Source organism: Amphiura filiformis, chromosome 1, assembly GCF_039555335.1.
Source record: "Amphiura filiformis chromosome 1, Afil_fr2py, whole genome shotgun sequence".
Lineage (NCBI taxonomy): Eukaryota > Metazoa > Echinodermata > Ophiuroidea > Amphilepidida > Amphiuridae > Amphiura > Amphiura filiformis.
The window spans coordinates 99,553,533-99,841,890 of record NC_092628.1 but is presented as its reverse complement, the minus strand read 5'-3'; the positions used below and the strand labels follow the sequence as shown (position 1 = coordinate 99,841,890).

At 36.0% G+C, this 288,358-nt stretch overlaps 8 protein-coding genes across 11 annotated transcripts; 6 read left to right on the top strand and 2 right to left on the bottom strand.

Annotated features, from left to right (window-relative positions):
* The first annotated feature begins 5,678 nt into the window (after window positions 1-5,678).
* Window positions 5,679-7,575, top strand: LOC140167737 (uncharacterized). The gene is made up of 4 exons (XM_072191032.1): window positions 5,679-5,967; window positions 6,144-6,242; window positions 6,656-6,823; window positions 7,234-7,575. The coding sequence occupies exons 2-4, from the start codon at window positions 6,237-6,239 to the stop codon at window positions 7,546-7,548; spliced, it is 489 nt and encodes a 162-aa protein (XP_072047133.1). The 5' UTR covers window positions 5,679-5,967; window positions 6,144-6,236; the 3' UTR covers window positions 7,549-7,575.
* Window positions 7,576-18,363: 10,788 nt separating this feature from the next.
* On the top strand, window positions 18,364-45,891 carry LOC140164975 (uncharacterized). Its single transcript, XM_072188384.1, has 20 exons — window positions 18,364-18,494; window positions 19,362-19,458; window positions 20,356-20,568; window positions 20,759-20,857; window positions 21,332-21,430; window positions 21,924-22,025; window positions 22,552-22,642; window positions 23,341-23,549; window positions 24,495-24,579; window positions 25,040-25,221; window positions 30,368-30,441; window positions 31,579-31,675; window positions 33,827-34,036; window positions 34,249-34,347; window positions 35,702-35,803; window positions 36,592-36,693; window positions 37,927-38,017; window positions 39,765-39,973; window positions 40,250-40,334; window positions 44,003-45,891. Exons 1-20 carry the CDS (start codon window positions 18,421-18,423, stop codon window positions 44,188-44,190), a joined length of 2,508 nt encoding a protein of 835 aa, XP_072044485.1. The 5' UTR covers window positions 18,364-18,420; the 3' UTR covers window positions 44,191-45,891.
* Window positions 45,892-55,517: 9,626 nt separating this feature from the next.
* On the top strand, window positions 55,518-92,142 carry LOC140160017 (carboxypeptidase B-like). 3 transcript variants are annotated; one of them, XM_072183297.1, is made up of 11 exons: window positions 55,518-55,645; window positions 56,719-56,815; window positions 59,913-60,122; window positions 60,334-60,432; window positions 61,339-61,440; window positions 61,920-62,021; window positions 62,486-62,576; window positions 63,987-64,131; window positions 68,051-68,114; window positions 86,787-86,871; window positions 91,525-92,142. In XM_072183297.1, exons 1-11 carry the CDS (start codon window positions 55,572-55,574, stop codon window positions 91,710-91,712), a joined length of 1,257 nt encoding a protein of 418 aa, XP_072039398.1. In that variant the 5' UTR covers window positions 55,518-55,571; the 3' UTR covers window positions 91,713-92,142. The 3 variants fall into 3 exon arrangements, with proteins under 3 accessions (XP_072039398.1, XP_072039392.1, XP_072039386.1); XM_072183291.1 differs by lacking the exons at window positions 86,787-86,871; window positions 91,525-92,142 and adding exons at window positions 68,965-69,049; window positions 72,086-76,423 and having other exon boundaries at window positions 55,519-55,645; XM_072183285.1 differs by lacking the exons at window positions 55,518-55,645; window positions 56,719-56,815; window positions 59,913-60,122; ... (4 more) ...; window positions 63,987-64,131; window positions 68,051-68,114 and adding exons at window positions 79,054-79,211; window positions 80,706-80,802; window positions 82,193-82,402; ... (3 more) ...; window positions 84,488-84,578; window positions 85,139-85,347.
* Window positions 92,143-100,389: 8,247 nt separating this feature from the next.
* On the top strand, window positions 100,390-115,040 carry LOC140164963 (carboxypeptidase B-like). The gene is made up of 12 exons (XM_072188374.1): window positions 100,390-100,643; window positions 101,790-101,862; window positions 102,462-102,671; window positions 102,805-102,903; window positions 106,725-106,823; window positions 107,641-107,766; window positions 108,581-108,679; window positions 109,481-109,582; window positions 110,624-110,714; window positions 112,360-112,568; window positions 113,704-113,788; window positions 114,443-115,040. The coding sequence occupies exons 1-12, from the start codon at window positions 100,570-100,572 to the stop codon at window positions 114,628-114,630; spliced, it is 1,455 nt and encodes a 484-aa protein (XP_072044475.1). The 5' UTR covers window positions 100,390-100,569; the 3' UTR covers window positions 114,631-115,040.
* Window positions 115,041-117,961: 2,921 nt separating this feature from the next.
* Window positions 117,962-168,891, top strand: LOC140160011 (carboxypeptidase B-like). The gene is made up of 10 exons (XM_072183280.1): window positions 117,962-118,036; window positions 145,439-145,523; window positions 147,200-147,409; window positions 147,559-147,657; window positions 158,238-158,336; window positions 158,696-158,797; window positions 161,555-161,645; window positions 165,520-165,728; window positions 167,601-167,685; window positions 168,017-168,891. Exons 1-10 carry the CDS (start codon window positions 117,963-117,965, stop codon window positions 168,202-168,204), a joined length of 1,242 nt encoding a protein of 413 aa, XP_072039381.1. The 5' UTR covers window position 117,962; the 3' UTR covers window positions 168,205-168,891.
* On the top strand, window positions 120,644-131,623 carry LOC140168723 (carboxypeptidase B-like). The gene is made up of 8 exons (XM_072192136.1): window positions 120,644-120,849; window positions 120,934-121,032; window positions 124,864-124,962; window positions 125,233-125,334; window positions 125,892-125,982; window positions 129,178-129,386; window positions 130,464-130,548; window positions 130,959-131,623. The coding sequence occupies exons 1-8, from the start codon at window positions 120,688-120,690 to the stop codon at window positions 131,138-131,140; spliced, it is 1,029 nt and encodes a 342-aa protein (XP_072048237.1). The 5' UTR covers window positions 120,644-120,687; the 3' UTR covers window positions 131,141-131,623.
* On the bottom strand, window positions 132,788-140,097 carry LOC140160004 (neo-calmodulin). Of its 2 annotated transcripts, XR_011859919.1 has the most exons (7): window positions 139,962-140,097; window positions 139,073-139,103; window positions 138,743-138,886; window positions 136,543-136,669; window positions 135,358-135,473; window positions 134,387-134,691; window positions 132,788-134,353 (listed from the first exon to the last, which is right to left on the bottom strand). XR_011859919.1 is itself a non-coding variant. In XM_072183271.1 (6 exons), exons 1-6 carry the CDS (start codon window positions 139,962-139,964, stop codon window positions 134,663-134,665), a joined length of 450 nt encoding a protein of 149 aa, XP_072039372.1. In that variant the 5' UTR covers window positions 139,965-140,097; the 3' UTR covers window positions 132,788-134,662. The 2 variants fall into 2 exon arrangements, 1 of the variants encoding a protein (XP_072039372.1); XM_072183271.1 differs by having other exon boundaries at window positions 132,788-134,691.
* Window positions 168,892-175,998: 7,107 nt separating the features above from the next.
* Window positions 175,999-220,255, bottom strand: LOC140159990 (uncharacterized). The gene is made up of 3 exons (XM_072183260.1): window positions 219,902-220,255; window positions 214,831-215,205; window positions 175,999-180,132 (listed from the first exon to the last, which is right to left on the bottom strand). Exons 1-3 carry the CDS (start codon window positions 220,004-220,006, stop codon window positions 179,857-179,859), a joined length of 756 nt encoding a protein of 251 aa, XP_072039361.1. The 5' UTR covers window positions 220,007-220,255; the 3' UTR covers window positions 175,999-179,856.
* Window positions 220,256-288,358: the final 68,103 nt, after the last annotated feature.

The following is a 288,358-nucleotide window of genomic DNA, read 5'->3' as shown; positions in this document are numbered from 1 at the left end:
GCGCGATCTTAATTTCAAAATGATTTGGGTTTTGTTTGATGGAAGGAGGCAGCCAAATACAAAAATAAATGTTCGTGAAATTGCTTACTATTTATGAAAATGCCATGAAAAGGGTCATAGACATTAACATGGTTGAATGTTAACAACCAGACCAAGTTTCACTTTAGCCAAATTGAGTTATCATTGGTTTTAAGGTCCTTAAATCCAAAATCGATATATTGATTTATCTCGTAATGCATTGCCGGCATTACACTATTTTTATCCATATTGTTCATAACAAATTTACTGTTAGAGATTGGTTAGTCCACTTTAGTAGCAATTTTAGCCATGAAAACTGTGTATTTCTCCAATTTGAGCAAAAAAGTACTTTCGTATTGAGATGCCAGATTTACAGCACTACCAATCTTTTTGTACTGACAAAATGATTCTATCATGTAATTCAGACCCCACACAAACATATACAATAATATGCCACTGATAACACCTGGGAGGTCGCTGCTGATAACAGGTATAAAGTCCCTTATAGTAACGTAGCATCGTGAAAATGTTTGCGTGACTTATCGTTACAAACAGTTGGCAAGTTCAAATCCCAATTTGGGAATAGCCCTTTAAGGTTATTTTTATCTTGTAAAGTGAAAGGATTATCTCAAATGTATAAATGTGTGAATTTGGGCAATATGTCATTATAAGTCTTGATAGCTCTAAATGAACATCTGTTTAACTGCCATTTCTACATATCATACGAAAGTTGTACATTCAAGCAATAGTACTGAAAAACGATTAATAATGGAATTGGTGAACTTCAAAACACTCTCTTACAGTGAGTATTGCCATCTTATTTTTTTATCAAACAAGACTAAAATTTTATTTTACTATTTTTATTACGCTATTCACTTCACTATATGTCGGGCATTTTTTGTTATTCATCAACCTGAATTTGATAAATTGAATAACTTAATAACTTTCCAATTCTTGTGATTTTAGCAACATAACAAAATTTGTCTAATAAGTGTTGCCTACCTTTTAGCATCACCATTACCGCTATATTCTGATACCCTAGTTTTTCAGGATACTATGCAAAATAATAAGAAATTTCCAAACTTTTGTCCATGACTGTGTATGCATGATAAATAATAATTGAAACGACCTAAACTTAACGGGTTGGCAAATATTTGTGGCAGAACAAACTTCGTAACTGTATTCAGTGGCGGATCCAGGATTTTTGAAAAGGGGGGGCACAAACTTAGAATCATCGGCGCCAGAGCGACGTACGTCGCGCTTGCGCGACGCAGGGGTGTCTGAGGGGAATGTGCCCCCTGAGAAGTGAGAAACTTTTGCAAAATGAAGACCTAATTGAAGCTATTTGGTGGACCATTTTGGCATTATTATTGTGTAAAATTTTTATTTGAACAACCCGAAAATTTGCGAAATGACGGTCCAATTGAAGTCATTTGTCGACAAGCTTTTACTATTATCGTGTACATTATTGCTTTAAACATAAAGGGTCGGGTGTCCAAAACAGAAGCGAAAAGGTTATTTTTCTTATGCAAACGCAGGGGGTGTCTGAGGGGGTGTGCCCCCAGGTGTGCCACCCTCAGAAGTGAGAGACTTTTGCAAAATAAAGACATAATTGAAGCCATTTGGTGGACTATTTTGGCACTATTTTTGTGTAAAATTTTAATTTGAAAAAGCCGAAAATTTGCGAAAATTGAAGTCATTTGCCGAGAAGTTTAAATTATTGCTTTAAACATTGGGTCGGGTGTCCAAAACAAGCTTAAAAGGTTCACTTCTTTATGCATACGCAGGGGTTGTCTGAGCTGAGGGGATGTGCCCTCCTGAGGAGTACTTGGTGGACCATTTTGGCACTGTTATTATTGTGTAAAGTTTTAATTTGTAAAAGCCGAAAATTTGTGAAATGAGAGCCAATTGAAGTTATTCGTCGACAATTGTTCACTATTAATGTGTAAATTATTGCTTTAAACATAAAAGGTCCGGTGTCCAAAGCAGAAGTGAAAATGGCAACTTCTTTATGCACGCAGATGGGGAATGTTCCCTTCTGAGAAGTTGGAAAATTTTGAAAAATGAAGGTCCAATTGAAACTATTTGGTGGAAAATTTTTAATACTACTATTATTTGAAGTCATTCGTCAACAAATTTTCAATATTGTGTCAATTATTGCTTGAAAAATAAAGGGCCTGGTGTCCAAAGCAGAACGGTGAAAATGGCAACTTGAAAATGAAGGCACGATTGAAGCCACTCATAGACCATTATTCACTATTACTGTAGGCCTAATTATTGCTTAAACATGTTAAAACATAAAGTGTACAGATGTCCAAAACAGAAGTGAAAGCGGTCCCCTGTTCATTCAAGTTGGTGCATCATTTTTACACTTTTATCATTGCTTAAAACAAAAAAGGTCCCGAACTCAATTTGCAAACTTTTAAATATTACACTGGATCCGCACCTGGTCTAAAAAAGAAGCCTACTGACTTCTTTATCCATACGCGGAGGGAGGGTGTCTGAGGGAGGATGCGACCCCTCAGTATTTGGAAAAAAATTAACAATAAAGGCCGAATTGAAGCCAATTCATGGACCATGAAAGGGGGCACGGTCCGGGTGTGCCCCTGCATAGACTTCTCCGTAGTCCACTTGCCAATTGTGCACTACTCTGGCTATTACATTTAAGCTTAAAGTTAAAACTCTGATTTAATTAATGAGTGCACAATTGATAGATTTTCACAACTGATCTTTTCAGTCACCGTACGCCCTCTGTTTGTTAGCTTCCCAAGTTTTTCGGATAATAAACTGACAGATTCTAAAATTAGAATTGTTCAGTATTGAAGTGTCATTATAATTATGCCATTATGATATGTTGCATTCAATAATATAAGCCTACGTAGGGCCTATACTTTACTTTTACTGTCACAAATATAATTATATAGCCTAAACTTTTTCATAACCATTTTATACTAGTATTTTGATGTAGGCCTACTAAATATCAGTATAATTTCGAGTTCAACTGAATGCGTTCATCATGATTAATAACATTTTTATTTATCAAAAATCGACTATGGCATAGTCTAGCCCCTGCATGGATCCGTCACTGGCAGGGGAGGCCGTCGATGTAAAAATGAAAAGCAAAACAGGGGTGTTATATTTATTTTTTCATACAAAATTGTAAAAAAAAAAAAAATTAGGACCCTCGAAAAGGGGGGGCACGGGCCCGGTGTGCCCATGCCTGGATCCGCGCCTGACTGTATTACATGTCTTGATTTGAAATTGTTTTGTCTAATAAGAATTGACATCTTTTGCTACTATAGAAAGTGTTTGTAACTTATCTGGTAACAAAAATTAACATGAATAAAGGCAACAGACATGTTTGGGAGTTACGAGTACGATTATAAATGCTTTAGATGAAATAATAGGAAACAATAATATTGTCTGTAAATACACAACATAGGCGATGAAGATGTTGGAAAGTCTGCCTTCTTCACAACAGCATTATTACAACGAAATTAACTTACAAATTTGACAGACACGCGTGTTATATAATTGTTATATTATTACTTATTATTATTATTATTATTATTATTTATATTATTTTTTATTTATTTATTTATTTTATTATCATTTATATTAACGTAATTTTTAACTTAAATATTATAACACAATTAATTACCGTTTACTATTGCCAAAAATGTTTACATTGTGCAAATAATTAAGTACAAACAAATTGTTTGAACACGTGGACTCTAAGTCTAAACAAACAACCTGGAAGTGCGTGATTCCCCACGAATAAGTCACGCAGCAGATGACACGAATGGTATATTTAGTAGCAGCAAGGTTTTTAAAAACTTCTGGTTTATCCATAACCCCAAAATCAGAACCTATTCGGGTATCATCGGGAAAACAATTTCTGACAGTTTTTGCATACATTTTAGAAGCTTTTTACAGTGGAACATTTTATTGCCCACACCGCTCGAACACGAATCTTCAATATGAGTGCTCAAATGTTTAAAATGTTCTGCTTTGCAGGTAAATGTTTAATTCATGTTTTGTGTTGCGTTCATACCATGCTGGTAATTAAAAAAAAATCTCTGTTATGGTATATTGGAAGTTGTTTGGATTATTGTTGATATTTATACTTCTTTTTTGAATTACAGTTTTATTTACCAGTCTGATTGTGTTGAGTTGCAATGCATTTCCAATTCACAAGGGAAAGCTCCTCAGAGTTCGGAATATCAAGAACAGCAAACTCACAACCCCAGAGCTTCAGCTCCACAAATCCAGTAGTTTTTTGGGTGACATCAATGACAGGAAAAGGCATCTGAAAGCTGAGCCGACCAATATCAAAGATTTGTACGAGTTCTTGATTCTTACTTGTCAAACGCTTTCCACGGAACAAAGCAGTCTCTACGAAGATTACGTAAGTACGAACTCTTGGTTAAGTTCAGTTCATTGTCCGTATTCAATTCTAGTACAATTCTAGCATTATTTACGTGATTTGGGGTTCAGCATCAGTTTCATGTATGTATCCGTTCTTGTACTTACGGAGAACATCTAAAAACGTTTTTAGTAACAAGTAGAATTATTTCTGGCAAGCAAAATAACAATAATTTGTCCACATTAAACGATGGATTTTTATTTTTATTTTTTTGCAGCAAGCATTTCAAGTAAAACATATTTTGTACTTACTTTTTTTAGTCATTTTTTGCTTGTGAAGTGATTTTCACAAGTTTATCATTTTGTTTTATTTTCACAGAAAGCAACACGATTTGGAAATTCGGATATTATAATTCCTCCACTGCCAGTGGATGGTCTTCCACATGCATCAGACCTACCTTTGTTGAAGAGACTCAACATGACTGAAGAAGAACTACTCTCGGTGCATCGTCAAAATCTTATTGCATTCAAAGGAGCCGTACAAGAAGTGTATTTGGATGAGAAAAACTCGTCAGATCCGATCAACTTTCTCCCAGCTATGCAAAATATTATGGAATATACTCAGTTTGCTCTTAACAGATTGGACGCGTTGGTAAGTACACAATCAATCAATCAATCAATCAATCAATCAATCAATCAATCAATCAATCAATCAATCAATCAATCAATCGATCGATCAATCAATAAATCGATCGATCAATCAATCAATTAATCAATCGATCGATCAATCAATCAATCAATCAATCAATCAATCAAACAAGAATGGAAGGCCATACTTATATATGGTCAGCATTGTGATCAATTCTCTATTGTATACATCTAACATGTTCTTGATACACAAATTATACTTACATAAACCGCCTATCGTTTCTTGTGCACCGCCATCTATACCAGTCACAAAAAGAATCTCGTCAGTTATGCGCCTCCAAACCCTCAAATCTCAAAATCAAAAGTTGTAATTTTAACTATTCAATTGTGCCTGTTACATTGTGTGCTTTATTGATTGGCCCGTGGTGCTTGTTTGCAATGCAACGATACGTTCCCATTGAAAATCGTTGAAATTGCAGGTTGCTGAACAGCAAGGATAACTATAACTGACAAGTTTCTTTCTGTGCCTGGTGTATTTGTATCTATGTTATAATCTAAATGACGATTATTCCTTGGTGTTTTTGGTAACCACAGTAGTGATCAAATAGGTTAATAATTGCCTTTCACTAATTTGATCCATAGATGTATGAATTGAACTTCACAAGCCTTCCACCACCATCCGAACCAGTGTTGTTTGATCCTGAACCAAATGAAGCTGTACGAAACATCCGCGATTTATACGTACTTCAAGAAATGTACCGGTACCTTCCAATTCCATTGGTAGACTTTCCCAGATTGCAAAAGAGCCACGAAGCTACTCCAACGCCACCTACCACCAATCCTCCACCATCGTCTGATATATATATGGAATATGAACTCCTTATAGAAGAAACGTCAGCTTTGTTTAAATACGCTGGAAAAGTCCTGGAAGAATATGTAAGTGTTATTATCAGAACTTGACATGAACGATTTAAAAAAACATTTCAGTAAAATATTAGGTTGAGAAGATAAAATCGACGGAAAAACAAATGATAAAATTAATGCAAATTGTTTTAGTATCAAGTATTATATATTACACTGTTATTCTTTACTTTGTGGATTTTTCATTACAGCAAATGGATCGTAATGGTGGAGCTATATGTCAGAATGTCGATCTTCCTGGTATACCTGATAGATCTTAACTTTCTCTTGCGCAAAGGATTCACATGACAGTAAGTTACTTTGTATTACTTAACTATAAAAGCTTTCAGTCTTAGCATGAAAGTTCATCTGTATTGGTAATATAGAACGATTTTAACTCTTGATCTCTTGATCTTGAGCTTTCAATCGTTCTTTCATATAACCACACCAATACACATATGCAAGCCCACCCCTACCCACACTCGCACCCAGACCACACAAACAGAAATATGAACAGGACAGAAACAATATACATTTATTGGATTATTAGACCACTAAACAATTCACATATTAACATACTAGTAATACATATGCAAGGAGTATCAGAAATCCGAAAGCTTACATTGATATTTTAAATCATTCCGTCGCACTAACTTGATTCTTTAAAGTGAAATTTACTTTTGTATAAATGCAATTAATCACGGTTATTGTTACCCCATTTCAGGAGGAACAACTACTGAAAATACATCACTCAAACATCCACATTTATAAAGAAGCTATGGGACACGTTATCGTAGATGAACAATTATCTACCAGCCCCAAGGATTTCACCGTTGACTTTGAAACCATACAGTTGATGAAACAGAGAGTCTTAAACCGCGAGGAGAGTGTGGTAAGTATTTATCTTAAGATTGGGAGGTCAATGTCCTTTTAAATATGGTCTATTGTAGTGGCAGATGTTAGTACTGTTTTTCGGTTCAATTAAGCACATTCTTATTACGATAACCAACGGTGTGGATGAAACCTTTTCAGCGTCGAACAGGAGTGTGTGTGATATAACACTGATATTAAAATCCACGCAAATACCTTATTTTAAAACTCAGCTGATAATGATCTGAATGCCAAATGAAGACCGTCATAATATCCCCGTGTACAATCTTCATTATCATGATTATACTTGCTGAAAAAGAATGATATATGAATAATTGATTGATTGACGACGATTGCATCCAAGAATAAAATTCTAAAATATATGACCTGTTATGAAATATCTTACACTATCCTTTCTTTTCTAATTTATAGATGACCTTGCTAGATATTACCCTAGACCTGCTACCAATTCGTCAAGTTGTTCTTCACCCTGAGGAGAACGAGGCCATAAGGAACCAACGAGATTGTTACATTCTTCAAGAGATGACCCTGTACTTACCGATGTGTCTTCAAGATTTCCCTCGCCTGCAGAGCAAACACAGTGAGGCAGAGCCAGTCCGTCGTCACAAACCAAGTAGACATTTAGTGTTCGTACTGATATTGCCATGGATATTTTTTTCTATGAAATCCGTCTATGGCTTTTTTCTTTTACCCAAAAACCAGTATAATGTTTTAACAAAAAAGTAGGCCAATTTTGGGGCCAAATATATAATATTATTTATAAATAAAAATATATTGAAACATTGATTTATTATATCATAGATATATCGTAAATGCAATGTATATCATATTTATTCATTATATCATAATACATTTATGGTTTTCTAAAAATAAACCTTTGAAATGCAATGTGGAATGAGGGTACAATAAATAAATTATATAGCTGCAATAAACCCGTTTTCCAAGTAAGTAAAGTTTTTGCCCTGAAAGTGCAAATGAATGTGTATCAACATAAAACATGCACTATGTAGATAAAGTTATAAAATCTAAGTATATAAACGTTTCCTGCACTAAAAATGAAATTAATAATGTCTTATTTATAAAACAAACAAACAAACAAACAAACAGGGTCTAAACAAAGTATATTCGAAGACAGATTTAGGCTGATGTAAGAGTTATTCAGGGTAAAATGTAAGATAAATTTTAGACTAAAGACAAAATGGCTGACTAATTGTACAAGATGTGTATGTCTAATGTTTACATAATAGGTCTTAAGAGGCGCATGGGGGTAATTCATTGTGTATTAATTTTATATCGAGTTAAACATTTTAGAGAGGTTTCATGATGTTCTAGGTTGACATGGTACAGAAACCAGAGTTCTGAAACGTAACCAGTATTTTAATAATACTTAATTATCTTATTTAATAGAGTTTAACTACATATTGTTTTGTATTAGTCATTTAATGTAGCGCTTTGTACAATGTATGTGCTTTGTATTTTTTATTAATCTAAAATTTTAAAATATTATGTTATGTTATATTAACCTGTTGGAACAAACACAAGGTATTTTATTTAAAAAGCATGTATTCAGTTTGTAACGCATTAAAAGACCCTTAGTAAGTTTAATCTGAAATAATATTTCTGAAGTGTAACCAATATTTTAATCATACTTAATGATTTCTTACTGTTGGCTACTTAGGGACCGTTCACAAACACTTGTAAGGGGGTGGGCCTTTTGAGATCTCAAAAATTTCAGGGCCCCCTTTTTGACATGAAAATTATGGGTCAACCCCATATAAGGCATATAAACTCAATTTTCCCAGGAAAATTTGTGGTCATTTTTTTCAGGACCCCTTTTTGCATCAGGCCCCCTAACAAGTGTTTTTTAATTTGATATTACAATGTTATACAATTGTAATCTACTACGTAACCAGTATGTATTTATGTAATTTATTTATTCTATTTATTTCTATTGATGACCAAGACGCTCAGAAAACGCCTAATATCATGAATATTATAATCATATGCGTGCTTGAGCTTTTGATATCAGTATGACCAAAAGCCTCAAGCGTAAGATTTTGTGATTTCTGACCGTGTGGTTCTTTGATTTAAGTCTACCGCGAAATTCTTGGACGTCCAAGATTTATCTTGAAGGTTCAAGATTGTATCTTGGACGTCCAAGTGTAGACGTATTGTGTTTTGAGCCTCTTGGCCATCCATATATCCTATATTAAACTAGGAAAGTCGTTTACAAATGTGTGTGCTTTGTAATTTTGATACACTCATAGTTATCAATTTGTAAAATATTTTCACTATGATGAATTGTTAAAAGTATTCATTTAAAAACAAGTGTTTTGATGTAATTATACTATTTATTAAGAACTTGTATAATCTTATAACACTTGGAAATGCTGTAAGATAGTAGATTCAGTAACTTTAAGATAAGAGTTCTGAATCATCAGCAGTATGTTATTCATTTATTTAGTTTAATTAAAATGACGTGCTTTGTAAATCTAAACAGTGTGTGTTTTGTATAATTTGGCGATTGAATGAAATATTTTACTTGGACGTATTCATATGTATATATAATCCACCAAAAAAACGTTGACAACGTAAAGAAAGCAGCAAGTTTAAAAAGCCCCCACCTCGGCTCACTTTTTGAAACTTGGTCCAATTTGTAAAAGATACTGATTTAATCTTTGTCATAATTATCAACTTAAAACATTTCCAGAAGTGTTATGTATCTTTAATGTGCCGATGCGATATTAAGTTGTTAGCATTCTGGAACGATCAGAAAGGTTATTATGTTGTTCTTGGCCAATATATATTATATGTTTTGTTTTATAATAATTATTAAGTTCATGACCAATGATTGAATTAAACGAATAACAAGTTGGCATGTTAATGGCAATGATGCTATTGTTTAAACGTTAAAAACACCGATTTGCTGTTGATATTCAAAATGGGACCAAGTTTCAAAAAGTGAGCCGAGGTGGGGCTTTTTAAACTTGCTGCTTTCTTTACGTTGTCAACGTTTTTTGGTGGAGTTTCTTTCTTTTTATGAATGTAGCCAAGCAGCTCTAAGCTTGGAAAGTCATCGGGTTACGAGGTACTCCATAAAACGAATAAAACGAAAAATAGATGTTTGAAATTATGTTATCCTTGATTTATGACAGTAAATAATTTAATAAAACTTTATCAACCGTTTATTTTGAAAACTTACTGGTCGCTGCTACCGCGTGACTGTAATGTTAATAGGGATGCATATACATTTTAATATACTTTAATTATTCAAGGCAACTAAGAAAATGTAAATATGAGCAACACATACCCAATGTTGACGATGCCAGCGAGACACAGAGTCAGTCCTATTTACTTCAAATTGAAACTATGTAGCAAGGCTTATACGGAAGCGTCTAAGTGCCACGACTTAGCAAGATAATTATGTTTTAATGATTGTGTTTTTTGTAGCCCTGCGGGGAATCTAGTTGGATATCCAAATTTCGCGGTTGATAGTTCTTTGTAGCCCTTGGGTTTCCCTATTAAGCGGCGGTTGTTGGCGGTCTTTCGCGGTTTGTAGTTTTAATTTATCCTCATTCTTCATGCCCTACCCTCTATCGGGAGTTAATTTATAGTTTAAGCTCGTTGGATAACTATACTTCGCGGTGTGTGGTTCTTTGTAGCCCTGCGGGGCAATCTAGTTGGCTATCCAAATTTCGCGGTTGATAGTTCTTTGTAGCCCTGCGGGGCAATCTAGTTGGATTTCCCTATTAAGCGGCGGTTGTTGGCGGTCTTTCGCGGTTTGTAGTTTCAATTTCCCTCATTCTTCATGCCCTACCCTCAATCGGGAGTTAATTTATAGTTTAAGCTTGTTGGATAACTATACTTCGCGGTGTGTGGTTCTTTGTAGCCCTCCGGGGCAATCTAGTTGGATATCCAAATGTTGCAGTTGATACCGGTAGTTATTTAGATTTATAGATCTAGATGGATTTCCCTATTAAGCGGCGGTTGTTGGCGGTCTTTCGCGGTTTGTGGTTTTGATTTCCCTCATTCTTTATGCCCTACCCTCTATCGGGGGTTAATTTATAGTTTAAGCTTGTTGGATAACTATACTTCACAGTATGTGGTTTTTGAAGCCCTGCGGGGCAATATAGCTGGATGTCTCTATTGAGCGGCGGTTGTTGGTTGTCTTTCGCAGTTTGTGGTTTTAACTTGTTGGATATCCAAATTTCGCGATTTGTGGTTCTTTGTAGCCCTGCGGGCCAATCTAGTTGGATATCCCTAGTGAGCGGCGGTTTTTGGCGTTCCTTCGCGGTTTGTGGTTTTAATTTCCCTACTTGTTCAGGCCCTGGCCTCTATCGGTGGCTAATTTGTCTTTTAAACTGGTTGGATATCCATATTTCGCTGTTTGCGGTTCTTTGTAGCCCTGCGGGGCAATATAGATTGACATCCCTATTGAGCGGCGGTTGTTGGCGGTCTTTCGCGATTTGTGTTTTTAATTTCCCTCATTCTTCAAGCCCTGCTCTCTATCGAGGGTTAATTAAATAGCTTAAGCTTGTTGGCTATCAACATTTCGCGGCTTGTGGTTCTTCGCAGCCCTGTGGAAAATCTTGTTGCACATTCCTATAAGCTGTGCCAAGTTGTTCTGTGTGTCTGTGGTGGGGACAGTCCCTCCTTTCAATAGGCCTTTGTGTATTTTTGCCGCTTTGCTAATTTGTCTTTACGTATGACTTTAATGGCCTTCCATATTTGGTTGTCTCTTTTTGGATACGTTTTTGTCCCTGCTGGCCTTCCATATTAGTGGAACAATTTTTCACACCTAGAGTGTATGCAACAAACCAACCGGAACGGTATAACAATTGAAATGACAGTCATGTAGGAATTCAGTATCGAAGTTACGTAATGTTACTATGTCAACGGGATCACGCGCTAGAGTAATGAACCACGATCGAAATGATCACCACATAAAGTATATGGCACTCGAAGGCATACCAAAGTAGCGTGATCCGGTAACCAAGAGAATTACGTAACCACTTCGATGCTGAATACAGTTCTACGATAGCTGAAGACAGGTCTCTAGATCGATTCAACCAACGCACTGAATGGTCTATTGTTCTATTGTGTCCGATTTGAGCGCTGACATATTGGAAAATGTTGCCAATCAATATTCATGAGAGTGTACATTCAACGTCCAATTTTCGAAATTGGGTGACTTGTGCTTGGCAGGTGTAAAATACATCTGACTGGGCGTTTTAAATACGTAACGCATAAAGGCATTGGCATCATCGAATGGCTGCCTATAGTGCTGTTAGTGTTAGGCCTATATATGTGGGGGTGTGTGTGTGTGTGTGTGTGTGTGTGTGTGTGTGTGTGGGGGTGTGTGTGTGTGTGTGTGTGTGTGGGCGGGGGGGGGCTGTGTTTAGTTTCTATAATAATTATTATAAGGCCTACATTTATTTGTCATTCATTTATTTTCCTAAAGTATCACTCCCTCTTCTTATCTCCCTTCCCTTCTCCATCCCCTCTTACGTTTTGTCCCCTCCCATTCCTATCATTTTCCTTACCTTTCTATTTATTTACGTCTATTTATTTATTTCTCTTTATTTCTTCCCTGTTCTCTCTTCCTCCAGTCCCCTCTCATTCTTCATATCCCCTCCTTCAACCTCATCCCCTCCCAAGACCTCTCACAGAAGAGCTGCCCCCTTCAGTACGCCACTGATTATGACATTCTCCTTCTTAAAATAATATAAAATAAAATCTCAATTTGTAAAACAACTTTTATATAGGCCTATACCGGTATACTTATTATATGTTACATGTATACGTAGCTCCCGGGACGTAGCTATTTAATACCATTATAGACATGGCAGCCATGATGTGTAATCATTCAGCAGGCGCATTCAATTTATTTAAATGAAGCACCTAATGTCAGTGGGGTGACAACGAACTATGCATTAGCGGCTAATGTGCGCCTTTTGTGCTTACGGTTACTCAATCACACCCTTGGGTTTATGTATAACAATAGGTACTTTTCATTCCATTAAGCGCTTTCACGCGACTTGCATTTGATCACTTATTGACAGTAGCCTCCTAGGTAAAGCGTTAATACACTGTCGGGTCAGCTTACCGATTTAATGGTGGAAGCCCTTTGTCCCAAACAAAAGGTACCTTTCGATGAATAGCTTGTCAGATTTCAAATCGGCACAAGGTTTCAATGCGTTACGTAATCTATTTCCTCTCCATCTTATAATAGCTCCATGGATTCAACAACCATTCATACATATTACATAGTTTATTGTGCTATTATCATGCGAATCGCCCCGTGGTAGGACAGAACTTTATTTAAATGAGAAAATATTGGTAACCTGATCTATTTTCTTGTGTTATTCAGATTGTTGTGTTGTTCAGATTTAAATAAATAAAGAAAGTAATAAAGAGATTTCTTTTATTATTTGTTCTGCGATAGCGGCTGCACTATAGGTTTTTTTTTTAAATAGGCCCTTAATATAATAAATAATAAACCTGAGAATCAAACATCTTGCTTTGATAAAAAAAATAATATCACAATAGCACTGGATGATTAAAATTGTGTTATCCTTGATTAATGACAATAAAATTATTGTTTAATACAATATTGAAAAAAAACAGTTGGTCATCGGGTTTCGAACTCGGATCCCCGGATGCGGAGTCGAACTCCGAAACCATTGAGCTAACGGGACTCTGCTATAAATTGCTATGTCGAAATACATTATTTATTATATGAATGGGTGCATCGTCCGGAAAGAACAAAAGAATTGTGAAAAACTTGATTTTTTGGCGAATGGGGCTCAGAATTTTTATGTAGGGTATCTCAGAAATTGCTAGGGTATAATTGGAAGTATATCTGAAAAAGTAGTGTGTAGGTGATTGCCCGCTAGTGCTGTAGCCTTGTCCAAAAATTCTGGATCAGCATTATTTTCCACTAATTTTCGCTATGAAATACCGGGTGAAATGAAGCAAAAGTGTTTGTTTATTATTAAACAATGGTTGACTGTAGGATTGATGTCCTTTTTAATTAATGAGTTGTCAAGATATTACATTTGGGACTCTAAATAACATTAAACATGGTTTTAGATACACTTTGTACCCAGCGAAAAATATCATAGAACAATAGAAGTCAAGTGTTTTAATGTTAGCTGTAAATATAGTCTCGCGGGAGCATCTTATTAGTCTTCTTTAACAGTCTTTTTTTTTTAAAAACTTGCTGGTCACGGCTACCGCGTGACTCTAATGCTACAGAAATAGCCTTATCCTTGACCATTACAAACATTTGATGTTTTCGACTAAGATTTGGTTCCTGATGGCTCAGTCGGTTTCGAAGTATTACGCATGTGAGGTATGCAAAGAGTCTATAGTTATTGTTAATCCACTATTGCATATTTAGAGAAAATCCGGTGAAATGTGCGTGTTGGGCATGCATGTTGAATTTTTAGCAGAAAAACACTTTTGTACATTTGCGAGAGTACGCTCACATTATGACGTCATAGCGATATTATATGGGTAATGTTTGTACAATAACAGTATATAACATTTATAATAGAAAATTAGGAGGAGTGGTGCAACATCCCCTTTCTTAGTCCTTGTTGCAAAATATGGATCAGTATAATAATGGTTAAAAGTTGCAAATCTTATTAATGAAATAACTAATCGGTAAATAGCATCATAAGAAAATATTAATTTTTATATAGGGTGTTCCAAGATGCCAGAAAAAAAAACATGGTAAATTTGGTAGAGATCATTTGACTCACCCTGTTGTCACTCGTCATATTATACTAGATCTCTTAGTCTCATGTTTAGCAATATATTTCAGCTATTTTTGAATATGGAATAAGCGTAGATTATCATCTGTAATATTTGTTTTTGAAAAATCTGACAAACTTATCCTTTTTTACTAATCTTTTAATCTTGTAATTCTCTCGATGAATTATAACAAAGAATTACGTATCATTTTCAGGTTCATCTATAAATTGATGACATTTCTAAAAAGATGTAATTGTGATTTTAGTTACTAGCATGTTGTACTCGATCACGCCGGTGTCTGTGTACCTCACGAAGTCCTAATAATATGTTTGTTATTCTTCTGGAGATGGAAGTTCGGATCTACTGTTTCACCTCTACTGTAAGCAGTCATTGGTGGTTTTGGGAATGTAATTTTCAGCTTCTGATTGTTTCTGATAATAATCCAATAACTAGCATGACTAGTAGCCTGATTTATGTGATTTCCGGCGAAATGCGGGGCATGTTTGGTCTTGAAAACCAAAGGTTTTATGGAGTTTTATTTTAAAACTCGTAGACCTATACCCAGCAAACACAAAACGTTTTCGACATCATTCGCAAAAGGTTATAAAAGGTTGTCAGAAAACGTTTAAATGTCGGGTTATATAAAGGGTATATTAAGACTATAAAACGTTTTCATAACATTTTTTGATAATCTACTGCTCAGCAAACAAAAATGTTTTACAGAAAACGTTTAAATGTCGGGTTATATAAAGGGTATAAAAACGTTTTAATAACATTCCAAAAACATTCTTGAAAACTTGATACAAAACATTCTAAACAGAATGTTATTTTGGGGTTGAAAAAATATTTTGCGAAAAATGTTTACCCAAAATATTTTCAATAACGTTTTAAAAACGTTTTCATGACCTTTATATAACCCGGGAGGGCGGGTTAGTGCAGTGGTCTTCTCATTCGCTTCTCACCACTGTGGCCCGGGTTCAATTCCCCGCGGTGCCACATATGAGTTTGGTTGCCGATCCATGCTCGTCCTCGCAGGTTTTTCTCCGGGTGCTCCGGTTTTCCTCCTGCTTCTAAAATCGGACCTCTTTCCATATCCCTGTCCCGTCATATCTGGAGGCATCCCTTTAATTTAGTAGCCTCTGAGCACTATTGGGTTTAGCCTGGCTTCGGCCGAATGTTATAAATAAATAAATAAAAAACCCGACATTTAAATGTTATTAAAAGGTAATGAAAAAAACATTTTAAGAACATTTCTGTGTTTGCTGGGTTCAAATATTTTAACATAATGTTATTTAAGTATTGACACAATATTTGGCAAAAATGTTTGCAAAAATAGTTTACAATAACATTTTTTGAAAACATTTAGAAATATTGTTGTAGTGTGTTTTCGTACAAAACGTTTTAAAACGTTATCATGACCTTTATATAACCCGACATTTTAATGTTATTAAAACGTTTTTACCTAAACCAAAAGCCAAAATATAACTTATTTAAAACGTTTTTAAAACGTTTTTGTGTTTGCTAGGTAATTACTTGTGTATATTTGGGCAGTTCCGTGATTATGTCAACTAAATGGTCAAAATTTGAAACTCGTTTTTATATCATATCTCAGTAATTTTATATTGCAGATAGTGCAAACTGTTCTTTTTCTGAATCCCCATGAATAGATGAACAATTTGCTGCTAATTTCAAGAAAATCAGAGCTAATTTATTTTTTATCCTGTACAAATGTGAAAATTGTGACTCTGTTGCGGACGTTCACTCCCAAAACTGCCATCTTTAACCACTTTGTTTAAAGTCTTCTTTGGTTTCAAACAAATAAAGTTATCATGTTTTGAAAGTTGATAACTGACTTTCTCTGCATGAGGTGTCTTGATTTTGCATCTCTGTTCAGTATTAAAAAATGATGTCATTTTATTTTTAAAAATGATGTCATTTCATACAAACTTTTTCATTGTTTTCGTCCGCAACGAAAAAAAATGTACGTCCGCAACGGAGAACATTGAGAAAATTTGACCAAAAGATGCAAACTAAACTGTATTAGTTTCCATCAAAGATCTGAACACTACAGGGAATTTTAACTGAAACACAAGTAACTCAAAAAGTTCACTCTCTGTGAATACGTCCGCAACGGATGTGTTTTTGTGATCTGTCATGCCAAATGAGAAAGGGATTGGAATTAAATTAAATTCTATCAGAGATCCTTCAATAATTTAGAAATGTTGGGTCCTCCAAGTCTTCTGAAATGTGCGTCCGCAACTACATAACTGCAACTACGTAACTGCCCATTTGCTGATAATTTTAAATATCAATTATGTGTTACGTCCGTAGACATTGCTACGAGTCGTAAATGACTTAAAACCAATAACCTTTTACCCAAATTTCCCGCCAAATTCACTTCAGAATGCATAACAAAACACACTGTTTGATTAAGTTAACAATATCTGAATCTTAAATGAAAAGTAAGGTATGACAATGATCTTAACAATGATTTTGTTACTGAACATAAGTACATAAAATCATTTAGAATAAATAACATACAATGTTTAGGACTATAACTTATCCAGCAGCCTTAGTTAGACTTCTTCTTCTTGATTACAAAGTTCTGTTACACTCAATGTTCCGGATAACTGATGTATATCCTTATTCAAACTTGTCCTGCGAAATTCACTGTTCATCAAAGTCCTCTGAAGACTTGACATTATATATCCTTTGGTATAAAATCCTCGCACAGATGACAATTTCCAAAAATGGTGCGTCTTTTAACAATCACCATGATCACTCTCTATCTCTGGGAAACAGGCTTTGTCTGCGCTGATCCACTTTACTGACAGATGTGTCGTTTTGTCAACCAGACTTCAGCAAGTTGACAAATGAAAATATTCCCCTTGAAGCGCACTTTATTGCACTCGAAATCTCCTTCGTTATATTGCTGGAATAGAAGCATTTTATTGGATATGTAAATTGACTTGCTCACATGGGTACCTCTCTTTGTGAAGGCACATAAACTGTACAACACATTAGAAAACCTACACCCTCTCTCTAACTCAGATCTGCTAAGAGACACTGCAACTTCTCTCTTGCATGAGAAATGTCATTACACACCAACTCTTGCAAGAATAAAAATAAAAATAAATAAAAAATAAAATACTGACAAAGAAATTGAAAATGATTGAAAATGTTTTGTTATCTACTGATAATAGCATTTGGAACCTAATAAAATAATACAAAAAAAAAAAAAAAAAAAACCCTCTTTCAAGTGGTTCCTATCTCTCATGGAATGGTTTAAAATTGTAAACAAAGCTAAATATACAAATTAAATTAAACAGGGCACTAGTCCGACGAGTAGAACCTGTTTTTTCTTAGTTACGAACCTATACTCAGACTAAGTGTTGGTTAATGTTATGGCTGAATTATATTTTCTCTTTTTGGCGGCAGCAGCAGTGGAAAGCTGACCATGTTCATAGGTTTTTTTTCTGTTATCATTCTTCTTGTTCACTTCTTCTTTCAAAACTTTTAGAGCCATTACAGTTTTTTTTAAATAATGGGAAAGCCCGTTATTTTATTAGAAATGTTGGTACCAAAATCTAATTTTGCCAAACTTTGATGATGAGCCCTCGATGTCATTAGCCATGTCAAACCAAAGAGAGAGGATACTAAATGAATGTACTTCCTCATCGCAGCAACACAACTTTTCTTGAACATGTTGAAAGCACTGTTTTGATACACACTATATACTTCCTGACCATAGGCACCTGACCTTAGTCACCTGATTTGAGTCACCTGACTTGAATCGCCTGACTGAGTAAGTTACTTCAGCTTCAAGCCTTCATTGCAATCATGTCTACCGGTCGGTGGCTACTACTGCTGTTCTATGCAACCCTGTGTTTGGCAGAGAAAGTGCGATACGATGGGTAAGGAAGTTACACTTTTTCTAATCGGGACAAGACATTTTTAAAGTTATTTTTGTGGGCAAATTTGTCATTTTGTTGATGCTCAATGCAATGCAACAAACAATAATAGTGCTAGTGCTCATAATTCACACTTGATATGTTATTCAATATTAATAGTGAAATAAAAATTCTTACAACTTCCTGGTGCATTGCACTGACCTGTGACTTCATGCATCGCTGCGCGCTGATCAAAATATGTCCCACTTCTCTCAATATAAACGCGTGTTTATGGCTAATCTGATAGAAGAAAGAGATTCAGAGGGTTTGATGCATATGTCAGCTATTGTCATGTTTATCATTATTATCATCCACACATCAGTCAGTCAGTCACTTACTTAACTTGAAGGGACGCAATCATATGTCGCCGGTAAAATGTGATTTCAATTTTTGGCATTCCGTACCTGAGACTGAACCAGGAGAGGAGCTGAGAGGAGAACAGTATAAAGAAGATAAGACAGAATGCGGGCATCAAATGTTACGATGGCCGCAATATACTAAACGGAATAAACGACACATCCAATTATTTGGGCTGATATGTACGTTGAAGAAAACAGTTTGGTTCCAAATCTGTAGCAGGGACCAGTTGGTCACAATCACAACTTATATAGTTTTCTGTTAAAATACTGATGATTTGGTCGTGTGTTTTGGGTGTCGATTTGATATTGATTAATTCAAAATAATGCCGCACACATCAACCACAAGACAATGCTCAAATGAAACTAAAATCCATTTTTTAAAAGTAAATTTCAAGACCTGTTCTTTATCAAATGGTGTTTATAATCCATTTTGCAAGGACTATTTAATATCAATCAATTTGTTATTTCACAGATACCAGGTTTTACGCGTTATCCCCAAAACTCATCATGAGATAAGCATCCTAGGAAATCTAATGAGCAATCTAGAGAGTTCGAAGTTTGATGGACAGGTTGGTACATGTACAAAAGCAATTTTGAATAAATGTTTATATTTCCGATATATGGAAGTCAGTAACTGTACACGTGTAGTCACGGCTATAGGTTAATGAACGCGCAGTACTTCTGAGAGAAATTAGACAAAATAATGCACGCGCGCTGATGTCAGCTGTGATGTTGATTCGTCTAATGCACGAGCCCCGAAATATGATTTACAATGATTTTACACGTACACAAACATGATTGTATACACTTTACTTTGAAAATCACACTAATTTATAACTACTACTTATCCGGCAGTCGTGTACTCAAAATCTCCTTCGTTATTGCTGTATTATGGCTATGCAAAATGACTGGTTCACAGGTACCTTTATTTGAAGGCACATAGACATTCAACACATTAGAGAGCCTACCACCAGTACAGTCCAGAGCTCTGAGTACAGTCTCGTGAAACAATCTGCCACGAGAACATTATTGCTTTAACCGTTTATACCAAAGTAGTAAAACTGGAAAATCCCCAGCAATTTTTTTCTCTCCCACTTTTCCTTTATTACATCCGCCTGGACTTCCCTACATCGGCAATGAAATTGTCACATTGAGCCATATGGGAATTTCCAAGATCCAAATATAGATATGATTGTATTTTCCCCGATGAAAACGAGATTCCTCCATTTATATCTTATTACTTGAAAGGGGGTTCGCATCTCTCATCTCTCTCATGAAATAACTTCAAATTGTAAAAAAATTAAATAATCAAATAAATTAATCAGTGCACATCACAGCTGAAACAGATAAATAGCAAGGATATTATGTTTGTAATAAATATCACTGGCTTAACAGGGATTAAAATAATGGTCTGTTAGATGTTTGTCTACTAGAAGCTACTAGATTTTTGGCGCATTATTTTTCAGTATAGTTTCTGGAGAGAGCCTTCGAACGTGACTAAACCAGTAGACATCATGATATCACCAGGCTACGTGAAGAAGCTCGCAACATATTTAGCTCACGAAGGAATTCATACCAAGGTTATGATAAAGAATGTGCAAGAGTTGATTGATGAAGAACAGAAAGGGTTGAACAGCTCTGCGGCTATTGATTACAACAAATACAATTCTTATGAAACGGTAAGGAGTGTACCTAAGATGTGTTTACGACCCGGCTTATACGATACCTCTTTTAAATTCGTATTTACAACGGAATGGCGAGAAATATAATACACATGTTAATCCGATGTTAATCCGGTTTAAATGAAGTTCATAATATTGAAAATATAACAGTTTGACGTTGTGTTCAATAATTATATACAATTTATAGATCCAACAATGGATAACCGATACTGCAGCATCTTATATCACGGCAACAGAGGGTTCTCTTGGTACTTCATATGAAGGCAGGAATATTGGCTACATTAAGGTATCTATTACAAACTCGAAACTGTAATGGTTAGTAAACACTTTTATGGACCGTTAGATCATTATTTTTTCCTTCAAAAATATTTAATTATGTTATTTGTTCCTGTAATTCGCTAATTACTTGTTTTCTGTGCTTTGAGCACCTCAAACTTAGGTGGATTTTGGCGTATTACAAAATGACATTCACTAACCACATTAGGCATGGCTTGTAATTATTGAGGATCGGCAGTTATAAATCGAATATGATCCAAATGGGGAATCAGTTACATCACGTGACTTGATTCAGTCCAGCTTTCCCGAGAGTGACCTTCACCTGAGGCATTTGGTTGTCAAATATAGCATTGATTTTGTTTGGGTATGGTTTTTCTACACGTGATGCGCAATAAGTTATACTATATGTTTTATTGTATTGTTTTTATGCCGCAATGATCATGCCACTAATTGTCCATTTTATATGTTGTTGTCTCTGTTTTAGATATCCACAGGAGGAAACAAGAAAGCTGTTGTTGTTGAAGCAGCCATCCACGCCCGTGAATGGATTACCCCAGCAACTCTACTTTATCTGGCAAAATATGTGAGAAAAATATTTATAAAAATTAGAATGGAATGAAAAAAAAAAAGTATACAAAAACAATACAAACGTGGCTGTATCGTCCACGAAAATTTGCTAGACATATTGACAATGCCTGACGAAGTGGGTCGAATTTGCATACCGTATGGTGGGTAGTGGTATCGTTACAAATTCAAAGAGCAGAATTTGTTCCATCCAGACCCGATTTACAATTTCGATTCAAATACTTGTGGCGATGGAACATAATTTTACCATGATACACGTTTTTATAATTAAGATAGCTATGTTTTCTTGCAAAGTGCTTTAAAATGGTTTGGTTACAATATTTGACCTACCCTAATCTGAACTCTTACTTTAAATAACTGATAATCCTAAATATGTACCTTATTCTAATTCTAATCTTACCCTTATAACCAACAATTGAAGTCATAAGAAGCAAACTATTATAAATAGTACTGTATTTTTCAAACGATATATGTTGTCTTTTATATGCAAGCTTGTTGAAGGAGGTGCTGATGCGAAGGAGTTGCTGAACAAATTTGATTTTTATGTTATTCCTGTTGTAAATGTCGATGGATACTCCTATTCATGGACCGACGTGAGTAATACATGATTTGTACATCATTATAATCATCATCAGAAGAAGAATCATGTTTCACCGTTGTTCATCCCCGATTAACAACGATGCGTCCGCGTCGTCTGCGTGGTTTACTTCGCGAGGGCAGCCCGAGTGAAGTAAACCACGCAGACGCGCCGGACGCATCTGTTGATATCAGCAATAAAACTGAATAAAACGGCAATCTTTATCCGCTACTTCCAAATACTGAATTCAACTTGTAAGCGTGATACGCACACAGACTCCAGACATGACGAATTTTACGCGCTCACGCGTAACATACGCGAACGCTTACTGTTAAAGTGTGGATTCATCACGGATGTACAAAAGTATAAGAAGAGTTGTTGAAAGGGGAATGAAGAAGAATGCGCGGAAGAAGAAAAAAAAAGAAAAATCACTATACTATAAATAAAATGTAAATATTGTGCTGAAAATGTTGATAGAATATTATCTGCTCAATGTAGACATACTTATATAATAAAATGATTGCCCTGTTGGAACCACACAGGATCGAATGTGGAGGAAGACGCGTAAACCAAACGAAGGATACGCCTGCTATGGAACTGATCCAAACAGAAACTTCGCAACTGGATGGGGTGGTAAGAATATTTTGATGGTGAGGTTGATTGCAGAATTGTGGGGTATTTATATATTTAAATACAAAAGATAGACACTTGTCATGCACAATTTTGGTTTGGTTTGGCCTATTAGCATATATTGTGAAAAATATAGGTAATGCTAATTAAATTGGTTGTATTTATATTGCTAAAAACTGGTGCTGCATCTGGATGGTGGGTGCATGTCTGCCTCATGCCCCAGTTTTTCTAGATTTCTGGGGTGTAACTTGCTTTCTGGAATGTTTTCATTTAATATGTTTTCTGCGTACAAAAGGCAAGCATTCCGTCATTTAAAATAGTGTTTTCTTCCTGTATGAAAATAGTATCACTTTTGCTTGCTTGACCCTTGGCATGCTTGGGCTCCTATGCACAAATTCAATCTCTGTGAATTTAGAGTGTTTGGTAGCAAATTTAGTATCAAGTTGGAGCTAACAAGATTCTGCACACGACCTTATCAATCAAATTGTCATAACAAGATCAGGTTTTGGTGTAGCTTGACGAAACTGTTTGCAATGGGTTTATAAATAATACCCAAGAACTTCTAAACATATCTTTTCATCACAACAATAATTAGAAACAAAGTAAGGAAGCAAATAATATTTGAAAATCTCCAAAAATCGGTGAGGGCAGGGACGATTTATTCTACTTGGCATTAAGTGTTCGTTTGCTTGTGTTACCAGGTGAGGGCTCTAGCGCATACCCATGTTCTGAAGCCTACCGAGGTCTTGCGCCTTTCTCTGAACCTGAGACCGTTGCTATTCGTGATTTCATAGCCAGTTTGGGCGGTGGTAATGGTGTAGCTCTGTTTATTGATTACCATTCATATTCTCAGCTGTGGTTGATGCCATACGGATACACAGATAAAAAGCCTGCTAATTATGACACACAGGTTAGACATTTATTGTAATATATATATTGTATATAATCAACATTTTGTAAATAAATTAATCATCCATGACATATATATGAAAAAAGAAGAAGTTGAATTTAAAAATGTGTAAGGTCAAGACTGCAGCCCCCCGGGGGGGGGGTACTCAACACAAATAACCACACGGGTATGTTCCGTCGGAAAGACCCCCCCCTTTTTGATTTCGCAGCTCCGAAAGAGTCCCTATATTTGACCAAAATAGAGCTCCGAAAGACCCTTGATTTTGAGAATTTCAGCTCTAAAATTGCTTATTCCTCATATTTCTGGGTTTTTTCAGGCGATTTTCAATCAAAAAGCCAAGAAAGGCCATTGATTTTGACTGTTTGCAGCTCCAAAAGTCCCCACTTTACTTGTTCATAGCCCGCTTCGCAGCTCCAAAAGACCCCCTTTTACCGGTATACCATCAGCTCCCAAAGACCCACCACCTCAAAATTCCGGGGGAACATACCCACCAAAATGTTTTATGTGCCCCCCGGGACTGCACAGCATGATACAAAGAAGCAATGGTATGATATAATATTATAGTAACAGCATCGGGTATTTGAATTGTTTTACAATTTAAGTAGGCATCAGAGAAATTAAAGTATTTTTGTTGAAAAAAATCATTACAGACAACAAACATTTTGTCAATCATAGAGGTTACATTTTTGCGAAGAACATTTATTGTTGATTGTAATCACGTTGACCTAGTCTGGTCGTATAACCTTCTCTGAAAGGGAACAGTCCGATTGTGTCTAGCATTATAGGACTCATCGAGCAAATCACAAGATATCAACATTGTCTGTGTGCATGGAACAAAACGTACCTGCGAATGCTAGAATGGCAACAAGGCAGTATAATTCAAACAAGTCATGAAAGTCCGCAAATAAATATTTAAACAAAACGTTATGCCATTTTATGACACAGCTCGCTGGTGGTAAAGCTGCATGTGATGCCCTCAAAAAGGTACATGGAACACAATACGAATATGGTAACATTTACGATACAATATGTAAGTATTAAAATTGTTTTGTATAACTCATACACAGATTCTTGTTATTTAATTTGTTATTTTTTACCATTGTACTCATAAACATTCAATATTTGTTAAAACAGTTCAAGTTTCATGTGCTAACTACCACGGGGCTAGCTGTAGAATTACTAGGTAGTTGGCTGGAAATTTATAATTTAGCATCTTACATGATCCCGTAACACAAAGCATACAATCTAACGTTTTAGCTGCTTTAGATTGTTGCAACTTTGTAAGCATTGGGTTTACTATATGCTCCTTATTGATGGAAATGGAGAAATAAAACACTCAAATCAGGACTGCACCGATAAAATAAAAAGAAATAAACTGATTAAAAAAACCCAATTTACTAATATGACCAGCTGGTAGCTGTTCTATAAGTAATCGTTGATGCGTGTCCTGTGTTCAGCTTTCACAATTCTGTTTTGATTTTATGATACAGATCCTGTGTCTGGTGATATCGGTGACTACATGTACGCAGAACAAGGAGTGCAATTCAGCTATGGTCCCGAGGGCCGAGACAAGGGCCGATATGGTTTCCTTTTACCAGCAGAATACATACAGCCTAGCGGTGAAGAGAATTGGGCTGCTTTGAAAGCTATCTGCGACTTCGTATCCAAATACTGAGAGTCTACTGATGTCGTCCATGTTCTTAGAAATACCAATTACTTTCGTGTTACTGTTGTTTTGGTCTTCATTAAAAATGCAGGTGTTCACTTGACAGTGCAATATTTAAGTTCCTTGGTGGTTCGTTCAAGATTCATTCATACGTGCTGCAGGGTAGAGCCGGGACATTGTTGTTTGGGTACACAGGTCTTTAGTCCAGTATCTACGGGCAGTTAATGATGATCCCCCACTTGACTTTACCAAACCAACCTTTTTAGCTTCCTTTTATGGTCCTATAACACATTCAAGATGTTAACCAAAATTATAGATGATCACACCACAAAGGAATTACAGCCAAATGGTTTGCTGAACTCAGCCAAGTCTTAGATACTTACAAGTGAACAGTATTCCTTTGTGTTCAGTAAGTACATACCGACCCACTCATCAATAAGCATATCTGCGGTTGTCAATTCAAGCATGGTCGTAAAATAGGCTACCGATTTTTGGTCAACGGTGGTACATGTATTGGAGCGATGTGTATAAATTCAGCGAAGTCTGCCAGTTTTCTACAGACTTTTATGGTTTTGGGCTCTACTAAAAGCCGGGTATCCCTTCGCCAGATTGCGTTACCGAAGACAGCGAGGCTTGGCTGAGATATTGGCTGTCCTCCCTAGTACAAAATCCCGGTCCCCGCACTCCGAGCATCCGCAGGGATTCATGCTCGTCGAAAATTTCGCGAAATAAGGGGTGTTTTCAGATGAAGAAACGCGGTTCGCGAAACACACAAAAAGGGTGTTTTTCAAACCACGTGTTCGCGAAATTGAAAAAAAGGGCATTTTCATCGAGCAGCCTACGCGTTTTTGCCAGAAATGGGCATATTAGAAATATCGTTCATGTTTTAGCGAAAATAGGGGTATTTTCGAAGGGCAAATAATTCGCGAAATCGCTAAAAAAAGGGGTGATTTTCCCCTAAAAACTTCGCGAAATGAGATGCAAAAGGGGGTGTTTTTAAAGTTCACCGACAAGCATGAATACCCGCGGATGCACGGAGTGCGGGGACCGGGTACAAAATATGGTTCAAGCATGAATTTAAACATATTTATTCACCAATCTATGCACAAGAACAAATGATAATGATACAAATGAAGGGTAATAATCGGAAATAATTAGGGTGATTACGTAACTGATGCATGCTTGAACCACATTTTGTTCTTTGTTCTCAAAATTAAAAAAACGACTTAACATTAGCGTAACAGGTTGACGTAAACCAGTTATTATATAGATGTTGAACCCAAATGATGTGTTACCATAGTCTTTGCATCGGGGCTTGAGATTGGAATTCCAATTTCCTTTCTCACGAAGTAAGGGCTAAGAGTAAAATTGTATTGTGTTTGGGAGTGGCCGTCTCTCCTTTCTCCTTTTCCTTGCTTTTTCTTCCATTTCTTGCTTTGTTTTTCAAAGCTATCTGGGCCAGCATGCATCTTATTAGCCTACACGGGTTATCCAGGCTTGTGCATTTTTATTGTATGAGCTTGGAACGTCCCATGGATTAGCATGTGTCCCTCACGGACCAACCTGGGTAAACAAACAAACAAACAAACAAACAAACAAACAAAATTCTCTTCATTCTGTGTTAAATTATGTACAAAGTACAGTACAAACACCGCTTGGTTATGCTTTCGTTTGACAGGTGTTGCAAAAATGCCCTGCGCTAAAAGTTGAATTTGAACCTATTAACTTATACTATACAGCCTGAAAAATACGACATGTAAGTAAGATGTTTATTATAGCGTGAAATTTGGAAAAAAATCGTCAAGTCTGCACCATGGCAGAAAGAGGTATTTTTCATGTACATGCAGTTAAGACATTGGTCTTCCTTTTGCATTGAAAGTAATAAATATAATTTACACCTAGCGGTGAACATTAATGTTAGTTGTTTGTAAACTGCGTTGACTCAGTCATATTTATAGGTTAAAGCCATATTATAACATTTGCTGAGGAAGACGCCCTTACTGAATTTATAAAATTCACTTTTTTACACGATTAAATTGTACTTTATTAAACCAATATACCCTGCATAAATCAAGACTCTAGGTGCTGTAGTTTTGTCAAAATCCGAGATTTTGAATAAAACGCCGGAACCGGCGCTTTATTATTACGATGGAATTATTAGTCGAACGCATACACGATGTTCATAACACACTGCGGGACGGTGATATACGCAACAAAGGGTGGTACCACAACATGACCGAAGGAGTGGTACGTATTGGCGACATGTGCGCTGGTAGTAAATTCCAATTTTCTTTGCTTTGCCGTAGTTGTTCGGCTCAAAAATAAAAGGGATATATCTGACAGTAAAATCTAACATTTTATGGCAAAGAAATGCTAATCTATTTTGTTTGAAAATGTTATAATATGGCTTTAATAAATGCGTATTACTCCCCTGGTCATGGGGTTTGTTTTCACCGAGTTTAAGTCCCGTACTCCTAACAGATGTCCAAAACATTCAATTCTAAGATTTGACCCCAGATGACCTTTGACCTGACCTATGCATGATGTTCCATAATGTTCCCCTGGTCTTGAGGTTTATTGTCACCATGTTTGAGCCCCGTACCTCTTACAGATATCCAGAAAATGAAATTCTACGATTTGACCCCAGATGACCTTTGACATGACCCTTGCACAGTGTTCCAAAATGTTCCCCTGTCAGTAAGTTTGTTGTTGTGGAGTTTGAGCCCCGTACCCCTAACAGATGTCCAGAAAATGCATTTAGAAAATTTGACCTCTACATGACCTTTGACCTGACCCCTGCAAAATATTCCCCTGGTCATGAGATTTGTTGTCATGAGTTTGAGCCCCATATATACCCCTTGCAGATATCCAGAAAATGAAGTTATAAAGATTTGACCCCAGATAACCTTTGACCTGACCCCTGCAAAGTGTTCCAACATGTTCCCCTGATCATTAAGTTTGTTGTCACCAAGTTTGAGCCCGTACCCCTTACAGATGTCCAGGAAATGCGTTTCTAAAATTTGACCTCTGCATGACCTTTGACCTGACCCCGCAAAATGTTCCCCTGGTCATGAGATTTATTGTATCGAGTTTGAGCCCCATACTCCTTACAGATGTCCAGATAATGCAATTGTAAGATTTTACCCCCTTAATGACCTTTGACCCCAATTCTGTTTGCAAGGTATGGGCACTGGGTAAAGCCGATGCACATGTGTAAGTGACGTCATTGTGCTATGTAATATGTGGCAGAAGAAGCATTTTGAAGATATTTGGTTATATCTGGACATCTGTAAGGGGTATGGGACTTAAACTCAGTGACAACAAATCTCATGACCAGGGGAACATTTTGCAGGCATCAGGTCAAAGGTCATGCAGAGGTCAAATTTTAGAAATGCATTTTCTGGACATCTGTAAGGGGTACGAGGTTCAAACTCGCCGACAACAAACTTAATGACCAAGGGAACATTTTGGAAAATTTTGCCGGGGTCAGGTCAAAGGTTATCTCGGGTCAAACCTTTAAATTTTATTTTCTGGACATCTGTAAGAAGTGGGGCTCAAACTCAGTGACAACAAATCTCATGACCAGGGAACATTTTGCAGGGTCAGGTCAAAGGTCATGCAGAGGTCAAATTTTAGAAATGCATTTTCTGGACATCTGTAAGGGGTACGGGGCTTAATGCCAAGGGGAACATTTTGGAACACTTTGCAGGGGTCAGGTCAAAGGTCACCTGGGGCCAAATCTTAGAATTTCATTATCTGGACATCTGTAAGGAGTACGGGACTCAAACTCGGTAACAACAAACCTCATAACCAGGGGAACATTTTTGGAACATTTTGCAGGGGTCAGATACCTCCACAACACCAACACGCCCAGCTAGGTTTGTGGTCTATGACCACCATTTGCCACTAGTGATTTTTGTGATATTTACCAAAACATATCAAATTTTAACTAGCTATTTCTTTAAACCTAAATAGAGCAGAAACTTTTAAGTTTCTGCTCTATTTTTGTTTAAATGTGTAGAGCTTTGAACTATACTTTAAATTATTGATATACAGATCTTCTTTAATTTTATACTATTAGGAGAATTCAAAGTCCACTTACACCCATTATATTTTACTGGGAAATTTGCACAATTTATGAACTGAGAAATTTGCTCAATGTTACTGGGGAAATTTGCTTAAAATGAGCATAAATGGGCAATGCCATGGAAACTGCGTTCTAGCTTAAAATTAAAGAAGACCCATGCTTTAAAGGGTAATTCAAACTTCTTCACAAGAAATGGCTAAATATGGTAAAAAATTGTCATTTTTGTGTCAAAATGTCCGCAATCACTAAAAACGTGCATTTTATACCTACTTATGAATTTCAAGAGGTCATAGGTCAAAAACTGAAAAATATTGTGATTGGCGTTTTTGATCCAAACATCGATCTTGATCAATTGATACATTTTTATGATGCATAAGTCATAGATTGAATACAATACCGCTCTTTTCAAAGATACTAATCTTACAGGTGCGCGTGATCAGCATGATATGAATATTCTATAGTACGATCCAGATCTTTATCCCTATCCTTTGACATCTATGGTTCAATGCAGAGGTACCTACAGGCCTGTAACTAGAGGGCTGGGGAAGCCCCCAATCCAAAAATGCCCTGACATTTGCGAGCATAGCGAGTGAAAAAAAATTGGGGATTTTTTATGCCTTTTTAGTTTAAAAAGGTACATATTTTGGAAAAAAAGTCCACTTTTTCAAAATCCGCCCCTGGTCTAAAAAGGTCCAAATTTTGCAAAAAAAGGTCATTTTTTTTCATTTTTCAAAATCAGCCCCCCCCCCCCAACAATGCCCAATAAATCCTGGTTACAGGAGAGGTACCGCGTTAACGTAAAAGCAATCAGTCTGTGTTCCAAACTTTAAACGGGATAATTGATTTTTGATTATATCCAAATTTTCATCGGGGAAATTACTTTCTGGGAAACCTATATATCACAGCAACACATTTTTGGTGAGCTGTGCTGAATATCGAGGGCCTTCCATTGATTCTACCTGAACTTAGTCACATGACTTGAGTCAGCTGACTCGAATCACATCACTGACTTCTTGTTTTTAGTTCCTCTTTCCGCTTCAAGCTTTCATTTCATTGCAATAAATAATGTCTACCGGTCGGTGGCTACAACTGCTGTTCTGTGCAACCCTGTGTTTGGCAGAGAAAGTGCAATACGATGGGTAAGGAAGTTAAAGGAACTTACACTTCAAAATGAATTGAAATAGGCCTACAGTATTGCTGACAGACATATTGCACCATTGTTTTTAGAGCATTCGTTAAGCTTATGGCCGCTTGAATGACGAAGGAAATCGTTTCAACTTGTAGTGAAAACTAAAAGTATATGGCATGTCATATGTATAGCTTGACTGTTTCTAAATTTAGGGTCCTGTTTGTTCATTGTTTTGCAATCAGGACAAGATATTTTCTCGAAGATTTTATTTAGTTACTTTTTGTGGGCATATTGATCATTTTGGGTTTACTTGTGTAGAGATTTCGGACTAATTTCAATCAATAATAACATAAAGTATACCAAGTATGCTGTACATGTAGGGTGTATTGTGTTGAGCTGTGACCTCCATGCAGCACGCCTCGCTGATCAAGTATCAAACATGTATTCAATGCAGGCACTGTTTAACAGTATATTTAAGATCAAAATAAATGAAAACGAATACTTAGTATACACCATTGTGTTATACACCTACCCTCCATCACACGTTTTAATGCGTGTTTAGGCTTATTGGGGGCTTGTTGTATGCTGCAGATGCTGGGTGTAAGCGGTTGTCATAATCATCGCCCCAATCCACACAATCAGTTTTAAAACTTAAAAGTACCAGCTTAGTCTTGGCTTTAAAAATGAAATTGGCAGTTATGTTACGGGTATGCAGTCATTGTATACCAGTATGATTCAATTTTGACATTATTAAACGCTCATAAATAAATGAAAACCGAACCACGGAGCTTTCCACACCTAAAGTTTTACCAATTTAATTTGATTGCCATGCAGTGGACGGGCGTCCACAACTAAACGGCACAGCCATTCATTCGAGGGTGTTGTATTTTACTTTAAGAAAATAATTATGAATTATTTAGCAGGGACCGTTAAAAAAAGCACAGCTTACATATTCTGTCAAAATATCCGATAAGTTGGTTAAGCACAAACCATAGTATACCACTGTGCACCAACTACAGGAAATCGCTCAAATGTAAATAAAAATGCACTTTTTAAATGTAAAAAATCTGCTTTGTGTTCTTTATCTTAAGGTGTTTATATTTATAAGGACAATTTTGATACCAATTTATGTTTTTTCATTCTGCAGATATCAGGTTTTACGCGTTATCCCCAAAATTCATCATGAGATAAGCATCCTAGGAAATCTAATGAGCAATCTGGAGAGTTCGAAATTTGATGGACAGGTTGGTACATGTACAAACGTAACGTTAATAATTTCTGATATGCAAGTCATGCCTCTTGTATAATGATAACATTAAAATATTTTATATGAAGTGGTATTCAACGGCTACTGTTCCCTGTTCCATAACATTGTCAAAAATATGCGTAATTAGTTTATAATAATACATTATACCAACTCATTCATAATTATACATTTAAATATAATTTATGTGTATCATAAGCCCAATTTATCTTGTAACAAGCATCTTTTGTTATTTTCTTATTACATCCTGTCTGCAGCGGCGATTTAAGCTTTCAGCAAGTCAACAATTGCTTGCAGGGCCCTCTTACTATCTTGATGTTGTTTTAGGACAATTTCTCAAAACATTAACAGGTCAATCAACCTCTTTTCGTAAAGTAATATCCCAGCAAACACAAAAACGTTTTAAAAACGTTATAAATAAGTTATATTTTGGCTTTTGGTTTAGGTAAAAACGTTTTAATAACATTAAAATGTCGGGTTATATAAAGGTCATGAAAACATTTTAAAACGTTTTATATGAAAACATACTATATACAACAATATTTTTTTAATGTTTTTAAAAATGTTATTGTAAACTATTTTCACAAATGTTTTTTGCCAAATATTTTGTCAACACTTAAATAACATTGTTAAAATATTTGCACTCAGCAAACACATAAATGTTCTTAAAATGTTTTATTCAAAACGTTTTAATAACATTTAAATGTCGGGTTATATAAAGGTCGTGAAAACGTTTTTAAAACGTTATTTTTTGGGGCAAACATTTTGGGCAAAATATTTTTTCAACCCCAAAATAACATTCTATTTAGAAAAAAATGTCTTTGGAATGTTATTAAAACGTTTTTATACTCTTTATATAACCCTACATTTAAACGTTTTCTGTAAAACATTTTGTGTTTGTTGGGCAGTAGATTATCAAAAAATGTTTTTAAATGTTATGAAAACGTTTTATCCTTAATGTACCATTTATATAACCCGACATTTAAACATTTTCTGACAACCTTTTATAACCTTTTGTGAATGATGAAGTTGAAGATATTGAAATTGTGCTGTTAGTTGTTAAGGTTGTGTGTTCTACATAGTGGACTATTTTCACAAGCCAGTCTAACAGTGTGTGAACTATTCCATTAAACATGCTAAAAATTTATGTAGAATCCACACCCTGTCATATCAAAAGTGTCCTTTTCCGTCACTTGTAAAAATATCCTTTTATGTCTCTCTGCGGTTTCCTAGTTATACTTCCAGGTTATCCCTTTCCATATTATCATTTTGTATCTTTGCATATGCTAATATATTACTATTATCTGTTTCAGCTACTGTGTTATTGTAAATCACTAATTTCATCTTGAATCAACACTATGCCACTGTGCATGCCCCGGCCGCGTTTTTATTTTCTTCTACAACCATAATGGACCACCAAATGCTAAACCTAACCCTAACCATAAACCCTAACCCTAAATATATTACGGCCCGTATGATATTGCGGCCCATTATATGGTTGAAAAAGGAAATCAAGCGCCGAGGCCGTGTATTTATTTTCTGCAACTACGCAATACGCAATACGCCAACCCTAACCCTATCCTTAACTCTAACCCTAAACTCTAACCCTAACCCTAGGGGTATTGCGGCACATTATGGTTGCAGCGGCCCATTGTGGTTGCAGAAGAAATTGAGCGTCCACGCCGACACTCGTTACCCGGGTATTAAATGTGCATAAGGTGTCACTGTAGGTGAAACAGTCTAGATATTGTGTTCAATTCCCCGAAGTGTCGATGTAACAGGATTAATTACCACGGCGATGGGTCTACTGTAATTGATGTATTGCCCTACACTATAATATAAGCAGGTAGTACTCATCACATGTATTATGTGCGTTAACGTAGATTGAATATGACCCTATCCTGTTATTTGATAATGGCCCGGGATAATGGGTACAATGCAGAGGAACAACGTAAACGTCTAATGCAGGACAATACATTCAAAATTAGTGTAGACACATCTCTATGGTAATTAATCCTGTTACATCACTATTTCTACGGCGAATTTTTAATGCTTAACAGGGATTAAAAAAAAAGTGGTATGAAAGTGGTTAATGCTTGTTTATTAGACTTTTGACGAATTATTTTTTCAGTTGAGTTTCTGGAGAGAGCCATCGAACGTGACAAAACCAGTAGACATCATGATATCAGCATCCTACGTGAAAAAAATCACAACATATTTAGCCCATAAAGGAATTCATACCAAGGTTATGATAAAGAATGTGCAAGAGTTGATTGATGAAGAACAGAAAGGGTTGAACAGCTCTACTTTTGATTACAATGCATACAATACTTATGAAACGGTAAGGAGTGTATATAAAATGTTGTGTTTTAAATTTGTAACGAAATTGCGAGAAACATAGGACAATTTTATAACTAATTATCTGACTACTATTGTAAATTAATTTATATTCATTATACATCAGAATACTAGTATTGAAAATGTAACATTTTGAAGGAGTTAATAAATATAGACATGTCAAAGGGTATTTCAACTTCTATGTTCAATTTATAGATTCAAGAATGGATAACAGAAACGGCAGCAGTGTGTGATACGGCAACAGAGGGTTCCATTGGTACTTCATATAAAGGCAGGAATATTGGCTACCTGAAGGTACAATATCTATAAGTAACTTTAAACTTCAATAAAAAAAAACCCAATTGTATTCGATAAAAAGTGCGCAATTTAGTTATTACGCGTATGCAAAATGTATTATAGCGTGCGTTTGTATTTCTCCTGTTTAGTATTATTTCAACTTTGAATGTCAATACCCGGGGGGGGGGGGGCACTCAACACAAATGACCATACGGGTATGCTTCCCCGGAAAGACCCCCCTTTTTGGATTTCGCAGCTCCGAAAGACCCCCTATATTTGACCAAAATAGAGCTCCGAAAGACCCTTGATTTTGATAATTTCAGCTCTGAAAGGGCATTTCAGGCGATTGTCAACCAGAAAGCCAAGAAAGACCCTTCATCTGGACTGTTCGCAGCTCCAAAAGTCCCCATTTTACTTGTTCGCAGCTCCATCAGCTCCCAAGGACCCACCACCTCAAAATTCCGGGGGAGCATACCCACCAACATTTTTCGAAGTGCCCCCCCCCCCGGGGTCAATACACTTGTCAATAATGTGTTTTCTACCAACCCACGATTCAGCGTCACCGGTTATCAAACAATGAGCCATGACCAATTGACTCGCATGTACTTTCCAAGTAGTCGTGAGCAATTGGAAACATTTTGAGTAGAACAACGGGTAAAGCAGTCTCCACATTATAACAGGAGAGCTAGCCAAACAACGGAGATGGATAAGGGAAAAGTAAAAGAATAATACAAAAGCAATACATTTTATATAGAGTAGTTTTACAAAGCTCCGTGCATTGTTTTTACTTGTTATGCATTTTCAATTCCTTCAAATACTTACAGATATAATGTTTGTATAATATTAGGTAATCGGGTGTAGCTGGGTGTGGGACATGATTGAGTCAGTTACGTCAAATGACCTTGTTCAGTTCAGGTGTTCGGAAATTGGTTGTCAAATGCTTCTTACCATGTGTCACAAGCATATACATATGTATTATGATTGAATGGCCCGCTTTTCAGTTAAAACGCTTGTAAAAATGACCGATTTGTTAGCGCAAAGCACGATAAGGCGACGAAAAAAAAGAAAACCTGTTCTACGGGCGGACGGACCTTTCAAGTAGGGTCGGTCGGTCGGGCTTTTTTTTTTTGGAAATGACCCCCAAAAAATCACCAAAATCGGTAAATATTTGCAATTTGGGAAAAAAAAAAAAAAAATAAAAAAATAGTTCCTGAAATTGTCGAAATTTGGGTCGGTATTCATTTGTACAGGAAATTTTTTTCCCAATTTGTACACAATCTGGGTCGGTCGGGCCCGTAGAACAGGGTTTTCCTTTTCGTCGCCTAACAGTAATAAGTATTACTAATCTATTTGTTGTTTCTAACTGCTTTAGATATCCACAGGTGGTACTAACAAGAAGGCTGTTGTTATTCATGGAGGCATCCACGCTCGTGAATGGATCTCCCCAGCAACTGTTCTTTATCTGGCCAAATACGTAAGAAAAATATATTAGTAAATGGAATCGCGAACGATTCAAAGCCATCAGAATGGAATTTATCTGACATTCTTAACATTTTAGGAAAATGATAAAGATAGACAACTATTAACACTGCTTCATCGTGACGTCGCGGGTTACCATATATGGTGGGTGATAGGTATAAATGGTATCGTTATAAATTTAGAGAGCAGACTTTGGAAGGTTCCGAGCCAAATGTAAAATCTTAATTTGAATACATCAGGCATGAGAATTTTCCTGCTTTTGCAGGATTTCCTGCTTTTTAGTGGTCCAAATTTCCGCACTTTCTTTTAATTTCAGCTCGTTTTTGGCTTTTTTAGCCTCATTTCACGCGCTTTTCAGGCTTTTTCAAAATCTTTTTTCATGGATGATCATTCTCATGCCTGATACATGTAACTATCCGGTGGATCGTATTTTTCACGAATTTTAACATGATTTTAAGCTAGCTATGTTTTTTTTGTACCGAAGTAGTACTTAAAAAACGTTTTGGTTACGATTGTTGAAGTTGTCACCAATCCTAATCTGAGCCAGTATTTAACGTTATTAATCGCTAAGCCTAATCTTTACCTTATCCTAATTCTAATCTAATCCTGAGTCACAATCCCTTCACTTTGTGATGGTGTTAGAAATCTTGTGAAGTTTAGCATTAATTTTAATAATTCCCATTTATGATTATGTGTATATTTGTGACACCAGTTTGAAGCAAAATTAAAGCAAACACTAACATAGTATTTTTCGAATAATGTATGTTGTGTTTTATATACAAGCTTGTTGACGGAGGTGCTGAGGCCACGGACCTGCTGAAGAAATTTGACTTTTATGTCATTCCTGTTTTAAATGTTGATGGATATGCCTATACGTGGACACGTGTGAGTAATATATGATTTGTGTATCATTATGATCATCATCAGAAAAAGAAGAATGAAGAAGAATGAGACGGGATGAACGAGAAAGAGAACACGCTTGAATAAAAAAATAAATATAAGGAATAAGTCACCAATAATACTATAATCATTAGCATCATCATAGTGGACATCGTCATATAGCATATATAAAATATGTTTGAAATATATATTCATACACTCTTCGATAGCGAGAACCAATCAGAGCAAGCGTTAGAAAAATCCAAACCATGCATTGATTGTGTCTAATTGCACTCCGCGTACTACGCGCAGTGTTTCGCGCGCGTTCGCGTCGCGTAGGATTGATTCATTTTTCGGGCGGGTTGATGAATTTATATTTGGTTCTGTTTTCCAACATTTTTAGTGATAATTTGTTATATAAAAAAACTAAAAATCACGTGTTTTTTTCTTCTCGTGTATGAAATAGATTAATAAACTTGTATTACTTATTGCTCGAGAAATTAGACAAAATAATGCACTTGCGCTGATGTTGATGCGTCTAATGCACTCCCCCCTTCAGGGGCTCGTGCATTAGACGCATCAACATCAGCGCGTGCATTATTTTGTCTAATTTCTCTCCAATAAGTAATACGCGTTCATTAACCTATAATTCATACACTCTTAGAACCACATAGCCAATCAGAAAGGCCGTTAGAAAAATACGCGGAGTGCATTAATATTGTATAATTGCACGGGCGCGCACTCTGCGTACTACACGCAGTACTTCCGAACTCGTTCGCATCGCGTAGGATTGATTCATTTTCCTTGCGGGTTGATGCATTTACATTTGCTCGTATTTTCCAACATTTTACTGACGATTTTGTTATAAAATTAGCAAAAATCACGGCTTTTTATCTCGTGTATGAAATAGGTAAATAAATGCGTATTACTTGTTGCTCGCGAAATCTCTTCGGGGCTCGTGCATTAGACACAGCAACATCTCAGTATGCGTGCATTATTTTGTGCAATTTCACTCTCAACAAGAAAAACCCATTCATTAACCTATAAATCACATTTATGATGCTCAAAACAAATATTGTCAAAGCGCAACATCAAAATAACAGTACTTGAGATATATACAATTCCAGCAGCAATTGAATTATGTGATATGTAGGTATAAACTATCCTATAGTGCTGAAATGTTTGGTAACATAATAATTGATATGCTTAATGTGGGTCTACTTTATCCTGATTACGCAGAATCGTTTGTGGAGGAAGACGCGTAAACCAAACGAAGGATCTTTCTGCGTGGGAACTGATCCAAATAGAAACTTCGCAACTGGATGGGGTGGTAAGTAAATTTCGACACATGTTGATTTTAGAATTATAAGGAATTTACATAATTATAAGGAATTTACATAAACTGGCAATAAGGAATTTACATAAACTGGCAGGAGTCATCAACAGAATGTATGATGATGGGACATTTCCGGAAGACCTGAGCAAATCAATCTTTATTGCTCTTCCCAAGAAACCTGGCGCTGTGGATTGTGAACAACACCGTACAATTAGCCTTATGAGCCATGTTACAAAGATAATTCTAAGAATCCTGTTACTCCGTGCAAGAAGTAGAATAAAACCTGAGATTGGTAAAGAGCAGTTCGGCTTTGTAGAAGATGCTGGTACCAGGAATGCGATTTATGTCTTGAGAATGATAACAGAGAGAGCGGTAGAGATGCAGAAGGATGTTTTCATGTGTTTCATTGACTACTCAAAAGCCTTTGACAAGGTGAGACATGATCAGCTTTTTGAAGATCTTGGTAAGCTAGATCTGCATGGAAAGGATCTACGACTGTTGCAGAACCTTTATTGGAACCAAACAGCGTGCATAAGGGTGGATGGAGATTGTAGTGAATATACAAGCATTAAGAGAGGAGTCAGACAGGGATGTGTGATGTCACCAGATCTCTTTAATTATTACAGTGAGCTGATTCTAAGGGAGCTAGAAAAGGAAAATGGTCTCGGTATAGGTGGACATAACATCACGAACATAAGATATGCAGATGACACTGCCCTATTAGCTGAGTCTGAGGAGGATCTGCAAAGGCTTCTTGATGTGGTGGTTCAGGAAAGTGAGAGGAAAGGTTTATCGTTAAATTGCAAGAAGACAGAATGTATGGTGGTATCAAAGACTGAAAGCCCAACATGCATATTGAAGGTGAAAGATCAAAGAATTAAGCAAGTTTCCTCATTCAACTACCTTGGCAGTCTAATCACAGAAGATGCCAGATGTATTAAGGAGGTTAAGAGAATGATTGCACTGGCTAAGTCTGCGTTCTCAAAATTAGACAAGATCCTAAAAAACAGTGCCCTCAGTATAGAGACCAGAATTCGGGTACTCAACTGCTATGTCGTCCCTGTATTAATGTATGGAAGTGAAGCATGGTCAATAACAACAGACATTAAAAGAAGATTGGAGAGCTGCGAGATGTGGTTCCTTAGAAGAATGATGAAGATCTCGTGGATTGATAAAGTGTCTAATGACGATGTCCTAAGTAGAGCAAATGTGAACAGGAAGCTGTTACGTGAAATCAGAGTTAAGCAGCTCAAATTCCTTGGTCATATCCTCAGAAAGGATGGTTTCGAGAACCTAGTATTGACAGGAAGAATAGAAGGAACAAGGAGCAGAGGCAGGAAGAGAGTGATGTGGTTATCAAATCTGAAAGACTGGCTTAAAGAAAGGGGAGCTGAACATAAAGCGACAGAGCTTCTGGAGATGGCTTATAACAGAGAATTGTGGCATGACATGATCGCCAACGTCTTAGGATATGGCACCTAGAGAGAGAGAGAGAGAGAGAGAGACATAGTCTGATACGAAAGATAAGCACACAATTCGGTTTGTCCTATGCTCAGGGTTACGGTTCGCTATCTCTAAGGACCGCTATCTCTAAGGTTCGCTATCGGTTAAAAACTTGTCGGAGCCGAGTAACGATGCCACAAAATTGGCGTTATGTATGTCGCAATGGAAACAAACACACGTAAACGCCGAAGTATAAGATTATATTTTAAGATTGTTAGTGTCCGTCTTGTGTTCCTAGGTATCGGCTCCAGCAATTTCACATGTTCTGAAACCTACCACGGCACTGCTCCTTTCTCTGAACCCGAGATCGCTGCTATTCGTGATTTTGTATCCAGTTTGGGCGGTGGTGATGGTGTAGCTCTCTATATTGATTATCATTCATATTCTCAGCTGTGGTTGATGCCATACGGATACACAGATGAAAAGCCTGTTAATTATGACACACAGGTTAGACATTTTATTATAATTTCTTAATACAAATATTATTTGGTAAACAAGTTAGTCATCCATATGAAACGTAACTAACCATGTATTAATTCAAGACTACCGTAACACACAAAGGTGCATTAACGATATACAGGGACACCGTGTATATTGAAACAGGCATTCAAATATGTCATGAAAGTCCCGCATTTTAATTTACGCAATTTAATTTAAATAAAATTGAGTAGGGAAGTTGAAGTCTCATTGATTTGATTGCCCCTTTGTCTCTCTATGACACAGCTCGCTGGTGGTAAAGCTGCGTGTGATGCTCTCAAAAAGGTACATGGAACACAATACGAATATGGTAACATTTACGATACAATATGTAAGTATTGACATTAATCCGTCCATCTAGGTGTATGTGATGCGGTCAAGCAAAATCAGTCGGAACTCGGCAATCCTAGTTTTGAGATATGTGCTAAATAATGTATGTGTAGGGGTGCAAAAATCAAAATTAACTTTTTTTTTGCAAACATGGAAGGGAAAAACATCCATCTTTTACATGAAAATATATCTGATTAAATTCCGAAGCGAAAATGTTAAAACAGTGACTTATTTTACCGCCATCCAACTTCGATAATTGTCAAAAAATCGTAAAATTATTCTAAAAGAAGCACGGATTTACGTTTTGTTATGTATTTACATGTATTTTAGGTGTGCTCAATTAAAGGAAGTGTCCGGGAATCACAACATTATGTCTTATATGTTAGGAAAATAATTATCACCCAGTGGGCACACCTGACGTTGAAATCACGTTGAAATTTCGACGTTGAAATCAGGTTGAAATCACGTTGTATTTGCAAATGGACTTCAACCTGATGGACTTCAACCTGATTTCAATCCGATTTCAACCTAGAGGTTAGTTGAAATCAGGTTGAAATTTCAACGTTGTATCACGTGGTTATTTAAAACAAACTCATATTGACCATAAAAACGAATAAAAACAGCAATCTCTCAACACGCTCTATTTAAAATTCCCGCGCCGAAATTTTCTAGAGCAATGACGTCATGGTTATTTGTGCTAATTTGTCGTCAGGCTTCATTGAATTATTGGGAGGTCATTGCTCTAGACAATTTCGGCGCGGGAATTTTGAATATCGGGTGTTGAGAGATGGCTGTTTTTATTCGTTTTGATGGTTAATATGAGTTTGTTTTAAATAAAACCACGTGATTCGTGCTTGATAATTATTTTTCTAACAAATAAGACATAATGTTGTGATTGCCGGACACTTCCTTAAACGTACTCGAAAAACACAAAAAGTAATAAGCATTAACTTGTCAAAGGATGGTTCACAAAACCCAAAGATATCAATAACTCAATTAAAGTACTCGAACTTTAAACTTGATTTTCTCCGTTTCTTTCTTTTTAATGTACTTGTGTTCAAATAATTGTAACTTTGTAACCAATGGTCGTATTAACATGGGTTTTATTTACTAATGTGGAGCTTTGAATATACTAAAATGAAAATGTTAGAATCCCAAAATTGACCTGGGCCTTTTTCAGACTGATTTTTTTTTGATCGCATCACATATTATGACATGAAATGTATGATTTAGCATCTTATACATACCGATTCAGCGGGAACAGTTAATTAGTCCAAAGGTCCATTAAGGGTTAATGTTAGGGTTTGGGCATTTCATGGTATGATTATGGTAAGGAATAAGGTTAGGGCTAGGGTTATTATTAAGGTTAGTGTTCGGGCTAGGGTTAGACTAGGGTTAGGGTCAGAGTTAGGATCATGTTTGGTTACAGTTAGAACTAGTGACAAATGGGATAGACCACAAACCTAGCTGGGGCATGTTGGTGTTGTGGAGGTATCTGACCCCTGCAAAATGTTTCAAAAATGTTCCCCTGGTCATGAGGTTTGTTGTCACTGAGTTTGAGTCCTGCACCTCTTGCAGATGTCCAGAAAATGCATTTCTAAGATTTAACCTCTGCATGACCTTTGCCCTGACCATGCAAAATGTTCCCCTGGTCATGAGATTTGTTGTCACTGATCACGAAGTTTGTTGTCACCGAGTTTGAACCCCATACCCTTTACAGATGTCCGGATAATGTAATTCTAAGATTTGACCAATGATGATCTTTGATCCGACCCCTGCAAGATGCTCCATAATGTCCCTCTGGTCATGAGGTTTGTTGTCACCAAGTTTGAGCCCCGTACCTCTTACAGATGTCCAGATAACACAATTCTATGATTTGGCCCCAGATGACCTTTGACCTGACCCCTGCTAAATGTTCCAACATGTTCCCCTGGTCATAAGGTTTGTTGTCACCGAGATTGAGCCCAGTACCCCTTACAGATGTCCAGATATTGAAATTCTAAGATTTGACCCCAGCTGACCTTTGACCTGACCCCTGTAAAATGTTCCGAAATGTTACCCTGGTCATCAAGTTTATTGCCACCGAATTTGAGCCCCGTACGCGTACCCCTTACATATGTCCAGAAATGCATTTCTAAGATTTGACCTCTGCATGACCTATGACCTGACCCCTGCAAAATGTTCCCCTGGTCATGAGATTTTGAGCCCATACCCCTTACAGATGTCCAGATAATGCAATTGTAAGATTTTACCACCTTAGTGACATTTGATCCCAAATCTGTGAACAACCTAAAGGGACATGGTAATAACAATGCATGTGTGCAAATGGCGTCACCCTTCTATGCTGTTTGCGGCAGAAGAAGCACTTTAAAGGTATTTCGATTCAGACCGGGCATGCCCCTTTAATGACCTTTGACCTCAAATTTGTGAACACCCTAAACTCACATGGTAATAACAATGCATGTGTGCAAATGACGTCACCTATGTTGCTTGTGGCAGAAGAAGCAATTTGAAAAAATTGCCAGCAAGAAAGAAGAAGCAGAAAGAACGGATAGCATTAGAGTACCTAGCTGGGGGGGGGGTTACTTCGGGTGAAGTTTAGGGTTATGATTAGGGTAAGGATCATATGGTTTATATAAGAGTTGACCCTTCGGACTATGACAGAATGGTGACACTTTGTCACTCCCATTAGGACCGGTGTTGGTCTAGCACTAGTAGGGCATTTCAATAATCTCGGTTTTAATTCGCTGACGTTAGAATGTATTGATAAAATCACCATAGACCATGAGCACCCAGTATATAGCTGCACAGGGTGTATCACCACTGATCAGAATAAAGTATACAGTTGGAAAAAAGTATGAGATAATTGGTCAAAATGCTTTAGTTTATAACTGAATCAACATCTTGCCCCCCTAACTGTACAATCACTGGCGTGTGACCATTAATAAGGACTCCGTAGTTATTGTTGTGAGCCGTGTAAAAATGCAGTTGCCCGGAGTCAATTAAAATAACATGAAAATCGCTGTTTCCCCACTTTCTTCACAGTAATTGACAGAACGCCATGCAGAATTGTTTGACAATCACGTGATTGCTTTAAATCACGAAGTGGAATGGCCCCTAAGATTTCCTGATCTTACACCTCTGGATTTCTTATTGTGGTGCTATCTGAAATCAAAGGTTTTCACAAGTCCTCCTGCAGACCTTAATGAACTCCAGAAACACAAAATTGCACAAGTTGACATCCAGGCAGGACAGACCTCTCATAAGACGTGGTGTGAATACCTTGTTTAGGAGAGCTGATATCTGCATACAGGGGAATGGTGGCCATGCAAGACCTGATGGCCATGTGGAAGACTAAGACTGTAAAATACTGTAAAAAAGTGGTCAAACATGTTGCTTTGATTTTTATTTACACTTCGCGCATTTGCATTTTTACTTGGCTCACAAAAGTAGTAACTGAGGCCTTATAAATGGTTACACCCCAGTGATTTTACAGTTGTGAGAGGACAAGATGTTGATTCAGCTATCGACTATAGCATTTTGACTAAATGCCTCATACTTTTTAATCTAGTGGTATTTTACAAACTGTATACTTTATTTTGATACACACTGTATAGTAAAAACGTTAGTCACATAGTGATTTGTTGTTTTTATATTTTGATACTACAGATCCTGCGTCTGGCGGTAGCTGTGACTATATGTACGCAGAACAAAAAGTGCAATTCAGCTACTCTCCTGAGGGCCGAGACAAAGGCCGATATGGTTTCTTTTTACCAGCGAAATACATACAGCCTAGCGGTGAAGAGAATTGGGCTGCTTTACAAGCCATCTGCGACTTCGTTGATACCAATATTTGAGATGTTTCATTCAGAGAGACCTATCATCACTTTTCACATTAATATTAGTATCAGGTCGATGTTGTTTTTTTTGGGGGGGAGGTTACAACGCCGTCTCTACTTCTCAGCTCCATATATTTAACATGTAAAATACACATTTTACAAAAAGGCTGATTACAACTTGAAAGATGGATACAATTGTGCAATACTATTGCATAAAATGGCCACTGAGCAGGTACATATATTATACTGTGGTTTTTGAGAAGGGTCTATATAATATTATTTTTTATGTATTGTATATTTGGCACTTTCAACAATAAATTTTCCCTCTGACACAAAGGTGCATGTTGGAAAGTAAACACATTTCGTGTTGCTATTACGATCTTCAGTTAATATTGAAGCATGTACTGACCAGAAAGTGCAATATCCCATTTTCCGTTAATACGGGGGGAGGGTTGAGGTGAAAATTTAGAATTATCAGAAGTAGCAATTTGTTTTCATGAAAAACATTATTGAATCGTAATTTATTATTTTACAATACGTGTTTTGCACAATATTGTCAGCGGGGTAGTGCTCTTCAGAAAAAGTTCTTGTTTGCGTGCAATTCAATCAGTGCCGGACTTAACATTGCGCCAAATGGGCCCTGTGCATGTTCCTTTTTAGCCCGAAAACACCATGTTTTGGACCAAAATATGGTAAAATTTCTCGAGATTCGCTCGCACTGGCCCCGTGTGTCTAGCAAAACCCGGCCTTCATTTTGGTTTAAAGAAGTATTTTGTGATCTTAGCATCCTCTTTTTATGATAATTTTCAATAGATATCCACTAAAAAGTTTATTCCCAAAATTTGATTGATTGTTGATTTTGCGTTTGCGAGTTATGCATGATTATGCTCCATAGATCACTGCTCCATATGCCACTGTGTCGAATTACGTTCTGGTACACCAGAATGTAATTCGAATTTGGCGATGTTTTTGCTAAGCGAATTAATCTTAAATTTTTTATACATAAATATTATGTAGCCAGAGGTTTCCAGTAGTATAAAAATCTCAACTTTTTCCAAGAAATGTTGAGGGGGGGGGGGTGAGGCTGTGGATCACGAAATGCCCTTTGAAATAGTCCGAAAATAAAATGTCATAGTAAAATCGGAACAAAATATGCTCGTCTCCCTTTAAATTGAAATCGTTCTGCCGCTACTATCGGTCTTCTAGTAGGCCCCCTATACATAAATCAAAACTCAGCCACCTGAGTGCACATGCCTTTCTTCATGGTGTGTTTGAGGCCGGTAAATTTTGACCTAGCCCAGGCCCCCAAAAGGTAAATCCGGCCCTAATTTCTGAACCCTTATGATCTCTCAGGCAGGCTTGATAATGTTTATTATTCAAAGTGTTTATGTGAATGAAGGGCGTTATGATTTTCGAAAGCGTCATGGAAAGAATGAAAAGTAATGTTAAATCCTGGGTATTAAATATGCAAATTTCTCAAGAAGCATGATAAGTACGCGCTTGATTAGTCGTATGGATTTTGTACCAGGCACCAAATAAAACATGGTATATCGTACGTGTTACTGATGTTCCAGATACTGGATGATTGGCCAATTTTGAAACACACCCCTTCTAATATGAAGAATTGTAGTTAAGATTCCCAGAAGTCGGTATTTTAAAGATATTTACCTATTCAGTTGTTGATGATTATCTTACATTTTTTTTTTTTAAAGTAGCCGAGTAATATACAGTAGTATGAATAAATTTTATTTATAAAATGAATAAAGTGATCACGCTTCTTGAAATCTATTTATACAATAACGTATCGTTCCGATATATATCCGTCATATACAGGGTTATCAAAATAAAGTATACAGTTCGAAAAATGCCATTAGGTTAAAAAAGTATGAAGTATTTGGTCAAAATACTTGCGTTGGTAGCTGAATCAACACCTTGTCCTCCCACAACTGTAAAATTACTGGCGTGTGACCATTAATAAGGAATCAGTGACAATTTTTGTGAGCCAAGTTAAATGCAGTTGCGCGAAATCAATTAAAATCAAAGCAACATGAAAATCACACGTTTAACCACTTTCTTTTCAATAATTAACAGTCTTAGTCGTCCACATGACCACCAGGGCATGGCCACCATTCCTCTGTATGCAGATATCAGCTCTCCTGCCTGGGGATGTCAACTTGTGCAATTATACAACTCTGGAGTTCATCAAAGTCTGAAGGAGAAAAGGTGTTCTGTCAAGGAAAGTGGTGAATCTGTGATTTACATGTTATTCTAATTGACATCGCGCAGCTTTATTTTACACCGTTGACGGCTCACAACAATAGCCACTGATTTCTTATGAAGTTTTTTGACCAAATACCTCATACGTTGTAAGTGGCATTTTATTGGGCTTAAACTTGGTGCGAGTAACTAATGCTCCATATCACAGGCGCATGAATATTCCATTGTAAACGACTGTGGAATCCAAATTTTGACAGTTGACTTTTTCCCCATAACTCAAGAAATGTATATCGAAGTTAGGTCAAACTCCACTTTTTCTGAATCCTTATACATTGGTATGGTTTTTAACAACAATTGACCAAATTTGAAATTTCACCCCTGCATAAGCGGCCATAAGTCACTGACATCTAATGAATATGCCATATGTATATACTAACAGGGAGTCCAGTTGCCTATGGGTGTGGTAGCAGTGCTGAAAGTGTACAGATTTAAAAGTACAATATTTCGGGTAAAGACCCTTCATCAGGTACATGAGGAAGAAACATGCAAAAATACAAATTATGAATGTTTCTTCCTCTGTACCTGAAGAAGTGTCTTTACCCGAATTATTGTACTTTTAAATCAATCTGTACATTTTCAGCACTGCCCTCACCCATAGGTAACTAGACTCTTTATTATGATTCTTCTTCACGGACCAACCTGGGTAAACAAACAAACAAACAAACAAATTCTCTTCATTCTGTGTTAAATTATGTACTAAGTGGAAATACACTACAAACACCGCTTGGTTATGCTTTCGTTTGACAGGTCTTAATGTTGTAAATGCCTTGCGCTAAAAGTTGAATTTGAACCTATTTATTTATTTATTTTATTTATTTAAACTTTCTTTACCCAGGGTAGCTCCTTCAATGTCAAACACTGATTTCCAAGGAGGCCCTGCATTTACATTGTGAACAAGAAGCATAATTTTTATATACAGTAATAAATCAGAAAATACATAAATTATAAATGGCACATGAAATTGAAAACAATTGAGAAAACATGAAAATTCAGATTAAAAGACATATTACACTGGTTTTATCAAAAATAACTGCTTATATTGAGCAATACTCATTGACTTAAAATTACATCTACTATCATTTGGAAGGCTATTCCAGAATTTAGTAGCACGTGAATGAAATGTTCTTTTACCTGCATTAATATTATATGGTGGTTCAAAAAGAGCAAAGTTGGTTTGACTCCTGGTTCCTTTAGAGTGCATATCATGCATAAAAGTGAACTGAGAGGAAAGGTAACCAGGAGCCATTCATTTCAAGCATTTGAAGGTAAGTGTTGCCATATAGTTGAACCACCTATCATTTAATTTATTCCAATGAAGAGTACTCATCATGTCATCAATTGGTGTTCTGATATCAGCGGAAAGAATAATACGAGCAAGCCTATTGTGAAGAATTTGGAGGGAGTTGGAGAGCTCAACAGAACAGTTAGACCAAACAGTATTACAATAATCAAAATTAGGCATAACAATTGCATTGGCAAGCATGATGAGGGTATCTTTTGGAATATAAGGTTTGACACGCTTAATTACACCACATTAGTGTTTTTATATATGCTTATTTTTCAACTTCTCTTTAATTATGTACATAGATTTTTCTTGATTCTGTATTGAATTTAGTGTGCTTTTCTTAATATATTTTTATGTTTTTGCAATTGGACCCCAATGGAAATAAGCCCCCTTTTGGAGGCTTTCTTGGGTAATCCAAGATTTTAATTCAACATTGTTTGATACATTGTATTTGTAATTTAAAGTTATATTGTATATTCTGTTTTTGCTGTAATTTTATGTTGAATTTTAATCGAATAAAATGAATCAATCAATCAATCATCGCTTAGAAATACAGGAAGACATTGCATTAATACGATCAGACCAAGTCATGGTAGGATCAAATGTAACACCAAGGTACTTAAGGTTATTAATTATTTTAAACTGTTGTGATTTGGTAGTTCACAGCATCTTATGAATGTTAGTGAGCTTTGGCAAAAACTGCATTGCTCAATTCATATAGCGATATAGAAGAATTAAAATATCACAGATATACTTTTATAGGTGCTGCGGTTCTTGAGTTACGTTGTAAAGAGGGCTGAAACAACAACACTTTTGTAAAACGTACATAACTCATTAACAACAATAAATTAAGCAAGTTTGCAAAGTATATGATTTGTAGAATGAACTTTTTCAAAACATCAAGGTGTTAATTTTCAATAATATATTGATCTAGATAATGAAAATCGACTTTTAGGTTGTTTCGACCAACAATACCTCGTCTACCCTTAAATACATCAACACGCTCAATAGTATTATTATTGTAATATAAACTAACATCTGTAAAGTTTTTTAACACTCTGCTAGTGCCGAACACCATGAACTTAGTTTTCTGAATGTTTAATGTAAGATTATTATTCTTGAACCAGTCAACAATTTTGGATAAATTACATTGAAGCTTTGATTGAAGAGTAGAAGAGTCATTAGCAGTACATAGTAATGTGGTGTCATCGGCATACATAGTACATTTACAATCAACACTATTAGAAAGACTATTAACAAATATTATAAAAAGAAGCGGGCCTAAAATAGAGCCTTGAGGAATGCCAATATTAATGTTTTTAAAATCAGATAATGTGGCATTAATGTTAACAGCTTGAGATAAGATTCAAACCACTCAAGTGTTGTACCTTTTATACCATAGTTGCTAAGTTTTTCAATTAAAAGAGAATGGTTAACACAATCAAAAGCCTTTTTGAGATCAAGAAATATTGCACCGGTGGCTTGTCCATTATCCATGTTTTTTTAAATGAAATCTTGAACATCATTCAGGGTAGCTGCTGTTGAGTGATTGCTACGGAAACCAGATTGGTTCTCTGACAGAATACCCATAGAAGTTAAATAAGAATATAATTGATTATGAACAGCTCTTTCAATAATTTTGGAAATGAGAGGCAGGACAGAAATAGGCCTGTAATTTCCAACATCCAATTTATCACCTGCCTTAAAAATTGGGGTGACTTTAGCCAACTTCCAGTCTGTTGGATAAACAGATGTATTTAAAGAATGATTACAAATATATGCTATAGAATGACAAATGTATGGTGCAGCTAGCTTCAACAACTTGACACTAAAATCATCCATACCAGGTGACGTATTGTTTGGAATATCGCAAATATGCTTATATACAAACTCTGGGGTAATATAACTAAACTTAAAAGTACTAGTACATGTATTAAAACTGTTGCTATTAATATTTACATCATCAAAATCTTTAGCAAGTGTAGCCCCTATTGAGGTAAAATAATCATTGAATACATTAGCAGTTTCTTTAAGAGAAGATGTCAACCCGCTATCAGTATCACTCTTCACAGTTGTGATTGTTGAAGAAGATTTTGAAGGCAATAATTTCTTAATTGAAGACCAGAGCTTTTTAGAGTTTCCTACATTACTTGTGATAGAATCAGTATAAAATATCTTTTTAAGAGTGTAACGCAAGTTATTTGCTTTATTGCGATACATTTTTGCCATTTGCCAATCATGCAAATCATTTGTCTTATGAGCCTTACCATAGTAGAAATCGCGATCTTTGCAAACAGATAGAAATTCACTGGTGATCCATTCAGGTTGAGAACCTTTTATGCGCTTCTCTCTGATAGGTGCATGGATATTACAGGCATCATTAAACATTGATTTCCACATGTCTAAGGCTATATTTACATCATTAATACTTTGTACACAGTTCCAATTAGTCTTACTGATCGTATTCACAAACTCTTGCTCATTAAAATTCCTATATGATCTGGTTTTAGTAACCTTAGGAGTAGACTTAATTTGTTTCATCTTTCGAACAACATAAATAAGATTGTGGTCACTAAGTCCCAGACTATGAACACCAGATGCAACAATTGTTTCTGGTCTTGTTACAAAAGCAAGATCAATACTAGTAGTTGTTTTACTCTTCTCTGTAATACGAGTGTAATCCTTAATTAGTTGAGTAAATTGGGAGTGATTTGCTAATTTAGTAACTTTCCTAGATTCAGTACCAGGCTTAGATACATCAAGATTAAAATCACCTAAGACAATTACATTATCATACATAGAAACACAATTTTGAAACATAGCATCAATCTTATCAGTGTATTCAGCTTTAGCATCTGGAACACGATAAACAGTACCAACTAAGATGGGTTTGCTGTGAGGAAGACATATTTCAACCCAAAGTGCTTCAACATCATTGATAAGAAGATTGCTTTTTTCAACAAAGGTTAAATTATCCTTAATGTAAATTACATTTTCCCCATGGTTTTCATTTTTCCTGTCTATTCTACACAAATTATAACCATCAATTTCAATTTCAGAATTATCAATACCACTTGTAAGCCAAGTTTCATTTAGTGACAACATATCAATATTGTTATCATGAAGAACAATGTCAATATACTCAACTTTGTTTTTTAAACTCTGAACATTAAGGTGAGCCATTTTTAGCCCTTTGCCAAGAGCACATTTGAGATCAATAAAAGGCTCTTTACTAGAAGGAAGTTCATTCCAACAAGTCCTATAGAAACGTGATTGACACCAATATGGGCCATTGTTATTATAATCAGTGACACAGTTATTATGAAACATCAATGAACATTGAATGCATGAAATGGTTTGATGAGATGGGATTATCTTACAAGTACACTCAGCACAAATTGTATTGTTATCACTTGCGACTTTACAATGAGATGGTTGATGGGATGAAAGGATGGTATTGTTAACAGTGTTAGTTGCGTCACTGTAATTATTTACACTATTATTGCACATATTATTATTTTCACTACATATTGGAGAAACATAATTATTAAACGCATTTGAAAATACAATTACTTGGCATTTGCAAATAAATTGCACAATCAGGATTTGAAGAAGTATCAACGTTGAAAACACTCTTAACATTTAAATTTAAATTAGTTCCTTTGTAATAAAGGTTCATGTCCATAGGTTTGTGAAGATTATCATTCATCCAGGTAGTAAACAGAATTGATATTAAACTATAATCTAGTCAACTGGACTTACTATTTTTGAGTGGGAAATTTTGCCGCCACAACATCAGTAGGGCTTATGATGCGTTCAGGATTGGACGTGAAAATTTCCCACTCAAAAATAGTAAGTCCAGTTGACTAGATTATAGTTTAATATCAATTCATGTCCATAGGTTTTATCACACTGTCATTGATCTTATTTGTAGAAACACAGTTCTTTAACTTGGACTATACAGCCTGAAAAATACGACATGTAAGTAAGACGTTTATTATAGCGTCAAATTTTGAAAAAATCATCAAGTCTGCACCATGACACAAAGAGGTATTTTTTATGTACATGCAGTTAAGACATTGGTCTTCCTTTTGCATTGCTGAGGGACATTACAAGTAATAAAGATAATTTACACCTGGCGGTGAACATTAATGTTAGTTGTTTGTAATTGCGTTGACTCAGTCATATTTATAGGTTAATAAATGTTACTTGTTGGGAGTGAAATTGTACAAAATAATGCACTCGTACTGAGATGTTAATGCACGAGCCCCGCAGGGAGTGATACGCCTTTAATAGTGCTGCATAATGGTGAATCATAGCAAAAAATTATTAAATTTTTGTGAAAAGTGTGAAATTTGGATCAGATGTAGTATTCAGTCTGGAGAACAATTCTAGGGGGAGGGCCAAAATATTTTGTCCAATATGGCCGCCACAGAGGTCATCGAACAGGGAAAAATTCATAATTTGAGAACCATACATCACAGATAGGTCAATCTATACTTTTTCTGAATCCCTGTGACCAGAGGAACACTTTGGCATGGTTTATAACTCAATTTGGACAAAATATTTTTGGCCCTCCCCCTAAAATTGTTAACATCTGAGCCAAATTTCACACTTTTCACAAAACTTTAACAATGGTTTCACCATTCTGCAGCACTATATTAACCTATTTCATGCATAAGAAAAAAATTCCCATGATTTTTGCTATTTTTTATAACAAAATTGTCACTAAAAATGTTGGAAAAACCCACGAGTTTTATTCCGTTTCCCCCAAAATGTATCAAATTTTAACTATAGCTATTTCTTAAAATCTAAGCTTTGAACTACACTTTATATTATTGATATACAGATCTTCTTTAATTTTATGCTATTAGGAGAATTCAAAGTGAAGACAGTTTCCATGGCAACGGCTACTTACACCCATTATGTTTTACTGGGAAATTTGCTAAATTTTACTGGGGAAAGTTGCTTAATTTTGAACATAAATGGCCGATGCCATGGAAACTGCGTTCTAGCTTAAAATTAAAGAAGACATATACTTTACTGTGTAAGCATTTCACAAGAAATGGCTAAATATGGTGAAAATGGTAATGTTTGTGTCAAAATGTCAGAAATCACTAAAAACGTGGATTTATACCTACTTATGAATAACAAGAGGTCATATGTCAAAAACCATCAAGTCACAGAAAAATCTTGTGAATGACGTTTTTGATCCAAACATCTTGATCAATTGATACATTTTTATGATGCATAATGCATAAGTCATTTTGTTTTGTACTAATATCACCTGTGTATGTCTGCAATCATAGATTAAATACAATACCGCTCTTTTCAAAGATACTAATCTTATAGGTGCGCGTGATCAGCATGATATGAATATTCCGTAACCAGGGGGCTGAGGGCGGACGCCCGCAAAGTCCAAAAATGCTCAACAAGTCCCATTTGCGAGCATAACGAGCGAAAAAAAAATTATGCCTTAATTTTTGGTCAAAAAAGGTCAAAATTTAGGAAAAAAAGTCCACTTTTTCAAAATCCGTCCCTAGTTCAAAAATGTTCAAAATTTGAAAAAAAAATCCAAAATCAGCCCCCAATAAATCCTGGTTACGGTAGAGGTACCACGTTAAGGTGGCTGTCTACTCTCAGACATTGTTTCTTTCGCGAAATTGAGATTTTTTGAAATTTATGTACTTTGTTATGTTTTTTATTAATACAAGGAAAGAAAATACAGATTTGTAAACTCCAACTGCTCTATTTAATGGATTTTGTTTCACTATTTCACTCGTTTCCGCAATTCAAAAGGAATGAAAATCTTCGTTGTACAATCGGGGTACACGCGCGCAACAACGCGTCGTGTTTTGAAGTCGCGCAATTTGTTAACGCACAGATACGCTACGCATACGCAACGCTTATCTGCATTCGGATGGAAGCACCACGAAAGCACTGATTTCACACAAACCTAGCGGTCAAATGGCTGTGGATTTACCCGATGTCAACGTAATGGAAGGTGGAAAAACGCAGTCTCTTGTGAGCTTCGATCAAAGTGCAAAATTTGACCACTTTAAACTTCAGCGGCCATAATTTCAATGTTCATTTTCTCGGTAAAATTACGATTTAGGTACACGATAACTTGATAAATACAGCATCTATAGGTAAGCAATTATGCTTATCATAAAAGCAAGATCGACTCAAGAAAAAGTTTTCTCATTTTTTTAAATATTTTTGTCTATTTCCGATTGAAGGCATCATATTGTGCAAATAGGCATTTGTGAATTCTAAAAAGTTGATAGCCAAACAAAAATTTTGGAAAGAGTGTTTTTCTGTTATGATAATGATGTACATTTTCGTCACTAATAATTATTGTTGTTTTTACAGACCTTTTTCTGATGACGTCACCTAATCGATATTGGGGTCTCAGATGTAAACAAACAACACGTGCGTTTCCCACATGCCGACAGTGTGAAAACACCAAATACTGCGTAATTTCTACTCTGTTTTGTCATCTTTCACATTAGCTTCCATAAAATGATTTTTTAAAGGGAACTGTATACTGGTTACATTTGACACCACAAAATACAAAAGATACGGAAAAACCGCCATGCTATTTGAAAATTAATCTTTGTTTTGTTTCACATTTTTGTTTACCTTTTACACCGTGGCGAACTAAACGCGTACTGCGAGCTGGAAATTCCGCGCAGGACGCTTAGAGTGGCGCAAAGTTGATCGCGCGCGCCGGCGCGGTATTTGCGTTTGGGTGCTGATGACTCGAATGCTGGACCCCAATATCGATTGATTGGTGACGTCTGAGAAAAAAGGTCTACACCAAATCTGTATTCATTGATATCTTGCCTTTATAAAAAAAAAAATGTATACTTTTATATGTCTTGCGTGAATAATTACAAAGTTATGGCACTTTTACTACATGCATATCTGAGAGTACACAGCCACCTTAACGTAAAAGCAATAAGTCTGTGTTCCAAACTTTAAAGAGGAGAATTGATTTATGATTACATCCAAACTTTCATCTGGGAAATTACTTCCTGGGAAACCTATATATCACAGCAACACATTTTTGGTGAGCTGTGCTGAATATCGAGGGTCTTTCATTGGTTCTACCTGAACTTAGTCACCTGACTTGAATCACCTGACTTGAATCACATGACAGACTTATTTTTGTCTATTTCCGATTGAAGGCATCATATTGTGCAAATAGGCATTTGTGAATTCTAAAAAGTTCATTTTGATGCCTTATATGGTCAATATCTCAAAAAATAAGGCCAATATCAAAAAACTAAATAAATGTTTTTGGAATGGTGCCTCAAGATTAAGAAAAAAACATAGCCAAACAAAAAAATTTGGAAAGAGTGTTTTTTTGTTATGATAATGATGTACATTACCATAACAAAAATGTTTGTGATTTTCGTCACTAATAATTATTGTTGTTTTTACACCAAATCTGTATTCATTGATGTCTTGCCTTTATAAAAAAATGTATACTTTTATATGTCTTGCGTGAATAATTACAAAGTTATGGCACTTTTACTACATGCATGCCTGAGAGTACACAGCCACCTTAACGTAAAAGCAATAAGTCTGTGTTCCAAACTTTAAACAGGAGAATTGATTTTTGATTATATCCAAACTTCATCGGGGAAATTACTTCCTGGGAAACCTATATATCACAGCAACACATTTTTCGTGAGCTGTGCTGAATATCGAGGGTCTTTCATTGGTTCTACCTGAACTTAGTCACCTGACTTGAATCACCTGACTTGAATCACGTGACTGACTTCTTGTTTCAGTTCCTCTTTCCGCTTCAAGCTTTCATTTCATTGCAATCATGTCTACCGGTCGGTGGCTACTACTGCTGTTCTGTACAACACTGAGTTTGGCAGAGAAAGTGCGATACGATGGGTAAGGAACTTACACTTCAAAGCAAAATTGAAATACAGTATTGCTGCAGTGCCAGACACAATGCACTCGTTAAGCTTTCGTTACCATGCCCGCTTGAATGACGAAGGAAATCATTTCAACTTGTATGAAAACTAAATAGGCCATGTTTATATATGTTTTAAGCTGGACTGTCTCTAACTTTAGTGTCCTGTTTGTTCGTTTGTTTTCCTTGTTTTTCAATCGAGTCAAGATATTTTTTCTGAGACTTTATTAAGTTATTTCTTTGTGGGCAGATTTCTCATTTTGTGTCTATTTGTGAAGAGATTCGTATTTCATTCAATAATAATAAATAGCATAAAGTATACCAAGTATGCTGTACATGTAGGGTGTATTGTGTTGAGCTGTGACCTGCATTACAGCACGCATCGCTGATCAAGTATCAAACATATGTATTTATATTCAATGCAGGCACTGTTAAAGAACTATATTTAACATCAAAATAAATGAAAACGAATCACACGTTTTAATGCAATGTTAGGCTTATTGGAGATCTGGATGTAATCGGTTGTCATTTATCATGTTTATATCATCGTCACCATCCACACAATCAGTTTTAAGTACTCGTTTAGTGTTGGCTTTAAAAATGAAATGTGTTATGCTAAGTCTGAAGGGGTACATGCAGTCATTGCGACAGAAAAGTATCATTCAATTTTGACATCATTGAACGCTCTTAAATGAAAACCGAACCGCGAGCAGCTTTTCACACCTACAGTTTTAAAGTTTAATATAATTGCCACTGGATGGCCGTCCTGTGCTAAACGCTCACTGCCATTCATTCGAGGGTGCTGTGTTTTTACTTTAAGAATAACAATGAAGAACACAGTTTCGAAGCGAATTCTGTAGCAGGGACCGTTTAAAAAATAACAACTTGCATATAGCTACCCATTTAAAGCACAAACCATAGTATACCACTGTGCACCAACTACAGGAAATCGCTCAAATGCAAATAAAATTCACCTTTAAAAAGTAAATATCCTGCTTTGTGTTCTTATTTTGTAGAATATTTTGATACTAATTTATTTTTCATTCTGCAGACACCAGGTTTTACGCGTTATCCCCAAAACTCATCATGAGATAAGCATCCTTGGAAATCTAATGAGCAATCTGGAGAATTCGAAATTTGATGGACAGGTTGGTACATGTACAAACGTAATGTTGAATAACTTCCGATATGGAAGTACATTTAAATGTTATATGAAGTGATATTCAATGTTTCGTTTCTTTCTCCATGTCTACTGAAAAGCACGTGTTTCAAAATAAGGCTACTGTTCCCTGTCTATAACATTGTCACAAATATGCTAATTAGTTTGTAATAATACATTTAATTTACCACCTCATTCATATTATAAATTGTATAAATTAGGCCTATTATAATATTGTTACCTATTAGTGTAATCTACGTATTATTTATCATTAATTTATCTTACAATGGAATCTTTTGTTATCATTTCTTATAATATCCCGTCCATCGACCACTATCATAAAAGTAATATCATATTGCCATCTACAAACAAATCCCAAGTTGAACATTGTGCTGCTACTTGTGATATAGGAGGTGTGATTATTTTCACAAGCCAGTCTACAAGTGTGTGAACTATTCCACTAAACATGCTAAAATATTTATGCCGAGTCCACATCCTGCCATATCGAAAGTGTCCTTTTCCGTCACTTGAAAAAATAGCCTTTTCTCTCCTTTTATACTTCCGGGTTATTCCTTTCCATATGTGACCATCCACCACAACTGAGCCCGGATGTCGCCAGTACCAGTATTGAGATATGCTCCATTGAACTTAACAGTAAACAATAGGAAACAAAGGATTTATTGACTGTTTTATTGATTTTTCACTATTTAAATGTCAAGTACTATAGACATGATATACATGCAAAATATTCAAGCAAAATATTTTGGTTGAATATCTCAAAAATGATGATTGGCGACTTCAGGGCTCAGTTGTGCTGGATGGTCACATATATCATTTTCCATATATCATTTTGTATCCTTGCATATTAGCAAATATAATACTATTATCTGTTTCAGCCACTGTGTTTTTGTAAATCACTAATTTCATCTTGAATCAACACTATACCACTGTGCATGCCCCGGCCGCGTTTTTATTTTCTACAACCATAATGCACCACTCAATGCTAAACCTACCCCTAACCATAAACCCTAACCCTAAGTTTAGGTATATTGCGGCCCATTATGGTATTGCGGCCCATTATGGTTGAAAAAGGAAATCAAGCGCCGAGGCCGTGTATTTACATTCTGCAACCATAATGGGCTGCAATACGCCAACCCTATTGTGGTTGCAGAAGAAATTAAGCGTCCCGGCTGCTTAATTTCTTTCTGCAACCATAATGGGCCGCAATATATCACTAACCGCATAGTCCGAGGCAAGGTTCATTATTGTCAGGGTTAGGGTCTTAGGGTTAGGGTCTTATGGGTAGGGTTAGGGTAAGGGTTAGGGGTTATGGTTATGGTTAGGGGAGAGTGGGGTAAGTTGAGCCACTTTTTACATTTACTTTCACTACGCTAAGCAGGACCCAAATGCAGTGTTACAAATGAAACATATGTATGTTTACTTGGTTATGACACCACAAAATTGTAATCAATATTTTGCACTTTCGCACAGTGAGACGCCAAAAATAATTTGCAAATTGGCTCAACTTACCCCAACGGTGGGGTAGGTTGAGCCAGTCGCGGGGGCAAATTGAGCCACCATAGAAATGCACAGTATATGCCATAGCTGTGAAATTCAATTTTGCCTTTTTTTTAATTGTTGTTTTCAGGTATTTATTTCGAAAAATAGTTTGATATAGAAGTAGTTTGATCTAAATATTGCATACAAGTAATTTCTGAGAAGATTTTACATTGAATAAAACAATTGGGGAAATTTCTGCAGGTTTTTCCTATGCTCAACTTGCCCCATGGCCTGTGGCTCAACTTACCCCATGTGATCCCTTTTTGTCAACAACCAAGCCTCCCACCTGACTAAAACTTGTTACAGTTGTAAATAGTTGTGTAAAATAGTGTTCATATATCGCATCCTCAATACCCAGAATGCTATCATTTTAGCCTTTTTCTTCCTGGGTGAAACATGAAAAAAAATTGTTTTTTGCCAAAAGTTCAACAAAAGTGCGAAAAATGAACTTTCTAATGCAGCTTTCTTACCCTATGTGCAAGTGATTCCATATTACACTTGAGAAGCCTCTGTTATGTCATATACAAATAATTGGAACTGCAAAGTAAGATAAGTTTTTAATTTTCTTTCTAGAGGGGGTGGCTCAACTTACCCCCTGGCTCAACTTACCCCACTCTCCCCTGGTTATGGTTATGGTTATGGTTATGGTTATGGTTAGGGTTATGGTTTAGGGTTTAGGGTTAGGGTTAGGGTTAGTGTTAGGATAAGGGTAAGTGTTAGGGTTAGGGATTAGGGTTAGGGTTAGGGTTAGGATTATATTCGTATTTATTAGTACTAATATACTAGTAATAGTATATTGTGTGTATGCACTTTATTCCGTTATTAATAAGTATCATAAACAAACACCTTTCTGGCACAACGAATCATAGCACAGTCGTATAGGCATTAGACTATGGGTACATAGATTGTGGGTTCGAACCCCAGGTAAACCGTTGTAGAATTTTAATTCTATCGATTTCTTTTTATTTTATTAAGTAAGAGGAAATAATAATGGTAATAAACTCGTGTTATATCTAGCCTCATAGGCCTATAATTACATGTATGTACTATGTGTTATCGCATTGCGGCCCATTATGGTTGCAGAAAGAAATTACGCGTCCCGGCCGGCACTTGTTAATTCACCAAAGTCAGGCCCTGGTATGAGGTGTCACTGTAGGTGAAACAGACTAGATATCGTGTTCAATTCCACGAAGTGTTGATGCAACAGGATTAATTACCATGGCGATGGGTCTACTCTAATTTTAAACATATTGCCCAAGTAGGTAGTACTCATCACCTGTATTATGTGTGCTAATATACATGTAGATTGAATATGATCTTTGCCTGTTATTTAATAATGGTACAATATAGAGAACAAGTAAACGTCTAGTTCAGGACAATGCATTCAAAACTAGTGTAGACCCATCTCTATGGTAATTAATCATATTACATCACTACTTCTACGTACAAAAATCCCATGCTTAACAGGGATTGAAAATGGTGTGAAAGTTGTTTGTTTATTAGACTTTTAACGAATTATTTTTCAGTTGAGTTTCTGGAGAGAGCCATCGAATGTAACAAAACCAGTGGACATCATGATATCACCATCCTACGTGAAAAAAATCACAACATATTTAGCCCACAAAGGAATTCATACCAAGGTTATGATAAAGAATGTGCAAGAGTTGATTAATGAAGAACAGAAAGGGTTGAACAGCTCTACTTTTGCTTACAATGCATACAATACTTATGAAACGGTAAGGAGTGTATATAAAATGTTGTGTTTTAAATTTGTATTTACAACGAAATTGCGAGAAACATAGGACAATTTTATAACCAATTATCTGACTACTATTTTAAATTATAGTCATTATACATTAGAATACTAGTATTGTAAATGTAACATTTTGAAGGAGTTAATAAATATAGACATGTCAAAGGGTATTTCAACTTTTGTTCAATTTATAGATTCAAGAATGGATAACAGAAACGGCAGCAGTGTATGATACGGCAACAGAGGGTTCCATTGGTAAATCATATGAAGAAAGGAATATTGGCTACCTGAAGGTACAATATCTATAAGTAACTTTAAACTTCAATAAAAAAACAATTGTATTCGATAAAAAGTGCGCAATTTAGTTATTACGCGTATGCAAAATGTATTATAGCGTGCGTTTTTTTATTTCTCCTGTTTAGTATTATTTCAACTTTGAATGTCAATACACTTGTCAATAATATGTTTTCTACCAACCCACGATTCAGCGTCACCGGTTATCAAACAATGAGCCATGACCAATTGACTCGCATGTCCTTTACAAGTAGTCGTGAGCAATTGGAAACATTTTGAGTAGAACAACGGGTAAAGCAGTCTCCACATTATAACAGGAGAGCTAGCCAAACAACGGAGATGGATAAGGGAAAAGTAAAAAAAACACCAAAAAAACACCAAAGCAATACATTATTTACTAAAAAAATAGATAGGGAAAAGTTAAAGAATAATACAAAAGCAATACATTTTATATAGAGTAGTTTTACAAAGCTCCGTGCATTGTTTTTACTTGTTATGCATTTCCAATTCCTTCAAATACTTACAGATATATATGTTTGTATAATATTAGGTAATCGGGTGTAGCTGGGTGTGGCCCGTAACTGTCTCGTGCATATGAACGTATTCAACTATTCGGTGTTTTGGGTGCATTCGGTGCATGGGCCAAACAGTCGTAATCGGATATGATCCAGATGGACATGATGGAGTCAGTTACGTCAAATTACCTTGTTCAGTTCAGGTTTTCGGAAATTGGTTGTCAAATGCTTCTTACCATGTGTCACAAGCACATACTTGGATGTATAATGGTCGAATTATCCTCTTTTCTGTTAAAACGTTGGCAAAAATGACTGATTTGTTTAATAACTCTGAAGCGTAATGCGCGATAACAGTAATAACTAATCAATTTGTTGTTTCTAACTTTTTAGATATCAACAGGTGGTACTAACAAGAAGGCTGTTGTTATTCACGGAGGCATCCATGCTGCTGAATGGATCTCCCCAGCAACTGTTCTTTATCTGGCAAAATATGTAAGAAAAATATATTAGTAGATGGGAATCGCAAAAGATTTAAAACCATGAGAATGGACTATATCTGCCATTCTTAACTTTTTAGGAAAATGATAAAGAATATTAACACTGCTTTATCATGACGTTGTGGGTTAACATATGCATATGGTGGGTGGTAGGTCAGGAGCAGACTTTGGAAGTTTCCGAGCCAAATGTAAAATCTTAATTTGAATACATGTAATTACCCGGTGGATCGTACGTCTGACGAATTATAACACGTTTTTATAATAAAGATAGCAATGTTTTTTGTTGTACCGAAGTAGTACTTCGCAATCCCTTTGCTTTGTGATGGTGTTAGAAATATTTAGCATTAATTATTATATTCCGCATTTATGATTATGTGTATACTTGTGACACCAGTTTGAAGCAAAATTAAACAAAATTAAGCAAACACTAACATAGTATTTTTCGAATAATGTATGTTGTCTTTTATATACAAGCTTGTTGAAGGAGGTACTGATGCCAAGGACCTGTTGAACAAATTTGACTTTTATGTAATTCCTGTGTTAAATGGCGATGGATACTCCTTTACATGGACCGATGTGAGTAATACTTGATCTGTGTATGACTATGATCATTTTCAGAAGAAGAAAGGAGAATGAAGAAGAACAAGAAGGAGAACATAATCGAATAAAAGAATATAATTATGGAATAATTCAACAATATACTATAATCATTATTAGCATCGTCACAGTCGACACATACCGTTGAACATCACATTTATGATGCTCAAAATACAAAAAAGGAGAAAAAATGAAACCCCTCCCCCAAAAAAAAAAACGAAAAAAAATCAAAGTGCAACATCTAAATATCAATGCGACGTACTTGAGCAGAGGTACTTGAGATACAGCACATAATATACAATTCAAGTGAAACAGCAGCAATTGAATAGGTGATATGTAGGTATCAACAACTATCATAGTGCTGAAATGTTTGGTAATAAATGATATGCTTAATGTTGGTCTACTTTATGTAATAAACTGATCACTTTGTTTTAACCACGCAGAATCGTTTGTGGAGGAAGACGCGTAAACCAAACGAAGGATCTCCCTGCATGGGAACTGATCCAAATAGAAACTTCGCAACTGGATGGGGTGGTAAGAATATTTCGATGAAAGTTACTTTTAGAATTGTGAGGAATTTACTCTGTTTTCCAGACATTTGTGACATGGTATATCAAAAAAAGACACTTTTGGGTAGGTTATCAATAAAGAGATATTTTGCTCCACAACGCTGTTTGCCCCAATGAAATCGGACATTGCTAAGCGATGATATTGAGTTCGTAAGTTATGGTATTATAAAATTGGAATTGAGATATCGGCCAACAATGTTGAGAGTTGGAATTACCTTGAAATATGTCTCAAAAAATATAAGATGCCAGTTATATTTCGGTCTGAAACTATCAGACAATATTTTAAACATTAATAATAGGGTGGCCACAATGATAGCTATTGTGTGTACCCCTGCCTACATACACAAATGTATGGTGGAAATTGTAACAGATTCTGCAGCAGTTGGAAAACTTTTGGGCATTTTGAATTCCATATAATTTGTCTCCTAGTAACTTCTGTGCAAACCCGACTACCTAATTAGATTTTCTGCTCGTAATGAAGGTGAATATAGCATTTTTTTACGGTCACGCATAAAAAAGGTAGGCACAAAATAAATTTTTGTCATCACATAAAACTATTTTCCCAAAGATGTACAATTATGCTATATTCAGTTTTACAATCCAGACCCTCAGAGCAAAATCCTGTGCAAAAATCAGACAATTTGGTTGTGTAGTTTAAGAAATACAGGCCTTTGAAGGTCATAATTGGCACATAATAGCGCCCTCAATGGTGAAAATCACACATATTACCGTTAAAAGTCCTGGCAAAAGAGTTATTTGTGTGATTTCAGCCATTTTAAAAATGTTGTAAAGAAGCAAATATAGCAATTATGACCCTGGGTTTTTAATTTTTGCATAAATGAACATTAAATAAACAAAAAAAATACATCTCATGCCTTCTTTGGCTTTATTCCCCCAATTATCGCTTCATGAATATGCAAATTTATGACAAAATCAGGATTTTCCTAAAAATGGCCAATTTTGTGAATCTTTAAAAGGCTGTATCTTCGCAACGGATTGTCCGATTGAGTTGATTCAAAAGGTTTTTAAAATCATGTTGCACAAGGAACAATCCTGACAGAAAAAGTAATTCCAGGGGTGGGTTTGAAATTTTCATGTGACCACCCTATCAATAACATCATCACAAATTTGCAACAAACTCAAATTGTGAAAAAATCACCACGGGTATATTTTTTGATATTCCTCCATTTACGATCCTGCCCAAAAGTGTCTCCTTTCGATATACCACGTCACATTAACTGCCGTAAATCTTGGTCGAAGCCGAGTAACGGTACCACCAAATCGCGTTGTATTTGTCTCAACGGAAACAAACGCACGCAAACGCCGAATAAAATAGTAGTATATGTTTATATTAGTGTCGGTCTTGTGTTCCTAGGTATCGGCTCCAGCAATGAACCATGTTCTGATTTCTACCATGGCACTAAGGCGTTCTCTGAACCTGAGGTCGCTGCTATTCGTGATTTTGTATCCAGTTTGGGCGGTGGTGATGGTGTAGCTCTGTATATTGATTATCATTCATACAAAAATCCATACAACACTGAGTGTGAGCGCTGTATGGCTGCTCCACTGGCAGGAGATTTATTACATTTATGAACCACCCTCTACAGCAATATCCACCACAATATGATGTAGATTGCTTGTTTTATAACTTGGTGTTATTTGTGTGATTTTCGTTGGTGTCTCAACTGCATATTTTGTCATCTTTTACAACTCATTTTTCAACAACTATCAAGGTAGGAAATTCTGCAACCTTGCAGGGCTTTACACACAGGAGAGTGTACAACACCCTAGGCCCATGCTCCAGTGAATATTGACTGTCATTGATTTATTCAACTCTTGACTTGCTTGCTACCTTAATCACCTATTATCATCATAGAACTGTATTGCTACTTGAACACTGGCCTCAATATATTATAATGGCCATCAATGGAATTATGCTAGCTATGGCTTACTATGTCATTCTTATAAGTCTACTACCTGTGGAAATCAATGTGCAATATTCTAATGATGAAATACAACTTTGTGGACATCTTGTTGTCCATCATTCTTCAATTTCAAACTTTTCAACATCAAATTCAACTGATTCCTGGTCCAAGTTTCTCCCAGGAAACCATAGAGAAAGAAAACTGTTAATTAAGACACATTTATCTGGTCCTTCACGATTGAACTATGGTTCCTCATTACTGGTACTGTCATTAATGAAGTGTGGTGACGTCCAACCACACCCAGGCCCTCAACGTAGTCAAAAGCCAACCGGTTCTAAGACAGATTACAATAAATTTAACCAGTTTCAACAGAAACAATTTGATCAGTTTCATCGTAAGGGCATTCATATGATCCATCTAAATGTAAGATCTCTGTTTAAAAAGATTCCAGAGATAAATATCATTGCACAAAAAACTAGAGCTGCAGTAATTGGTATCTCCGAGACGTGGCTTGACGATTCCATCACGGATGCAGAAATTGCAATCAGTGGTTATACTGTGCTTCGGCTCGACAGGGATCGTAATGGGGGAGGAGTCTGCGTGTACATAAGGAACGACTTTGCTTTTAACCCCAGACAAGACTTACATGACAATCGTATTGAAACAATATGGTTTGATTTATTGTTACCAAAGTCTAAACCCATTATCATCGGTGTATGTTATAGGCCACCTGATGAGGACATTGAATTCTGGGGTCACTTTGAAAGTAGTATCTCAAATATAAGATCTGATTGTGAAATCATGATCCTAGGTGATATCAATGTCAACTTCTTTGAACAGAACTGTAGCTTATTTAAGAACTATAAAAGCATTCTTGACTTGTTCAACTTCAAACAATTAATCAAGACTTCTACTCGTATAACTGATACCAGCAGTACCCTTATTGATCATGTCATTTGCAATAATGAAAATAAGATTTGTCAGTCAGGAACAGTGTGTGTTGGTTTGAGTGATCACCTTCTAATATTCTGTACACGTAAGGTATTGAAAAGTCAAATTGGTCGTAGTCATAATGTTATCAAAATCAGGTCTCTTAGGAACTACAGTGTTGGGAATCTGCTTGCAGCATTGTCATCTGCTGATTGGTCTAGCGTTTACTGTAGTGATGTTAATCAAGCGTGGAGTAATTTTACAACAATCTTCCTGCAGATTCTTGACACTGTGGCACCTATTAAGGAGATTAGATTAAAAAACAGGACTGAGCCATGGATAAACAATGAAATCCTTGAAAATATCAGGTACAGGGACCACTTATTGTATAAGTTCAGAAAAGATACAACAAAAACTGACCTGTACAAGGAATATTGTCGGATGAGAAATAAGATTCAGAGGGATGTAAGATCTGCAAAAGCAGAGCACTATAGTAGTAAAATTGAAGAACACAAACATGACTCTAAAAACTGTGGCAACAGTTGAAAACACTTGGATACAGTAACAAAACTAAAAGTGAGACCAAAGTGGTTATTGATATTGATGGTGAAACCTGTTTTGATTCAAACAAAGTGGCAAACTATATCAATGAATTTTATATATCTGTAGCTTCAACATTGGTTAACAAATTGCCTCCTGCCAAAAATAAGTTTGGTACTAAATCTGACGTGTTTACAAACTACTACAAAAATAAGAATGTCTCTCCAAATAGTTTTAAGTTATCACCTGTAACTATTGATTTTGTGTACAAAGAGCTACTCAAGCTGAAGCCCAACAAAAGTACTGGTCTTGATGGTATTCCAGCAAAATTCTTAAAAGATGGTGCAGCAGTAATTAAAGATCAAATTGCTTTCATTGTCAATTTATCAATCTCCAGCAACACCGTTCCAACTGATATGAAATTTGCTAGAGTAAGGCCTTTATTCAAGAAGAATAGTAGATCTGATGTAGGCAATTATAGACCGGTGAGCATATTACCCATTGTTTCAAAAATTCTTGAAAAAGCAGTGTACAACCAACTTGAAATGTACTTGTCTGATAACAATTTGATTTATAACCTGCAATCTGGTTTCAGAGGCTCATATTCTACTGATACATGCCTTATTTACCTCACCGATTTTATTAGATCACAGATGGCTGATGGTAAATATACGGGCATGGTGCTGCTAGACCTCCAAAAGGCATTCGATACAGTAGACCATCATATACTTTGTAACAAATTGCAGGCTTTGGGTATTCACATTGACTCTGTTAAATGGTTCCAATCATACTTATCTGATAGACAACAGATTGTTAGTGTAAATCAAGTTGAATCCAAACCCATGAATATATCATGTGGCGTGCCTCAGGGTAGTATATTAGGCCCACTGCTCTTCCTGTGTTATGTTAACGATATGTCATCAAGTGTTAACTGTAATCTTTTGTTATATGCTGACGACAGTGCGCTATTCACATCCCATAAAGACCCTAAAGTAATTTCCGATACCTTAAGTAGAGAACTTGAGTCTTGCAGACAGTGGCTGATTGACAACAAATTGTCACTACACCTTGGCAAAACAGAATCTATTCTTTTGGTTCCAAAATCAGACTGAGCAGGGTGGACAAATTTGAAGTTTCTTGTGATGGTAAAATTATTAATCCCACCAACTCTGTCAAGTACCTTGGGATTACTCTTGATGAAGATCTAAGTGGTGAAAGTATTGCAAAGTCAGTAATCAAAAAAGTATGTAGTAGATTAAGTTTCTTATATAGGCAAGGTCACTTTTTAAATGAACAAACCCGGAAGACCCTTTGCACTGCCCTTATACAATGTCATTTTGATTATTGTTGCTCTTCATGGTTTTCTTCACTTTCTGTAAAGCTAAAAAAGAAGCTGCAAGTAATGCAAAACAAACTGATTCGCTTCATATTGAAGCTAGAGCCCAGGTCCCATATTGGTGTTGAACAATTTAAGAAGTTGGATATGTTGAAAGTTGAAGACAGAGTTAAACAACTCAAACTCAATCATATTTTTAAAATCTACAATGATATTGCACCAGAGTACCTAAATTCTCATTTTGTGAAATTTTCTCAGACTCACAATTACTTTACCAGGGGCAGTGCAACAAATTTTTTGGTACCAAAAGCCAAGGGCCAGAAGTGTAATACCTTCTTTTTTACTGGTGTCCAGGAATGGAATTTGCTTCCAATTGATGTTAAACAATCCACAACTCATTCACAGTTCAAAAAGGCAGTTAAAAGCCACTTTTTATCTTGAATTGAATCTGTTTTTATCATAATTATGCAATTTTGTCATATGCAGTTGTTTCACCAAATGTGCAATCATTTTTATGTATTTAATGTTTTTATTATATAAAGGACCCCAATGGAAATAAGCCCTTTTTAGGGCTTTCTTGGGCTATCCTTGGCATTGTATGTTGTTTTATAAATATGTTGTGTGATGTATTTTAATGCATTTATTATGTTCTGATGTATCGTATAATGTTTTTCGAATTGCCAAATAAAATCTATCTCTATCTATATATTCTCAGCTGTGGTTGATGCCATACGGATACACAAATGAAAAGCCTGCTGATTATGACACACAGGTTAGACATTTTTATAACTTCTTAATAAACAATAAGTGAAATATTATTTGGTAAACAAGTTTAGTCATGCATGTCATTTATATGAAACTTAACCATGTATTAGTCAAGACTAGCGTATCACACAATCCTGGGGGGGGCACTCCAACTTTGGAGGTGACGCGTATGTAGGGCTGTTAAGACCCCTTTTTCAGCATCGCTGTCACCCAAAGACCCCATATTTTTACGAACATATGCTCTGTCACCAGAAGACCCCTTATTTTTCCACTTGATCTGTCACCCAAAGACCCTTACAAGTTTTGAACAGCAACTTTCATTTATCACTGATTTTGTTACTTAGTATTACGATTTTCGAGGTTTTTGCGGCGCTGTTTCGGCTCTCACCCAAAGATTCCATTTTAAAAAAAAGGTCATGTTCTCACCCAATGACCCCATATATTTTTGACATTTTGCTCTCACCGAATGCCAAAAATCATGCTCTCACCCAATGACCCCACATTTTTACATTTTGCTCTCACCGAATGCCCCTTAGTGCGAAAGTGCCAGCCCAACACCTATATCCATTTCATATTGAAGTGCCCCCCGGGCACACAATCTATTAACGATATGCAGGGACAAGTTAGTCATCCATATGAAACTTAACTAACCATGTATTAATTCAAGACTACCGTAACACACAAAGGTGCATTATTGATATACAAGGACACCGTGTATATTGAAACAACCATTCAAACAATGTCATGAAAATCCCGCAAAGTCGCATTTTAATTTACGCAATATAATTAAAAGAAAATTGAGTACGGAAGTTGAAGTCTCATTCATTTGATTGCCCCTTTGTCTCTCTATGACACAGCTCGCTGGTGGTAAGGCTGCGTGTGATGCTCTCAAAAAGGTACATGGAACACAATACAAATATGGTAACATTTACGATACAATACGTAAGTATTAACATTAATCCGTCCATCTAGATCACGGCCCTGCAAAGTGCTAACACGTCAAAGTGTTCATAGTTCTGGTCGCTAGGGTTCAACTCCCCGCACAGGCATGGAATACCACGTAATATGTATCATGTTCGCTTCCATCTAGCGATCAATAACCCGAAAAACCCATATGTAATCCAATTCATTGCACAAGCTCATACACCTGTGGTTCTTTGATGTTACTGCTTACAATAGAAACATTGATCAATAATGAACGTCGGTCAAAAGACGAGCTTACTGAAGTGAAAAATTATGTACATGCAGAATCATCATTTATGCATATTGCCTTGAAAATCATAAAAAGAGTTTACTTGATCAACTCAAATGATTTTATTATCGTTATTTATAAACCAAATTTTAATATTTTTAAATGTTTTATATGTCTTTTGACCCAGAAATGTATGAATTTGATGTGAAATCGTGATGAAAAATAATATTTTACCAGTCAGATTCAGAAAGAGAAAATCTCATTACACTCGTAATTACATCACAATCCAAACATAGATGATCAAGTTCATAGAGAACGTTACAAACTGTTGTATGTTTTGCTATTTTGTTTTCTCTGTAGGGAATGTGTTTAATCGTAAAAATCGGATGTGAAAAACTATCATAAATATAGCACAAACGGGCATCACTATTTGTGTGCATAATACAAATTTACGAATTAGATAGAAGTGACATATGACACTTATAAAAGCTGTATCTTGAAAAGGAGATTACTCTGATGCTAGAATTTCGGCATGGAAACTCATGTGAAGTGAAGAAAAATATTTGTGATTGATTTTATGTGTCTTTTGAGCTTTAAATGTTTCAAAATGCCAAAAACAACACAATTCGAGTAATTATGATGTCCCGGTATGATGTCATCAACATGACATTAATATTCATGAGGAATAATTATTGCTCCCTCAATTAAGAAATGATTAACAAATAGTTGGATTTCATCGCACGACCTTCTAGTAACTGTATCTAGAAATTTATGTTAGTTACTTGTCAATTTTTGCCGGAAACAAGCTTTTTCTATGGTTACTGACCAGCTCATTAGCGCGGTTCATCAGACATTCTTTACCATGGGATTACCGCCCTCTGTTGATGACAGGGCTTCGAACTCTTATCAAGGCGATATAAGAAATGCAGGGCCGTGAGATGTATGTGATGCGATCAAGCAAAATCAGTCGGAACTCGACAATCCTAGTTTTGAGATATGGGCCAAATAATGTATGTGTAGGGGTGGAAAAATCAAAATTAACTTTTTTTGCAAAAATGGAAGGAAAAACATCCTTCTTTTACATGAAAATTTTTCTGATTAAATTCCGAAGCGAAAATGTTACAACAGTGACTTTTTTGACCGCCACCCAACTTCTATAATTGTCATAAATCGTAAAATTATTTCAAAAGAAGCACGGATTTACGTTTTGTTATGTATTTACATGTATTATATGTTAGAAAAATTGCCGGACACTTCCTTTAACGTACTTGAAAAACACAAAAAGTAATAAGCATTAACATGTGAAAAGATGGTTCACAAAACCCATGGTCGTAACCAATGGTCGTATTATTGGGTTTTATTTACCAATGTGGAGATTTGAATATGATAAAAATGAAAATGTTAGAATCCCAAAATTGACCTGGGCCTACTTCAGACTGATTTTGTTTGATCGCATCACATATTATGACATGAAATGTATGATTTAGCATCTTATAAATACCGATTCAGTGGGAACAGTTAATTAGTCCAAAGGTCCATTAAAGGTTAATGTTAGGGTTTGGGCATTTTAGGGTAGGATTATGGTAAGGAATAAGGTTAGGGCTATGGTTATTATTAAGGTTAGTGTTCGGGATAGGGTTAGACTAGGGTTAGGGTTAGAGTTAGGATCATGTTTGGTTAGGGTTACAGTTAGAATTAGGGCTTTGGGTGAAGTTTAGGGTTATGATTAGTGTAAAGATTATATGGTTTATATTAGAGTTGACCCTTCGGACTATGACAGAATGGTGACACTTTGTCACTCCCATTAGGACCGGTGTTGGTCTAGCACTAGTAGGGCATTTCAATAATCTCAGTTTTAATTCGCTGACGTTAGAATGTATTTGATAAAATCACCATCCGAAGGGTAATATAGACCTTGAGCACCCAGTATAGCTGTACAGGGTGTATCACCACTGATCAGAATAAGGTATACAGTTGGAAAAAAGTATGAGATATTTGTTCAAAATGCTTTAGTTTATAACTGAATCACCATCTCCCCCCCCCACTGTAAAATCACTGGCGTGTGACCATTAATAAGGACTCAGTAGCTATTTTTGTGAGCCGTGTAAAAATGCAGTTGCCCGGAATCAATTAAAATAACATGAAAATCGCTTTCTTTATAGTAATTGACAGGACGCCATGCATAATTTTTTGGCAATAACGTTTTTGCTTTAAAGCACCAAGTGGAATGGCCGCTAATATATCCTGATCTCACACCTCTGGATTTCTTGCTTCTTGATTGGGGTACTATCTGAAATCAAAGGTTTTCACAAGTCCTCCTGCAAACCTAATGAACTCCAGAAACACATAATTGCACAAGTTTACATCCAGGCAGGACAGACCTCTCATAAGACGTGATGTAGATGCCATGTTGAGGAGAGCTGATATCTGCATACAGAGGAATGGTGACCATACCTTGTGGCCATGTGGATGACTAAGACTATAAAATACTGCAAAAAAATGGTCAAACATGTTGCTTTTATTTTAATTGACTTCGCGCATTTGCATTTTTACTTGCCTCACAAAAGTAGCCACTGAGGCCTTATAAATGGTCACACCCCAGTGATTTTACCGTTGTGAGAGGACAAGATGTTGATTCCGCTATTGACTATAGCATTTTGACCAAATGCCTCATACTTTTTTAATCTAGTGGTATTTTACAAACTGTATACTTTATTTTTATACACCCTGTATAGTAAAATGTTAGTCACATAGTGATGTGTTGTTTTTATTTTTTGATACTACAGATCCTGCGTCTGGCGGTAGCTGTGACTATATGTACGCAGAACAAAACGTGCAATTCAGCTACTCTCCTGAGGGCCGAGACAAGGGCCGATATGGTTTCTTTTTACCAGCGAAATACATACAGCCTAGCGGTGAAGAGAATTGGGCTGCTTTAAAAGCCATCTGTGACTTCGTTGATACCAATATTTGAGATGTTTCATTCAGAGAAACCTGTCATCACTTTTCACATTAATATTAGTATCAGGTCGATGGTTTTTTTTTTGGGGGGGGATTGAAATGGACAGATTTGCCTAAAATGAGGTTACAACGCCGTCTCTAATTCTCAGCTCCATATATTTAACATGTAAAATACACATTTTACAAAAAGGCCGATTACAATTGAAAGATGGATACAATTGTGCAATACTATTGCATAAAATGGCCACTGAGCAGTATATATATTATGCTGTGGTTTTTGAGAAGGGTCTATATAAATAATTTTTTATGTATTGTATATTTGGCACTTTCAACAATAAATTTTCCCTCGGACACAAAGGTGCATGTTGGAAAGTAAACACATTTCGTGTTGCTATTACGATCTTCAGTTAATATTGAAGCATGTACTGACCAGAAAGGGCAATATCCCATTCTTCGTTAATACGGTGGGGAGGGTTAAGGTGAAAATTTAGAATTATCAGAAGTAGCAATTTGTTTTCATGAAAAACATTATTGAATCGTAATTTATTATTTTACAATACGTGTTTTGCACAATATTGTCAGCGGGGTAGTGCTCTTCAGAAAAGTTCTTGTTTGCGTACATTTCAATCAGTGCCGGACTTAACATTGGGCCAAATGGACCCGGGGTCCAGGGCCCCCAAAATTAGGATGCCCCCAAGATTTTTTGGACCAAAATATGGTAAAATTTCTCGAGATTTGCTCGCACTGGCCCCGTGTGTCTAGCAAAACCCACCTTCATTTTGGTTTAAAGAAGTATTTTGTGATCTTAGCATCCTCTTTTTATGATAATTTTCAATAGATATCCACTAAAAAGTTTATTCCCAAAATTTGATTGATTGTTGATTTTGCGTTTGCGAGTTATGCATAATTATGCTCCATAGATCACTACTCCATGCCACTGTGTCGAATTACGTTCCAGTACACCAGAATGTAATTTGAAAATTTGGCGATGCTTTTGCTAAGCGAATTAATCTTAAATTGTTTGTACATAAATATTATGTAGCCAGAGGTTTCCAGTAGTGTAAAAATCTCAACTTTTTCTAAGAAATGTGGGGGGGGGGGGGGGGTGAGGCTGTGGATCACGAAATGCCCTTTAAAATAGTCCGAAAATAAAATGTCATAGTAAAATCGGAACAAAATATGCTCGTCTCCCTTCTGGTTCTGCCGCTACTATCGGTCTTCTAGTAGGCCCCCTATACATAAATCAAAACTCAGCCACCTGAGTGCACATGCCTTTCTTCATGGTGTGTTTGGGGCCTGTAAATTTTGACCTAGCCCAGGCCCGCCAAAAGGTAAATCCGGCCCTAATTTCTGAACCCTTATGATCTCTCAGGCAGGCTTGATAATGTTTCATGATGCAGTCATGTCTACAGTAGAATTCAATTCGACCTTTGCAGGACTTAAACCCCATTAAAAGCTATTAAACCAAGATAACACTCATTGAAAACAGCTCAACTGATTAAATCATATCTTCTCTGGTTAAATACACACATCATATGTTTCTGCTTTTACACGTACAATGGAGCAATGCGCTGGGATTATAGTTTCAGTTGGGTGAACGATTATAAAGCGAGCGCTAGAGAACAATTGTGTGTGGTCTTTGTTTACGAAATGAGACAATACGTGCTTATTGTTAACCAGCGTTCTTGAAAATGAGAAACAAGGTGGTTTGCAGACTTAACACGGTTTGGAAATAATTTCTTCATATTTTTTTTGTTATCTGTCGTTTACATATCCTTCCTAAAACACCAAAGTACGCATATTTCCAAACATCTAAATTAGTTAAAAATTTAGGACATGTTACAAAACTATATTGTCTAGAATTTTAGAAGAGTACTTTTAATATTGGCCGGTTATTTTTCACACAGCGACATTAACTAGGCATATCCCCATACTTTTAACGTAGGCTATTTGTAGAGGTCACGCGTCAATGGGAAAGAGCACTGTGTATTATGTATAGGAAAACGGACAGTAACTGCAGTATGTATTATTCAAAGTGTTTATGTGAATCAAGGGCGTTATGATTTTCTAAAGCGTCATGGAAAGAATGAAAAGTAATGTTAAATCCTGGGTATTAAATATGCAAATTTCTCAAGAAGCATGATAAGTACGCGCTTGATTAGTCGTATGGATTTTGTACCAGGCACCAAATAAAACATGGTATAGTAGCCGAGTAATAGTATGAATTAATTTTATTTATAAAATGAATAAAGTGATCACGCTTCTTGAAATCTATTTATACAATAACGTATCGTCCCGATATATATCGGTCATATACAGGATTATCAAAATAAAGTATACAGTTCGAAAAATGCCATTAGGTTAAAAAGTATGAAGTATTTGGTCAAAATACTTGCGTTGATAGCTGAATCAACATCTTGTCCTTCTACAACTCTACAAATCAAAGCAACATGAAAATCACACGTTTAACCACTTTCTTTTTAGTAATTGACAGTCTTAGTCATCCACATGGCCACAAGGTATGATCACCATTCCTCTCTGTGCAGATAGTAGCTCTCCTCAACAAGGCATTCACACCACGTCTTATGAGAGGTCTTCCCTGCCTGGGGATGTCAACTTGTGCAATTATACATCTCTGGAGTTCATCAAAGTCTGAAGGAGAAAAGGTGTTCTGTCAAGGAAAGTGGTGAATCTGTGATTTACATGTTATTCTAATTGACATCGCGCAGCTTTATTTTACACCGTTGACGGCTCACAACAATAGCCACTGATTTCTTATTAAGTTTTTTGACCAAATACCTCATACGTTGTAATCTAGTGGCATTTTATTGGGCTTAAACTTGGTGCGAGTAACTAATGCTCCATATCACAGGCGCATGAATATTCAATTGTAAACGACCGTGGAATCCAAATTTGGACATTTGACTTTTTCCCCATAACCCAAAAAAATGTATATCGAAGTTAAGTCAAACTCCACTTTTTCTGAATCCTTATACATTGGTATTGATTTTAACAACAATTGACCAAATGTGAAATTTCACCCCTGCATAAGCGGCCATAAATAATGATATGCTATATGTATCATGCGCGTATTTTCGTTTTTTGGGGGGGGGGGGCTTTGGGGGCGCCAGCCCCCTGGGTAAAAGTAGGGGGCGGCAAAAATGAAGGGACGGCGGAAGAAGAAGGGGCGGCAAAAACAGGGGCGGCAAAAACGAAGGGGCGGCAAAAATAATTAGGAAATAAAAAAGGGCGGAAAAATTTGATAAAGCATAAAATTTTTGAAAAAATGGTACTGTACATCCAAATGTGCTGCTTTTAGGATGCTAACGCCTGAAACCCTTTTCCCTTTTTTTTTTTGCTCTTCACTTTTTAAAACGACCGAGAAAAAAATTGGGTCAACCTTTTCGGGCTGTTGAGGAAGGGGCGGCAAAATTGAATTTTCTTCAGCCCCCCGGAGTTGGGGCGGCCACGGTAGGCCTACGCCACTGTGTATATACTAACAGGGAGTCCAGTTGCCTATGGGTGTGGCAGCAGTGCTGAAAGTGTACAGATTTAAAAGTACAATATTTCGGGTAAAGACCCTTTATCAGGTACAGAGGAAGAAACATACAAAAATACAAATTATGAATGTTTCTTCCTCTGTACCTGAAGAAGTGTCTTTACCCGAATTATTGTACTTTTAAATCAATCTGCACACTTTCAGCACTGCCGTCACCCATAGGTAACTAGACTCTTTATTATGATTCTTCTACAGTGCTATGGAGTTCCCATGGATTAGCACGTGTCCCTCACGGACCAACCTGGGTAAACAAACAAACAAACAAACAAACAAATTCTCTTCATTCTGTGTTAAATTATGTACTAAGTGGAAATACACTCCAAACACCGCTTGGTTATGCTTTCGTTTGACAGGTCTTATGTTGCAAAAATGCCTTGCGCTAAAAGTTGAATTTGAACCTGTTAACTTGGACTACAGCCTAAAAATACGACATGTAAGTAAGACGTTTATTATAGCGTTAAATTTTGAACAATTCGTCAAGTCTGCACCATGGCACAAAGAGGTATTTTTTATGTACATACAGGTAAGACATTGGTCTTCCTTTTGCATTGCTGAAGGACATTAAAAATAATAAAGATAATTTACACCTGGCGGTGAACATTAATGTTAGTTGTTTGTAATTGCATTGACTCAGTCATATTTATAGGTTAATAAATGCTACTTGTTGGGAGTGAAATTGTACAAAATAATGCACTCGTACTGAGATGTTAATACACGAGCCCCGGAGGGAGTGATACACATATGTGAAGCCAACACTTATTATGAATTATTATGACGAGAGGAAGAATTTGAGAACATTTTGACAACAATCGGAGCAAGTTTTCAAATTTGGCCCCTGTAGAGGTCTAACCTTGACATTGGACCTTTTTGCTTATAATTTGAGAACCATACATCACAGATAGGTCAAACTATACTTTTTCTGAATCTCTGTGACCAGAGGAACACTTTGGCAGGGTTTATAACTCAATTTGGACAAAATATTTTTGGCCCTCCCCTAGAATTGTTCACCAGCCTGAATGCTACATCTGAGCCAAATTTCACGCTTTTAACAAAACTTTAACAATGGTGTCACCATTCTGCAGCACTATATTAACCTATTTCATGCACAAGAAAAAAATTCCCATGATTTTTGCTATTTTTTATAACAAAATTGTCACTAAAAATGTTGAAAAAACCCACGAGTTCTATTCCGTTTCCATGGTAACGGTTACGCAATTTAATGATTTTTGTCATTTTTCCCCAAAATGTATCAAATTTTAACTAGCTATTTCTTAAAACCTAAATAGAGCAGAAACTTAATATTTGATATGCAGAGCTTTGAACTACACTTTATATTATTGATATACAGATCTTCTTTAATTTTATGCTATTAGGAGAATTCAAAGTGAAGGCAGTTTCCATGGCAACGGCCACTTACACCCATTATGTTTTACTGGGAAATTTGCTAAATTTCACTGGGGAAAGTTGCTTAATTTTGAACATAAATGGCCGATGCCATGAAAACTGCGTTCTAGCTTAAAATTAAAGAAGACCCATACTTTACAGTATAAGCATTTCACAAGAAATGGCTAAATATGGTGAAAATGGTAATGTTTGTTTCAAAATGTCAGAAATCACTAAAAACGTGGACTTATACCTACTTATGAATAACAAGAGGTCATAGGTCAAAACCATCAAGTCACAGAAAAATCTTGTGAATGACGTTTTTGATCCAAACATCTTGATCAATTGATACATTTTTATGATGCATAATGCATAAGTCATTTTGTTTTGTACTAATATCACCTGTGTATGTCTGCAATCATAGATTAAATACAATGCCGCCCATTTCAAAGATACTAATCTTAGAGGTGCGTGTGATCAGCATGACATGAATATTCCGTAACCAGGGGGCTGAGGGCGGACGCCCGCAAAGTCCCAAAATTCTCAAAAAGTCCCATTTGCGAGCATAACGAGCGAAAAAAAATTATGCCTTTTTGGTCAAAAAAGGTCAAAATTTAGGAAAAAAATCCACTTTTTCAAAATCCGTCCCTAGTCCAAAAAGGTCCAAATTTTGAAAAAAAAGTCCACTTTTTCAAAATCAGCCCCCAATAAATCCTGGTTACGGGAGAGGTACCGCGTTAAGGTGGCTGTGTACTCTCAGACATTGTTTCTTTTGCGAAATTGAGATTTTTTTTTTAATTTATGTACTTTGTTATGTTTTTTTATTAATACAAGGAAAGAAAATCCAGATTTGTAAACTCGTTTCCGCAATTCAAAAGGAAAGAAAATCTTCGTTGTACAATCGGGGTACACGCGCGCAACAACGCATTGTGTTTTGTAGTCGCGCAATTTGTTAACGCACAGATACGCTACGCATAAGCAACGCTTATCTGCATTCGCAGCGCATCTTATGGAAGCACCACGGACGCACTGATTTCACACAAACCTAGCGGTCAAATGGCTGTGGATTTACCCGATGTCAACGTAATGGAAGGTAGAAAAACGAGAACTGCCGCAGTCTCCTGTGAGCTTCGATCGAAGTGCAAAATTTGACCACTTTAAACTTCAGCGGCCATAATTTCAATGTTCATTTTCTCGGTAAAATTACGATTTAGGTACACGATAACTCAATAAACATGATAAATACAGCATCTATAGGTAAGCAATTATGCTTATCATAAAAGCAAGATCGACTCAAGAAACAGTTTTCTCATTTTTTTATATTTTTGTTTATTTCCGATTTAAGGCATCATATTGTGCAAATAGGCATCTGTGAATTCTAAAAAGTTCATTTTGATGCCTTATATGGTCAATATCTCAAAAAATAAGGCCAATATCAAAAAACTAAATAAATGTTTTTGTAATGGTGCCTCAAGATTAAGAAAAAAACATAGCCAAACAAAAAAATTTGGAAAGAGTGTTTTTTTGTTATGATGTACATTACTAAAACAATTGCGAATTCACTTTTTTGTTATTTTCGTCATAATTGTTGTTTTTACACCAAATCTGTATTTATATTACGATTCATTGATGTCTTGCCTTTATAAGAAATGTATACTTTTATATGTCTTGTGTGAATAATTACTAAGTTATGGCACTTTTACTACATGCATGTCTGAGAGTACACAGCCACCTTAACGTAAAAGCAATCAGTCTGTGTTCCAAACTTTAAACATGAGAATTGATTTTTGATTCTACATGAACTTAGTCACCTGACTTGAATCACCTGACTTGAATCACCTGACTTGAATCACCTGACTTGAATCACCTGACTTGAATCACGTGACTGACTTCTTGTTTCAGTTCCTCTTTCCGCGTCAAGCTTTCATTGCAATCATGTCTACCGGTCGGTTGATACTACTGCTGTTCTGTGCAACCCTGTGTTTGGCAGAGAAAGTGCGATACGATGGGTAAGGAACTTACACTTCAAAGCAAAATTGAAAAACAGTATTGCTGCATGCAGTGCCAGACATAATGCACTCGTTAAGCTTTCGTTACCATACCCGCTTGAATGACGAAGGAAATCATTTCAACTTTAATGAAAACTAAATAGGCCATGTTTATATATGTTTTAAGCTGGACTGTCTCTAACTATAGTGTCCTGTTTGTTCGTTTATTTTCCTTGTTTTTCAATCGGGTCAAAATATTTTTTCGGAGACTTTATTAAGTTATTTCTTTGTGGGCAGATTTCTCATTTTGTGTCTATTCGTGAAGAGATTCGAATTTCATTCAATAATAGCATAAAGTATACCAAGTATGCTGTACATGTAGGGTGTATTGTAGCTTATTGTGTTGAGCTGTGACCTCCATTACAGCACGCATCGCTGATCAAGTATCAAACATACGTATTTATATTCAATGCAGGCACTGTTAAAGAACTATATTTAACATCAAAATAAATGAAAACTAATTACATGTAATTTGCACACTTAAGGGTATACGAGGTATTGTTGGTCGAAGCAGCCAAAAAATCGATTTTCATTATCTTAATCAATATATTATTGAAAAATAACACTTTGGTGTTTTGCAAAAGTTCATTCTACAAATTATAAACTTTGAAAACTTGCTTAATTTATTGCCGTTAATGAGTTATGTACGTTTTACAAAAGTGTTGCTGTTTCAGCCCTCTTTACAACATAACTCAAGAACCACAGGACCTACAAAAGTATATCTGTGATATTTGAATTCTTCTACACGCTCGCTATGAATTGAGCAATGCAATTTTTGCTAAAGCTCACTACCATTCGCAAGATGCTGTGAACTACATTTTTTTGCGGCTTCGACCAACAATACATCGTATACCCTTAATACACCATCACACGTTTTAATGCAATGTTAGGCTTATTGGAGATCTGGATGTAATCGGTTGTCATTTATCATGTTTATATCATCGTCACCATCCACATAATCAGTTTTAAGTACTCGTTTAGTGTTGGCTTTAAAAATGAAATGTGTTATGCTAAGTCTGAAGGGGTACATGCAGTCATTGCGACAGAAAAGTATCATTCAATTTTGACATCATTGAACGCTCTTAAATGAAAACCGAACCTCGAGCAGCTTTTCACACCTAAAGTTTTACAAGTTTGATATAATTGCTACTGGATGGTCGTCCTATGCTAAATGCACACTGCCATTCATTCGAGGGTGCTGTGTTTTTACTTTAAGAATAATAATGAAGAACACAGTTTCGAAGCGAATTCTGTAGCAGGGACCGTTTAAAAAATAACAACCTACATATAGCTACCCATTTAAAGCACAAACCATAGTATACCACTGTGCACCAACTACAGGAAATCGCTCAATTTGCTCAAATGCAAATAAAATTCACCTTTTAAAAGTAAAAATCCTGCTTTGTGTTCTTTTTTGTAGAATATTTTGATACAAATTTACTTTTCATTCTGCAGATACCATGTTTTACGCGTTATCCCGAAAACTCATCATGAGATAAGCATCCTAGGAAATCTAATGAGCAATCTAGAGAGTTCGAAATTTGATGGACAGGTTGGTACATGTACAAATGTAATGTTGAATAACTTCCGATATGGAAGTACATTTAAATGTTTTATGAAGTGATATTCAAAGTTTCGTTTCTTTCTGTATGTCTACTGAAAAGCAAGTGTTTCAAAATAAGGCTACTGTTCCCTGTCCATAACATTGTCACAAATATGCTAATTAGTTTGTAATAATACATTTAATTTACCAACTCACGCATATTATTACATTATATTATTAGGCCTATTATAATATTGTTGCCTATTAGTGTAATCTACGTATAATTTATCATTAATGTATCTTGCAATGGCATCTTTTGTTATCATTTCTTCTAATATCCTGTCCATCGATCACTATCATAAAAGTAATATCATATTGCCATCCACAAACAAATCCCAAGTTGAACATTGTGCTGCTACTTGTGATATAGGTGTGAACTATTCCACTAAACATGCTAAAACATGCCGAGTCCACATCCTGCCATATCAAAAGTGTCCATTTCCGTCACTTGTAAAAATATTCTTTTCTCTCCTTTTATACTTCCGGGTTATTCCTTTCCATATATCATTTTCCATCTATCATTTTGTATCCTTGCATATTAGCAAATGTAATACTATTATCTGTTTCAGCCACTGTGTTATTGTAAATCACTAATTTCATCTTGAATCAACAATATGCCACTGTGCATGCCCCGGCCGCGTTTTTATTTTCTACAACCATAATGGACCACTCAATGTTAAAACTAACCCTAACCATAAACCCTAACCCTAAGTTTAGGTATATTGCGGCCCATTATGGTATTGTGGCCCATTATGGTTGAAAAAGAAAATCAAGCGATTTACATGCTGCAACCATAATGGGCTGCAATACGCCAACCCTAACTCTAACCCTAAACTTTAACCCTAACCCTTTAGGGGCACATTATGGTTGCAGCGGCCCTTTATGGTTGTAGAAGAACTTAAGCGTCCCGGCCGGCACTTGTTAATTCACCAAGGTCAGGCCCTGGTATGAGGTGTCACTGTAGGTGAAACAGACTAGATATCGTGTTCAATTCCCCGAAGTGTTGATGCAACAGGATTAATTACCATGGCGATGGGTCTACTCTAATTTTAAATATATTGCCCTACACTATAAGTAGGTAGTACTCATCACCTGTATTATGTGTGCTATTGAATATGATCTTTGCCTGCTATTTAATAATGGTACAATGCAGAGGAACAAGTAAACGTCTAGTTCATGGCAATGCATTCAAAACTAGTGTAGACCCATCTCTATGGTAATTAATCCTATTACATCACTACTTCTACGACGAATTTGTACAAAAATCCCATGCTTAACATGGATTGAAAATGGTGTGAAAGTTGTTTGTTTATTAGACTTTTGACGAATTATTTTTCAGTTGAGTTTCTGGAGAGAGCCATCGAATGTGACCAAACCAGTGGACATCATGATATCACCATCCTACGTGAAAAAAATCACAACATATTTAGCCCACAAAGGAATTCATACCAAGGTTATGATAAAGAATGTGCAAGAGTTGATTGATGAAGAACAGAAAGGGTTGAACAGCTCTACTTTTGATTACAATGCATACAATACTTATGAAACGGTAAGGAGTGTATATAAAATGTTGTGTTTAAATTCGTATTTATAACGAAAATGCGAGAATATAGGACATTTTTGTAATTAATTATTTATCTGACTATTATTTTAAATGATGTTCATTATACATCTAAATACTAGTATTGAAACTATGAAGGAGTTTTAACTATATTAGAATGAATATAGACATGTCAAAGGGTATTTCAACTTTTATGTTCAATTTATAGATTCAACAATGGATAACAGAAACGGCAGAAAAGTATGATACGGCAACAAAGGGTTCCATTGGTACTTCATATGAAGAAAGGAATATTGGCTACCTGAAGGTACAATATCTACAAGTAACTTTAAACTTCAATTAAACAGCAACTGTATTCGATAAAAAGTGCACAATTTAGTTATTACGCGTATGCAAAATGTATTATAGCGTGCATTTTTATTTCTCCTGTTTAGTATTATTTCAACTTTGAATGTCAATACACTTACCTGTCAATAATATGTTTTCTACCAACCCACGATTCAGCGTCACCGGTTATCAAACAATGAGCCATGACCAAGTAGTCGTGAGCAATATTATTGGAAACATTTTGAGTAGAACAACGGGTAAAGCAGTCTCCACATCAGGAGAGCTAGCCAAACAACGGAGACGGATAAGGGAAAAGCCAAAGAAAAATACAAAAGCAATACATTATTTACTAAAATAGATAGGGAAAAGTAAAAGAATAATACAAAAGCAATACATTTTATATAGAGTAGTTTTACAAAGCTCCGTGCATTGTTTTTACTTGTTATGCATTTCCAATTCCTTCAAATACTTACAGATATAATGTTTGTATAATATTAGGTAATCGGGTGTAGCTGGGTGTGGGACATGATGGAGTCAGTTACGTTCAGGTGTTCGGAAATTGGTTGTAAAATGCTTCTTACCATGTGTCACAAGCACATACTTGGATGTATAATGGTCGAATGGTCCGCTTTTCTGTTAAAACGTTGGTAAAAATGATGCACGATAACAGTAATAACTAATCAATTTGTTGTTTCTAACTGTTTTAGATATCCACAGGTGGTACTAACAAGAAGGCTGTTGTTATTCACGGAGGCATCCATGCTCGTGAATGGATCTCCCCAGCAACTGTTCTTTATCTGGCAAAATATGTAAGAAAAATATATTAGTAGATGGGAATCGCAAACGATTTAAAACCATCAGAATGGAATATATCTGCCATTCTTAACTGTTTAGGAAAATGATAAAGAATATTAACACTGCTTTATCATGACGTTGTGGGTTAACATATGCATATGGTGGGTGGTAGGTCAAGAGCAGACTTTGGAAGTTTCCGAGCCAAATGTAAAATCTTAATTTGAATACATGTAATTAATTACCCGGTGGATCGTACGTCTGACGAATTATAACATGTTTTTATAATAAAGATAGCAATGTTTTTGTTGTACCGAAGTAGTACTTAAATATCGCAATCCCTTTAGCATTAATTATTATATTCCGCATTATTATGTGTATACATGTGACACCAGTTTGAAGCAAAATTAAAGCAAACACTAACATAGTATTTTTCGAATAATGTATGTTGTCTTTTATATACAAGCTTGTTGAAGGAGGTGCTGATGCCAAGGACCTGTTGCAAAAATTTGACTTTTATGTAATCCCTGTGTTAAATGTCGACGGATACTCCTTTACATGGACCGATGTGAGTAATACTTGATCTGTGTATGACTATGATCATTATAAGAAGTAGAAAGAGGAATGAAGAACAAGAAGGAGAACATAATCGAATAAAAGAATATAAAGAATAATTCAACAATCGTTGAACATCATAGTTATCATGCTCAAAAAAAGACCCCCCAAAAAGAAAACAACAACAACAACAAAAACAAAACAGTGCAAAATTAAAATAACAATGCGACATACTTGAGCAGAGGTACTTGAGATACAGCACAACAATTCAAGTGAAACAGCAGCAATTGAATAGGTGATATGTAGGTATCAACTATCATAGTGCTGAAATGTTTGGTAATAAATGATATGCTTAATGTTGTTATGTAATAAACTGATCACTTTGTTTTAACCACGCAGAATCGTTTGTGGAGGAAGACGCGTAAACCTAACGAAGGATCTCCCTGCATGGGAACTGATCCAAACAGAAACTTCGCAACTGGATGGGGTGGTAAGAATATTTCGATGAAAGTTAATTTTAGAATTGTGAGGAATTTACTTTGTTTTCCAGACATTTGTGACATGGTATATCAGAAAGAGACACTTTTGGGTAGGTTATCAATAAAGAGATATTTTGCTCCACAACGCTGTTTGCCCCAATGAAATCGGACATTCCTAAGCGAAGATATTGAGTTCGTAAGTTATGGTATTATAAAATTGGAATTGAGATATCGGCCAACAATGTTGAGACTAGGAATTACCTTCAAATATGTCTCAAAAATATAAGATGCCAATTATATTCCGGTCTGAAACTATCAGACAATATTTTAAACATTAATAACATCACAAATTTGCAACAAACTCAAATTGTGAAAAAATCACCAAGGGCATATTTTTTGATATTTCTCAATTTACGATCCTGCCCAAAAGTGTCTCTGCGGTAAATCTTGGTCGAAGCCGAGTAATGGTACCACCAAATCGCGTTGTGTTTGTCTCAACGGAACAAACGCACGCAAACGCCGAATAAAATAGAAGTATAAGTTTATATTAGTGTCCGTCTTGTGTTCCTAGGTATCGGCTCCAGCAATGAACCATGTTCTGATATCTACCATGGCACTAAGGCGTTCTCTGAACCTGAGGTCGCTGCTATTCGTGATTTTGTATCCAGTTTGGACGGTGGTGATGGTGTAGCTCTGTATATTGATTATCATTCATATTCTCAGCTGTGGTTGATGCCATACGGATACACAAATGATAAGCCTGCTGATTATGACACACAGGTTAGACATTTTTATAACTTCTTAACCCTAACCCGCCTGAATACTACAAAATACTACTCGATATATGCGCTGTTCGTGCATGCATCCCACGTGGTGTGATGACGCAATCGCCCTAAGTGATATATAGGCACGGTTTCGCTGGCCAGCGAAGCCCAAGACCCGTGGCAAAGTGTCGCCGACCGAGTGCTTGGCATGCGAGGGGTCTCGGGTTCGAATCCCACCCAGAGCAAACAACTTCTTTCCTTCTTTTCTCTCTTTATTCTTTCCTTCTTTCCCTTCCCGTCGCCAAAAAGCCCTTAGGGGGTTAGGGTTAGGTTACCACTATCGAAACTCAGTATAGGCTTCCTTAACCCTAACCCGCCTGAATACTACAAAATACTACTCGATATATGCGCTGTTCGTGCATGCATCCCACGTGGTGTGATGACGCAATCGCCCTAAGTGATATATAGGCACGGTTTCGCTGGCCAGCGAAGCCCAAGACCCGTGGCAAAGTGTCGCCGACCGAGTGCTTGGCATGCGAGGGGTCTCGGGTTCGAATCCCACCCAGAGCAAACAACTTCTTTCCTTCTTTTCTCTCTTTATTCTTTCCTTCTTTCCCTTCCGTCGCCAAAAAGCCCTTAGGGGTTAGGGTTAATAAACAATAAGTGAAATATTATTTGGTAACAAGTTTAGTCATGCATGTCATTTGTATGAAACTTAACCATGTATTAGTCAAGACTAGCGTATCACACAATCCCGGGGGGGCACTCCAACTTTGGAGGTGACGCGTATGTAGGGCTGTTAAGACCCCTTTTTCAGCATCGCTGTCACCCAAAGACCCCATATTTTTTACGAACATATGCTCTGTCACCCGAAGACCCCTTATTTTTCCACTTGATCTGTCACCCAAAGACCCTTACAAGTTCAATTTGAACAGCAACTTTCATTTACCACTGATTTTGTTACTTATTTTGAAAACACAATGAAATTTGAAGCCATTTAGAACTAGAAATTCGATTTTCGAGGTTTTTGCGGCGCTGTTTCGGCTCTCACCCAAAGATTCCATTTAAAAAAAGGTCATGTTCTCACCCAATGACCCCATATATTTTTACATTTTGCTCTCACCGAATGCCCCTTAGTGCGAAAGTGCCAGCCCAAGACCTATATCCATTTGTAGTGCCCCCCCCGGACACACAATCTATTAACGATATGCAGGGACAAGTTAGTCATCCATATGAAACTTAACTAAAACCATGTATTAATTCAAGACGACCGTAACACACAAAGGTGCATTATCGATATACAGGGACACCGTGTTTATTGAAACAGCCATTCAAACATGTCATGAAAGTCCCGCAAAGTCGCATTTTAATTTACGCAATTTAATTAAAAGAAAATTGAGTACGGAAGTTGAAGTCTCATTCATTTGATTGCCCCTTTGTCTCTCTATGACACAGCTCGCTGGTGGTAAAGCTGCGTGTGATGCTCTCAAAAAGGTACATGGAACACAATACGTATATGGTAACATTTACGATACAATATGTAAGTATTAACATTAATACGTCCATCTAGCTATATGTGATGCGATCAAGCAAATTCAGTCGGAACTCGACAATCCTAGTTTTGAGATATGGGCCAAATAATGTATGTGTAGGGGTGGAAAAATCAAAATTAACTTTTTTTTGCCAAAATAGAAGGAAAAACATCCTTCTTTCACATGAAAATATTTTTGATGAAATTCCGAAGCAAAAATGTTAAGAGGTAACTTCGATAATTGTCAAAAATCGTAAAATTATTCCAAAAGAAGCACGGATTTATGTTTGGTTATGTATTTACATGTATTTTAGGTGTGCTCAATTAAAGTACTCGAAAAACACAAAAAGTAATAAGCGTTAACTTGCCAAAAGATGGTACACGAAACCCATAGATATCAATGACTCAATTAAAGTACCCGCACTTTAAACTTGATTTTCTCCGTTTCTTTCTTTTTAATGTACATGTGTTCAAATAGTTGTAACTTTGTAACCAAAGGTCGTATTAACATGGGATTTTTACTAATGTGGAGCTGTGAATACGCTAAAAATTAAAATGTAAGAATCCCAAAATTGACCTGGGCCTACTTTAGACTGATTTTGTTTGATCGCATCACATATTATGACATAAAATGAAACCGTTCATTAGTCCAAAGGTCCATTAAAGTTAGGGTTTGGGCATTTCAAGGTAGGATTAGGGTTAGGGATAAGGTTAGGGCGAGGGTTTTTTATTAAGGTTAGTGTTCGGGATAGGGTTAGGTCAGAGTTAGGATTAGAGTTAGGATCAAGTTTGGTGACCTAACTGACTGGTTTCAAACAACAGTGTGAGTGCGGCAAGGCTGTGTGATATCACCACAACTATTCAACATAATTCTTGAACTTGTTATGTTATACGCAACCCATGACACCGACATAGCAATAATAATCCAGGGGCAACTGATCTCAAATCTGAGCTTCGCTGATGACATTGTCTTGCTGGGTGATTCTGTTACTGTGTGTTCAATTAGCTTAGATTCTTGTATTTTTAAGATATTTAAAAAAATTAAAAATTGTGGTCAAAGTCATCAAAGAAAAGTGTTAGCACAGCCTTAGACCCAACGTGATTTATACTTTTTCAAATTCCAAAGTTCAATTTAAAACCTCATTTCTATTCAATGTTGGTCTTTTCCCGCGATAATTTTATAAAAAGCTGTAGAACGTCGGGTACCATAAATTTGGAATCAATCCATTTAGTGCAATAGGGACGAATGTCATAATAATTAGATGCGCTGAAATAGTATTTATTTATTTATTTATTTATTTATTTATTTATTTATTTATTTATTTATTTATTTTCAATTTATTTATTTATTTATTTTCAATTTATTTATTTATTTATTTTCAATTTATTTATTTATTTATTTTCAATTTATTTATTTATTTATTTTCAATTTATTTATTTATTTATTTTCAATTTATTTATTTATTTATTTTCAATTTATTTATTTATTTATTTTCAATTTATTTATTTATTGTGTGGATGGGTATGAGAAGGTGTGGGCCTAGGCCTATTATAAAACTACACATTTATTTTCAATTTGTTATTTCGTTTTGTTTGTTGAATGTAAATTATGAGAAGGACAATTGGAAACAAAAGGACTTTTGTACAAGAAAATTTTATTTAAAACAATGACTTTCGAAAACAATTCTTGTAAAGTCACTATATCTGAAAATGTCAAGCGAATGCTGATATTCTTGGGAAAGAATAATGGTATTAAACAAAATTCAATTTACATTTTATCGATGAAACCAGTTGAAATAAGAACGGAATGCATAACTTTAATGTCATTGTTTAGGAAAAAATAATGTTCGGAATAACGTTATGCATAAAACGTAATCGCGCATATATCACGGAACTCATCACCTATAGACCCTATCCAATAACCGGAACGGTATAACAATTGAAATGACAGGACAGATTGAGATTGAGATTATTTTGCTAAATTCGATTTGGCCTATGCCCTAAGTTGAGAATGGACCATCCCACTCGATTGTAAAAAGGTCGCGAACCCTTTTGGTGGACCCAAGTAACTTCCTAAAATAAAGCAAAATTGAAAAGAAATTGGGTTTTAAATTAAACGTTGGAATTTGACAAGTGTAAATCACTTTGGGTCTAAGGCTGTGCTAGCACTTTTCTTTGATGACTTTGACCACAATTTTATATTTTTTCAAATATCTAAAATATACAAGAATCTAAGCTAATTGAACAGACAGTAGTACCCTACAGACTGCAGTGGACAACGTATTTCGTAGTAGCTGGAACCTCGGACTAAAGATCAACATTGGTAAAACCGAAGTAAAAGTAATCAGCAGCCAAAAGGTCAACCGTAACATCAACATTAATGGCAACTTACTCAAGCAAGTGGATGATGAGTGTGTGTACCTTGGAGGCACCATATCTCAAAAGGGTACAAGCAGAGAAGACATGAAGCACAGAATAGGAAAAGCATTAGAGGCAATCCAGAGAATTCATAGTATATGGAATGCCAAGGAGGCCAACAACAGGCCACCAAGATTGAGCTATACATGATCCTAGTACTTTCCATCCTAATGTATGGAGCTGAGACCTGGACTATTAAGAAAGAAGATGAAAATCGCCTCGTAGTCTTTGAAATGATGTGCTTGAGAAAAATCATGGGCATCACGTTTGGACAAAATACGTAACACAATAATACGGGACACACTTGGGCTGAAGCACACAGTCACTGATAAAATCACACAGAAAATGATCTTATTCTTTGGCCACATATAGCGAATGGGACACGACAGGTCCCCCAACATTGCAATGTACATGGAAAAAGACCACGTGGAAGACCTCCCAAAAGATGGATGGCCACTGTCAAAACAGACTGCATAGCTCGAAACATCTCCTCCGTAGCAGCAGCAGGAAGGCTGGCCAAAGACAGAGTGGTATGGCATGGAATCACCATGGATCAGATGGCAATGCAGAGTGCATCAGCATCCGTGCCGACGCCTTAGGTCAAGGTCAAGGTCATATGTGACCGTCCACGGCGAAACGCTCGTAAAGTCGACCCCTGATCAAATTTGTTTTCTCCCGTGTTTAGAAAATATATATCATAAGCTTTACAATGATATATCATTTGACTTCAAACGATATCCATTATTTTGGTGCTACATTATTTCTCTTTTTCTACATTGCTGGTATTAAATATCAAATGTTCATAATTGGCGGTCACTTCAAATCATCCAAAGTCAACGAGGTTCAGGAATGTCCTCTCATTGTTAATTGTTGGTTAACCCACCACTTGAACAGGATTTAGCCAAAGCAAACAGAGACTAAAGCTATTTACTAATTCTATACATAAGTATAAGCTTATTATTCTCTTCAACAATAGGATTAAAGATTGGTGTTTGACTGGACTAAAATGAGAAACATGTAAGACAAACATTAGGTACATTATGAATACAACCTTTATGCACATTTTGCATTCAAAATACAATTTGCCGACTTTACGAGCGGTTTGAGATGGATGGTCACGTATTTGGTTAGGGTTACAGTTAGGGCTTTGGGTGAAGTTTAGGGTTATTATTAAGGTAAGGTTTATGGTTTATATTGGAGTTGACCCTTCGGGCTATCGATCGGTAACCGCTTCTGCAACAAAACATCATGTTAAGTATATTTGCTTGTTGCAACTTGTTGGCTAAGGCCTACTCCAAATCTCGATGACAGAATGGTGACACTTTGTCACTCCCATTAGGACCGGTGTTAATTGGTCTAGCACTAGCTATATTATTGCATTTCAATAATCTCAGTTTTAATTCGCTGACGTTTAAGGTATTTAAAAATATCACCATCCGAAGGGTAATATAGACCTTGAGCACCCAGTATAGCTTTACAGGGTGTATCACAATAAAGTATACAATTGGAAAAATGTTACTAGAATAAAAAGTATGAGGTATTTGGGTCAAAATGCTTTAATTGATAGCTGATCAACATGATCAACATCTTGTCCCCCACAACTGTAAAATCACTGGCGGGTGACCATTAATAAGGATTCAGTGGCTATTTTTGTGAGCCGTGTAAAAATGCAGTTGCCCGGAGTCAATTAAAATAACATGAAAATCGCTGTTTCACCACTTTCTTCATAGTAATTGACAGGACGCCTTGCAGAATTGTTTTGTAAGCATGTGATTGCTTTAAATCACCAAGTGGAATGGCCCCTAATATTTCCTGATAAGTCCTCATGCATACCTTGATGAACTCCAGAAACACATAATTGTATAAGTTGACATCCAGGCTTGACAGACGTGATGTAAATGCCATGTTGAGGAGAGCTGATATCTGCATACAGAGGAATGGTGGTCATGCCTTTTTGGCCACGTGGAAGACGAAGACTGTAAATGACTGTAAAGAAAGTGGTCAAACATGTTGTTTTGATTTTAATTGACTTCGCGCATCTGCATGTTTAGTCGACTCACAAAAATAGTCACTGAGGCCTTATCAATGGTCACACCCAGTGATTTTCAGTTGTGGGAGGACAAGATGTTGATACTTTTTAATCTAGGGGATTTTTTCAAACTGTATACTTTATTTTGATACACGCTGTATAGTAAAATGTTAGTCATAATAGTTATGTGTTGTTTTGATTTTGCGATACTACAGATCCTGCGTCTGGCGGTAGCTGTGACTATATGTATGCAAAACAAGGAGTGCAATTCAGCTACTCTCCTGAGGGCCGAGACACAGGCACATATGGTTTCATTTTACCAGCGAAATACATACAGCCTAGCGGTGAAGAGAATTGGGCTGCTTTAAAAGCCATCTGCGACTTCGTTGATACCAATATTTGAGATCTTTCATTCAGAGAGACCTGTCATCACTTTTCACATTAGTATTAGTAATGTTATTGTTTAGGAACCTGTGTTTGTAACTTTCAACTTCGTAACCACTAAGGTAAAGGACATATCCTCACACTATGCAACTAATCAGATTTTTTTTGGGGGAGGGGGGGGGGCTGAAATGGACAAATTTGCCTACAATTTGGTTACAGCGCCGTCTCTAATTCTCAGTTCCATATATTTAACATGTAAAATACATATTTTTCATAAAGGCCGATTACAACTTGAAAGATGGATACAATTGTGCAATGCTATTGCATAAAATGGCCACTGAGAAGGTACATTATATTATGCTGTGGTTTTTGAGAGGGGCCTGTATAAATTATTTTATATGTATTGTATACTTGGCACTTTCAACAATAAATTGCCCCTCTGACACAAAGCTGTATTTTTGAAGTAAACATAATGTAGTCATCAAGTATGTTGAAATATTGATGTCGTAAAGTTCGCTTCCGTGTTGCTATTACAGTCTGTAGTTAATATTATTAAAGCATGTACTCATCAGAAAGTGCAGTATCCCATTCTCAGTTAATGTGGTGGGGAGGGTTAAAGTACAAATTATGTAGCCAGAGGTTTGCAGTAGTATAAAAATCTCAATGTTTTGTGTGGGGGGATGAGGCTGTAGATCACGAAATGCCCTTTTGAAAGGTTATTGTAAAATCGGAACAAAATATGTTCGTCTCTTTAAATTGTAATGCTTCTGCCACCACTGTCGATCATATAGTAGGCCCCTATTTGTGCCAAAACTCAACCTCTTGAGTGCACATGCCTTTCTTCACGGTGAGTTTGGGGCCTCGAAATTTTGGCCTGGCCCAGGGCCCTCAGAAAGGTAAACCCGGCCCTAATTTCAATGGAAAGTTAAATTGGTGGTTTGCACCATTATGATTTTGTTAAAACATTACAAAATATTCCCCACATTACAGGGATTCAGAAAATCTATAGTTTGACCTACCTTCGACCAATCAGTCTGGAGTTATTGACGAAAAGGTCAAAGGAATTTGGGTTCCATATGGGTCAAACACAGAAAAGTTACCCAAATGTGGTGAGAATGGTCTCAAAATGTTGGTATTGTTATAATCATTCAGAAAAGAAATAGTTTGCACTATCTATGATGTTTTGTTACCATCGCAACACACCAAAAGGAGTTACTGCCTGTTGAGTCCAATTGATGTTGACATATTTTCCCGCCTTACCTAGGAAAGTAAATGTCGTATATAGCGAAAACTATTCTTTTTCTTTCTAGGCCCCTATTTATTTATTTGGAAGATTAGTAAGTAATTGGTAATATTCCATAAGTCATCGGTTTATTATTGATTGTTGATAACTTGAAAACTGAAAATTTGATTGATTGATCGCTTGATAAGCCTACATATTCAAAGTGTATATGGAACGTCCAGATTTGAATATAGATCAGTATTGATTTATTCTATAGGGTCCACAACTTATAAGTTACACCTAATTCTTTTTTAAATAAGTCGGAAAAATATTTTACGAAATGTAAAAATATAAAAAGGTATGTATAGCCCTGTTTGTTATACACATGTGGACCAATTTATAGCGTCACACATCATTGCGTTCAGTCACAATGGTTAATTGAGTAAAAAAAGAGGCCGTTTTAAAAGTTGCACCTGAGTCTATAGCAGTCAGGTTTTCTTTAACAAACACATGAATAGGCTTGGCATACTGTATTGTTTGAGAGTTGATTTCTATGGACTCAGAAAGCGGTTTCTTTTTTTACATAATGAACCATTGTGACTGAACGCAATGATGTGTGAGGCTATAAATTGGTCCATATGTGTAACACAAATAAGGCTACCCAAAGCTTTTTACACCTTTGCATTTCGTCAAATATTTTTCGACTTATTCAAAAAAGTAGTTAGAGGGGAACTTATAAGTTGTGGACCCTATATTAGCAATATCAGGTACTATCAAACTTCTCACAGCAAATGGTTTGTTGGCTTAGTGGTAATGATCTCACACCACCAAATCAGAGTCCCATAGAGATATGTGCTAAATTTGCCTTAAGAAAACGTAATGTTTTCTTCACAGGAGCGACTCAGTTTTAAGCGACAGCTATGATGGTTGAAATCAGCTCTTGCCTGATCCCTCTGGCTGGGAAAAAATATAGGTTGACCGTCATTATTTTTCAAGGGCGCACAACCATATACTATTTGGTGGTGTGAAATCTGAATGATGCAACATGTTTCTGATTATCCTTAATTTCAGACTATTTTAATCTAATTAACTTATTTTTAGCACAATTTGAGCAAGAAGCTGGTTACAATTTTTTTTTCAAGCAGAATCATTGTGTCTGTGACATCTGCTATCTACTGAAGATAGCATTGTGATTACCATGTTAAAAATTCACCAAGACTTAGGCTTTCAGCAATTTACAGTCAAGAAGGACAAGTAACCAGGCAGACACACAAAACCAAAGAAGAACATGACCACAATGTCTGAATTATAAGTGTTGAATTATATGGCCTATTAGTGAAATCTTAAGTCTACCCCCCCCCCATAAGCTTACCTGATCCATGGACACATTTTATGAGCTCCAACCAGTGTCCTAGCCCACGTGCCACCATATACTGATGTCTTCTACATCTGGCACTGAGTCATTGCATACCATCATGATTGTAAACATTACCTGGGTTACCAGTAGTGGAATCATAAGCTTAGCCTACCCCCCCACCAACACACAAATCGTAAGCTTACCTGATCCAGGCGCCTATTTAATGAGTTCCGACCAGTACCCTATCACCATACTGCAATGTCTTCTCTATCTGGCACTGAGTCATTGCATGCCATTGATGATGTAAGCTTACAAAATATTATGATTATATTGCATGGGCCTAAGTCACTCTACGAAATGGAATCTTTCACTCAAACACACATTTTGGGTCATAAACTCACCTTAGCACTGGTATATTAGTAGCAAATGTTGCAGTTCTCTTCAATTTTAGCCTCTAACCCTAACCCTACCCGTGGTTTTTTGGCTATCGGAAGGGAAAGAAGGAACGAACAAGGAGAGAAGATGAAGAAGAAAGTCACTTGGCACCCCCGGGATTCGAACCTCGGACCCCTCGCATGCCACGCAGAAGATCCCCAGCATGTAGCTACACAGGTGCCGTTGGCCCGGCCAACTATTCACTGGGCATATATGACTTGGTCTGATTGCGTCATCAAGTCCCGTGGAATGCATGCACGCAGAGTGGTTTTAATAGTGAGCTTTAGTGAGTCCTAGTTCTGTTAGGGTTAATTACATAAATTCAGTCAATGCACTTCTTCGGTGAATCCAAACACAAATTAGGCACAGGGCTAACTTGCTCAATCAAAAGTTGAGACTCACACACACAGCTCCATGAATGATGCAACATGTTTCTGATAATCCTTAATTTCAGACTATTTTAATCTAATTAACCTATTTTTAGCACGATTTGAGCAAGAAGCTGGTTACAACTTTTTTTCAAGCAGAATCATTGTGTCTGTGACATCTGCTATCTACTGAAGATAGCATTGTGATTACCATGTTAAAAATTCACCAAGACTTAGGCTTTCAGCAATTTACAGTCAAGAAAGACAAGTAACCAGGCAGATACACAAAAACAAAGAAGAACATGACCACAATGTCTGAATTATAAGTGTTGAATTATATGGCCTATTAGTGAAATCTTAAGTCTACCCCCCATAAGCTTACCTGATCCATGGACACATTTTATGAGCTCCAACCAGTGCCCTAGCCCACGTGCCACCATATACTGATGTCTTCTACATCTGGCACTGAGTCATTGCATACCATCATGATTGTAAACATTACCTGGGTTACCAGTAGTGGAATCATAAGCTTAGCCTACCCCCCCCCCCCCACCAACACACAAAACCGTAAGCTTACCTGATCCAGGCGCCTATTTCATGAGTTCCGACCAGTACCCTAGCACCATACTGCAATGTCTTCTCTATCTGGCACTGAGTCATTGCATGCCATTGATGATGTAAGCTTACAAAATATTATGATTACATTGCATGGGCCTAAGTCACTCTACGAAATGGAAAGTTATTCGATCTCTCCCATCTGTGGTACAATTGCAGGAATTAATATTACTAATCATGACCAATCCAAATTTGGCTAAAATTATGCAAATTTCTGCTCATTTTAATGCTTAAATTCAGAATCAGTGGGTTTTTCTGAGAAGTGAAATTCAAGGGCGCACAACCATATATACTATTTGGTGGTGTGAAATCTAATGCATTGAGTTTCAGAACAGCAAGGTCCCGGGTTCGATTCCCAGCTCTGCCTACTGGGGAAAATATCAATTTCTGAACTTATTTGGCGCGATCTGAGCTATTCCTTTTCCGATGGCTGTGTCTCTTGCAGGCACACTACCTCTGGAATCCAAACCAGGTTCCTGCCCATTACGCATCCCTTAAGATTCCCAGAAGTCGGTATTCTTTTAAAACATTTACCTGTTCAGTTGTTGATAATTATCTTATATGTTTTTTATAATGTGATAGTATGAATAAATTTCTATAAAATGAATAAACTGATCACGCTTCTTGAAATATATAATATAATGATCATGAGCGAAGTGGGTCTGTCTGGCTATGCGTTTGGCCGCGCTTCAACCATGGAAGAAAGAGATGAGAAGGAACCACAACGACTTCGATCGGCCAAGTTTTAATCCGCTTATCTATTGACGCATGAAAAGAAAAGCTATCAATGGTACTTACTTTCATGTATGATCCATTTACCGCGATCGATGCTTGGCGAAATCATTACTGGAAAAAAACTATAACAAACCCATCCAAGAACAAACAAACGCTACCCAGAAGTAAAATTATGGAATTTCACTGATGCTCTGAACATGTATAGTAGCTTTGTTTTGGGATCTACAGTCAAACTGTTTTCTTGATCGTGTTGTGTAGAAAATGTCCTTTAACACATCGAAAAGGTCATCAAAATCGGCCGTTTTTGGCTGAGTTTCATCTTTAGCAAATAAGGTAAGATTTTGGTGACTTTTCGATGAAAAATAGATGCAAAATGTTCTTAAATAATGCACAATGTTCCGGTTGAGTCCGGTACATGAAACCTGTTTAATTTAATAGTTTATATGTGTATAATCGTAACTAGCTAACTCGTTTCAGTGCCAAAGACTGCCAACTCTGAGAAAAAAGGCATCAAAGTTAGGGAAAATTGGGTGAAATGGAAGAAAAAGATGTAGGCCATCAATGACCGATGATCACGTCACCAGAGAAAATCCTTGCACGGAAGGTCATTAGTTCAAATCATCCTTCAGACACGCTCCAGAAGACATGCAAATACATGGAGTACAATACCAATCACCTATTTAACGCGGGGTATTGATCAAAGTAAATCCTCATGAATAACAATGTCAATTAAATGTCGGTAAAGGGAGTGGACAAAGTGAATGTGTTCGTTGTGGTTCCTTCTTATCTCTTTCTTCCATGCTTCAACGTATCATGGAAGAAAGAGATGAGAAGGAACCACAACGACTTCGATCGGCCAAGTTTTAATCCGCTTATTTATTGACGCATGAAAAGAAAAGCTATCAATGGTACTTACTTTCATGTATAATCCATTTACCGCGATCGATGCTTGGCAAAATCATTACTGGAAAAAATTTATAACAAACCCATCCACGAACAAACAAACGCTACCCAGAAGTAAGATTATGGAATTTCACTGATGCTCTGAACATGTATAGTAGCTTTGTTTTGGGATCTACAGTCAAACTGTTTTCTTGATCGTGTTGTGTAGAAAATGTCCTATAAAACATCGAAAAGGTAATCAAAATCGGCCGTTTTTTTTTGAGTTTCATCTTTAGCAAATAAGGTAAGATTTTGGTGACTTTTTCGATGAAAAATAGATGTAAAATGTTCTTAAATAATGCACAATGTTCCGGTTGAGTCCGGTACATAAAACCTGTTTAATTTAATAGTTTATATGTGTATAATCGTAACTAGCTAACTCGTTTCAGTGCCAAAGACTGCCAACTCTGAGAAAAAAGTCATCAAAGTTCGGAAAAATTGGGCAAAATGGAAGAAAAAGATGTAGGCCATCAATGACCGATGATCACGTCACTAAAGAAAATCCTATAGGGTGCTTGCACGGAAGGTCATTAGTTCAAATCATCCTTCACACACGCTCCAGAAGACATGCAAATACATGGAATACAATACCAACCACCTATTTAACGCGGGGTATTGATCAAAGTAAATCCTCATGAATAACAATGTCAACTAAATGTCGGTAAAGGGAGTGGACAAAGTGAATGCGTTCGTTGTGGTTCCTTCTTATCTCTTTCTTCCATGAACGTATCGTTCCGATATTTCGGTCATATATAGGTACCGAGCGTAGACTGTTGAACGGTTGGTCAAACGTCATGGTCACGAAGGATTCAAATTTCAAATTTTGTCCGATCGGGCTCAAACTTGGTGGGTGGAATCCTTGATGCGAGGGAAATTTATGCGCGAAATAAATTTAAGGTCTAAAGGTCAACCGACGTTGACCTTAAGGTAATCCAGGGGCTAAATTTTAAACCTCGCCCGATTTGGCTTAAACCTGATGGCATCCTTCATATCGTTATGAATACGGCAGAGTGACGAATCCGCAAAATCGCTGTTCTGAGTAAACGACGTTTGAAAATATTGGTACCATTCTATCGGCCCTTCTAAAATATGAGAACATTCGTGAGCACTCATTTGAGGACATATTATAGAAGTGAATGTGTACTAATTATTTGCAATACTTGCATGTTCTGAAACAATCGATATATCTTTCAAAACAGGTATTTACAGCTATTCGGCTTTATGCTAAATCCAAAAAGTGTCAACCGCTGCGCAAAGAGTTACATACGGGGACGAATCCTCATTCAACTACGTGTAAACTATAGCACCCATCCTTGATTTGGGGATTTTATGTACAAATTGCTGGTTGTCCTAAGGCTATAAATTCTAAACCTGGTATATAAGTTATAATTAGTCATCCCCGTAATATTTAGTGAAAACTCCGGTTGAAATCAAGGATTTTAGAGTAGATATAACAATATTGGCCTATATTTTGTGTATGAATTTCCCAATTTTGCGACGGCGCTCTGACATAATTACGCCATAGCGATATCGTGTGGGGAATGTTTCTACTTATTTTGGCATCACTGGATAGAAGATACCAATAGCTACCCATTGGTATCAAAAATAACAGTATATGACAATGAAGGGAGCAGGGAAAAAAATAAGTCGATGTCATCCGAGGTCAAAGTTCATCCAAAGGTTTCATTTTAAACTTTGCCTAATTGGGCTTAAACTGCTCCTTACCACAGGCACATGAACACAATCAAACCGAGGTCACTGAGGGTCAAAAGTCGTATAGGGTCCAACGTTAAAGGATGCCCAATATGCCTTAAATATGGTAAAACATATGACGGAAACTAAAAGCCAAGAATCATCACAGATTCTCCGGAAGATTTTGAATATGGGGGTGGCGGGGGAGGGACACAATTTCGGGCCTGCTCCGAAACGCTGTTAAGTAGGTGGGTGCTCGTTACATTAAGAATTACCTTACATTTTGAATTACCTTTACAATTTTGCTTTAGACATTACTTTATTGCGATTTATCATAGTACGTTTATTAATAAGGATCCAGGAAGGACCATATTTGGCGGGTATGGTGCAAGTGAAAGTATATATATCGCCGGGAACTTCTCAGACTGATCACCAGCTACAGCACTACTGTCAGATCACTACATGTATGAACCATCCCAGGAGGGTGGGAGTTCATAGGGGCAATGCCGGGAAGCCAGGTCAAGCTATTGTTCAACCTAGGCTACATCATTTTTAACGCATGCGTGTTCATCAATACAGCTTTAGTCTCTTTCACCTTCGCAACACGATATGTGGAGTGACTGGAATCACACTGACGGCGGAGGAGAATACTACTAGCTGGTCAGACCACCAAATAACTTCTCCATTGAAAAGCACGTAAAATTCAACTTTTTTAAGCGGCGTTTTCTACATGGCGTGACAATATTGTCCACTTTTTACGTCATCCCTGTATTAATTATGGACTGAAATTTCATTTAAGCTTCAATTTTGGTGAACTTTATAGATTAAGTTTTTTATTAAAAAATGTTGAAAAGCGACGCCGCTATTTCAACGCCAAAACTATCATTAAAACTTGTTCCGTTAGCAGTAATTCGAATTTCTTGTGAAATTGATTTGTATAATTTCATATCTATTTTAGTCATTCAGCTTCGAGGGCACTGCTGCAATTTTAAGGTGTTTACAGTTCAGTGCGTTAAAAAAAATGAAAATTCTCAGGTCAATCATGTTTTTTTTTATCATTTGGCATCTAAATCACCTATAGTTCCATTCACCTGATATTTGTGGCTTTTAACTGTGAGAGTTCTGAATATGAAAAATTTCCACCTGAAATTAACCATTTTCCCATTGAAAACCGTATTATAGATAGTTAGTGGTGTTGAATCTACAACCCGGTGCCATCAACTTGATCGGTTCGTTTTTAAAACACAGACAAAAAGACCCAAAAGGAACGCATGTTTTTGAGGAAATAACCAAGGTTTTATATCTCTCCAATCAATTGAAATTCTCGGGGCATATTAGAGCTTACACTATTTATCCCGGGTACGAGCAATGGCACACAATTGGTATGTCATCACCCAGGTGTGTGTGTATGAGGAGTGCACTACTGACCCTGTGACCCAAATAAACATACTCACATGATTCACAGAACCCTTATATCAGTCTTAGCCCAAGCCTCTCTGACATTACCACCATGTATTCCGGTCGGTGGTTACTACTACTGGTCTGTGCAACCTTGTGTTTGGCGGAGAAAGTGCGCTATGATGGGTAAGCGACTTGTTTCTACTTAAAAATTAACTTTATTAAACAAAGTATATTATGGCTGTGTGGATGCAACCCGGGGGATGCAAACGAGCGTTGAGAGCCAGAAAGCCTTAACTCAAGAAATGGCGTCTAGAGAAGAACAACTTTTAATATTTTTGCGAACTAAACCTATTTTCAACACTCAGTGTACGTGCCGGATGTAACTCAAATATGGCCCTATAACCGGAAGCTCAAGATTTCAACCAACTGGACAAGTGGGTGTGACACTCACAGCAGTGTCTCCGGAAGATTTTTATTAGGTGGGGCTAATGGTGACTGGCCCATGTTATGGGGGTGGGGGATAAGACTTGCCCATAACCACGAACATTATTGGGTGGTCCGGCCTTAGACTATATGGTTAGTAGACATACCGGTTATTAGACCAAACAATATTAGACTAAATGGACATTAGACTATATGATTATTAGACTAAGTGGCAATTAGCCTTTCTGGTAATAGACCAATTGAATATAGACTAAACGGGAATTAGACCAAATGGTATTAGACCAAATGGCAATAGACCCAGGGCTCAAACTCCATGACAACAAACATAATGATCAGGTGAATATTTTGGAACCCTTTGCAGGGGTCCTGTCAAAGGTTAAGTGGGGTCAAATCATATGATTTAATTTTCTGGATATCTGTATGGGGTATGGGGCTCAAACTCAGTGACAACAAATCTCATGAACAAGGGAACAGTTTGCAGGGGTCAGGTCAAAGGTCATGCAGAGGTCAAATTTTCGAAATGCATTTTCTGGACATCTGTAAGGGGTACGGGGCTCAAACTCTGTGACAACAAACTTACCAGGGGAACACTTTGGAACGCTGTGCAGGGAGGGGTCAGGTCAAAGATTATCTGGGTCAAATCGTAGAATTTATACTCATACTCGGTGACAACAAACCTCGTGACCAGGGGAACATTTTTGGAACATTTTGCAGGGGTCAGATACCTCCAAAACACCAACATGCCCCAGCTATGACCACTATTTGCCACTAGTAATAGTTTCAATTGTGTAAAAAAGTGTAATAATGTTTTTCTTGGTTTTCTTGTTTTTCAATGATTGATTTTCCTCAAAATATGTTTTATGTCGATCTATTATCAATCAACAGATACCAGGTCCTGCGCATTACCCCAAAAACTGATCATGATATTAATGTCCTTCGAAATCTAGTTCAAAATTTGGCGGAAAGGTGAGTTGAACCCATGAGCTGTATATTAAGCATGGCAAGTGGTAAGTATACAGCTCTATAGTTGAACCATAAACTTTGACGTGCAAATAACTTAGTTAAATGATGTATACCAGACACCGTACCAGATACGTGTCAAGACCAGCATAAACAACATTTACTTAAAATTTAATTATAAAAATGACCAATTCTCATAACAAAAATTACGTGAGCTTTTGGATTGCGGTTGCTTAGCCCTTTTCAAACTGATGTAATCTTGTCTGATGTCGTTGATCATTTTACAAAGGATATCTTCCCTTTCTATTAAGCAGCCTCTGTAATTGACCTTTTCGGTAAATCCCATAAGCCTTTGCGAGTACACATAAGAACTCGTTATTTTACGTCACGCAGACTTGCAATGCGCAGTAATGATGTTCGCCAAACAATGTGCGCATAGGCGCAGATCGGCGTGACGTAAAATGACGAGTTCTTAGGTGTACTCGCAAAGGCTTATGGGATTTACCGAAAAGGTCAATCATGTTAAGTAGACATTTATAAATGGTGTAATTTACCAATCTTCACTCAACTTGAGATCTGTGATGTATTCTTTTACAGTTGAGTTTCTGGAGTGAGCCATCGTATGTGAACAAACCTGTCGACATCATGATATCCCCTCTTCTAAGTGAAGAAGCATTGACGTATTTAGATCAACAAAGAATTCATACGGATGTTATGATAAAGAATGTGCAAGAGTTGATTGACGAAGAACAAAAAGGTTTGAACCGATCTGCGTTTGATTACAACAAATACAACACTTACGAAGTGGTAAGGAATGTATTGAAAATGTAATATTATGTAACCTTTCATATTTATAAAGCAACTTATTTTATGTCCAAAAGTTTGCCATTTTGACATTGCATTTAATTCATTACTTCTTACATGTATGTCCATTGTGTAGATTCAGCAATGGATAACGGACACTGCGGCATCTTATATCACAGCAACAGAGGGTTCTCTTGGTACTTCATACGAAGGCAGGAACATTGGCTACCTCAAGGTACCTTAAATTTACTTATACTAATACGGTACTTTTCAAATGATAAAACAAGTATATTTTAAGTAACATGTGTGTATTTGCGTATAATAGTACTATTACCATTTTCTTGAAAGTGGGAAAGCCAAGAGGCGAGTACTCGTATTATACATAATATATACATTAGTTCACTTCGGGGCTTGTAGAAACCTGCAATTTATCACTCCATTCATTCGTTTCATTTGTAACATTATTCAAATATTACTACTTAAGGGCTCTGACAGCAACGTTTTCACGTATGTTTTGTGGAATTGTATTTTGAATATGAGGAATGTCCTTCTGATTAAATTAATTTTAATTTTTTGAAATTCGCGATATAATACACATTTTATGGCAAATGATTAAAAATTGATATTTTAAAAATTTACCAGTCCTTGAAGTAAATTGTATGAATCTAAAGATATGTAATTATAGTGTATGCAGCTACGATGAAAAGCCGTCCATCATTTGAAAATGTTTACCTTTTGCATTTGAAGATATACATCCCCTCCCCAAAAAAAACACCAACAAATTTAGTTCTTTTTGGGAAAAAATGTATAATTTATCTTCAATATGAAAGGTCAACATTTTCAATTGATGGTCCCAGCTAGCTACATACCCTTTTATCATTAGATTTACAGATGTGACGTCGAAGACTTTATAAAATATCAATGTTTAATAAGTTGCCATAAACATTTTATTATATCGCGAATTTCAAAATCAAAATTATTTGATATCAGAAGGACATTCCTCGTATTCAGACTGCAATTCGATATGTCTGATGTGCTCTCAGGTCCCACAAAATTAATACTGTGCAAACTTTGCTATCCGATGTATTTGATGTAAAATTTACGAGTAAAGCTTTACCGTTATTCGCGCTGTTCGTCTATCATGTCAATAATATTATGATTGCTTTCCTTTAAATGCAAAGGCCTAAATAATCTATATACAACCATTGCCCTTCATAACGAAATACAAGCTAGTACAAAATATAAAGTGTATGGTAAGGGTAAACCCTTTATCATTATTAGTCAACACCAAGAACTACTCCTTATTCCAGAAAAATGAAATTAAACATTTATTATCTTGTTTTGTCAAATGGAACATAGCTAAATCCTAATCCTTTAGTTAGTTACTTCTGACTGGTAATAAACGTCAACTTGGCACAGGTCTAAACATTCAAAATTGAATATAGGAGTTAATGTTAGCTCATTAATATTTTATGTTATTTTTGATCATTGGTTATGAAAAATTTAGACAATGTGATTTCCAAATATTAGAAAGCTTTATTTGAAATTAGTCTTTGTTCAAGCGTTTGGGCTTGATTGGCACTGCATACGAAAAACGTCCTAAGAATGTTTTGGTCCTTATTTTTAACCAAGTTACCAAATATTAAAATTTGACTTTCATTGCCATAACCAATTAAAGGATTAGAATTTAGATACGTTTCACTTGGCAAAACGAGATCATTTTTATTTATTCCAAAAAAATTAGTGCTGTATTTCTCTGGAATAGGAGTTATAATATTGTAATGTTTGTGTGCAGAATCAGTCGTTCGACAAAAATATCGTCCAATTTGTATTTTCTGTCAGTCGATAGACATACTCCTTGGTTAATAGAGCTTTTTTTGGTAGCAAATGTGGTATCAAAATAGAGCTATTCCCCTTTAAAAGGGGACCTGCCATAGACTATAGAATAACTATTTATTCTACATGTACCGTTTATGGGCCTGTACACGATGTATACGAGGTTATGACAGGTCAAAGGATCAGAGTTTATGCTGTTATGTGGAGTTAATGTGCGCATGCGTAAGGCACATAACCATACTCTGTTTGAGCTTTGTCTCAATTTAATATAGGAACTTTTTTAACCTTATGTATCATGTTGGTATGTTAATAGAAAGCTATAGAATGGGAGAATGTTCCTTGACAACAGTCGGTTAAATCCCAAAAGGACTGGCTGGTGTAAATAGCATGTAACATATCCTCGTGAAAGCAATAAGTAGGACACACTGGTATTGGTGATTCTTTGATCCATTTATGTCGGTATTTGACCCCGTTCTATTTTAGTTTTGATATGAGTTTAGAGCTAAATTCTAGAATTTAGCATGATTGTGTGTCGTGTGTATGGCTACCCGGGACATAGTGTACCAACATATGAAGACCTGAGCGCAAGAAGCCCGTAAGTCCACTTGGCCCCTCAACATGTATACACTAAAGTTACGTATAGTTTCTTAGGGTTTTATAATATTTAATACATGTTACAGGGTGAAAATATCATGAAAGGTTGTGAAAGATTTGTTTTGGCCCCTGAACATGTATAAAACATTTCCAGACTATACGAAACTATACGCAACTTTATTGTATACATGTTGAGGGGCCAAGTCTTCTTGCGCTCAGGTCTTCATATGGGAAGTGAATGTATAGAGATGAGGTAGGGGTTTTAGTGGGGGTGTGTGGGGGTGAGGTATGTGTGGATGGGTGGGGGTGTCTTAACACTGGCTCAGTGCTGTCTGATGCCCTCTATAGTCCAAAATATCGCAAGCGTCGTATGAACTGAATCATTTATTTCTAGGGAGTACGTATGCGTGTGTATTTTGGCCTTACCCAAAGGCGTAGCCACTGGGGGTGGGCACAGTGTCATCGCCCCGATATCTTCATGGTAGAAATCGCCATGGTAGGTTGAATCCACAGCCACGCATGGCCATTTAATTCCGACCTTATGAGACGCATAATTAGCCAAGTGACCTGACTAAGGCTACTGACAATAGCCGGGGTAATTGGTTTCTCGCTGTGTGAGTAAGCTTGTATACGACATTGCGGTCAATGGTCATACTGCCTCCACTGGAGTAGTGAGTGGAGCTATAGCCTGCGCGCTGTAGTCCATACAGGACCAACGCAATATAAAATTAGAATTTTGGTCAGATTTTGAGTTCAAGACGCACGGTCTTTTCTCAAGACGCAATCTAACTAATATCTTATCTGTTCAACAATATTTTCAAGTGTGTGAGACCAGATCTGGTTTCTTGAGACGAAAATATTTACGGGAGATATTCATCATTTTCTACCCCGGTATCCGAAGATTTTCGTCTGATATCAAAATCGTGCATAGCAATTCACGTGTATCGATCCCGGGTATTTATTTTAGTATCTCTGCTGCACCAAATAATTATTAGCCAGTCGATGTCGGTGTGGTGGGTGGATGTGTTCCCTGGACCCGTCGGTACATCACCACATGCCAGTAAAATAATTATCTGATTTATGGTCTGTGTACTTCAATTTTGTTTAGGCTTTAAGGCGTGTCGGAGTAGTCATAGTCGTTCAACTCTAAACGGGATATACGGGATGCTGACTTTCTCTATACCTACTTCTGTGGAAGAGTTGAAGGTTGAATGGGAACAGAATGCAAAACATGCGCTTTCAAAAATTGCTTCAAGTATTTTGGTTCTTGAGAAGATATTCCGTTTCGACACTCTTTACATCATAACTCAAGAACCACAAAAGTGTAACTGTGATAGTCAAGATCGCTTCAAAATACCTACAATAGTTTTCGACAGAGGTCATTACATTTCTTTTCACAGGATATTGCGATTCGACCAATTTACAATTTACAGCTATAACTACTCCGAGACGCAGTAAAAGAGCACAGGGGATGGGAATATTCGAGGACATCCTTTCAAAAAGTGTCATAATGTTTAGGCCGTCGATATATTGGCAATATTTTTACCCCCACCCCCACTCGAAAAGCTGGCTACGCCATTGTCCTTACTGGTGTGAAGATTTGCAATCTGCTATTTACTCTTTCAGATTTCCACGGGCGGTAACAAGAAGGCTGTGGTTATTCACGGTGCCATTCACGCTCGTGAATGGATTACCCCAGCTACTGTGATCTATCTGGCAAAATATGTAAGAAAATTGTATTATTGCATGAAATCGATTGAGTAAAAATGGAACTGAAATAAGACTGCTGTAGTATTTTTGACGAGGATGCTTACTTTAAAACAAGGAACGCTACCGCCATTTTATTTGAACCCTTAACTTAATGTTAAAGCCATAATTATTGTAACATTTGCTGAGGAGGACGCCCCCAATATATCTTTTTTAATTCTGGTTTTACACTATAGTAATCTACTTAAGTAACAAAGACACCTTGCAAAAATCAAGACTTTAGATGACGTAGGTTTGTAAAAATCCGACATTTTGAATAAACTGTCCTAATAAGACGTTCTAATATTACGATGGAAATATTTAGTCGAACAATGCGATGTTCATAACACAGATACGTACATGGCGTGCGAGACGGTTATACACACACATCAAAGGATCGTATCGTATTACGACCGCAGGAGTAACACGCATTGGCGGTGGTAGTAAATTCCTATTTTCTTTGCTTTACCTCACTTGTTCGGCTCAAAATTAAAAGGGACACATCTGATTGTAAAACCTAACATTTTATGGACAAAAAATACTAATCTATGTTATAGAAATAATTATGGGTTTAATAAGTGCTCATAAATACCAACCTTTAATCTTATCCTTATCTTAAAAGCCAAATCTTTAATAGTGACCCATGTACACATCCGTTTCACCGTGGCATGCACCCGGGGACATGCAAAATATAAAGACTACCCAAAAGAGTTATGACATAAGTAAACAAAACTAAAATACTTTCAAAATATTAGTACTGTTGATTATTAATATGTGTTTCCTTTCTTCATAATAGCTTGTTGAAGGCGGTGCTGATGCCAGGAACTTGCTGAACAAATTTGACTTCTATATAATTCCTGTTTTGAATGTTGATGGATATGCTTATACATGGACAAGTGTGTATGGCTACCCGGGGCATAGTGTACCAACATATGGGAAGTGAATGTATAGAGATGAGGTAGGGGTTTTAGTGCGGGTATGTGGGGGTGTGTGGGGGTGTCTTAACACTGGCTCAGTGCTGTCTGATGCCCTCTATATTCCAAAATATCGCAAGCGTCGTATGAACTGAATCATTTATTTCTAGGGAGTACGTATGCGTGTGTATTTTGGCCTTACCCAATGGCGTAGCCACTGGGGGTGGGTGGATGTGTTCCCTGGGCCCGTCGGTACATCACCACATGCAATTAAAAGAATTATCTGATTTATGGTCTGTTTAAAACCGAGTTTACTTCAATTTGGTTAAGGCTTTAAGGCGTGTCGGAGTAGTCATAGTCGTTCAACTCCAAACGGGTTATACGGGATTCTCTATACCTACTTCTGTGGAAGACTGAAGGTTGAATGGGAACAGAATGCAAAACATGCGCTTTCAAAAACTGCTTCAAATATTTTGGTTCTTGAGAAGATATTCCGTTTCGACACTCTTTACATCATCAACTCAAGAACCACAAGACCTACAAAAGTGTAACTGTGATATTTTTGGTCAAGATCGCTTCAAAATACCTACAACAATTTTCGACAGAGGTCATTACATTACTTTTCACAGGAAATTGCGATTCGACCAATTCACAACAGCTAACTACTCCGAGACGCATTCACAGAGCACAGGGGGTAGCAATAGTGGAGGACATCAAAAAGTGTATTATTTGCAATATTTTGCCCCCCCGACACTCGAAAAGCTGGCTACGCCATTGTCCTTACTGGTGTGAAGATTTGCAATCTGCTATTGACTGTTTCAGATTTCCACGGGCGGTAACAAGAAGGCTGTGGTTATTCACGGTGCCATTCACGCTCGTGAATGGATTACCCCAGCTACTGTGATCTATCTGGCAAAATATGTAAGAAAATTATATTATTGCATGAAATCGATTGAGTAAAAAGGCAACTGAAATAAGACTGCTGTAGTATTTTTAACGAGGATGTTTACTTTAAAACAAGGAACGCTACCGCCATTTTATTATAATTATTGTAACATTTGCTGAGGAGGACGCCCTCAATATATCTTTTTTAATTCTGTTTTTTACCCTATTGTATCTACTTAAGTAACAAAGACACCTTGCAAAAATCAAGACTTTAGATGACGTAGGTTTGTCAAAATCCGACATTTTGAATAAACCGTCTTAATAAGACGGTCTATTATTACGATGGAAATATTTAGTCGAACAATGCGATGTTCATAACACATATACGTACATGGTGCGCGGGACAGTTATGCACACACATCGAAGGATCGTATCGTATTACGACCGCAGGAATAACACGCATTGGCGGTGGTAGTAAATTCCAATTTTCTTTGCTTTACCTCACTTGTTCGGCTCAAAATTAAAGGGGACATATCTGACTGTAAAACCTAACATTTTATGGACAAAAAATACTAATCTATGTTATAGAAATAATACAATATGGGTTTAATAAGTGCTCATAAATACCAACCTTTAATCTTAACCTTATCTTAAAAGCCAAATCTTTAATAGTGACCCATGTACACTTCACATCCGTTTCACCGTGACATGCACCCGGGGCATGCAAAAATATAAAAGACTACCCAAAAGAGTTATGACATAAGTAAACAAAACTAAAATACTTGCAAAATATTAGTACTGTTGATTATTAATATGTGTTTCCTTTATTCATACCAGCTTGTTGAAGGCGGTGCTGATGCCAGGAACTTGCTGAACAAATTTGACTTCTATATAATTCCTGTTTTGAATGTTGATGGATACGCTTATACATGGACCAGTGTGAGTATCGCCATCATCATCACTACCCGCGTGCCACCATGATGCAGTCATGTCTACAGTAGAATTCATCTCGACCTTTGCAGGACTTAACCCCATTAAAAGCTATTAAACCAAGATAACACTCATTGAAACAGCTCAACTGATTAAATCGGATCTTCTCTGGTTGTGCACAAGTGACTGTTTTCATGTGCGATATCGCTATAAAGCTGGTATTCATAGCTTCAGTTGGGTAACCGATTATAAAGGAAACGAAAGGAAACAATGTTATGTGTGGCTTTGTTCACGAAATCAGACAATGGCGTGCTTTTTGTAAACCAGCATTCTTGAAAATGAGCAACATAATGATTTTTGACTTAACACGGTTTGAAAATAATTTCTTCATATTTTTGGTGTTATCTGTCGTTTACATGTCCTTCCTAAAACACAAAAGTACGACCCTCTCCAAACACCTAAATTAGCTAAAAATTTAGGACATGTTACAAAACTATATTGTCTAGAATTTTAGAAGAATACTTTTAATATTGGCCGGTTATTTTTCACACAGCGACGTTAACTAGGCAATGTACTATTACCTATAACATTAACTAAAACACCAAAGTACGAATATTTCCAAACATCTAAATTAGCTAAAAATTTAGGACATGTTAAAAACTATATTTTCTAGAACTTTAGAAGAATACTTTTAATATTGGCCGGTTATTTTTCACACAGCGACGTTAACTAGTCATATCCCCATACTGTTAACGTAGGGCTATTTGTAAAGGTCACGCGTCAATGGGAAAGAGCACTGTGTATTGTGTATAGGAAAACGGACAGTAACTGCAGTATGCTAACATAAATCCCAAAGTTTTCTGCATTGCAGATTTTCTGCGAAAAAAGCAGATTACGATGAAAAGCAGAAAAGGCAGTTTTCATAAAAAGAGTATAAATGAATGCGAAGCAGGGCAAAAGGTTCTATACACACTTAATAAGAATTAACTGGTCATTTTTTAATTAGACACTATAACCATGATAACCATTTACCTTAATGTCATCAAACAGAATCGCTTGTGGAGGAAGACACGTAAGCCGAACGTGGGCTCTGACTGTGTCGGAACCGATCCAAACAGAAACTTCGCAACCGGATGGGGTGGTAAGAATATTTCATAAATCTATGGGTCTTTTTATCTATTCAGTTTTGGTATAATGTCTATTGTTCAGAAACGAAAACGCAAGGGATTAAATGAGTTGATCTGTTACTTGAATTCTTTGTATAGCTTGAAGTACCAATCAGCTTATTTCAATAGAGGTGGATGCCTGTGTCAGTAAAGGCTGGATAAGACATGATTATGGAACACCGGTGTTTTAGTGGTCTAGTGCCCCTCTCGTCTTTGATGGTGTTAAATTGGCTCACATCAATGTGACAAATGCCAATCTGAATGAAAATTTCCCCTTTTTTTCTGTAAAAACGTTGAAAATAAGCCCTTAAATCACAAAAGGTCCGCTTATGAGCTGGTCGCACCCCAATAAATCCTGGCTACAGGCCTGCGCAGGGCCGCAGTGTCGCTCTTCCCTCGTATCAATGTATATCCACCCCCTGCCCCTCCGAATCAGTCATCCCGACCCCTCCCCGGTCCCTTCACTCTCCTCTCGAGTTCTTCTTCTCTGGTCTTTCAGTCTCTCCCTCTGCCAGTCTGTCAGTCTCAAGTACCCCCCCCCTCCCTCTTTGCGAAATTTATCAGTATGATCAATGACTGACAAAAATCAGCTCCGCAAAGATAAACATTCAAAATATACTCGGATCTCGAATATAGGCCCAGCCTATTATCAGAATCTTTGGTGTTGCATAGTACTATACACGCAAGTTTTAAGGTGTATTTTCGGACGAAAATAATTCTCCGTTTCATCTCTGCATAATCATATGACCGATGTTTGCGCGATTGCACGAACAAGTATAGCTACATGCTACACAACCACCCAATACTTCCTGGCAACACTGATTAGTATCCCGATTAGGCGACGAAAAAAGAAAATCCTGTTCTACGGGCCCGACCGACCCAGATTTTGGAAAATTTTGGGTGAATTTTGGTGAATTTTTGGTCATTTTAAAAAGAAAAAAGAAAAAAAGAAAGAGCCAGACCGACCGACCCTACTTGAAAAATCCGTCCGCCCGTAGAACAGGTGTTTTTCGTCGCCTTACTGGCGATTAGTATATCTTTCGATGCTAGACTATTTTCGCGAGCAAGTCACGCCTAGGCGTAAGTACACACAAGTAAATGAATTTATCGTGAAATTTGGACCGTAAAATTTAGATACATCTTTTGTCTAAATGAGCACGTACCCACTTACCTGGATTTTTGAAGTCTGAAATTTACATAACGAATACGAATATTCACTTGCTTCAAGTTATAAGTAAGTGACAAAAGGCTAGAATAAAAGATTGGTCACACTTGGGAGGCGAACACTTCAGAATAACAATGATATAGGAAAACGAAAACAGATAAGGAAACAGAAACTGAAAAGATAAAAAGACCCTAAGCACATAACAGTTACGTTCGTCAGATTGAAGAACTATTAAATAAAAAACATAATACATAATCCCCTCGCACAACATAATTTTCAATCCATCATCAGTATGTATGTTTTAGATTTTACGGGAGATTTTAACACATATTTGTTTTCGTAGAAAATTATACTTTATCCATATGCCTATAGACACATCATATAAATGGTAAATTATTTTTAGAAATTGAATTTGAATTTTCTAGGAATGGTCGTTTGCTTGTATAACTATATAGGTGCCGGCTCTAGTGAGGAACCATGTTCTGAAATTTACCACGGCACTGTGCCTTTCTCTGAACCAGAGACTGCTGCTATTCGTGATTTTGTATCCAGTTTGGGCGGTGGTGATGGTGTAGCTCTGTATATTGATTATCATTGCTTTTCTCAGCTATGGTTGATTCCATACGGATACACAGACACAGTACCTGCTAATTATGACACACAGGTGAGACTAAAAAACTCGGTCAAGTTTTCCAAAGTTTAAAGAAAAGACATAAATAAAGAACGGATAGTTAATGAAACGAAGAAGAGGTAAGTGCAATTGTATTCTATTCATAAATTGTTATGCAGGAATAACTCAAATACACATTTATTAATTTTCTCTGTCGCCGGCGTTTCGCAATTATTAACATCACAAATGCTTCAATACTCTTACATTTTAGACTTACACGTGCTTTTTTTAAATATCATATTAACAAATTCCAATTATGAAAACTAAACATTTTAAATTGAACATAATTATATCAACCATCAGAAATATACGCAAAACACCCTCTTATCTAATATTTCACAAATTCTGCTTGAATTGTTATAATTTGTAAAATATCGACATTGCGGGAAATAACATCATCTTAACTCTTTAGAAGTGACCAATTATGTTCGAAATTGTTGTCATTGCCCAACATATCTCATACACGATTTTACACACCAAATGCTGATTCATTTGGGCTTATTACCGAATATTGAAGTTGCAAAAATTGTATCATTAACATTGCTCCTGTGGTTTAGATATAATGCAACCAGGCCTCTCTAATATTCAGTCTGTACCGCACTGTAAAATCACATTCGATATTCAGTCTTAATCGCACTGAGTACTGTGGTATAAATAGCGTCCTCTGTTGATACCTAGAACGGTTCCCGCACCATAGCTGAACCATGGGGATCAGTTATTAAACGTTAATAAATAGTATGGGACTGGTTTTGTGTGGCAACGTTAAAGCAAGATATACAAAGAACCAAATAACCGCGAAATATGAATATCCAACTAACCTCGAAAATGTGGATATCCAACTAGTTTACCCCGCAGGGGAGCTACAAACCGCGAAAATGTGGATATCCAACTAGTTTGCCCCGCAGGGCTACAAAGAATCACTAACCACAAAATATGGATACCCAACAAGCTTAACCTATAAATTAGCCCCCGACAGAGGGCAAGACATGAAGAATGAGGGAAATTATTGGGTAAAAAGTAAAAAAAAAAGTACGATACACGCTAAGACCAGTCAAAAGGACAATCTGATTCAAAAAACAGTAAGAAAACAAATCAAAGTTGAAACCACATTTGATTTTTTATGACACAGTTCGCTGGTGCAGAAGCTGCGTGTACTGCTATCAAAGGTGTACATGGAATGGAATACGTATCTGGTAACATTTACGATGTAATATGTAAGTGAGATCACTAAAATAAGAACTATTTATGGACCATAATGCTAATAATTTTAAACATATATCTCAGAGTTCACGTGTTTTGCCATAAGATGATAGTAGGAACAGGTTATATTGTTATTGTACCACGTATATTGTGGTTTGCCATGTCTAAATAGGATATGATACTTTGAACTTAACTTAAATATTAAAACCTCTTCAGAATTTCAAAGAAGAAGAAGAGCACTCTCAATTGACGTAAAATAGATTATCGCATAAGACTAAATTTTGTCGCGCCTACGACCATTTTGCAGGGAAGAACACGGCAATGCAAAGGTATAGGAGCGAAATTTCAAAATTGTGTAACAGGCTAAAATCCGTCTTACACTCGGAAGATTCTAGCTTGTTTCAGGCCCATTTTTTGTTATTTAAACCCTATCCTAAACCCCAACCCTAAACACTAACCCTAAACCCTAACACTAACCCTAAACCCTAACCCTTATTCTAATCATAATGCAAAAAGTGAACCGCGATTCGGAACATTATTTAAAAAAACTGTACTGAAAGAAAACACCAATCGTATAGATAGATAGCTTTATTAATGTAAGCCATTTTCAGAAATCTGTGTCCACTGATTCTCAGGTATTGTTTTTATATAATTTTGTGCGACCGCAGATCCAGCCTCTGGTGAAAGTATTGACTATATGTACGCAGGACAAGGAGTGCAATTCAGCTATTCTCCTGAGGGGAGAGACACGGGCAAATATGGTTTTATTTTACCAGACTGCTACATACAGCCTAGCGGAGAAGAGAATTGGGCTGCTTTCAAAGCCATCTGTAACTTTGCGTATACTAATATTTGAGGTGTTACATAATAATAACAATGATAACAATGATAAAATAATAATAATAATAAGAAGAACAATAACAATAGCAATTGTAGTAGCAATCATAGTACGAGATTAGATAACTTCAACGTTTAAAATAATGATACAAATTTCTGGTCAGTAACCGGAACTATTCCTACATAAATACTTCGCGCACGCCAAGTGTCAGTTTACGACACGAACAATTTATAACGCGCAGCGATAATTCACATTGAAAACACAAGAGCAACAGCGTAAGCAGAAACATTAGAAGCTTTACTTTAGTAAAAGGTGGTCACCATTCTAAACCTAACCTTAATCGTCATCTCTTGAGTTGTGGCAGGTATCTTAAAGTAATATGGCTGCGGGAACAGCAAGAATAAACAATAACATTAAGTAAATGACAATTTGTTTATTTTTTAACTTTCATGTATACCTTTATCAAGAGCTGGGTAGTGATTGTTTTTGGCTTATCAGTGAGGCGAAAGTGTTTATCGTTTCTCTAGTGGACGAAGTTTTTTTCACAAACTCCCATGCCACCTGGAAATCAAATGGTGTGCCCTAATAATATTGTTTAACGAAGTATACTTTATTAGTATAAATTCAAGATATGACCTCGCCATTTTAAACGGGATTTGAAATTGAGGCTTTAGACAACCGTATGGGCTACAACGTTATTGTTTATGCTCTGTCTTTTCCAATGACAGCTTAAACAAATGACATATTGCACAAGAGCAACGAGGAAACTGCATTGTCCATTTGAAAAGAAAATTGAAAAAACAAAGTTAAATTTGTTTATTTAAATCCTTCATAGACTTTAAAAGCAGGCATAGTGTGTTAAAATAAGTTTCTATTCTGGGTTCTCGAATTCAACTTATTTACTTCTACTAAAGGATCAGGTTAATTGTTTTGCTTGCTTTTGTTTACGTAACGCAGATGAATGACCCGGTTGCTCCTTTAGACAGTTTAAATTTGAATAAAATACCGTCTAGGTACATAGTTGACAGGATGATTTTTTATTGGTCACAGCAGTTCGACTTATGAATACATCTTGAATGTTAAACACTTTGACTTCATTTAACAGTGTTCTTATAAATATCAGCATTGACTGTGATTTATCACTATGATAGGAATTGGAGGGCCAAAGCAATGGTCCTTTATCTTCATCGCCGTCTTATTTATTGAGTCAATTCATTTGTAATGTCTATAGCTTTTCATAATAATGCATTGGATTCCTTTTCCTTTTCGTTCTTTAAGTCAGTATAATGTGTTAGGAAGTGTCACTGCCTTCTTTCTCCTCCTAAATGTCTTTTACAAGTTTCTGTTTAAAAATAATAATGCGAATGATAGGTGAATGTGATTCAAGTAAATTCTTCAAAATTACTGCTTGTATTCGCAGTAGAGGTGACGTCATAATCGGATTAACTGCCATAGCAATAGATAAATACAATTGACTATAGCGCCCTGCCCTACAAGCAAGTTGCACTTATCACCTGTGTATGTCTGCAATCATAGATTGAATACAATACCGCTCTTTCAAAGATACTAATCTTACAGGTGCGAGTGATCAGCATGATATGGTTCAATGCATAGATACCGCGTGAACGTTGGCGATATAGTCAAAATTGTATTCATCTATAATTGCTATGGTAGCCTTGCATCACTTCTACAGCGAATTGAAAGCTTCAGTAACGTATGTAATTACAAACAACCGTGGCTCCAGTCTGACACTTCTCTTGAAAATTGTAATGATGACAGATCTCTTAAATTAAGTTTTTTCCCTTTCGCCAATATACGGTGAGGTCGGCGAACTTGAAGTACAGGTATCTGGAGAGGGGAAGCAACGAGTTATTGCTATTTATTTATTTATTTATTTATTTATTTATTTATTTATTTATTTATTTATTTATTTATTTATTTATTTATTTATTTATTTATTTATTTATTTATTTATTTATTTATTATTTATTTGGTAGATTAGTAAGTAATTAGTAATATTCCATGATTCATCGGTTTATTATTTATTGTTGATAACTTGAAAACTTGATTGATTGATCGATTGATAGTTATTTCACATTATATTCCTAGTTTATAGGCCATATGGAACGTCTATTAAATTTAAATAGTATCGTACATTAGATAAATAGGCCTATCAGTATTGATTTTTTCTATTCAGCAATATCAAGGATTACTATCAAACTTCTCACAGCTAATAGACAGTTGGCTTAGTGGTAACGCACTGAGTTTTATAAAAGGGAGGTCCCGGGTTCGATTGCTTGCTCTGTCTACTTTTTCAAGGCTGAGAAAAAAAAGCAATTTCTGAACTGCAAACTTATTTAGCGAGGGATCTGAGCTGGTCATTTTCTGGTGGCTGTGTCTGTTACAGGCACCCCCCCCTCTGGAATCTAAACCAGGTTCAAGCCCATTACACATCTCTTAATGTACAAAGAAGGGCGCATGTGCTGCCCCATAAAACAAGATCTCTAAAGTTACGGAAAGCAGACTAAGGCCTTAAGAAGTTAGTTTCTCAATTCGCCGTAGTTATGACGTAATTAATGGGATTAACTGCCATAGCAATAGATGAATACAATTTTGAATATATCGCCCTGCACTACAACGTTCACCCGGTACCTATGCATTGAACCATAGAACCAAGGATAAAGACCTGGATCGTAATTCTATAGACGAATTCAACGGGCCAAGTGATGGTCAGAATTCAGTCGGCCATTATTGGGTCCCGTCTGGTGTTGTTACTGCCCAATTGGGTGGATTAAATCCGCTTAAAAATCGATGTTGAATGGTATTGTGTTGTAAACTTTCATCATTCTTTTGTCTACGTGTAACATTGGTGATAGAATGCAGTTTAATATCCCCGCCAAGGCCACATCATTTCACATTTTAGGTGGAATAGACCTAAGGGGTGGGACCCAGCTATGGCGGCTATTGAGGTGTAGGAATGCGTGAAATTAGATTCGTTTATAGAATATTCATATCATACTGATCACTCGCACCTGTAAGATTAGTATCTTTGAAAAGAGTGGTATAATATTCAATCTTTTTACGTTTAAGAAACAAAGCAACAAAGACTCAAGGAATATTTTTGTTGTAATCACCTAAACTGGAATCTTTAAACCATGGTTTATATGAATCTCTTTCAAATCAAATACTGACATCATTTTCGGGGCATATTTAGAGTTTACGGGCCATGACACACAATTGTCATCACCCCTGCTTGTTTGAAGAGTTCACTGCACTGACCTGAAATATCGTACGTACTCACATGATTCACAGAACCCGTATATCAGCCGAGCCTCATCATTATTATCATCATGTCTTCCGGTCGGTGGTTACTACTCCTGTTCTGTGCAACTCTGTGTTTGGCGGAGAAAGTACGCTACGATGGGTAAGCAACTTGTTGCTACTTAAAATAGATTGACAAGAACTTAATTGAGATTTCTGCAAACTGCACAAACCGGTGTAAACTAACACCCACAATATTTAAAGTAACATTCGTGTTCAAGTGTTCAAGACGTTTCATAATAATATTTTCAATTGTGTCAATTCTTCTAGATGACTAGTAGATTAATGATTGATGTTTTGCTTGGTTTTCTTGTTATCCAATTAGGGTGGTGCAATAACTATGTGTACCCCAGTGTGGTGAATTATAGGGGATGGGCAAAGAGTTTTTGGTAGGCCAGAAAGGGGGGGGGGGCATTTTTGGCAGGTCGAAGGGGGTGGGGTCAAGCGCTTTTTGGCAGGTCGAAAGGGCGGGGGGGGCAAGCCATTTTGGCACAGATATTTTGGGCACCGTTTCTATATTAGGCCATAAAAGGTGTAGGAAAACGTTAGGAACACGTTCAAATATGCAAAATGTCCTGCTTGTTGTGCTCCCATCATTTATGATAAAGACAATTAAAGGTTTTAAATTATAATAATTTTAAATATATCATAAGCTTTAAAATGGTATATCATTTGACTTCAAACGAAGTGGTGTTATGGTTTATTGAACTCTGTACCTTCAACACAATTGTACCTTTTTTCGGTTCTACATGTGTCTCTATTTCCACATTCCTGGTAATAAATATCAAACAGCCAGCCATAATTGGCGGTCATTTCAAAATCATCCCCAAATCAACGAGGTTCAGGAATGCCCTCTCATTATTAATTGTAACTACAATGCTTTGTTATCCACCACTTGAACAGGATTTAGCCAAAGCAAACAAAGACAAGAACTATTTAAAGATTCTATAGAAATAGGTAGAAGCTTATTATCCTCTTCAGCAATAGGATTATTGATTGGCTTAAACAGTGTTTGATGAGATACTTGTCGCAACGAATTGAGATACCTATGAATATGACCTTTACGTACATTTTACACTTTAAGTCAGAATACAATTTGCCGAGTTTACTGCTCATTCGTAGTGTCCTGTCACATTTAAGGTTTGTAAATTGGGAACCCAATATTTTGGGGGGAGGGGTGGCAGGCCGAGGGTGTGTGTGTGTGTGGGGGGGGGGGGGCGAATTTTGGCGGGCCGGGTGGGTAAGCGTTTGTAAATTTTACCCCGGGGCTCATAATTATTGCATCGCGCCTAATGTTTTTGTATCGATCTACTTTTATTCAACAGATACCAGGTCCTGCGCATTACCCCCAAAACTGATCATGAGATTAATGTCCTTCGAAATCTACATAGTTCAAAATTAGGCGAAAAGGTGGGTTGAATCATAAATATTAAATGGTATATACGGGTCAAGTCAGTATAGTTCTACGTGACCACGTACTTTCAGACGTGTCCGATGCGTTTACCAGTGTACTTCCGTTGTATTTATAAATGCGCTTTAATAAATACGCACGTGACCAACTCCGAGCTACAATAACAGCTTCTAGACAGTAAGTCTCGAAGTGACCTTCTACATAGCGGGTGGTCTTCCTATGCATATGAATGCAAAGTCGGAATAACATGACACTACTGTGCAGCAAAATTGTCTATTTTGTTTAACTTTGTGATTATCATGTAAACGTTTCCGTCGTCAAATACTTTCAAAATGTTGTTTTTGATAACGTATTACGGAATCCCCCCATGTGTAAAAATGTTATTATTCAATTAATATTTAAATTTGATGATATTTATCTACATAGTTCCTATCCTTTTCTGTATAGTGGTCAATGCATGAGGATTTGGTCACGCTTGCTGGTATTGGTACGTCGTGCCCATGGGTCACGTGCGTATTTATAAAAGCGCATTTATAAATAATAACCGAAGTAAACTGTTCACAGTCACCCGAGGGAACAAAGGCGAACAGTTCCAGTACATTGATTGGTCACACCAGGTTAATACATGTAAATAAATAAATAAATAAATAGATAAATAAATAAATAAATAAATAAATAAATAAATAAATAAATAAATAAATAAATAAATAAATAAATAAATAAATAAATGAATAAATAAATAAATACATTTTACCTCATGGATATCTCATATTATACCTTACCTAGCAAACACAAAAACGTTTTTAAAACGTTTTAAACTGGTTTTATTTTGGGTTTTGGTTTTGGTGAAAACATTTTGATAACATTAAAATGTCGGGTTATATAAAGGTCATGAAAACGTTTTAAAACATTTTATATGAAAAAATGATATAAAATTATTTTTTAAATGTTGTCAAAATGTTATTGTACAATATTTTTATAAACATTTTTCCAAAATGTTTTACAAAATATCTTGTCAACATTTAAATAACATTATAGTAGAATATTTGGCAGCACGTGTCCAGAAAATGTTTTTGAATGTTACGGAAACGTTTTATACCCTTTATATACCCTTTATATAACCCGACATTTAAACGTTTTCTGACAATCTTTGCTAACCTTTTGCGAATTATATGAAAAACGTTTTGTGTTTGCTGGGTATATTGAAAGCAGCCTCTTTGGTTAAGCAGACATTTACCAATATTAATTTTAAGTTGTTTGTTTACTAGATCTCTGATAATTACATTCTTTTACAGTTGAGTTTCTGGAGTGAGCCATCATATGTGAGCAAACCTGTCGACATCATGATATCCCCTCTTCTAAGTGAAGAAGTTATCACGTATTTAGATCAAGAAAGAATTCATACAGATGTTATGATAAAGAATGTGCAAGAGTTAATTGACGAAGAACAAAAAGGTTTGAACAGATCTGCGTTTGATTACAACAAATACAACACTTACGAAATGGTAAGGAATGTATTGAAAATTTAATCTAAGATGTAGCCTTTCATATTTAAAGCAACTTATTTTTCCAACATGTCCATTCTGTAGATCCAACAATGGATAACTGACACTGCAGCATCTTATATCACGGCAACAGAGGGTTCTCTTGGTACTTCATATGAAGGCAGGAATATTGGCTACATTAAGGTACATTCAATTTACTTACACTATAACTAAAGTATTTTTGAAACAACATCGTTAATGAAATAATTTATCGCTTCATTCAGTCGTTTCATCGGTAAAATTATGCAAATATTATTAATTAAGTTATATTTTTATGCAAAAAATACGAATAAAGTGTTACCGTTATTTTCGTGGTTCGCCTGTAACTAGACTATGCCATAGTCGAATTTTATTAAAATATGTTATTATTAGTCATGATGAACCCATTTCGTTGAACTCAAAATTATACTGATGTTTATTAAAATTAAAGTATTCAATAGTAAAATGGTCATAAAGAGTTAAAATATCAGACGATTAGTGACAATAAAAGTAATTGAATGCAACATTATCTTGCATAATTGTAACGGCTCACTTTAATACTGAACAATTCTGATTTTGGAAGCTACCAGTTTATTGATAGCGAACCCCGAAATTTCGACTATGAACTTTGAATTGTAAGCAGAACGTTACCCCTGGACTTTGCTCTCTAAAAACACACTGTCAAGCATACTTGTTTATCAGTCCATTAACCACAAGTACGCGCTAGATGTTTGATGAGAGATTAACTTTCGCGTCTACACAAAAGCGCCGCAAGAGTTGTTTACGGTGTAGTTAATGGTAATGGCGCGGGCCCAGACGATTTAAACCATAGCGAGGTATGGGCGACCAATCACAAGGCAGATCCATTTAAAGATGCATTACATCATGGCCAATTTTAGTTAGACCAGAAATTGGCCTAACTCTCCATAGACTCCCGTGTTAAAAATCTTAACCGCAAGGCAATGTCAGTAGTCCACTTGGGAAGCTAACAAACAGAGGGAGTAGGGTGACTGATCAGATGTGAAAATCTATCAATTGTGCACACATTAATTAAATCAGAGTTTTAAGCTTAAATACAATATCCAGAGCATGCACAATGGGCAAGTGGACTACGGTGTAGTCTAGCCTGTAACATGAATCATGTCACGTCAATATTATGATTGCTGCTCATTTAATACAAAGGCCTAAATAATCTATAATAGCCATTGCACTTCACAATGAAATATATACAAACTATTACAAATTCAAAGTGTATGTTAGACCTTTCATCATCACAACCTACAACTACATAATATTCGTGTGCATTTACAGGGCCGGGTTTACCATAGGGCCAGATGGACCCGGGCCCAGGGCCCCAAATTTTGGGGGCCCCAAAATTGCCATCTTTCAAACTTCAAACTTGCAAAGCCATGCTGTATGTTTTTAAATGCCTTGCCGGCATTGGACCAGAATACCTGTCATCATGTCTGGAACTTAAGAATCCTCGTGAGGGCCTTAGATCCGCCTCAGATCGCACACGTTTGAATGTGCCGATCATACGCAGTTAGACTTTCAAATCCGCTGCCGACAAGGCATTTACCTACAATGCACCTTTGATCTGGAACAATTTACCGTCATCTGTGCGAAGTGCTGAAGCAGTCTCTGCCTTTAAAAAAGGCCTTAAAACCCACCTGTTTCCGCAAACATAATTTTGCTTGATTCAATTTTCTTTTGTTTTTCAATTGTTTCTTGTATTATATTTTGCATATGTTTTGGTTTTTCACGCTGTGATATTTTGAAATGGCGTGTAACAAAAGCTCTCATGTATGTATGTATGTACATCGTGTCCCAAAAGTAACTTAACATTGTGAATTTCCCATATCTCAAACATTTCCTACTTCATACCAAAATGGAGAACATATTCACATAGATTGGTCTTTTAGAATTATTCTGATACCAAAAACAACAATATTGATGACCCCTTGACCTTACTGTGCGACTGTGCATATGTGTGTATCAAACCCACAAAAGCAAGCTCATATGTTCTTTGTTCAAGCACATGAATGATGTGCTTCGCTGAACAATAGAGTTGGTTCACTCACTGCACACGCTACATTTAGATATGAACATTCATGGATTACATGGCCTGACGTAAGCGTGACTGATTATAATTAGGATAATTGACAAATTTAAACTTTACTTTAAAACACTTGAAGTGAAGATGAATTTCCTATAGATCAACGGATTCAGATTGTATGGTTCTTTGCCGAGACGAAGTTGAACAAACTCACTCAAGCAAAGTTTAAGGAACATTTTAATGTAAATTATGCACCCAGCCGAAATACAATCCAGCAACTAGTGCAGAAATTCCTATCAACTGGATCTTTTAATGATCTACCTCGAGGAGGACGTGGAAGAACAGAAAGATCGGCTACAAACATCGATGTCGTACGAAGAGCGGTGGCGAAAAGCCCAAGACGATCAGTATGTCGACTTTCAATGGAGAACAACATACCGCGTACAACTCAATGTTCATTGAATCCTCAGAAAAGATCTTACGCAGTTTCCATAAAATCCAGATAAAACGGAAAATGACGATTACGCATTGAAAACAAACAAACAAACAAATAATCAAACAAACACAGCAAAATTAAACAAAACAGATTTTAAAACGGTATCACATTATATCGTGTTATCACGTCTCAAATGACAAGACTTATTTTGCGTTTATAAAAGTGGGTTTTACGGTACGGTAAATATCCGTTAATTTCATGCCAAAGGGTCATGACCACATAGGCATGTTTGGTATCATAATATGTTGAAAAGAATTATCTACATACTGTGCAATTTTTGTAACAACGCAAGTTATGGCAAATTCACAATGTTAAGTTACTTTTGGGACACCCGGTATCTTCCATTTTAGCCGAAAAACACCAGTTTTGGACCAATATAGGTACCAAAATTACACAATTTCAGCTTCAATCTGAGCTAATACAGTCTAATTTTTTTTCACGCGCTTCGAGCGCAAAATAATGTCCTAGTGAAATCTAAAACGTGGCCACTAGAGTGCACATGCTTTCCTCACATGTATTTGGGGGCCTCCAAATTTTGGCCTGGCTCAGGGCCCCCAAAAAGTTAAATCCAGCCCTGTGTGCATAACCCCAGTGCATAACGATTTTCGCAGATTCGTCTAATTTGTATTTCAGTCAGTAGACAGACATAAGCTACAACACAGTGGCCTATGAGACACTGTGATCAAAAGTGTAATCCTTCTTTGCATTTGCAACTTTTTGACCCCAGCTTTTGACAACGCATCAAATTTGATGCGAGTAGCAGGGACAATGTTTCAAAGCAGATCCATGTCTAAGGTTTATTTTCTTCAAAACATACGACTCATGTATCAAAAAACATCTCACACTCATTTACGCACAACCATCCCCACGTATGGCTCCCATGTGGCATAAAGTTCTTATTGACATTGGGGTTGACTTTGGTGAAAATCTGTGAAGTAAAGTGTTTTGGATTCACAGAATAACCCTTCACGAACAAAATTATGCCCACATATTCTTACCAGTTCAAAGTTAAAATATTAAGTAGGATGACAATGGAACTAATTCGCGCGAATTTAGAAGCCAAAATAGTCAAATAAGAGGTTAATCTTCCTTCACTAAACTGTGACAAATGTTTTTCAGCCTTGACATCAAATCTTTTTATTCCTGGTCCGAGGTGGAGCAAAATGTGTTTTTACCCAGCCCTCTTGATATCTAATGATGATGCATCCCTTAATCTCAATTTAACCCCCCCCCTTTTTTTTTAACCTTGTGTATGAAGTTCGTAACATAGTTAATAGTGCTCATAATTATGGAAATTTTGGAAGGGGAGTAAAAGCATTGCTAATGTATCGACGTCCTAACGATTTTGTCACGTTTTGAAAGGTGTCTTCATCCCCTCAAAAACCCGACTACGCCATTGTTCTTACTGGTTTAAAGATTTGCAATTTGCTATTGACTCTTTCAGATTTCCACGGGTGGTAACAAGAAGGCTGTGGTTATTCACGGTGCCATTCACGCAGATGAATGGATTACCCCAGCTACTGTGATCTATCTGGCAAAATATGTAAGAAAATTATATCATTGCATAGGATCGATCAAGTACAAAGACTGCTGTAGTATTTCTAACGAGGATGTTTAAGCCTACTTTAAAACAAGAATCGCTACCGCCATTTTATTTGTACCGTAAACATAATACAACGTATACCAATCTTTAATTTCATCCTTATCCTAAAGCTAAGCCATTCCCGATAGAGTTATGCCATTAATTAACTAAAAGAAACTACTTGCAAAATATTTGTTTATTATTAATATGTGTTTCCTTTCTTCATACTAGCTTGTTGAAGGCGGTGCTGATGCCAAGAACTTGCTGAACAAATTTGACTTCTATGTAATTCCTGTTTTGAATGTTGATGGATACGCTTATACGTGGACAAGTGTGAGTATAGCCATCACAGAGGCGTGGCAGCTTTCTTGGTCAGGAGGGGCACAATAAAATTTCAGGGGCACAGACTCTGCCCCCCTTGCCACCCCACTGGCTACGCTATTGAGCAATCATCATCATCATCATCATCATCATCATCATCATCATCATCATCATCATCATCATCATCATCATCATCATCATCATCATCATTGTATAACCATGATAACTGAACAGAAACATAATTGGATATGGGAACAACGAAAAAAAGCAAAATAAAGTGATTATAAAGCTTACTTTAATTAGAGGGACGTTGCCACGGGAATTAATCTGTGTTATCTAGGCAACTGATTACTCTACCCGTGAGCCACTAGCATGTGTCATATAATTATACTTAAGGGTTGGGGTATAAGCGTTTGGACAGTATTTTTTGTGGGACATGAGAGCACATCAGACATCAGACAAATTCGCGATATAATACACATTTTATGGCAAATGATTAAAAATGAATGAATGATTTGGTAATTTTGTAACGAATCTATATAACCATTTACCATGATGCCACCAAACAGGATCGCCTGTGGAGGAAGACACGTAAGCCGAACGTGGGATCTGGCTGTATCGGAACCGATCCAAACAGAAACTTCGCAATCGGATGGGGTGGTAAGATATTTCATAAATCTAGGGTTAGTTGTGGAGCACGTGTGGCCGAGTGGATAAGGCGCCCGACTCATAATCCATAGGTTGCGAGTTCGAGCCCCGCTCGTGCCAACGTGTTGTGTCCTTGGGCAAGGCATTTTATCCTCATTGCCTACGGGGGATGGGGTTGGGTTGGATTGGATGTTTGTATAGTTGTTTGTTTCAATGTTGCAATATTGGCGCTGATTAAGCTACTGCCTGCAAATTGCATTGTGTCTGTTTAGGTGTGTTTAATGTACAATTCTAGCACTTATGATTTGACCTGCGGGTCACCATTAGAGTTTGAAATAAAACCTTCCTTCCTAGTTATATTTGTTTCAGATTCAAGAACAAACCAATCACAAACATAAGGCATATATCCGTGCAGACAAGATAATCTTCAATTCCTTCAGAATATGTACCAGATTTTAACACAAAATTTGTTTATACTTCATCCATAGGCCTTTAATGGTAATTATTGTGTTTAAAATTGGAATTTGCATTTGTCTGAGAATAGTCCAATAAATTACCGTAACAATCGCAACAAATCATGTTAAATTTGCTGCATTTGGCAGAGATACAGTACTTATATCGCTGATCATTATACGCTATGGAGGCAATTCAACAGCACCCTTATTTGGTGGGAAGAGGTCAATGAACTTTACACAAATTGACTTGGTTGAAATACAAGCAATGTGTCCCTCGGGTCATAAGGATTCAGAAAAAAGTATAGTTTGACCGATCTAATAATAATGATAATATCTTTTATTTATTCACGGTAAAACATGTTCAATATAAAAGTCATTGTTCTTCCACATGTCCGTGGCATATACACATTAAAGTAACAGAATTATAAATTAGTACGTACAATTATTAAAACATTATTAAAACAATAGTCAGTATATTACAAAATTATGAAAGCATAAGAACATATAATATTTTTAAAATTTTTAAAACCCAGTAAAACTCATTTCAGTATGACATCAAAATCTAAGAAAATAGGCAAGAAGATAAATATAATCACCAGAATAAACGATGTACAGTTATGGATTTACGAGCAAAAATGTAACATCGTGACGTCATGTCTTATTTTGGCACCACAGGGAGCAAAATTGAAAAATGATCCGATTTTGTTGAAAATGGTCCCAAATAACAAGATAAATAATTTGAGATCATTTTAATCAAAATCGGAGCAAATTTAACTTTCGCCCCATACGGGGGGCACAATTAGGCAATGACGTGACAATGTTACTTTTTTGCCCTTAACTCATTAGCCATACATCATATAATGTCAAAGTATACTTTTTCTGAATCCTTATTACCAGAGGATCACGATGGTGTGAGTTTTGGACAGGTCTGAGTAATTTTGAACTTGACCCGCTGTGCAAAGTGCAATGACCTTTTTCTACTAAAATGAGGTAACTGTTAAAATGCTCAATAGCCTAAATTAATCAGCACTATAAATACTAGTCATCTGCCAGATAAGTCAACTTTAACACGATTTGCACGATTTTAATACATACATACATACATAAAGGTATTTATATAGCGCCTTTAAAATTGATCAAGGCACTGAACAAGGAGGGAAAGGATGGGGAAAAAAAGAAACACAGTGGAACAAGAAAGAAGCTAACTGAAAAGGTGAGTTTTCAGTTTCTTCCTGAAAACTGGAATTGATGGAGACTCCCTGATGGCTTTAGGGAGTTTGTTCCATTCCCTCGGGCCAGAGACAGAGAAGGTATTTAAACCAGATCCTCTATGTGCCCTAGGCTGACTAAGCAGGGTCTTATCGGAAGAAGATCTCAATTCTCTTCCGGGAGCATAGGCTGAAAGAAGCTCACAAAGATAATTGGGGGCACGGCCCTGAGAGCACTTGAAAACATAAAGCAGAAGTTTAAAAAGAATTCGGTCCTGGATTGGAAGCCAATGCAATTGAATACATGAATACAAAAGCCACCTAAGTCCATGCGAAGTTATTTTGAGAGAAAAAGCCGTGTATCATTTTAATTCCTTCAGTTAGATTTACCTGGTCAATATGGTAAGTTTTACGTGCAAATGAGTGGATTAACCTGTATTAGGTATGACGATTAGCATTTCAGGGACTTCGTGGGGTTCATTTTAAATTTTGGACTTAGGTGGTTTTTTGAATCATATACAAAGACAACAATGTTAGAATGAGATTACCACTAGTAAGATAATACAAAATAAAGCACACAGGTATGTATAATGTTGATAAGCATTCTGCCATGTAATATAAACCACACACTTTCCTTTATTAAACCCATTTTTTGTTCAAAAGTCATTCTCTAGCAATGAATGTGTTACAAGTGGACTTTTATACATACTGGATTTCAATCAATGTGTTACAAGACTCAAATCATGGAATTGGGTGATTCTTTCATACATGCTATTTTTCACATGCCCAATAGACACAGAGGATGAATTTGAGTTGTTCTTTCATGCATATGACAGGCCTATGTATAACAACAATTTCCCATGCTTAACTCACTTTGGCCAAAGTATGGACTTAGGTGGCTTTTGTATTCATATATTCAATTGAATGAGAAGGTCGGAGGTACCAGTTGAGCGAGGGACAGAGAAAATCAAACGCACAGCACGATTTTGCAGCTTCTGCAGTCTATTTCTTTCACCTTGAGTGATACCATAGAGGATTGCATTGCCATAATCAAGTCGGGACAGTATGAGAGAGCGAACAGCATGGTGACAGGTATCCTGGTCAATGAATTTACGGATGCGGTAAAGATTACGAAGATGGAAATTGACAGACTTTGTGAGGGTGGTAATGTGGTCACGCATAGACATGGTGGGATCAAATATGATTCCCAGATTCCGGATGGAATTGGAGGGCTCGATGATGACTGTGCTGCTCAAATGAAGCGTAACATTGGAAATGGAGTTAATGGCACGAGGGGATGCAGCAGCAAAGAATTCAGTTTTTTGATCATTCAACTTGAGTTTATTGATTGTCATCCACTTCTTGATATCTGAGATACACGCAGACAATTTGGATAAATGCGTGTAAACTGAAATCAACTGCACTAATGGTCGTTTGCTTAACTGCTTAACTACAGGGTTCAAAGAAATACCCCCATAAAATTACAAAACATTTCTAACGAGAACGTTTTTGTACATTACATGTATATTTTACCCTTTATATAGGTGTCGGCTCCAGCGAGAAACCATGTTCACAGTTCTACCATGGTTCTGCGCCTTTTTCTGAACCTGAGACCGCTGCTATTCGTGATTTTGTATCCAGTTTGGGCGGTGGTAATGGTGTAACTCTCTATATTGATTATCATTGCTATTCTCAGCTATGGTTGATTCCATACGGATACAAAGACAAAGTACCTGCTAATTATGACACGCTGGTGAGATATAGTAGTATAAGGAATTGAAAGTTAACTATACAGGTGGACGCCCCATTAGAATTAGAACTTAATTTCATCTCAGCTTTGTCAACATCTATTTTATTTGAGGGTTTTCCACTCACCTTTTGTAACTCAAAGAAAAGAAGAAATTTAGGCAGAGACTCAGCTCACTGTTATTTTTTTAATCACTATGCCCTCTATCAACCTAGGTTAGAAGCTGTTAGTTAAGATCAAATATAATAGTCATTGTTCTAGTTGTCTCCTTCATGACGAATGAGCACAATCCAGTCTGGAACCGAGACTAGCAATATTTAACACCGTATTAACGTACGTAAAAACGTACGCGAAAACGTACGTTCCACGTGCTGCGTTTGGAAAATCGCAATGTCTTTACTAACTCAAAACGCCCAGCCGTTTTTGTATCTCCATGATCTCCCTGTCAATCAAACTTAGTAACTCAACAACAGCTGTCAATCAATCCTTGTGACGGGAAAATAGGCATAAGGAAATTTTGGTTTAGCCATTGTTATTCAGTATTATATCACTCATACATAAATTATAGACAGTTCATTGGTTGATTACCATTTGCCATTTTTACTATCACCCTCTCCGTGTGATAGTCTTTACCATCATGTGCTCTGGCGTAGTGCGCCTGCGCCGTGCGCTCACACTCTTGGACTCGCCGATTTAATTATGGGGTGGACCCCAAAATGTGAAATATCACGGCAAAACATGGTGTTATGTTGATGAAAAAATGTATTTCCTACCTTAAATAGTATTTTAGTTATAGAATTTATGCATGAGTGATATAAAACAAATATTAACTGTCTTAAATTCGTGTAATGGTCGAAATATAATCACTCGGTGAAAGATGTATTGTTCCATTCCACTCGCCGTTCCGGCTCGTGGAATGGAACAATCCATCTTTCACCTCGTGATTATATTTCGACCATCACACTCATAGACAGTTAATATTTGTATATCACTATACACAGTGAAAATTCTTCGCGCGAAAAATTCGCATGCGCGAGAAATGAAATCAAAGTTGAAACCACATTCGATTTCTTTATGACACAGTTCGCTGGTGCAGAAGCTGCGTGTGCTGCTATCAAAGGTGTTCATGGACGGCGATACGTATATGGTAACATTTACGATACAATATGTAAGTAGGATCACTAAAATAAGAACTATTTGCTGGCCATAAATATTCAAATTTTAAACACATATCTCAGAGTTAATGTGTTATGCCATAAATCACAGTAGGTACAGGTTCTATTGTTATTATATCATGTATGTTATGGTTTACCGTAAAAATAGCCAATTGTCTAAATAGCGCCCAAGATGGCGATTAGGTAATTATTTAAGCCACTTTCAGAAACGAAAAAGAGCACGCTCAGTTGACATCAAATGGATTGTCGCATAAGACTGCCGTGCCTGCTTCTGCCATATATAGTAAAAGGGATTCGGAACATTATAAAATGTATAGATAAATAGCATTATCAATTTAAGCCATTTTCCGAAATCTGGGGCCATTCTCAGGAATTGTTTTTATATAATTTTGTGCCACCGCAGATCCAGCGTCTGGTGTAAGTATTGACTATATGTACGCAGGACAAGGAGTGCAGTTCAGCTATTCTCCTGAGGGGCGAGACAAAGGCCGATATGGTATTATTTTACCAGAACGCTATATACAGCCTAGCGGAGAAGAGAATTGGGCTGCTTTCAAAGCCATATGTAACTTCGCGTATATTTGAGATATTACTAAAGGATCCACAGCAAAACTACTACTACTACTACTACTACTACTACTACTATTACTGCGTATTACAAAATACTTACTAGGGTCCTTGGGGCTAGTCAATCCGATGTTTTTACCATCATAAACAGCATAAAGTTGTTTTGTTTTGGGGTCATAAAAATTGTCTTTTGCTCTTTGAATCTCAATAGAACTAAGCTCTGTGTCAGGCGCATTTGGAAAAGCACTAAATGATGTTTCAGCTTTTTCGTCATCAGTCAGCTGCATTGGAAATCAATTTCGCTTTGGCTGTACGAGCCAGCATTTTACCAACACAATTTGTCTTTTTTCAGGAGAAATACGAATAACAGAATTGCAACGAGTGTCAACTTGTAATGTAATAATTATTCTCTTCGAATGGAGTTTAAATTGCTTTTGCAATAGATATGCCTTTTAAGCTTTATTCAGGGAAGTAAAGACATTAATAGCGTATAAACGATGTTGTAAGCGGTGATTTTTTTTTTTATGGTATACTGAAATTAGCTCCGTATTTCAGGATTAATTAAAACCTTTTTTCTTTGCGTTTTAAATGCTTTTTCTCGGGGTTAATTGATCCCCCTAAATACTCATACTACTAAGCACATTACTGTTAATGTGCATTGCCTCATTGGAACGGAGTTTTGCACCATTGTAAAGAAGATACTTCATGGTTTTTGAATCTTCAAGAAAGTTTTTATTTTACTGCCGATATTTTTAATTAAGTCTCACAATCCACAGGACTTTAATTTATTGAGTCACCCTGTGGAGTGTTATGAGTATTCTAGGAATATTACATTTAATGTAACACAAATAGACATATTATAATACTGGAATATTGAGGTATGAAATAATGGCCGGCGGAAGTTGTGTGTCAGAAATGTTTCCAGGCCCCTTAATGAACGCTCCCTTAAATGGCTATCTGTATCCCCGTATCATATCAAGCAGAGAGCGTGAAAATAAATATGATTTAGAGACAAAAACTCAATCAGGGATATCACATATCAGGTGGGACTACAATCCTTGCAATAAGTCTTGGAACGCTTGCGTGTAAATAACGGAAAATTGTCACCCCCTCTTCCCCCGTGCAATGTTGAGAAACGCCAATGTCTTCAGCGCGTTTCCCATTGTGCTCCAACATTGCACGGAATTTCGACAGAGTGTGCCAAGCGTTCCAAGTACTTTTTTTAGAAGATTGTGGGTATCGTTGGGGCCCTTCGATTTCCCAGAGTGTAAATAATGCGCTCGCCCATGTTTTCTCACTTAAAAAAAAAACAATTCTGTAACCAATCCTGATTTTGGAGAGCAAATAATGCAATAGAACACAATGTGATGTTATTCTTAGTTTTATTCTAAAATGTTGATAAAGAAACACGTTCTATATACATAAAGACGAAAATAATACACCTTTGGTAAGAGGTCATGAGGCATGATTTTAAATAAAGCCTACTGGTTCATACAATTCTACCTTTGTCAAAATTGGTATGGATTGAAACTCACCGAGATCCATTAATTCCTTATTCTGGTGAAACATTTAATTTCACATCATACAAGATGACCGATGGATCTCCAGGTTTCACGGGGAAAGACTCGCTGAATACTCAAACAGAAATAGACGGATAACAAAATATAACTTCACAAATATCTTTAATTCCGCATCATCAAATCAACAAAGTATCACCACATAAGATAGATTATGGATTGAGTACGCTTGCGGTCCGTCTCCTTCTATAACTGGCTATCGACTACATAGGATTGTAGGCTAGCGTGATTGATGAGAGAAAGACCGCGGAGCGATATATTTAAATGATTGAAAAATAGAAAGAAAATAGTGCCATAACAAAATCATCGGCAGACTGTTCAGAATAAGTTTATATCGTTACTACTGCGTTCATCATGTTCACGTCGAAATATTTCAAAATTTGATGTTGAAAACAAATACGTATCACAATACCGCTGTTATTAATGAATCTGTGTCAATAGAATATGCCATTGATCACCAAAGGGAGATTCAATGTCCACAAGATTCAAGTCAATTTCGACCACAACACTAATATACAAAGTAATAACTGAGTAATAAAATCAAGAGCACACTGATGGTGGAGTACAATATGGATCAGTACACATGGTATGCAGTGATTTTGGACAAACAAAGAAGTGATACCAACATTATCATGTACAAATAGTTCATTGTGAATTTGTGTATTGGCTGTTTAGGACAACAGGTCGTGTGGTTTGACATTATATCCACTCGAATGAAATGAATTTTTGAAAGATATGAACATGCCAAATAACAGGAAGTTGGTCAAAATATTCGGTGTTTTACACCGAAATGTTGTCGGTCATCTTGAAAGAATATACTAGGAACACAATAAGCTACCATAAGTTTACCGTGCTGCACCTGCACAACATGGCACGCTTATAGCATTAGCAGCGGACACAGGTGTATGTATTGTAATTTTGGTATTCTTGTCGCCGCGCCGATTGGGTGCTAAGGTGGCGCCTGATTGTCTCTCTGCGTTATCTTCTGGAAGAACCCGGTTTAGAATATATTCAGCAATTAAATTTACAATAATTTTACAATAAAACCATGTACTACATATCGCATATAAATTTATATTAAGGTTGGTCTAAACCCTAGAATTATGGAAACTTTCGGGCCTCATAACTGCTAAATTGTTGGTCTAAAGTATATAAAAGTATACATAATAGCAAAGACTTGATCAATTCATCTGTGAGGTCAAATTTGGGCTAAAATACCATTTTTGGCCCAAAATCTCAAAAATAACGGTTTTTGGCCCACTTGGGCAAACATTTTTTTAACTTATTTTTTTAAACTAGATAAAAACATCTAGGAGCCGTTTTTTTTTTTTTTTTTTAATTTTGACCAACTTTACAAAAAATATTTGAAATTTGGGCGAAAATCGGGCTTTTTATGATTTTTTTGACCATTATTGGTGGAAATTTCTCAAAGTTGGTCGAAATGTAAAAAAACCGGCTTCTAGATATTTTTATCTAGTTTGAACAAAATTAAATGAATGAATTGATCAAGTCTTTGCCATTTTAAATATGTATACCTTTATAAACATTAGACCAACTGACAATTTAGCAGTTATGAGGCCCGAAAGTGTCCATAATTCCAGGGTTCAGACCAACCTTAAACAGGTTGATGAATGTAGTCACGGGAACGGGGCATCTGTCCTTGCTCATGAAATCCTGCGCACGCCACTGGTTAAATCAAACCTGCAGATCTGCATGCTTCGAACGCTAGATTTTGAGCAATGAAATGGGGCTTTTTACTACTTTGCTATATAACGCTGAAGACCATTTCAATGGGAAAACACTTAATCGCTGTTTGCAAATCTTTGGTTTCATGAGCAAACAATTTGATGTATGTTATTGGATGCATTATTACAATGGAAGAAACGTCAAAATTGTCACTGGGATTTCGGTTTGTGTGGAATATGGAAGATCATCTTATATACAGCACGTGACCATCATCTATTTATTTTGAAGTCATCATTTTCACGAACTCTGCGAAAGAAAAGGAATAGACTCGATTAAGATACAGTTATTTGTTAATACAGTCTGTCCACATAGAAGTACAAAGTAAATAGACCTCGGAAACTGGAGGTATAATAATAATCATTTCAGAGCAATGCTTCTTTGGCGCGCCAACTGCTGCGCGATTTGTATACCACGCTTTTTACGCGTCGCGTCGCGCTCGCGTGTGACGCAAAGCATCGACCCCCGATGCCACAGATTTGGTTTGTACTTCTAAGTGGACAGACTGTAGTCAAGGAAGTATCACATTGATGCACTTTAATGTCTCTGCAGTGTAGTTGTCGCTATGTGGACAAGTTCTACTTTTATGTAAGAATCTAAGAAACTAATCATATCCTTAGGAACACTTAACTTTTAGTAAAAATATAGAAATTCTTCGTATTTTTATGGTAATTTACATAGCTTTTTAGAATATTTTTACGGAATAGTTATAATCATGGCAAAAATACATCACAAATGTGTTTGTACCAGCGATAAAGAGCACTCGACACATCAAATATTTACCATTTTCAGAAATCCATATTGTTGACCATGAAATCAACATGAAAATGCATAGAAAGATACTTTGAAGAGTTGCTTCTGTCGTCCCGGTCTGTTATAAGAGAGGTCATTCTTATTTTTACTCGCAGTACTTACCCTCATAGTTGACTTGTCCATCGCCGTCTATATCGGCTTCGCGAATCATACCCTCTACCTCATCTTCTGTCAATTTCTCACCTAAATTTGTCATTACATGTCGAAGTTCTGCAGAACTGTGATAAAATGAAACAAAAAAGAATATAAATAATGGTCAACACCCGCAACACCGTCTACTATCATGACTATAGACGATTCTAATCGGGGCCCTTCAGCCGTAGATGGGGTAAATAACCGTGACATTGATAATCATAAAACTATAATTCCAACTATAACTACAACTACAACTACAACTACAACTACAACTACAACGACAACGACAACTACAACTATAACTACAACTACAACTATAAACTACAACTACAACTATAACTATAAAATGTTCAAACTCGTAAATTATACATTAAGAATATTCATACTATGTTTGTTACAAAAACTAACACTATAATTAAGCCCAATATTCCAGCAACGGGAACATAAAAATATATGTTTGTCCCCCTCATTCAACTATCATTTTTACTCAAACGTCGATTTTTCAGAGATCGCTTTTGACAAGATAACTAGAAAAATATGCAAGCAAAAGGTAACATTTTTGAAAACTATCGTTTAGAGCACATCAAAGTCAAGGGAGGTTTTTCTATTTTTTTCCTTCAAAATATTGGGTTAAACAAAAATATACACCATAACGTAATTGTGTGCTGAAGAGAATGACAAAATTGGGTTTTTTTCACATTTTTTTTCTCAATAATTTGAAAAACGAGACGAATATTAAAAAAATAAAGATTCACGTCTCTACTTTATGAAAAGCTAACTGAATTTTTAATTCTCCGAACTGATTTTTTCGTATGTTGTCACAAGCTATGTGGGGCCAGAAAGTGCATATTTGTAATTTTTCAAAATTAAACATTTTTGTTTTTATCCGACGTTAGGAATCATCGAATTTCCAAAAATGTATAGATTTATATACTTTGGACTTAAACTGCAGAAATAATGAAGTCGTAAAAGGTTCACGTTCTCTTTCATTAAGGGATCATTAAAATATAAATAACAATACATATCGTATTCTTCGTTACACAGAGCTTACAAGGATTTAAAAATGAAAAAAAAACCCAAATATGAAAATGTTGTCCGATGACCTCTCGGTCTCTCATTTTACAAGTGACTTCATAGGACTATTATACTCACCTAATGAAACCATTTCCATCTTTGTCAAACACTTTAAACGCTTCCCTGATATCATCGTCTGAATCTTTGTCTTTCATCTTGTGAGCCATCATTGTTAAAAATTCAGGAAAATCTAATGTACCATTACCTGTGCGGAAGTGAAATTTTGCAACATTATCTTAGCTATCATGACTATGATCATAATAAAAACAGGTCTCGTGACGTAGCTAAAAGTACGCTCTACAATGACCGCGTTACGTGACGAGTTACGCGTTCGAACAATGTACGCGGACGCTGGTCGCCGTATTTGGACATCGCATGATTGCGTGCTGGTGTGATTGGTCGCTAGCGGTATTTCCCTTAATCGGCTATTCGGAAAACCACAGATAAAGTGAAAATTGTGTTCTGTTTTCAAATTAAAAGAAGAAAATGTGACGTAAATTGAATTAAAAAAGTGAAAAGTGACGGTTATGAATGAGGTTAATGACTTTGCATCAGTTATTTTTCGGGTATTGTGAAATATCTAAACATTGTGCTTTAGACCTCGGAATATCCCTCGGGATATTCCTCGGTTCCAAATCACAATGTTTAGATATTTCACAATACCCTCAAAACAACTGATGCGCAGTCATTAACCTCTAAACAGTGGACCTCCGCGCCGTCAGCGTAAATATTAGTAACCTCCGCGTGCGCCGTGTTGTGCGCAACAAATTGCGAGAGCACCGGTCGCCGTATTTGGATTGCGCGCTACCATATTTGCACAGATTGTGATTCGCACTTTTGTTATTGGTCATCCTGTTTTAGCCTGATCGATTTTTGAGGAAAATTGTGTGTTATTTTGTAAAGTGAAGAGATGAAAGTGACGGTTATGAATGAGGTTAATAACTTTGCATCGGTAATATGTCGGGCATTGTGAAAAATTTTAAACATTTTAGCAGTTATCATGGTTATTTATACCTCTAATTAGTATTTCTTCCTTACTTCCTTACTTCCTTACCGAAATGCCACGATTAACCCACCCGGGGTGACATTCATTATAAGACCCGGGTCAATATTCATATGGGTCCTTTCATATCTCAAAATGCCGAGAAGGTATAACCCCCAGAGTGGTATCAAATGAAAGAGAAAAATGTAAAATAATATAATAAAAATATTTTCCCCACCGGGGCGACACGTACTCTTCATCAGACCTGTGCCAATATTTATATCCTGATATTAAGGTGTGACCCCCCAGTGGTGTCAAATGAAAGCAAAAGAGAAAAAAGTATAGAATATAACGAAAATATTTCCCCACCCATGGGGACATTCATCATACATAATAACCGGTCGATATTCATATTTTGAGTCCTATTCATGCCAAGAAGGTAATGACCCCCAGTGTGGTGTCAAATGAAATAGAAAAAGGTAAAGAATATAGTAAAAAATATTTCTCCCACAAGGGGCGCCCGGGTAAATATTCTTTTAATAATTCGGGTCAATATTTATATTTTGGGTCTTTTATACATCAAATATCACGAAAATAAAATAAAAGTGTGACCCCTGAGTGGTGTCACATGAAAGAGGAAAAGTCCGAATCGTGTGACAGTGGTATACCACAATATGCTGCCGAAACCCCATGGTTCAGCTATGGTGCAGTAATCGCTCTAGTATTATTCTTTGTACTTGTAAATGGTCGGTTGAAGCATTAACGTGTATGACCTGAGACGTCTGTATAATCATGTTTGTCTTTGATATCGCACAATTGCCATTTACCCAAACATGTTAATATTATTGTCAAAGAGGTCAATATCAGGTAAATTTCTGAGGACATTTTCTGAACTATTTTCCTTGTGATTACATTTCATCAATATTAATATTTTTTAATATCCAAAAGTTTCACCAAGACAAAGAAAATGTGCATCTCCTTTTGCAATTTTGTCTTTGCATTAACTGGAATTGGATACAACATGTGTACGTCTTGTATCAAACAACACGATCTGTCTCTCAGGCAATCTATCCTGGGTGGATTTCTCTCAACTTCTTTCAATATTCTTTCTGTTCCTTTCGTTGGTACTGAAAGTGAAAGTAACTTTAACTTGACAGTTTGACACGTGGTTTCTGCAATTATGTTTACTTTTCTGATGCTATATACGTCCTATCAGGTTACTTGTATGTTTTTATATGGAACAATCGTGGTTTAAAAACAATGATTACTGGTACATCTTTCACGTGGAAATCTTACCATCAGCATCTACTTCATTAATCATATCCTGCAGTTCTGCCTCGGTAGGATTTTGATCTAGCGATCTCATCACTGTACCTAACTCTTTAGTTGTAATTGTGCCGTCGCCATCCTTATCAAAGAGGGAAAACGCCTCTTTAAATTCTAGAAAAACAAAGAGAAATTTATTGTTTAAATCTATATATTACCTGGTTTCATTCAAATTTTACACATGTCAATTCCGTGGTATTTATGAGTTATATGTTATAAATTTGATTTATAAAACCTTTTCTCTCCAATTGGGTGGAGGTGGGGGTGTTAAATAAAAAGATGAAACTAGCTGATTCTTACCAGCAATTTGTTCTTCTGACAGGTCATCAGCCTAAAAGAAATTCAATTGTATAATATTATTATTAGAAACGTACTTAAAAAGAAGTTAACCAGCAAGTTACATCTGAAAATTACATTTATAAATCTTATCTTATATGCATATCCAGATCCAGGCCACCCATCCCCACATATCACCTTTATTTTGAAATGTCATTGTACAAGGAATACATTAAAAACAATTCCACATAGCACCCGAATGAAAAGTATTTAATTATCTTTGTAATCACTCAAAAAGCATTTTGTGTGAATTTTACATCCGAACTAAGTGCTATTATGAGCCTTTTTATTTTACAAGTAAAGTCTATGGGGGTGACGATTAGAAATGGACGGTAATATTGAAAAACCCTCATTTTGGGCCATTTTAGACACTAAAATGCCCATAAAAAAGAATAGCACTTAGTTCGGATTTAAAATTCACACGCAATGCTACCTGAGTGAGTACTAACATAATTAAATACATTTCATTCGGGGGCTATAGCAAAAGCAAAAAATGTCTTATAGCTTAATGGTTATGGAACAAAGGTGACATACACATACGCACCCCAATGCGCAAGAACACAGATTAAGAACCCTGAAAATTATTAGAAAAAAAAATGTAACACGATACCATTTGTTTCAATACATAAACAGTACAAAACAATGTACATGTGTATATAGCATACTGTAAACCGCGACATGAAAGCATACACTTATAACATGCTTACTGAATGCATGTAATGCACAACAAGCAACAGGTGCAACTGTGCAAGCGTACATGGTTAGTAACAGGTCGATCTGAAAGGCTCCAAGATCTTGTGGAAAAAATCATGCTACAATTGTTATACATGTAACAATTACGAAATGTACTTACCATTTTTGTAATAGAAAATTATACTTTATACTTTATATATATTCCACAGGCAAAATGATAACGTTTTGAATGATAACACGATTTAAAGAGGATATGTGTGAAAATAAAACACGTGAACGGAGGTGTCGGTTTTCGAACACGTGACCACATAGGACTCATTTCTTAGTTAATAAATTTGCATAAAAACTGTTGATTTAATCATCATATTCTACCAGTTGATCGATATTGTGTTTTAAATGTTGGTGCTCATCATGATCAACCAACCCGTGAATATAGATTATTTATACCAATTCGCGTTTAGACAAAATATATCAATATTGTGGTTGTTAAAAATTAACGTGGTACGTAAAATCCTATAATTATGGCATTGAATGAAATTATTCAACCTACATAATAGTATTGCTACCTACCATGGATGTGCTTAGTAGCGCGTGTTAAAGTTATTGTTGTTAAGATACTTTGTTGTGACTAAACGTAAGGCGTAGACTGGTAGCTATCGGTTTGTTTGCCATGTTTACTGCTGCAATGCATCTAAAATTACTGCATTCTATCCCACAAGTCGCTACCGAAATCGTTGAAGCGAATTAAAATTTAGGAATAAGTATTAAGGGAAGGTGTATAAACGTTTGGACAGTATTTTATTGTGGGACAATAGAGCACATCAGACATATCGAATTGCATTCCAGTTCCCATAATATCCAGTTAAAATGAGCAAATATTGTCAAAAGTTTTGCGCCAAACTATGATATTTACAAAAATATACAAAAAGTCCCAAAATATCACAATTTGCGAACATAGCGAAGAAAAAAATCAGGTATTTTACGCTTTTTTGGTCAAAAAAGGTTCAAATTTTGGGAAGAAAGTCCACTTTCTCAAAATCGCTCACCTCTTGAAAAAGTCCACTTTTTCAAAATCAGCACTCCCTCAAAAAAAAAAAAAATCCTGCGTACGTGTAAAGAATATATCACACACATTTTCCCACAATACCATACCCACATGGGACTTCCAGTGTGACATAGATTTCTTTTTGACATTGAGGTGGACTTTGGTGAATATTTGTGAAGTAGAGTGAAGTGTTTTGGGTCTACATAAGCTAAAATATTAAGTAGGATGACAATGGAACTAATTCGCGTGAAGCGCAATCAAAGTTGCAATTTAAAAGCTACAGTAATCAAATAAGAGGTTTAATTTTCCTTCACTAAATTTTTTTCAACCTTGACATCAAATCTGTTTTTCCGAGGTGGAGCAAAATGTGGTTTTTTTCAGTTGGATGGCGGGACAAATTTGTTTTTACTCAGTCCCCTTGATATCTGATGATGGTACGTCGATTAGTCTCATTTTAACCCCCTTTTTACCCTTGTGTATGAAGTTCATAACATTTGTTAATAGAATGAATGAACGTTCCTTGGACTGCAGTCGGTTAAATCCCAAAAGTGCTCGTGATGATGGAAATTGCTATTTCGATTCATTGTTTGGCGTAAATGGCATGTAAACCTATCCTCGGGAAACCAATAAGTAGGCCTTACACTGATATTGGTGATACTATGATCGTTATTTGGACAACCCGTTCTATTTTGTTTTGATATCGTTAAATTAAAGCTAAAACTAAAACTTTACCCAACCTTCAGAGGCGGATTTAAGAAGAAGGGCCTCCAGAGAGGCGCAAGTAGCGGGTATTGAAAAAATTAAAAAATCATACCTTGACGTGCTGCCAAATGTATTAGTTTTTCACAAAAGATCCTTGTAACACATGAGTCCCCTTTTGGGGGGAGACAGAACCTTAAAAATTGGTCAGAAATGACCGAGGGGTATTTTGCAAAAACGGGTTTCTACCGGCCCCACACCCCGTCCACACCAAATCCGATATTTTTCTTACCATTATACAGGGGGAGGGGGCAACGTTTTTGCTTTTCAAAGTAACATACGTAATTCGCTGACGAAAGATATTTCCCAACTTTCTAAAGGACATCATATTAGGCTATATGTCATAGTTTTGTCAGAATTTCTGTTTTGATTGCACCATTTTTCAATTCCGATTACCTATGTTGTCAAATGTACCCATGGATGGATGATTTTGGAAGACATAATATGTGTCGTCCCATGCCAAACCAGACACTTTTGGGCAGGATCGTAAATGAAAAAAAAAATCTGCCCGGGGGTGAATTTTTCACAATTTGGGTTTGTTGCGAATTTGTGATGTTATTAATGTTTAAAATATTGTCAAAAATATTTTTAAAGGCCGATATCTCAATTTCCAATTTTATAATACCATAACTTACGAACTCAATATCTTCACTTCTGTGGAATGTCCGATTTCATTGGGGAAAACGGCGTTGTGTAACATTACACAAAATATCTCTATATTTAAGATATGTAAAAACCGCAAAACATCATGCCCCATGAAATCAATATACTCCCATAGAATCAAGACAAGATATCGCCCTTGTAAGCCGGATTTGAAGTTGAGGCCTGAGTGCTATGAAAATAGCTGTGTTTACAACCGTGTGTGCTTAACATCTCAAATAAGTAACTAACCCCCCTTAAATAATGACCATAATTCAAAATAGATGATTGTATTACAAATCTGTAAAATGCGTGGGAAGCAGAATTTATTTCTGCACATTTTGACACCTCATTTGTAGCAATTGACTAAATATTGACGTCACAGCGTTCATTTAAATCAATGTAACCCAAGATTTGAAAGTTGCAGTAAATTGTATTGAGTTTGTATTCATTGTAATGGAAGACAAACTGTGTAATGATACATGAGTGTTTTTGTATTTTATGTAAGTGCAACTTTCAAATCTGGACCTCGCTACATTAAATTGACAGGTGTTTTATTGTTTTTTGGGCTATCGTATCAAATGAGGTGTCAAAATGTGCAGAAATAAATTTTGCTTCCAACGCATTTTACAGAATTATTGTAATACAATAGCCCGTGTTTGAATAAAAAATTATTTAAGGGGCGTTAGTAACTTTTGAGGGGTTTACAACATTATTGTTTGTGCTCTGTCTATTCCAATGACAACTTGCACAATCAAACAAATGACACATTACACAAGAGCAACGAGAGAACTGAACTGTATTGTCCATTTGAACCGATCAATGTCAAGGCAAAAGATTGGCAAAATACAAATCGTATATTTGTTCATTAAAAAAATTAAATTTGTCTTTTTAAATCCTTCACAAACTTTAACGTTGTTGTGTTCAAATTCTGGGTTCTCGATTCAACATTTATTTACATCTACTAGGATAAGGTTAATTATTTTGCGGGCTTTTGTTTACGTAAAGTAGATTAATGATCCGGTTGCAGTTTTAGACAGTTTAAATTGGAATAAAATACCGTCGAGGTACATAGTTGACATGATGATCTTTTTATTGGTCACAGCAGTTCGACTTATGAATACATCTTGAATGTTAAACACTTTGACTTCGTTTGACAGCATTCTTTTAAATATCAGCATTGACTGTGATTTATCACTATGATAGGAATTGGAAGGCCAAAGCAATTCTCTGACGTAATACATTTAACGTATGGTCCTTTATCTTCAATGATAGCTTATTTATTCAGTCAATTCATTGGTAATGTCTATAGCTTTTCATAAAAGCGCATTCTATTCCTTTGTTCTTTAAATCAGTATAATGTGTTAGGAAGAGTCATTGCCTTCTTCCATCTTGTATCGAAATGTCTTATACAAGTTTCTGTTTAAAAAATCATAATGAGAATGACATATAATTGAAAACAATCAGGTAAAAGTAAATTCTTCAAGAATTACTGCTTGTATTAAAGGCTTTAATCGCTTGTGCAATTAAAAATAACCCTGGCTCTGACACGTCTCTCCAAATTTGTAATGATGACCTTTTCACAGATCTCCCTGGGTACATTAAAGTTTTTTATTGGGCTCTGTTGAAAGAGACTAGCATTTTATTTTGACAAATTGTTTGTTATAGAAAATGTATTATTGTATGAATTCGTATTATTATACAACAGTTAAACAATTGTTTTCATACAATTTGTTTTGAATATATTGCAAATTAATTAATTGTATAGCTTGAAACGAAAGATTGAAAAATTTCGAAATCAATAAAATTGTTTTAAAATAAAGCTTCTTTCTTGTACTGTCTGTAGTAATTTGTATAGCTTACCATATGGACGCACAGATTTTTGAAAAACAAACTTAAGAAGTCAACGTTTAGAAATGGTCTAGCGACGGCCATGATAATATTGCTCCCAGCATTAAGAAGCAGATCATTAAAACCACATCATCTCTTCATAACTACAGTATCAGGGGTAGCCCATTCAACTTTAAGCTTCCTCTCTCCAAATGTCAAGATAGATTCACTCTCTTTATTTATCTTTAATACTGCAATTCATCATTGGAACTCACTGCCTAATGAAATCAAGAACATTAACGATTTTAATTTGTTCAAACAGTCTGGTCTCACATAACTGCTTTTTGCGTCCTTAGTGCATAGTTGTCTCTATTCTTGTTTTTGTTTGGCATTTTGTTCAATATTATCTCTTGCTTGTAAAGGACCCCTATAAAAATAAGCTTTCCAAAGGCTTGTTTTGGTTATCTTTGGTACTTGTGTTGATTTGTAATTTTGTTATACTTCATGTTCTGCAATTTTGATGTACGTGCAGTTACTTTTTTTTTATAATAGTACTATAACTGTTTGTAGTTTGTATGTGATTCTTATAGTACCAAATCAAATCAAATCAAATTAAATCAAATCAAATCAAAATCAAATCAACGTCAGTTTTTGAGGAAATCACCATTTAAACTCGATTCTTTGAACCATGGTTTATACGAATCTCTCTCAAATCAAATGTTGACATTTTGGGGCATATTAGAGTTTACACTATTTATTCAGAGTTATCAAAGTAACCCGAGCAAAATAAAGCAATCACACGTACGGGCCATGACACACAGTTATCATCACCCCTGCTTGTTTGAAGAGTTCACTGCACTGACCCAAATATCGTACATACTCACATGATTCACAGAACCCGTATATCAGCCTCTCAGTTATTATCATCATGTCTTCCGGGCGGTGGTTACTACTCCTGGTATGTGCAACGCTGTGTTTGGCGGAGAAAGTGCGCTATGATGGGTAAGCAACTTGTTGCTACATGTACTTAAACATAGATTAACAAGTACTTTATATCTGTGTGGATGCAAACAATCCAAGTCTGTTGAAATGTATTGTATGCTTGAATTTCTAGGGCGATCGTTCCGGGGATCGTTCAAGATTTCAGCACACTGCATGCACAAACCGGTGTAAACTAAAACCCACAGTATTTATAGAGTTACTTTCGTGTTCAATACGTTTAATGATAATATTGTCAATTGTGTAATTTTTTCTAGATGCACTATTGGATTAATGTTTGACGTTTTGCATGGTTTTCTTGTTGTCCAATTATCGATTTCCCCCAGAATATAATGTTTTTGTATCGATCTTCGTCCATTCAACAGATACCAGGTCCTGCGCATTACCCCCGAAACTGATCATGAGATTAATGTCCTTCGAAATCTACAGAGTTCAAAATTAGGCGGAAAGGTGGGTTGAACCATAAACATTAAAGCCATATTGTAACATTTTCATACGAAATAGATTAGTATTTCTTTGCCATAAAATGTTAGCGTTTATGATCAGATACAGAGGATGTTTAAAGACATTCCCACAACCCAATGGGGTTTCTGACCTTGTATGTCTGGCTTTTGTACACATGTGCTACAGTTGATCATGCCTTGCATTGGAATTGTGTGCAAATATCTAGTGTTTTCATCCTATTATTTAACATTCATACATCGAGACTTAGGAATAAAATTAATGCAGTGGGACAATATGAATGTTTCCTGTAAGAAAATCAAATATCAGTCCTAAGTCTCAACTATTAGCTTGTTGGCTGCAGTTTTAAAATTACCATTTTGTGTGTGTGGCAATGGGGACTTTGCCTTTAAAATTAGGTTATATTGATCAAATTTCCCAATCATAGTGCATTGTAGGAATGCCTTTAAGCCTCCTCTGGATCAGATATGTCCACTTTTAATTTTGAGCCGAACAACTGAGGTAAAGCAAAGCAAATTTACTGCCAGCGCCGATGCATGTCACTTTGTCGATAGTAATACCGCACCATCCTTTGATGTGTGTGCCACCGTCCCGCACGCCATAAACGTACTGTGTTATGAACATTTATTCATTTCATTCATTTATTCATTTCCACAATTCACATAAAAATACAAAATACGCACTAAAATATCATTACATCAAAATACCATCAAAGAATCATGGAGGAGATGCCCGAAAGGCCAGTAAGGCCAGAGGTAGCCATCCCCTTTAACATAAAAGTTACAAATTAATAGAAAACACACCAAAAACCCAGCAAAAAATAAAAATTAAAACAACAAACAAACAAACAAGAACCAAACAAACTACAATGCTCGGCAATTAATCATATTTCGAAATTAAGTGTCTTTTGTACACGTTCCAGAAATGTTTCACTGAATAAGACGCTCTTAAAGATTTTTGCAATGAGTTCCATAATATAAATATAGGACCAGCTTTACGGACAGCGTGATCGGTGAACACTCTGCTATCTTTTGTTAAGTTATAGCCTAGTTATTAGCGTTTCTTGTTTGGTAATCATGAATATTAGATCGTAGGGTAAATACACTGTTAAATAAGCTCGGTAATTTATTAATACTGTACTTATACATAACAACTCCCAATTCTAATTTGTAGGTGTCATTGTTTGCTAAAATGTTATATTTGGCAAATAAAGGGGCTCAAACATCGCGTATGCGCTCGACTAATATTTTCATCGTAATAAATTAAACGACTGTTCCTGCGTTTTATTCAAAATCGCGGGTTTTGACAAAACTACAGTACCCGGAGTCTTGATTTTTGCAGTGTATGTTAGTTTTACAAAGTACAATATAATCGTGTAAAAAAGGCCTCCTCCTTAGCAAATGTTACAACATGGCTTTAAATGGTGTATACGGGTCAAGTCACTATAGTTCTATGTGACCACGTACTTTTAGACGTGTGCGAAGTAAATAAATATAAATAAATAAATAAATAAATAAATAAATAAATAAATAAATAAATAATAAATAAATAAATAAATAAATAAATAAATAAATAAATAAAAATACATTTTACCTCAAGGATATCGCACATTATACCTTCTATTGTTTGTTTACTAGATCTCTGATAATTACATTCTTTTACAGTTGAGTTTCTGGATTGAGCCTTCGTATGTGAGCAAACCTGTCGACATCATGATATCCCCTCTTCTAAGTGAAGAAGTTATGACGTATTTAGATCAAGAAAGAATTCATACAGATGTTATGATAAAGAATGTGCAAGAGTTGATTGACGAAGAACAAAAAGGTTTGAACCGATCTGCGTTTGATTACAACAAATACAACACTTACGAAATGGTAAGGAATGTATTGAAAATTTAATCTAAGATGTAACCTTTCATATTTATAAAGCTACTTATTTTAAACGATGTTCAAAGGTTTGCCACTTTGACATTGCATTTAATTTTTTCATAACTACATGTACTTCCTACATGTCCATTCTGTAGATCCAACAATGGATAACGGACACTGCAACAGCTTATATCTCGGCAACAGAGGGTTCTCTTGGTACTTCATATGAAGGCAGGAATATTGGCTACATTAAGGTACATTCAATTTGCTTACATGTATACTAATATGATACTTATCGAATGACAAAATATCAAGTATTTTTGAAACAACATCGGTAATGAAATAATTGATCGCCCCATTCATTCCGTTTCATCGATAAAATTATGTAAATATTATTAATTAAGTTATATTTTTATGCAAAAATTACTAATAAACACTGAAAACGTTAATTGGTCAGCTTGACTAACGTAAAGTTAGTCCAGATGGTGTCCATCTTGACTAACCTAACGTTAGTCAAACAGTTCTAAGCTAGTCAGGCAGCTGCTTGACTAGCTAGATTGACTAGCGTGCTGCAAACCACGTTACTGGTAAAAAATTGGAAAAAAAAGAGACAAATGTGGATGTTTATCTTGTCTGGTATGATTTATTCTCATATTTTTGCGTTTTGAAACTGATATATTACTTGAAGAAAATCCTCTTACCTGGTAATCATGATGACAACACATTTATGACCACTTACCTTCATCATGTTCATTGGGAATTGAACTCGGACCTGGAGATTACAAACCCTATACACTCACCACTAGACCACGGAGGCACTTACAAATCATGGAACATAATATTAGTACTTATCATGTTTAGTATGCTTACCTTAGATTTTAAACTCTGTAATCCCATGTGAATATCCAAAATATCACTAAATTACATTAAAAACCATCAGAAAGCTTTTACAAATATAAACAGTAGTGTTGTTAACAATGATGCTAGTGCCAGGTTGTCAATCCTAAACTTTCCATTCCGATAATATTATTTAACTATTACTAGACAACTACGTATAATGGGGTAGCCATTTCAAAGCAATTTCCTATGTGTTGAACATGCACGTGCAAAGCGGTTGCGCAATTCAGTATTATGAAATGAAAGTTACGAAAGTCATTGGCTTGACTAACCTAAAGCTAGTCAAGCCGGCTTGACTAACCTAAAGCTAGTCAAGCCGGTTTGTATCTTCAAGTTAGTCAAGCCATCGATATTGTAAGCTAGTCAAGCACCGCATTACACGTTAGTCAAGCAGGCTTGACTAGCTTATCAAAATTGCTAGCTAGTCCAGCAGGCTGGACTAGCTTGAGCTACGGGCTTGACTAATGTTAGGTTGGTCAGGCGGGCTGGACTAACCTGCTTGACTAGCTTTAAGTTAGTCAAGCAACTGCCTGACTAGTTTAAGTTTTCAGTGTTAAGTTTTACCGTTATTTTTGTGGTTCTACTGTAACTGAATCATGTCAATATTATAATTGCTGCTCATTAATGCCAACGCCTAAATAATCTATACACAGCCATTGCACTTCACAATGAAATATATACAAACTATTACAAATACAAAGTATTTAGACCCCTTATCATCATAACCTAGAACTACATAATTTTCGTGTGCATAACCACAGGGCATAATGTTCCTTGCAGATTCATCCAATTGTGTTTCTGTCTGTAGACAGACATAAGCTAAACACAGTGGTCTATGACGCACTGTAATCAAAAGTGTAATCCTTCGTCGGATTTGCAACTTTTGACGCCTGCTTGTGAAAACGCACCAAATTTGATGCGAATAGCAGGGACTATGGTTTATCTTCTTCAAAACATACGATTCATGTATAAAGAATATCTCACACACATTTACTCACAGCCATCCCCACGTTTGGCTCCCAGTCTGGCATAGATTTCTTTTTGTCATTGGGGTTGACTTTGATGAAAATCTGTGAAGTAGAGTGAAGTGGGTTCACAGAATAACTCACGAACAAAATTATGCGCACATATTCATACCAGTTCAAAGTTAAAATATTTTGTAGGATGACAATGGAACTAATTCGCGCGAAGCGCAATCAAATTTGCAATTTAACAGCTAAAATAGTCAAATAAGAGGTTAATTTTCCTTCACTAAACTGTGACAAATGTTTTTTAACCTTGACATCAAATCTTTTTTTCCTGGTCCGAGGTGGAGCAAAATGGGGTTTTTTTTGGTTGGATGGCGGGACAATTTGTTTTGTCAAAAACTTCCTTCACCTGTTCACCCAATGGAATTTGGGGAGCTGCATGGATAATTGGTGGATGTTACAATCTAAGTTTGGGTAGATTTGCGGATAGATAAGTTCGGCTGCAACCAGCCTAGTTGATGCGAACTGATTGGGATGATTCACCATGGTAGCGAAATTACAGCGCTTTGATCCCTCTGAGATCTGGAAAAACGCGCTATATAAAACACCGAAATTGATTTATTTTTTTACCCAGCCCCCCCCCCCCCGCTTGATATCTAATGATGGTGCGTCCCTTAGTCTCAATTTAACCCCTTTTTTACCCTTGCGTATGAAGTTCGTAACATTCGTTAATAGGATGAAAGAATTCCTTGAACTGCAGTCGGTTAAATCCCAGAAGTGCTCATGATGATAGAAATTGCTATTTCGATTCATTGTCTGGCGTAAATAGCATGTAAACCTATCCTCGGGAAACCAATAAGTAGTACTGATGATACTTTGATCCATTATGTCGGTATTTGGACATTGGACGTTCTGTTTTGTTTTGATATCGTTGAATTAAAGCTAAATTCTGAAGAATTTAGCATGATTGTGTTTTGTGTGTATATGAAGAGCTTTGTTGCAACACCCCTTACATCCACTTTTGACTTTTTGAGAAAAACAGCTTTTTTTAATTGTGCAAGTATTACTTGTTCGATTTAATTCAATTTTGGATTGGATAAAGTGTTGATGAATAGAAACTAAAAGAATAGGTTTGGGACAATTTTCAAGGCTTCCTATTTATTTTATCATTTCTTTTATATCGCACCTTTTGTGGATGTAAGGGGTTTTGCAACAAAATAAATTTACCCCTTTTCTAGAAACCACCTTTGCAATCAAATTTGAGCCCATTTGTTTGCACTACATTATGTAACTTGACTAATGCTTTGAAAATCAAAAAGAAAAATTGAAATATCTCATTTACTTTTTTAATTATGATTTTTAATTAAATTCGGGAAAATGGCATTTTTTGGGTATTTCCGAAGCTACACCTTTTGTTAATTAAAATGATTTTTCAAACATAGTGACCCAAAAACAGTTCCTTTTGGTTTTAATAGGTAAAGAACATTCCAGACTACCATTATACATCAAAAAATTTAAAACAAAACAATTCTATATTCATTTTAAGTTCAGATTTCCCAAACGGGAAATATGCGATAACTCCGGAAGGGAAGGTAGTATGAAGGTCAAACAACCACCAAAATGTGTATTTTTACCCACACTATAATATTATGACAATAACTCAATTTGGCAAAAAGTGGATGTAAGGGGTTTTGAAACAAAGCTCTTCATATAATGGACATAGTCACACATACAATTTGGACATACACTGTTAGCATAGTTCGGTAAAAACTTTACCAAACCAACAGAGGCGGATTTAAGAAGAATGGCCTTGCAGCAAAGTAGCAGGGGATTCTAGAGAGGCACTTCCAGGGTTCTAGAAGCGCGTCATATGAAGGTGATTTCTGGGGAAAATCAAGGGGGGTTGCTCCCATATTTAAAAAAAATGATTTTTTTTATATTTTTTATAACAAAATTGTCACTAAAGTTGGAAAATACAAGCAAATATAAATGCACCAACCCGCAAGAAAAACGAATATGTCCGAAACGAGTAGTATGTGGAGTGCGCGCCCGTACATATTATATACATAATCAATGCATGCTTTGCATTTTTCTTACGCTTGCTCTGATTGGTTCTCGACATCTAAGAGTGTATGAATACCCAACAAAAGAGTAATATTTTACCTAACGCATGGCACCCCGCGATGAGGTAGAGGGTTTTGTGTTTGTATTGGTTCCCAAAAAAAATCAATTTTCGTTGTATAGATACGGGGATGAATGAAAAGTTACACCTTGAAGATTTGAATGGGTACGGATTGCAAAACATGCACTCTCAAAATCGCTTAAGGTTAAATACAATTGATTTTCAAGGCTTGATTCCAGAGGGGCGTAAGTTAATAATGGAAACAGCCATGCAAAAAAGAATGAACTCATGCGTACAATAGTGTATCAATCTGAACTAGGGCCACGGACAAACCGCGGCTCGTGAGTCATCCTATAGGCCCTATGTTGCAGGGATAGGGAGGGGGCGACCATGATAGGACCATATGGGCTGCTGGGGGGGGTGATTGTGTGCAGCCGTTTTTGGCAATTATCCTTTGGATTTTCTAAATTTTCAATTTTCAAAATTACCCTGGATGATAGGCCTATCTGTCGTGAAATAAATCAATGCTTGACTTCGATAGGCTATAATAGGCCTATTTATACCCTGATTATGCAATATATAGGCCTATAACAATAACTACAACAACAATAACAAAACCAACAACTAATATTTTGTTATAAACTAATTTGTAAAAATATATTCATAAGGCCGCGCGCCGCGCCTATTAGACTAGTAGCCTATAGCCTAAAAATTCCTGAATTATATAATGAAAAAAAACCGGGCAAAAACAATCAATGTTTGCAGTCAGAAAGAAAGAAACGAACAAGAAAAAAAGAAAAAAAGTGAGAGAGAAATAAAATAAAATAAATGGAATGGACCACATAGGGACTCGAACACGCACCAAAGTTTTCCAGCTCAAAACTATAGTATTATATAGTCGAACGTGAGACCGACGCGCTAACCGATTGAGCTACTGGGGGATACATGAAATTGATCGATCTCAAACTGACTACTAGTATTATGGAATAGTCATAGTAGTGCATAACAGGCTCTTATGATAAACAAGCTCATTACCCATACTGCAGTTACTGTCCGTTTTCCTATACATAATACACAGTGCTCTTTCCCATTGACGCGTGACCTCTACAAATAGCCTACGTAAAAAGTATGGGGATATGCCTAGTTAACGTCGCTGTGTGAAAAATAACCGGCCAATATTAAAAGTACTCTTCTAAAATTCTAGACAATTATAGTTTTGTAACATGTCCTAAATTTTTAGCTAATTTAGATGTTTGGAAATATTCGTACTTTGGTGTTTTAGGAAGGATATGTAAACGACAGATAACACCAAAAAATATGAAGAAATTATTTCCAAACCGTGTTAAGTCTGCAAACCACCATGTTTCTCATTTTCAAGAACGCTGGTTAACAATAAGCACGTATTGTCTCATTTCGTAAACAAAGACCACACACAATTGTTCTCTAGCGATCGCTTTATAATCGTTCACCCAACTGAAAGGATAATCCCAGCGCATTGCTCCATTGTACGTGTAAAAGCAGAAACATATGATGTGTGTATTTAACCAGAGAAGATATGATTTAATCAGTTGAGCTGTTTTCAATGAGTGTTATCTTAGTTTAATAGCTTTTAATGGGGTTTAAGTCCTGCAAAGGTCGAATTGAATTCTACTGTAGACATGACTGCATCATGCGCTGTAAATGTCGGAGGTATCGATGGCGAAAAACCTCGTTTTTTTGCAAAAGTAGCTTAAATTTGGAGTGAAATTCAAATGGTAAAGTAAGCGACAGACATTTGAGAAATAATGTAGGCAGTTAGAAATCAAAATTAACGTTCCACAATCCAGATATCGATAATGTAACATAACAGTGTTTTTGTGCTACAAGATTCTCGAAAATTGTTCCCAAAAACGGGCTAATAAAATTTAATCGGTAATGTATTTGGTTCTTCCCCATGGCAACATTATTTCTTTGGTCGATTTGTAGTACAATACAAAAAAGGAGAAAACAATCACTCGGTGTGGTTTTATACGGAGCGAACAAAAAACTGCATGGAACGCGTTTTTGATCTTGTGAACATGGTGCGTAAAAATGATTTAAACGAAGGATTTTCAAACGGATTCTAAAAATTTGTATAAACACACAAAAATAATGTAAAGATACATCCATGCACCAACATTTGACTCTCTGCGATATTTGATTGCTGAGAAAACGTTGTTTTAGAGAACAACTTTATACGTCTTTTATACGTTTTTTATCTGTATCTGTATCTGTGTGAATACTGCACAACGCTCCAAGTGGAACAATCCGAACAGGAACTGGTGTGCGCATGAAAAGATGCTTGCTGCTCTGTGTTAGTCTTGCTTTAGGTGTGCTTGCACAGCTGCTTTGAAGCTGGTTGAGTCTTGTATTTGAATAATTGAATGGGGTAGGTGGTTCCAGTCTATAACCGTTTTGGGAAAATATGAGTATTTGTAGCAGTCCTTGGCACAGGTGATGATTTGATAGGAGTCTGGATGAGAGTGCCGAGATTGACGGAGGCTAGGTTTAAGTAGGTGTTCCACCGGCAGGGCCAGGAGGCCCTGTCTGGCTTTGTGGAGAATACATAGTCTATTGGCGGTTCTTCAGTCTTTGAGTGTGTCCCAGTTTGAGTCTCTGATGAGTTTGGTAATACTAGTTTTCCTGTCGTATGTGTTTGTTGTAAAGCGTGCAGCCCGCTTTTGGATCATTTCTATTTTGTTGATTTGGTCTTTCTGGTGAGGGTCCCATACCGAGCTTGAGTACTCGACTAGAGGTCTCACTAGAGACATGTATGCTGTTTGTTTGATGGATTTGGGGCATGCATACAGGTTCCTCCTTATGAAACCCAAGGATCTGTTTGCGGATGAGGTGATATTGTTTATGTGAGTAGACCAGGATAAATTGCTTGAGATGTTTACACCAAGGTATGGGTAATTTTTTACTTCCTCCAGTGTGTGTCCTCCAAGGTTGTAGTTAAATATTTTAGGATTTCTGACATGGGTGATGCGCATTGTGAAACATTTTTTCACATTAAAACACAATTGCCAATCCTCCTGCCACTGCACTAAGGAATCAAGATCCTTTTGGAGTAGTGAGTTGTCGATGTCATTGACGATTTGACGATAAACGACACAGTCGTCAGCAAATAATCTGACGTGAGAATTGATGCTGAGGGGCAGGTCATTTATATAGGTCAAAAAGAGGAGGGGGCCAAGCACCGTGCCCTGAGGGACGCCAGATACTACTTCTGTCCAAGTCGAGTGTTCTCCACCGACAACGACCCTCTGTTCACGGTGCTTAAGGAAGTTTGAAATCCAGGTGAGGAGGTTGTTTCTTATGCCATAATTACTGAGTTTTAAAAGGAGTCGGTTGTGGGGGACGGTGTCGAATGCTTTTGAAAAATCCATTATTATCATGTCAGTTTGGGATTTGTTGTTTAATGAGAGGGCCAGGTCATTTATGGTGAGGAGTAATTGGGATTCACAGGAATGTTTGGTACGGAAGCCATGTTGCTTGTCGGAGAGAACAGAAAATTTGTCAAAGTGATTCATGATTTGGGAGTGGATTATATGCTCCAGGATTTTGCTGCAAACGGATGTTAGGGATATGGGGCGGTAATTTGAAGCGTCGGTCCGGTCACCTTTTTTGAAAATAGGGGAAATATTGGCACGCAGCCAGGATGATGGTATCTCGCCGGTCTCTAAGGATTTTTGGAACAATATAGTCAGGGCCGGGGCTATTTCCTCGGCAGCTACCTTGAGGATCCGGGCTGGGATACCATCAGGGCCTGAAGCTTTGTGTGGGTTCAAATCAGCAAGTAATTTACGAACACCGTCAACGGAAATTATAAAATCTGGGATGGGAGGGATGTTGGTGGGTGGTAAGTGAGGTAACTCTTTCTTCTCCTGTGTGAATACTGATCGGAATTGTTGGTTTAGAATACTGGCTTTGACTGTGTTGTCAGATTCTAACTTACCATTGTGTTTCAAAGTTGGGATACCCACAGAGTCTTTTTTTAGGCTTTTGATGTGGGTCCAGAACTTCTTTGAAGATTCAGTACATATGGAACTTATGTAGTTCCTATAGGAACGTCTAGTTTCTTTCTGGGTAACTCGTCGGAGGTCATGAAAATGATCAAGTGACTCCTGATTAGGAGTCTTGCGGTACGAATTGAAAGCTCTTTGCTTTCTTTTGTGCATGCGTTTGATTTTACGGTTTATCCAGGGGGAAGAACTCTTTTCCCTCACAATGCGGGAAGGAATATGTTCCTCCATGACAAGATTGATTTTGTCAACAAACTCACAATAGAGATTTTCTACTGTAGACTGGGAGGTATCTCTGGTAGAAAGCCCAGTACTAAATTCACTGAGGTCAGCTTTTAAAGCCTCAGTATTGGCTTTACTCCAGAGAAAGATTTTACGAGGAGTTTGTTTGATGAGTTTTGGTTTAATATTGATGGTGATAATTGGTATAGCGTCGTGATCGCTAATACCTGGGATCACTGCAGAATCCTCAACCAAAGTTGGGTTATTGGTGAGGAAGATATCAAGTATGTTATTGATGCGGGTAGGTTTTCTGACTAACTGCTCAAACCCGAAGTCAGAGAATAATTCCAGGAAATATTTGGACAAATTTGCATAACGGGCATTAGGCTTCACAGAAGAATTTTCCCAATCAATGTCCGGGATGTTAAAATCTCCTGCTAACCAGATCTGGCCACCATTGGTGTGGTTAATGCGACTCAAGGAATCACGAAGTTGATCAACGTAATCAGTGGTGGCTCCAAACTGCTGAGACCTGTAAAAGGAGCCAATGGTGATTTGTTTAGCCCCTTGTATCTGAATAGTGGCCCAAACTGCCTCACAATTTGTGTTGAGGTCAGCACGGTGGGTCACGATTAAGTCGTCTTTAAAAGCAAGCAGGACCCCACCTTTTGAAGGACCGAAGTCCCGGTCTTTCCTTATCACTGTATAACCTTGGGGAAACAATTCGTTGTTATTAACAGACGGGTCAAGATGGGTTTCAGACCCAATGATAATGTCAGGGCTATGCTGTTCAATACAGCAAGCAAGGTCTGACGACTTACTTCTCAGACCCTGGAAATTTACAACTAACACTTTAAGCTGTTTCCTGTTACCTTTAGGTTTTTTAAACTTGTTTGGTGACGATGAAGCTAGGGGCGAGTTTGGGAGCTCGCCGGTACTTGTATCATGATTACAAGTTGAGTTGGCACAAGAATTAATGTCACTCGAATTAGAGAGACAATCAAAACTATTTGAAAGCTCAAAATCACTGTTGGCAAGAGGGAACTAGAAAATTCGGAAGCCCACACTGGCAACATATCCATTCAATTTGGCTGAAAGCAAGGGCATCGAAGACGGCAGTAGACATGTTTAAGCACTCAACATGGAACCATCCCTGGCAGCCGTCACAACCGACAGCTCGTTGGTTCCACCTGGCCGCCTTGCCGCACAAAACACAAGGAAATTTTGGTTTGTAAGGGCCGGGGTTAGGTTGGAGGTCCCCAGCTTGCATCATCACCAAGAAAACATACATTAAAACCAGTTTGGGGGTACCATTTTCTAGGTAAATACCAATAGGTTTCAATTTATCATTCATGTGATTCAGAAGGTTTATGATACCTGGAAAGTGTTGATAATTTTGGTGTGGAGACATCAGTATATTAGTTTCAACAATTTCAAAGATCTCAAGATTATGATCCAGGGCATGCAGCTTGTAGACACCTATACTGTATGAGTTCATAGTGGTGTCATAGCGAAGGGCAAGATTGTAAAGCCCAACAAGTATCATTGACATGATCAGAACATTTGCAATATTTGAACACAACATGATCGTCTCTCAAATCAGTTCGATCTCACCTGTATGCGTACTGATAGACAGGACACTGACCCCGCCGGTGTAATTACCTACCGCTACCGCGCCATTGTCGCTCTCGGCATTTGCGGTCTTAAGTTTCCATCGTAGCTATCGTATATCCTTGTGAAGAATCAGTAAATAATTCAAGGCACAGAGGATTGCAAGTTGGTGGTACAATCAAAAGGGGCGTCACACGTGAACTCGATTAACGTGTGACAAGATTTAGTAAGATGAAAGTACGTGAGTAATGTCCTATACTCGGTAAACTCCAATTTCAACACTGGGTTGTTGAAGAAAACGATAACACAAGACTCCCAATACTCCAGTAGACTATCAGGTCGGCGAAAATCCAAGATGGCAGCTGTTCACTTGGTCAAGTGGGCGACACACGTGGGCTCGAATAACGTGTGACAAGATGGTGGATGAAATGGCTTTGACACAATGCAAATATTTCAAGTCCAAATTCTAACAAAACCAAGTCGTGCAAGCAGGAGAAAGTTGAAACCCGGTGGTAGGGTAACTAGAATAACTAGTAGAGCAGTTCCTGAGGCAATTTGGCTCACAAAACCGTATTTTGACGGATTTCGGAATCCAAAAATCTCCAGCGATGTGAAGAGAGATGCTGTCACCTCGGCGCATGCGCACACCTTTATACGTTTCTTCGTGTAACCTTAATGTATTGTGGTTCCTGAGATACGTTTCGTTTATTTACATAATATTAAAAGAACCCCAAGACCTACAAAAGTGTAACTGTGATATTTTTTGGTCAAGATCGCTACAAAGTACCTACAACAGTTTCGCCAGAGGTCATACCTTTCACAGGATATTACGATTCGACCAATTCACAACAGCAGACTACTACGAGACGCATTAAAAGAACACAGGGGATGCACATTTTGGAGGACATCCTTTCAAAACATGTCAAAATCGTCTCGTTTGAAGATTTGCAATCTGCTATTGACTGTTTCAGATTTCCACGGGCGGTAACAAGAAGGCTGTGGTTATTCACGGTGCCATTCATGCTCGGGAATGGATTACCCCAGCTACTGTGATCTATCTGGCAAAATATGTAAGAAAATTATATTATTGCAGGAGATTGGTCGAGTAAAAAGGCAACTTCAATAAGACTGCTTTAGTATTTCTAAAGAGAAAGTTTAATTTAAAACCAGGAACGCTCCCGCCATTTTATTTGAACCCTAAACCTATTGATAATAAGTGCTCATAATATACCAACCTTTAATCTTATCCTTATCTTAAAGCCATATCTGTAAATGTGACCCTTGTGCACTTTGTATGTCACGATGAAACGGATGTGAAGTGTACAAGGGTCACTACCCAATAGAGTTATGACATTAGTAAACAAAAAGTTACTAAATACTTGCAAAATATTTGTTTATTATTAATATGTGTTTCCTTTCTCCATACTAGCTTGTTGAAGGCGGTGCTGATGCCAAGAACTTGCTGAACAAATGTGACTTTTATATTATTCCTGTTTTGAATGTTGATGGATACGCTTATACATGGACAAATGTGAGTATCACCATCATCATCATCTTTATTTTTACCTTCATCTTCTCTTCATCTTCGGTTTCTTCTTTTTCATTTATATTCAAGAAAGATTGAAGACGTTGGAGCTTCACAATATCTGAACTGAAACAAACCCTTAACATTGGGTAAGGGAACAAGAAAAAAAGGAAAATATTTTCTTGCCAAAATAATTTTTGATTAGCTTGATCATAAAACTTACTTAAATTAGAGGGAAGCTTTCACACCAACAAATCTGTGTTACAGACTGGGCAACTGATTACCATGATTACTACTCGCGAGCCACTAACATGTGTATAGACCCTTTTCCTTACTTTCCATCATGCACTATCCAGGGGGTATGCTGCTGGTGGTCTTTGCAATTATTTTGTCGTGATATTGCATACGATTCCATTATGTGGATAATCGGTAAGTCCATCGATGTTACTAATATATGTAATTATTTAGTAATGGGTGCCATTATTCGTGATTCATTATCTCCGATGAAGGCACCAGCCAGCCAAAATGTCCGTATTTTACAATGTAATGAACAGAGCTCTTTTCGACGGCCGGGGAGATGATTTGTTTGCGACAAATGCGGCCGAAGCACCCACTGGAATAAGGCATGGTGGGAAGTGGGGTAAAAGGTCTATATCCACTTAAGAATCATCTGGTCATTTTTGTTAAAAAACATGATTTAAGCAGTAACCTTCATGCTTCATTGAATTTGAAGACATTATCTCCCCTGGTTTTTGAAAGTATAGGCCTATGATAGTCCCGGATGATAGTTGTCCATGTTGCGCTGCAGTGTACGAGTAGGCATCTTATCAAGATCAAGATAGCGATAGTGACGTAACATACTTATCTTACCAAGGCCTGCATGGTATAATTGAATAGTTATGGGGATATTTGCTTAAGGTTAGCCGAGAGTTTTTCATGCGCTTGATTTCAGAGGGGCGTAAGTTCATAACAGAAACAGCCATGCAGAAAATGAACAAGCGTACCGGGACGTAGGCCTACTTACAATAGAATATCGATCCACGGTCAAGACATGAAAACGCTATGAAACTTGGCTTAGCTCGTGCCCGGAGCTCGGATGCCGGGGGGGGGGGGGGGGGGGGGGCACAAGCCGTTTTCGGCAATTTTCACAAGGATTTTATAAATTTTAAAATTGATTGGGGGCATTTTGAATGTATAGCCTTGATATCTTTGATGAAATCAATGCTGCTATTCCCCAGATTACAATGTAAGGGTAGGCAACAACAACAATATCAAAAAGCAATTATTTGTAAATCGAATTTGGGATGAAAATCAACAAGACAGACTTAGCAGGCCTACAAATTTCTGAATTATATAAAGTGAAAAACAATCAATCACGATTCACTGCACTCAGCGAATCAATCAAATAAAACTAAAAAGAAAGGAGCAAGAAAGAATAAAGAAATAGTGAAAAGAGAAAGAAAGAGAGAAAGAAAATGAACGAAAAAGAAAGAAAGAAAGAAATGAAAAAAAAAAGAAATGAAAAAAGAAACGGGAGAAAGAAAAGAGGAAAGAAAGGAAGTAAAAATGAGAATTTAAGAGAAAAAAAAAGAAAATTCAGCCACACGGAGACTCGAACCCACAAAAATAGTTCATATTAGATTCCCAGTCCAACGCTCTATCCACTGGGCCATAGCTCAGCTTACGCAATTGACTGTTCTCAAAGCGGATGATATTACTGTAATTGGATGCAATTACATATGATTACAATCGCGTCCGCATTATGGCTCTTAGAATAAACACGCATGTCGGCGCTGAAATTTTGAACGAACTGATGGAGGAAAACCTCGTTTTTTGCAAAACTAGCTTCAATTTGGAGTGAAAATCAAATGGAATAGCAATTGGCAGAATGTTGAGAAATAATGTAGGTATTCAGATGTCTAAATTAACGTCTCGTAATCAAGATATCGATAATTTCACAAACCAGCTTTTTCTCAAGCAAATTCTCCAAAATTTTCCCCCAAAACGGGCTTTTAAAATTTAATCGGTACTGTATTTGGTTCTTCCCCATGGCAACATTATTTCTTTGATCGATTTATAATACAATACGAAAAAGAAGAAAACAATCGCTCGGTGTGGATTTATACGGAGCGCACATTTGAAAAAAACCTCATGGAACGTGTTTTTGATCTTGTGTACATGGTGGGTAAAAATGCTTTAAACGAAGGATTTTAAAATTTATTCTAATAATTTGTATATAACACACACAAAAATGTTAAGCTACATCCAATGCACCAACATTTCACTCGCTGCGATATTTGATTACTGAGAAAACTCTGTTTTAGAGAACAACTTTATACGTCTTTTATACGTTTTTTATACGTCTCTTTGTGTAACCTTAAAGGAACAAACGACTGGCTCCTTTTGCGTGGAAATTAGAACAAATTACTATACAAGCTGTATCAAAAAGATTGGTACCCAGCAGTTTTGATAGTTACTGAAAAGCCTGGTTCTTCCAAATGCAATATTGGATCCCCTTAAAATGATAAAATGACCAGACCATAAATCTTTTGTATATGACTGTTTATGACATTAATCAACAAGTTATGCGGATCCTATATTGCATTTTGATGTGGCAGTCATGTCCATAATCACTGGAAACTGATGTACATCAATCATTTTGATACAGCCTGTACACCGTGAACTTTGTCTTTTTTAAAGACAATTCTTGTTGTAGTTGACATTATAACCATGATAAACATTTACTTTGATGCCACCAAACAGAATCGCATGTGGAGGAAGACACGTAAGCCGAACGAGGGCTCTGACTGTGTCGGAACCGATCCAAACAGAAACTTCGCAACCGGATGGGGTGGTAAGACTCTTTCATATAGACCTAAGGATGAAGTATAATTGACTACGAAAACAAATCGGTGTTAAAATCTTGAACCTACATACTGACGGGATTAAAAATAAGGCTGTGTGCAGGGATATATGGTAATGTTTGTGATTTTTTTGTTCTTCAATCTAATGAAACCAACCCATAACTGAGTGTAGATTTATAATACACATCATATCAAAAGGCACTTTCTTTAATGGTGTTTAGAAATGGAATTTGAATTTTCTGGGAATGGTCGTTTGCTTGTATAACTATATATATAGGTGTCGTAATGTACAAAACGCTCTCGATATCAATGTTATGATTGATTTATTTGTTTTTTCCTTCACCTTTCTGTCTCTGATCCCTCAGGTACAGATGCAACCATTCAGTGCAAAACAATGATTTGTTGAAATTAATTTGGACATAAATGAGGATTTCTTTGAAAGTTTTAATCAGCAGTTGTTTCAAAATGAGAAACTCACTAGGGAGGAGAAATAAGTTCTCCACGCATACCGTATAGATTTGACCAAAAGTGTAAACGTTTACCTGTAATGGGTATGGATGTCGGATACCTTCTTAATACGCCTAAGGTAATACGTCTAATACGTGTAAGGTTAGGCGTTTTATCTTAGGCGTATTTAGAAGGTTTCCGCCATCCATGGCGAATACCTTCAAACTACGCCTAAGAAAATACTCATCCGGACGCAATCAGGTCAATATAACTTGACACGGCTTAGCCTTAGGCGCAGTCATGATGTCATATCCCATTTATGTTTTATCCCCGAGGTTATATCTGCGATATCAATGCCGGGTGTCAATGTATGAATGTCAATGTTTATGTGAATAATGTTTTAACACTATTTAAAAAAAAAAGCTTTTAATATAAGAATGTGATTATCATTTGGTTCTAATTATTCTGAAATATATTTTTAGAATGCAAACTCTGCCATGATAACGATATAAGATATCATAACTCTTGAATTCTGTACCTCTCTAGTGATGTGATTATAGCTTGATATACGCTATCTGAAATTACAGGTTTTACATTTACATTACAATATGCCATTTTCATACCTTACTGCATTTCAGCTAGAGCGCCATGTGTCGAAACCGTGGGGCAAAATTATAGAACAAAAGACAGTCCGTAAAAGACTGCACGGGGAGGAAACCAAAAGTCTCTTTTTCATTGACCTAAGGCGTCGGCACGGATGCTGATGCACTCTGCCTTGCCATCTGATCCATGGTGAATCCATGCCATACCACTCGGTCTTTGGCCATTCTTCCTGCTGCTGCTGTTTTGATAGTGTCCATCCATCTTTTGGGAGGTCTTCCATGTGGTATTTTCCCATGTACATTGCCCTCTATCACAATTTTGGGGTATCTGTCATTTCGCATTCGCTGTATGTGGCCAAAGAAGCGGGTTCTTTTTTTGGTGATTTTATCAATGATTGTGTGCTTTAGTCCAAGTGTGTCCCGTATTATGGTGTTACGTAAACTGTCCAGACGTGTTACGCCCATGATCTTTCTCAAGCACATCATTTCAAAGACTAGGAGGTGATTTTCGTCTTCTTTCTTGATGGTCCAGGTTTCGGCTCCATACATTAGGATGGATAATACTAGGACTCTGTATAGTTCAATCTTGGTGGCCTGTTGAATGACCTTGGCATTCCATATGCTATGAAGTCTTTGGACTGCTCCTAATGCTTTTCCTATACTGTGTTTGATGTCTTCTCTGCTTGTACCCTTTTGAGATATGGTGCCGCCCAGGTACACAAACTCATCCACTTGCTTGGGCAGGTTGCCATTAATGTTGATGTTAAGGTTGACTTTTTGGCTGCTGATAACTTGTACTTGATCTTCAGTCCGAGGTTCGAGCTGCTACGAAAGACGTGGTCCACTGCAGTCTGCAGGTTACTAGCAGAGTCAGCCAGCAAGACAATGTCATCGGCGAAGCGGAGGTTTGAGTTCATATGTCCCTGGATCAATATTCCTATGTCGGTGTCATGGGTTGCGTATAGCATAACAAGTTCAAGAAGTATGTTGAAGAGTTGCGGTGATATCACACAGCCTTGCCGCACTCCCACTGTTGTGTGAAACCACTCAGTTAGGTCGCCATTCACACGCACAGCACTGTTTGATATACTGTATAGTGCTTTGAGAAGCCTGATGATCTTATTAGGAAAGCCGAAGAATCCCATTGCTTTCCACAGCCCATCCTGCCATATGGTGTCGAAGGCCTTTTCAAAGTCAATATAGCAGCAATACAGGTTTTTGCCTTTCTCAAGAAATTTCTCTGCGATTTGACGTAGGGTGAAAAGTTGGTCGACTGTTGATCTTGCAGGTCGAAAGCCAGCTTGGGATTCTGAGATGATCTCCTCTGCTTTTTTTTATGATTCTACGTTGGAGAATGGTGGTGAACACTTTCCCTGCATGACTCAATAGGCTGATGCCCCTGTAGTTTGCACAGTCTAATTTGTCTTTTTTTTTCTTGAATATGGGTGTTATTACATTTTCATTATCAATTCATATATCTCCGATTTCATTTATTTTTATACATCTCTTATATTTAATACTATTTCAATTTTCCAATACCAAATAAATTACCTACCAATTCTAACAAAATCTAATCTATGAATCACTTTTGAACTTTTCGCCTATATCTATGACATATCATATTAATGTCTTATTAATTCATACCCTTGTGGTGTATCTAAATGAAGGGTTTGAATCCAACCCCATTATGATTTGCCATATTGCCGGACAATAATAGTGAATATGATTATTATTTTCCGGGTGATTTTCTTCGTTACTTATACTGAACTGAACTGAGTATCCCGCCGTACTTTATGATCAATCACTCGGGCAATCACTGCACATGGTATCTGTTAGTAGTACGAGCTGCTAGCAGTATTCAAGGTGTATTTGCGAGCTGTCACATTGGTGATACCGTCCATCACTACAATTATCAATCTTAGACGTGTAAGAAATCTTAGACGTGTAAAATCTTACGCGTCTAAACTTTTATTGGTCAATAATTGATTACGCTTGAGATGATTGGCTGTTTGGGATTTCTGGCCATGTGCTTCGTTGATTTAAGTCTACTGCGAAATAATTCTTAGACGTTAATGATTGCATCTAAGGTTAAGCGTATTATCTTAGACGTATTTAGAAGGTATTCGCCATGGATGGCTGAAACTTTCTAAATACGCCTAAGATAAAACGCCTAACCTAAGATCTAAGATCTAATCTAAGATGCAATCATAGACGTCTAAGATGCAATCTTAGACGTCTAAGGTTAGGCGTATTATCTTAGGCGTATTTAGAAGGTGTCCGCCATCCATAAATGGGTAGGTTGAAGCATCTTGTATCTTGATCTAAAGTGATGGCTTTCTTAGATACAGGCGTAACACTCATGATGTTGCCACCAGATATTAGCTGCATTTAAGAAGATGGATGCTGATATGCAACGTCCAATCTCTGATGGCCATTTCTTCTTTGACAATCATTTCTTCATGACGTACACGTTTATCTACGAGAGATGTTGGTTTAGCTCTTTGTCTACCATTTACAAATGAATTTTTCATCTCTTCTTGCCAACGAAAGAAAGCATCACACAATAAATCTTAAATTTTACTCCTATAGTGATTTTACCATTTTTGAAACACTGGATGAATAAAAACTTCAAATAAAACCCCATTCATGTCAAAATTCATGTCAATGAATCCCGGGATGAATCATTCTTTTGTACTGAAAGATGGTTGCATGGGTGATGTGAAAAACCACCCACAATTAAATCAATCAAAACATTGATCCCGTTGATATCGAGAACGTTTTTGTACGTTACATGTATTTTTTACCGTTTATATAGGTGTCGGCTCCAGCAAGGACCCATGTTCAGAAATCTATCATGGCACTGCGCCTTTCTCTGAACCTGAGACCGTTGCAATTCGTGATTTTGTATCCAGTTTGGGCGGTGGTAATGGTGTAGCTATGTATATTGATTATCATTGCTATTCTCAGCTATGGTTGATTCCATACGGATACAAAGAAAAAGTACCTGCTAATTATGACACGCTGGTGAGATATAGCAGTATAAGGAATTTAAAGTTAACTAGACAGGTGGACGTCCCATTAGAATGAAAAATACCTGTCTTTTACATTGATTATTATCAACATAATAGCCACGGGCTCAGATCAAATCTTTTGTAATCAATTCTTTCATCAAATCTGTACTTAATTTCATCTCAGCTTTGTCAACATGCATTGTAAATTTCGAGAAAAAATGTTTCAACCTAACTGTGAAATTTGGAGGAGTTTTATTAATTGAACAAAACGTATTCGTATAAATCTCGACCGTTGTGTGGCCGATTGCGATGATTTTAAGTCGGGGTTCAAATTTACGTTGTTGATAATCAATCATCTTAATTTAGTCCCTAAAATGTTTACTGTACTGCTCAGCGTCAGTGCAATCACCGGAGCATATCAGTTACATAATCCGATTAATGTGCTTAACAACAGGGGATTAAGGCCTTCGAAACCGACTGTACAGCCCGGAGGGCCACTCACATTTCCGAGCTAAACGGGTATGTGCCGAGGCGACGACCCCCTTTTTCAGAGCCGCTAGCCGTTCCCTAGACCCCCTGAGTTCATTGATTGCCGCACTCAATCACTAAAATTTTGCTAGCCGTTCGCTAGACTCATGGAATTTATCATCTCTGCTCTCATTGACATCTAGATCGGCATGTTTTCTGCGCTACGTTTGCGAGCCCAAAAGCAACTTTTGCAAGCCCAAAAGCTTCAATGTGGATTTTACATCATTTTCATCTCCATTGAAACACATTGTAAGGAATAAGGTGAATTTTGGGCTCCCTTTTAGGCAACACTGGGCCATTTTGTGATTGTTTACAAAATGTAAACATCGCTCGAAGTGTGGTCATTGAAAATCACCGGACTTTTCGGATGATGGTGACATGAACATTTTGATGAAATGAGACCATCATTGGGAATAAATCTGGAAGCAATTATTATGATAGAATTATTACCTCAAATATGTACACTTCATTGGCTGGCCCGAATAGTGAAGAATAAGGTGAATTTTGGGCTCCCTTTTAGGCAACACTGGGCCATTTTGTGATTGTTTACAAAATGTAAACATCGCTCGAAGTGTGGTCATTGAAAATCACCGGACTTTTCGGATGATGGTGACATGAACATTTTGATGAAATGAGACCATCATTGGGAATAAATCTGGAAGCAATTATTATGATAGAATTATTACCTCAAATATGTACACTTCATTGGCTGGCCCGAATAGTGAAGTTAGAAGTGATTTTCGAACTATCAGCCTGATGGAAAGACTGTCGAATTCTGCACACTTGACATTCATGGCTCCAATCATACGTAAAACTAATTATAATGTTTTTCTTTGCGGCAATTTTGAGAAGGAAAAACATTATAGATTTGTTTGCTCTGGTTGACTTGTAGTAGGCCTACTTCTGTTATAATTAATATGCAGTAGGTGAGTTAAGTAGACCTTACAGTGAATTAGGCCCTATCATAATGGCATTTTTTATTATATGGATTCAAGTGTGATGCAGATATTCTGCTTGGATTATAAATGATCCAGGTCTAGATATGTTGAGATACATTTTGCTTTTGATCCTGATATACTTTATTCGATACAATTTTTGTCAAGAATCTAAATCGATTCTTTCGAAAATCTGTGTAAAAAATGCAACAAAATTAAAAACGACCCTGGATCAGTTCTCGAGATCCCCATAGTTCCTTGAGTTCAAAACTGGCGGTGGCACACCCCTACCAAAAATGTGAATGCCCCCTTGGCTGTACAGCTCATCAACAACATGAGGCGAGGCAAAGAGCTTCAAAGAGACATTATGATTGAGAAAACAAATCAAAGTTGAAACCAAATTCGATTTTTTTATGACACAGTTCGCTGGTGCAGAAGCTGCTTGTACTGCTATTAAAGGTGTACATGGACGGCAATACGTATATGGCAACATTTACGATGTAATATGTAAGTAGGATCACTGAAATAAGAACTATTTGTTGACCATAAATACCCATAATTTTAAACACATGCAGTGTTCAGGTGTTTTGCCATAAAATGTTAGCAGGTACATTCTATTGTTATTGTAGCATATACGAGCGTACATGTATGTTGTGGTTTGCATCAAATATAGCAAATTGGCTAAACAGCACCCGAGATGGGATATGTTAGTTTAAAAACTGTATGTAATTGTTTAAACCAATTACGAATTTCAGAAATGAAGAAGAGCACTCTCAACAGACATAAAAATGGCTTATCACATAAGACTATTTTTTTGTATAATTTTGTGTGACCGCAGATCCAGCGTCTGGTGGAAGCCTTGATTACATGTACGCAGGACAAGGAGTGCAGTTCAGCTATTCTCCAGAGGGGAGAGACAAAGGCTACTATGGGTTTATTTTACCAGAACGCTACATACAGCCTAGCGGTGAAGAGAATTGGGCTGCTTTCAAAGCCATCTGTAACTTCGCCTATACTAATATTTGAGGTGTTACCTAAGGTTCCGTAGCAAAATCAATAATAAGTAAAATAATAATAATAAGGCCAAAAAAAACATGTTTATTTCCTGTAGCAGGTCAAAAAAGTCAAATGCGAAATGCGGATTTTTATTTTTATTTTATTTTTATAATCCATGTCTTCAGACGAAAAAAAAAATTTAAAGCATTTTTTGTAGATATCTACTGAAAATGTCACAAAAAGAGGATGCTAGGATCACTAAATCCTCCTTTAAGACTTAAATTAAAGATAACGTCCATCCACTATTGTGAAACCAAACACTCGGTTCACGACACGAACAATTTATAACGCGCAGTGATAATTAAAAGCAATTCACATTGAGAACAACAGTATTAGCAACAATATTAGCAGTGTTATTTTAGTAAAATTGGTCACCATTCTAAACATGCTAAACACAACCCTAATCCTCATCTCTTTAGTGGTGGCAGCTATTTTAAAGTAATGCAACTGCAGAAACAGTAAAAATTACAATATGATTAAATAAATGACATTTTGTTATTTGTATCATAAATGTATACCTTTATAAATAGCTTGAGTGGTTGGGGACATTTGTGATGCGATCAAGCCAAATCAGTCGGAACTCGGAAATATTGATTTTGAGATATAGCCAAACAAAGAAAGGTTTTCCTTTTGTTTCCTCTTGTTTTGGAAACTCTTAAATTGCTTATATCTTTGGAACTGGTTATTCAATTTCAATGGGGTTTTCTGCAAAAGCCATCAGCTTTGTAAATGCTTTTAACTATCCTATAGGAAACTGAAAATTCATTATGGCCGAGTTCCGACTGATTTTGCTTGATCGCATCACATTTTTGGTTCTTCAGTGAGGCGACAATAGTGAGCTATTTTTTTCCAAACAATTCCCATGCCCCCTGGAAATCAATATACTCCCATAAAGTAAAGACATGGCCTCGTCATTGTAAGCTTTATTTAAAGTTGAGGCCTTAGTGCTATCAAAATAGCTGTGTTTACACTTTACACAGTATGAGCTTCGACATTATTGTTTGTGCTCTGTCTATTCCAATGACAACTTACACAATCAAACAAATGACACATCGCACAAGAGCAACGAGAGAACTGAACTGCATTGTCCATTTGAACCGATCAATGTCAAGGCAAAAGATTGGCAAAATACAAATCGTATATTTGTTAATTCAAAAATTTAATTTGTCTTTTAAAATCCTTCACAAACTTTAAAAGCAGGCGTTGTTGTGTTAAAATAAGTTTCTAATCTGGGTTCTCAATTCAACTTTTATTTACTTTTGCTAAGGATAAGGTTAATTATTTTGCGGGCTTTTGTTTACGTAAAGTAGATGAATGATCCGGTTGCAGTTTTAGACAGTTTAAATTGGAATAAAATACCGTCTAGGTACATAGTTGACATGATGATCACAGCAGTTCGACTTATGAATGCATCTTGAATGTTAAATACTTTGACTTCATTTAACAGTGTTCTTTTAAATATCAGCATTGACTGTGATTTATCACTATGATAGGAATCGGAGGGCCAAAGCAATTCTCTGACGTAATACATTTAAAGTATGGTCCTTTATCTTCATTGCCGTCTTATTTATTCAGTCAATTCATTGGTAAAGTATATAGCTTTTCATAATAGCACATTGGATTCTTTTACCTTTTGTTCTTTTAATCAGTATAATGTGTTTCTGTTTAGAAATCATAATGAGAATGACATATTACAGAAAAGTAATCAAGTGGATGTGATTTAAATAAATTCTCCGAGAATTACAAACAACAATTACAAACAACAGCGGCTCTGACACTTCTCTCGAAAATTGTAATGATGACCTTTTCACAGGTCTCTTTGGGTACAGAAATATTTTTATTTGGCACTGTTGAAAGAGCTTAGCATTATATTTTGACTAATCACTGCTAATTGTTTGTTATCGAAAGTGTAATACTTTATAATTTCTTAAACCACACGACAGCCAAACAAAATGTATTCATACCACATAGTGTAAATTAATTAAGTTGAAATGAAAGATTGAAACATTTTTGTACGTTTATTCAAGTGCCTGTCTAATTGATCGAAATCAATAAAGTGTTTTAAAGATTCTTTCTTGTACTATCTTTTTTGTACCATATGGACGCACAAAGTTCCCGGATAGATCTTTCTCCTGACACATGATCATGATGATATAGCCAGTCAGAAACTGTGTTATACGTTAAAATTGGTAGAGTGGGAGGAGTGGAATCTAACCAGCGGCAGAGGGTAATATTATACACAAGTACCTTCATCTCGACATCGCTAATTTGTTTATTGCATATTGCATATCCTCTGTTTTATGGTGAATTGCTTATACTAGAAATTTCATATGAATTAACAGAGCTGCCAGCAGCTTGCTTGACGATTGCCCTGCGTAACACGGAAATGAATCTAACAATGCCAACCTGCCCGTGATTGGTTAGTACTTTCATTATTGTATCCAAGGTTGTGCGTTCGCATTGTATTTTGAAATACGCGACATACAATCGCGGTCGAATCGCGCAAACCTGTTGGCAGCTGTGTTCATTCAAATGCAATTTTTACTTTTGATAAAGAGGTGTTTATTATTACAAGTATAACATTCGTTGCAATTTTTTCATTCGTATTTCTCCTGAAAACTGTGTTGGCAAAATGCTGCCTCGTACGGTCCTCTCCCCGTTCGAGAGTTGTCTCCTCCGCAGCAAGTTTGGTTACGCGTAACCAAACTGGCTGTGTAGGACACTATATGTTCACGAGCAGTTAGCTCTCGGAGAGCTCTTTTGATATTCAGTGATGTATATAATGCGCGACCTTGTACCACGATAAATTGGGAAGGGACAACAAAATGTTAGTTCCCCTCCCATTGAAATTAGTTATTTGCATAATAAATACAATATTGATATGTCATGCTCAAATTCTAAGCTCGTACTGTGAAATGAGATTGATCTAAATTATTTTTTTTAGTCCAAGTATTTCTCATCATGTTGATATACATAATAAAGAAGCGGCCCTTATTTTATCCGTATGGGTAAAAACCATTAAATTTGTAATACTTAATTCAGAGGGTTTTTTTCTGATCACAAAAACAGTATACGTTCTGTGCATTGAGAGTGTTGACATTTTCATTTCATGACATCACTGTTGTTTCTAGATCAAATCTATCTCGTTCGAAGGAACTCACCGCTTACAGTTGGAATATCAATTTTAAACGACTTATTTTCCAAAAAAGGAGTCATTTTCGTTGTCCTCGTTATAATTTTAACTTGCCAATGATAAGATGTTGTCCAAGCCATATATATGCCCTTTAATACGGCACTATGCGGTGCGGCCAACGATTCGTCAGTCCAAAGGTATCGCGGAAGGATATGAAATATTGCTCGCTGTTTAATCTTGTTTTTAATCATTCACTTAAATAAGGCTAATTAATTTTCGGGCGTGTCAAGGTAAGTGAAATAACGTTGACGTCATTGATGGAATTTGTTAGGATCACACATAAAATTTACACCACGTGTACAAGCTCGTCCATTAGTTACGACACATCTTAATTATCCTTCTTCATTGGAATTGTAAACGTTACTTTTTTTATAGCTATTTTGTCTAAATTTTAATTTAATGCTCCAACGGCGTGGATATTTGAATAGTTTATAATACTGTACCATTTTTACACTGAGGTGGTAGTGACGTCCAGGTCCGGATTTACCATTGGGCCAGATGAGCCCGGGCCATGAGCCTCAAACATTTTGGGCCCCTAAAATTGTCATTTTAAACCCAAAAATTGGACTAAAATATGGTGAGATAGCAAAATACTGCGCGTTTTGCATCCACTGGCAAAATTCACCTTCATTTTGGGCTAAAATTGACTTGTATTGAAATTCTTTTCTTGTGCTTCGTGAGCAAATGTCTTATTAAAATCGGATACAAATATACTCCTCTCCCTCTAAATTGTAATGCTTCCGCCGCCACTGTCAATCTTATAGTAGGCCCCATATGTGTAAACCAAAACCTGGTCACTTGAGTGCACACGCCTTTTCATGGTGAGTTTGGGGTCTCCAAATTTTGGCCAGACATAGGGCCCCCAAACAGATAAATCCGGCCCTGGTGACGTCAGTGCGCATTTTATTGAGCGCAGCTTCAAATAAATAGCGTCCACTCAAAGCGCTGGTGGACAAGGGTCGGCCCACATGTCTCATTCGTAAGTACTTTGTCCTGAAGAAGCCAAAGCTACTTCTGACAGTTCTAAACTTGTCCGACGGCGAACCCGCTAAAAACTTACCAAGTGTTATGAACTCACTCCCGTCGTAAATGCCTATTACACAATTCCTTAGTACCCCTGGGCACTGCAGTTGCAGTTTAGTGTTTGAGCAAAATGCCCACTAGGTATATCCACCCTAGCTCATGAGCTACACAATCTCTTTAATTATGATGTCAAAGTTTCATGACGCTTGCTAGCGTGTGTTCTTCTCCTCGCAGTGAAAGATGAAAAAAAACCCAAAATATTCGAGGCGATACAAATGCATTATCGTCATACGTTACCCGGTAATAATAAACCAATTCTCCTTGACCAAAATGTGTGTAATATAGCCAAGAATCAGTCATACTAGACGACCTTTGTCTGTCCAGCTTTCCAGAAAGTAACATGTGCCTGACGCAAATTAGTTGTCAATTTGTTTTGGGTCACAGCTTGCTTGAATGAGATAGAACAATCTAAACTAAAATGGGCTATTCCAGAAAATAAGTACACACCCCCTTTAGAGGAGTAAATTTTCAATCAAAGAAATGTCCGGATTTCCAAGTCTGCTTTCTGAAAACGACTGGAAATCCAGTTGCCAATGTCACTTGAAAAAACTTGGAAATCCAATTAAATGGAAGGAAAAATCACGGAAACGTTCAAAAAAATTGACAAACATTGTCGCAAATAATTTGTTATCAACACTTAATAACATTATTTAAGAATGTTTTCACAAAATATTAATGTTTTTGGAATTTTATTCAAACGTTCTATACCATTTAATAACCCGGGAATTTGATCGGTGTATCATATTTATGGGCGCCCTGTATGGAACTGTTAGCCGGTACGGAAGACGCTGGCGGACAATTAGCGGAACATATTAACGAACTCGCTGAAATACGGACTTTTGAAATTTGGAAATCGTTTTACACAAAGGAGGTATCAAACTTCAGGTGATAAAATGTTTTTAATCACTCTGGTCAATTATTATTTTGTGGACTTTCTTTTTGCATGGTGTTTATAATTACTGTTAATTGGTACATCGATGGGTGGGTTTTCAGTGGAGACCAACGCCCAATTTGGGTGTTTTGGGGTGTTTTTTTATGAAAAATTGGGTAGCAAAAACAGCAAAAGGTAGGTATAGAGAAATTCAGCATCCAAAAGTCTGTGTTGCACACACCCGTACAATTTTTATACGATTTAGACTCCGCAGATGACATTACGCTGCTCAAACCCACCATCCAATGGGCACATCACAGCTTAGCAAAATCGTTGCTGCAACAGAGGATCACAGATCTCGCCATCAGTGTGTCCAAAACAGAGTACATGACTATTAACTGCAACCCACGGCCACCACTCCAAGTCAATCTAGTCACCTCTAGATATGATCATATGAATTATTCTACAACTGGTCTTAAAATGATTATATAAATCATTTTAATGCAGTGATAGCGCCATCTGTTATAATTATGTTTATGCCGTACATAAAACGTTTTGAAGCTATATTTGACACCATAGAATACAAAAACATGTAACTTGATACGGTTTCATAGAGAATTTGTCAATAACTTCAATAAAGTTCAGCTCAAAAACAATTAGCGATCAAGCTTAAACTATAAATTAACCCCCGATAGAGTGCAGAGCCTTTTTTATACTGGACCCCAGCCCATCAGGGCTTACAAAACATCAAGGCCTCACAAGCCCGGCAAGGAATCCCCATAGTGAGGACATGCAACCATTGCAGGTCCAATATGTAATGGCCCCGCAGGGCAAATAAAGCAAAGCGTAACCTTAAGTTTTTACTCCTTAATTTCCCTTATTCTCCAACCTTCCCCATACCTCATTGAGGAATTTTACTTATCAAGTTACAGGTCTTTTATATTGTATGGTGTAAAACATAGTTTAAAAACTTGTGTGAGATTCATCAGGTTTGTAGATAATTATAATTTGGAGTTTGCATATTACAAAACCAAAATGTTGACACTGATCTGACAGTTTCATGGGCTATTCCATTTGTAATCCACACCATCCCTTTGGAAGAATTTGGAAATATCTTCCACAGGGGGAGTATGAATTTCAAATGGAATGAGCACATTAGCAGCTTCATTTAAAACCCTCTCTCTCTCTCTCATTCTTTTTCAGAGTGATTGGTATGCCATCATCCTCTGTGCTGGTAGTAACACAGCTCCACCACCAGGGAGCGTTGTCTTGAGGAGAGGATCATACACGTGACTTAAATAATAGGCCCCTCGTCTCTGTTCATGACGGCATGACCTCTCTTGCGAATCCAGATAGATTCTCTGATGAAGCGAATACTCGCCTCAAACTCCTTCTGTAATACTTTTGTATCATCCCAGTTGATTACGTGGTTCTTTTAAATAGCATGGTCTGCTATGGCTGACTTACTTTGTTCTGTAACTGATTCTTTTCTGACATAACTTTTTACCGGAACATTTGCGTGCGACTATTTTTGCTCAAAATGATAACATATTTTGGTAGTTCATGGGCCAAAGCATGAACCGGCCAAAATTGTACAATTTGCCCTATTTTCTAAAACACCCGCTATAACACTGGGCAATTATTACTTTATTTTATCTTAGATTAGGATTTTTAGTCAGGGGGACGTCACTGCCTATGTTGATTTTTCTGGTTCCTCTTATTTTTTTAGATCCCGATATGTAACATTATAACAACATTGTAAAACACGTCTTTAAAGTGTTGAAAACATTCGTCAGGAAACTACTCATGTTTTATCGTTATTTATCTATATTGGTTTCTTTTTTTTTAACACGAAATAATATAGAAATGGACAAGTGAGTGAATGAACAAGAGGTTGTTTTCCCTGCGGTGACTAGCTAGCGCGATGCTTAAGTACTGATCGTCACTTCATCACTGCTCATGTTGATTCGGCTGGGTGATGAGGATGTAACTATTAAACGTCTGCCACTTGAATCTCTAGAGAACCGAGAGAAGCAGTTTGCTTACGCAATATATTTTTCAAGACGATCTTTCTGTTCATTTTATCCGTCTTTATCATCACTATTTGTTATTAATGGTACCTACAAGCAGTATCAAAGTAATTGGTACCCATCAGTTTTCATTGGTAATGGACGAGTCTTACACATCTAAATTCAACATAAGATACAAATAATTTGCAGAGCAACTGTAAAACAAGTCATTAACTATACATTCTGGATATTTCAATAGTATCCAATGTTGCATTTGGAAGAGGCGAGCTTTTCAATAAATATCACAATTGATGAGTACCAATCATTTTGTTACAGCATGGTTTACATACAAGTGACTCATTTTGGGATTGTGCCTGTCAATCATTACACTACAATTTTTTCTGCAAGGACTCTTTGATTTCTTCAAATAATTTTCTATAATGATAGAATGGATCCCCTGGCCCTCTATAATTACGTAGAAATGTCCCCGCTGCCCAATAACTATTAGTAGAAGTGTTAGGAGCAGTGCATTTACATGTAGGGTTGCAGTGTTCTATTTCATAAGCATACATCAACACGTTAAAGAAATGACACAACATTTCAACAAGTTGAATGAATTATTTTAATAATGCATCTAGCTATAACAACTGGGGTATCCACAAAATCAAATGAAGCTCTGTTTAATATCCCATACAAACCTGTAAAAAAGTTGGCACACTTGTAAAACAATTCACATTTCGCATGTCGTATCAAAAGTATGAAGGCAAGTATCCCACAACATCCCTGACGGACACGCTGATAATATGCATGGCTTTGTCCAATATTCAATTGGGGGCACTTGGGAGAGATTCACCAATTACCAATGGACAAAGTGTGCCAACTTTTTTTCACCAGCATACAGTTTTGAACCCTAAAAATTAAATCATCTTATTTAAACACAAGTTCTAGAATCAAGATTGATACCTCATTTCATTTCTCTTACATTATTTTCCTCGCGATTTACAACTTACTGAACTAAATGAATCCTGCAAGTGAAAAGCTATCAAACACACTAATATATATCTCGTAACAATGTAAACATACGAAACACGCTTGATTTACATAAAATGAATTTCTCACATACCGGACCGACACTTCTTATCGTTAGCCTTAGGTTTTGTTAATATCATAGTAGTTTCTTTAGATGATTAAACTTATTTCTTTATTCTCTTGATTTGTATTTGTTCTTCTCACGCTTTATTATTTTATTATATACATCATATGTTACAAATGGATGGTTGAAACAATTGTTGCCATGCATCTATAACAATAGTACTTGGTTTTAAAATTCATAAAGACTAGATGCACAAGGAGAGAAAGTACAATAGAATAAATGAAGAGAAAAAAAGGATTTTAAGTAAAAAAAAACTAATGAAAAAACACCCCTTCTAAAAAGAAAGCAAAAAGAAGACAAAAGGACATCCCCGCAAAAGTGAAACTACAGAATATTGATCATTGATCGTTAATTATAAATTATCTTTAGATTGTGTGTATTTAACACAATCTTTATATCATTATTGCAGTAACGTATTTACATTAAAATTGACATCGAAATAGCTGAGTGACCATGGCCAGTAAGGTACAGTAACATTAGTTTGTTTTAAAAACTTATTTAGTTATTTCGTGAATTTTATGACTGATTCTCACAACAAAAGTGTTCACATACGTGAGCTTTCGGCTTGCGGTCGCTAAGCCTTTTTCTAACTGATGTTATTGATCTTGATGAGTGTCACATGACGAGTTGTTGTCAATATAATTATTAAAGCAATATAATTTAATTTCGACGAAATAAGCATTGTGTACTAATAACGCGATTATATCTGATATTTTCATGGAACCTTCATTCGTTTTTGACTAATGGTAATACTGGTAAATTACATTTCTGAAGTAACATTCGCACGTCCGTACATTCGTAAAAACAATGAAACAATAGGCGTTCTATTATTGTTATAAAAACAATGCATTCAAACAAAGCTATGATGAACAATTAATCACAATAATGACACAGACATTGTAGTCGCTTTTACACATGTCAAATGCACACCTATAAGAAAACAATGCCAGTATAGCTTCACATACATTATAATCATACACTTCAGTCTCACACGGTCTACCTACTGTTTTCTACAACAGCATGTGAATTGAAACGAGGATTTTATGTAGGTTCTCGTAAGCAGCGCAGTTTCTAGGGTTCCTAGCATTTTTCAGATTTAATACTTCTATAAGTATATAATTTGCAGATGTGATTCTTTGTTTTATCTTTCTTATCAAATATTTTTTATGGATATGCGAAACTATCCCAACAGTTTATAGCAATGGAAGCAAACAACATAGTAGGTCAGCATCTTTACACTTTCTACAATATGCAACAATAGCTACACAACTGAAAAGGTACTTGTAGGAACATTACATTATTATAGTTGTATATTTCAACCTACAAGAGATATCTAAAAGATAATGAGCAGTAACATTTTCGTATGCGAAACATGTACTTCCGTGAAATATACAATATAGCAACTTATGCCTTTGTTGAATTTACGTTTATATACAATTGTTTCTGTACAGACACACAAACAACATAAATTATCAACAAAACGTTATTATTATGTTATGAAATAATTTACTATTATTTTAAAGGACCTACCGAACATGTCACGGTTATTTGAGATTCCTTCAACATGTGTCCACACCCCATAGCAATGTCGTAACCAAACCCTCGATAGCCATCCCAACTTTAGTTTGCCATTAGTTTACTAATGCTTAGTTACGTCACTGCCCCATAGCGGCGCTTTTCCCTATTATGTTTATTTCGTAAATTACAAAAAAACGACCTTATGCCGGCTTGGAATACGTGACATATGAGGGATTAAAGGTACAGATCGTTGAAATAAAAAATAGTAACAAAGAATAGGTACCCTAAGGTACTACAATATTTATGCTCCAGGAGCATGGCCCGGGAGCACGCCATGTTGGTGGAATCTCAATTATGCTACATATCACAACACTACATGAGGATGATTTGCAAAACATTATGCGGAGGCGTCGTATTGAGCGTTTAACTTTGGACATTTAATTATTTTCCACCCGACTTACCCGGGTGAAAAATAAAGAAAATAAGTAAATATCCAAAGCTGACGCTAAGTACGGCGCCTCCGCCTAATGATCAAAATAAAAGTGAACCTATATAATTTAAGAAGCAGTACTTTTTATGTTGTTATTAATTGCATAATCTATAACATTTTATTACTGCTTAGAGGAAATACATTTGATTGAGAACAGAGAAATTGTTTTTACTTAATTCGTTTTCTCATATACATTAATGTTGTTTTATCACATTCTTATTAGCCTTTCATTGTAATCTTTAATTTTATTATTAATATTATAAATATTATTATTTATATCATTATTATTATTATTATTATTATTATTATTATTATTATTATTATTATTATTATTATTATTATTATTATTATTATTATTAATCTTTACAACGAAATATAAAGTTTTTCCAATGTCAAACATGCTTTAAACGGTACCTCTGCACTAAGGCAGGCACTGATTGCGAAAGACGTTTTTTTGTAAATTTTACTTTATTCCGTTTTTACATAATTTAACACGGAATAAAGTAAAAGATACTAGAAAAATGATTTTCTGAAAATCAATGATTTAAAAAAAAAAAAAAGATGTACGAAGGTGGGCCGTTTTTCAGTTCACCATGTTGTGTGCGTTTTGCCTCGATATGTGTATAATACATGTACTACATTCCACTGGACAGTACAGTGTATATGCAGAATGAGCAATATGAATGCATACATAGATTTTACACATACTGGTGGGAAAACGTATGCAATGATCCCGAAAAAAAAAGATTTTTGTTAAAGTAACACAAAATGTACCATAGGCGAAATTGACTGGTTATTAACCAAAGCAATAATTATGAATATATTGATTTGAATTTTTAAAAACTTATTTGTGAAATGAGAACTTATTTTTATCAGGGCAGTGCAGCAAAAGAAAAGCAAACCAATTTAAACACAGTTACAAATTAATGGAATGCTTTACCTCTCAGTGTCACATTTCAAATATTAACATAATTAATACGATATTATAAGTATTCAAATGCTAACCTAAGTAGTTGTGCTGTTAATCGTGATACCAGTTAATTATCGTTTATAGTATAGAACAATCTAAATGTTAAATTCTCTACTAAAAAGACCCCATTTTAGTCCTCATTATTTGTTATTCTCATCGTCAAATTTTACTTATATACATGTACTTTACAATGGATGTTATTATTATTATCATTACTATTATTTTTATTTCTTATTTACACACACATTCAATTCTAAGGTTTGCAGTTCTTCAAAACTTAATAAAATAAACAATTTGTACATCGTAAAAGAATCTTAAGAAAACAAACAAACTAACTAGTCGTTAAAATCGTAATTTTTCTTTTGTGGCGTTGAGCATGATAAATCAATTCTACATGCGCCATCTTTTGGTGAACAACAAAGAGCATCTGCTGCACAAATACCTCTTCTTCCACACGAGGGCATGAGATCTTGATTCCAGCAGGCGTTATCAATATGATGTTTCGTGCATGCAGTGGCTTCTTGTGTCATGAAGTAACATCCGAATTGAGGACTGCAACAGGTTCCGAACATCACGCATTGACCGATGTTTTGTGGACCACAACTTGTACACTGTAAAATTATAAAACAAAACAAAAATATTAAAAATTAAGACAAACATTTGACGTGAGTGTAAGGGTTCATTTGTGATGCTTAGAACGTAAATCAGAACATATATCTTGGGATAAATTACGTTACCTCCTCCTTAGCCAAAGTTTGCATATTCACTATTTTAAGAACATCTTTAAGGGGGTACTACACCCTAGCCAATTTTTTGCTTATTTTGCGTTTATATTATTAGCGCATTGGTGACAAGTAAAATATGTATATTATAGGGGCAAGGACTACAACTACTGCACTGAAAATTCAGCAACACAAGGCAAGTAGTTATTGATTTATTGATCAAATATTGGTTTTCCCTAATTTTTGACTGTAACTCCACAACTGTTGTCTGTGCTGAAATAAAATTTCCAGTGTAGCAGTTGTAGTCCTTGCCCTATAATATACATATCTTACTTGTCACCAATGCTCTATAATTTTTGAGAAAAATGCAAAAATAGGCACAAAATTGGGCAGGGGTGTAGTACCCCCTTAAAACAAGGTCATCTTAAATACAAGGTCAGCTTTCAAAAAGATTACCTTGTGTAGTCATTTATTTCCAAGGAATCGCCCTTCACATGTGGCATTTGTTATTTTCGATGTTACTATTTATTGTTGTAGGTACTGTTTTTCTAAAGTTAGTAAGTTAGTATCCGCATATTTTGCTGATTAAAGTGGTGAAATTACATATTCTTCAGATTAAATGTGGTTATTAGTCCAAATAGTTATTAGACCAAATGACAATTGGACAATAATTAAATCAATTGCGATATTTTTGGGAATAGACCAAATGGTTTTGGACCAGGTGAAGATTATAAACGAAAATGGTAATATTCCATATGACAATATACCAAAATACCCACACTTCTATTCAGGTAACCAAAGTCTACAACACTATTATAAAATATACCCTCTAAAATAACCCTTGATCTTCTCCATAGATACTGTAAAGCTGCTAAAAATACAAGACATTGTACACTCGATGACAAATTCAATCATTCCGTCTTTGACAGCTTTTGTTATTATTAGAAATATTTTATTTCTGTTGATAAGAAACGCCACGAAGGAACATTAAACATTCCATAGCATACGATACCAATGCAGACAATTATATATATAAGCTTTGGTGTACTTAAGAACTTTATTAAAAGTAAATATAGGTATATATGGCTGGTTTTCATAAATGCATCGATATTATCGCAGCAATATGCATAACTTTACCATAAAAAATAAAAACAAAAACAACCTAGCGAACAAACAAACAAAACAAATAAACAAAGATCACACACCTATCTTAAACTAGACGGCAAATTAGCAAATAGTAACATACCGTCAAAATTATCTGGAAGTGGATAGGTTATCGATAAGTTTAATAAAATGCATGTAAGTGTAATTCATCCAAATATGTTGAATAATTTCATAAGAAAATTAGAAATGAAGTAAAGACAAATTTCAAATATTTGTATAAAGTAATCTAGTCATAAGGCAATGAGCAATTTTATTTCATTTTACCAAGAGGTTGATCACCAAAGCGATCACCTTACTCTCTTTCATAAGCTATCAAAAATCACGAAAACCACCGACCGAAAATAATACACTTAACTAGACATGTTGGATATGTCAAGAAACACGATGCTTGCCGATAACATCAATGGAGTGACAACATCGAGAAGGCAACATTAAGTACTTCTATGTCCAGACACTTATTGGAAAGCACCGTAATTGATTAACAAGGCAAATTCGTGACTCGTTAACACCAAATCAATGGAAACATGGAGGGTTTGTAACGAGCTAACCTATTTCCGTAGCATTCTGTCAAAACATGAGATTTACTTTCAAGTGGGTTCAAATTCCATTGGCTATGAGGTTTCCTATTAGCTGTCTTTGAGACATTGGCTCGTATCAAAAAGTATCGTATTTTAATATTTTGTGAAGTTAATGTCGCTTAACGAGTGGATATGGGATTGATTAACATGCCCATATGACATCATTCAAATGCCGAGTTTGCTGGCACGTGTAAACACTCACTTTGATGCAGAACATCGTGTCATATCAGAAGAATACCTGAATGTAAAGCTAATTGCGTACGTGCATGCTACATGTAGTATGAAGTTGAACAGTAACAGGTGAAACAGGATTCTATGAGAAAATGTTATACTTGATTTTTGTCTAACCCTAAGTGAGTATCGATTTTCTTCTTGACCGGGTATTGCGGGATAATATGAAATTAAAACCGAGATGATTTACGGAATTTTTTCTCACTTAAAAATGGAATAAGTATATTTTACGAAAAGGGCCAGACTGAGGACTCTCTGTTACACAGCGAATGTCCTTGTCACCATACCGCGTGGATGGGCGACCGGTCAAGTTACTTTAACTATACATATTGCTTTAAGGACTAAACTGATAATACTATATTGTACAAACAACATCCCAGCAAACACAAAAACGTGTTAAAAACGTTTTAAATAAGTTATATTTTGGCTTTTGGTTTAGGTAAAAACGTTTTAATAACATTAAAATGTCGGGTTATATAATGGTCATGATAACGTTTTAAAACGTTTTGTATGAAAACACACTACAATTATATTTATAAATGTTTTCTAAAAATGTTATTGTAAACTATTTTTGCAAACATTTTTGCCAAATATTGTGTCAATACTTAAATAACATTATGTTAAAATATTTGAACCCAGCAAACACAGAAATGTTCTTAAAATGTTTTTTCAAAACCTGTTAATAACATTTAAATATCGGGTTATATAAAGGTCATGAAAACGTTTTAAAAACGTTATTGAAAATATTTTGGGCAAACATTTTTCGCAAAATATTTTTTCAACCACAAAATAACATTCTGTTTAGAATGTTTTGTATCAAGTTTTCAAGAATGTTTTTGGAATGTTATTAAAACGTTTTTATACCCTTTATATAACCCGACATTTAAACGTTTTCTGTAAAACATTTTTGTTTGCTGAGAGTAGATTATCAAAAATGTTTTTAAGGTTATGCAAACGTTTTATACTCTTAATATACCTTTTATATAACCCGACATTTAAACGTTTTCTGACAACCTTTTATAACCTTTTGCGAATGATGTCGAAAACGTTTTGTGTTTGCTGGGATACTACCTCTGTTGATCTATTTTGTCACCTTAGGTTTCACTTTATGTTAGCATTTCAATGTATGCACCCACACAGACATCTACACACACCCACACCCCCACCCCCACCCACACATCCAATTTCCTTGGATTAGTCCGGGTCTGGACCCTGTGGATAGGGGTCTACCTTCACCAACATACTGGAAGGATGACTTGGTGTTTTTTGGTTAGAGTCTACCAAAATATACAATAGGTTTGAGGGATATTACCTTTAATCATGTGATTATTATGTTGTACTTGGTCTACATGAGTTTTGAATTGCAACACGAATAACATACACAAATTACGTGCCATTACTTCATTTTAGTTATCTCTTACAACTATTCTTCTTTTCGGCATTCTACTGGGTATATAGTTTTGGCGCCCAACGTGGGGCTGAGGTTTTTGTTATCGGATTATTTCATTTAACCGCGCCTACATATATTAACTGTACTATATTATGCTAAATCTAACATAATTACCAGAAACAATGGATATATACTCGTCATTATATTGCGAGTGTTTTGGTGTTTAATGGACATTTCATCTATTAATATTACACGCATTGGTTTTTAAACACGATGCTTAGTGGTTACTTTTTCCTTGAGATTGGGATAAGTATTTGGACACGTACCTAATATAATTCATTTTTCAAGTTCTACTAGCTTTCCGTGACTTATCTAAATGAATATCAATAATTACAAGCCTCATTCAACTTATCTTTCAAAATCGATATGTATGTGTAATTATCCTGAGGATTTTGAGTAGCCGGCCAGAGACTGTATATAATTGTAAGACTTAAGATATGCTTTTAACCTTACTTAAATCAACTACAACAATATGCAAAATATAAAAACGTGAGCAAATTTGAAATTGCGTCTCTTCAAGTTGAGTCATGTAGTAGAGGCTACTCACATAATGGCATGAATGTCGTAATGTGGGAAAAGTTATAACAGTTGATAACACTTTAAATCTTGACATTGTGATTATAATCTCACTTTGTCACACAAAAGTGTTACACAATAAATTGTTTAAACCTTAAGGGATTTGGAATGAGCGTTTTGAGCGTTTCGACAGTATTTTTTATGGAACATGAGAGCACCTCAGACGTATCGAATTGCATTTTGAATACGAAGCATGTCTTTCTGATATCAAATAATTTTCATTTTTTGAAAATCACGATATAATACAAATTTTATGACAAATTATAAAAATTTGATATTTTTCAAATTTTGATATATAACAGTCCTCGAAGTAAATTTTATAAATCTAATGATATAATTTTAAAGTGTATGTAGCTGGGAGGAAAAGCCGACGATCAATTTAAAATTTTGACCTTTCATATTGAAGATATGGATTTTTTCCCAAAAAGACCTAAAATCCATATCTTCAATACGAAAGGTCAAATTTTCAATTGATCGTCGGCTTTTCATCCCACCTACATACACGTTAAGTATAAATCATCAGATTTATATAGTTTACTTCGAGTACTGTTCAATATCAAAAATATCAATTTTCAATGATTTACCATAAAATGTGTATTACATTGCGAATTTCAAAAATCAAAATTATTTGATATCAGAATGACATTCTTCGTATTCAGAATGCAATTCGATATGTCTGATGTGCTCTAATGTCCCACAATAAATACTGTCCAAACGTTCATACCCTTCCCTTAACCAGGAGACAAACATAAACCCTTAACACCCGCGGATATGGGGATTAAGTGATATGTATTTGCTTATTCATTTAATCGTTAATTTGCCTCTTTGTTTATGGCATAATGATATTTTATTGGACCTTATGATAAGTAATTTTGCGTTTTTATTTTTTTGTAGATAAGTGAAAGTCAATTCTGTTAATGTTAACCTACATTACCGCCCACACGCGGACGGACGTTGCAAAGAGTAAGGGAAACTATTATGTAAAGTGACGCTTGTGTTATATACCACTAATAGGCCTGGGCAATACATAGAAATACAACTATGAACTATTTGTTTGTGTGGCATCTGAAAAGACTGTTTTAAAATCACTGAAATTGAGCAAGTTAAATTTTGGGATTTGAGGCTTCGAAATGGTATATTTTTCTCATTGTATGACATTTTTGTTGTAATAGTACCAAAATTCGGCATCGGTTTGCAGTAAATATTCGCCCTACTTAATTGTAACGTTCAGCTTCGAGGGGGCATTGCCATTTTAAGGTGTTAACGGTTCAGCGCGTTAAAACAAGAAAAGTCTCAGGTCAACCTATGTTGAGTTTTTGATTTTGGCATTTATATAAATCATTTAGTTTCACCTGATTTTGGCGGCGTTTAACTGTGAGAGTTTTAAATATGAGAAAATTCCGCTCAAAATATGTACCAATCAATTCCAAATTCAACTTTATTTTTGTACTTCGCTCTATTATCAATTGAGTGGCCCACTGTCTCCACATTATACAGTTAGGAAGAGCTCAATAATACTAATTCATCTACTTATGTTTTGAATGTAAAGGAATATAATACAACCTCCATACTACTACGACGTAACAATTATATCACCCTAAATACTCAACATATTGCTCAAATATGTGATTGTGTTGCCATTAAATAATAGCAGTGTGATTTTTTTTTAAAAGGTAGAGCGTAGCTATTTAGAGCTACTTGGAGCTTCACATCGTAAGTTCGAAAAAATGGATGAATGTTCTTTTTGTGACAAGTTTTCATAAATGACCAGACAAATCATTACAAATAATATTATAACGGTGAAATTTTAGTGATGGATTGATGCTATCATACTGTCTTAATATTTTTGAAGTGTTCATTTTCAAATCATATTCAAGTTGAAATATAAAAAGCAAGTCACCTTCAGCAAATGTCTATAATAGTTATGTATATTTAATAATGCAATATGCTTATGTATATAATATGTATCGTTAATAATAATGTCGTGTCGTTAATATTCGTTGACAGTACTTCTACAAGGTTACAGGTAGTTGTCAGGACTTGTCAATGTTAGAAATCCTTACAGTAGGGGATTTGTATAAAGAAGTCATTAATATAAATCTACTAAAAATTCGAACTTGATTACAAAATATACCTCGCAGAATTACGGGAGCACTGCAATTTGGAGCTCTACATCATAACCCACACACGACCAATTGTATCCCTCTATATATCTTCCATATTTCTAAAAATAAATTGTCGCCTTAGGAACAGTATTTGGGACTACCAATATTAAGTATAAGTTCCTATTAAATATGAGAACATCTTCAATTTTAATGCAAACGATCGATTAAAAAAGATGTTTGAGATTCTTCAATTCTGCAATCTTATATATTTACCAACGGATTTGCAGCAACTAATAAATGCACTATGCACCAAAAGGTTGATATAACCATGCGTATTTTCCAAATGTAAAACTGAACTTGCTTTGATTTCGAGGGTAAAGGTTTGATCATAAATTAATTTTCCCGCCAATCGTCCGACAAATGACAACTGATTTCCTTCTCCCGGACTTGAACCTGGGACCTATTCCTCTAGATATCTAGACACCGGTGCTGCTGGTATAGTCCGCTTAACTGAGCTCACACAAATGCACTGTAGTCACGGAATAGTGAAAGCATTTGTTAATTAAACGCACATACGGATACAAGGGGAGAAACATCACTCACTCAGTAAACGAAATTAGTATAAGAAGTGAAAATAGAGTGCAAGAAGTCAACTCAAGCGTAATTAAGAGCGAAGGTGTCTATTCGCCGTAGAAGTGACGTAATTAATCGGATTGACTACCATAGCAATAGGTGAATACAATTTTGAATATATCGCCCTACACTACAACGTTCACTTGGTACCTATGCATTGAACAATAGATGTCAAAGAACAGGAATAAAGACCTGTATCGTAATTCTATAGAATATGCATAATATGCTGATCACTCACACCTGTTAGAGTGCAATCTGCTTGTAGTGCAGGGCGATCTATTCAAAAACTGTATTCATCTATTGCTATGGTAGCAGGGCCGTAGCTTTTATGGTCGGGGGGGGGGGCAAAAGAAAATTTCGGGGGCACAGACGAAATAGATAGCATTTGCATCATACAATACATACAGACTGTATGTCTTCAAGCTTCACTTTAGGCTTTTACTGGGACGTAGCGCGAAGTATTTTACATTATTTTCGTCCATTATCAGGATGGAAATGGCTTTATTTTTACAATGTGCGCGCGTAGCGCTGAAAATTGTTGTATTTTACACTAATGTGGTCCATGATCGGGCTGAATTTGGGTAAAATATGGGTTCGCTGGCCCTTTTCTTTTCCTTTGCCCTTCTGATTTTCTGTTTCCTTTTTTGTCAGAGGGGCACTTTTTTCATTCATTTTTTGTCAGGGGAGGACAATCTGCCACCTGCCGTGTTTACTGTATCAATATTTTATCATATTGATAGAATGTGACCAAATCTTTATTAAATATCCGGATGTGCATACTAAGCATGCCGGGGAATAAACTGACCTAGGTCAATTTAGGTCATAGAGATGATATACCACTTGTGTGAATCGTGACCTTTTTCAGTCGCAATACCCTCAATTCAAAGTAACCTTTAAAAGAACCACCGAGAAGGATACGACATTTGTGCCGAACCAATCTACATTCTGCTGTTTGCAATAGCTGACAATCAGACATAAGTTACAATAGGATCATGTCCAGATATCAGCGTTAATTACGCTTAAAACGCCAAAATTTGTATTAGTAAATCACGAAAACGAATAGCAACGTAGGAAAAGAGCTGTCTCAACAATAACCAACTTATGTGCCCACAGATTTGTCATTGGCATGTCGCTCTCTTCAAATATCACCAAATATATAAAATGTGAGAAAATCACCCCAGGTTTAATACAAACATGAGCCTGCACCTGGCCATTAGGCCAACAAATATATGTTTAGTTGCCCTCAGAGACCGACACAAAACTTCAGAAATCTTAGGTCGGGTTTTTTTCCATCAATTTTTCAGAAAATTTGGACAGTATCAAGGACACTTTATATTTATTATTCTCTCATTTCATAAACAGTATTTCCAGTAAAATTCTGTCCAAAAACACACAATTTCTTTAATGTAAAATTATCAAGAATTTGTCAATACTTGCCTTTTCAAAATCATTGACAATGTTCATCAACCTTCGAGTGGGAAAGAGAAGAAGAAGAAGAAGAAGAAGAAAACTCGATTCGCTCTGTAAAGATTTTATTATGAGGAGTATATTTATTAGAAGAATAACTTGTTCATTGTATTGCTGTAATAATAATGACATAGGAACTTGTTTGTGTCTATATGTTAAAATGTAAACACAAGTACATACTACTAAGGTTAAGGTCGTAACATGTGAAAAATATATTGTAAACGAATTAGACCAGTCATATTTCCAAACATAATTAGCATCGACGTAACAGCCTAAGGAAGGTTATATCATGACATTTAAAAGTGCTTCAACCTGAGATTACATTAAACCATGTAAAGCAGAAAATAGGTTAACCTCCGGCCGGACCTCGTATATAAAACAACTCCACCCATTTATCCATTGGTATAGTGTTGCATGCTCCAGATGACTCACTGTCCGATAAAAAAAGGGTACGTTAATAAGTGCAGATGACAAAGCTTGTTCGGTGGATGAGAACAGATATTAATTTAATGGAAGAATTTGGTATCCCTCTGAAATAAAAAAAACAACTCCACCCATTTATCTCAATGGTATAGTCGTTGACCAAAATAGAGTTCCGAAAAACCCTTGATTTTGATCATTTCAGCTCTAAAAGGCCCCAAAATTGCTCATTCCTCATATTTCTGGTTTTTTAGGCGATTTACAACCAACAAGCCAAGAAAGATCCTTGAAAGACCATTTTACTTGTTCGCAGCTCCAAAAGACCCCTTTACCGGTACGCCGTCAGCTCCTAAAGCCAAACACCCACCACCTCAAAATGCTGGAGGAACATACCCACCAATTTTTTTAATGTACCCCCGGGATTTGTTGTCCTTCAGTACTTATGTTATGCCGAGCAAATGTCCTCCGTGTTGTGTTTGCTACTACTAGCTTCTCTTTTGGTTGTCAATGCCCAGGTTTCTGCCCCATATTTAAGCAATGGTTGGTAGTATGCACTGATTAAAGACTTTCCTCTTGAGGAATATATGTATGTTGCTTCTCATGAATTTGCTGAATGTACCATACTGACACACTTCCAACGTTGTATTTCTTGTTTTTAATTCCTTCCTTTCAAGCAATAATATTTCTTTCAAGATAAATCTCTGTTTTACTTCCTCAATCTGACTTCAATTCACGCTGACTGTTGCATGGGGAACTAGTCTATAAGGATATTTTTGTTATTTTAGCTTTACTAGCATCAGCAAGTTCTTCGAGCGTAATATCAATTGCATTCTAGCTTTCATCTACGACAATGTCATCTCCAAAGCTAAGATAGATTGGTTACTACCTTCGTTTCGTTTTCCCATGGAGGTAGTAATTCTTAGTTTCCCAGTTCAGCGATTATGCTCTTTATACATACCATAAATAATTAGGGTGGTATTGTATCTTCTTGTCTTATTCTTTCCCAATTTTGATCTTTTCACTTTCTTTGTTCAATGTCACTATGGCAGTGATGTTGGAATATAGATGCCTTTCAGTACTTCCACATTAACTTTCCACTCCTTGTTGTATCCGTTGTATCCCAGCAAACACAGAGTTTTAAAACGTTTTAAATATGTTATATTTTAAGTTTGAGGTCATGCAAACATTTTAAAAAGTTTTGTATGAAAATACACTACGCAAATATTTATAAAATGTTTTCAAAATGTTATGTAAAATATTTTTTGCAAACATTTTTTGCAAAATATTTAATTTTTTGAATATTTGCAGTAGGTTATCAACAAATGTTTTTGAATGTTTTGAAAACGTTATACCCTTTATATGTCCTTTATATAACCGGACATTTAAACGTTTTCTGTCAACCTTTTCTAACTTGTCGAAAACGTTTTGTGTTTGCTGGGATAGTACATACAATACTGAATTCGTCTCTCCTGATCTGAGTTGAATTTCTATTCATATGTAACGAAGGCATTTCAGTTAATATGGGGGTGTTTCTGGTCCATGGTTGATAAACCGCTTCTAAATCATGTTTGTTCTCTAGATTAATTGTTATCTAACGTGTCTTCCAACAGGCTATTCAAAACTCTTGCGAAGAGTTTATAAACTTTTTTTGCTAGTAATATTGGTCTATAAGAAGCTAAAAGGACCATATGTGACCGTACAGCACGAATGAGCCGTAAATGTCCTCAATTGTATTCTGAGTTACAGTGTAAAATGGGCATGAAGGTCGTATTCATAGGTACCTCAATTTGGTGCTACGTGTACCTCATTTAATGAGATACACGTAGCACCAAATTGAAATACTATGAATATGACCTTCATGCCCATTTTACACTGTAACTCAGAATACAATTGAGGACATTTACGGCTCATTCGTGCTGTACGGTCACATATCATAAAATCATATCATAAGAATTACAATACAATGTACCAGATTTATTTACCAAAATGAATGATGATGACTCAAGTTTGTAGGACACAATGGCATGTGGCATGCAGAAATCGACGATGAAATCTTTTTCTGGACATCTTAAAATTTGAAGAGTGCACCTGAATTACATTCCAGATACTGAATCTGGTTTGTGTTAAACTTTGGTCTCCCTTTCGAGCAGGAATATCATGTTGGCTCTCTTCCATTTGTGAGAAACTTCTCGAATTCATGTACAAAAACACCGCTCAGCATTATGAAATCATTATCATTTTCATTTACTTTATAAAGCGGTAGCGTCTTTTGACAACTTCTCTATTTGAAGACCTGAGCGCAAGAAGACCGTAAGTCCACTTGGCCCCTCAACATGTATACACTAAAGTTACGTATAGTTTCTTAGGGCTTTATAATGTTTTATACGACGTACATGTTCCAGGGTGAAAACATCATGAAAGGTCGTGAAAGATTTGTTTTGGCCCCTGAATATGTATAAAACATTACCAAACTATATGCAACCTAAGTGTATACATGTTGAGGGGCCAAGTGGACTTACGGTCTTCTTGCGCTCAGGTCTTCATTTGTCAAACCGACAAAAATTGTATCCTTTAATATAATATTTTTCTGTCCCGAATTTACACGAAAATTATTTCCATAGGGGGCAGACTGCCCCTACCATTCTCTGGTTTTTAAATTTACATTTTCGCACAAGAAAAAAAATCTGATTTCTTATGATGAATGTCAGCGTAATTTATGACCACAGAGAATATACCAAATTATGAAAACAAATTTGGTTTTTTGACATCATTATTGTAAAAGATGTCTTATACACACTATTTGCCCACCACGCAACTGAAAGCAACAAAGCATTTATTTATTCATGTATTAGAAACCGAGTGAGCTTAGTATACCTGTACTCTGATTTAGACCTTATATAGCTAACATAGAGATTGTAATGTGGTGAGTTTGGAACCGCAAGTCGAATAAAGGACACTAACTAAACACAGCCAAAAAAGAAAGTCTCCAGTAGTTCCATCCCCATTTAATCAGAGTCTGATGAGTTTATGGCAAAATAATAGTTTTCTATACACTTTCCTTCAAAGGTTGATACCAAATTTGATATCAAAAGTTTAATCATCGTGAGCATAGAAACCGTTGTTTTGAAATTCTCGCAATTTTAAAAATGACATAGGGAATTGTATCACGTAGCAGAGCTAGCGTGAGTGCCAAGAATTACGTCGCCTGAATAGGCCGACAGGTTAAAGGTTTACCCATGCATGTCAAAATGCAAATCAAATACCCCGCTCTTTCAATTGTGCGCAGGCAAGTGTGCAATGATTCCTGTACGGGTTTGCTTCAGGCCACATAATAAGCTGATACCATGCATTGTATTTTGCGTGGTCAATTCGTAATTTGTCATTTTTAAAATTGCACGAATTTCCAAACAACGGCTCCTATGCTCATGATGATTAAACTTTTTATATCAAATTTGGTATCAACGTTTGAAGGAAAGTGTAGGCCTATAGAAAACTATTATATAAATTATTTTGCCATAAACTCATCAGACTCTGAATAAATGGGGATGGAACTACTGGAGACTTTCTTTTTTGGCTGTGTTTATTTACCACCGCTTTCGTTTTCACAGTTCAACGCTATATTAGATTATATTAACCAGTAACACAATTATTAAAAGTGGCTTTAGAAAATTCTAATGTAAAACGTGAAATGATCATAAGTTCTTTAAAAACAAATATCAAAATATAACATTGATGTAATTTAACAAAAACCTCTTACACAAAAATTACCGAATCAAAACTTTCCAGAATACATTAAAAATAATACAGATTTTTTAAAGTGCGCAATTAAATCTTGTCAAAGGTCTTCAACAAAAACCTCTTACACAAAAATGACCAAATCAAAACTTTTCAGGACACATACAAAATAAATACTGATTTGTAAAGTGCACAATTAACGCTTGTCAAAGGTTTTCAATGCACTTGTTTCTTTATATTGGTCAACTCAACATCCACGTAGTCTTCATAAACATCTAATATACGGAAATGAAGTTAATCACAACCGGCACATTATTTTATATGTCCGTATTCCACCTGAATGGATAAAGAACTTTTAGCTAAGCGATTGACATAGTTCTGTCTAACGATGTCAAGAGCTAGAACTCCCATTAGTCGACTTCAAATTAAGTTGAATTTATTAAATGAAATCAGACTAGTGAAAGGTCGAAGGCTGTCTTACTTTGGTGGATTCCTGTTTTTTTGTATTCTTCACAACGCTATCAATTTCATATGCGTGGAAGGGTCCTCATCTTTCTGTGAGGCGTATGAAGTCCAACGTATAAAAATACAATTTAAAGATCAAATTTATTCCGCTTTCTTACACTCTGAAATGTGAATTGATATCATCTCTACTTTGAAGTAAATTCCGTTATTGACTTTGTGTAATGATGCATATTTTTCATGCTTTAAGTCATTATTAGGTCTATTTGTTAAACTAGCACTTGGATACATCTCGCTTGTTACCGACTACCACAAGTGTACGGCATCCCTGTAGCGTCTTTTGACAACTTCTCTATTTGTCAAACTCACATACGTTACATCCACTAATAATTTCTGTCCCGATTTTTACCAAAAATAATTTTCACAGAGGACAGACTACCCCTGCCATTGTCTGGCAATTTCCTTTACATTTTCACACAAGAAAGTGGTTATATAATGTTTTCTGATCTTTTAGGACAAATGTCAGCATATGACTACAGAGAAGTTGATCCTTTAATGGATTGTTTTTGGGCACCTCCTATGTATGTAGGCCTGGCAGAAGTAAAACCAATACCAAATTATGAGATTTACAGATTTTCTGCTCAATCAGGGAAGTAAGGTTAATATCGGACGAATTAGAAAGCACAAACAAATTTGGTTTATTGAAATCATTAATGTAAGATATCTTATTATACACACAATTTGTCCAAAACGCACCTGAAGGCAACGAAGCATTTATTTATTCAGGGATTAGAAACCGAGTGAGTTTAGTATACGCTGGCGAAGTTACGTAATAATCGGATTAACTACCATAGCAATAGGTGAAAACAATTTTTGAATATACCGCGCTGCACTGATAAGTTCACGCGGTACCTCTTCATTGAACCATATCATGCTGATTACTTGCACCTGTAAGATTAGTATCTTTGAAAAGACCAGTATTGTATTCAATCTATGATTGCAGACATACACAGGTGATGAGTGTAACCTGCTTGTAGTGCAGCGCGATATGTTCAAAATTGTTTTCACCTATTGCTATGGTAATTAATTCGATTAATTACGCAACTTCGCCAGCGTATACATGTACTCCGATTTGGACATAAAAGGGTATAATTTATTAACCACCGCTTTCGTTGTTACTGTACAATGCTATATTGGATTTATTTACATTAACCATCAACAAAAATACGTTATTAATAGCGACTTCTGATGTAAAACGTGAAATGATTGTAAGTTCTTTCAACCTATAGAAATAGCGAAATGTTACATTGATTTCATTTAACACAAACATCTTACACAAAAATGACCGAATCCACACTTCGCAGGATACATAAAAAAATAAAACAGATTTGTAAAAGTGCGCAATTAACTCTTGCCAAAGGTCTTCAACAAAAACCTTTTGTACACAAATTACCAAATCAAACCTTTCCAGGGTACATACAAAATAATTACTGATTTGTAAAGTGCACAATTAACGCTTGTCAAAGGTCATCAATGCACTGTCTTTGTATTGGTCAACTCAACATCCATGTAGTCTTCATAAACATGTAATATGTGTAAATGAAGTTAATCACAACCGGCACATTATTTTATATGTCCGTATTCCGCCTGAATGGATAAAGAACTTTTAGCTAAGCGATTGACATAGTTCTGTCTAACGATGTCAAGAGCTAGAACTCCCATTAGTCGACTTCAAATTAAGTTGAATTTATTAAATGAAATCAGACTAGTGAAAGGTCGAAGGCTGTCTTACTTTGGTGGATTCCGGTGGTTTTTTTTGTATTCTTCTCAACTCATCTTCCTGTGTGGCATTATAAGTCCAACGTATAAAACTAAAACTTAAAGATCAAATTTGTTCTGCTTTCTTACGCTCTGAAATGTGAATTGATATCATCTCTACTTTGAAGTAAATTCACTTATTGACTTCGTGTAATGAAGCATATTTTCATGCTTTAAGTCGTTATTTGGTAGATTTGTTAAACTATCACTTGGTGATATCTCGATTTGTACCGTATACCACAAGTGTGCGGCATCCCTGTAGCGTCTTTTGACAACTTCTCTATTTGTCAAACCCACATACCAGTGGCTCCGGAACCGGAGGGGGGGGGGAGCTGGGGGTGTCCCCTTAATAATTTTGGTGAGGGGCCCAACCGGCACATTATTTTATATGTCCGTATTCCGCCTGAATGGATAAAGAACTTTTAGCTAAGCGATTGACATAGTTCTGTCTAACGATGTCAAGAGCTAGAACTCCCATTAGTCGACTTCAAATTAAGTTGAATTTATTAAATGAAATCAGACTAGTGAAAGGTCGAAGGCTGTCTTACTTTGGTGGATTTCGGTTTTCTCGTATTCTTCACAACACTTAGTAGTATTCCTGCCGTGGATATACGTACCAGTAGCACTATCCGCTAAATTGTTATATTTCAACACTTTGTTTTTCATTAAATAGTTAATGATTTCATCTACCGTTGGGGGTGTGTGGGGGTGTGTGTAGTGGGGATGTGTGTGGTATATGTTAGGGGGGCTATTGTGATCATCACCTCCCTACTTTTGTGGGATAAGAAGTTAAACTTTTGAAAATAATCTCTATTCGCTAAACCAGATGTAATTTATTCTTTGATAATTTGTTAATTTGTGTATTCATATCAATTTGTTTTGTTCTCATTGTGATATGAACGCACCGCCTGTTAGGCATGTTCTACTGATTAAAAGCCTATGATCGAATAAATAATTAAATAAATATCATATGCGTGGATGCTGGGGGTGATCTTCATCCTTCTACGCAGCGTGCGCAAAGGGGGAGGGGTGGCTGTTGTCGTTTAGTCGGGGGGAATGCACCCAGTCGGTGAAAAATCACGGGATTGACTATTACTTTCAAATGTGAGTTCATATAATTTCTAGTTTGATAAAATCTGTTATTGTGTGTAATGATGCATAGTTTTCATGCTTGCTTCATTAGTAGTATGTGTTAAACTATCACTTGGAGACATCTTGGAGTTACCATACCCTAAATGCCCGCTCACCCTTGTAGCGCCTTCAACATTTCCTCTGTCCCGATTTTACCCGATTTTTCAGAGGATGCAGACTACCCCTTACCACCCTCTAGTTCCCTTGCACAAGCGGTTGTGATTACTATTTTTTTGGGTGAACATATTCTTACAAAAATATGTTGAACGTGTTCATAATATCATGTCAGCGATCGACGCAAATGGACCCTACGGAATGATAATGTGATGTATAAAATACATCTGCCAATAATACGAATGAGGACGACATAAGTTTGCAGGACACTGCTTAGCAGAAAATTAAATGTTTTATGTTTTATAGAAGTGAGCGGTGACATCGTAGTCTGGAGAGGACATCTTAATTCCATATACTAAAGCTACAACATTATGCAACATTTTGGCCAAAATGTGAATTTGCCCTTATAAGCAGGTGTTTGAATGTAGTTCTATGGAGAACGTTCGCCCAATGAGGGCGCTATAACATCGAGTTTCAAATACAAGATTCTATTTTCTGGACAATTTCAAAGCATAAGGCCTATTGACTATTGCGTTTTGCACTACAATGGCTTTCACATACTATGCATGGGGGTTGAGAGACAGCTCTTTTGTGGCCTAATAGAGTAATAGTTATTTTGATAATTTTTGGTATAAAATATAAAACCAGCACTGCACTATAAATTTACGACAAACTCAAGAAGGCCAAGATTAAGGTCGTGTTTCATTGGGTAATCTCCTTTTTGTCAATGCAATGTTTGATCTCTATAAATCAAATAACTGTTAAAACTGATTATGTATTTTCAATTTACAGGAAATCATAAAAATCTTGCTATATTCATGATGTCTACTGATCACGTATTACACCTCATAACTATTCCAAACTGATGCCGCATTAATAATATTATCATCTGTGCTTGAGTCTCCACTTCACGTAGAAGCTATGATACTTCCGATTTGCGATGAACACTCTCTGATTATATTAGAAAGTATTGAAATGAGGCACGCTTGGCGCGGGGCCATTAATTGCCCATCTTATTAATTTTGTGGGCAACAACTATGTCTGAAGAAAATTATGTAATTAAGCACAGTGAGTTAAATGCGGCCCTAAAATCCGGGGGGACAAATCAAAAAAGTTGGGTGGGTATGTTCCTCGGAATTTTGAGGTGGTGGGTCTATGGGAGCTGACAGCGTACCGGTAAAAGGGGTCTTTTGGGGCTGCGAACAAGTAAAATGGGGACTTTTGGAGCTGCGAACTGTCAAAATCAAGGGTCTTTCTTGGTTTTCTGGTTGAAAATCGCCTGAAAAAAATCCAGAAATATGAGGAATGAGCAATTGTCAAAACCAAGGGTCTTTCGGAGCTCTATTTTGGTCAAATATAGGGGTCTTTCGGTGCTGCGAAATCCAAAAAGGGTTTTTTTCGGGGGAACATACTCGTATGGTCACTTGCGTTAAGTCCTAAAATGTTTTTGATTCTGTATCTATTAAGAACCATTCACGGTAAATAGTGAGTCATTATGCAAACATATTTCAGCAAACACATCTTTAGGAAAAATTATAGTATTAAAAAACGTGCGACACATTTACCAGGAGTTCAATTAGAAATAATATGTTTATTTATGGTATTTATTAAGTGGTTGTTGTATAGATCACACATCCATTATCAATTCTTTTAGCGTTTAATAAGTACGTGTCTTCCAGATGATTTCCCAATAGGTTTCTAGAAAGCTTGATTTAACAAACTGAAGAGCAATTATTTGTTATGTTTAATTCAATTTCCTTATAAGAGTCACGGGTAATAACTATTAATTTTAATATATGTTATGTTATAAGTGGATAACGCTATGTATGCCACTGAAAACGTTTTCAAATTGCCTAAGGCGGGTCTGAAGGGAGCATGACCTAACGATGTTTGCACTCTAATTTTGAGACAAATAATGCTGACATACAATAGGAATTCTATGAAATCCTAAGGCTTGATATAAAATATATAATTTTTCACGGGAGGGGGAAAAACGCCCAAAACTTTTTATTTACTGTATTATTGGCCTTAACTCAAGAACCGCTAGACCTATCTATGGAATTATAGAAACGATATTTGGCTTCCTTGACTCACTTGCTTATAAGATCAATGTATTAATATTAAGAGTGTTTTAGATATTTTCTTAAACTGCAAATATATGATTCCTGCCATACCACCCGTATACTGCCCCCATGATTGTGATTTGATCGATAAACCACTTGCATTTCAGGGAACTATAGCGACCCTGCTAATCAAAATTTTATGAATCGGAATGCAATCATGCATTAAAATGAAACAGCGAATTACACGGACTTATTGTAGTACTTGCCTTTCTAGTTACATTGACGGTATTGTTAGAATCAAACACTTTTGCTAATTAGTGTAATTAATTAATTAATTAATTAAAGTCATCAGTGGAAGCCGCCATGTTTCGATAGTTGGGCTGTAGTGACGTCACATTGCACACCTTGGGCGGGCGCTTAGGTCGTGTGATAAGCGATATTGGCAACACGGAAATCAGCACAAAACGGAACAAGAAAATCGAAAATAACGAACATGTGCAACCATGACTGTTTCAAAATAGCCCGCGAAAGTCATGCAGGTAACTCCGAGGTCATGCATTGAATTGGTTTGAATGAGGAATACTACGGGAACCAGTTCCTTTTGTTAGAGGTCACATATGAGTGAAGTGGATAACCTCCTTAGGAAAAACTAGCATTGCCCACTCGGCTGTATCGATACTTGGGCTCCTTGTGCTGTAGTGACGGCAAGAAATGATCGAAAATGGCCGCCCCCATACCGGGAAATTTAAAGAAATTTCAATTCTATATCAGAGGGTTTTTTGTACTTTAAACGAACCAGGTATGTTTATATTATTTCATAAACACTGATAATAGGGCAAAACATAACGTGACCGGCTGATCCCTTTAAGAAAAGAAAAAATAGTTTTCACGGCTTCTATGGGAATCGACTCAGCAACAAATAATGTAGAAATTACTACGATGATGGCATTGCATAAGACGGGAAATCTCTGCATCGTTAAATGTTTTATGCAAGTTGCGTGCAATTTGACCGGTAAATAACATTTTCATTTAATATCAGAAAAAGATATTACAACAACATATGGCCACTTTCTTCTTTGGAGTATTTGGAACATGTTTCAGAAATAGCATCAGAAGAAAAACGTCCTCAACAACTTTCGACCGGTATCTACCAACAACTACTGGTCTAAACTCATTGAAAAAACTGCTATGGCTCAAATGAAAGATCACCTTGAATCAAGTTTCCAGTCCGCTTAAATAGCATTACACACCACGGAAAAGGCCTGGCTATCGACTCGGCTGTTGACCTTAGCTATAACTGGTTCTGACTTGAAGTGGATAAACACATACCTCAGCAACCGTTCTTTGCGTGCGTGTATTGGTTTTTGGAGATGGTTCATCTGTGGTACAAAGCCTCGAATATGGTCTTCCGCAAGGTTCAGTCATCGGCCCGATGTTCTTTGTTATATACTTATGACATTGATGTAAGAATTGCAATTTTGCTTCACACACAAAAAATTTTTTAAAAAAACATAGCAACAATGTTATATACAGTGGAATCAGTAATATCTTGGCTAACAGAAAACGAGTTGAGCCACTTTTTACATTTTCGAGTATTGAGTAAAATCGACTTTCATGATTAGCAGTTGCATTTTGGTCTGACAAGGTGTTTAACATCACAACCCAGCTGAAGGTCAGTGGTTCTGGCCGCAACGTTGGTTGCTCCAAGGTATGTTTATCTGATTGACTAGATTTAATCTTGTCTCTCGTTTACGATTCCCAGATGATTGAGAGTATTCACAACACAAATTGCATTTTTGCTTTTCAGAAATTAATAAAACGGGTCATGGCGTAAATGTGATATGCAGTAGAATCAGTAATATCTTGGCTAACAGAAAAACTTTACTTTTCTATTTTCGGTTCAAACGTTATGCCCAATTTAACTAATCACCCAAGTTGGGTCACATTTTTGCCAATTCCTCACGTCAAGTTTATACCGCATAAAATGAACTCTTATGCTTATCGTCAAAGATCTCAGAACAAAAGCGAAGTTTTTTTATGTTTTTATTTCACTTAATTAACATCAGTAAATAAATATTATGATATTAATTTCAAAATCATCAATTCAAATACCACTTCAAATGCCCTATTGTTTAAAATTACCCATCGACCAGTTGATTCATGATTCAACTCAATTCAGTCACTTTTGCTACACGAAGACAGGTCCAAGCTGTTTTAGTACTACTTTACACAATTGACCATATCTACACACATACATACGTCGTACATTACAAGCATTTATATAGCGCATCTACATCACAAGAATCAAGAGGAAACAATGAGATAAATATCAATATTGCATAAATAACTGAGTTTTGAAAGACTTCTTAAAAGTGGATATGGAATCAGAGTTTCTGAAAGACTTTGGGAGAGCATTCCATGTCTTTGGAGCAGTATAATATTAGAAAGTGCGATTTGAAGCAGATAGAAGCCTGGTATTTAGTATTCTTATACCTTCGCTTGAAGACCACAGATTTATGAAGTACCAAAGCCAATATTAATGCTTGATTGTTTTGTCGATTCAAAGAAGCGGCAGACTGATATATCTCCATCATCGAACTGTGGTATTTTACTGGCCAAACATCATGTGTTATCCGACTGTCAAGTGGAGCAGATAGCTTGCTCAAGAGATCTCTAACAGAGGAGCTTACGGTCAACAGAAGACCGTTTGGAAAACACTAGCATAGAAGCTAGGAGAGTGAAAACATAATATTCAGGACTTGGACTGAGACTGTGGTAGACCAGGGGTTTCCATTGGGTAGGCAGGATCTTGGACATTGCCAGATTCTGGATCAAGAACTGAGACCATCAGAACTTCAGCTAATCAAGATCTACAGGCTTTGATAAGTAACCATAGCAAAACGAAATCTGTAGTAATCATTTTTAAGATTAACTTTTGTATGCTTTTGTTATGTGACTTGATTGACAGCCACACTACACTGCACCAATTAATAAATGAGCATGCATTGTTATATATATTGAACAGTGTGTTTGTGCGTTTGGTATTAAGAACTCGGTATTGTTAGTGACCGTAACACCATTTTTACGACATAACGACTACGTAGATTCTCTTATGTTCGGTATTTCTTCAAAGGACAAATATGTGCTGCGAAAATTCTCTTAAGGGCTGATAGATATCATCCTTCAGTACCTCTTTTAGGCAGACTCCATTGGCTACCAGTTGAGAAACGAGTTGTTTATAAGCTGTTGTTACTCACTTTTAAGTGCCTCAATAGACTCGGGCAGCAATTGGGCAGGTTCTCTTATGTTCGGTATTTCTTCGAAGGACTGGAAAAAGCTTCAGCAACTTCAAAATCGTGCTGCGAGAATTGTCTTCAGGACAGATAGTTATCATCCTTCAGTGCCTCTTTTAGACAGACTCCATTGGTCATGGCGTTAATGTGATATGCAGTAGAATTAGTAATATGGTGGCTAACAGAAAAACGTTACTTGATGTCTTTCCTATTTTAGGTTCAAACGTTATGCCCGATTTTACTTAACCGCCCGAGTTGGGCCAATTTCGCACATAGTATAGTATAGTATAGTATATTTTATTCACACACAAATCGTGGCCCTGAGGCCAAATTACAAGTGGTTTACAATATTAAAAACAATTAAACATTAAAAGATACAGTATATAAATATTAACAAGGAAAAATACAGCAACTGCTGTTGATAGAAAATAAAATATTGCACTTATTCAAGACATCATTCAACAACATTATAAATAACACCATTAAAAGGCTAAAATTGGCTCAATATTACATATTTAAAAAAAGTCAGAATATGCAAAACAGTTCAGGGCACTTAGTTATTCAATAAATTGATAAAGTATGGAATAGCGCTGTTTTTGAAACGATCGGTCCTTGCATAAAGTTGAGAGATATGATTTGCATTGCGAAGGACCCTGCCATGACTCTCCTGTCTGGTAGGAGGGATGAGATCTTTTGTTTGGATAGAAGTAGAAAGCCCTTCGGCCAACTTACGACAATGGTCCTCCCTCCTATCAGCTAGAGAGTCTAGCTGGCACAGATTAAGAGCGTTGTCATAACCATCATACAATTTGCCCAGAACTATTTTGCAAGCTCTTTTTTGCAGCTGCTCCAAAGAATAATCTTGAGTTGTGGTGAGTGAGGAATGCCAAACTACATCGGCGTATTCAAGTAATGGTCTAACATATCCTTTATAAACTGAACATAATTCCTGTCATCACATCAAGTTTATGCTTATCATCAAAGACCTCAGGACAAAAACAAAGTTTTTTTAATGTTTTTCTTTCACTTAATTGACATCAGTAAATAAATAATATGACATTTATTTCAAAATCATAAATTCATATACCAATTCAAATGCCCCATTGTTTAGAATTACCATCTCAAGAGCACCGACCAGATGGTTCATGATTCAATTCAATTCAGTCTCCTTTGCTACACAAAGACATCCACGAAAGCTGTTTTAATAGTACTTTACACAACTGACCATAGCTTCGCTTGAAAACTTGATTGACAGCCACACTGCACCAATCAATAAATGATCATAAGTTGTTCTATATTGAACAGTGTGTTTGTGTGTTTGGTGTTGAGTGAACTCGGTATTGTTAGTGACCGTAACACCATCTTTTACGCACACATATTTTGTCTAGACTCGACTACGCAGATTCTCTTATGTTCGGTATTTCTTCAAAGGACAGATATGTGCTGCGAGAATTCTCTTAAGGGCTGATAGATATCATCCTTCAGTACCTCTTTTAGGCAGACTCCATTGGCTACCAGTTGAGAAACGAGTTGTTTATAAGTTGTTGTTACTCACTTTTAAGTGCCTCAATAGACTCGGGCGGCAATTCACATCTAACAAATACTCTCACATAATACTCACCTGTCAGAACTAATCTTCGGTCTGGAAATAAGCACCTTCTCCGAATTCCACACACTCATCGCACCTAAGGTGACAATGTATTTCGGATTTCGGGAAGCTGCACTAAGACTCTGGAACTCAATTGCGACATCAATGCGTAAATGCAACCCAGTTCGTACTTTTAAGAAACATCTCAAGACTTATTTATACCATCAAACTATAAGTGATTGGGTATTTGCCAATTTTTGGCAATGTTTTTAGCGTAACCTTTAGTTTAAAAAATCTGTATATTATATATGGTTTCTGTTTTCATTTTGGTATTTATTTTAGGATTGTAATCATTGCTTTGTACATTTTGCATGTTTTAGACTGCTTTTAATTATGCAAAAAATCCGGTAAACCTTAAACCGGGATGTTTTGATTTTTTTAAAGTTACGACAGAGTGAACAGTTAACCAACCCAAAGTTCACAATTAAACTAGACAACAAATAAACGAAATCCCGGCCGGTGCATAACCCAACTGATAAAAGTAAGCAAATGCGCCGGCATGAGATTCGATCCCGTAAACTTCTATTTACTCGTCAAACACCTTATTCATTAGACTGCCAGCTTCCACTGATAAACGATGGTTAAAACTGTGTACTAATGTAGGCATAGATAAAGTTATTAATTTCTATGTCCGTTGTGGTTATTTGTTTTTGTTTTTTTGTTTCCCATAGTAGTAGCTGAGCTCGCGTCAGCAGCTGTTTGCCCCATTCTTTGGAAAACTTTGGTTAAATTAGACTATTTTCCGTTTGTACTTTGCTATGGAGTCGGTATAAGTCTTTCAACATTATCATGTACTTTCTCCTCATATTTTTCTTTTTAAAGTACTACTGTTGATCTGCCTTAACGGAACCCATAATAAGGATAGAATCATTTTCTTTAATGAACTTAAAGTCGCCCACTCTTCTTTCGAGATGTTGGACTGGTGAGGCTTGGCATTTCTGAACACACCTACACTCTTAAGGCTGGCATGATGCAGTCATGTCTACAGTAGAATTCATTTCGACCTTTGCAGGACTTAAACCCCATTAAAAGCTATTAAACCAAGATAACACTCATTGAAAACAGCTCAACTGATTAAATCAGATCTTCTCTGGTTGTGCACATGTGTCTGTTTTATATGTGCGGTATCGCAATGAGCTGGTATTATAGCTTCGGTTGGGTAACCGATTATAAAGGAAACGCAAGGAAACAATGGTATGTGGACCTTTGTTCACGAAATGAGACAATGGTCTGCTTTTTGTTAACCAGCATTCTTGAAAATGAGCAACATAATGATTGTTGACTTAACACGGTTTGGAAATAATTTCTTCATATTTTTTTGGTGTTATCTGTCGTTTACATATCCTTCCTAAAATACCAAAGTACGAATATTTCCAAACATCTAAATTAGCTAAAAATTTAGGACATGTTACAAAACTATATTTTCTAGAATTTTAGAAGAATACTTTTAATATTGGCCGGTTATTTTTCACACAGCGACGTTAACTAGGCAAATCCCCATACTTCTAACGTACGCTATTTGTAGAGGTCACGCGTCAATGGTAAGAGCACTGTGTATTGTGTATAGGAAAACGGACAGTAACGGCAGTATGGCTTAACAAACCTACCAAGTATTTATCAACTGAAAATCTTACAAGAGTACAAGAGTACAACAAAGTTGCAAAAAAATCAACATTTTGTGGCAAAATCAATCTGGTCAAGATTCCCGCCTTTTCATTCAAATGTAAATGAAGACCACCCATTATACTTGAGGTCACTTTCCATACACCCTGTCTAGAAGCCGTAATGTCAGCGATCAACTGTTTTTAATCACTTAAGCTAGCTGATAGGCTCTCTGAAACATAACATTCTTCTATAAGAAATGCGCATTCTTGCTCAAGTCAACGTTTATTGATCACGTCTGGACTGGGAATTTCCCCAAATCTTATAAAATCATAACGAATCGAAATTGACCCAAACTCGATTTCTGGTGTTTTTCCGGGTTTTCTTTCGAAACTTCATAAACACTTCTTCTCCGCCTTATTTTCACCTTACGTGCCGCAAGTCGGTGTCAGGTCTGACAATCTTGGTCTAAATAATATTTTAAAAAACCAGATAAAATAAATACTAAATTTACCCCCCCCAAAAAACAAAACAACAACAAAAAACAAAAAACAACAACCAAGAATAAAACAATTATACATGATCTGAAGGGTAAAGTTTGCTTCCCACTTTGATCAAATTCAATTGCCTGAATTTGTATTTACAGTGCAGTATTGATAAGCAAAATAAGGCCAGGGTACATCGTTGTGCACGCCTCTAATACAAATGAAACGCACTTGATATCTGACCCAAGTACCTGTTCACATTTTACAAGCTAGTAGACGATTTTAGTGCGCTTGTTTCTAATTACATTATCAATTCATATTATCTGCTCGTTCAGTATAATGATTGGTATCGGCTGGTACAATCAAATTAATGCTCGTTCCCTTTCCTATACAGCCCACGGTCCTTAGATTTTGTGCGTTTTGATTGTCCTTGATTAAAAAAACCTGTTTATATATCGGATTGGCGGGAAATAAAGGCTTATGGTAACGTATAGGTATATGTCTTACAGTCCTATAGATAATAGCATCAGAGTTAAAGAAGGGGAAATATTGTACGATATTGGTTCGATTGAAATGTTTGGTAATCCCACTCATTGATATAATGTTTTCTTATTCTATTCCATGTCAACAATAAGATTATCAACCAAAATCGGAATTAAACGACACAAACAGTTGCAAAATATATTACGCTAACACGTAAAGCGTGTTTGTCCAGTTTTTCATTATTGGGTACCTGTTATTAAGCACTTATGAGCTCTGCAACGGAACCTTGACCTGAAACTTAACAATAGGCGTTTCAAAATACGTTTTAACACTATTGTGTTAAAGAATTTTATTTTCAAATTCTCTACGATTGATTTAACAGTTTTTGAATTTTTTTTTGTGTGTTTTTAGTTATGACACCAGTCTGTATCGGCGCCATTAAATATAATTATGTTCAAAAAAATGTTTCATGCAACAATCGGACTAGTTCATAGACAACTGCAGTATGATGAAACGTGAAATGTGACACAATCAAAATGAAGCGTTCTCGCGCGATATCAATTGTAATTAATTTTCCTTGACCATTTAAAGGGCACTATATCAGTGTTCCCTGTGGAAGTATAACAATATTTGAAACCCATAGGAGCACATCAGTCAAAAAAGGGAATGGAAATTTTATATAATTATCATTAGCTAAATGAAGAAACAGGAGCACTTACAATTGTGTTTTGCATTAAGTATTGTAAAGTGTCCGCAATCCACTAGTATTGACTTAAATGAAAATTCTGAAACCTTAATTCTGTCAATTTGGTGATTATCACTTGCAATGTATGTTATCACACCTACAAAATTACAAGGAACTGATATATGATGAGTAGATTGTCGGATTTAGGCAAATCACAGATACACTTTATACTGAAAACGCTATCAAAATTTGACATGAAATATAAATACTTCCATGTTGCAGCCATAAAGAAGTACACTATAAGGTCATTGATTATTTTACCTGTATATAGTATATTAAAGCTGATTTTAGATACAAAGGACACTCATTCTTTGATTACGTCACTAATGTCCAAAGCTTTGCTCACAGTGACCCTTGGTTTACTTATTGTTACTTTTCCATTAACTTCTACACATTGTATCCACAGTAATTTAGGATATGATCTTACTTTGAAGTTTTACCAGACGATGTTATATTGTTTCCCTCAAGAGGTTAGAAAGGCCTTGAATTTGATCATTAATACTTGAGTTAATTTGGTTCCATATAATGCTATATAGTATTGAGCATGAGTGTTCACATAATATTATCATCTTAATGTATGTTTCCAATAGTAGGATTCTACTCGCTAAAATATTATACAAAATTTTTATTCATAATATATTTCTTATTCACAATATATATTTTTAAACAATAAATTTCTTATACACAATATATTTCTTATTCACAATATATTTCTTATTCACAATATAGTTCTTATTCACAATATATTTCTTATTCATAAATTTGTTTTGATTTTTTTTTTCAATTTACAAATTTTCTTGTTTACAATTAAATATAAAAAGTACAATGAAATAGGTGATATGTATGAATGGCTGTGGAATCGAACTAGAGAACTGTCCATCTGGCACTAGAATTTAGAACCAATATCTTTGTCATTTCACTTGCTATACCGTTCCGCTTGAGTTTATTTGATAGGGTCTATATTCTATAATTTCTAAAAGAAATTTCAAATATTTCAAATCTAAAATTCCAAGAAAGCAAAATATAAAAAACTAAACCTTCTCGGTATAGATCATTCAGGGACACCCTGTATATCCTCATTATTAATGTAATCTGCACAGGATGCAATAAAACACATGATCTCCACATGAATTATCACCCTGATGTTTTGTAAACCCAAAGTTTGCTTTGGTACAATTTAACTTTTCACATCTAATTATTTTGGTTTGTGTCTCCTCATTGTTCCAAGTATTGGCGATAAGTTTCATTTATATTAGCTTTGATTCATCTGTGTAAGTGTTTTATTGGTCATATTGCTGGCTAATCTAATGTCAAGAACAGATACGTACATTTCTGCTGACATACATAGATCGATCTACCTCAAATGAATTATAAGATAAACACGGTATAATTTTCAAACTGCTATGTGATGAAAAGTGAAATATGACACGATCAAATAAAATGAAGCGTTGTCGCGCGATATCAATTGGAATTAATTATCTTGACCATTTAAAGGGCACTATATCAGTGTTCCCTGTGGAAGCCTAACAATATTGTAGGAGTAGCGCAAAAGGGAATGGAAATTTTATATAATTATCATTAGCTAAAAGGAAACAGCAGTACTTACAATTATGAAGCTCAATTCAATTGTGTTTTAAGTGTCCGTACGTACAAAATCCATCAATATTGACTAAAATGAAAAATCCTATCCTTATTTGGCCAATTTTGTGCTTATTATTTGCAATGCGGTATGTTATTACACCTACAAAACTACAAAGTACGGATTTATGATGAGTATATTTTAGGATTAAGGCAAAGCACAGATATGCTTTTATATTGAAAACGCTATCAAAATTGGACTTGGAATACAATAAATACTTCCATGTTGCAGCACATTAAGTACACACTATGTTCATTGCTTGTTTTGCTTGTATATAGTAAAGTTAATTTTGGAGACAAAGGACCCTTATTCCAAAGCTTTGGTCACAGCGATTATTGTTTTACTTATTGTTACTTTCCCATTAACTTCTATACATTGGATTCACGTAATTTAAACATAGAATGATCAGATGCCTTGTATGAAGTCCACATTCCAGTACTCAACTTATTTTGTTTGCATTTTATTATTTTAGTCAAGTATTTTTTGATATAATGTAACATTTAATGCATAATGTTGAACAGAAAACGTTGCTTGCATTTCCAGCAAACGCGTTTCATGTATAATTTAAGCAGTTGAGCTGGAATCCGTTCACCTTTCTTTACAGTGAATATACTCCACCCAACAAGACAGATGTGATCAAATTAACTACCGTTGTTTCACGTAAACAACACGACATTGTTCATGTATCTTAAGATTAGATGACTAACAAAACAGTTTCTGACCAGGCAAAGGCAGTGCAATTGCAAAAGAAGTAATCAATTGATCACTCGTTTCCAATAAAATGTACTGTTGCCGTAGGAGCGAGAGAAGAGCTTGGTAATTGCTTATCCATCAACTAAGTGAAGATTTGGGATTTATAATTAGATAAAGTAAGAAGCAAATCTACAACGATGGTGTTGCAGTTACTTAGTTACGCTTGTATTAGTTTGTCATGGTTATTTGAACAACTCGTCGAGAATACTATCTAGTAGTAATGTGGTGCTTTAACTTGGATTGACTTACAAAACTAGATGACGACATCGTTCGGGCAGAATCAATTTGGATGAATCATTGCGATGTTTATTTTGTAATATGATAAATTAGATTTAATTTAAAATGGATGAGCCCAAACTCATTAAGGTATCATAAGAAGGGCCTTGCCATTTATTTCTCACTTTTGACGAGTTGATGTTAATATACGGGTGAATAACCTCTTAATATTTAATATAAAATTGGCGTGATTTGCTACTTGGCCTAGCAATGTTTTTTTTTACACACGAACATCTTAGGAAAATGAACTTTATACGATTCGAAATTCAATAGGTTGACACCTTTAATAGTGAGATATTCATATGACATTGTCAAATTGAAGGTCAGTATGAACTAACAATTAAAATGGTAATGGATTTTATTAAGTGCTTGTTCTTTGGTATGCTTTTTGATAATTACACTAATAGTATGTATTACACCTTAATGTGTAAATTTTATTATATCGTTATGAATTCGGCAGAGTGACGAATCGAGAATTTTGAGCAAATTGAGTTTTTGTATGCTTATGATTGTGTTTCAGGTTATCTTTTATTTCCACCAAAAATTAATGGTAAATCTTACTCACCGACGTAGTTATTAAAATTTTGATATGGACGAATCGCGCCTAAGTGCGATAAATGAATTCGGTAGAGAGACGAATCGTACAGCTTAATAGGCGCGGAGAAATAGAAACCCATCTAATCAGAACGCACAACAAGTGCGTGATTTCTACGCCGTTAGCGTCCGCGTTAAAACAAGTTGCGTGGAGTCGCTCGTTTTGTTCTTTTAAAATTGTTGCTATGCAAATTGAACTAGTCGCATTGAAGTCAGAGGTCTAGTTTAGGTAATTGTTTGCCTGGGATTGAACCAACGCTCTCAAACGCAGCTACCTCGGAACAATATGAGTTTAGCTTTTAACGCTGCCTAAACATGTCTCAATACAACTTACGTCACCAGTGTCACGAACCAACTTATGTGTAATTAAAACTCTTGCCCACGTGTTAAGAATAAACCTACATGGCGGGTAAAGATAAGTTGCGCGGTTACTACAGCTACTGATAGATTCATATATTTATGAAAAAGACATTTACATACCGGGATATTGAGGATCACATACACAGTTACTTTAAAAGATATCAATATTCTGGCGGTAGCGGTTATTTCATGATTTATATAATTCTAATTGACAAGTATTATTAGATTACATGACTTAGGTTCAAACAATCAATATATTAGCATTACTTCATTGGATGAAATAGGATCCTGAGGCAATCAATAGCGGTGCTGAAGTGCAGACCCCTTTAGATACCAAAGGCTATGGATCAAACGAAATTATTTGTTTAAATCATCCCTTGCCATGAGTGATGAGTGGTCAATATTTTCTGCTTGATTTAACGAAAATGTCATCAGTATCCTCAACACTCAGACAACTTCCATATGAGGAGCAAAACCGGACCCAATAATTGGTGTGTGAAATAAATTTGCCAGAATTCAGGGGATTTATTTTTATAGTCGTCAATAGCTACTTGCCGACACCAATCCATCAATAATACAATGGGGATTATCTTGACCACTCAAACATAGTGATTCCTTTGCATTTATAAGGTGATATTAGTGTATGGTGCGTGCAGAAAGGTAGTTTTTCATTTCTTTTTGGTTGGACTTAGGGAATCTGTGTCCGGTATACTGAGTCGTAAGACTTCCGTCTGATGCAATTGTTCGTGTCTATAGTTTTTGAGACACTGGTGATCTTCTGAAACACTAGCCTAACTTCAGCAAAAAACGTTCGAGTATCATTATGTGTAAGAGATTCATAAAAATGATACACTGAAATTTGTGTATATCATGATGATTAAATAATTTATATTATTTTCAACATCCAATACGAAACAATGGTACTCTGATTATAGATCCGATTTAAAGACAAAATGGACGACGACGAAGAAGAAGATCAAGAACCAGAACAAATTAAGCAGAAGAAGAATAGGAAAGCAATACAAAAACAACGTTTATGTGAAACCGTTAACAACACCTGTGATACCTAGCTCAGAATCAACTATCAAAAGCCTGAAACCATGATCCATATTGAAATACTAATATTTGTCATCATCGATCATTATACTTGAACATTTTGTTTGAGCCTTTTCTCATCAGGACCGTGGGTGGCCAATATTTTTCTGCGTTATTTAAAGAAAATGTCATCACTATCCTCAACACTCAGACAACTTCCATATGAGGAGCAAAACCGGACCCAATAATTGGTGTGTGAAATAAATTTGCCAGAATTCAGGGGATTTATTTTTATAGTCGACAATAGCTACTTTTGCCGTCATCAATCCATCAATAATTCAATGGGGATTATCGTGACCCAAACATAGCGATTCCATTGCATTTATAAGATGATATCAGTGTATGGTGCAGAAAGGTAGTTTTTCATTTCTTTTAGGTTGGACAATTGTTCGTGTCTATAGTGTCTGAGACAATAGTAAAACACTAGCCTAACTTCAGCAAACAAATTGGGAGTATTGTTATGTGTAAGAGATTCACACAAATAATATATTAGTGCTGAAATTGGTTTATGTCATGATGGTACGATCTTTTAGTATGAAATTGGTTAATTTTTTTTTTCAAACCTGATTTTTTGACATATTTGTAATATTTACACATGTCCTAACTTACATCTAAACGGACTCAGCCAAATTCGTTGTGCTTGTCAGGTAAACAGAGGAAATTTTGACATAATATCGAATTCAGACATGATGTCCCTCATAAAATAGCCAGTGGGTGTCTTTCCCTTTACCAGGTTATTTCGGCTTAAAATGGGCTGTAACCTTTCCTGTCAGTTATTACTAATATTGTTTCAGCATTTTGAGTAAAAAATAACAAAAATAAAATATAGAAGCAGAATAAAATTTATGAAAATCGTACGTTATGGCTTATACCATACTAATGGAAATCATTGTTAATGTTTTGTTATTCCCGCTCTATCCCCAATACATTAAACTATATTACCCTCACGACCCATTAAGCAAAATCGCGCACTGTGATTTGTTAAAATACATCACGTGAGAACCTGTATTCGCAATAATGGGTCGAGCGCCGTAACATATTCCTAGCCTTACTCGCACAGTATCTGCGCGATACGCGCTGCCACTTACGCGAACGCGCTCCACCTTGAAATTAACTATTTTGTGGTAAAAGAATAGAATTAAAGAGTATGGCTTTATCATTTACACCCAAATAAAGTATCCACGTTTTTACTGCCTTAGTCACATTATTTGGGTGTAAAGGATACTGTATTACCCTTTATACCATAAATGAAGTTCTGAGCAGTTACTCTATTTATTCAGGATCATGTTTCTCCCGGGATGTTTCTATTATTTTGATATTATGACATAATGTTGCTAAAGAAGATCAGCATATTAAACACGCGTAATGCATGTCAGTGTATTTAATGGGAGCTCAGGGCAATGAACGTGAATATAGTCAAATCAATTTGCGTGGTTTTTGACTGCATACACAAGCACCTTGTTAAATATGTTGTAGATTACAAGTAGCGTTATTTATTGAATAATAATAATAATAATAATAATAATAATAATAATAATAATAATAATAATAATGATAATAATAATAATAATAATAATAATAATGATAATAATAATAATGATAATAATAATGATAATAATAATATTAAAGGAAGAGGAAGAACAAGAACAACTCAAGCAGAAGAAGAATAGGAAAGCAATGGAAAACACCGTTTATGTGGAACCGTTAACAGTACCTGTGATATCTAGCTCAGTATCAACTATTCTTAGTCAGTGGGAGTGGTCTAGTTCGTAGACACATTTCTGATTGGACAATCGCATGATTTCGGGTGCCGTCTATCAGGCCGTAGACGACCCCACGTCATCATGCGTCTTGATAATGTGTAACACGCGTGTAGAGGTGCGAGTATGTATCGCGCTGGATGCGTAGACCAGTGCGGAATACGCGAACGCGCTAGCAATACGCACAACAGAATACGTGAAGTTGTAAACAAGTTTCGTTCATTTTATAATGAGGGGAGTTTTTATGACGGTAACTTAGTTTTTGCTTAAAAAATTTGTTTATTTTATTAAAATAATATTTAACTGACTAAGAATGAGAATAAACGATAGGAATTTTTATTTTGCCTATCCTCTACCTATGATAGACGACAGGCAGGTCCAATATTTTTATCGTAGTGGATACCGGCTGCGCCGGCATCCACTACTCAAAATATTGGACCTGCCTGTCGTCTATCACACGGTAGAGGATAAGCAAAATAAAAATTCCTATCGTTTATTCTCTAATCAAAAGCCATCATCCATATTGAGATAATAAATTTGTCATTATTGATCATTATACTTGAACATTTTGAGCCTTTCCCATCAGGACCCAAGGGTGCTCACGCACGGAATGACCGTTTAAACAAACAAACAAACAAACAAACAAATCACTACTATCACCACCACCGCGCCACCAATACCACCACCAGCACCAGCACCAGTACCACCAGCACCACCACCACCACAAGCACCACCAGCACCAGCACCACCACCACAACCACCATCACCCCACCACTATCATCATCACCTCCAATACCACTACCACCACCTCCATCGCCACCACAAACTGGTATCCCAGTTTACGGGTCTTAAGCATAACAATACCTACTCTGTTTTCCGTACAAAATTGAAAAAATATCTTGTATACATTGCCTTCAGATATGTTTTTAACACAGTTTAAAAAGATATTGAAGTGGTTCCCCGCAATTTACCATTCATTCTGATGCTTTTCTGCGTTTTTCCTAGATTGTAGCTTTTTGATGTATTTTAGATAATGGTGTAATATGACTTACTATTCTAGTCATGTAAATTCGCATTACATTACATTTTCAATGAGTGTTAATGAGCTAGAATGGTAAAATAAACTAATAACCAATTTGTGATTGATTTGAATCCATCATAATTCCATCCTTTATAATTTTCCTGGTTGTATTAAAATTTTCATTATCACAAAAAGTTTGTGGATATTATTTCAAAATTCTAATACTTTCAAATCTTCTGGACTATTGATTCAAGTCAATTTTGTTGGCGAGAAAATACTCTTGACGTCTACATATTGATTGATTTTGGCCTATAAGAAAACGCATTTCTTGACATTGAAATTGTAATAGATTAATACTAGAAACCCTCACCCTAAGGAAAAAATGCCACACAGAATGAATGAATTGGTAATTGGCAATAATTGCATTCACAATAGAATTGACAGAATGAACGACGGGATTAGTAATTAACATTAATTACATTCACAATAGTCTAGAATTAATAGAATATGAATGCCCATCCCAATGGATCAAGCGCATTAACCTTTATCAATACAAACTTCATATTCCATCGATATTTCCACTCACACAGTTGCCGATAAATGTTGGAATCCGATAGAATGTAGAATCAAGTTGGGAGGTATCATTAGGTATCGTTATTAATGTCTTCTGTTTGCTTTATAAGAATAATGTATTTACTACTAACAGAAATCAATAAAATTATTCAAATCATGATGAAAAACCAATATATTTTTCTGTTTGTAATTTAAATTGATGAAATCATAATTCTGGAATTCAAAGAGTTTTAATAACGCCAGCAATTTCGTTGATTACGTTATAGTTTTAGATAATTAAACAATAAATATGTATACCTTAAAAGAATCTTACCAAATCCGACTTCACCGCTTCAGTATCCCGTTTTCCAAAGAAGAATCCATTCCTTTTTCCAAAGAAGAAACCATTTCGTTTACTTTCTAATCCTGCTTGATAATTATTCCGGGCAGATTGTCTTGAGAGAAAGTTATATAAATTGTCTCTTGCATCAGTATCAATGGTTTGACCGGTAGCAACCCTCTCTACTTGTTCTAAGGCTGTCAAATCTTGTGGAGTATCTTCCTTATTCTCCTGTGTTTGTGGGTTTAGTAGAATGGCGGGAATATCGGCAGGTAATGAAGCAATTATCTCTTTTCTCAGTTTATTGATATTATCGTCTTTTGTCCACTGAATTGAATTTCCTGATGACCCGACTGGACTTCTCCGGACCTTAGAAAGGAAAATACCAAAGTTGGTTATAATTATCACTCAGGTTTAAGCAAACTTACAGATTCATGATTATGATAATGAAATCCCAAAGGGTAATATTTTACACTTACGAAAGGGCATCATAATTTCATCTATTTCGTCTATTACATTATTGTTATATCACACTGTATAAAACATAATGAGCAGTTTTTATTTTTAAAGACACAGAAAAGAAAAGGTTAATAATGAAGGGTTAAAAAAGGTTTGAAGGCCAGCTATCTTTTTTTTCGTGAAAGTTTGAAAATTAAAGTAGACATTGCCCCGACGGTTCGGAGAAGTTGGCGCCTTTGGCAAAATGACAGATTCTCTCTGATCCATGCAGGTTCTAAGTAATGGTCACTATCTCAGAATCGGTTTTAGTAACCTTTACAAAAATACGAAAAACATAAGATGAGGACTTTAATAACAACAGAGTAAAGCGGTGTTTAATAGCGACTTACGATTGACACCAAGGCCAGGGGCAATAGAGTAAAGCGGTGTACAGAGTAAAATACAGAAGTCATGCTTGACAATAGACCCCTCGGTTTTATCAGAACTAATCTCATACCCAGCGAACCCCTTTTGAGGATCTTACCACCCAAATTACGGTTCTGTAGAATTTATTCACTCACATATTTCACATCACCTACATCTACTGACTACTTATCCTAAAGTAGAATCCTAAAGGTTGCAGCAAAATTGGTCACATTTTGAAATATTTTCCTGAATACAGTTACCAGCATCAATAACAGAAACTAGCTGAGTAACAATTTGTCATTTTAAATATATTGCGATTTTATATGAATATCCGAGAGCATTTGATAGACATAATATACAATAGAATCGTGTTCCTGTTTAATAAAAGCGATGTTACAATGTCTTGAGTTTACGTCTTAAAAATGAGTTAGATAACTTTACGTCAGCGCTAACACGAAATAATATCAACCTTCAAAATGATAGTTTAATGCATTATCGATTGTGTTTGTTAAAAGAAAATGATTTTTAATACATCAATGCTTTAGTTATATTTAACTGAAACTGACTTTTGAAACCAAACCAATTGGAAATAAATAAGACTTTACGTTGAGGACTTTCAACACGTTCCATTAGTTGGCTGCACATCCTCTACAAGTAAATACATTCACGTCAAGATTAATGTAACTATATAGTGTGTCACGTAATTATGCATGAGAAGCCTTGGTATTCTGAGTTCACGTTAATTTTAATTAATCACTAAATTGCACATTATTCGGTAATAATTCATCGTAGTGTATGTAAAATTAGCAGGTCGATGGTAAAATGTGTTTTTTTCCGACTAAACCAGCGTCTATTAACGTGAAAAAAAAGCGATGCAAAGAAAGTCTTACAGTGCAATGAAATATATGTAATAAGCATGTTATTGGTCCTTTAAATTGTACTTCTATATATAGAGCCACAACTTCAGCGCCTCAAGTTAAGCTAAACAGTGATAAAGAGTTCCGGAAAAGGACTATACCATATTCGGCTTTGTATGTGTATATAAGAAGAGCCTTACCTACTATGACGCCAATGTAAATTGTTGTATTGCATTTTTCTATCCGAGGTTTCATAACGTCCATCATTCATCAGTTTAACTATCGTAATCATACACTGTATGAGTATTAGAGAATCATGACCTTATTTTAAAACTTGAATCTTGTGCCTAAAGCTGCGATTTTTCTGTAGAGCTTATATACCGTATACGGCTGTGTGCTTCCTCATTGTTGAGTTATAATTGCATAAAGACCTCAGAATTGTACTGTGTTATTTTAAAAAATCGATCTGCATGTTTCTTTTCTCACGTTAATGCAAAGCGGCAGGTTTAGCACCTCGATATATATGTATTCGCATGATACTAACAACTTTCTTTGCAGACAAACCACTGTTAAAATAAGATTTCTAATTAAACAGTCGCAAACGAATGCTTGCACTTTATCCGATTAACAATATGCGTGCGTGGCATCCTCGTCCACTGCTCCTCATATTTTGTCATGATAAAATAAATCATGTTTCTAATTATTTTGTATAAAATATATATTTTTTGTAATATGTTTGCAATTGGATGGATGAAAATAAACTAAACTGAACTATTACGTAATACCAAATACGGTTTCTTCGGGGATCATGCTTCAATAGAGTACTTCCGAACGTACTCCTCTAAATGAAAGACATGACACTTTCGTTCTAAAGGACAGGATGAAAATAGTACCAATACAAAAGAAGTAATTAAGTAATTCAATTTTGAAGGCAAACCTTATTTGACGGATGTATTATTATACGTTAACATGATTGCACCAGAAAATGTGTTTAATTTTCTCTCCAACCTTCCACACTTTGAACATTCACTTTTCAAAGTTGTCTTTATTCGGATTGTTTATTCTTTATACCAAACGAACTAAAAAAGTGTCTACAAACAGTTATTGGCATCTATTCAAGAATGTAATTGATAACCACAGGTGCTGCTGACAGCACTCATAGGATTATTGGTAAGTGTATTGATATTACCACGAGAGCATTCTCTCTTACTTTTTACGCTGTATTTACTATAAAAATAAGAGTTCTTCGGTTTTATTTAAACAAAATATGCTTCACAAAAATTGCTATGTCATGTAAAGCGGATATTTAATTCATGGCCTTTTGCATGTTTTGAGGATTAAAATATTTCTCGTTTGTCGCATAGTACGCTCTTTGAATTTTATCCCATCATTCAAAATATCTTTCATAAAGATGGTTGCATGATCTATTGAAATCCAGCATCCACAAAATAAAAAGGAAGTTTTACTTTTGCAAATTTAACGTAGGCGATTCAAAATCAAGTAACTTATATTAAGTAATATATCAGTAACTTAAATAAACTATACATTATCAAAATTACATTATCTAGATATTAAGTTATCCTATATCGTGTAAATAATCAGCAAGGATCATTTAAATTTGTTAATTTAATTAATAATTCCCTACCATACATGTTTTCTTTAGCTAATATCAATTCCTTTCGGTGCAGCATTATCTTAGTTTGTATGAATCCATATTATGCCAATGAGACGAATACATGTGTAGGGGTGTTCTTGTAGTGTGCACTTCTCTTATAAATTTTTGCAGATTGCAGAACACTTTATCCTCACCTACTTTTAGTATTTATTCTGCATTTTCTCTTCCAAACTTGTTAGCTTAATTAGCGCGTTAAGTGATGAAGTTATGGCTCTCATCGCCCTACTTTAAGATTAACGTACAGATGCATATGGCAATAACTTTGCACTAGATTGCATAGAATCTTACTTCGCTTGTTTCTTTCCAAAAACGTTGTCAGATGTTAATTACTAAACGATCGATATTTAACAATCTATTTAGCAAATTACATTTCACGCTAGTGTAAATGGAAGAGCGTATCGGAAAGAGAAAAAGCGGTTCTTTTGTACTTCGCATGATATCCCATAAGGGTTGAAACTACATATTTTCTACTCAAGGGACAAGACAGATGTTTCAGCCCAAGGAAACAAACCTGGTGCGCCGTTTTAAAACCAGTAATAAGTGTCAGTAAGAATATTTGGATTCTGTAATTATTCAAAGCTCTGGCTTATCCTGAAGTGGTCAATCAGCATTATCAGTACCAGAGTTAATAGTAAATAGTTTTTCCTTGACATTTGGTGTGTGGACATTGCAAATATCCGCAATTTTATTAAAATGGTCTTTGCCGTAGCTTACAAACATAGGTACTGTCTTTTACTAGGAGTCCACTTTGCAACACAATAATATGCACTATTATATTTTTGCACTTAGAAGTACCTGTATGACAATGACTGTGGCATTGAGCTTCGTTTGGATAGATTTTTGTCTTTGTGGTCATTACCATGGTTGAAAATGGAAGCAAGGTGGTATAAAAATTCAATGGCCAAATATGATTCCCTTCGTCGCACTATCCGTTACAATGGATATAATTCCAGTCGTGGGTTTTTTAACCTAAACAAAGCTTCAGCTGTATTTCTCTTGTTGTACCGGTACATAAGATTTTTTTTTATAATTGGCAATAGTAAAAGCAAGAATACAAACAACCGTGAGGCTGAAATTAAAAATATTTGAGATGCACTAAAGGTCTTTTTAATTACACGAGAAATGAAGCGTTATAACAAACTTTCAGGACAGCAAAGATTATCTTGATAAGGTTGTAATATCATGCGGTTATTCTTTAATAACGCTAACTGGAGCTACAAACACGCCCTTTTGTGTATCACAAAAACGCATATTGGTAAAATGTAACAAGTTGCTGCAAAAATGGATTGTGCAAATACAATGCCCGCTACTTTGACGGAGTTTATTCTCATAACAAATGTTATGTTTAACGGTCAAGTTAACATTGCATGTTTGCGTTAAATGTCAACACACCATGTAGTTATAATTTTCCGAGTCGATATGTGTATTGATTAAAAACATATTACAACCACTCATCGAAATTGACGGCGGACGTATCGCTTGTCAGACAGCTCGAAATAAGGCAAAATGAATATTGTTATAAAACTACTAACTATTACTAATTACTAATTACATGTTGATCTACTTGCACTGCAACACGATGCAATAAATGGACAGATCGAGTATCGTTAAAATTTGTCTAAAACACAGATAGTTATTTCCCAGAGCTCTTTGATAAAATACCACTAACCTTGTGTGACGAGTCTTGTGTATTAACTTCACCAAATATTGTTCGAGCCGCTAATAAAACCAATATTAGGTTAAGAATTGTGTAGAACCTTATTCCAAGTGCCATGTCTTTGCCGACCAGTTGACCGGGCTTCTCTGGCCTTTAAACGCCTGTTCCTTGGTGTTCTTTATAATTTTCAAACCCTTACGTATAAACCATCAAAAAGAAATCAACGGTGAGTAGTTCGGCAAGCTCTTGCAATATTAATAGCGACAAGCACGTGCGAACATATTGCCAATCGTAACTGCTCTTTTGATGTGACGTCACAGGAGTAAGGCTTCACTGTACACGTAATACGCAGTGGCAAGTCTTCGACCAAACCAGTGAAAATAATTAATTTTTCGAATAAACTTGACAAGGCAAGTTTGGTATATATTGTTGCTAGGAGGCGGTAATCTGCCAGGCAGAAAAATAATTCACAAAATAAAGCGCTCCGCTCCATTGTCAGTTATTCATCCACAAGTGTGGAGTTGTCTTATTTGTTTGGCAGGTAACACGCTCACTTGCATATGGATTTTCTTTCACAAATTTTGTTTACAAAATCAATTTAAATGTTGTGATTCTTTTAGACAACAAATTAAGAAGCAACGCATTACAAATATACCGTATGGTGCAATTTAGAACAATGTTTCAATATTCATCATTAAAACGTACAAGGGAAAATCAACATCATGATTTTTAAGAAAAAAAAAAAAAATAGTTCAGTGTGTAGGGGCCGGGTGTGTATACGTTCTTTCACATGGGTTTCTTTAAGGTCCAATCAGTACAGTAGCGTAGCCAGCCCGGGGTGGGGTGGGGCTGGGGGGGGGGGGCTCCCCGACAAAAATGAAAGTAAAATGTCTGGAGGGCAAAGGAAAAGAATCACGGGCCAAAATATTGTCAAATATCCCGGGCGCCACAATGAAGCCCTTTTCATTCAGATCATGGGCGAAAATAGTGTAAAATACATAATCGTCCCAATAAAGCCTTTCTTGGAAGCCCGAAGACATGCACAGTCTCTCTAGAAGGTAAAATGGTATATGTAAACTGTGCTCAAAAAGAAAGTTATAATTTTTTACAAGGTATTACCTTAAAAAATACAAAATGCACTGACACATTCACAGGCGAATGGCACCCAGCAAAGGAAATCTGTGAGAATGCGTACAAGATCCTTACACAGGTGATAATTTCCAAAAGAGTAAGTGGAACAGTGTGGAACGTGGCTGCTTTCTGCTTTGCTCACACTTTTCTTCCAGAAACAGGTATTGTTCCACACTATTTTTCCTGGGTGCCAATTATTGGGCTGTGAATGTGGTCCAGGAAGCTGTTCCATGTCAGTGCATTTTGCTGTTGTGTCGGTTGGTGTTTAGAGTAGAGTATTGAAGTAATCCTGTGTGCAATTTTGGTCCATTTTTATGCACAAGATTTTAAGATATGACCTTGTGAAAAAAAAGTTTCTTTTTGAGCACAGTTTATGTATAATACAACTGCAATATTTTCATCTGTGCACCCGAAATTTTATTTTGCCTCACCCCTGACCAAGAAAGCTGGCTACGCCCCTGAATCAATATATTGCTCTAAAGTTGGGACAACAGCAGCAGCAATAATAACAACAACAACAACAACAACAACAACAATAACAACAACAACAAAAACAGCAACAACAAAAACAAAAACAACAGGGGTGTGTAAACTCGTCCGCTTTATGCTTGCCCAAGAAAGACGTTACATGTACATGTTTGATTGTTTACTCTTATGAAGAGAAGCGTGGCCCAGCAGTGTTAGGTCTTTCTCTCTGGGCCAAGAGATGAGGCAAATAACAAAAACAAATATCAGCTATCTCTCCACTTTATATTTGAATTGTGGGGCAAATGCAATGGATGACAAAGACCTCACAGTCAGTTCCGATCAGGCTAACACCTGAGTGATCATAATGTACCATTTGATTTTTTCAGCTGGTAGCCTGGTACATTGCATAGACACATCACAGAGTCGGCCATTGCCTCGCACGCTTTGTTATGGCGTTTCTTCATTAACAAAATGTTCTCTTTGTATTTGAAAATGTAATACCTAAATTTCATGCATTGCAAATTGCACTCATTCACTCTGACAGTTAGGCTTATTTGCATCGGTGTGTATACGTGAGTGTGAAAGTCTTGACTTTTCTTAAGAATGTTAATTTACATATTACTGTTTGAATTAGCACCCATAGAAAGTGTTCTTCATTATAATACCATACTTATCAAGTTTGCTGACATTCAACAGTTAAAGATGGTGCAATTTTGCAATAAAGTAAATAATATTTATAGTGGTATTTCAGTATTAAAGGCAATAACGATCCCCTTCAAGACTTTCATGTTTTAAAGGAGTTTACTTCTATACAATGTCCTTCAAAATGTGTTTCGATTAGAAGTAATGCACCATCAAGGATTATCATGGTAGCTTTATCATCTGTCTGCCACTAGATCATTCGATTCGAGTTGGCATCATTTTCAAAGTGGGATATTATACCATATTTCCTATAAAATGATTGTCGGAAATCTATATGTTCGGCACAAAAACGCAAACACAAAAACGTTTTAAAAATGTTTTTAACAAGTTGTATTTTGGGTTTTGGATTAGGTAAAAATGTTTATGAAACAGTAAATGTCGGGTCATAAAATTTATTTAAACGTTTTGTATGAAAACACACTGCAACAATATTTTTAATTCTTTTCAAAATATTATTATGAACTATTTTTTGCAAAAATGTTTGGCCAAATATTTTGTCGACAATTAATAACATTATGTTAAAATATTTGCAGTAGGTTATCAAAAATGTTTTTAATGTTATGAAAACGTTATATACCCTTTACATACCCTTTATATAACGCGACATTTAAACGTTTCCTGATAACCTTTTATAACCTTTTGCGAATGATGTCAACAAAATGTTGGGTTTGCCGGGACGTTAAACCTCCCTTGCACGATATACTTGAATTTCTGTGTAAACTAAACGAATTTAGGTCTGTATTCCTTGAGTGCTTTACTCCTCAAAAATGAAAACTATCATTGAAATAACGTCCCAAGGTTCTATATTGTAATAGTACAAGGAACTTATACGTTGTCCTCATTCATATTTTGATACTATCGATCAGCAAGGGCATGCAATTTATCAAAGAAGTCCTGAAAGTCAGGTGGACGACAAAGAAGTATACATGGACAGTTTAGGTCTGCATTATAGGCTTGAGACCCGCACAAACACACCTTTGGAATATGTGGCAACGATGGTACCAGTTGTTCAAATGGGGTGCTTACGCGTGACTTTCTATTAATCACTTATTGACATTGACCTGCCAGTTGCTAATATGCTGTCAGGTCAGTAACTAGTTTAATGGACGAAGCCTTTTGCCCGAAACAATGGTATCACTTTTATGAATAGCTTGCCGGCAAATCAAATCGGCATCAAAGGAACAATGCAATAATATATCCTTCCATGTTTATATAACCTTCTTGCCTGAATGGGTGAATGTATACGTACATACATTTGTTTAATTTGAAACGGTTTGACCTTTCGATGTATTGTATTAGATATTAGCATGTTACTTTGAAAAATTATAACAGTGCTGTAGTGCCAGTTTGCATGACCCTCCAGCGAATAATGCTACCCAGGAAACTTTGCATGAAGTGTCACTGGATTTGGCACAGATAATAATTTAGCACATTCTAACACCATTTCGTCTAATATCCATTTCGTCTACATCCATTTTCGTCTAAACCCATCCATCTAATCCACTACACCTAATAATCATTAATTTGGTCCGATAACCATTTCGTCTAATAACCAATAAATCTAAAACCATTTAGTCCAACAATCATTTCTACAATGTCTGCATTTTTGTGACGCCCCTTTTTCCCCTGTAAAGAATTTCATACTCCATCTTGTTCCTACATTAGGTTTCTCTCATAATTCCACATCCACCTGTCATAAATATTGATCGCTAGGTCAAGTATATGAAGATTATTTAGTTTTTATTTTATTTTCTCCATAATTCATGAGCAATTGTGCACAAGGCTCACTCAATATGTGCAATATTTAAGTTTGATGAATAGTATTCAAAAATAGCGGGAATCCAAGCGTAATGGAATGCGTCACTGTGACATTATGTCGAACATATGCCCACCATAGCGGACATATAAGCGGCATTCCATCAACAATTTCCCCTTTACGATCGTCAAAGCATATCAAGTCGGACATCTCCGTAGAGATTTGTTGGAGTGCGAATCGACAAGCGTAACTTCAATGCACGCAAAGACAGCCCACCATACACAAAACAATTATACGGTACTTAAGTTAAAATTGAAATATGTGACTTCTAATCAGAGAAGTAGGCGCTTGATTCACGGATTTGCTAATAAATAAATAAATAACTGAACAAAATGTATACCCCATGTTTCGTTATATATACAGTAATTAGCACCTTCTCAAAAATGATGTGCTTTGCTATTGCTATTCCTTTTTTAAAATGAATCTAAGAAATGTTTCCTTCGTTATGTTTTATTCTGTCTTCATAATTGATACTGCATTTGCGTATTTAAGATATGTGGCCGTACACCACGAATGAGCCGTAAATGTCCTCAATTGTATTCGGAGTTACAGTGTAAAATGGGCATGAAGGTCATATTCATAGGTATTTCAATTTGGTGCTACGTGTATCTCATTAAATGAGGTACACGTAGCACCAAATTGAGGTACACTGTAACTCAGAATACAATTGAGGACATTTACGGCTCATTCGTGGTGTACGGTCACATATGGTATAATCAAATTTGGAAAATAATATTTGTACTCTCAAAGTTGTTTTGATTTACCTACACTGGATTTGACAGTCTTGGGTTACGCTTCTAACTACGCAAAACGAATTTAGTGCTGGCAAGAAAGCGACTCGATCGCTTATACACTTAATGAACTCTTTCTCTGTTCATTTTGGAAGTAATGCATCCCGTACGCAACGTTGATTTTTAGAGCAGCTTCATATTAATGATGTCATGATAGTGGATAGTCCATATCAAAACAAAATCATCTTATAGCGATCGGGTACATTTTATTTCGTCATACTAAACTGACCTACATTAGTGACATTATGTTGACATTATATTTTAATCGCTACGTCACTTCGGCTTTTTGCAACCAACTAGATTAGATGTAACAATCTACTTGAGTGGTTAATGGTCACACCAAAACATCTTAGTGATAATTTTAGAGGATATTGGACCACATCTATTATAACAGTTTAATAAAAAGTGACATAAAAGAGTTCAGGGCAATATCAGAAACTTTTCTGATATCGATTTATCCGTTTTAAGAGTAGCGGGTCAAAGGGATGAATGCTGGGAATAATTTAGTTCACTTAGCTAACGACATCATTACACAAAACATAGAGGTAAAACTACTGGTCCTGATGAAATCCCTGCAAGAATCATGTAGGAGTGCAGCGCAGAACTTGCAAGACCACTCAGCCTGCTGTTTGAGCTTTGTTTTTCCCAAGCCAATGCAAATTAAGACTGCATCTGTCATCCCTATTCAAAGGAGAGACTCGAAGTCTAATCCATCTATGTACCGCCCCATCTCCATGCTCCGCATCATCAGCAATTTCATGGAGGATATTGTACAGAACCAACTTTAGATGTACCTCCTTTGAAACCAATTGATATCAGATAGACAGTTTGGATTTAGGCCACATCACAACACAGCTGACATCCTTTCCATTCCATCATCATTGGTTCAAGAACATTTCACGATTGTTTATTAACTGTGTACGGACAAGCGAGAGGTCTGCGGTTCAAGTCCCCGCACAGGCAGGTATGTCCGGAGTTTTTACTCTGGTACATCTGCCTATGCATGTCATGTTTCCATTCGTAGCATTCATTTGATCTCGTGCGCTAGTTGGTAATGTTTCCATGTTTCCATGTTCCAGTGTATGATGCGTAAGCCTCTTCCCATAAGTTTATGATTATATTAGGCTGGCGGGTAAGCATCATTATTTGATCTCGTACACTGGTATGTAATGTGTTGTTTGCATTGTTTACCGTGACTGGGTCATATCCATAAGTACCAGACTTGAGTCCTGTTTATCAGGGACAGTCTGTGTAGCTCAGTGATAGAGCGCTCGCCCGACAAGCGAGAGGTCTGCGGTTCAAGTCCCCGCACAGGCAGGTATGTTCGGAGTTTTTTCTCTGGTATATCTGCCTATGCATACCATGTTTCCATTTGTAAATTCATGTTTAATTGTGCTAGTGTGCGATGCGTAATTCTTGTTTCCCCTGTATATTTCTTTATTAAGAATAACGGTTAAGCATCATTAATTTGATCTCGTGCGCTACTTTGTAATGTTTCAATGTTTCGATGTTCCAGTGTATGATGCGTAAGCCTCCTCCCTTAATTGTGTACTAAAACTTATTTTGAAAGTTCGATTCATTACATAACAAGCCTGTCTTCCACCATTAAAATGATTTCATCTAGATAGTAGCCAGATGTATGACGCAATTGTAGCAAGTCAATGTTACAATAGCATGGGAAGATTTAGTTTCACTGCAAGAGGGGCTCCGATTTCTCTAAAGATGTAACCAAAGGACACGTCAAGAGTCAGGAGCACACTCTTAGCTTCGTTACAATTCCTATTCAAGCTTTATGCCCCGAGGTTACAACTTGTAAAGAACATTAATAGTTAAGCCATTAAATCTCTGGACTTATTTGAAATGGCAAAAATGTTTCCTAATATTTCAATTTGCATTTCTAATTATGTTTTATGACCTTTAAGTAGGTTAATTTATGGAAAGTAATACACCTATACATAGAAATATTACATTTCAATGAAATTTGCAGTGATTTGGCTAAAGGTCATTCAGCAAAATAATCAAACTCTGAGAGATTCATTCTTACATTTATAACATTATCAATGCCACGACCTTATTTGTATTATTCAAACCCTCAATTTTCATTCTTGGCTCATTTAGCATGATATTGAATAGATAATCAAAATTATAGTATTGTAAAACGCGACCTTGATAAACAAGATAAACTTTATTTTAATTAAAAGCATTCCATAGTATTTGTAATCATGTGTGTAGACTACTCAATCATTATTGAGTAGTCATTGCTAAAACGAATATTGGGAAATAAAAATACCGACTTTACCTTAACGAAAATAATACTTTGTTATTCCAATTTCACAAATTAGCCGACAAAATAAAACTTTGTGCAAATTTCAATGTAAATATAATTTTCTATTTATTTCTATTTATTTAAATCGATAAGATGAATCAAAATGTTATGTTCACACAGACAATGCTGAATGTCATTTTGACCTTTAAGATTAATAACAATGCCATATCATTGCATTTTAGTGTTAGTTATTTGCAAACGCACATTTCTGGATGAAGACCAGCAAGTCAGTAATGACAAGTTGAATCGTTAACCGTAAGGGATCGGGCTAGTTACATCATCCACAAGAAGCACTAATGCTTTCTATTATCAAATTATTGTCAAAATCAAATTATTTCAGCTCCAATTTATCAATTTAATGGTAGAAATTATAATAATTCAAATGATTGAATTGATGAGGACGATACCAAGGAGTGTACAATAAAGTGACAAGTATTACTATATTGAGAGGGAGTGATAGGTGAACAATGTGTGTTAACCTTAAAAAGCTCTTAAAATCAATCACTTACCTGAGGTGCCTTTGTAGACATGGTAGATGATTTACATATACAATCACTAATGGATGTGTTGCTGCAAGCAAAGAGACCAAACTTTAGTGTAATGAAAAAAAAAGACCAAGACATTTATACGTCATTTATGCAACATAATAAGGACCTAATACTCAGCCAATTTGCTATCGAGGCATTAGATAAATCAGGGTACCAATTTACCTTTTTTAGTTAAACAAGAAACACAGGGCAATGTGTTAGGGTATACGATTACTAATATATTAAAGATAATTGAACATACAAAACGATTTTTACCCAAGTTAAATGAGTGCATTTTATATGTTTGAATTCATCCCATGCCCAGAGCGGGAGATGGGAAGAGCGGCAGGGGGGAGCGAGGGAGAGAGAGAGAGAGAGAGAGAGTTAGAGAGAGATTGAGAGGGATAGGGCAGGGAGAGAGAGACATAAAAAGTACAGAAAACATAATATCGAGTTATAAATATAAATATGTCTTTCGCTGGAACTTGCCCTACTACATGCAGTAAGGAAACCTTACTAGATCGAATACATTATTTGCAGAACACATTTATTTATTTAGACTGAATAAAGGAGACGTATTTCTGTATATTAAAATTGTAACCTTGAATAGCGTCGAACTTGATATTGTAGTAGATATTTATTTTACCCATCTCCTTTCCTTAAAACAAATGAAAAGAAAACAGAACAAAAGTATTGAATTCCATCATCGTATGTTACCAAAATGTTAGATAAAAACCGGATAGATTATGACAGCAACGTGAAACATCGTACGTGTGAGTATTGTATGACCCGGTTGACAAAATAGTACAATCTAATATGAAAACAATATAAAATAATATTGAAACATGACAACATCACAAGGGAAATCGATTTGACAACGAAGAGTCTACCGCTGAGCGACGGCGGTATGACTCTGACCTCTACGTCACGAGCGACAACGCTCCCGAAAGAAGGAGAAATAATTTTTCGGCTTGAATTATACCAGCGATTTGCCGTTTTAGGCAAAGCAGTGGAGTGATCGGTGTATTGTAAAAAACGTCACCAGAGCGTCAAAGAGGCAAGCGGCATGACACTATGAATCCAGTATTATTCGATTTATGCTACTGGCTATAATGAAAGACAGAGATAAAAAGACTAATTCGCGTCTAACGTCAGAGCAAAGGCGCACCGTGGTTGGTTGCCGACCTGCGCAGTACGGCATTTTCTGTCTAGTTGTCAGACGCGAACTAGTCTTTTTTATCTCTGTGTTTCATCATACAGTGGTGTGTAAGCTCATGTATTAAATGTCAATTTCAGCGTCCTCCGTGCGTTATTCCATGCATTTGTATCCAAAGATTCAAATTGCAATCTCTTTTTATACCCATTGGTTCAAAACAATGGTACCACATTCATGAATAAAATGTTGGCAAATCAATTTGACATCAAAGGAACAATGCGTTACGTAACATATTGTTTTTCTATGTTTATATAGCCTCCTTGTATTTCACCGTTGTTCATCAACGATGCGTCCGTATCCACTACCGGTTTACTTCTCGAGGACAGCTTTAGCAACTTATCTGATCGTGTTGTTAAACGGCGGTGAACAACGGCGGAACATGATTGGTACCTTTTCAACAACGAAAACAAGCTTATATTCAGTCATTGCCACTCAACATTACAAGAAGGCCGAAGATTTCTCTGTTGATATCAACAATAAAAGTACAGAATAATACGGCAATGTTTAGCTGCTTTTTAGTGCACAAGTTCTAGGTATAAGAATTTTACGCGATCACGCGTAACGCGTTATGCGCGCTTCCGTTAACTTGCGTTAGCGGATACGTAGCGCTAATGTACAAGTGTGGATGCATAACCGGTTGGTTGGTATTGCAATTTGAATCTTTGGATACAAATGCAAACAAAACTAGAGCCGCTGTGGCTCTCGAGCCACATATATCGTAGGTTTTTTCTGTGATGGCTGTTGTAACTCTGGATGGGGGCGGGGATGAGGTGGGGTTGGGGCTTGGTTGTTAGGATGTTGGTGGTTAGTTGTGCCTAATGCCCTACCAAAGGCTGATATCCTTCCCAAAACCTTTCCTATTGCACCACCAACTGCAAATTAGGTGTGTTTAGACGGTAGCCTACTTACAAGCAAGCCGGCAATTAAATTATGCCAGGGAAGTGAGACTAGGCTGCAAGGGAGTGTGTTTCCACACGGGACTTACTTGTAAGCCAACATGGTCTATGAGCCAACTCAAAAGTAAGAGTGACCTTCACTGGTAAATTATGCCATGATTATGCACAATCAGAATAGAATTGGGTCATCAAGGTCATGCTTACATGCGAGTTTACAAGCAAGTCTTGTTCACACTGGCCTTACATTCGAATGTACTTCGCTACCTGGGGGGCACTTCAATATGAAATGGATATAGGTGTAGGGCTGGCACTTTCGCAGTAAGGGGCATTCGGTGAGAGCAAAATGTAAACAATATGGGGTCATTGGGTGAGAACATGACTTTTGGAACCTTTGGGTGAGAGCCGAAACAGTGTCAAAAACCCTCAAAATCAAATTTTTAGTTCAAAAAGGCTTCAAATTTCTTTGTTTTGTCAAATAATAGGTAACAAAATCAGTGATAAATGAAAATTGCTGTTCAAATTGAAAAATAAGGGTCTTTGGGTGACAGATCAAATGGAAAAATAAGGGGCCTTCGGGTGACAGAACATGTGTTCGTAAAAAATATGGGGTTTTGGGTAGAGCGACGCTGAAAAAGGGGTCTTAACAGCCCTACATACGCGTGACCTCCAAAGTGGGAGTGCCCCTGGGCTCGCTACATGTAAGATATCTTACATGTAAAATCGTCACTTGTAACTTGCATGTAGCTACATGCGAGTGCGTTTAGACGGGCACTACATGCAAGTTTACATTTGAATGTAGTTACAAGCGACTTTACAGGCGATCGTCTGAACAAGCATATAGATGGGCAGTCGAGTGCCACAATAGCTTTGTTATTATATGGTTTACCTGGGGGCCAGAAACCAATCACTCCAGTGATGACCTATTATTAACTTGTTGCTTGTTTATAAATACCATTTTTTTGTGGCTATATGCCCAAACCTGAGATATTTTCCCCAATATTCAGAACTTATGACTCTTATGAGTTCGTTCTGTCAATAAGAACTAGCGATCTTGATTGTACTTATCATTTCCCCCATTTCATTCTGATCAACAGGCCTACTGCTGAAAATTCTGATCAATTGACAATTTTTAGAATGATTCCCTCAATTCATACTACATGTTCCATTGGCATTCATCAGTTCAAACTTGGTTCAGAAGCTTACCTTTTCCACCAACACAACTCAAAATACACATCACGAATAGCAAAAATTACAAACACAAATCACCCAACAAATCTGTCCAAATCCATCAAAATATTATCCAGTTCGGATGTGAAGACATATTAACATTGTTGCAATACCTCTTTTTATCTCAAACAAAGGTTAAGTTGTTACATCAACTTACATCATAAAACTGGTTTCAAAAAGACTTTTGACTGTTTGATACAATCAAGATAATTGCACTATGATCATTTTGTTCAGATATCTACCCTTTCGCACTGAAACAATACCATAATATGTTTTGACAGAGAAAGTCACTGACCTGGTCAAGTTCATATTCATATATACCACAGTCCCTATAATCTGTGGGTATGTACAGTGACACCATCTCCGTAAAGGCTATCGTTCACCAGCATAATACCAATCATTGCTCAAATTTGACCTCTTCTTTTGGAATATGAGTTTTTGTACCTAGCACATTCAAAGGTCATTCAATTATTGTACAGAAATATTGGGCAAAAGAACTGGTGCGATGGGGATTGATGTTAGTGTTACTACTGAATATTAAACAGACTCTCCCAATGGTCACCCATTCTTACAGGGCCTTCTCCTCTAAGGTTTACTATCTCCCGGGTACTATCTATACCCTGATGAGGCAAGCAAATGGTTAGTGACATATTCCTCAAGTACTAGTAATATCTGTCTTTAAAGCTCTTAAACAAACGTTTTGTAATGAGTCAATGGGGTAAGCCTACAGTACCACACGCTTACCACAACTGGGCACTTTACTCGAGGTATAAATACCCAGTTTACTCGAGTTAAATACCCCCTCTCGCAATACAGCTAGTGTGAAAGTACCTTCGCATACTTACAACTGAACACCCCTTAGCTGGTGTGAATACCACTCCCTTCATTACAAAACAGCCACACCAATCCTGCCACTAATATAACAGCTCCTTTAAAACAAACGTCCCATATTACGAACAATTAAGAATAACACAAACAGCACCCACTCACCTTACAGCAGCTATCACACAAGTCATCTACAAAACTTTCTGAGTTCAAAGTAACTAAATTATTTGGTTACAACCTCCTACAACCTTGAACTCGGTTCAAGTGCATTCAATCAATATTACTTGCTGCACTTACAACTCCTAAAATCCCTACTGGTATTTCACTTCTGGTAAACACCTTTTACTACTCCCAAGGGATCATTGTGCATTCACAACCTCATCAATCCATATGTTAATACTCTCTCCATTAATCTCCATCAACTGAAAACAAACAATTTGGCCAAGTTCAACTAAACAAACTTACCAATTCCCACTGCAAATTCCAATTAATATTAACCCTTAAAACTCCACAAAAACCAGTCCAAACATTCATTAACACCACATTCATTAAATCATCAACTCCTCCCAAAACACATTTTCCTACCCTGTCACGCTCCACTACACAAATCGCAATTGAAAACAATACAATATCCATTAATTACTACACCACCATTTATCGAAACCTAATACCATGTACCCAAGCACTCACACTATTTCACTGACAATGAAGTAAGCTCGTGGCCACGTACAAACTCAAGAATCGTAGGAGGATAGCCTCCCTACGATATAAATAGGGGTTGAGCTGTGCAGACATGTCTCAAGTTGCTCTGCAAAATTGCTTATAAAATACCACCATTTGAGCACTGGCTCCCCCTCAGGAGTTCCTAATTACTTCAAGGGAACTCCAATTTACCACTGGCATGCTTTATTGAACTCATTTCACAGTCGATTCTGGTGAAAATCTGAACCAATTTTGGTTGCAGAATTTGACTACCTTGCAGCCAGTATAATACAGTTAAGCTTAAGCTTATTAAGCTTAACACACTGCAGTCAGTTTAAGTTCTTCTAGAGGCTGAAGCTTTACTCCTGGGATTCTACTAGAGGCTGGCATCCCTGAATTCTGCCAAGCACGTTATTCGTCGTTGATAAGGTGAGATCTTTCCTTTTTTGTGTTACCATATCACTCAGTATCCCCAGCCTGGTGATCAGTTATCATGTATTGGCCAATTGTCTTCCTGCTCCTTCTCTTGCCTGCCTGTGAGGGCCAGGTGGTTCTGCCGTCGGCCCCTGGAGTGAAGACTGCAACATCGAAGGGTTCTTTCGCCGACCAATGTCATACTACTCAAACTCTACCTGTACTTACCATCTACATAGAGTAATCATCTTGAGTCATGATGTAGAGCTCAATCCAGGTTTCATACAAAATCCATGTGGTGTATGTGAGCGACCAGTGGCCAAGAATCATCGATATTTAGAATGTGATACTTGTAAAGACCGTTGTCACATCAAATGTGGTAGGGTCTCACCAACCGACTTTCGCTGGATGTCAACAAACACCTGCTGGATTTGTCCATGCTGTTTGCTGCAGGAATTGCCTCAGTACTGCGAAGTAGAACTTGGCTCTGAACCAGGATTGGACCATGGTGTACCACCCAGTGATAACTCGGACTTAGACTCTTTCTTTGATAATTTCAAATCCCTAAAAGGACTTAAAGTTCTTAACTTGAATGTTCAATCATTATATCCAAAAATTGATGATATCAAACTCTTAGTCATAGAAACCAAACCTGACATTCTCGGTATTACTGAAACATGGTTAAGCGATCAAATTGAAAACTCTGAACTCCATATTCCAGAATATAACATGTACCGCAGGGATCGTGCGGACGGCTATGGTGGTGTTTTGTTGTATGTTCACACCAGGCTCGAGACCAATTTGGTCACTTTATCTCAGTCCACCCACGGTAAAATAGAGACCCAATGGGTGAAACTGACCCTGCCTGGCTCCCGCCCAATCCTTGCTGGTATTGTGTATGGACCTGATGTGTGTAATGAATTCTTTGAAGATCTAGAATCAGTACTAACTGAAGTAGATGGTATCAGTGTAACATCAAAGACACCTGCTGAAATTCTGTGTATTGGTGACTTCAACTGTGATGGTCTAAAGCCATTTTAAATCTACAGCCCAAAAATCCCTATTGGCAAAAAGACTGGGAGGTTTTTAAGGCAGCTAGAAACAATCTGAACAACATGGCAAAGAAACTGAAGAGGGAATATTTTGAGTCCTCAATTAAAGATGCTGGCACCGACTCTCGTAAATTATGGAAAACAATTAAAACTGTTATTCCTGGTAGTCAACAAACCCCCATTCACAGTGTCAAAGTTGATGATGATGTAATTAATGATGGTGATGACATTGCTAATGAATTCAATACTTTCTTTTCAAACATAGGTAAAACGCTTGCTGATGCCATTCCAGTGACAACGAACCAGGCCAACCTTGCTGATGGAACCAAAATGCCAAATAGGGACCGGTTCGGGTTCTGTGAAATCTAAGCCAAGGAAGTATCTAACATTCTAAGTAATCTTGATGGTAGTAAGGCATGTATGTACATGATCCACCAGTGGAGCTTCTGCGACCCCTACGCAGAACTTCCGATAGTGGATTATCTGCGCACGGTGGACGCAAGGAATCCACAGTCGGATTTTCTGCGCACGTGCACTGAAACTCCCCTCCGTATATAGCTCCGGTGGAGTAATTCTGCGCACGGTCGCAGGGAATCCACGGACGGATTTTCGGCGCACGTTTTAATCATCTCATGAATTGTTATGATTTAATATTATTAAATGATAGAAAGTATGAAATATTATTTATATATATAACTCCGGTGGAGTAATTCTGCGCACGGTCGCAGGGAATCCACGGACGGATTTTCGGCGCACGTTTTAATCATCTCATGAATTGTCATGATTTAATATTATTAAATGGTAGAAAGTATGAAATATTATTTATATATATAACTCCGGTGGAGTAATTCTGCGCACGGTCGCAGGGAATCCATGCACGGACGGATTTTTGGCGCACGTTTTTAATCATCTCATGATTGTTATGATTTAATATTATTAAATGGTATAAAGTAAGAAATATTATTTTAGGGCCTATATGTTTAGAGTCACCGGAGTTATATATATAAATAATATTTCATACTTTCTACCATTTAATAATATTAAATCATAACAATTCATGAGATGATTAAAACGTGCGCCGAAAATCCGTCCGTGGATTCCCTGCGACCGTGCGCAGAATTACTCCACCGGAGCTATATACGGAGGGAAGTTTCTGAGCACGTGCGCAGAAAATCCGACTGTGGATTCCTTGCGTCCACCGTGCGCAGATAATCCACTATCGGAAGTTCTGCGTAGGGGTCGCAGAAGCTCCACTGGTGGATAGCTTACATAACTCCCTGTGTAAGGCCACAGGGCTTGACAACATCAGCCCTAAGCTCCTCAAGATTGGTCACGATCACCTGGCTCAGCCGTTGGCCTATATAATGAATTTGAGTCTCTCCTCTGGCATAGTTCCATCGGCATGGAAGCTAAGTCGTGTCTCACCTATCTTTAAGGAAGGTGATCCAATGGACACAAGTAACTACAGGCCTATATCGGTCATCCCAGCTTGTATGAAAGTTTTCGAAAAAATTGTTCATAATCAGTTGTATCAATATATTGATTATTATCAAATCCTGTCTTCTAACCAATCTGGTTTCAGACCTAAGCACTCAACACAAACTTGTCTCGTTGATGTTTGCGACTACCTCCTAGATAATATGAGTAAAGGCTATTTAACTGGTGCTGTTTTCCTCGACCTGGAAAATGCCTTCGATACGGTCAACCATGAAGTGCTTATTAACAAGCTTGCAAGTATCGGAGTGCTTGGTTTGGAACTCGGATGGTTCTCATCCTATTTATCTGACCGGTTTCAAGTCACCAGAGTTAATAATCACTTATCTAGTAAGGCCCCTGTCAAGTTTGGGGTCCCCCATGGCTCCATCCTTGGCCCCCTCCTTTTTACCCTATATATCAATGACTTGCCAACCATCCTAAAGAGTGTTGATTGTAGAGTAGATTTATATGCAGATGATACTGCTATTTTCGTCAGGGGAAAGACAGTTGATACACTTAACAGAATTTTGAATTCTAAATTTTCTTATGTTGCTCAGTGGCTTGAAATCAACTATCTCACTCTCAACGTCAAAAAAACAAAATCCATGCTTTTTGGCACTCAACAAAAACTTGCCCGTACCCAAGATAAGCTCAACATTCAAATTAGAGGTGAGGCAATAGAACAAATTGACCAATTTAAATATCTTGGTGTTTGGTTTGACCCATCACTTACCTGGTGTATAAATATTGACAAAGTGGTCTTAAAAGTCAACAAGCGTATTGGTCTTATAAGAAGGGTACGTAATGTATTGCCAACAAAAACTCTTGTCATGTTGTACAAATCTTTAATTATTCCACACTTTGATTATTGCGATGTAGTATGGGGTAATGCCAACAATACTCTTTTGTCTAAATTGAAAGTACTTCAAAATACTGCTGGTAAATTTATTCTGGGTCTTCCACGTCGTTTTCCAACTGATGTCTTATTAAGAAGACTGAGCTGGGAAAAACTTTGTGATCGTCGTTTGAAACACCTTAATATTATGGTTTACAAAAGTCTTACTGGCAGTCTACCCACAAATCTGTGCAATATTTTTAATACTGTTTCTGACATTCATAGCTACAGGACAAGTTGCAACACATCGGACAGTAGAAAATATAGGGGGGCTTTAGCATTCAACAACCTTCCAATTGCTGCTAAAACACCACTTCCAGCCAAGCTTGGAACTTTTAAAAGAATTGTATCTTAATGCTATTTTTATATTTGTAATATATATTTGCTATCTGTCTTTTAGTTCCAGAGTTTGTAATTTTGAATGTATTTTAATATATAATATTTATTAATTTTGTAAATTGTTAACCATTTTGATGTATTTTGTTTGACCCCTGGGCACCCATGACAAACAGTGTTCACACTGATTGGGTTTCCCCAGGCAAAATAAGATCTAATAAATAATAAATAAATAAATAAATTGGTTCCTGTACACAGGAAATAAAGTAGACATTAAACCTGGGTATAAACCCTAGACTGTTTATAAATTGAACAGTTGCCCACATGTAATCTTTTAAATAAATAGGTTCAAAAGTAAATGGCAAAGAGAGGCGTTTGTATTTAAAAAAAGACTTAAGGGATTTAAAATGAGCGTTTATTGCGTTTCGACAGTATTTTTTGTGGGACATGAGAGCACCTCGGACCTATCGAATTGCATTCTGAATACGAAGCATGTCTTTCTGATATCAAATAATTTTCATTTTTGAAAATCACAATATAATACAAATTTTATGACAAATTATAAAAATTTGATATTTTGCAAATTTTGATATATAACAGTCCTCGAAGTAAATTATATAAATCTAATGATATATTCTTAAAGTGTATGTAGCAGGAGGAAAAGCCGACGGTCAATTGAAAATTTTGACCTTTCATATTGAAGATATGGATTTTTTCCCAAAAAGACCTAATTTTTTTTAATGTTTTGGGGAAAAAATCCATATCTTCAATACGAAAGGTCAAAATTTTCAATTGATCGTCGGCTTTTCATCCCACCTACATACACTTTAAGTATAAATCATCAGATTTATAAAGTTTACTTCAAGAACTGTTAAATATCAAAATATCAATTTTAATGATTTGCCATAAAATGTGTATTAAATTGCGAATTTCAAAAATCAAAATTATTTGATATCAGAATGACATTCTTCGTATTCAGAATGCAATTCGATATGTCTGATGTGCTCTAATGTCCCAAAATAAATACTGTCCAAACGTTCATACCCCAGCCCTTAAGGCAGCTCTGGATATTTTACTTCAAAATGAATATCTAACACTGATATGATGTTAGCACACTATTTAGTGCGATTTATGTGATTAAGGCTTGCAACCAGTAGACGGAACAGGAAGACGGAAAATATTCTTCTGAATATCACCTGTAAGCATTCCTCTTATTGTCTGTAAATTTAGATAAATAAATTTGGAAGACAGCAGAATAATTTGTTTGAATATCAAAACAATTTGGCCAATTTGTCGAGAAAAAGTCAACGCCTACAGTCTCTCTCAGACATTTAGCTTCTTACGATCAATAGTGGGAATAAAAATAACATTTTCAAACATCAATTAAAGAGCTATATGTTAAGTTAAGTTTATAACACAAAGGTCCCCTTTAAAATGGTTACAATGGTATTTGAAAATCGGGGTTTGGGACTTTATTCCCAATTTTGAAAGGTTTTGAACAAATTCATTATCTGCGAAAGTCAATGGCGAAGTTGATGGTGGGAGTTACCAATGTACGATGATACCATACTACCCACGGGGTATGATACTGTGAAAGATGTTCACAAGTCTGCTTTGCATCAACGGAGACAGACTCATTCAGTTTTTCTTTTTTCATTCAGCATATCAATGAAACATCATGCAATTATTGTTGCCTACATGTATGCACACAACACAGGGGCACTCACAATAGGCAATTGACCCCTACTGATAGCGCTGTGATGAGTAAATGATAGCAAACCAGTGAAAAATACCCCAAAACTCGGTCAGTGGAGCTCCGCCCGTACATGTCAATAGCGTCATTATCGATTGGATTAGTCGACTGTAGCGGACAATTCGATCACTCATTGGATTAATATTATCACGTGGTAATAAATTTGCATTGGACAATCGATTACTATAATGCATATCTCGGTTTAATCTAAGCGGGTTTATGGCTGGAAAGGTCACGGTGAATTTGCCGTGGACATAACTGCACTATATGGGACAATACTTTTAATACTACAGTACCACGACAGAAGGCCTTTATATAATTGTTAAATATATCCTTATTTGTTTTCCGAATTCGTCCGTTATATTTAATTACGGTACCTATGTTTGTCATACAGCAGACTTAGTTGTTCTTGTTGTTGTTGACTTCTTGTTGGTTTGCGCAACATACCACTCAACGTGGCTTCATGTACCACAAAACAAAGACGAACCCAGTTGGAATATATACTGAACTCTGTCATGTTTTGTTCCTCTATATATATCATAATATTCCTCACTGAGGAATGAATTTCAATTCATGTTTTAGAAAAATAAAACCTACGTATACGTTTAACATATAAACAACATTCCTTGGAATACATTTCTTAAACCCAGTATTATTTCAGGTGATCGACATGTTGAAGGGGCAAATTCTATCTACATTTTGACAATTAACTGATGTTTTCAATTATATAACTCATACAAAGTTTCTTGTTATTTGATTGGCCAACTACTATTGATTATTTCTGCTATTTTTAGCGGCCCGCTGCAAAAAGACTATTGCACTCCGCGTCCGTGCAATATTTATTTTTCCATTGCACGGACGCGGAGCTACCATAGCAACGTTGGCAGACCCGCGACAGACCTCGACTCGCCAATTATAGGTGCGGGTGTTGTTCTCAAATAAATATGCATTTAGACATCTTTTAATTTATTTTGTTGTCCTGGTGATTTATAAAGTAAAGTGGAAGTAAGGGGACTTATTTATGAATAATATAAAACAAATATTGAATGTTTTTATTCGTTCAATGGAAAGAATATTTCCATTCGGTGAAATATGAACGGTTCCATTCAACTCGGCAAAGCCTCGTTGAATGGAATAGTCCATATTTCACCTCATGAAAATATTCTTACCATTAAACTCATAAACATTCAATATTTGTATACTATATATCTGCTTGTAGTTTAAGGGGAAGCTGCACCAGGATTGTTGAGAAATAGGTGTATTTTTGTAATTTTATGTTTTTTCAAAATTAAAAATCTATAGAATTTGGGCCTTTATTTGCTTTTTATTTGATTCAAATCGGACATTTGGTTCAGAAGTTGCAAGTAATCAAAGGGAACAACGTGACGCGAAAAAGTCGCGAATTGAATTCTGTCCTATACTAATACACGTAATGTATTTCTTATGTATTGTATTGTTTTCAAGGGGCGATATTTAAGGAATTTCCAGCTAAAAATTAATTTCTGAATAATGTAATATGTTTATTGCCTATAAAGAGTTCTAATAATTAGTATAAATGTTATTGTTGACAGAAACATGATTTTATAATATTTGATATGCATAATTGCTGGCTAATTAACATATTAAGTGTTTCTAGACTTACAATGCTATTTTCTGCCAGATGTCGTTTCGCGTCATTTTTTACCTTGCGCGTCACTTTTCTTGGTAATGGTGCATCTGTTTGAGCTTATTTTTGGCAAGTATGTTGGACATACCTGTATCTAAATATTTACAGAAGGAAAATTTGAAAAACATCTGGTAACCATGGAAACGACCCGTTTTCGTAAATTTCCCGCTAAAATGCGCAAATTTACTAATTTCAATGCACCGTAGTAGCGTAACCGTACAACTTTTTTTTGAAAATTCCCTCTGTAAATTTTTTAATTAAACCTAAATTTGTCAAATAAAACAGATTTCAGAAAAAAATACCAAAGAACGACTGAGAAAAATGGCGCGCAATGACATCATGTGAAAATCCAACATGGCCGCCGTTACCATGGCAACCGTTATAATGACGATCATTTTTTTGGCTGGAATCGCTAAGTTTGATCAGCATACACATTCCCACCAATTTACAAGTGCACAGGTCAAATACTTTATAAAATCACTTTTTTCAGTGCAGCTTCCCCTTAAAGTAACCTTCTATTCGATTAATTAATATTGGAAAATTTACAATATATTCAAATCAAGATCAACTTATATATACGTACATTTTGTTCGATTTGTTTGCACTCTACTATCCCCTAATATAGTTGGCATTGTGTAGAATGCGTCGTTACTGCTGTGGTCAACCCACATTGGTCCTATTGACCATGACTTATTTTGAAATGTTTCTTAGTTAACGGAACATCCTATATGGTAAGAACAATACTTTATTTGACTTGTGTTTACAGGACGAACAATTTGAGACAATTTTGGTTAAAATCGGAGCAGCTTTAGTTTCTAGTCCCTGTGTGCCCAAAATAAGTGACCACTCTTCGGCTTTGACTTTTTGCTTGAAATTCAAGAACCGTACATCGCCGATATGTCTAGCTATAATTTTTCATAATAATCATTGAGATGTGAAGAATTCTTTAGGATAGTTTTTACAAAATTTGAGCAAGTTTGAAACTTGACCCCTGTGTTGACCTTTGACGGACCTCTGTATTCATACCCATCGCCAGATTAAGTAAGTGTTTCTTCGATTTCTTTATTAACGGTATTCGTGTTTTTCTTACTTGTTATTGTCTTTGTTATATGTGTTCATCCGTCAGGTGCGCTGTATGTTTTGTCTCCTTTAATATTGTCAAAGTAACAAAATATGTTTCTGCTTCCGTCAATATCTGTTTTAAACTACTATACATTAATCATGAATAGTCCTACAGCTACTAGGGATTAATCTTAATGCGAAATTGAAGTTAATGCCCTCAGCACTGGAGGTGCAAATAATTGTTGTTTTAGAAGTAAACTGTTAAACACAGTAGTAATTGGTATCAATCAACTTACATGCGTCGAATTCTTTGCTTAGTATAAGCTTAGCTTGAAGAAATACTACAGTATTTGAAGCGGGGAAAGATGATACAGCATCTAGTTACAATAACAGGTCCATTGTTTTAGGTTATTCATGATTCTATAACAGATGTCATTTGTGCAATCAGTATCTGGTCGTAACCTAAGGCTTACGGTGATGAGAAAACATATGCTACGTTATAATAGATCTCGCTGATTGATAAAAAAACACATATGACATTTGGTATGTTATTGATCATGTTGATTCATAGTACAGAAGATGATTAAAATATAGAAATGCTACCAACAGTAAAATACCTAAGCAAATTAGCGTTCTCTTCACCAGAGATCTGTAGAAAACAATACACCATCGTTCACTATTTTCCATTCTATTGCATCTTATGGACATTTCAAAAGTATTCTTGCATGGCTAAGCTGTTCAAATAACTTGAGTTTGATTGAGCTTAAAAGGACATCTGAATACTGTCAGTTATTGTATATAAATAAATCAACTCACACGGAAGAGACAGGGTCAATATAACTTTACTTGACTCTAAATTGTAAATAGATTTCTAAATGTGGTGGTCTTTTGATTTTATCCATTTTATGTGGTGGACACAACAACCAATAAAACTGCAATTAAGATTGCCACGAGACACACATGTTTGAAGCATTCTTTTTTTCTTGAGATTATATAAGAATATCTTATTTTTAGTCCGTTCCATTTGAATGTAAAATAAGATGATAGTGCCTTACCCTGATGTAAACATACTTGAGGATTTTTTTTCCATAAAATATCCACATTACGTTTTGCAAAAATAGAGAACACATAATGTCATGTAATAGTCCACTAATAAATCCACAAATTTATGCTTTGAATTATAACATATCCGCTTCAATCCTTCTTGGTATTCCGAATGCTCATTGATTTGAATCCGTGGAGCAGTTTGGCCCGGCAGTTTGGAAAAAGAGATATTTGCGTTAAATTGTAATATCACAAGAATGAAATCGCCAAGTACGAAAACTTACATGAAAGCTGTTATACTGTGTCAATGCATAAAAGTACGAGTAATCGGTCCCGTTTGTTTCGATCATTAAAATAACCAAAACATTAAGTTTACGACTGTACCATTCTTTTACAGCTACCCTGTATCATCTTATGAACGATAGATGCTATTTAGAGGTTAATAACTGCGCATCGGTTATTTGGAGGCATTGTGAAAAATCTAAACATTTTGCCTTTGGAACCGAGGAATATCCCGAGGGCGTAGCCCCGAGGATATTCCGAGGTCCAAAGCAAAATGTTTAGATTTTTCACAATGCCCGACATATTACCGATGCAAAGTTATTAACCTCATTCATAACCGTCACTTTAATCTCTTCACCTTACAAAATAACACAAAATTTTGCTCAAAAATTTATAAAAATAGATGATTTTTACATCTTCCCTTGCCAAAAATCGATCAGGCTAAAACAGAACGACCAATAACAAAAGTGCGTATCACAATCTGTGCAAATATGGTAGCGCGCAATCCAAATACGGCAGCCAGCGCGCGCGCAGTTTGTTGGACGCACAATACCGCGCACGCAGAAGTCAATTGTGTGCGACATTGGAACAATTACGCATTTTGCGGTCAATTGTGAGATATTAATGACCTCGATTTGCGTTCGCGTTTTCGCAAATAATAAAATATGATTGGATCGCACGCATCGCGTTTATTAATGAGGTTATGAATGGTCAATATCATTACAAGTAAAGATTCATATGTTATCATTATTAACAATACTCCAAAGATACTCAATATAGGCCCTATTCCATAAATACTAAGGATCGACTAAGGATCGACTAATGATCGACTAAGCATCGATGGTTGATCAATAGATCTGAACTTATTTTGTTTCTATTGCCTACCCAGCAAACACGTAAACGTTTTAAAAACGTTTTAAATAAGTTATATTTTGGCTTTTGGTTTAGGTAAAACGTTTTAATAACATTAAAATGTCGGGTTATATAAAGGTCATGATAACGTTTTAAAACGTTTTGTATGAAAACACACTACAACAATATTTTTAAATGTTTTCAAAAATGTTATTGTAAACTATTTTTGCAAACATTTTTGCCAAATATTTTGTCAATACTTAAATAACATTATGTTAAAATATTTGAACCCAGCAAACACAGAAATGTTCTTAAAATGTTTTTTTTTCAAAACATTTTAATAACATTTAAATGTCTGGTTATATAAAGGTCATGAAAACGTTTTTATTGCAAATATTGTAGGCAAAATATTTTATCAACCCCAAAATAACATTCTGTTTAGAATGTAGTGTATCAAGTTTTCAAGAATGTTTTTGGAATGTTATCAAAACATTTTTATACCCTTTATATAACCCGACATTTCAACGTTTTCTGACAACCTTTTATAACCTTTTGCGAATGATGTCGAAAACGTTTTGTGTTTGCTGGGTAATTTGGTTCTAATGTAATACATACTCAGCAGTGCGATCTCACCTCGATTTGTAGTGTTGTCTTACCTAACTTGTCTTTGTTTGTTTGTCTTACCCAAACTGACAGCATTAAACTGTCAAAGAATCAGTGATAACATATGTGCCCTTTAGTTGTCTATCCTTCATGTAAGCATGCACAAAATTAATCTGTTGTCAAGACTTCATTAAGGGATTAGACAGCTTTATTCTGTTAGATTCTTTCACTTGATAGTAGGCTAATTCTAAGTATGCTTACATGAAGTTAATAGCTTTGGTCAATATACCTAAAAAGTAAAGTGAGTGTGCTCTGTCCCCATTTCTCCTTATTATTCTATTCCTCTTCTCTCTCTCTCACTTACTCTCGTTCGTTTAACAACGAATACTTGTAAATGATTTGGTCAATTTCTGATCTAAATCATCACTTGTTCTGCAGATTGAGCGAACAATCACAATGGAGAATGTATAGTGTGATGTGCCCTGAGTAATTTGATTTGACTATTTATCTTTGTTTACAAAATTACATGAGTGATGACATTTTGGGGGAATTCCCCTCTTAAATTGAGCGAAACAAATTGAATCATATCTAATTTGGAATATTTGGAAACCCCCTGAGATTGTAAAGTGAAGATGATGTCACGGGATTCCCCTCAGGAAATGATGTCATGTGAAAGGCTAATGTTATAATTGAGGCTTGGGAATTTCCAAGATCACATTTGGCTATTAATATTTGGGATTTCCCACTGCTTGATATATAAGAAAATGTAAACACAATTATTCACAGTTGGTAGTGTTGATCTGGGCTAGCTAGCTAATATGCTTACAGTCCAATTCCTTCAAAGAAAGGAAATTGCGAACCAGAATTAATTTAAGTAGTCAATGCACTACTACCTGCCAGTGTTGTCGGAGAAGATCTAGAATACGTCAAAGAACGTACTTCATCCAAGAAAGGAATATAAATTCTGTCGACTCGCTGAAGTCTGGTTCATGCATAAATTATCCAAATATGATGATCTATGGTTTTTGATACAACACAGCTGTCAAAATAAGTGGGAACAACTGCATTGCAGTCCTGCTTCCTGAAGATATTGTGTGAAAGGTGGAAATAGCACCATACATGTAGCAGCGCAAGGAGTTAAGTTTGGAGAAAGCAGCACAAGGAGTTAAGTTTGGAGAAAGCAGCGCAAGGAGATAACGGTTAGGAGAAAGTGACGCCATTTTTGTGTGAGGATTTCATACGCAAGGATATTCATAAACGCAAGTGTTCACTGGACTTCGCTGATTTTCGCAGGACAAGTGAATAAGGATATATTACATCAGTTGTCCAGAACATTGCAAGAACTTTATGATCACCAAGAAGAAGAATGCTGGCTAAGTACTAAATAGTTAAAGAGTGATTATATTTGATTATTGTGTATGTGCATTGCATTTGTTGTCATATATTGTACCAATCATAACTTGCTTTCAATTAAAGACTTAGATTTTGTTAGCTTATTCAAACAGTGTATTTGTGTTGTGCATTCGTGTGAGTTCGGGTAAAAGATGATTTTGGCCTTGAGTCAAGTAAGACTCGTAACAATAGTGCAAACATACTTACTTCAGGAAGCTCCCGCGAAATCCAAAACATACGGTAGGAGTTTCTCAGTGGCTGCACCAAGACTTTGGAACCGGCTTCCTCTTGCCATTCGCAATTCGCAGACATCATCTCAATTTAAATCGCGTCTTAAGACACACCTTTTTAATGAAGCATTTAACATCTGAGTATTCTCATATGGTTTTAACTATATACTTTATTGCAATGTCCGTGTTCTGTACATTTGCTCATCGGAATTTAAAACTGTTTTTATCAGACATTGATTGTTTATACTATTTTGTAAATTTTTACCTTGTATGATGTAGTTGTATAAAAGGGTCTTTTGTTAATTGTGTTTATTTGATATTTTGCTTTTGCAGGCTTGCTGTATGGTTTGAAATGTATGAATTTTGCTTTTGTAATTTGTTTTTTAAGATGTTTTTAATGTAAAGCGCATTGATGCCATGCTTTATGCGCTATATAAGTTTTTGCTTATTATTATTATTATTATTAACATATAGGCCTAAATCATATAATATTAAAATATTATAATATACTGAAAGTCAAGTATAAATCAGTCATATTGAAAGAAAGTGCAAATATTATCTTTTAAGAATATTATGTGTAACCATAAACTTTTATATTCGACGAGGAAGTGATAACGATCATTGACTCTCAAAAGTTATTTATGGAAAAGAAAACGTGACAATAGGTTGACCCAGATTTTGTCAATGAATACCTGTACATAAAGATACCATTTGTGTGATCTTGGGAGAAAAGGATGTGAATATTAAGATGTGAACTATTTTAGCACATCACTCGGGAATGTGACAATTTAGATATCGAGTACTAGTTATATTGCATGCCATTTGTAGTTGTGTTTCCCACTTAGAGATGCCATATAATCTGTGACCTCTGACAGCTACCCGATTTTTCTGTTGAGATAATTGTGCATCTATTCTTTTTAGTTGCGCATGTTATTTTGTTTTTTATACATAAAGCAAAGTAACCAGACTTACAATACTCCATATTATTATATTGCAGAAGTTTCTTCAGTATTGTAACTGATTATATCACATGTTTTTTTAAAGATGTTATAACATTTCAGTACAAATAAGATTGAACCCCGTGTTGTCATGGTTCGGTTAAATGCAAATAGTATATGCTAATTATATCATTTATTTGATTTTTTATTGCACCCGACGTAAAGTTGGATGTCATAGAAATATATCTGAAAGAATCATGCGATAGGATATCATCTTTACAAATTACAAGCTTATAGTAATTTTCCATTCATTATTCATTTATGAGAATCGAACTTGATCGTTTACTACTGTTCAATGTTCGCAAGTTTAGCAAATAGAACGATAAAACATTTAGAATTAAGAGGGCTGACTCTTTTGTCCACATGTGCCCTGAAATTTGATAGGTGTGCCAAATTAAGTAAAGACTGCACAAAAAGTAACGCAGCTGTTATAAATACGCCTATATCTTCAGAACTAATAATTGTTTTTACAATATTTTATCTTTACGCGCATTTTGATACCCCATGACACCCAATTTCTTTCAATATTAACAACACAGCAGTGTTTTTAAAGAAAAATACCTAAATTTAAAAGTTGTAGCCATTTGTATTGATTTGAAGTCCGCTTGTGCAATAACCATTGATCGCTATAAACTGCAACCTTTAAATTCGGGTATTTTTCTTTAAAAGCACTACTGTGTTGTTGATATTGAACGACATTGGACAAAATGGGTTTTTTGGATTGGATTAAAATGTGCGTAAATAAATCATCCTTCTTTATATGTTGAAATATTGTTAAAACAATTCTTAGTTCTGAAGCTATAGGCGTGTTGATAACAGCTGCGTTACTTTTTGTGCAGTCTTTATTTAAACTGTGCTTAGAAATAATCATCGGAAACATGATAGTTATAGTGCATCTGAAAAAGGGATGTAGTGCATTTGAGAGTGAAAGGTTAGAGATCAAAATTTAGTGTCTTAATTGGGTGACATATGGAAAGGTTTCTATACAAAAACGTTTCTCTTATAAACCATCTATGCACAGTTTCCACATCGATACACCTGAGCACACATTTTCGTCCAAGATACTATCCGATCAGGAAAGCTGCGCAGATTCTTTACAGGTCAATCGGCTGGTAGTGCAAAGCCTGTGACCTACCACAGTATGGTGTTCCAAATGGACAATACGTTACTGTAAAGTTTCTGCAAAGGTCTGCTTATGTTCAATTTCTTAAGATGTAAATGTCATAGTGTAAATACTCATTTATAAATTCAACTCTTTGCAATTCCCATTATTCATTGATCATTTTCAACAATGATCACGAGCGAACACATTCCACTCAAATTTCTCATGCTCATTATTTCTGATAATGGTCTGCTTTGAATCGTTTATCTGACGGTGAGAAAAATATATAAAGATAATAGCTCAAAATGAAATTAAATTCCAAACTTTAATTTCTTGAATTAAAGCCATTAACACAATCAGCAGTGCAGAAACCAGTATTATCAAATCAATACAAGATTGATGTATTTGAATTAAGAATAGCAACTAAAGTCTGCACAAAGAGTAACGCAGCTGTTATAAATACGCCTATAACTTCAAAACTAATAGTTGTTTCCACAATATTTCTGCATAGAAAGAAGGATGATTTATTTATGCGCATTTTGAAAATTAAAACCTCCGCATGCAGGTTAAACATAACAGTCCTTACAAAAAGGGACCAGCAGAGAAAAGATGTTACCAACTCCAGTAAAACTAAGCTCAGCTTGGACATCCTCGGTATTGATGATAGTGACTTGATAGGTAAAGCCAAATCCAACAATGCCAAGTTTGCTCGGGTCTTGGATAGTCTTGACCCTTCAAATTGTAGTAATTTGCCTGTTTACTTACCTCCTAAAAAACCTTCTCAGGGAGGTTATTGCTGAGATTTATTAAATAGTTCTTACTCAGAAGGGAAAGTTCCCACAGAGTGGAAACAAACAATAGCTGTGTCTATTCCTGCCCTCCCCCATTGAAAAACTGAGACCAGTGTCACTCACCTCTGTTGCGGGGTGGGCCCTCGATGATGCTAAGCATAAAACTGATAAATTTGGCAATGTTAAAGTGGTCTCGACTCACCATTACCACCTTGCCTTCTTCACCATCTGCATCAAGGCGAAGAAGGAAGTCACAGTGTTAGAACGGTGGTCCTAACGGATTTTGCCAAAGCGTTTGACTTGGTCGATCATACCATCCTTGTTGATAAAATAATCCGCTTGATTTGTGATTTCCGTCATGATCAGATGATAGGCAACAGTGTGTTCGCTTTAATGACCCCTCTTCCAGACTATGTTCCAGTTCATGGGGGAGTCCCTCAGGGCACAAAACCTGGCCCGTTGGTTTTCAGATTCTCATAAATGATGCTGCTCAAAATTCCACTTCTAGTTGTTGGGAATACGTGGATGACCTGACATTTGCACCCTCCAGCTAAATTGTAATGCTCCAACTGCCACTGTCGATCTTATACCAAAAACCAACACTTGTTCACATACCTTCCTCAAGGTGAGTTTAGGGGCCTCAAAATGTTGGACTGACTCAGGGCACCCAAAAGGTAAATCTGGCCCTGCGTAGGTTTGCCGAAGGGCTGCCTAAAATAAGCGAACACAGTCATTAATCCCTTCTACAAGACTTCAAAGGCATGATCGCAATTTTCCTAATTCCGTACTCCAGGACCGAGCGCTTTCGGCTGAGTCCTATCCCATATGTTGTTGATGTTTTTAAACCAGTAATCTCTTTGAATTTTTCTTCAGTGCCATGAATGCCCTTTTTATAGTCTTGTACAGCTAGAAATTTAATATTTAGTATAATATTATATATTTTGATGTTTTTCAATACCTGTGCAATATTTGGTCAAAGTCAATATTGTGTGTGCAGATTGTTTTTGAAATCTTTTAAAGTTCATAAAGTGTTGAAAGCTGACCTTCCATTCAATCAACTGTTAACATATTAAAAATAAAATAGAGATCATCTGATGTTCTCTTTGCAATCTACTCGTCCGCTACGACATATACCACCACTTTAGATCCGCGTTAATTAACGTCAAGTTTGATCTCGTTTTTTAGCGTTAAGTCCAACCAAATTACTAGGGATCTTGTTTCTCTGACCAATTAAACGTCCATTTTATATTCTCTTTCTTGAAATAAGTTTTGTCTTTAAAGTTCCCTTTTTACTTGTTCTTCTTCTTCTCCCCTTAACCATGTGTGGGTGGAAATTGAAATCGTTATGCCCATTCCGTTTTCATACCATTCGTGTAACATGTCAACCCAATCTAAATCGTACCAGTTTTCTTTGTTACTGTTTATCGCATCTTTCACCATAGTTTTGTCGAGGATGTTGTTACAATGTGCACTGTATTAATCTTATTTTTATTATCTAGAGCATACCAATCACCAACTCTAAGGAAAATCCAAATATCATATCACTCTTATTTAATTTATATCAGTATTTTAGTTTAGAAAGGATTACTCATATTTGCTTTCAGCGGTTCTGTCCTTTGGCGTGACTTAATTAAACTGTCAATCTCGCAATGTTGTCGATTGAGCCTAGTCTTTGTTTCTGTGTTATTTACCACCACGATTAGTTTTTATAAAAAGTAGTATGAATGGAAATTTTAACCCGCGCATACATATTGTATGCAGCATAATAAACCTGCACCATCTCCCTCGCAATAAAACTGCACAAACGCACCATCTAATCATCGTAATGAAACTGCATACACACACACACCGACACCCACCCCCATCATATGAATGAATGTAGCTACGACACATCTAACCAAACACACCCCATCCACGCGCACAAAAGAACAAAACAAAACACACCCACACACCCCACGGCCGTTCGCCGCCTATGCGTGATGTAAACTTTTATCTAGAGCGCCCTCAGTTTTGACTTAAGGAGTCTTATTTCGTTAAAGTGGTGTAGGGCGATACAAAGAGTTATAATTGTAAACTACCGATACCAATTAGCACACAAAAGTATAGCGGTACTGTTGACTCAAAATTCCCATACCGCCCAACCCTACATTTACCAAATGTAATCGGTCGCCGATAATGGCGACGAAATGTCCTTTCGAAGTTGAAAATAGCCCATTTTGATCACTAGAATAGACCCACAAAAACACTCCCAATTATATTTTTTTAATTTTTTCAAGTAAACCAGAAGCTTTAGATAAAATGCTATCCAAGAGTTACCGTTCACACTCCTTAGATGCTTGATAATAGACAACATATGTCCGTACACCATCACTAAATTCACTGCACAAAATGCGAATCATACCGTACGGTATAGCGTATTTTAGTCAGAATATTGGAACATAAAAACAGTTAATAATATCATCCTCGCTTTATTTACAAGTAAAACAGATGCTAATGATAATAATTTGTGCGAGCATAACAGTGTCACAGTCCATATACTTTGCAGAAATGATATGACATGTACTGATAATACACGCACTATAGCCACTCATGATACTGTACGTACTACAGTACAGTACATGTACATGTAAACTCTACATAGAAACCCAAAAGTATAACATGTAGTGTGTGTGCGCGGACAGAAATCATTGTGAGTTGCGATTTTGTTGTCAAACCCTTACGAAGCATTAATTTGCTTCGTGTGAGATACGTAACGATACGCTATGACCTTTCGCTTGTTTTTACCAATCTCGATAAATTCTCCATTTTTTATATTTTGTCCTTCCGTAGTTCTTTACAATGCCGAAATAGTGTATCGGTATGTTCTGATATCATCGTCACACTCTTCCGAAGAATCAATTTGGTCCGATTTACAAATGTAACTCTACGCGATGAGTTTTAGCTTGTTTCAACCAGCTACGTAACTAAATGCTCTACGGGCCAACATTTCCGATAAAATTCTACATTACCGTACATATAATTTTATGTACCGGGTTCCATAGTAATTTACGGGTTCCGTAGCAATTTACGGGTTCCGTAGCAATTTACGGGTCCCGTAGCAATTTACGGGTTCCGTAGCAATTTACGGGTTCCGTAGCAATTGACGGGTTCCGTAGCAATTGACGGGTTCCGTAGCAATTTACGGGTTCCGTAGCATTTACGGGTTCCGTAGCATTTACGGGTTCCGTAGCAATTTACGGGTTCCGTAGCAATTTACGGGTTCCGTAGCAATTTACGGGTTCCGTAGCAATTTACAGGGTTCCGTAGCAATTTACGGGTTCCGTAGCAATTTACGGTTCCGTAGCAATTTACAGGGTTCCGTAGCAATTTACAGGGTTCCGTAGCAATTTACAGGGTTCCGTAGCAATTTACGGGTTCCGTAGCAATTTACGGGTTCCGTAGCAATTTACGGGTTCCGTAGCAATTTACGGGTTCCGTAGCCTTTTACGGGTTCCGTAGCAATTTACGGGTTCCGTAGCAATTTACGGGTTCCGTAGCATTTTACGGGTTCCGTAGCATTTTACGGGTTCCGTAGCAATTTACGGGTTCCGTAGCAATTTACGGGTTCCGTAGCAATTTACGGGTTCCGTAGCAATTTACGGGTTCCGTAGCAATTTACGGGTTCCGTAGCATTTTACGGGTTCCGTAGCATTTTACGGGTTCCGTAGCAATTTACGGGTTCCGTAGCAATTTACGGGTTCCGTAGAATTTACGGGTTCCGTAGTGAAATAGTGTATCGGTATGTTCCGATATCATCGTCGCACTCTTTCGAAGGACCAATTTGGTCCGTGTTACAAATGTAACGCTACGCGATGAGTTTTAGATTGTTTCAACCAGCTACGTAACTAAATGCTCTATTCCCGATAAAATGCTACATTGTCTAATGTCTTGTTCTGTACTGGGTTCCGTAGTACTTTACGATGCTGAAATAACATACCGGTATGTTCCGATTTCATCATTAAGCTCCTACGAAAGACCAATTATGTACGCAACAATACACGATAAGTTTTAGTCTATTTTAACCAGCTAGGTAACTTATTTTTACGGGGCCTAAAATCTGGAGTAAATTGTACATTTTGCTGTGTCGTACTTCTTTACGATGTTAAATAGGCTAAAATAGCGTACCGGAATGTTCAGATTCACCGTCACAGTTTATGTTTTGGTGAAAAAAAGACCGAATTTGTCCACCCGTCTACATTCGGGCCACTGACCGGGTCTTCAAGAATCGGACTTTCACTTTGGAATAGATTCAATTAAACTTACATTAATTGCTTTAGCTTAGAGACAAAATTATTGTTAAATTGAAGGTATTGGACACTTTAACTATTATATAACCATGATCTAATGGGATTTTAAGGAAGCTAAAAACTTCACTTTCAGTAAGCTTAAAAACTTCACTTTCAGTAAGCTTAAAAACTTAACTTTCAGTAAGCTTAAAAACTTAACTTTCAGTAAGCTTAAAGCGTAATACGTATTACGAGTCCATATCTTCAACGTACTCATCAGTAACGGTGGGCATTCGCTGTGTAGGCGTCTGACACGCCACAAACGTATATACGAGACTAATAGTTTACCCCCTCAGTTTTCGTTGTTTTCGATAAAAGTAGACATTAAAAACGGCCGTGACCCTCACACACCCCACACCCACCCCACCCCGACCCCCACACAAAAGATGAGGCGCGCCCCAATATTTATTTCACCTGGTCCCCCTCCAGTACTCCTGATCTCGCAGAAATTCCTTTTTTTTCCTATGACATTTGCAATCATAGTACATGTAATAGTATTACGGCTAAAGATAGCATAGGTAGTGAAACAAACCCGTCTTCTTATCTGTATAGGATGCGTTTTATTTATAAACAAACTCAATTTAAACCTTACCTGTTCAGAAGCAAAATCCGAATACTGAAATTACTTCAGTAATTTTTTCGTCGATTTCTTTCTAAACTGTATTTCTCAGAACGTAGTAATTATTCGTAATATGTTATTATCTATTCTCCATAAAAATGTTCTCTTTTTTTGTTTAAATTTCTCGAGAAAATCCCATTCTACCAAATACGTGTTTTCCTAATTTAGATTGTCTTCTTGTCTTATCTTGATTACATGATATCTTTGTAGGTACTTCAATTGTTTCAAAATGAAATATATGTTTCTGCTTCTGTCAATATCTGTTTTAAATTACCTGGCATTAATTACGAATAGTCTTACAGTTACAAGCTGATATCTTGTACATAGCTGGGATTACTCTTAATGCGAAATTGAAATTAATGCCCTCAGCAAGGTGCAAATCATTGATATTTTAGTAATAAACTGTTAAACCCGGTAGTAATTGGTATCAATCAAATTACATGAGGCGAGTTCTTTGCCATAAGCTTAGCTTGGTGAAAACATCACAGAATATAGAGCTAAAATAATGCAACATCTAATTGCAGGCACAATAAGAGGCCCATTATTTAGTTTAATCATGAATCTATTGAAACAAACTTGAGCCAAACAGATTTCATTTGTAAAATCAGGATCTGGTCTTAATCCAAGGTTTCCGGTGATGAGAAAACATGTGGTACGTTACAATACATCATGCAGATTGATTAAAAAATTCAATGATATTTGGTCTCTTATTGATCATAGTAGACGTCATTGCAGAGGAAGACCCAATATAGAACTTCTACCATCAGTAAATTGTCGAAGAAAATTAGCTTTCTATTCTCCAGAAATCTGTAAACATACGTCATCGTTGACTTGTTTTTCATGATATTACATCTGATGAACATTTCAACAGTATTCTTGCTTGGCTAAAGCTGTTCAAATAACTCGAGTTTGATTGAGCTTAAAAGGGCATTTATAGTGTCAGTTATTGTATATCAATAAATCAACTCAAACGGAAGAGACAGGGTCAATATAACGTTACTTGACTCTAAATTGGAAATAGATTTCAGTGTTTTCAATGGCGGTCTTTTGATTCCGTCCATTTTATGTGGTGGCCACAACAACCAATAAAACTACAATTTAAATTGTCACGAGAAACACATTTTTGAAACAGGGTTTTTACAGGAACATTGTTCATGCAAAAGCGTAATCAAAATAATTGTGCTTTGTGTTTATGGATTACATGTTTATTTATTTACTTTCATTTCTTTATTTTATCATAATGCTAAAATATGGCAGCAACATATTTTAAATATTCAACATGCTTCCCGCTTATAACAATGTATAATCAGCAGTGTAAACCCACTCCAATTGGTAGTTTTGTTTTTCCCAAGTTGCCAGTCACTAAACATTCGATAAATCGATAATATTATATGCCTTGTAGGAGTCTATCGTTCATGTAAGCATACACAAAATTAGCCTATCATCAAGACTGCAATGAGGAATTAGAAAGGTTTATCCCGTTAGATGTATAATCACTGTCTTGATACTAGGTTAACTCTGAGTATGCTTACATGAAGGTCACATTCGCTTAGTCAATGTATGTTATGTATCTGAAAACATGAGCCCCTCTATTCCTCGTAGTTATTCCCTTTTCTTTTCTCTCTAGACTGAGCAAACAACCACAATGAACGATGAAGTAATACAAATTAAAGTCATTTTCAAATATATAACAATGTACTCAAATATAAATTATGCACATATTTAAAAAGACACTCATTCTTTTAAGAATAGTTTGCACCTTTAATACAAACAGTTATATTCGGCGAGGAAATGATAACCACCCGTAAGGTATTTGACTCTCAAAAGTCACATAAGAAAAACAAAACGAACCAATACGTTGACCCAGATTTTGTCACTGAATACCGGTATGTAAAAATACCATTTGTGTGATCTTGGGGGAAGGTGAATGTGAAGATAAACTATTTTAGCACATCACTCAGAATAATGAGGAAAAAAGTAAGTGGCAATTTAGATGTCGAATAGTGGTTATTTTGCATGCCGTTTGTAGTCGTGTTTTCCACTTAAATATGTGTGTCATACAAGCTGTACATGTGACAGCTATCCAATTGTACCATTGAGATAATTGTGGGCAAATACTTGGCACATTTAATGCCTAGTTAAGTATCAAGCGACAGTGTTATGTAAATGCAACTAAAAAAAGTAATGGACTGTATGTGAGTTCTACGTCCTCCTTCCAAAGACAAATTAACGCAGACTTACATTATAATCAGGTTCATCCTGCAAAAATTCCCCATTATTCTATTTCAAAGTATTGTGACTGGATATTACTTCTCATTAATATTCATGAATTAATCATGCTAATTCATTGTTTCATTCCCAAGATCACAGTGGGTAGTAATACAGCAAATACTACAGAGATCACATCACTTTATTACCAAAATAAATATAAAACTATTCAACAAACAAGGAAAACAATAAACTCTGAACATATCGTATAAAAGATCATTTTTCCCCTTGGTATTCGCTATGCAACCTGTAGGTTCCGGGGGATATGGTCGTAGCCAGTACCTCAGAAAAATAGTTTGCCCTTCTAACCATGCAGTATTTGTATAATATACGAAACATGCCCAGTAGATTCTACACAATTCAACACAAAATCTTGTCCTGGTTCGTTTGAGTGCAAATGGTTTATGTTAAATATATCTTATATTTGTCCTAATCGCACCAATATAAAAGTTTAACGTCATGGTAATAGTTCTGAAAGAGAGATATGACCTCATCTTTATGTTAAGTATATCATTTATTTATTTGGTTTATGTTAAGTACGGTATATCATTTTATTTGTCTTAGTCGCACAAAAGCAAAGTTGAACGTCATGGCAATAGATCCGATATGAGATAAGATATATCATCTTTACATATCAACAAATTACTGTAGTGTTTCATAATGAAACACTACAGTAATTTGTCCATTCATTATTCATGAATGAGAATCGTAACTCGATCGTTTACCACTCACTGCTCTATGTTCACAAGTTTAGCTAACAGATCGATAATGCAGTATCACTGAACAGGCGAAAATAATGTTATGTTGACGACCTGAAATTATGGGTTTATACCCTAACATTTTAAATAAGGAATAAAATAAAATAAATTGGAATACATAAGGCGAGATTGCATGAGGCCTGGGTATTCAGACAGAATAGAGACGCTTTAAAGAAACTGCTCTTCTGGTATCCTTTTGTTTCTTTAAATTTTCAGTGAACATCTTAAAGAAAATTCATTTCCATTGTGATGTCTTGTAGATATTTCAAAGTCCAGTTTAAAAAAAGTTTTTAAAAATGTGGCTTTGTAGCAATCACGTGCGAATTAATGAGGACTCTACAGAGAATTGTCGCTGCATACCTCAGTTTTGCGAGTAAAAAGTATTACGCACTTGGGCTTGTGAGTTTATGTACAAAGGCTGAATATTTAATGTGTTGCCTCAAGAGCCGTATTGAGATTTTTGTGTACATTTGATTCGCTCTGTATAGAAAGTCTATTTGTAGTTGTAAAAAGAGTTAAAAATTATGGGAGTATAAAATAATGGGAGAAATAGAACTGTTACAGTGGTGTTACGGATAACTGTGTTTTGCTAAGCTTGAAGGTTCTATAAGAAATTCAGGATAGCATAACTGTTTAGGTTCAGTTCTGGCGGATATGAAATTCAACATACTCTTACCAATGTTCAATTTTATCCAAAGGTTGTTGTGGAGCAGTTGTGGAGTTGCCTAAGCTACGACCATGGTTTTGACATTCTAAAACTCTGTGACAAGAAAATACACTTAAGTTAAAGTTGATATTTATCTTCAATGAAATACTGGAATTGACTATATGAAATAAAAGTGAGACTTGTATCTTGAAGGCAAACAAAGGTCTATATTTAGAAGAAAAAGCTTGCGAGTTTTTATCTTGACTAGCGTAACAACCAGGTCGCTATATTGTAGCCCCTGACATTAAATTAACTTGGGAATAAAAACTTCGAGAAGGACCACCAATGACTTTCTCTGCGATTTGTTTAGTATTTTTTTCATCCGATATAAATTGGAGGAAAAAGGGACATTTTCATGGCGGTAGTCACTGAGGATAGATTACATACAAAAATTTGATGAAAAACTATTAAAAAAAAAAGAAGTTTGAAATCACGTGGAACACTTTTCCGAATTATTATTGGATTCTACAGAGAATACGCCAAATCGGCATTGAAATTTGCAATGCATTTTGGGACAGTTTTTGTGGTTTTGGGACACTTTGCCCTCTGACCTATTGGGAAAATTGTGCCTACAAGATATTATTTAACATGTTTACTACAATAAAAATAATGTTTACAAATTTCATTAATTATTTGAAATATTGTTAATGATAATATTATCACAATAGTAAATGAATCAATAATAAATACAGCCATTTCCCAGAGGTCAAAGAGTCCTAAAACTGTTCTCATTGTAGTATTACAATCAGGCAATATTATTTGAAAATAAATGTCTCATTTTAAAATATTTAAATAATTCAGACATCGAAAGATTTAAATCCTTTAATTGACTTTAAGATGAAAAAATGTACAGTAAGACTTAGTTTTATGAGATGGATCAGCAATATTTGATGAATGCATTGTATAATGCATTTTGTTTCGTTCGACTCTTTCAAACATAGCCGTACTATACAAAGCAGTATGGAAACAGTTCCTTCCAGGTTATGATTTATTAATAGTATAACAGGGATAAATATGTGGAATTTATACTCCACTTAACTGACCGTGACGCAAAAAAACAATATTTTATTCTTATTTGAAAATGACCTACATCAGGGTAATACTTCGCTAAGATGTCCATTAAATAAGCATGCGTTAATAAAGTTCTTAAAGCAGCAACATCATAATAATTATTTAGACGTTATATCATACAAACTTGACATTTAATATGGAATATTTTTTCGAAAAATTCCAAGACTGGTCTGCAAGGGGTCTGCATAAACCGCACGGGCTAAATATTAATTGTTTGACAGAAAATGTGTTTTCCATTAGTGTATATTATGGCGCTCATAACGTAGCGAATTAGCCTAAAATGGCGGATTTAAGGAGCCTGATTTTGATTTTTGTGGGGGTAATATTCCTTAATTTGAGCAACATTATTCTGATATTATCAAATTTATTGAACTGAAACTCCTATCAAATTGATAATAACAGCACAATGTTGCATAAAGTCCGAAATTGTGTCCCCGACAAAGCTCAAATTCAGCCTCCCTAAATCCGCCATTTTAGGCTAATTCACTACATAAAGAGCACCATTATGTAAACTTATGCAAAGCACAATTTCTATCCCGACATACCCCAATTAATATTTGGCCCGTACAGTTTGCGAAAAAATATTCCATATTAAATGTCAAGTCTGTATTATGATGAGTTCGAAAAATATGTCTCTATGTAGGGATATTTTATTGCTCAGCATAAATGTCTACCTTTAAAAAATTGTTTCATATTGGGTCTCATTTCAGTGTCAATAATATTGCACGAGTAATAAAATCTGCAATCATTATAATTACAAAAGCAATATGCTATGATTATGATTGACATTTGTTATGAACCAAACAATGAAATATGCCCTTCAAAGTTTACCTAAAAGATTCAACTTAACCTTTGCACAGGTCGTGTCATGGAGACACATTACATGTTTGTAGTACTTTCCCTGTAACTGCGCACGACTTATTTACTTACAATCATTCGGTTACTGCGTCAGACATCTACGAATGATTTAGAAATATGAGACAAGTAACAAAACACATGTATCATAATCTGGATATTTAATCAAATGTCTTTTAATTTGACGCCACCTACATAATTTTGTCTTTGTGATCTTACTAATTATATACACAAAACGGAATCTAACAATTATCCTAAAAGAAGAGAATATTAACCATTCAACCGTTGTGAATCACAACTGTGGTGCTAGCTGGCGATAAATCTTTTTTGTGCTTTATTATTTTCTTACTCACACACATTTCTGGTATAAATAGCAGTTAGTTGCGGTTACATAGGGCCTACTCACATTTGCATACAACACAATAAATTATACAGCCGTATAAAATGGAACAAATCACGGGGAGGGGAACAGCGCAGTGATTTATAGTGCGCTACGCACAGGCACAACACCTAGACGCTGATCCACAAGCCTCAAAACACTTTACAGGTTGTCGCTGACCACTACATCCCCATATCATTCCATACACCATTTAACAACTATTCAGGGACTTTGCTGCTTCAAGAGCGCAAACACAAGACATTCCACAAATGACCTTCGCAATCGCAACCAAGATCAGCTCCCCGAGTTTCGTACGGGTTACAACGAGACAAATAGCAGCAAGTTCCTTGTCAAAGGAAATTTCAAGCTAACTCAATTGTCCAACTATACAAACAAAAAAACAAACAAAAAATGAAATCAAATAACAAATCTATGCAATTGTGATTTCCATACACAATGATTCAAAAGCCCTGCTATGGTGCGCGCGAGTTATCTCATTTAATATGTAATATTCTGCGCGTATGAAATGAACACACAGACGATACAGAAAAAGCAAAAAGTTTGTCCGACGTGTATGGAAATTTTTATATTCGTATAAACAAATATGTTGTGATTTCACATTTTGGATACGAACAGCACAGCGCCTCAGTGTTGTGACGTCATTTGATCAACCGAACCAAAAAAACCTTCCTAAAATTTCAGAATTGTAATATTTTTCATCTTTTTATGCTTAGATAGTGAGAAAAACATCCACAGAGCACGACTATTACAACAATTGGCACAGCAGCATTCATTTTAAACTTATTTACATTTCAATCAACCCGGTATGCTCAGCGAATGTACTAACAAATAGTTGTTATGTTCAGTCAAATATGGCTGGACCTAATTTAGTGGTGTGATCCCGACATGTAACAGGTGTCATGGAAACAATTTAGTCCAGATTATGATTTGCTAAAACATTTGTGAAACATGGCAAATTGTTCAAGGAGTATATAGCGTAATATATCATCAGTAACACCAAAAACTAGGAAAAAAAATCCTTGTGAACATACTTTAAAATATGCCCGCCTTAAAATTGTCAGAAGTAATTGAACTCAGTCAGATGTGGTGAAGCTTGGGAACGTAAAATGCAGTATCGGCAGTTATTGGTCATTGATTAAGTAAATTTATCTTCATTATCTCAGTCCAATAAGCACAGGGTAATTCATAATCAATGTTTATGACTTTGAAAAAAAGTTGACTAGACACGTATTCAATTTGTAATGCGTTGGTGCCGCACTTGTAAATCCGTGACCTTTTTACATCCTTTGTGCTAATTATATTACATACGCCTAGCCAGTGTAAGATTGTCTATACATGACTAGAGATACAGGTTATCCCAGAATGATCTATGATGTTTGAAAAAAAATACTAAAAATATGAAATCAACAGTATATCTAATTTTAATACGTGAAATACAATGGAACACATTTCACCTGTTATTTTCATTAAAATAGCGTGATTCGTTTTGGCGTAACAATGATAATATTGAAAATGGACGAATGTGTGTTACAGCGCCAAGGCCTGATAACACATGGGATGCTTTATCACCATCGTCTGGCAAATTTAGCACAGATGTAGAGCTTAAAATTCTTTATATGGGATTAAGTGATTTTTTTTAAAATATGAGTTCAGATATTTCGGTTGAAAAACGTATTTTTATGTGATTGTTTTCACAATTTTTACCCCAAAATGTCATTATTACAGAGGATATAACTTGCTCAAGGGACCCTTGCCTTTACGTATCTGCGGGTTTGCATGACTAGAGATACAGGTTATCCCAGAATGATCTATGATGTTTGAAAAAAAATACTAAAAATATGAAATCAACAGTATATCTAATTTTAATACGTGAAATACAATGGAACACATTTCACCTGTTATTTTCATTAAAATAGCGTGATTCGTTTTGGCGTAACAATGATAATATTGAAAATGGACGAATGTGTGTTACAGCGCCAAGGCCTGATAACACATGGGATGCTTTATCACCATCGTCTGGCAAATTTAGCACAGATGTAGAGCTTAAAATTCTTTATATGGGATTAAGTGATTTTTTTTTAAATATGAGTTCAGATATTTCGGTTGAAAAACGTATTTTTATGTGATTGTTTTCACAATTTTTACCCCAAAATGTCATTATTACAGAGGATATAACTTGCTCAAGGGACCCTTGCCTTTACGTATCTGCGGGTTTGCCAATACACTGTGGACATAAACAATACTGCGGTGGCACTAAGGACGAATAGTCTCTATACTTTGGCCTGCCATATCAAAATTCCTCATAACATACACCTTATTTGTAGATTTATGCTATAAATGTCACTAAACAATAAATTATAGTCATTTCAAGTGGATCCAACGTTGAATGTGAAAGAATTTATTAGACAACAAAGCTGATGTGTACCAATCATTTTGATACAACCCGTATGTGGAACCAGGGCCATGACACTCTATTCACGTGGTTTCTTTTCCAACGCTAAAAGATTACGAATTTTGGTGGTTTGTAAATGAAAAGTGTCCGCACTATCGATTGATTACGTAACTGTTATGAATAATTTATTAGTTTTTCAATGCAATCGCCTCGACCCATTAATACATATTATCTGTATTTATCAAAGTACTTGGAATAGCAATCTGGTGAGTTCACTGAACTACGCCCAAATACTGATGGAGTTTTAATGGCGCTAATCCTCTCCATACACAGATGAACAAATACAATAGGAAAAGGTCAACACATATGACCTCCTATATGACATGTTATATGAGATGTACAACAACCTGAATATCATAAAGATCAGTGTTCGTTTGTGCATATGAACTGCATATTTACAATACTAAATATTACTCGTTATATATTATGTCAAATATTGGTATTATGACAACACGGTATATACATTGTATATAAAACGACTAATAGATCCTACTATCATGGCGTCAGGTCATTGGTTCATCATATCCCGTATGTTTCTTAAAATTTATTCATATTTGAGACAAATTTCTGTGCCCATTTTATAGGCGTACAGGTGGATCCGGTTTTTTTTGTCATTTTCATTTCTTTTTGATGAAAGAATTAAGGTTTTCCACTGCACGGAGGCCACTATGTGATACTAATTTAATGCTGTTTGTAAATGAATGCGGATTCCCGGTTGTTGTTTTTCCAAGGTGTGACAACTGTCCACCCATCCAGACAACATCATCACATAATAAAACGTCTGTATTTGTACGATGAGTAAATATTAAACTGAACTTTGCCTTGGAACATTGTGTAAGACGGTGTAAGATTTTGTGGGCGCCCTCAACATTATTATCCTCTTTGTATCCGTAAATGACATGGCATAGACAGTGTGAATTCTATGAAGACTACTTATACATGGGGTCATATCCATGGACACAAGTATCGATAATTGACAACACGATACGCGACTGTATTTAGGGAGGCTAACCACTAATAATTAATAATGCCAGGTAGGGCCTACTCCTGGGCGACTCGTGTGGGCAAGGACGCTTAGGACGGTGACCAAATGAGTCTCAAATTTCACCGGGGGGGGGGAGGGGCACTCAAGTATGATAATGTAGGCCTAGCTATACGCATGTGTGGCCAACTTTTTTAAACACCCCCCTAAAACGAGTTTTACCCTACCAGCAAATTTAGGATCAATAGGCCTAAGCTAACTTAATACACTAAAGGAAGTTTTGGATGAGAAAACGGACATTTTGATGAGAAACGGCCAAAATGGTGAGAATTTAAATTTTCTCATTCTTTTGGATGAGAAACTTCCTGGTGTGTGTGTCAATCATTATTGTCTTATTAAAATCCGGGACTTTGGTTGACCTGTGCTAGACTCCAGCACATGTTAATAACGCAAAGACAGTTGTGGTAACACCATGGTCGCAGACCTGCAAAAAAAAGCTCAAAAACAGATAGTAATGAAACCAGTTTTTATTTTCCTTGCTCTAGCGAGTTCACAGAGAAGGTGTTTCTAGTACAATGCAGCGTCGGACTCTAGCTGAGAGCGTAGCCTGAGTCCAAACGGACTCCAAGAAGGGCTCTCCATACACAAATGAACAAACACAAAGGAAAGTAGTCTCCTCCGTGACCAGCTTGATTTCGATGGAGCGAAACCAAATTGGCTGCAGAGGAGACGGGTAATTTTGCCATGCAAATGAGGTGAGTGCCCTCTCAAGAATAACTACTCTCTGGTGGAACTTAGGATTCAAAACAATATGACTAATAGCAATGCTATTTATACCTGTGACGAGCTTTCAGTTTTTAAGGAAGTTTAGCTATATCTCAAAATCAATATTAGCGACAAACTACTCATTTAATAGCTTGATCACATCACCTGTCCATGGCTTTATAATTATGCCACAATTTGTTTCTATATATGAATTATCTATGAAAACAATTACAGAATCATACCATTCTAGTGTTTCGACATATAACACTACAGTACAGGGATAACATTATGTTTTGCTTTTATTATGCAATCACATAATAAGTGATATACACCTGGTCAACTATTGCAGATGCAAATCATTCTTAGGATGTATATCCTCAGAATGATTTGTACTGGTAGCAATCTAAGAATAGTATGTCGAGCGTGTTAGTAATAATTGGTTACCTGCCCTGCTGGATAGTGGGCAGGATACCGAAAGTTTGGCACTTTCGGTAATCGGATATGAATACTACTGTAATCGGATATGGATGCTACTATAAATCCTGGTCTTAAATATAATGACAAATATAAATTATTTTGTATTCAAGCAACAACATGACACACTATAAAGAAGGACAGTAGGCCTATGTAGAAAAGAGCTTTCTAATTATGCAAACAGTCAAAATGCAAAACATTCCTAACGAATACGATTGTAAAAACAAATAAAAAAACACTGATCTGTAGGTCAGCATAAGATTAATTGATTTAAATATTTTGTATACTCAGGTGATAGACGTTATCGTTGGGCTGTGTATCTGTTTTAATGGATATATATATACGATCGATCGTGAAACATACAAATAACTCAATTTAATTACTCTAAGTAACATCGAGTTGTTTTCAGCGAGTAATAAGTACAACCATATCTGTAATTTGCAATTAATATTTGCGACTTTGCGTTTTATTTACATTTCCACAATTATTGATTCAAAGATAACAAAAGGTTGTGTTTGAATGCAATGTCAAATCATGTGTGATTGCAATTGATTTAATATCACATGCGTATCAGTCCGAAATTTCAAAAGTGCTTGTTAGTGAAACTTTGTTTTTTGAAATCTGAAAGCACAAAAGCGGGTTGTTTTGATCAGCAAACTCAACTCTAAATACAATCAAAATTTAATATGACCCTATGAATAAATAGAATACACCACATTCACTTTTACCAATAAGTGTGTGTCCATGTCAATCAGTTCAGAATGTAGTGTATTTATGTATCGTTTCATAAATGTATACGACAGTTGTAAACATGATAAACTTTCCTATCCATTTATATCATTATATTTCCATGACGCTGTGCTCTTTGCTCTAACACAACAAAACATCATAAGATACACTGATGAAAGGAACAACAGTTTCTCCAATCAACATTTAGTGAAGTGAAAGGATGCTTGGATTAACGCTAAGTCATCAGTGTACAAGAAAGTGACTTTAAGAGAAAGATAATGAGTTTCTTCTTCTACGTTACTTACATAAGCTTTTGAGCCTTGTGGAGTTTGCATGATGCCAACGACTCAAATAAGAAACAAACACCAGAGAATCGATTAAAGGGAAAACAGCAGTGGATGTTTTCCTTTATAATTAGTTTACTTTAGTTAATTACACAATATTAAATTAAATTTCACAATATAAGGCACAGAAGCCCCAAAGCTGGGGTTCCGTGAAATCTCACGTCAAACCGAAAAATAATACACATAAAAAATCCAAAATACTTACAGTCAAATATCATATTAGTGTAAGAAACACATTTATGCAATACGAAGCTATGGAGTATTTCGTATTAATTGAGCGTTGTATGCGCTGGATGGATGGAGTGAGGTGGTACCGCCAGGGACAAGGAGGTTAGAGATAAAAGGAGCGGCAATAGATTACGTAATGCTTTGAATAAGTACAGAGAAAGGAAAAGAAAGGAATGATAAATAAATTTAATAATAATTATTATAGCAACTAAACACATAACAGCACTAGGCAGTCATTATGTCAGCGCTCTAATCAGACACAATAGAACAATAAACCCTGCAGAGCGTTGGCCAGGGCCATTACGGGGCCACGGTTATCAGTGCACTAGAGCACTAACCCAAACCCTAACCCTTGTGTTCCAGGAGCACTGTTTCTTGCTGTGTGCCGTTATATATCACTAATAGGCATGTACGATGCATGGAAATAATACGAGGAACTATTTGTTTGTAGACCATCTCTGACAAAGACTGCTTTCAAATCTCTAAAAAATATCAGGTTGCATTTTTGGTGCTGATGCTTTGAAATGTTTTGCCGTCTCTCATTATATGATATTTGCATTGATTGCATTAATAATAATTAAAATAATAATAATAATAATAGCAATAATAATAATATTCATATGTTTACTGGCAAGTCAAATACAGGTGACAGAAAGAAACATCGTCAGGTTAACTTAACTTGACCTTTGGTCATTTTGCATTTTTCATTTTGCATCTGCACAGATAATTACGTTCTGATTTATTCTTGGATTAAAACACGAAAGATCCAGGGTGGGTTTATAAGTCGTCAATACAATTTCATGCAGAAAATCAATAATTATTAGCTCTGGAAAATGGCAATAATATAATTTAATTTGACTTGACCTATATTGACCTATTAAAGGCGTCGGCACGGGTACGGGAACATCCTGCCTTACCATCTGCTTCATCATTCTTTGCCAAGTCAACCGGTCATGCCAGCGTCTGTGATGGATGTGATGTTTGCTGTCTTGTAGTCATTTCTGAGGCTATCAATCTTTTGGCTGGTCTAGCTCTAGGCCGAGTTCCTTCTCCATTAGGATTTTGGGATATCTGTCTGGCTTTATTCTCTAGATATGATGACCAAATAATCATATTCTTGTTTTGTGCAATTCTGTCCAGGATTGTGATTTGTAAGCTGATGCATTTGCTGATTTCAGATTTCCTTATTATGTCCATTTTCAGCAACTTTGAGAAGTTGTCTTTGAAGAATCATACAAAAGCCTGCTTTTCGCCCAAATTTCAAATATTTTTTGTGAAGTTGGTAAAATAAATATAAAAATAAAAAATAAATAAAAACGGTTCTTAGATATTTTTATCTAGTTTTTAAAAATCAATATAAAATTTTAAAAAAAAAAACGTTTTGGGGGAATTTTGAGCCAAAAATTAGCATTTCGGCTCAAATTTGACCCCACAGGTGAATTTATCAAGTCTTTGCCATTCTAAATATGTATACTTTTTGTACTTTAGACCAACAATTTGGCCCGAAAGTTTCATAATTCCAGGGTTAAGACCACCCTTAAATGTGTGATTATAAATATCTGGAATTGTAAAAAGTCGTTTTAATGACAATACGCTCGTACTTACTGGATTGAATGATTATAAATACATTGAAATTATGAATAAAACTCAGATAGGAACTCTGGTTCAGTTGCGTTATACGACTCGGTTTGGGCTGCGAGTGAACCCGTCTCAAACGGTTGGAAATATTAATATGCAAAGTTTTACTCCAGATCTGGGGAGTAATAGTGACAGATGGAGAAGAATTACGGATGTCCGACAGACATGATTAAATAATCAGATTTGGGCAATTTACCATTTCTTATCATGTCATTTATTGCAAGGTGTTTTGGTCCATCAAATCTGTTAATATCGCTAAATTGAGGTAAAATAATTTTGAAAATAAATGTCTCATTTTAAAACATGAATAATTCAGACGCAGTAGTATTTAACCATGTGCTCTAAAGGCATTCTTGAATTAAAAATGATTTTAAGATGACAAAATTTAAAGTAGGACTTTATTTTACGAGACAGAATCAGGATTTTCTAATGCATTCATTGTATAATGCGCAATTTTGTTTCGCTCGACGCCTTCCAACATAACCATAAAGCCGTATGGAAATAGTCGCTTTTAGGTTATGAATTAATGATAGTATAACTGGGATAAATATGCAGACAATTTATGCTCCACTTAACTGACCGTGATGTAAAAAAGAAATCCTATATTCTTGTTTGAAAATAGCATTTATCATGATAACACTTTCCTAAGATTTCCATTAAATCCTTCTGGGCGTTGATAAATAGGTTCTAAAAGTAGCAGACGATATTTACGTACAGATTCCCAGACGTTATATCACAATGCGTTTGGAATGTTTCGTTATATCTAGAGATATATTTTATTCCTCGGCGTTAAATATCTACGTTTAAAATTCTTTTTATATTGTGGTGTCATTTCAGTGTCAATAATATTGCACGAGTAATAAAATCTTTAATCATTAATTACAAATTTAATATGCTATAATTATGATTGACATTTTGTTATGAACCAAATAATGGAATATGCCCTTTGAGAGTTTAACTAAGAAATTCAATTTAACCTTTGCACAGGTCGTGTCATAGAGACACATGTCATGTTTGTAGTACTTTCCCTTTAATTGCTCACAAAATATTTACTTACATCATTCTGTTACTGCGTCAGACACCTGCGAATTATATTGAAATATGAGACGAGTAACAAAACACATGTATTATAATCTGGTTATTTAATAAAGTGACTTGTTAATTTGACGCCACCTACCTAATCTGTCTTTGTGATCTTACTAATTGTATACACAAAACGGAATCTAATAATTCTTCTAAAAGAACAGGATATTGACCATTCAAACCCCGTTTGCGAATCACAATAATTAGTCTGTGACGCTAGCCGGTGAAAATGTTTGCACATGCTTTATTATTTTCTGAGTCACACACATTTCTGGTAATAACACTAGTTGCGGTCATATTGTCACATTTCATACAACACATTACAGCCGTATAAAATCGCAAATGTTTTGCTTCGAAAATAGGCCTTGAAGAGCAGTGGTTCTCCCTTCAGCAAAAAAGCAAAGGAAAAAGAACAACATGAATTATTTGTCTAAAATCACAAAAACCTGTTGAACTAACAGTCCGTACTCAATTATTGCATATTGGAAAAGAGCAAATTGTAGTACATTTTACAGGTAAAACAAGTCAATGTATTTTTCTAAGCTCGTGTCTTGTATGTTATAGGTCCCTTAGTGTTTAAAAAATTCTTCACGCAGCTTTCCCGAAGAAATTTTGTCCATGTCTCTGAGATGAACAGTCTACTAGTTAGACCTATTAAGTATCGATAGTTTAAGCCATTGTTTAAATAAAAGTCAATTTTTATACTACAGTCAGTTCAGTTCCGCAAAGTAATTTATAATTAATGTTTATAACATTAAAAAACTAAACTAGACACGTATTCAGTTTGATATGTACATTAAATTCGTGTCCTGCTAAAAGCCTTTGAAATCCTATCTACTAATTTTATACTAAATATTACATACGTCCGGGTTAAAGCGCTATTGATATACATTGTATCATTGGATTGTCTTTACACGACTAGTGATATAAAAGCATCTATCAGATCTTTGTCATATTTGTGCATGTGATAAATGATAGTAAATTGTAAGTACAATATACTTATAACAACTGTTATTGCAAACTCCTTAAAGAGCTTAAAACAGGACACAAGAATAAATCTTAGCTTATGATGAAACAACTTTTTTTTTCAAATTCTTTTGGACAGTATGTCTAGCATCAGCTATACTAGGTGATGAAAAATGTATGATCATGTGTATAAGATAAAGTGATTTAAATATTTGTATACTCAAGCAATTGACGCTATATTTAGGTTATGTGCTTGACATCATTGATATCGACACGATCTATTGTGAAGCATGCAGTTACAACAAATACGACGCATTAGAAGGTTAATTTCCTATTCAAACTTGATGCACGATTTTCAGCGAGTAATAAATATGGATCCGATAGGTACCAATCATTTCTGTAAGGCAATAGAAACAAATTACTTCGATCTTTCGATCGACCATCGATGCTTGGTCGATCCTTATTATTTAAGAAATCAATTAATTGACCATTATTAATTCTGACAACATATAAATCTTTACCTGCATTGATATTGAAAAGTATAAATATATCATCAGCATCGACGGTCGATCCAAAGATTGAACAAATTTGTTTCTGGTACCTAATGGGCAATTTATGTTTTTGACTTATGTGTTTTAATTAGTTTTCAACGAGCAATGCATTAAATTCCACGAAAGCAAAAGTCAATGTTGTTTTGATATTCTGCTTGCTATCTTGGTTTAATTATTTGTATAATTTGATTAATTTTTATGCTTGCTACCCACTTGTTACTAGATTCAATCATTTGCTGTATATATGTTTTTTTGTTTTTTTGTTTACTTTTGTCTACTATCCCTGTGGTTTTTGGATTTTTACTAGTGCAGTGTCAATGTACACCGCCATGGTTTACATACTGCATTAGTTTTCATCTTGTCTTTGTCTTGTTCCTCACATCAAGTTGATATAGGCCTACCTGACTCGAATCTTCCTAAATCACATATCTTATTGAGAGACAAACCTTTTGGCCTCAATGAAACGTCGAACCATGTATTTGTGGACATAAATATGATTCTCTCTATCTATGTCCCATAGCTACGAGGCCGTTGGGGCGACGTAGTGATGGCTTCAGAGATGCATAACTTCCAAAGTTCTCTGTCCTCAGCTGTTCGTATGAGCTGGTCAAAGTTCAAGCCAGTCCAGTCTTTGATGTTATCAATCCACGTCTTCTTTGCTCTTCCTCTCTTCCTTACCCCATCTGTACCTCCCTGCAGAATGGTGTTTGCTAGACTGTTCTTCTAACTGATCACATGGCTAAACCACTGGAGTTGTCTTCTTTTCACAATGGAGATCAGGTGTTGGCTAGTGATGATGTCGCTACAGCACATCATTTTTTTTCATCATGATTTTGATTTCTTGCTGATTTGGCATCATCTGTGATGGTTGCACCAAGGTATTTGAATTGTGTAACTGTTTCAAGTTCTTCCCCTCCAACATGAACTTCTACAATCTATCAGACCCCCTCTTCAAGACCTTGCTCTTTGCAGCGCTGATTTCCATGCCAAGTCGCCTTGCACTGTCATCTAGCCTTCTTGTGAGGTCACTTAGTTCTTCAGGTTGTCCTGCCAAAGTTGGTAACCCTTCGCCCTCCGATACTGACTGTACCCTCGAATCCATCAAAAGCTTCCATCAGAATATACTCAAGGAAGATGTTAAAGATGGTTGGTGACAGTCGAGAACCTTGTCGGACTCCAACTCGGGTACCACTCACTGATTTCATCTCCTAGCAGTACAGTACTCTTAGATGCAGTGTACAATGTTTCAAATATGATTGCAAACAATTCAATATCACCTGCATGCCAAGCCAAAACTACAAAAGTGATTTTGTTAATGACTTGACCAGAATATATTGTTATCTGAAATCTCAAAGCACCAAACCAAGTTGTTTGAATCAGCAAGCTCTAAATAAAGAATTGAATATGACCCTAGGAATAAATAGAATACATGCATGATCGTTTACCAATAAGTGCGTGCCCATGTCAATCAGCTGAGAATCTAGTGTGTTTATGTATCGTTTCATAAATTTCTACGACAGTTTTAAACTCGAAAACCTTTCCTATCCATTTTCATTTATATGACGCTTTTGTGCATTTATGTGCTTTTGTCATGAGAAACGTTGCCGAAAGGGTACAGTTTCTTCAGTCAAAGTTTTGTGAAAGGATGATTGGATTGATTGAAGTCAGTAGTGTACAGTTCAAATAACTAGATCTACTAATCCACTTTAAATAGAAGAAGTATTTTGGAAAATCAAACCATCCAAACCGATTTTACCCAAAAAATAAATTTAGTGTCATCCTCTACGTCAAATAAGCTTTTGAACCTTGTGGAGTTTGTGTCATTTAAACTTACCAATGAATTTACAATAACGTGACATGGTGATGAGTTACGTATTGTTAACCAATATAAACAAACATCGAGTGATTGCTTCTTAAATGATAAACAAGAAGAAAAGTAGAAGTTGGTGAAATATTTTATTTTTTTCTGTCGTCAGTCTCTCTCCTTTCGAAACCTGAAACTACCAACCCCCTAAGACTTTTTTATCCGTCATAAAAAACAAACAAAAAACGCGTGTGTTTATGCCCTAACGACCCCAGCTAATCGTAGATCCATCATTTACTCTCATTTTAGTTTAGTTATACAATGTTTACCCCAGCACCTTAATCGGGGTAGGACCGACTATCAAAGATGACCATAGGGCGTGGGTGGTGGGGCCCACCATTAGTTTCTACAGTAACATCCATGATTTTCAATTCGCTCTTATTATTCAAAGAGCAATTTGTACATTGCCAGAATTTGCATGGGCGCCCTCACATTATGATGTCATAGCGAATGTTTGTCGGTATGACGTATATATTTGAAAATTAATGGGGGTGCCTTCGTAGTCCATATTACAAAATATGGCTCAGTAGTTCCAGGGTTAATATTTAAGTAAATCTAAATGATTGCCATACAATTAGCCAAAGTTATTTGGATCCTTGAGCATTTGTTAGTTATTTGAGCGTAGTGCAATAAGCTTTATGTAATAATAGTGTGGTTGGAACAAGGATAAATCTTTCATTTCAAACACAAAACTGTTACACAAATGACCAAATGTAACATTGCTATGATGCTTTTATGTTATTATTATGGTAAATTTACTTCCAAGTGAATAATTATTTTAAATGATGTACTTGATTTTGCTGCTTCTTTGTATATGTTACATTTAAGAATTGTCTCTGTAAAAGTACTCTCATGCGTATTCCACGTTGGTTGCATTATTCGTCGGTGCTTTAAAGCACTTCTGTGCAATATGAAATGTATGCTTTCTAGTTCTTGCCTCTTGCACTAGTGCCTATATCACATTTTTAATTTTTGTTTGTGCTTTTAATTTGTTTTCCTTCTTTACTTGTGTGAAATATGCATCAACTATTCAATTTTGCTTTTTGATTTTGCTTGTTTATATTTTATTGTTGTATATTTCACATGTTACCATCCTTGCTTGCACGCCACTGATGTGCTCTCTCACACATCTTTGCAACTGTGCAATATAGGCCTACATCAACTTTTTACCGTAGTCAATCATTAATCATTATTATCATTATTGTCATTATTATTATTTATTATTATTATTTTTATTATTTTATTATTATTATTATTTATTATTATTATTATTATTATTATTATTATTATTATTATTATTATTAACTGGTACAAGTGAAGCTTTAGTTGGCTGCAGAGGATTGAGCTTGTTTCTTCTTTAAAAAGTCCCTGACTAACATGTGCTATATTTGGTCAATCTATATAAGTGAGGCAAATACACCTGGCAAATAAATGCTTCAATGGCAGACATGACGGCATCATATGTCTTTCTGCTACACCTAACTGTGAAAGTTCATTCAATATGTCATCATCTGAGTCAATTTCTTTCAACGCCTGCCAAATCTCAGCTTCGCCTTGATAGCAAATCTTCCAGAGACCCCTGCCCCGATAGTGCGTGGAATCCTGGAGGAGACGCTGCCTTTCTAGCACCCAAAGTATTATAGATGGGCGCAAACGATATTACATTACGTATATTACAAGACGCCTCTTTCCAGAGTTTGGATAGAGTCCAATGTCTATGACGAGGACGTTTATATTAACTTTCACACATAAAGAGCATTTCTCATGAAAGGTGAATAACTATATACAACATTCAGAGCCAGAGTCATTGGTTAAAATAGGCCATAAATGGTCGCCATTTTAAAATTCCAGGTGGCAGATAATCTCACGGTGTTTCCTTTAATAGGAACCTGCCCTGCAACCTGTTTTTTAATTTGTTTGGTATTGACAATGTGGGTATGTTCACTAAAATTAGAATCATAGGATATTCACAACTCAAGTTATAGTAAAAAAAATGCTTAAATGGCAGTCATTTTGAAAATCAAGATTGCTGCCAGTCTTATTATCTCCCTATCAATATTGCACCACGTCTTTTGGACTCGTTGGTATTGGAAATATGGGCATTGCCACCAAAATTAGCCTCATAGGATATTCAATCGCAACTGAAGTTATAGTTTTAAATTTTATCCATCGTCAATGCAATTTCATGCAGAAAATTAGTAATGATCAGATGTGAAATATTGTCGGCGTAAATCACTAATTTGAGTGTGTATAATCGTATTTGACGGACATTGTAAAACATGATAAGAAAATAATAGTCAATGCTCAAATCAAATGATTGAATTACATTATATTTCCGACAGCCCAAAGTTATATCTCAACAGAACCCGATTTTGATCTCTGTCACACTTCAGATGTAAAAATCACCAAATAAATAAATCACAGAGAAAAATAATTAGACGGTAAAACGTACATTGAAATGAGGAAAAATATAATCAAAGACTTCATAGCGCATGAACAACACGAAATGAAGTACTGGGCACGTAAGAGCGACCACTATGTAAATTTTGCTGCCAAAGGCGTGAAATTTCATATTTAAAACAAATGATAGAAAAAATGCAATAAACATTCTGGGTTAGTCTGTTCCTGGTTATACTTTACACTGAAAATAATGTGTGATATCTCGTAATAATGCAAACCAAACATTGACGAAATCCCATACTTTCTATTCCTGCTACTGGTTTGTTTGAGTCGTAGAATTTCCCGTTGGATTAATGGTGGATGTGGTTTCAATCTTAATATCTATATTACACGTTTTCAGGATGAGGCCAACTTTATTAGAACATAACTTGGTAAAACCTGTTTTGCGTATTTATAGACACACAATTTAGAACGCGGCTATTCTTATGCAATATGTTTAAGGTTAGTAACTATTTTCAACTGTTGCGATTTGGTCGTTCACAGGATCATGTGAATGGCAGTGAGCCTTGTCAAGAATGGCATTAACCATTTCAAAACGAGCGTGTAAAAGGATTCAAATATCAAAGATATACTTTTGTAGGTCCTGTGGTTCTTGAGTTATGTTTTAAAGAGGGCTAAAACCACATATCCTATGTAAAACGTACATAACTCATTAACAAAAATAAATCAAACAAGTTTTCAAAGTATATGATTTGTAGACTGAACTTTTGCAAAACATCAAGGTGTTACTTTTGAATAATAATTCTGTAATATTAAATATTAATATTCAATATTATATTATATCGATTTAGACAATGAAAATCGATCTTTTTGGCTGTTTTGTCCGACAATAGTCAACCCTTAACGCCAAGTCGACTTACTTGATCTCAAGTAGCGATAATACAATAGTCATCAAAAGTTCGTATCACCATCCTTATTATCAAATAAAATTGTAAGACAGTATTTAATTGGCTATTAATTGAAAATATAGTGTTGTAAGCGCAGGCATAAACCAACAGGCCTCAGCACTTTACAAGAATTCGCTTACTTCTGTGGCCCAAGACACATCACGTAAAAACAATTGAACAAACCGAAGCAATTATTAAACCGAAAGGGTATATTATATTATGAATTACAGAAACCATATGTCAACTTCCTTAATTGTAAAGCATCTTAAAGAGTTAACGACCAAAGAAGCAGTCACGGAGTCAGCGGAAAATATAGCATCAGCTCCGAGGTCCCCAGTTCAACGCATAGGCTAAAATTAACATCATGTAACATCATGCTAATACGCCCTCATTTGCCGAGATAGACATTAGACATTACAATATCTCAAAAGAAATAAAGTTTAGAAATATAAAATGAAGTGGTGATATTTTAATAACACCTTGTAACCTGTACATTTCAATGTTTGGTAGCGTCACAATCACGTGCATTTGTTCTAAGAAATGTTTTTCACACCAGAATGTCCCTGCCCGGTCCTCTTTACCCTGAATAACGAGACATCACCCATAAAACATGACAAGAAAGCACTCTCAAGCTGCATGTGCCCTGGTATCGGCAGTTATTGGTCATTGATTAAGTAAATTTATCTTCATTATCTCAGTCCAGTAACCGAAAGGTAATTCATAATCAATGTTTATTACTTTGAAAAAAAGTCGACTAGACCCGTATTCAATTTGTAATGCATTGGTACCGCACTTGCAAATCCGTGACCTTTTTACATCCTTTCTACTAATTGTATTACATTCGCCAGTGTAAAAGCGCTATTACTACCTCACTGGATTGTCTTAACACGACTAGAGATGTACCTTTGAATACTTCCGTCAATATACTTAGACCTTTATTTAACCCTAGAACTACTGAGCCATATTTTGTAACAGAGACTACGAATGGGGTTGTTGCAACCATATATTTGATACCATGGGTCGTCTCCGTCCAGTGATATGTACAAATATGTACAAATATTCCCCACATGATATCGCTATGACGTCATAACGTGATCGCGCCCATGTACATTTGGAAAATTCTGGATATGTACAAAGGTATAGACAAAATTGATTTTTGGCTAAAAATTCTAAAAACGTGCGATTTTCACCGATTTTTTCCCAGATATAAAAGGAATTGGCTATTTCAACCTAACTAACAAGTAAAAAGTCAGTACCTATCAGTAAGGGGACATTGAAAATCATGGATTTTACTGTGAAAAGCAATAGTGGGCCTCACTACCCCCATGGTCGTTTTTGATGACCGGTCCTACCCCTGGTGGGGTAAAAATAATAATCACTAAAAGGATGGATCTACGATTAGCTTTGGTCGTTTGGGCGTAAACACGCGCGGTTTTTTTATGACGGATAAAGAATCTTAGGGGCCTAGGAAATGCCGATATGTACCGATAGCTCTTTCTATTGTGCCCTGAACATTTGTATATGGCTTTATTTTTTTTAATTTAAATGAAAAACGATAACACTATGTAAATGCTAATTATTATGCATGATACAATTTATTTTTTCACCATGGTATGATAGAAAGAGTCAGCGGAACCTAACCGGGCACCACATAGTGCTATAGGGCCAAATTCTGTTTGCGTTGGGCACTATATTACATAATTTCTTTTTATATTTTTTAATTGCGTTTGGGCGCCCTAGGTAGCCCTTTCCCCCTTGGACACATGACTGACCTAGTTGGATTAATCAAACACAATATTGTTGCAAAATGACCAAATTTATAAATCGTCCAGATGACTCCTCCCAATATGACTCACGGGGCAAATGCGCCCAAAGTAAATTTTTATTTGGAAGGAAATAAAAATATTACTAACAACCAACAATATATTTTCTAGAATATTGTTAAATTCAGTTATGCGGGGGTGGATAGAAGAGGGAGGCTGGAAAATAATATATTTCCTGAAGAACTGACTAAAATCCTAACACTTGTGTTCCAGTGTGTTCTTGTGCTCTAGGAGCACCGTGTTGCTGTACTCCATGAGCATTGTGTATTACGTGTGCTTAAAATAAAATAAAAAATCTCAGGTTTGTCATTTGGCATCTAAATCATTTAGTTTTATCTGGTATTGTTGGTTTTAGCTGTGCGTTCTGAATAAGACAAACATTCTGCACGAAATAAATAGACGTTTTTGAAATTAACAATTAGTTGTATTTAACCTTGATATGAAACAAAGAATCTGTCATTTATCATCATGATTTTGACGAAGAAAAGAGACAGCAAAAGAGGTATTTTACAAATATCTGTCACATAATTAGTCCCTGGTGTTTTTATTGGATTGAAACATGAAAGGCCAGGGCCAGAGCCTGTTTTATAAATCGTCAGTGCAATTTCATGCTCAAAATTAGTAATGATTTATAGCTCTGGATCATGGAAAGTTGCGGCGAGAAACAATGCGGCAATTACAACAAATAACTCAATGTAATGATTCGCTATACTTATCGCATTAGCAGGTTAATTTCTAGTAAGTAATAAATGTGCATCTGAAACGCACCAATCAATTCTGTAATCGGCAATTAATGTTTTCGACTTTCGGTGTTTTATTTAGATTTCAACGAGCATTTAAGGCCCATTCAGTGATCTCATCGAAACTGTAAAAAAAATTAAAATTGTGCATAGGTTGTTTAAAAGTGAAGGATAAAATCATTACAATTATCATTATTTTTGAAATGACAAATTTATCAAAGCAACGAGAAAACGGCAATATTGACGAAGTTGAAGCCCATTCAAATACATGTAGGTAATTTATCTACCTAAGTAGAGATATTGCAATTACGTGTAAAATGTTCTACTTTGTCTTTAATACAAGGCTCACCTATGCTGCTAACAAAGGTGCAAGCACTGGATTTTGATGATTTTAGGATTTTCCGAATGAGCAAATCACTGAAAAGGCTTTGAAATTGATTTGACGAAAGCAAAAGTTGACCTTCAAATGAAAATTTCGGAACATGAATTTTGAGAAAAAATATCATTGCAAATAAATATCACCAGCGTATCAGTTCAAAACTGCAAAAGTGATTTTGTTTGTGACTTGACTGAAATATATTGTATTAAAAATATCAAAGTACTAAACCGCGTTGTTCGGTTCAGCATAGAGATAGCTGTAAATAAAACAATACTTGAACATGACCCTAGGAATAAACAGACTATACCACATGCACTTTTACCAATTAGTGGGTACCCATGTCAGTCCGCGGAGAATGTAGTGTGTTTATGTATCGTTTCATAAATTGCTACGACAGTTTTAAACTCGAAAAACTTTCCTATCCATTTTCATTTATATGACGCCTTGCTTTTGTCACGAGAACGTTAACAAAAGGGCAAAGTTTCTTCAATCAACGTTTAGTGAAAAGATCTTTGTGTTGACTGAAGTCAATCATACAGGGTGTCACAGAATAACCGAGTGAATGAATTTGGGCATAAGTCGAGAAATAGGCAAGAAATTTAAGAAGCAGCGAGTAGCTCATTTTAATGTTCATCATATCGTTATGAATTCGGCAGAGTGACGAATCGAGAAATTTGAGCAAATTGAGTTTTTGTATGCTTATGATTATGTTTTAGGATATCTTTTATTTCCACCAAAAATTAATGGTAAATCTTACTCCCCGACGTAGTCATTGAAATTTTGATTTGGACGAATCGCGCCTAAGTGCGATAAATGAATTTGGCAGAGAGACGAATCGTATACTTAGCTGTACAAATCAGGTTGATCTATAGTATTGTGTAGCGTGAAACCTCGAATTTTCTATATTACATGTCCTATACTGATATATTTGACACCAACGTATAACTGTAGGTATCTTCTATCCAGTGATACCAAAATAAGTACAAACATTCCCCACATGATATTGCTGTGGTTTAATAATGTGAGTGCGCCCCCGTGAAATTGTAAAATTCCGGAAAATCATACGCAAAATATGAAGAGCTTATTTCCAAACCGTGTTAAGTCCATAATTACAATTACTTTGACTAGTTTGACATTAGCAACAATGAGTTGTACTATTATTAGCCATAACAATGGTACGTAACAATATGCAGACTATTATTCTCATTTGGGAAACAAAGGCCTTGCACAGTATTGTTACTGTGCGTTTGCTTTGTTATTGTGCATCCAACTAAAATTATAAACTTAACACGGTTTGGAAATAAGCTCTTCATATAGGCCAATATTGTTATTTCTGCTTTAAAATCCTCGAGTTTTTGCTAAATATTACAGGGATGACTCTTTATAACTATAACAAGTTAAGTCTACATAGCCTCAGGTCAACCAGTAATTTCTACACAAAAGCCCCAAATCAAGAATGCGTGCTATGGTTTACACGTAGTTGAATGCGTATTCGACCTCTCTCTGCGCAGTGGTGGAGACATTTTGGATACAGCATAAAGCCGAATAGCTGTTAAAACGTGTTTTGAGGGATAAATCGATTGTTTCAGAACATGCAAGTATTATAAATAATTCGTGTACATTCACTTCTATAATATACATTTCAAATGAGTGCTCACGAATGTTCTAAAATTTTAGAAGGATAAATGGAATGGTACCAAGATTTTCAAACACCGTTTACTCAGAACAGCAATTGTGTGTATTCGGCACTCTGCCGTGTTCATAACGATATAAACAAAACATATTTGATTCGGTTGACAAGTTGCTACGAAATGAGCGAATACATAAATAAAAAAGTTTGATCAACAGGCGCTTTTTTCATACTCGCTCACCCCTTCTTTAAGTTTGTAAGTATCTATTAAAGTATTTAGGAAATTCAACCATCCTTCATTATTAACTATAAACAAACACCGGATGATCGATTAAATGATACCCTGTAACCTGTAAATTTCAATATTTGGTAGCATCACAATGACGTGCAATGATTCTAAGAAATGTTTTCCCCATCAGCATGTCCCTTTCGCAGTCCCCTTTGCCTGCCCTAATTAACAAGACACCACCCCAACATGACACGAAGGCACTCTCAAATCTCATGTGCCTTGATATCGGCAGTTATTGGTCATTGATTAAGTAAATTTACCTCAAGGTTATTTATCATCACTGTTTATGACATTGAGTAAAGGTCAACTAGACCCGTTTTCAATGCCCGGGGGGGTACTCAAGTTTGGTTTGGGTAGGGACGTGCCGCTGAGAATTTGAAAGTGGACCCATAAATATACAAATTTTTCAAGAAATTTCGACCCATTGATATACCAAAAATCAAAATTTTCGGCCGAATTTAACCCAAATTGTCTTGGTTTTAACAAATTTTCCCAAACATTTTTGAAAATTTTGGCTAGATTAAGGAAAAATTGGGCTATTTTCCGAAAAAATTGAGAAAATTTTCAAAAAAGGACCCATTCATATACCAAAATAGGCTTTGAAAAAGGGGTCATTGATATACCAAGAGGCTGAAAATGCTACCCATATTTGCGGCACGTCCCCGTATGGTCATTTGTACTGAGTACCCCCCCCCCCCGGGTTTCAATGGTACCGCACTTGTAAATTCATGACCCTTTTACATCCTATCTACTAGTTATATTACATTCACGTAGCCAGTGTAAAAGAGCTATTACTATCTCACTGGATTGTCTTTACACGACTAGATATACTGTATATCAATATATTAAAGACCTAGGAAATGTTTTCAGAGACTGAAATAGAAAGTAATTAAAGAAATAAATATAGAAATTTGTAAGTACATTTACTTATATCTCATTGGATTGTCTTTACACGACTAGATAGATATCAATATATTAAAGACCTTTATAAGGAAATGTTTTCAGAGAGTGAAATAGAAAGTAATTAAAAAAATAAATATAGAAATTTGTAAGTACATTTACTTATAACCACCGTTTTTACCAAGTTTGTGGAAAGCTTCACTAAGTTGGTCGTTTGCAACTGACTCTAATGTACGTTACAGAAATTAAAGAAGACATTTTGATAAAACAACTGTTTTTTTAAAGCGAGAGGTTGATGAATAAATATGATTTCATTGTAGTTCACATTGAAAATACCAATGCGCGCGCCGTTATATTATTTTTTTATATACAGCCCCGAAGGAGTCCTTGTCTAGAGTGGATTGTGATGGGAAGGAAAACAAAACTACAAGTGCATTGATATTTGTCATTTATCCATCAACCAAAGCTAGTCACCAACCTCATGCATACACTTCATAAAAATATATTCTGTTGAAGACCGGGTTAAAAGGCTTGAAATCCCAAATTAAACGTAAAAATAGCTTCATAGTGGCTCGCAAAGTCCTCGGCTATCAGTAATGAAATCGAACCAGCCATTGCTGCACAGTTAAACGCAGAAATATGCGCGCTTAAATGTTTTAATTATTCCACCCTATGCAATGACAAAAATCTAACGTCAATGGTCATTGGTTCATTGCGTCATGAATGTTGGTTTATTGCGTCATAAACAAAGAACAACTAAAGAAGAAGCTATCTAAGAGCTATTGGCTACCTGCCTGACTAGACTAAACCTATCCAGGGAATGTATATCTATTCGGGAAGACCGAGTGACAAAAAGTTTTGCTCCCCAAAAGTGGTATATCATCTCTTTGACCTAAATTGACATTGGTCGATATAGATTACATTTTGTGACATTTTTTCAATATAATGAAATATTAATATAGTAAACATGATATAGAATAGGCAACAAGAAAGTTTGGTGTATAGTTTCACCTTATATAGTATACTTTCTGGTGTATAGTATACTTTCTTGTTGTATAGGCAACAAGAAAGTTTGGTGACGTCATCAAAACCAGACAGAAGTGTTGCCGGTTCTAAAAACACCTAGAAACACCAGTACCAGAGTGAACAAGATTCCTGATAGGAATTGAAATATTTCTGAGTGAGTAGTATCATTTTATTGGATCTGAACAAGAACCTTTTTCAATCTTATGATATAGAATTATTCTTTAGTAAATCGGTTATGAGGCATATTGTATGCGGGATAATACAAATGCAGAGACGTGTCCATATTAGCCACAGGCCGTCCCGGGGGGGGGGGCGTCCGACAGAAAATAATCAGAACAGGGACCATGAATTAAAATGAATAAAATGGCAGTTGTGGTTTGTCATCTCTTCCGTTGCACTTTCACATCAGGTTCCAATATTGTCCTTAAGATATGAACTCTCATCATTCTGACCTATCACATTAATTTCCGATGCAAACTTTGTGCTAGATTGTCAGCGGGTAAAAAATGTCAACTAAAATGTACCAATCATTTCTATAATCAACGATAATTGCTTCCACGAAAGCAGAAGGGGGTGTTTCGATGAAATGTCGAATCATTTTTTGGACATAAATGTGATAAAAACTACAAAAGTGGTGTTTGTTACTGACTTTACTGCAAATATATTGCTTTTGAAATTTAAAAACAAAACAGCTGGTTGTTTGGACCACAAAGTTCAGCTCTAAATAAAAACAAAATTGAATATGACCCTAGAAGCTTTTATTAATAAGTGTGTGCCCATGTCAATCAGCTGAATTTTTCACAATCCACGTCTACCATTCTGTCAACAACATCCGATTGTGAGATGTTGTGTATTTAATTTGTTTTTTCTAATATGGCCCTCTAAAGGTAACTAGATCGGTGGTTTGCTTTCACCACAAAATGTTCACGGGATTTTATCTTGATCCGTCACTATAACTTATGTTTCTACAAATCAACAGAACAGGGTTTGCCAGGTCATGTTCGAATAAAGTTGACCTCATCCTGAAAACGTATAACACACAAATTGTTAAACGTTTTAAACATGTTGTATTAAATGTCGGGTTATATAAAGTTCATAGAAACGTTTTAAAACGTTTTGTGTGAAAACGCACTACAACAATATTTTTTTAATGTTTTCAAAATGTTATTGTAAAATATTTTTGGAAAACTTGTTTTGCTAAATATTTTGTTAACAGTTAAATAACATTATGTTAGAATATTTGCAGTAGGTTATCAACAAATGTTTTTGAATGTTATGAAAACGTTATCTACCCCTTATAAGTCCTTTATGTAACCCGACATTTAAACGTTTTCTGGCAACCTTTTCTAACCTTTTGCGAATGATGTCGAAAACGTTTTGTGTTTGCTGGGAATATGGACACCACATCCACCACTAATTCAACGGGAAATTTTACAACTCAAACAAACTAGTGGCGGGAATAAGAGTATGTAATTTACCCAATGTTTGTTTTTTATAGTGTTTTCTTCTTCATGAATATCGACGAGAACGATCGTGGATCATGCAATTACAACAAATAACTCAATTTAATGATATCATTATTAGCAGGTTAATATCAAATACAAACTTGATGCAAGATTTTCAACGCGTAATAAATGTGCAGCTGAAAGGCACCAATCATTTCTGTAAATGTCAATAAATGTTTTAAATTGTTGTGATTTGTTTAGTTTTCAACGAGCAATTCAATTAATTCGACGAAAGCAAAAGGGGATGATTTAATGAAATGTCAATTGACAACATTATGATTGCAATCAATTTAATATCATCAACGGATCGCTCCAAAATTGCAAAACTATCTGAAAGATATATTTTTGTAAAGCACAAAACTGGTGGTTTGGATCAGCAAGCTCAACTCTAAATCAAACAAAAATTGAATATGACCCTAGGAATAAATAGAATACATCACATGGACTTTTACTAATAAGTGCGTGCCCATGTCAATCAGCTGAGTGTATTTATGAATCCTTTCATAAATTCTAGTTGTCAAAAAACTTTGCTATCCATTTACGTTTCTACTCATCATGAAAAGAAAAGGCACTGACGTCACTGCCACATCAGGGTGAAAAATGGTACAGTGGGTTAAAAGTAAGCATAAATGATGACCTACAACTAGCCGAAGCCATTTGGTGCGAGAGCATTTGGCGATTTATTTTATCGGTGTAGTACGCTGGATGGAAACATAGGGGTGGTGCTGGAACAAGGGTTAACCTTTTTAAACCACAAAATTGATGTAAAATATACCAAATTTGAACATCACGCCGTTGTCCCCTTTCCAAGATGACTAACTGACCAAATGTCCACAAAACAGATTTACTATTTTATTGTATTTTTATTTTATAGTAAAAAAAGAATAAAATCAAATAATAACATTTTGTTTATATTTTAAGTGACAAAAGGACAAAATAATATCAAAAATTCATAACCTTAACATCATAATATCAAAAATTCTAAAGTAAACCTCTCTAAAAGAAAGCAAAAAGATTTTAGGATCAACAGATTAAGAATAAAAACAAAATAATATACTAAACACCTCATAAATAAATTATTAACACAAATATTTGCTTCCATGATAGCAGTATAATTAAAAGCAACAGTCGGATGATTTTTTTTAAAAGGACATATAAAATTTGTAGTACTTGCCTTTCTAGTTACATTGACGGTATTGTTAGACAAACAATTTTTCTAATTAGTGTAATTATTTAATTAAAGGTATCAGTGGAAGTCGCAATGTTTCGATACTTGGCCTGTAGTGATGTCACATTGCACACATTGGGCGGCGCTTAGTTCGTGCGATAAGCAAAATTGGCAACACGGAAATCAGCGCAAAATGACATCAATAATAATTATTTGATACATTTCAAATCACTGCTATTTTGTCCCAGTTTTAATTTTGACATTCTTTTATTAATAAAAAAGATATGTCATTGGACAATAGGGAGCAATTAAAATATTTTGCGGGGAAAAACTATTTGCATTGTCTAGTGTCTATGGAATTTTACGCGATTTCATATTTATCATTTAGTTATTTTCTTAATGCCCTAACAAAAATTTATTATGTTGGTGATTAATTGATTTATTTTGTTAAAAGTTTTTTTTCTTCTTGAAAGGGAGATACACGTCGCCTAATTTGTTATGTTGTAATTGATTTCTCCATACCAGAAGAGGGCGACATTCCATTGGAGACAGAAGCATGCCGTGTTGAAAAGTAAGACATTAGTAACTTGCAAGTTGCGATTACAGTATTTCTTTATTCATTTACGGTATATTTGAGAGAATAGCCCAGATTAGTGAATAAAGCACTGGTTACCAGTGGGGCAATGTTAAAATTCTAAGCATCATTCACCAGTCCATGAACCGAGCGAACAAGGTATAATGTTACATTCCAAAAGCTCTCAATAATTATAAATATAATACTAGAAATACTAGAAATTACCGATACATAAAGTCGGAACCATACTAAATGTTGGTCCCAAGTTTTGGAATGAATTACCTTTGTATTTAAAATCTGCTCGAACAATAGGTCAATTAAAAAAAAATCTGGTGCTTTATCTTCAGATAATGTAATACTTATTTTATAATATTTATAATCTATAATCTTGTTCAGAGGCTCCGGAAGATTTTTAATATTGGTGGGCCCCAAAATCTTGGCCTGCTCTGGAACGCGAAACGCTGAAGGGGTTGGGTGCGGGAGGGTGTCCCCTCCCACGCGAAGCGCGGAAGCTTTTGAAATGCATACATTTTACATGAATTCTATCTTACATTTTGAATTATACCTAAAATTATGAATAGTTACCTTAAAATTATGAATAATTACCTTAAGGGATCTGGAATGAGCGTTTTGAGGTTAAATACCACTAATTATGTATTACACGGGTTTCAATGGGAAAATGCCTAATTTCGGGTGGAATTTTCTCATATTCAGAACTCTCACAGTTCAATGCCACTAATATCAGGTGAAACTATATGATTTAGATGCCATATGATCAAAAATTCAACATAGGTTGACCTGAGACTTTTCTTGTTTTAACGCACTGAACCGTAAACACCTTAAAATGACAGAGCGCCCTCTGGTAATTTTGGTACTATTACAACAAAAATGTCATATAATGAGAGAAAATGTACCACTTTGAAGCATCAAACTCTAAAAAGTACTTTTTTTTTTATATACCTTGATCAATTTCAGCGATTTTAATGCAGTCTTTTCGAATGCCATGAAAACAAGTAGTTACTCGTCGTATTTCAATGTATCGCCCAGGCCTATTAGTGGTATTTAACCTATATAAGCACAAAGGTGCTCCAATCCCGGGTAAAATGCCATGAATGTAAACATTGACATTTGCAATACATGTTTTAACAAGAAAATTTCTGGAAAACAGCATGACGAGTAAAATATCAACGATTTTCGGACACCCTGTATGATGACTGTTTCGCTGTTTTTGCTTCAACCTAGGACTATATCTGGAGATTCGTATCTGTAGCCTGTCCTAGCACGATCAGATCAGATTAAGATTGATTTAGGGTTAGTGTTCCGATTTAGGCTTGCTGATTAGGGTTAGAATTGTTGATTAGGGTCAGGTTCGCATTAGGAATAGGGTTTTTATAGGGCTAGGCTCGTGGATAGGGATAGAGATACGGCTAGGTCCGAGGATTAGATATGGGTTTAAAATAGAGTTATAGATTAAGTTAGGGTTCCGGCTTGAGTTAGGATAGAGTGAGGCCATACAGGATGCTGTAGAGGCCCTTAGACAACGTGTACACAAAGACTAGGTTTTATTTTACACGTGACTATAGGCCTTACATGCGCCTTAAAGCTTAAGCAAAATGCCTAGCCTAGGCCTATACTGTATTTACACGTATAGGCCTATGTACGATATTTAGGGCAAGGAAATCACCAATAAAATGTGCATGTGGGTCTAATTAACAAAGTGGCATGTCTATATGATCATCAACATTGATTTTTCATCATCATTAAGCTTTCTATATGTATACGCAGGCAAGCGAAGGTTGTTGAATTTAGAAGCCCTGAAATCACAGAAACCAGCCGTAAACCCAATACTAATGCCACAAGCCCCCCCCCCCCTCAACCCGTTACTACCTCAACGGGTTCTAAAAACATACCTTAGTAGTCGAAGAAGATGGACGTTTTCTTGCCAGGGCAAATACAGTTAAATATTGAAAAATGTAAGCAAAAAAAGCTAGAAAAGTCTCCATGACGAATATCAGATCCATAGAATTCAGTGTTTCTATAGGTTAAATACCACTAATTATGTATTACACGGGTTTCAATGGGAAAATGCCTAATTTCGGGTGGAATTTTCTCATATTCAGAACTCTCACAGTTCAATGCCACTAATATCAGGTGAAACTATATGATTTAGATGCCATATGATCAAAAATTCAACATAGGTTGACCTGAGACTTTTCTTGTTTTAACGCACTGAACCGTAAACACCTTAAAATGACAGAGCGCCCTCGAAGCTGAAAGTTACAATATGATAGGGCGAATATTTACTAAAAACCGAAGCCGTGCGTATGAATTTTGGTACTATTACAACAAAAATGTCATATAATGAGAGAAAATGTACCACTTTGAAGCATCAAACTCTAAAAAGTACTTTTTTGGCTATATAACTTGATCAATTTCAGCGATTTTAATGCAGTCTTTTCGAATGCCATGAAAACAAGTAGTTACTCGTCGTATTTCAATGTATCGCCCAGGCCTATTAGTGGTATTTAACCTTGAGCGTTTCGACAGTATTTTTTGGGACATGAGAGCACATCAGACATATCGAATTGCATTCTGAATACGAAGAATGTCTTTCTGATATCAAATTTTATGAAATTCACGATATAATACAAATTTTATGACAAATTATTAAAATTTGATATTTTTCACACTTTTGATATAACAGTCCTCGAAGTAAATTTCATAAAGTGTATGTAGCTGGAAGGAAAAGCCGACGATCAATTGAAAATTTTTACCTTTCATATTGAAGATATGTATTTTTTTTTTTTTTTTTAAAAAAATTAGGTCTTTTGGGAAAAATCCATATCTTCAATATGAAAGGTCAAAATTTTCAATTGATCGTTGGCTTTTCATCCCACCTACATACACTTTATGTACATATTATCAGATTTATAAAGTTTACTTCGAGTACTGTTAAATATCAAAAATATAAATTTTCAATCTTTTGCCATAAAATGTGTATTCCCAGCAAACACAAAAACGTTTTAAAAACGTTTTAAACAAGTTATATTTTGGCTTTTGGTTTAGGTAAAAACGTTTTAATAACATTAAAATGTCGGGTTATATAAAGGTCATGATAACGTTTTAAAACGTTTTGTGTGAAAACGCACTACAACAATATTTTTTTAATGTTTTCAAAATGTTATTGTAAAATATTTTTGGAAAACTTGTTTTGCTAAATATTTTGTTAACAGTTAAATAACATTATGTTAGAATATTTGCAGTAGGTTATCAACAAATGTTTTTGAATGTTATGAAAACGTTATCTACCCCTTATAAGTCCTTTATGTAACCCGACATTTAAACGTTTTCTGGCAACCTTTTCTAACCTTTTGCGAATGATGTCGAAAACGTTTTGTGTTTGCTGGGAATATGGACACCACATCCACCACTAAT

Excerpts from the sequence above, each read along its gene's own strand:
- LOC140167737 (XM_072191032.1), top strand. Across the intron at positions 6,824-7,233 it reads TAAACCGCGAGGAGAGTGTG|ATGACCTTGCTAGATATTAC; the intron begins GTAAGTATTTAT and ends TCTAATTTATAG.
- LOC140164975 (XM_072188384.1), top strand. The coding sequence starts at position 18,421 with ATGTCTACCGGTCGGTGGCTACTACTGCTGTTCTATGCAACCCTGTGT. Across the intron at positions 22,026-22,551 it reads ACTCCTATTCATGGACCGAC|GATCGAATGTGGAGGAAGAC; the intron begins GTGAGTAATACA and ends GGAACCACACAG. Across the intron at positions 34,348-35,701 it reads GGAATATTGGCTACCTGAAG|ATATCCACAGGTGGTACTAA; the intron begins GTACAATATCTA and ends TAACTGCTTTAG.
- LOC140160017 (XM_072183297.1), top strand. The coding sequence starts at position 55,572 with ATGTCTACCGGTCGGTGGCTACTACTGCTGTTCTGTACAACACTGAGT. Across the intron at positions 60,123-60,333 it reads CATACAATACTTATGAAACG|ATTCAAGAATGGATAACAGA; the intron begins GTAAGGAGTGTA and ends TTCAATTTATAG. Across the intron at positions 64,132-68,050 it reads TATATTGATTATCATTCATA|TTCTCAGCTGTGGTTGATGC; the intron begins CAAAAATCCATA and ends TCTATCTATATA.
- LOC140164963 (XM_072188374.1), top strand. The coding sequence starts at position 100,570 with ATGTATTCCGGTCGGTGGTTACTACTACTGGTCTGTGCAACCTTGTGT. Across the intron at positions 100,644-101,789 it reads GAGAAAGTGCGCTATGATGG|ATACCAGGTCCTGCGCATTA; the intron begins GTAAGCGACTTG and ends ATCAATCAACAG. Across the intron at positions 110,715-112,359 it reads CTTCGCAACCGGATGGGGTG|GTGCCGGCTCTAGTGAGGAA; the intron begins GTAAGAATATTT and ends ATAACTATATAG.
- LOC140160011 (XM_072183280.1), top strand. The coding sequence starts at position 117,963 with ATGTCTTCCGGTCGGTGGTTACTACTCCTGTTCTGTGCAACTCTGTGT. Across the intron at positions 118,037-145,438 it reads GAGAAAGTACGCTACGATGG|ATACCAGGTCCTGCGCATTA; the intron begins GTAAGCAACTTG and ends TCCATTCAACAG. Across the intron at positions 147,658-158,237 it reads GGAATATTGGCTACATTAAG|ATTTCCACGGGCGGTAACAA; the intron begins GTACATTCAATT and ends TGACTGTTTCAG.
- LOC140168723 (XM_072192136.1), top strand. The coding sequence starts at position 120,688 with ATGATATCCCCTCTTCTAAGTGAAGAAGTTATCACGTATTTAGATCAA. Across the intron at positions 124,963-125,232 it reads TGATCTATCTGGCAAAATAT|CTTGTTGAAGGCGGTGCTGA; the intron begins GTAAGAAAATTA and ends TCTTCATACTAG. Across the intron at positions 125,335-125,891 it reads ACGCTTATACGTGGACAAGT|GATCGCCTGTGGAGGAAGAC; the intron begins GTGAGTATAGCC and ends GCCACCAAACAG.
- LOC140160004 (XM_072183271.1), bottom strand. Across the intron at positions 136,670-138,742 it reads TAATGAAGTAGATGCTGATG|GTAATGGTACATTAGATTTT; the intron begins GTAAGATTTCCA and ends ACTTCCGCACAG. Across the intron at positions 134,692-135,357 it reads TGGACAAGTCAACTATGAGG|AGTTCGTGAAAATGATGACT; the intron begins GTAAGTACTGCG and ends TTTCTTTCGCAG.
- LOC140159990 (XM_072183260.1), bottom strand. The coding sequence starts at position 220,006 with ATGGCACTTGGAATAAGGTTCTACACAATTCTTAACCTAATATTGGTT. Across the intron at positions 215,206-219,901 it reads CACAAGACTCGTCACACAAG|GTCCGGAGAAGTCCAGTCGG; the intron begins GTTAGTGGTATT and ends TTCCTTTCTAAG. Across the intron at positions 180,133-214,830 it reads AAGCGGTGAAGTCGGATTTG|TGTACAAGTTGTGGTCCACA; the intron begins GTAAGATTCTTT and ends ATAATTTTACAG.